The 288,358-nt window shown below is 35.2% G+C and overlaps 7 protein-coding genes and 2 long non-coding RNA genes across 12 annotated transcripts in view; 6 read left to right on the top strand and 3 right to left on the bottom strand.

The window, feature by feature from the left end:
* The window catches only part of LOC136027382 (ecdysone receptor-like), a 113,528-nt gene extending 7,509 nt beyond the window's left edge, over positions 1-106,019 (top strand). The window contains exons 2-11 of one of the 2 annotated variants that reach the window (XM_065704569.1): positions 19,304-19,630; positions 31,151-31,304; positions 34,803-35,110; positions 70,296-70,466; positions 77,389-77,529; positions 84,742-84,863; positions 87,455-87,586; positions 95,347-95,496; positions 97,197-97,419; positions 102,038-106,019. In XM_065704569.1, the coding sequence (XP_065560641.1) occupies positions 19,498-19,630; positions 31,151-31,304; positions 34,803-35,110; positions 70,296-70,466; positions 77,389-77,529; positions 84,742-84,863; positions 87,455-87,586; positions 95,347-95,496; positions 97,197-97,419; positions 102,038-102,273 (1,770 nt within the window). In that variant the 5' untranslated portion in view covers positions 19,304-19,497 and the 3' untranslated portion in view covers positions 102,274-106,019. Of the gene's footprint in view, positions 1-19,303; positions 19,631-31,150; positions 31,305-34,802; positions 35,111-64,389; positions 64,783-70,295; positions 70,467-77,388; positions 77,530-84,741; positions 84,864-87,454; positions 87,587-95,346; positions 95,497-97,196; positions 97,420-102,037 lie in introns of those variants that run through there. The other variant, XM_065704570.1, reaches the window with a different exon arrangement.
* LOC136027383 (uncharacterized) lies at positions 70,475-75,516 on the top strand. The gene is made up of 2 exons (XR_010617589.1): positions 70,475-72,580; positions 72,705-75,516. It is a non-coding gene; the product is annotated as an uncharacterized LOC136027383 (long non-coding RNA).
* A 6,512-nt stretch (positions 106,020-112,531) lies between the features above and the next one.
* LOC136027381 (uncharacterized) lies at positions 112,532-134,740 on the bottom strand. The gene is made up of 7 exons (XM_065704567.1): positions 134,683-134,740; positions 132,200-132,344; positions 127,077-128,017; positions 123,668-123,931; positions 120,226-120,372; positions 117,033-117,141; positions 112,532-112,848 (listed from the first exon to the last, which is right to left on the bottom strand). Exons 2-7 carry the CDS (start codon positions 132,333-132,335, stop codon positions 112,601-112,603), a joined length of 1,845 nt encoding a protein of 614 aa, XP_065560639.1. The 5' UTR covers positions 132,336-132,344; positions 134,683-134,740; the 3' UTR covers positions 112,532-112,600.
* A 19,505-nt stretch (positions 134,741-154,245) lies between these two features.
* On the top strand, positions 154,246-164,726 carry LOC136026778 (adhesive plaque matrix protein-like). The gene is made up of 2 exons (XM_065703478.1): positions 154,246-154,310; positions 163,815-164,726. The coding sequence occupies exons 1-2, from the start codon at positions 154,294-154,296 to the stop codon at positions 164,689-164,691; spliced, it is 894 nt and encodes a 297-aa protein (XP_065559550.1). The 5' UTR covers positions 154,246-154,293; the 3' UTR covers positions 164,692-164,726.
* Positions 164,727-166,655: 1,929 nt separating this feature from the next.
* On the bottom strand, positions 166,656-197,653 carry LOC136027380 (tetratricopeptide repeat protein 36 homolog). Its single transcript, XM_065704566.1, has 4 exons — positions 197,521-197,653; positions 184,679-184,867; positions 181,302-181,474; positions 166,656-171,456 (listed from the first exon to the last, which is right to left on the bottom strand). The coding sequence occupies exons 1-4, from the start codon at positions 197,612-197,614 to the stop codon at positions 171,355-171,357; spliced, it is 558 nt and encodes a 185-aa protein (XP_065560638.1). The 5' UTR covers positions 197,615-197,653; the 3' UTR covers positions 166,656-171,354.
* Positions 185,504-191,827, top strand: LOC136027379 (polyglutamylase complex subunit TTLL1-like). Its single transcript, XM_065704565.1, has 2 exons — positions 185,504-185,936; positions 189,244-191,827. The coding sequence occupies exons 1-2, from the start codon at positions 185,510-185,512 to the stop codon at positions 190,056-190,058; spliced, it is 1,242 nt and encodes a 413-aa protein (XP_065560637.1). The 5' UTR covers positions 185,504-185,509; the 3' UTR covers positions 190,059-191,827.
* Positions 197,654-207,006: 9,353 nt separating the features above from the next.
* Positions 207,007-227,223, bottom strand: LOC136027378 (uncharacterized). Its single transcript, XR_010617588.1, has 3 exons — positions 227,120-227,223; positions 222,183-222,206; positions 207,007-207,254 (listed from the first exon to the last, which is right to left on the bottom strand). It is a non-coding gene; the product is annotated as an uncharacterized LOC136027378 (long non-coding RNA).
* On the top strand, positions 227,221-261,797 carry LOC136027377 (methylglutaconyl-CoA hydratase, mitochondrial-like). 3 transcript variants are annotated; one of them, XM_065704564.1, is made up of 5 exons: positions 227,221-227,376; positions 253,196-253,360; positions 254,575-254,664; positions 257,520-257,651; positions 260,692-261,797. In XM_065704564.1, exons 1-5 carry the CDS (start codon positions 227,298-227,300, stop codon positions 260,874-260,876), a joined length of 651 nt encoding a protein of 216 aa, XP_065560636.1. In that variant the 5' UTR covers positions 227,221-227,297; the 3' UTR covers positions 260,877-261,797. The 3 variants fall into 3 exon arrangements, with proteins under 3 accessions (XP_065560636.1, XP_065560635.1, XP_065560634.1); XM_065704563.1 differs by lacking the exons at positions 253,196-253,360; positions 254,575-254,664; positions 257,520-257,651; positions 260,692-261,797 and adding an exon at positions 236,721-237,754 and having other exon boundaries at positions 227,233-227,376; XM_065704562.1 differs by lacking the exons at positions 227,221-227,376; positions 253,196-253,360; positions 254,575-254,664; positions 257,520-257,651; positions 260,692-261,797 and adding exons at positions 231,414-231,588; positions 236,721-237,754.
* A 5,644-nt stretch (positions 261,798-267,441) lies between these two features.
* Positions 267,442-277,444, top strand: LOC136027376 (uncharacterized). The gene is made up of 3 exons (XM_065704561.1): positions 267,442-272,505; positions 275,705-275,874; positions 277,342-277,444. The coding sequence occupies exons 1-3, from the start codon at positions 272,328-272,330 to the stop codon at positions 277,441-277,443; spliced, it is 450 nt and encodes a 149-aa protein (XP_065560633.1). The 5' UTR covers positions 267,442-272,327; the 3' UTR covers position 277,444.
* The last annotated feature ends 10,914 nt before the right edge of the window (positions 277,445-288,358 follow it).

The raw sequence follows: 288,358 nt of genomic DNA, 5'->3' as shown, positions 1-288,358 counted from the left end.
TGTTCTGAATAATACACAAGTACCGTTTTTTCAACAACAAAACAATTTTTGAGCTCATCAGAGCTAAGATTTCAGAGGCGTGTTTAGCTATAATTAGGCACTTATCTCCCCGGGTCAAAGGAATAGGGGATTTGATAAAAATATTTTTATGATGACCATTTGTCTCGTTCACAGTATAAGTATATACGAACAGTGGTGGAAAGTCCTATGCTCTCCATTGAAGGTTTGTGAAACACATCTAAAACCACACAAGCTAAACCACTCTTCATGACCCCGCCTTCGTCCGCGCGCAATGACATATGTTTTGTGCGTCACGATGATTGAATTCACACTATGAATGTTTGTAGAAACTTTTAGTTACTGTTCGTATATATATTTATACTGTGGTCTCGTTCGCTCAACATTGAAACAAATCAGACGGTTGGACTCGTGATGACACAAGACATAAAACCTTTAATGTGCATTTGTCGGTCTGGTGGGAACTTGGCTGAGGGTTCGACAGTGCAACCGTGCGTCGGTTGTCTTGCTAAGAATATGGGGGAAAAGCTGGAGAAATAGCAATACAGGACTGGGTTGTGATTTACGGTGACAATCCTTATATACAAAACGTAGGGCTGCCTAACTTTCATCCTCACTTTGCCTCGTATTCCCGAGTGCTCTTTGTCCGAAATTTTGTCCCTCAAGGCGAAAGGTTATTTTTCAATTATTTTTTTAGGACATCCATAACTTCCCTCCTTGAAAGAAATGCCTAGATATTGTTCTATGCCCATTACTGTATAAACAGTAATTGTTGGCATACTGTCAAGGTTACTAGATTTTTTTTTTCTTTTGGACTATATGTATTCAATTTATCTCCATTTTGTATGCTTTATATTTTGATAGGCTAGCTGTCAGGGTGTGGCTTAATCTAAGGATCAGGTTTTGCTGCCCAAACAATGAATGATATTATTTCTTACGGAAGTAACTTTTCCAGGTTTAGTTGTTTTTTTTTTATTTTATATGGTCAGTCGCTTCTATTTAAGTCACAATCACGATCAGTCATATAATTTTCCAGATATTGTAGAGATATCTTGGTTCGCCCAAATGACATGCCGGTATATCTTTGCGTTCATTGTTTTATGTTCCTCGCATAAAAGGAATAATTTTGCGAACTAGAAAAAATAGAAAAAAATAATGAGAAAGTAAATACAATTTTAGCCAACCTGGTGAAATTATTGTTCGTTTTTTTTCCTATAGGTGTTTTTCTTGTTTTTTTTTCTATAGTCGTTTTTTCAAATTGTTGTTTTGCTTCTCCATTTTCATTCTCCTTTCCCATTCCAAAGAGAAATTACAAGCTCATGCAATTTAAACTGGTTCTTTTATAAGGTCTCAAAGAATTGGCGAAACGAAAATATGTTCAAATAGGCTTGGCAAATGACTCATTACTGGAATTTCATTTTTATCTTCCGAGCTTAGACAAGATGATGACATACTTTGTTTGTACGAGCATTTGTCAAGTAGGCAGCATATCCCCAGAATCTAGAAGGTGTCGAACTGAGCTTTCTAGAACTTTGAGACATATTGGTTGTCTCAGAATTCTTGCTCGACAGCGTTTTGCCATATTCCTATTTGCATTACCGAAATCATAATTAGGGTGCTTTCACATTGTTTTTATTCAACGTGACAAGTGTCCGTGTAATATTTTTACCAATGAGTATTATTTGTGACGTTCCTAGTGATGGTAAAAAGGTAAAGTTTACCATTAGGCTCTATTTACGATACCATAATTATCATCTGGACAATTTACATTTTAACTAGGTAAATTAAAAATTCTTTTAAACCCAATGATTTCCTTGGTAAGTTTCAATCGCGCCTTCGGGACCAGAAGATTCAGGTTTGGCTTATTGGTGTAGAGAAGTCTAGTGCCCTGTGTTTTTACAATCAGACTAAAGTAATATGGTAAGGAGTTTTATTTGAGAATGAACTTACCGCGGAGGGCTCTTAAGTGCTGATTCCAGGTGCGAGAAAATTGTGTGCCACTTCGTAGGGGAAACTAGGAGTCATGTGGCGAATATGCCTTGGGAGGTAGTTGTGCTTGGGCCCCTCTTAGGGAGTATGGGGGAAGGTCTAGAACATTTTATAAGTAATTGCAAAATTTTGAAGAATTTAAGGAATAGTGTTTTTCAAAGGTGACGTAACGTCGCTCCCATGTATTTTGGAGACTTCGTTTAGGGACCTAGTTATTTCGGTAGAAAGTTTAATAGAGAAAGATGTGGAGGTATGGAAGACAATCATTTCAGTTGCTTGTTCTGTTCATTTTTTTGTTTTATGTATGGCCAGAGCTTTTATATATATATATATATATATATATATATATATATATATATATATATATTATGTGTGTATAATATCTTAGTCGCTTGATCCTCTAATAAGACATTAGCGAGATCATATTTTTACAGGGCAAATTTATAACAAACTCCTTTTTAAAGATATATATCTGGCTTTCATTTAGTTTTGTGTTTCATGAGTATTATAAGTTTCTGCAGAAGGGAAGGAGGGCCAATACTTCTCAATGCTGTAATACTTATCGTTAAACCTGCTTTATAAATGGATATGTCCGTAACTTAAGCTAATGCAATAATGCTCGAAATCATCTAAACTCTTAAAGGAAAGAATCTAATCATTAGAAAGAAAAGTTTATTGCGCCGTTGAGTATACCGCCTTGACGTTTTGTTCAAAATCAAATAAAAAATGCAATTTTTTTTAACTGAAAATAAGAAGCGACATTAAAACCTAAAACGAACAGAAACTATTCTCTATGAAAGGGGCTGTCCCCTCCTCAATGTCTTGCTCCTTACGCTAAAGTGTTTTATTGTTTTAAAAAGTAGAGTTGTGAGAAAGAGTCAAACTTTAGCGTAAAGAGCGGGGCATTGTATACGGAATAATTTCTGTTCGTTTTAAGTTTTAATGTTGCTTCTTACTTTCAGTTGAATTTTCAGTTCAATTTAATTTCTGAATGTTTTTAATTTAATGCAAACTACTTTAAAGTAATTTGTACTTTAAAGTACTTTTTTAAGTTACTGAAAGTTAAGGCAGGTTTTGATTTTGGCTCACCGTACATAAATAATTAAAACGGAATTTGCGTATTAATGTTACATTTTCTGGCTAAATGGCTATTTCAAAGTTTTGATCACGATTATGAGAAAAATGGGTGGGGAGGGGGCCTAATTGCCCTCCATTTTTTGGATACTTAAAAAAGTCCATCAGAACTTTTGATTTTATTTTAAGAACGTTTTTTTAGCAGGGTTCTCTGACACGCTGAATCTGATGGTAGGATTTTCATTAAGATTCTATGACTTTTGGGGGTGTTTCTCCCTTTTTTCGAAATAAGGCAACTTATCTCCGGTTCCTTGCTACAGTTTGTTACCACGAACTGTTTGATATGTTCTGAAAATAACTCATTGGAATCAATTCATTTTTCGTGAACTAAAGCGACTTAGATACTGATCTGTACCTGTACTTTTGTTAAACTTGGCCTCATTCCTGTCTCATTTTCTAGATGTGTTTTTGTTTGCCAAGGAGCTAATGAGTAAAGTAAACTCCTGCCAAAATAGCCTGCTGTTTGTTGATTAATAGGAAAACTATTCTAGCGTTACTAGTTCTAGGTCTGTTTCATTTAAGTGGCCCATGATTGGCTTAGTCCACAATCTTGTTCATAGGTGGTTGGTCCGCTATTTGTGTGATTGAAGGGAACCCCTTTCTATTTGCAGCAAAAATGGGACTTTTATTTATTGATAATCATGCATTATTACATTAGAAATCTTCGTACTTCTTCATTCAGTTGTGGACTTGTCTTTGGCATTATGGTATGCATTTGTTTAAAATATTTGTTATTGTGAAGGGTAATTTGTTGGACCTCACTTATAATGAATCGCCTGGGTGGTGTTCTTTTTTTTTTTATTTCCTTACCTTTATGAAAAGGGGTAGCCTATATTCGCCCCTTTATCCAACAACATAAGCAGGGTGGTTTTTAGGTTCGTCCCATGAAGTCTCAATAGTTATCCACGGTCCCAAGAATTTCAATGGTTTTCAAATATGTGGTTAGTTTTTCTGCTTTTCATATGGCCCCGTCCGTCAGTACATTTTTATGACCCCTCGAGCTCAGTAAAACTACTATACCACTAAGACAAGTTAAGTGTAAAAATTAAATGAGGGGCTGACACAACCTCCTGGCTATATAGTGGCCCATCCTACCTTTTTTTTTAAAACAATTATATACATTGATAATTTTTCAAATTTGTCGAATGCGTTGTGCATATCTGAGCTGGTGGGCTAAATACTAAGCCACCCATTTTCAGTTCTTTTAAGGGATTACTTAATTGTGATTATCAGATTTCAGTCTTAGAAAGAGTTCGTTTGATGCAGAAAATCATGATCCATTCGCAAAACAGTGCTCCCACCTTAAGTCACATTTTTTTTTCAATTATCTTATTGGTTGAAATTCGAAATTATTCGACGAAAAAAAACATTATACATTATTATGCATAACATTAAAAATATTATTGTACATTAGTAGCAATAGAAACATGAAGGTTTTGCAGATTTCGGAATAGAATTTTATTAGTAAATTAACCTATTAAACAAAACCCTTTACCGAAAAATTCGGTTCAGTCGTAGCTAGCATCTATAACAATTATTTATTTTGTTTATTCATCTTTTATTTATTTCATCGTGGGGGAGTGGGGGGGACTATATGCTGATTCAGTCTCGTGGAATTCCAAAGAAGATGGTTTTCATTGTTCCCTACCGACTCCATTTGCCCAATGTAATTCACTGTATTGTAAGCCAGTTTTATTTCATGAACATTTATAAGGAAATATATAAATGTATTCTAATGGTAGTTGCACCCAAGTAGACAGGATTACTAGAATTACTAGAATAGATAAACAAGTTCTATCTCTCCGGAGTGGAGAGAAGGACCCCATATAAACTCTCGCTAGAATGGAGAGTAACTTTCAGGGACTGGGAATTCTGACCCTAATGTATGAAAAGAAACTAAGGAGAGCAAATAATTTGAGAGAGAGCAGGATTGAGAAAGAAAGAAGAGGAGGAAGAGAAGGATGAGAGAGAGAAGGACCTATTGAGGAAAAAGCTATTTTATTGGACTTTTTTTATAATGAGGTTTATGTCTTTAATTGGCAAAGCTGTTTTATGAGACTCTATTTCTGCGTCCAGAGACTGCATGTTGTCCCTACTGACTTATTCGGAGCCTGTGTATATTCGTGAGAGTAAAAACGGGGCTCTAAAGATTACTGTACTGACAAATTCGTTAGTATTTTGTACCATTGGCAAACATTAAGGCACGAAAATCAAATAGATTCTGACAAAGTAAAACTACTTCCATCTAGTATCTTTTTGGAAAATGAGATGGTATGGCGGGGTCTGATATTACCTAGCTGCTGTAAAGTTCAGAAAACCAGGTTGATGCAGAACAGCAAGTGCCTTTCATGCGTAATAAGTTCCAGAATAGGGCCCGAGACTCTATCTAATAAAATAGGAAGTTTCCAATGCTTGGAGGATTAATTTGAGATCCTTTCATTTGTAGCTTAAAAACCTTGACGTATTCTGCTAGCCAAATAATTTCTAGGTCTGTCATATGTTTTGAGTCATGTCCGTCTAAAGTCAATATTTTTAGACACTTGTATATTGGAGTGAAGATGCCTATCTTATTGTAACCTTTGCCAAAGTTCAGTTGAATTAATGTTATGTTTTGTTTTATCCGTACTTCCATGGCTGTTCTTGGCTGTTTTCCATATGTTTTTGTTTTGTTTTATCCGTACTTCCATGGCTGCACGGAAGACAAGAATTAATCAATTCCCTTAAAAAAAAGAATCTAATTTAAAAACACTCTCTATTAATCCGCGGCTTATAGTGTGGCCGATAATTTAACGGTTGCTTCATTTCTTATTTGTTTCCTTTCCTTTTCTCGTCTTTTCAATATTGACGGTCTCTTTTCATGATTTCGAAAGCGGGTGTAATTACCTCCAACGGCCATGGATGTGTGTTTTTCTAAATTATGCTCCCCGCTTTTTGACAAATAAAGTAGGGTGAAAATTAAATTGACAGGTTATTGGGATATTAATGGTTATTGGGATCTCATCAAGAATCAAAATGGTGAGTTCTAGCACCTGGCACTGCCTAAGCTGCACCACTGAAAGCTGCTTGTTCATTTACCTTGCCGAAAACTGTACTCGACTTTTTCTTAGGGGCCTGTTTAGAAAACAAAACTTGGTACTTATTGGTTATATAACAGACACTACAAAACTTCGACACAAGAAACTGGTCAAATAATTTCTTTTTTGACTTCTACAAATCAAAATACTGTCGATCATTTGGATGGCAAAGATCAGATGGGATAATAACCAGTTATCATCATATTTTGTTTTGTTTCATTAGCTTTATCAAAAGTTTATTTGCACATTAGGGGATGGGGGTAAAGCACCACATATATTAAACACAGCAATGGTTAGTTTACACATTTGTTTCATTTCGTTAGCATTAATCGAACTTCACTTCCCGAGTGTCTGTTGTATAACCGATAAGTACCCAAAACTTTTTCTATTAAAACAATCACTGCTCATTTAATTAAAAGTGATATGAGAAAAGGACTGTACCTAAAATATTGGGAATAATCAGTCTGAATATCATTTTGTTCACACAAATGATGGTACTTATGGATTGTAGAGATCCCATTCAAGGAGAGAAGTTAGGTTAACCCTAATGGAATATACCTAAATATGATGAAAATATGATACTTTAGTAACAAAATTATGGAAACTACAACAAAGAATCATGGAAAGGAGGCTGCCCAGAACGCGTTATATTAGATACCTAACCTAACCAAAATACTAACTCTGTATATTAAATATTTAATTAAAATATACCTATATGGTAGTTTATCTCGCTGTGTCTAAGCTAGTTGTCTCCGAATGGAGATAGACAAATCGGTTTTACCCAGACCTATCAGATCAAACCGCTTGAGTGGGGTCGCTATAATGCATAACTGCCCAAATTATGACTTGATAGTACCTTATAGCTTGATATTGGGGTTGGTTGGCCACTATTTTATAGCGGCGCCTATTTTAAAAAATGTAGGGAGGATCGGCAAATGTACATTTCAAATTTAAGTATTTTGGTGTTTTTTCGCTTTTTACTGAAAGACCAAAAGAAATGTTTTTTAATGATAGTTCTAAAATATCCAAAATCTAGGGGGGCAATTAAATGAGGGCAGGGGTTCTTCCTTTTGGTCTCTCGCCCCAGCGAAGTCCATGTAACTTCTTTTTGGCTATCTGATTTTGGCTATCTGAGCAATAGGTCACTTCCTATTACCAAAAGTAGACAATCTTACCCAAATTAGAATGTTTGCTTTTGCGGAATGATTATGTTTAGCAATGCAGTCATGCAGGATTCGGTTACTGACCTAAATTTTGAACGTGTTGTGATTTTTTCAGCTTCGGATGAATGTAGAATAAATGCCAACTCCTTTTGAAGAAAATCATTCTAACTTCAAAACGATTACATTTTTGGATGTTTTTACGTTATTAGTCTTTTTTTTTTTTCAACTAATGTCATTTTTTAAAACGACAAATATATTTAGTAAAAAAAAATATATATATTTATATACCTCCTAAGATCTATCTATAAAAATTCTTGAGAACGGGTTTTAATACCTTTGGATGCATAAGATTTTCCCCCCTCCCCCTAAAAAGAATTCTTGAGGTCCCCTTAAGGGTTGGACCTGTGTTTACAAATGTAAAAATTTCATTTACAAACGAACAGACCATTGCCGTCAAAATTTCTGTTTGTTAAAACTTAAACGAACAGAAATTACTCCGTATATGAAAGGGGCTTTTCCTCCTCGACGCCCCGCTCTTTACGCTAAAGTCTCTCTTAACTCTACATTTTAAAACAGTAAAAAACTTTAGCGTAAAGAGCGGGGCGTTGAGGAGGAAAAGCCCCTTTCGTATAAGGGGTAATTTCTGTTCGTTTTAAGTGTTTATCTCGCTCCTTACTTTCATTTAAAAAAAACTTGTTTTTTTTTTGTTTAATTTCTAGACGTTTTTGAATTAATGCATGTTTTGATCTTGGCTCTCCGCACATAAATAATTAAAAAGAAATTTGCACATTATTTTTTTTTGGCTAAATGACTTTCTCATTGTTTTAATCGGAAGATTTTAAGAAAAAAGGAGCGAGGGAGGAGGCCTAGTTGCCCTCCAATTTTTTGATTACTTAAAAAGGCAACTATAAATTAATTTTTTACGGACGTTTTCATAGGTAAAAAATATACGTAACTTACGTAGCGAACTTCTATATTCGTATGTTTTTATTGCGTATATGAGGGGGCTCACCCCTCGTCGATACCTCGCTCTTTACACTAAAGCTTAAATTTTGTCCCAATTCCTTAAGAATGACCCCTGAATCACAAAGGCCGTAGAATAAATAGTTGAAATTACTAAAAAATACTTTAGCGTAAAGAGCGAGGTATTACGAGGAGGTAAACCCCTCATATTAAGTTTTAATGCTGCTCCTCACTTTCAGTAGAAAAAAACTTTTCATATTTATTTTTCATTGTTTTTTTAAATAATGCTAGAAAATCCTTCGCCCCCTCCATTGAAAGTCTCTTCCCCCATGAGAAGTTCCTCCATGGAAAGATCCTCCCACGTAACCCCCCCCCCCCCCTTCATCTCTCCCCCCAAACTAAAAAAAATCCCCCCTGAAAACGCCTGTACACTTCCCAGTAACCATTACTATGTGTAAAAACAGGTCAAAGTTTGTAACTTGTAGCCCCTCCCACGGGGACTGTAGAGGAGTAAGTCGTTTCCAAAGACATAGTTATAAGGTTTTTCGACTATGGTGAATAAAACGGCTATCTCAGAATTTTGATCCGGTGACTTTGGGGAAAAATGATCGTGGGAGGGGGCCTAGGTGCCCTCCAATTTTTTGGTCACTTAAAAAGGGCACTGGGACTTTTAATTACCGTTAAAATGAGCCTTTTCGCGACATTCTAGGACCACTGAGTCGATACGATCACCCCTGGGGAAAAAAACTGACAAAAAAACAAATAAACACGCATCCGTGATTTGTCTTCTGGCAAAAAATGCGATTTTTTTTTTTTCAGTAGTCCGAGTGGGCTACCAGAACATCATAGAGAGATTCTTAATGGCTCACTCAAAACCTATTTCGTATATATACGTGTCTTTTATAATGGCACTAAAATGGCACTTTTTGTGCTATTTCTCAAGGGATGGCACTAGCAGGCTACTAGAACATCGTAGACAGATTTTTTATAACTCATATAAAATATATTGCTCATATCTACGTTCTTCCTATAAATTCCACCATCTGCAAGTTCCAAATGGCACTAAAAATTGCACTTTTGGTGCCATCTCTCAGGCGGAAAAGCTGGGGCTATTGGGCTAACAGAACTTATAAAAGTGGTGTTTGATGACTCATTTGAAAGTTATTGCTCATATCTACGTGCTTTTTTTCAATTCTATCATTCGTAAGTACGGTATAGCACTGAAAGCAACACTTTTGGTGCCACTTCTTAAGTGGGAAAGCTCTTAAGTACAAAACAGGCACAATTGTAATATATATGTTCTATAACGCTCAATTAAAGATTTACAACAACCCCTCCCGTACAATCCCCCTCCCAGCACCCTTAGTAAGTTTCATAATTCTTCTGCTCACGAGTAAGCTACTGCAACATTAGCAGGCAACCACACCATTGTAGATAGATATTTAATTTCTCAATTAAAATCTATTGCTAATATTTTTAGGTTTTTATAAATTCTACTCTCTATTAGATTTCGGAGATTTCAATGTTATCTAGTTTCTTGGGAGAATTTCCAATGAACTCTTTGTCATGGCTAAAGCATTAGCTGCAACCTAGGAAAGAGTGAACTACAGCCCATAGTAACTAAAAGTAAAAAAAAAAACGTTACAACGGTCTTTTTTTTTTCTTTTTCCAGGCCTGGCGGGTTACAAGAACATCATAGAGAGATACTTAAGAATTCATTCAAAATCTATTTCTCATATGTACGTGCTTTACATAAATTCCACCATCTGCAAGTGTCAGATGGCAAGACAAAAGGCAATTTTTATGCCGTTTCTCTTGGGGTGGGGCTAGCAGGCTACCAGAACATCTTAGACAGATTTTTGATCGCTAATATAAAAAATATTGCTCATATCTACGTTCTTCCTATAAATTCCACCCTCTGCAAGTTTCAAATGTCACTAAAAATGGCACTTCAGGTTCCATTTCTCAAGTGGAAAAGCTGGGGCTAGTGGGCAACCAGAACTTTTTAGAGTGATATTTAATGGCTCGTTTGAAAACTTTTGCCCATATCTACGTGCTTTTTATCAGTTCTACCATTCGTAATTGAGATATAGCACTGAAAACAACACTTTTGGTGCCACTTCTTCAGTGGAAAATCTTGGAAGCATAAAACGGTATTATTATAATAATTATGATCCAAAACCTTTAACTGGAGGTTTGCAAGAACACCTCCCGCATTTTCCTCCTCCATGTCTGCTTAATAAGCTACGCAATTAAAGTCCTACGAACACCAATATATATAGATTACATTATTAGAGGCGTGGTTCTGTTTGTACAGTGGTGGACTTAAAATTAGATTATCACGCCTTCGATTCCAACTTGTATTTTTTTTTTTTTTTCAATCATTGTTTGTCCCTTCTTATCATTACTTTTCAGATAATCCACTTTTTTTTGCAAACGTGATGCACTCACTTTTCAAAGCATATCCCGAGAAAGCTCACTTTAAACCTATGGCTCATACCTATGTGCTTCTTATCAATTTTACCATCCATAAGTATATAACACTAAAAACGGCACTATTGGTGCCACTTCTTAAGTGGAAGAATTTGGAAGCATAAAACGATATCATGGCAATAATTATTGTCCAAAGCGCTTAACTTGGGGTTTATAAGAACCCCTCACATATACTCCCTCTCCAGACTCCTTAGTAAGCTTCATAAATTTCCTACTCATCTCAAAAGTAAAAGATTATTGCGAAAACAAATTAGCTAAAACTAAAAACTTTTGAACTAAAAATCTACAAAAAATTAAGGTTGAATAATGAACTGTTTTGAAAATGAACCGAGAAAATGAGTGCAAGTGGTGAAGCGCTGTTCTTTCTTTCTATGTGGAAGGGTCCTCAAATAGCAATCAGAACATTTTCATACTTTGGGATAAGATCTGCACCTCGAAACTGATAAGAGTTGAAAGTTAACTTAATGTCTGAGGAAACAACAATGTCATCTAATGTTACCTAACAAAATCCTTAATCTATCCATACTTTTTAGTTTACTTTACACAGGTGGAAAGGCTGCCTGCCGTAAGGATTTTGTTATAGGCGTTTTTGTTCTTTAAATTCTCCATCGAGGACTGGAGTTCTTAGCGAAGCTATTACGTGTATTGTTGTTTTTTTCTTTATTATTATTATATATTTTTTATTCTGGCAGGCAACGCTACACTGTCTCTAAAATTAGTTTTTAATTGATATTCCACCCATGGTAAAGCCTCAGATTTGCTTCATCAGTTTCCTATTGTTTTTAACTATACTCTTGTTTGCATTATAGTACTAGGAGAGATGGTAGATGTATTGAGTGTGTCAAAAAGTAGAATATCCATGGCGCAGGGTGTTTTTCTGACGTTAAAAAGGCTGGAAAAAACAGGAAGATAAGTCTATGAGCTAAGATTCGAATGCTGGAACACACGGTAAAAACCGTTTTAAAGCATGGTTCAGAATGTGTAACATATTGTGCTCCACGGCTGGAGGATCGAGTTGAAATTTCGACAGATATTTTTTTTTCTTCTAAAGGGGGGGGGGGCAAGATAAGTGTTGAGTTTTGTGTTGGGAAATGGGGGGGGGGGTACCATAACTCTTCTCTGACCCTGTGTATACGCCAGGTTTTTTTCTCTTTTACGTCTGTCATCCGAAAGGCTTTGTCCGAATCCATTTTGAAGCAGCAAATATTGTATAAGTGTCAGCTAGAAGTGTAATATTGTATAAGTGTCATCAAATATTGTATAAGTGTCAGCATTGGATATATTCAGTTCATGCTATTTTATGTCAATAAATTCTGGAAGTTTTTGGTCCTTCAATCAAAATCATTTCAACATATTTTCAAAGAATCGTGTTGTAATTTTGAAACTCAAGATTCACCAGTAGGCGAATTTTGCTTGACAGAAATCTGAGCTGATGCAGGAAAACTTTGCAAGATGACATTTTATATAATCTATCGCTGCAATTAGACGATTTCACGGCACAAGAGCTGGAAAATATTTTAAGATGGCGTGAAAAAAAAACATGAAATGTTGGTCAGTAATCGACATTCACCATTCGACTTCTTTGGCGAGGAATCGAATTTAATTGGCTACAATATATGCAGTGGATTGTTGATGTTATACTCTTGTTTTACTTTGAGGAAATTGCGAATGCATGGCTCCACACAGACTAGCAGAAAGAATATCACCATTGTTTTACAATTTTGGTAAAAAGCAAACATCATTTCTATTTAATTTACTCCTTATTCACCTGATACGGGGGTTGCATCTACGAATTGTTTACTTGAGACCATAAGAGGATTGGATGTTGAGTGTGTATAGATCATCCAGGGTAATATGACATTGCATAAACCGGGAATTCCCATAGTGAAATGCTGTAAGATTTTCAAAATTCTGGGCGACAACTCGAAATTACCTGTAGCTAGGGCAGATGATGCTAAAGAATATGAAAGTAAATGCACTTTCTAGAGTTGTGTTACACTACTCAATAATTAAGGGAACTTGTTTATCATCAGGCTTATTCTAGAAGCGGAATTGACTGATTGACTGATGGCTGATATAAAGTGACGGGATTGATGATTAACAGGGGTGATATGGGCACTTTTAGGAATGATATAAGTATTTTAGAATGTTTAAAGCATTTTCAGGATTTTATAGTGTTTCCTTTTAAAGGGGCCATCCATTAAAATAGTTCTAAATTGTGTACCCTATGTGATGGTCATGGGAGTAATAGCCGCCCTGTTCAATGGACATATATCACTCAAAGATTAGCGAGACCATATTTAGGGTATTGACCAAAATAGGTTTCTTTTATAGGTCTATCAAACAGTTCGTGGTAACGAACTGTAGTAAGGAGCGACCCGGCTCAATAGTAACCAAAACTCTAAAAAATGGAATTTTGATACCAATAGCTACATCAAAAGAATCGCATTTTAATGCTGGTTTTAAATATATAAGTTTCATCAAGTTTAGTCTTATCTTACCCATCAAAAGTTACGAGCCTGAGAAAATTTGCGTTATTTTAGAAAATAGGGGGAAACGCCCCCTAAAAGTCATAGAATCTTAACGAAAATCACACCATCAGATTCAGCGTATCAGAGAACCCTACTGTAGAAGTTTCAAGCTCCTATCTACAAAAATGTGGAATTTTGCATTTTTTGCCAGAAGGCAGATCACGGATGCGTGTTTATTTGTTTTTTTTTTTGTTTTTTTTTTCCAGGGGTGATCGTATCGACCCAGTTGTCCTAGAATGTTGCAAGAGGGCTCATTCTAACGGAAATGAAAAGTTCTAGTGCCCTTTTTAAGTGACCAAAAAAATTGGAGGGCACCTAGGCCCCCTCCCACGCCAATTATTTTCCCAAAGTCAACGGATCAAAATTCTGAGATAGCCATTTTATTCAGCGTAGTCGAAAAACCTTATAACTATGTCTTTGGGGACGACTTACTCCCCCACAGTCCCCGTGGGAGGGGCAACAAGTTACAAACTTTGACCTGTGCTTACATATAGTAATGGTTATTGGGAAGTATACAGGCGTTTTCAGGAGGATTTTTTTGGTTTTTGGGAGGGGTTGAGAAGAGGGGGATATGCTGGGGGAACTTTCCTTCGAGAATTTGTAATGGGAGAAGAAAATTTCCATGAAGGGAGAGCAGGATTTACTAGCATTATTTTAAAAAAAAACAATTAAAAAATAAAAGTGAAAAAGCTTTTTCAGCTGGAAGTAAGGAACAGCAATAAAACTTAAAACAAACAGAAATTATTACCCATATGAGGGGCTCACCTCCTTCTAATACCTCGCTCTTTACGCTAAAGTATTTTCGGTAATTTCAACTACTTATTCTACGGCTTTTGTGATTCAGGGGGTCATTCTTAATGAATTGGGATAAAATTTAAGCTTTAGTGTAAAGAGCGAGGTACTGACGATGGGGCGAATCCCCTCATATATGTAATAAAAACATGAGAATACAAAAGTTCTTTACGTAAGCTAATTTATAAGTTACGTAAATCTTTTACCAATAAAAAGATTCGTAAAAAATTAAAAGTTCTTGTTGCCTTTTTAATTAACCAAAAAATCGGGGGGCAACTAGGCTTCGTCTCCCGCTCTTTTTTCTCAAAATGATTCGATCAAAATTATGAGAAAGCCATTGAGCCAAAAAAAAAAAAAAAAAAAAATGCAAATTTCGTTTTGATTATTCCTCTGCGGAGAGCCAAAATCAAAACATTCATTGATTAAAAAACGTTCAGAAATTAAATAAAAAAAAACAAGTTTTTTCAACTGAAAATAAGGAGTGACATCAAAACTTAAAACGCACAGAAATTACTTCGTATATGAAAGAGGCTGCTTCCTCATCAACGCCCCGCTCTTTACGCTAAAGTTTTTTACTGTTTTAGAAAGAAGAATTGAGAGAAAGAGTCAAACTTTAGCGTAAAGAGCGGGGCGTATATGAGGAAGCAGCCTCTTTCATATACGAAGTAATTTCTGTGCGTTTTAAGTTTTGATGTCACTCCTTATTTTCAGTTGAAAAAACTTGTTTTTTTTTTATTTAATATGTTTCATAAACGCCATGTAGGTCTACGTCAATTTCAAGGGTTTTATCATTTAGTAAATTTAGTTATTTAGCTCCTAAAAGCTAACTTCGGTTAGTGACCCAAATAATGTGAATTTCGTTGCATAGTGAAAGAACAACTTTCGCTATATTGCCAGTGGCTTAGTGAAAAAAAAGTGGTTAAGTCAAGGTTTATGAACTATGCGGTTTGGGACCGGCTTTTCTCTGTTTATAAAGGCATAAAAACGTAGAAAAAAGAGAAGAAAAACAAAGCAAGACCAGGGTCAAGAAACGGTATTTCTGTTGTGAATAGTCATGGTTCACTTTTGAATCACTTGCACAAAAATGGGAATAGAATTGGGGATAGGGCTGCAACACAAAATCAAAACCCAGCAATGGGTCGAATCACACATTCTTTTCGAGCTACAAAATTAGTCTTAAAAGGAAGATGATGAAATGTTGAGTTGTTGCTGCCGGATGGAAAAATTCCGATGTGAAAATAAAAAAAAAAAATCCGGTACTTATCGGTTGTATAATAAACATTAATACAATTTCGATCGTGAATGATGCGAGCATGACACAAGAAACTGGTCAAGCAACTTCTTTTTACCACACAATTAGCTTTGGTTTGGTTTCAAAATAAATTGCTGCTATATTTTATATAAATATTTAGTTTGTATTTCGGTTTGGTTTAGTTCATGCAAACAAATTTGGGCTATATATTTGCACATTAGGGGGTGGGTGGGGTAAAGCATAGGATATATCAAATACAGCAATGGTTAGTTTACGTATTTAATATATGCTATTCTTTACCCCCCCCCCTAATCTGCAAATATGTAGCCCAAATTTGTTCCTAAACTATTATATATTCATCATATTTTGTTTCATTTCATTAGCATTAATCGAACTTCACTTCCCGAGTGTCTATTATATAACCGATAAGTACAAAAATTTATTTTCGAAAGATGAATTTTGATCTCGGAATTTCACCATTTGGCTTAGACTTTAAAGCTCCTCAGACTTTTTGACAAATATCTTTCAGTTTTCAATTTACTATCTAGTGGAAGAAAGAAATCATGTAAAAATCTGGAATGAAAAATATTTCAAGTACAAACTAAAAAAAGGAATCCAATATAATTTCCAGATGAAAAAAAAAAATTGTAGATTGTCTCTTCTAGATCTGGACCCTAGAGAATCCTCCCAGATCGCCCACACTTCCCTTATCTATGGCCCTTCTTATTGCAGTAGATTTATTATTCGAAAAAAAAACAAGAGTCAAAGGGAAAAATGTATGCTCATGCTCTTTTGCTAAATAAATCCGAGAATGAATCTGCTTTCTCTTCTATTATTTCTTCCTAAGCAAAAAATCTAAACTTTAGACCTTTCATATTTTAGAATAAGCTCATAAAGAAAAGTTTCTGCGTAGGTCTCTGAAATAAATAAGACCTGCATTAAGGGAATTTTGACGAAAAAAGGAAACAAGGGTTGGGAGAAGTACAAATAAACACTTTACATTGTCAACCTTCTTCTGAGCTAGCGAGAGCTAGGGATTATTGACAGGGATATATTCAAGGACGATATTTCCCACATCTCTCTTAAATTAATACATAGAACTAAGAATTCTTTTGGTACTAATAGAACCTTGTCATATGTAGTAGATACAGTGGTTGTGGGGCACCTTCCAGGTTGGTTTGGAAAACCAATTGAAAAAGCTTGATGGTTAAAGCGCACCTTATGGCTCCAAGTAAGATTATATAGTTTTTCCGGTGCTTGCGTGTTATCCCGACCACACTCAAGAAGTGAAGTTAGGTTAACTATAATGAGATAGACCTAAATATGATGAAAATATAATACATTAGGAACAAAGTTATGGAAAGTACAACAGAGAATTATGGAAAGCATTATCCAGAATACATTATATTAAGTATCTCACCTAACCAACTCTATACATTAAATATTTAATTAGAATATACCTGCATAGTAGTTTATCTCACTCTGGCTAAGCTGATTTTCTGAGAGTTCATAAAGAAAAAACGGTTTTAAATAGATCAAATTTCTTGAGTGTGGCAGGGATATCACGTAAGTATCGTTCCTTAAAATCGACCTGTGTGCATATATGATCTTCAATAGACCCCATGATTAAAAACGACAAATCTGGAGCCTAAATTTAGTTTTTGAATTATCTGATCTCTCCCCTTCCCATGGAAATATGTTCTGATCCCCTCCACCTGGGTGTTGAACCTCTGTGAATCTATGTTTACTCTTTCTTATTTTCATACAATCGTCGCCTTGAAATTCGTTTTCTATTGTTGACATTGAAAATGTTGGTATTGCTAAGGAATAAAATGAAAACAAACGCTAATAAAGTTTCAATGGTGTTTCTGAAACTAATAAAAATTAATGTCCCTTATGTTGCTTTGAACCAATAGAAATAATCAAGACAAAAGTATTTGGCAACGATTATTGCTGTCCTGTTTTTGTATCGGAGCTTACAAAAGCAAGGGGCTACGCACTTTTCACTTTACGTTTAACGGAAGTAGGGCTGGGGGGGGGGGGGGGTGCAACCCTTTATAGAATTTTCATTCATCGTCTTATAGTTGCGATAGGTTTTTTTTTCTACATTGTATCAGTGACGTTTCTTTCATGTCCTTCAATGAAGTTCTTGCGTTAAATAATTTCCAGTGATTTTATTCAGTTTCCCAATTCGGACCTGATTGTTTTTCTTTTTCTCTATTTTTCTAGGTTTCTGTTTTTCCTTTTTTAAACGCAAATAGGTAAAAGTAGAACAATGTTTGTTCTTCTTCCACGGTATCTTTGAGGGGTTAATAGATTTTGACTAGCAAAAAAAGAGAGACTCGTACAACGGACGTTCGATTTCAGACGAACGATGGAAGTTTCTTGTAGGGTTTTGGGAGTCATTTTGAAGAAATTTGAATGTTTTGCTGGTACTTGTCGATTAATGGAAACACACCCAAGATGATAAAATAATGCTTTAGAAACAAAATTATGGAAACCTAATCTAACCAAACCCTCCCACCCCTCTTTAATGTACAAATATATAGCCTAAATTATACAAGTCCAATGTAATCTAACTCCAATGGATTGTATTATCCGTCACTTGTTTTCGCAGCTATGAAACCAGTTTTCTTAGATGCAACCTAAGCGTAATTCTTGAATGTGTTTCTTATAAGCGACAAGTACCATTTTTCCTTTTTACTATTTCATGAAGAGCCAAAGGGATTTATTTTGTGAAATCGATTTTGACGAATATTAAAAAGAGAGACTCGAACGACAGATGTTCGAGTTCGGACATTAAGATGAAGAACATAAGTTTTGTGAAAAGTGCTGAGTATTGTTCTCGAAGAATTTTATTATTTCGCCTTTTTACTATCTCATGAAGAATCAAAGAATTTATCTTGCGATATTATCAGTCTAATTATAAGTACAAACGTTTTATGTTTTTATTACCTCGAATAAGCTGCAAGTTTATTCTATAACTGGATTGCTGCATCCAAAAAGCAGAGTTAAATGGCATCCAAGAAGCAGTTAAATGTTTGAATGTTTTTAATTTTCGGATAAGATAATCCAGAATTGTTGACAGATTGTTTTTAGATTTGTAATATTTTAGAATCAGGAAACTAGGGAGCGTATAACATACGTAAAATGATATAATTTTCAGACCATGGGTACCGTCAGAGAGGGGCCAGTAGTGACAGTGCCTCCCCTTTGAAAAAATAAAGATAATCAAAATTTAACTGGCATGCTTAGGCATCGGTGTGTCACCCCCTTCTCTCTGTCCTTTGGTGCATTTAAAACAAAATCGTTTTCATTGTAATGAAAACATTGCTACCTATTCACACAGCAAAAGTGCTTTAATTTATTTCTATCACACCTATTCGTTAGAAAATTTACCCTTCCTCCTCGCCTAGAAAAATTTCCAAGTAGTGTCCTTGATTCCGGTCCCTACCGACTATATGCACAAAGTGTTAGACTAGAAAATACATAGAGCGCCATCTATCAGAAGTCTAGGCAACACAATGCATTAACAGGCTTCGATCTAACAACCTTTGTTTCAAGATGTTGAGTGAAAAAAACATTTTCTTGTCAAAATGTCAATACAACTACAAAAATAACGGTCAGTTTGGCTCATAACAAAAAGAAAAATTACAATTTCAGGCCTGTCAGGAATGAGTTTAGAGCAGAATTACTCTGAATAAATGCATCCCTAGATGTGGTATTTTATGTGGCAACAATTCGTCAGGGGTACTGAGTTTTTTGTCGGGATTGCCAGAACAAGGGATCCAAAGCCTACTTTCAAAGAGCTTCATTGCAGCAATTTTTATCTTTCACTTGTGTGTATATTTTTTACGTGAACGCCTGAATTTATTTATGCTTTTTATTTTACAGGAATAAATAATTATTGAATAGCATTTTACACTGCTGCAATACTTCATTGAAAAGGATATTTCTCCTATCTTTGTCGTGAGATGCAGTGCAACAGAGTGCGATTAAAATAAGAAAGTTGAAATTAGAGTGAAATTTAGTGCCAGTTACGTACCGAACGTATAAGTGCTTTTTTAGTGCCTTTTTACAACATTTTTATGACTATGGATTTAAAGCAACCGGCAACGCTGCATCCGCAAAGTCATTTTTTTACTGAACGCGTAGAAAGAGGTCCTGTTATAACAGTGCACAAAACAGATGACGGAAGAAACATGGATACATCTTTGTCTGGTAACGTGCTGCAACCTAGCTATTTAATCAATTATTTATCAACGCCTTTTTTTACTGCTATAATTCTATTTTACTCCAATTGATTATTTTACTTTACTTGTCATTTACCTAATTTACTACTTATGCAATATTTATTTACCTAATTCGCTTATTTACTTAGTTAATTCTTTAATTATTTTTTAATTGACTACTTATTAATTATTTATTTTACTTTAATTGATTATATTGGCTCAGTTATATATGGCTCTATGACAAGGCTATATCTAGAGGATCAGAGCATGCGCATGTACGCTAGTTTTTTTTTATAAGTGTACACCAACATCTATCCCAACCATACCTCCGACCTCGCCTTTAAACCTATATTCATTTTGACGCGGTGTTTCCAGTTGCTGGGTTGCAAGTTTCGCCACCTAAAAGTGAAAATGCGCCAAAAACTCCATTTTTCGAGGGAAAATGTGCCAGATGAACGATTTCCCCCCTCAAAAATGCGTTGATTCGAAACGTTTAGTGTGCAACCGCCTGAAAAGTGCCAAAATGGGCCCCATATGGTCACTCTGGCTCTACGTCCATGATGTTGACCCTTTCCCCCGATGTGTATGGAGCTGTCTTTATTGCCATGACTCTATGGGATAAAAAAAAATCCTACTTTCGATTTAAATTTCAGTTGTTGTGAGAAAAACAAAGAAAACTGCATTTTGTATTTACTGCAATGATAGTTAAACTTTTATAAGATCAAACGGTTCCTGGTAACGAACTGTAAGGAAGGAACGGTTCGGCCCAATAGTGACTGAAACTCTAAAAAAAAAAGAATTTTTGAAAAATTAGTACAGCAATTAATTACATTCTTATACCGATTCCAAACATGTAAAATTCATTAAGTCTAATGCTACCCATTAAAAGCTGCATGTCTGAGAAAAACTGCCAATTTTTTAAAAAAAGGGAAGGATGAACACCCCCAAAAAGTCAAGTGATCTCAATTAAAATTACACTATCAGATTCAACATATCAGATGAGCCTATTGTAGATGCTTCAAGCCCCATCTACCAAAATGGGGGATTTTGTCCTTTTACCAGAAGAAAGATCACAGATACGTTTTTTTAAGGGCTGATCGTATTGAACTACTGGTCCTAGAAGATCAGAAGACGCCTCATTCAAACGAAAATTAAAAGCTACTTTGTTCCTGTGCCTCTTTTTAATTTACCAGAAAGACTGGAGGGCAACTAGCTCCCCTCCCACGCTCCAATCACATTTTCCCCAATCACATTCAATTAAAATTTTGAAATAGTTGTTTGGTTCAATGCGGAAATTTTTGGGATGTTTTTTCTGAGGAGGAAGATTTCCCGCGAGGAAATTTTTTCGTCAGAAGAAAAGTTTCCGGTGGAATTTCCCTAGTGAAATTTTACATGGGGGGAGGCTGTAAGTTGTACAATTTGCCCATTGTTATATAGTATTTGTTATAGGGAAATATACTGAATATTTTTGGGGGTACTTCCATTGGGAGGGGTTTTTGTAGGAAATTTTTTTGTTCAAGTGGGAGGAACTTCCAGCATGATTTGGAAGTGATCGTTTATTTAATGATGAAAAATACGTGCAAGTGAATGTAAGAAGAATTTTTCAGGGATATTGTCCGTGGTGAATTTTCAGCGGGGAGAGAAATTATCTGGGGACAATTTTCAATGGGATAATGCGGGAGGAATTTTTCCTGCGAGGGGGGATGGATTTTTCGGAGGAAATTTTCCTTGGAGGGGCGTGTCTAAAATTTAAATTTAAAAAAGAAGTATTTTCATTTGAAATTAAGGAGCAAAATTAAAACTTGAAACGAATGGAAATTATTTTCTACATAAGGGAGGCTTCCCCTGCCTCAACCCTCTCTCGTTACGTTAAGGTTTTTTAGTGTTTCAAAAAAGCTTTGTATTCCAATTAATCGGCCCTTGTGGTCCAGCAATCATTCTTAAGTAATAGGGAGAAAAAGTCAAACCTTAGCGTAACAAGCGATGGTTAAAGAAGAGGTAGCCTTCCTCATGCAAAAATGGTTTGTGTTCGTTTTAAGTAGGGCCAACCATATGCTTTATGGGCCAAGTCATTAATGGTCATTTTTCATAATGTTCAAGCAAAAAAAAAAAAAAAAAAATAAAATCAGGTTGCAATCTATTGATCATACAAAATTCACGTGATTTATTGGTGCATTGACAATTGGTAGTTGTCAATTATTGATAATTGTCAATTGGTAATTACCAATTATCGGTAATTGTCAATTGTTATTGGTAGTTGGTCTGACAATGAAGGGGAGGAGAGCTGAGAAGTTTTTGAAATAGAAATACGTAAATTTTCAGTCAAAATTTCTTCTTAGAGGAGGGGGAGGGTATCGCCCACATCCTCCCTCCTTGTGCAAAAAATCAATAATGGTACCTTTAACATATACAGACGAAAAAGAAGCTTATTTATACTAATAAATACTAAAACAAGAAGCCTACAATACGGATTGGTAGAAAGAGATGAGTCTATAATTTGTTCTATTATATTACTATTTTTTCACTGGAAGTTTATTTTCCATTTTTAACTCTATTGTTGAATACAGAGCTGCTTTTCACTTTTTTAATTTGTTCTGCTTAAAAAAAAGGAATTTATGTTCTTTTTAGAGGCTATTTATGTACTTCTAAGCGAGTTTTGGAAAAATATTTTTCTAGTTTAGGAAATTAACTTGATTGAAAGCCATGTTCTTTTCTGCTCCAGGGACTGTTGTTGATGATTAGAAGCAACAAACAATAATAGCCTACCTTGGAATTCAAGGAAATTCAACTGCTCAGGTAGACGAAAGTAGCTAAATACACCATTATATCTTAAAAAAGCGTCGTGGAATAAAGGACCTGGTGCGGGCATGTACGCAAGAATTAATTCTTAGTGGTGCTAACGGAAAGGGTTGGATTGAAAAAAAATACGAAAAACAGATGGATTCCTTTAAAAAAAAATGCAGGAAAATATGGTGTAAATGGTGGGGCGTTGATGAAGTGCAGATTTCAGGACGAATCCCCTCTTGTCGTTTTTCTATAGATCTTTTCGTATTCGGCTGAAAATATCCAACACATAACTATTTGAAAGTAATGGGAACAAGTAATCGCAACAAATGGGAATTTAATTTTTAATGAAGAACATCTTCAAATGCAGTTTTGGTAATAGCGGTTGCTAAATAAAAAAAAGGAAAGAAACTTTGGGAAAAAATCCGCAAAAATCGCTAAAAACATATGCAGCAGTTTTTGGAAATCAACACAATGTTAATGTTTAATTCCTATAGAAATAAAACATTGCGAAGTTATAATTATTATTTTTCCCTATTGGTTTCCATGGTTCGTCGTGGCAACACCGACGGAATAGGGTTCTACCCTAAAAACTATGTATTTCGGAACAAAAACAAAAAGCAAAAAAAAAATCTTAAAAAGCCGTGGTTCTCATGTATGAATAGACCTCAGATGGTTCCAGGTTTTGGGGGGAGGGGCATTTTGATATTCTTGTTTCTGTAAGTTTTATAGATCTGTATCAAGGATTTTATTTTTAGAAGGGTTGAGGTTGTTGTGGAGGGTGAAAGTCCACCTATAGTTAAGCTAGATTACCCTAGATTACCTTGGATTAGCTCCTGCTGGATCCCCTCATCCTTAATTAGTCAGAAGATTCCCTCTCTCGGAATGTCGAAAATACCTAAAAAAAAATTTCGTGTTTGGAAACTCCCTCTCCACAAGGGGAAAGATAATCTAATCCCCCCTCGAGGGGTTTGACATAAGTGCATCTATGGTTATATTGGCTTCAGTGTGGGTATATATCATCTAAAATTTAGGGGGATCGGATTACATTCCCCCCCCCCCTCCGCTGTCCCTGAAAAAAACATAATTTTTGGCTCAAGTGCACCTCGCCGGTGTATTACTTGATGTTACGGTACATATGCAGTAGACTGTATGGGAATACAAGAATGCATATTCCGCTGATACTAATGTTTTGTTCTCTGACCTATTTTGCTTCCGGCTATATTTTGCTTACGAGTGCTAATGTTTTGCAATTTGTAGATTTGACATATTGGCAATTGTTATGCTTTTTTCATCCCAAAGGTCAAGTGAAAGCTATAAAACTTGCCAGATAAGGTTCATCAAAATAAATAAAATCTGCAAAATTATTTATTCTGAACAGTCAATACACTTATCACATATTGCAAAGCTTATGATTAGCTAAGTACCAGTTCATTCTTGACCCGGGCCTGATGGGTAAATTTTGTGCTGAAAATACCACATTTTTTAAATTTTAATTTGATTTGAGTGAGATCATCTTGTTTTAGACGCTGGTGCTATTATTCCTTGCCCTGATATTCTTCCAGGTCGCTTGATTTTGCTACCACTGTATTAAGCACATGATTGAGTGTCTTTATCTTCTTTTTGCTGTGGCATTAAAGCTGAAATAGTTCCTTTTGAGCCTTTAAAAAAATCGGCCCCTTTTTTTGCTTCAGAAATTTTCGACTCAGCTAATGATCCCTGGTATGACTAAAGCGGTAACAAAAAATCGTCACTACCTCCTCCGCTCTCTTTGTATCAGGAATATATACGAAAAAGCTACAACGAAGATACGCTTGCCCGAGGGGTCTATCTCTCTCAGAAATTATGTACACCAAGTGGCCCGTGTCAAGCGTGACGGAACTATGCCAGGCGTTTTGGGAACCGTGCCAAGCATGGCGGAACTGTGCCAAGCGTGGCAGAACTGTGCTGCACATATGGCGTCCTGATATGTGTATGAGATTACCGGATGTCAGTACCCCTGGTATTTGTCACGTATAACAGCGAATACATTGAAGACTAGCGTCACTTTATCGTTATTTTGAAATCTTTAAACTTGTCCTATTTGATTTTTTCCAAATCCTTGAGTAACTCAAGTAGCAATTAAGGTCACTACTATGTTTTATCTTCTCCTACTCTTACCTAGTCAACACAATGGTGCTGACTGAAAATTTAATCAGATTGATTTACTATATTGAACTATGAAAATAATTCAAAAATTCTTTGTGAATTTCAGTCCGAACCAGGCCGGTACCAACATAGAATTTGAATTAGTCTAAAGCTTTAAGTTTTAAGTTTCAAACGTTTGTTTACCAATTTCTATTCCAAGTGATATCCTTTGTTTGGAGATATTTGTTTTGATGTTTCCGTTACACAATGTATCTGTTGAGTTTGTAATCTGAGGTATTTTCAGTCCTCGAATTTCAGTGGATTATGTTATAATGAGTATTCATATTATACTAATTTAGTTCTTAAACTAAAACAATTACATTAAGAGTGAAAATAAAGATTAGGAATATAAAATTTTTAGTGCCTGAAACTCTGTGTGCTGAGAATTTATAACCTTGGAAAGACTACAAGGGAAAGGGTACGCATTAAACACTTGTTATTTTAATGAAATGCTCCGTTTTCCTTTATTTTTCATAAAATTTGCGTGTTTCTGCTGTTTTTACGGAATTAACTTTCGTATGGTTTTCGACTATACGAATGAGGCTCTTCTTTTTTCACAACCAGCAAGGATAAAGTGTTTTTGTTGTTTGGCATCCCTCTGAACATTTCCTTTAAGTTTCACCGTAATACTCTTAAGTTTTTTTAAGATCCAGGATCAAGTGTCCCCTCTTATCTTAATAAAAAAAAACCTTATATTAACAACCGTCAACCCTGGAGTCAACACTGGAGGCATAGTTATTTGACCTATGGACTATATTGAAGAAAATGACCATCAACATTTTGATCGGATGCATTTGAGAAAAAAGGGCGCGGGGGTGACTGCCCTCCGATGACTTTTGACTCTTAGAAACGACACAGGATCTTTTCATTTCCAATCAATGAGCCCCTTTCCAAAATCTATACGGCCACTCTTTTCATAAAGACCTTATATGTTAACAATGGGCAACTTGCATAACTTACAGTCCTTGCCCTGGGGATCAGGGGATCGGTAAGCCAGGAATCATGTTTATTGGACCTTTGGACTATTCTGAACCAAATGCATGTCTCAAAATTTGAATCAGATGGGTTTGGGGAAAAAAGGGTAGTATACCTTCGATTTCCAATTGAATGAACCCCCTCCGAAATTTATATGACCACCCCTTTCATATATACTGCCTCTGGGAAACTAAATAAATAAAATAAATAATAATATATTGAAACCTTATCGCTCTTTACTATAGGCAACACTATAGCGCTGCCTCTGATTTCCAAACTTATTTTTGCACCTTCCCTATTTTGCACTCTCAAAACCTTTAAAATTTCATTCAGTTTATAAATATTTTTATCTAGGGCCCTCAAATCATCTGCATAATCTAAATCTAGGAGAGTTTTACCTTCCCACTTGATTTCTTCCTCTCCCATAGACTTTGTGGTGTTCGTTAGGACAAAGTACATTAAAATAATCTTATTAATGGGATAGAACACAACCCTGCTTTGCTCCTCATTCAACATCAAACCAGCTACTATCCTCATTTCCTACTTTCACCGTTGCAAAATTGTACATAGATCTGTATATTGTTCTCGTACATAGGACTAATCACCTAATGCATTTATCTGGTATACTATGCAAAGATAGGGCCTTCAATAAAGCTCTTTTATCGGCTTAATCAAACGCTTGTTCGTAATATATAAAACTGAAAGAGTTTGATGATTCAGGCACTTTTCAATTTACAATCTATATAATCTTATAATCTAATCTATGTTTTATCTTAAGTATAATCTTATAATTACAATCTTAATTTTATTATCTATGAGCGAAATTTGGTCGACGCGTCCTCTTTAATTCATTAAACCACGCTGTTCTTCTCTCAAAACTTTATCTGAAGCATATTTAGGTGCTGCATCCATACTAAGTATTTTGCTTCCTTCAGAAATAAAGCTAATGCCTGTATAGTTACCACACTAACTCTATCACCATCCTTATAAAGCGGTTTCACTAAAGTTTTTCATAAAATCGCTAGGTACATCCTTTTTTCAAAAATCATATTCATAATCTTCAGTAATTTACCTCTAACTTCCCAGCCACTTCGAAAACTCGTTTACCACACTATCAGTACTTGAGACCTTATCATTTTTTAATCCATTCTCTAACACTTCTTTGTAAATGAACCTTCCTTACCTTCCAAATTGTCACAAACTTTTTCATTCTTTTCTTCGTGAGTCTTGAAACTGCTCCTGAGATTTTGCAGATTATTTGTCCACTTGTTACCCACTTCCAATTTAAGTTCCATCTGATCCTTTATCCCTCCGTGAAAGATTCAGCTTGCTTTCCCAAGCCGTTCCCACAATATTACAAATATGCTATTTGAATAATATGGTAAAACATTGCGTCTTATCATTTACCTTGAAATTTAACACTGAACAGGTTCAAGTCCCATAGCGCTTTTAGTGCAAGAATTTAGTTAAATTCTTGCACTCCCTTCCCTCAGCACAAAATTGAAAGTACCCTCCCCTCCCATCCTTCACCACTACCTCAAAGTTTCAACTCCATCCCTGGAGCCATTCGTGGAAGATTGCAGATTTGCTATTTAGAAAACGGAACACATATAGTGTCTTTTCATTCAGCTCTGCAACCTTCTCCAATCAATTCTCATTCCCTCCCCTCCCTCCTCTCTTCAGGATTCTCTGAAAGTTTCAACTTGATACTGAAAGCTGTTCCCAAATTTGACAGATACACTCTATCAATACAACGACAGCACATAGCGTCTTGCGGTTTTCTTCGCCACTATACTGTTCATAGATTCTCAGTCCCGTAGGAGCTCATCTTAGTACAATAAACTCTTGACGAATCGGAGAATAATATTTTTAATCCTTCCCGCTTTCCAAAAAACCCAATTTCTAAGATGTTGCAGGCGTGCTTTATGAAAACTTGGGCGCAGATAGTATGTTTTGATTTACTAACGAACTTTGTTAATCCGGAGTATGTTGTTCAGAAATTCTGAAAATCTCGGGCAATCTCCTAGCTGATTGGACAACCAAGACAAACATAGCCCTTTCTGCTAAAATATATCTACAAACAATGGATGATTTACATAAGTCAGGCCATTGCCCCTTTGCCTTTGGGAGTGACGTTGATCCCAAAAGCATAGTAATTTTACCTTTGGGCTATTTTGAATAAAATGCATATCTCAAAATTTTAATCCGACATTATGGGGCGTTAAGGGAGCCGAGTAGCAGAAAAGAGCACGGGAGGGGGACTAGTTTCCTTCAGTAACTTTCAATCATTAATTTGAGAACTACAAATTTCTATTTTCTATTATATGAGCCCCCTTCTAATTTTGTGCGACCATCCCATTCATATGAAATGGCTGGAAATAAAGTAAAAAATAAAAAAAAATAATACGCTGATAGCATATCGCTCTTTATTATAGACAGTGCTATACTGATCCCGTTGGTACGTTTTTTAATGATTATTGTTCAAAAGCAATCATTTTATCCAGCACATGTGTATTAAGATGTGGGGGGGGGGTCAATTCTTCCATACTGTGCCCTTGAATACTGTGCTCTCTCTCTGTGTTTTTCTGTATGTCTTAGCTGGTGGTTGCTTGTTTTTCTGTCTTTGTGTGTTATTTGTCTGACTGTGTGTTTGTATGAGTTTTTTGTCCCTCTCTCTCTGTGCCTATGTGTCGAAGTGACTGATTGCTTGTATCCGTGTCTGTCTGTGTGATTTTGTGTTGATTTTGATAATATCACGTAAGGTTTCGATAATGTTACCGAAGATTCTGCTTAATTCAGGCGAGAGTCTGATATCGTAATGCAAGATGTTTAATTTACGGATACTTGGCTAAATTTTTTATCAGTATCACAACCTATTATCATATGGCACCCTTCCAAAAAAATCCCTTGACTGAACCAGCTGCTAATAGCATAAAAATTCTGAGTCCAGAAGATTCGAAGTCCAAAAAAATTTTGTCAGAGGAAGAAAACAAATTCATTATAAATAATATTTTTCTAATAGGAAAAATCACGACTAACATATCTATATTATCTTCATTTCGTGTTTCGAAAATATCACAAGTGGTTTTTTTTTAAAATATATTTTACGTCATTTTAAGATATTAAAAAAAGTCTGAAAGATATAAAAAATTAAAGTTAAAAAAATAAGGACAAGACAGGGGGTCAAAAAGCTGGGGAGGGGCATTGGGGCCCTCGGAGACCGGGCCATAGATTACCATAAGTTCCCTCTAAAAGAAGGGTTATTGTAAGCACTCATTCCCATGAATATCATACAAACGGTTACACTATGTCTATGTTATATAGATGCAATCGAGTAAAGTTCAATACTATATCATAAATTCAATCAGTCTAATTTAAAATCAAATAAAATGGTTTACTTTAATCATTTCCAGACATGCATGACTAAACAGGTTTTTTCAACTTTCATAAGGCTGGTTTTTCACGTGTTACGCAAATTATTTAAGCGTTGGATACCTGTCTGTAAGTTGGTCAATGGCCCAAATCGAAGTGTCCAATCTTTAGAGCCCAAATAAGAGTGTATAGTCCGGAGTATAGGCAAGCTTTAGTGCCCAAATAAGGGTGTAAGTTCAGTACCCATCTTTAGCATACTACCTACTTCCGAGTCAAAAACAACTGCAACGTGGTCTGTAGAAAATTATCAGACTAAGCAAACATCAATCACGAGAAGCTCATATCATTTCCATTGAGTAACTAGGGCGTTCAGAAGACTTGCTGATATTGCCCTCATCTCTTTCTCCTGTATCCAACAATAGAAATATGAAATAATTCCTATTATTCCGGTCCTCCTTTGCTTTAAGGAATTAGTTTATACCATGTTTTCCATCCTGACATTGCTATCTTCTCTATTTACTCCGCCTTCATTTTCTTTATTTTTGCTGCACTGTTGATTTACCCAGAATTTAAAGGGTTTTCTAATTTTGAAGCAAAATCTACATATTTAGTCCGAATTGATAGGAGAAATAAATGAAAAAAATGGTGTCTAAGTTACTTAGATCCAAAACTTCCCTATAATGATGGTTTAATTTGTTTTGCTTATTGTCGGTTTAAGATTGATGGGATTTTGTTTGAACAACTTGCTATTTCTAAAGAAAGTACGGTTTTCGGAATGGTTTTTATAAAAGTACAAGTTTTTCCTCGAAAACATTAATTTTATAAAAGGACATAGTAATTACATGACGCTGGCCTAGTAGATTCATATTTAGTTTTTAATACATACCAACTATTAACTTCATGAGCAGTCCAACAAATTGCTTAAGAATTTTATGACTTCAAAGCCACAGAATATATTTACAAGAAGATGAATCAGTATATTCACTATCCATATTTTACAGAAATTTACAAGTTAACGATCTTTAAGACACATAGAATCCTCCCCAGCCCTACGTGTTGCGTATTTTTATAACATAAAACTACATATTATATTGCTGACTAAGCGCTCGCTGCTGCACTACAATATGCATAAATGTACATGCGTAAATATGTATGTGCATACGTAAATGTGCATAAATTTGTTAATATATAAATGTGTATACTTTGGTATAAGAAAATGCCATAATTTTGATAAGTTTGGGGCCCATTGGTAGGATTGGGCATTTGACCCAGAAGCAGAATGGTTTGGCCGTATCCTCACCCATGTCCACAAAAAAAAACCCAAAAAGTCTGTCTTTTTTTACAGAGACCTTCATTGCATCAGTTTAATGAATAGCCTCACATAACACGATTTTTCACACGCCTTTGAGAAGGATAACAACTGTGGACTGGCTGATTTGGCCAAAATTGGCGTCAAAAATAGATGGTACTATTTTAGCTGTGACTATCTTTAAAGCTTGCACAATATTGTGAACTGCCTTTGAGCTAAACTAAAGCTATTTTAAGATTTAGGCTATCATACCAAGAAGGAATTTTATTTATAGGAGAAACTTGTTGAAATTTGTGAAAGAAAACCTAAAACTCATTTGGTGGAAATTTTGCACAAAGGAAGAAAATGAAGGATTTTTATTTCCGCCTCCACTTGAGGAGGGTCTAATAGTTTAGAATATTTCTATTCTCACATCACGGCTTTGAATTATACATCCAGAAATCAAGTCTTTCATGTTGTTAAAGCTTAAACAGTAACCACCTACCTTTTTTTTATAATATGAGCTGGGGTATTACCCAGCAGTACTTATAATCACCAAATTCATTTGTTGTTTTAAATGTTATGAATCTTTAATGTAGCAACTCTGGTGATCTTAGTAGCTTTTAAAGCGATCCTAACAGTTGGCATCATGACAACCTATAAAATTGTTTCAGGCTCATATGGTTTAAACTTTAAACAACTATTTTTTTAACTCTGCCGGCGGTTTATCCGCAGTAACACTCATCTTCGCCAACTTCAGCAGTTGTTTTAACTGTTATATGATCTTAAACTTTGTAACTGTTGTTATCGTAGCAACTTGTTAAGCAACTATAATAGCTCAGATCAAGGTATAATGCTTGAGTTTCACATAGTTCAAAATTTAATCCGCTGTCTTTTTTTTAGCTCTGACGAGGGTTCTACCCCAACAACACTCATCCTCGCCAACCTCAGTAGTTGTTTCAACTGTTATAAAATCTGAACGAAGAAATGATCTGAGTCCCCTTTCCTCACAGATGAATACCCACAGTAATCTTCAATACCTTACTCCTGTTGACAAGTAAGCTCGCTTTTTCGTAAGATTCATCACTTTCATTAAAAAAATAAATAAAAAAGAAAAAAATAGCATCTCAGACTTAAGAAATCACAGTTTTAAATTTTTTCAGAAGAGGCTTACCTATTTATACAAGTAGTAGCGCTGTGGGAATTTCTATTTGAAACACATAAAAATTAATTTTAAACTGGGGCTTTGCACCTTTAATAAATATTATAATAGCCCCCTCCCCGATAGCGGTACCTTGGAATTAACTAAAAGCACAGACGAATTATATAAAAAATAAATTTTGGGCTGAATGCGAGTCTCAAGACTCCGACTGTGTTTTAGCTGTTATTGCTAATTAACGAGAAATCAAGGAAATTTAGTTTAAACGAATTGACTCTGGGCTTAAAAAAACGAAGAAGGATAAGGATATGATTTTTTTTTTTTACGCCATTTTTTATATTTTGATTAATTATCTGCATCACTGAAAGTATTCTAAACTAGAAAATCTTGAAAAACTTGTTCCGCAAAAAACCCAATGAAAAAAAAATAATGGAAACTAGTTGATGAAAAACAGAAAACATATCCAGTCATCTGGTCTTGAAATCAATAGTAACTGAGTGTACGTTTTATGTTTGGTAATTAAATTGATATTTGATCGACTTACGTTGGTTGTCAGCTTTCTCCTTCGTCCCGTCGTCATTTTTATTAGTCTTTCTTTTGCTAAAAAAAACGGGAAAAAAACAAAAAGAACGAAAAAACAAAAATTGTTTAAAAAAAATAACACGCACGTAACAAACACCACTACTAAACACACGAAGAAAAAAAAGAAGAAGAACTCACATTATAAATAAACTTTATATTACGTTATAAATTAACATTACATATTACATTATGGAACTTTATTACATTACATATTACATTATATAACGTTATAAAAAAAAGTTTGTTTATAATGTGAGTTGTTCTTATTTATTTATCTATTTTTTTCCTTCTTCGTGTGTTTAGTTGTCGTTTTTTGTGTGTTTTATTTTTTAAAACAGTTTTTTTGTTTTTTCGTTCTTTTCTTTTTTTCGTTGAGAAAGGCTCCCGGACGTGGGGCCAAAATATTCGGAATATTTTTTAATTAAAGTGTTATTTTGTTTTAATTTTTTGTTCACTGCTTTGTTGAAATTAAAACCCTTTTTTTCTTGCTTAATTTTTGTATGTCTTCCAACAATAGAGTTTTGTGGGGGGAGGAGGATGCTTTTTGTTGGATTAATAAATCTTGTCTCATCATCAAATAATGTATATAATTTGAAAGCTAACTAAGCAAGTTTATTTGCGTGTTCTAGCGAAATTTCATGCGTTTTGATGGCTATTATAATCAAGGCTGTATTCAGGGGGGGGGGGGTTAGGGGGTTTGAACTCCCTCCCCCGAAATATTTGTCTGACTCGTAAAAATGTAAAAAAATGGATACAAGCAAATTTGTATTCTTTTTTTGAGTGTTTCTGTGTAACTCCCCCACGAAAAACATATTGTTTAAAACACTCCCCTTCCCTACAGAAAAGTCCTGAATGGCTTTATTTCCTTTATTTATGAATATATTTGCTATGGCTGATCTATAAGGGCAGGTAATCTTGTATCGTGTTGTAACGAAATCCATAAAGCCACTAAAATCTTGCCACCTAAAACTATCCTTGCCTATAATATTAATGAATTTAACATTGCGAATCAACTTTTTGGTATTTCGAAAACATTAGGTTATCAAGTTAGTACTTTTACGTCCTAATATTTGAGTACTCTACTTTCCTCTTTTTTCAAATTTGTTTTTCTTCATTGGTAGTGATCTTAACAGTCATGAACCATCAAGAGCCTCAAGTCTGGTACACTCATTCAGAAATAAGCTAGTGCTTTGGTTGGGCTTGTAAATTTTCCTCCCTCTGACGGAATATAAAACTCCAGTTCAAACTAGAAATTTAACTAATTTGGTATTGGAAATTTCCACTTTTAAACACAAATGTTGGGCAACATTATTTGTTATAAATAAATAATAAAAAAATGGCTAGTGTACGGACTATTTATGAACTCTGCTCTTGTGTACAGTTCATTTTCTGGGTGAAGGAGAAGGGGCATTAGAGTATCTTTTTCTTCGTTACTGACCTCCAAGAGATGATCTTTGGTGGGGGGGGTATGTTTTTGACATAAAGGTACACTGGTAATAGTTATAATTAAAGAGCCCTATTAAAGGCTAATGTTCACATTCCATTTCGAGTCCATTACCCTTCTGTTTCTTGCAATTGTCTGTCTTTTCTTTTGCGTCTTGTCTGCGAGCATAGAAGTTTTTCTTTTCTGATTTTTTTGCTAGGATTAAATTAGAAATTTCCAAAAATGGCTATCAGACCTAAGGTTTAACTGGGGTCTCCATCAATCTTTTCTAAAAGAAAAAACTTTTCGTCGAAATATTTATGACCGTGAGGTTTTATTGTATAGCCCTTTTTCTTAGTAAACAGCTAGCGACTGATATTTGCTCGTTGGATAGACTCCATTTCATGAAACTTGATGAAATCACGTTATAATGTGGCAATGATTTTGAAATTTTTGCTAAAAATGTACATTTGGAGATTTTGTCATCATTAGAAAAATTCCTCTGAATTTCCAGTTTGATGGTTCAAGTCCACTGTTTAATTCTATAATAAAATAAGATAATTACGTTAGGTCTTTTCTGATGAAAGGTAATAGGCTGCTAAAAATGGGCTTTTGGCAATTTCGTAAGGGCCAAACGAAAGCCAAAACGTCTTCGAGTGGGATGGGAAGTGGTGACGGGAAATAGATTTTAAGGATGTAAGAACTTCGTGGGATGGGTCTAAGAGTGAAGCTCTGAAAAGGAGGAGACGAAGGAGGATATTGCGCAGTTGTATTAGCCTCAAACCCCTTGGTGTTATGATGCTGTTAGTTTAAGTAGGATTTTTCACCTGTTTAGTTGGATCCAGCTAATTAGTAATCGTCTATTTTTGAAAAATTTTGCTTGCTGAAAAGCATTTCTAATTGGCTTTTTCTCTGCTAAAATTAATGTTTAAATGGTTTTTAATCTTATTTTACAGGACTGTTTTTTTATAATTACTGTTATTATTATTTTTCTGTTATTTTACAGATTTGTCGTTTGTATCTGTCATGTTAGCCTTCTGTTGTAGAAATCCATAGTTTGGTGTAACCTCCCACCAACACAATAAGCCTCAACATAATTGTTAAAAAGAGATAATACCAAGCGATTAATCAACCAAGATTTTTGGGAACTAAATTCACCTTCAAAATTTCATTTTGTTGTGACGTTTTCTTGGCTTTACATTCTGAAGTAACGTTTCCGATCCTGTCCTCATCTTAAGCAAATTTTGGAATAATATTATCTTTCTCCTTCTAAGTTCAGTTTTCTCTCTTTCCCTCCCTATTTTTTACCCATACCTTACGATTTCCTGTTCTCTCTTTTTGGCGTTCTAACCATTCAATTCCATGGTTTATCCCTTTTCTTTGCTTTTTAGCTCTGGTTACTCTTACGGTATGACACAGACAATATCTGGATCTCAGCTTTCTTCACTAGGTCTCAACCAAAATATTGCTTCACCAGTGTTTACAGGCACTGCTGGTAGAGGTTCTGTCCTAAGTAGTTCTACTCCTTCACCGCTGAAACCTAAATCTCTGGACGATTGGCTCCCCTCTCCCGCTCCCATTTCTATGGACTCACCGCCGCCAAGTAATTACCCACCTAGTACAACAAATTTATCATCGTCGAATGGGGCATGCAGTCCGGCTGGGAGCTACGAGCCATACAGTCCTGGAAACCAAAATGGTAAGTCCCACTCCTATTCTTTTTGAATTCAGTGGGTCTCACAGTCTTCATAGATGACTTTATAGTACGGGGGATAACAGACTTGATTATGAAATTGCCACTGAGAAAAGAGACTTTTCTTTGGAGAGAGTTATGACTTCTCGTATATCCCTTTTTGAAGAAGTATTTTGGTACTTGTATGAAATACCCCTACCGCTCAAGTTGTTCATTAATTTACGCATTGCGTGTTAGTTTCTTCACCGGTTTTATGTTAGCTTCTTTCATCTTAGCGCGAGACAAGGCAAAGAGATGTGACAGAGTAAATGGAAAATATATAATTTGGGCTATATATTTGCAGATTAGTGGTGGAGTGGGGGTAAAATATTTGACAGTTTGAAGTTAGAAAACAATTCTTACTACATAATATGCAGAATAATTGTACCTAACACATCAGGTATATAGACCCGCTATAATTTACCCCCCCCCCCCATCCGTAATGTGCACATTTATAGCCCAAGCTTGTTTCTAAAGTATTATATTTTTATCATATTTAGGTATATTTCATTAGGATCGAGCGTCAGAAAAACATATTAGAAGAATATTATGTAGAGGGTATTTCATACCAGTGCCAGTTTTTTTTTTTTTTTTTTTTAATGTAATTTGAGCTGGGAGAGGGGAGGACTTGGCTTCGTATACAATAATTTCGTGGCTACAGATGACTACATGGCTACATTGATCGCAAATCATGTGCGTCCTTCATTGTTATAATTAAATTGCCCAAAAGACGCTCATTCATTTATTCACTATATATTTAGTACTATCGAATATATCAGGATATGTATCAATATATCCCAGTTTATTGGTCGAATATCAATATTGAAAGCTCTTTACAAAGTGTTTACGATCATGACCACTATGATACTCCACCATTATTCTAAATAAAGAGATTCCTTTAAGCTCTAATTATTGTTATATATTAGTCGGGGATGTGGATACAGTAAATTTATAAAAAGTAGAGTAGCCACAGCGTAGGGTATTGAAAGGAGTTTGCGATATTTGGATGATAAGTACCAAGATTTGGATGCTAGTAACCAAGCTAAATATGACTCTATAGCGTGGGGGCTTCAAATTCTGACGAGAACATCAAAAATTCAAAAAAATGAATGTGGCACTAGACTCCATAGTCCAACCGGGGGTTCTGATCTCTGTTTCATGGCCCCTCAGCCAGGATGTCCAATGGAGGATTGGGGGCTAGCCGTCCTGTGCTTTCGCGCACCCTTCCTGTTTATCTTCCCCTGGTTTCTCTTGGTACTCATTTAGATCTGATCTGTCTGTAGCTGGTTCGCTGGGTCGAATCTAGTTGGAGGAAATACTAGATAATGTTCAGAGAATTGTCTGACTTTAATTTTTGGTACTCGTCTGAACGGTTGAATATCAAATAAAAGCTGGGCAAATAAATTACTTCTTACTGATTAGGGCTAAAATGAAAGACAGTTTCAGATGGTTAGGTCAAGTTTTTAGATTAAGGATAAAAAGGTACCAAATTTTGGTTAATGCAAGGTTAAAAATGGTTAATTTTGTCAATGCAGCTGGGACATGACAAAAAATATAACGTCGTCGAAAGGGATACCAATGTCATAAAAAAAGATTGAAAGGAAATGCTAACTATGGGAGGGTGTCAAAGTAAAGCTGTGAATAAATTAGGGTTGGGGAAAAGGCATTCACTGCTCTGTTGGCCTTAGGTGCCTCAGTCCCGCGATTTATTTTTAGTACTTTTATAGTAAAAGGTTGAAGAACATATGGCTCTTCTTGCTTGATAGAAAAGCCATAATAAAATACAAAAAAAGACATATCTTCCCTAGGTGTTTTTTTTAGATGTTTTGATTTTTGATATTGCCTTCGTCTTTAAATTGCCATTTAAATATCTTGTTTTTAATTGAAATTTACATTTATAAACTATAACCCAACATACCCTCGACTAATCTATATCCGCTGTGTGTTGGTTTTTTATTTATTTTTTTTTTTTTTTTTTTTTAATGACGGGCAATTCTGCAAGGGTAACACCCTTATTGTGTTTGCTGAGGCATCAGTAAGGAAATAGTTCTTTCCTTTTTCAAATTTTCCCAGTATCTTATTTTCTATTTTTATTTTCTACTTTGTTTTGGATCACGAAAATCATCTTTGAAAAAATTATTTACATCAATAAGTGTTTCTTTTAAAGTAAAGGGGGGGGGGTTAAATTCTTTCGGGTTTTATTATTCCTAGTCCTAAATAGAAGTTTCAGCCGAAGCTAATTCGATTTTACAATTTTCAGTATTTCAAGGGTTTTCAAACGTTAATTTTAAGTTATTTTTGGGCTTCTGGAGCAGTTGAGAGCTACCTAAACAAAGTAGCTCACTCTAAAATATGAAACACAACTTTAATTTGTACGCAAGTACGTTCGGAGAGGGATGGGGGCACCATTCTGCTGCCCTAAAATTTAAAGATCCTGACTATGTTTCCTGTAATGTGGCATACTTTTCATACAGTTCAATTGTTTTGCAGGTTTTATTTTTACTGGTTTTGTTTTTAAGCGGAGTTTAAATTTAAGGTTCTATTTTAGATCAACTAAACTATAAATGCTCTTTAGAAACGAATCATGTTGTTTATTGCCAATTCCCCTGAGAATATTCATAGAATTTCTCTACTGCCAAGTTTGCAATACGAGGATCATTATAAAAGATGTAGAATCTGTCAGTGCTCTGAACAGTCTCTGTTTAATATGTTAATTACACAGAGATTTAATATTGGTCATCAGACACGTCTTAATTACATTAAGGAAACTGGGATCAAGTGCTTTTTTTTCGCCTGAAAAAAAAAATGTTTATGAATGAAACGTAGTATTTGTTCATTTCAAACTACGACGAAAACTTAGTATTCTGTGTATCATCCAGATGCAACACTTAATGGGGAAGGGGAATGATGTGCTTTTTCTGAGGGGAGAAAACACAAAAAGTGCATTTTTAGGACACTATTTTTCAATTTCTCCTGGAAGGGGATCCTCCAGATGAACTTTTGGGTGGGAGGATGTACTTTAAATCCACCCTCATATATGCAAATACACTGTATGTTTATGCAGTAGTTTTCAAAGATAAGAGAGCCCCATGCAACTCGAGTAGTTAGGCCCCTTGGTAAATTGATAACACGCCAGGTCCTAAAGAAGACCACTGTGAGTGTGCCTGACCGGCCGAAACTCCTCTCTATTTCTCTGTTGGAGCTTGGTAACAACCCTATGTATGTACATATGCATGAAAATCAATAACTATAGTTGTCATTCATTTAATTGCAAATATTATTAGAGAAAGTAGCAAAAGCTTGTTGCTCAAAAAGCAGGCCAGAAAAGGCATGTGCCAGATGATTTCTGCCGTAGCTCAAGCTAAGTGAGTCTTGACCTATCCTTGCAGTTTGCCTTGATAAAGAGCCATTAAAGTAGAACTTTTCCTTGTCATTGCCAACGTTAATATTTTTCTATGTTTTGCACATAGCCGTGATTTTCCATTTAAAAAACGGAAAAAGATGTTTAAATTCTCCCCGGGCCAGTATCGGTTTTAGGTCTCGTTATCTGGGGGGGGAGGGGCGAGGTATACCACAGGAATGTAAAAATATAAAATAAAAAGACTTTAATGATTGTCAGAAATTCATATGTCAGAAGAACTGGGGGGGGGGGCAGCTGCATCCCGTACTGAGGCCTAGAATCGTCGCTATACCGGGCCATTATTCAGTATTTTTATAGGTTCAAGTAGCATTTATTTTGTTTTTATTTCGATGTTTTTTTTTTACCTGTTTGTCAAAGAAAAAAAAATGAAACTGAATTTCATATCTCTAAGGCTTATCTATGCCAAGATAATCTAGCTATCTTGTGCAAGTAATACACAAATGCAGCATTTTAAGGAGGGGGAGTCAAAATATTTTCTCGGAGCGACCGGAGACTTTAAAAAGGGTATCTTGTCTCCAAATGCCCAGACTCTTGCATATTCTACTGTTTTCTCGAAATCCTTTTCTGTTTTATCCGTACATGACTTCTCAGTAAGATGGCTGGTGTAGTGATGAGTTATTTAAGTAATGAGTGATGAGTTTGGTAGTATAAGCTACCAAAAAAGGAAAACAAGTATGGGGAAAGGATTATTCCTGTTATTTTGGAAATATATTATTGTGCAATTTAATTGGAGTTCTAAGTTATAAATGAAAGATCCAGTCATAACCAGAATTTTATTTTTTATTTAACTGTTTAATTTTCAAATTCGATACTTCCAATTAAAGGAAATCTATGCTTAATTTTTGGTACCAAGGATTTTAGAGCATGAATCCGTTTTCTCCGTCACATCTCCTTTTTATACAAATTAAATAAAAAAAACAAGTTTTTTTTTAGCTGAAAGTAAGTAGCAACATTAAAAATTAAACGAACAGAAATTACTTCGTATATGAAAGGGGTTGCTTCCTCATCAACGCCTGCTCTTTACGCTAAAGTTTGACTCTTTCTCTCAACTCTGCTTTTTTAAAACAGTAAAAAACTGTGGGGGAGTAAGTCGTCCCCAAAGACATAGTTATAACGTTATTCGACTACGCTGAACAAAATGGCTATTTCAGAATTTTGATCCGTTGACTTTGGGAAAATAATTAGCGTGGGAGGGGGCCTAGGTGCCCTCCAATTTTTTTGGTCACTTAAAAAGGGCACTAGAACTTTTCAATTTCCGTTAGAATGAGCCCTCTCACAAGATTCTAGGACGACTGGGTCGATACGATCACCCCTGGGAAAAAAAAACTAACAAAAAAACAAACAAACAAATAAACACGCATCCGTGATCTGCCTTCGGGCCAAAAAATAAAATTCCACATTTTTGTAGATAGGATCTTGAAACTTGCACAATAAGGTTCTCTGATACGCTGAATCTGATGGTGTGATTTTCCTTAGATTCTATGACTTTTAGGGGTATTTCCCCCTATTTTCTAATATAAGGCAAATTTTCTCAGGCTCGTAACTTTTGATGGGTAAGACTAAACTTGATGAAACTTATATATTTAAAATCAGCATTAAAATGCGATTCTTTTGATACAGCTATTGGTATCAAAATTCCATTTTTTAGAGTTTTGGTTACTATTGAGCTGGGTCGCTCCTTACTACAGTTCGTTACCACGAACTGTTTGATTAACTTCCATCTGGTTAAAGACAAAGTCTATCCAATGTTTTTTTTTCATGAAACAAGCTAATTGATCTTTTATTATAATGAGAAGGAACGTGTATTGTATTGTTCGTATTAGGTATTATAAATGAGGATTATAAGAATGTATCTATTGCAAAAATATATGTTTTATTTTGCATTTCTGTTTATCCTTGTTGTTTTTTTGTCATATTGTCTCTTCATTTTTGATGGTCTCCTTTTTCGTAGTTGATACACAATAATATGGTCTTAGACCTACTTGCGTGGATCAAGCTACATGTTGGATTTGGTGTTATTCACTAGAAATAAAGTGAGTCTAAACAGAAGAATCATCCTGATATTTTGCTACACGTGCCGAGAATACACAATAACGGTAAACAGAAAAACTGTTAGTGACTCATTAAAGAGGGCTTATCTTGGATGTTTTGGTGTTAGGCTTGGTGATCAGGATACAACCTAGGCATAGTATATTGTCTGTAAAACTTGCACATGGCATTTACGATATATACTACTGGGAAAAAGGAGCAGTGTGAAAATTTTGACACCACTGGTTTAGAGATAACCCCAAAATCGGCTTAATAACTTTTATTTCTGCCTGTTAAATATTATTGCAATCATTCAGGGGAACCATGACAAGTGAATTTATCCTCATTTAGTCTAATTCTTTATCCCTCCCTCGGAAGAAGGGCCGGTTCTGATGTCTCACTGGCTAGTGCAACTACGTAAGGACAAGTGTTGTCCTCTGATCAGCCTTATGATACTACTGTAGGTGACAGTGATAGCATCCAATTCTCTACGATTTAATCAAGATGGTGCAAATGACCTCACCAGAGATCTCAACCTATCGAAAGTAGCTACTGAATCCTTGAATTCCAGGTTGGAGGATAAATATTTACTCGCACCAGTAACAAAATTACATTTCCTAGTGCAAGAGAGAAAGACATGCTCCCCTTTTCTCTGAAGAAGAAAATTTTATGTTGTGTTTTGGATTAGTGCGCTGGATTTAGGATCCTTTGTCCGAGAGGGTGAGGGTTCGAATTCCAGTGTACCCAACTATTTGGTTTGATGACAGTGGTCAAATATGGCTCTGAAGCATGGGCGCTCCGAAAAGCAGATGAAAATTTACTAGATGTTTTCCACAGAAATTGTCTACGGATTGTTCTGGGTACCCGGCTGACTGACCGTATTTCAAACAGTAGGTTATACGAAAAATGTGGTTCAATTCCGCTTTCTAGGGCTATAATGAAAGAAAGGTTGAGATGGCTAGGCCACGTTCGGCGGATGAAGGATGACAGATTGCCGAAGATTGTCCTTTTTGGCCAACCGTCTGGGGCTACACGGAAAGCAGGTCGTCCTTGTCTGGGTTGGGAGGATGTCATAAATAAAGATTTAAAGGAAATGGGAACTTCCTGGGAGGTTGTAAAGAGGGAGGCCTTGAATAGATTAGGTTGGAGGAGGAGCGTGCGTAGCTGTGTTGGTCTCAGGTGGCTTGGTGCTTCAGTGAGTTATTAGTAGTAATAGTAGTAGTGTATATTTCTATGGGGCGAGGGAAGCCTGTGAGTAATTTTGGAGGTGGATTTGGATAAGGTTTAATGATGCAGTTTTTTGCCATATTTACTTCGTGAAAAACATGTGTCCCCCTTCTAATCTGATTTTTGGCTGTCTATGTCATCTTTAGTTTAAGCCATATAATAATCATACAACTTTTCAGTTACTCTAGACATGAAACTTGAACAATGTTCTTTGTGAACTACTCTAGCGCTACCTACGAAATAAGAAAATTCACCAGCTTAAGATATAAAGTAGATGCTATCAGTTCAGTCGTCCAAAATCAAAGCAACTTTTATAGCTTTTTCATGGTTAGGAGGGTAAAATAATACTAAAGAAGAAGAAATTCTTAATTTGGGGTGGGGGGAGGGGGAGGTGAGAGTGCTATCTAATGATTCTACTTATTAATGAAAAATTAATTTCTGTAAAAACCCTTTTTTTCCTTTTTTCATATTTTTTTTTCTATTATTAAACGTCTGACTCTTTTCATACCATTTCCTTTTTGTATACAATTTTGTTTGTCAGATCTTAATATTTATCATTTATGTCCCTTTTACTATTATTTGAATTGTCTGACTTTTTTCTTTTTATTTTCTGGTGGAAATAAGCTTTTTTCGATGGGGTTCGACAGGCATCTTTAATGTCAACTTAATGTTAATATTAACAGCATAAATCACTGGTAAAAAATTATCGAAGTTATTTTCATTGCAATCTCTTTTTATCCTGTTGAATTAATCGTAATTAGCATATAGGCTATTGAAAAAATGGCAAATGATCATTCATTCAAAAAATTACAACCAGTCTTCTCTGCAGTTCCTACTGAAATAAAAGCATTCACTGGCAATGAATGATTTATTCGAAAAACTGACAATCTCAAGCATCAACCTTACATTGAGTGGGATGGTTACATTTGCTTTGCCAGAACCCGTTCTTCTAGGTTTGGCTGTTTTTTGGCTAGTGCAATTCTCGCTTCCTTCTAAATTGTCTCGAGATTTTGCCAATAATGAACACGTCGTCTCACGCCCTTACGTGACTGCAAATGGAATCATCACCTTTAGAGCCATCGCTGCGACCTTGAGATAGGACACGTTTTCTATTTCTGTCCAAAAGCTGCTGCACCCCATTTCAGTGAACATGTATTTCGCGCTCCTATTATTTATCCTATTAATAAACTGTTTTTTAGTCGAATTTTCCCCCTTCGTGTCAAGGCTCTGACGAAACGAAGGCTGATGGAAAGTATAAATGGGTTGCTGATAATTGAACAATTTTTGTGAATTCTTTTATGTCAAGAAAATAATAAAAAATTTCATCACACAGATTTAAAACATAGCGTTTCTTTTACCTCAAGGACATTTGTCATCGAGCTTAAGCCCATTGTCGATCAATATTCGTGTTCAGCTCCAGAAAGTTCTTCCTTTGTAACCTGGAATGACACGGTTTGAGCTTCAGTTCGAAGACTGCCATTTTTTCATGAAATGAGTGACATAACCTCTTTTCCTTGCAGTGTTAAACTGATTGAACTCTTGAATCCAGATTGGGATAAAGTAGATCATCAGTAAATTTGGATGCATGTCTGTTTACCCGTTTGTAAAATATTGCTCCATTTATGCGTGCACTATGAAAATCCTCTTGAGAACTTTCACAAACACGAAAACCAAGAAGAACAATAGGGAATTTCTCAAGACATTGGGAAACAGATTAGAATGAATATTTCGGCCCTATGTCCAAGGGCCGTCCTCAGCAATACAAATAAGAAAAAACAACTTACAAGAGGATAAAATCAATAAAACTAAAATGAACAGTTTTTCAAAACAGTCCCAGCATCCTTACCTCAGCGAAGTTCCTCTTCGCTGATTACATCAGTGAAGAAGTAGAGTCCTGGTTGAACTTCGCTGAGGTATGGATGCTGGGACTGTTTTGAAAAACTTTTCATTTTAATTTTATTGATTTTATCCTCTTGTAAGTTGTTTTTTCTTATTTGTATTGCTGAGGACGGCTATGTTGTTTGGGGTTTCGAGGTTTTTTGGGCAACAGATATTTTTCTTGAAACCTCAGACAAGCCTTAATGGTTTTGACAGCCAACTGTGTCGACAAGCTAAATTTCTGCAGTTGGTCGGCCTTGCTTTTGAAGAAGTCGCCTCTTTTTTTTGCTAAAAATCCCAAGCAAACTTGATATGATAGACTTGTTGGTCTTTAAAGAAATATTTTCTAAAGAACCTTGTATGAGGATTGTAGACCTGCCTAGATAGGTTTCACAGTTATTCCTGTATCCAAGCCGGAATTTGTGCAATTTTTTGCCTTTGCTTTTAAAGAAGTTTACGCCTGTGCTTACACAACTTTGCAGATACGTTTGATATGATCTACTTATGTGATTTTGGATTTCTGCAAAAAAATCATATGTCATCGATGTGATTTTGAGCAATTGTTCGGCTTTGCTTTTGAAGAATCCAATACGTTCGTTTACAGAAACTTTCAGTCACATCTGATACGATCTAGTTTCTGGGTTTTAGAGAAGTGGAGGCCAATACCCCACAACACAGAACACTAGGGGGTTTTGCTTCACTGGTGGGATTTTCGCTCAAATGTTAAAGTTTTGTAGCAAGATTGCAAACTGTTTGTAACTGCTCTCCACTGTTTTGAGTTTTTCTGGCAACAACTGTTTTACTTGAAATATCTTATGAAGCTTTCCAACTTGCCTTCATAGTTTCAACAAGTATTCCTGTGTCCAAGCCTCTATTTATGCAATTGCTCGGCTTTTGCTTTTAAAGAAGTCGACAACTGTGCCTATGGAAACTTTCTGGTACCTTTGATTTTTTATAATTTTAAGTACGACTAATATTTCAAGTACATTTGATATAACTACCTTACAGGTCTTTAAAGAAATGCAGGCTAATACCCACAACGCAAAACACTAAGCGGTTTTGATTCACAAATGTGGTTTCTTTTTCAATTATGATGTCTTTCCAACAAGACTACAACCTGTTTGTAACTTTTCTTTTATGTTTTGAGGTTGTTTAGAAAGAGCTCTGATGCCTTTTATTTATCCTCACTATTTGAGGCATAAACTAATAGAAGGACAGAAATTCTGAAAGAACAGAAGAATAAAACTTATGTTGTGGTATTTTACTTTCGTTACAATCACGCCATCTATACTTCGTTTTTAAAATTTATCATGAAAACAAAAACCAATTGGTTTGGCAACTAGAAATGTCCCTAGGGTTTGTGGTACCCGAGAAACAACGAATTACAGCGCCTCCTCCTGACTCAAACACAAGCAAAAAAGTATAACATCAGTGAAAAATCTAATGAAAGAGGGTAATACCCCAGCCCCCCCGCTGTGTTGCCAAAAATAAAAACTTCCAACGCAAGGACCTTTGAAGTCGAGGAGTGTCGTTAATCAGATAATTAACTAAACATATTTATTAAGTATAGCAAATAAGAGCTAAGATTTTAATAGTGGATATATTTCTGATTTTAATTAAATAAAAAAACGAGTTTTTTGAAATGAAAGTAAGGAGCAACATTAAAACTTAAAACGAACAGAAATTACTCCGTATATGAAATGGGCTTTTCCTCCTCGACACCCCGCTCTTTACGCTAAAGTTTTTATTGTTTTAAAAAGTAGAGTTGCGAGAAAGAATCAAACTTTAGCGCAAGGAGCGGGGTATCGAGGAGGAAAAGCCCCTTTCATATACGGAGTAATTTCTGTTCGTTTTAAGTTTTAATGTCGCTCCTTACTTTCATTTCAAAAAACTTGTTTTTTTTATTTAATTTCTGAAAGTTCTTGAATTAATGCATGTCTGATTTTGGCTAAATGGCTTTCTCTTAGTTTTGATCAGACGATTTTGAGAAATAAGAGGTGGGGAAGGAGGCCTAGTTGCCCTCCAATTTTTCGGTTACTTAAAAAGGCAACTAGAACTTTTAATTTTTAACGAACGTTTTTATTAGTAAAAAATATACGTAACTTAAGAATTAACTTACGTAACAAACTTTTATATTCTTATATTTTTGATTACATATATGAGGGGGTTTGTCCCCTCGTTAATACCTCGCTCTTCACACTAAATCTTAAGTTTTGTCCCAATTCTTTAAGAATGAACCCCGAATCCGAAAGGCCGCGGAATAAATAGTTGAAATTACTAAAAATAAGTTAGCATAAAGAGCGAAGTATTTATCTCCTCCTAAATACCTGGCTCTTTATGCTAAAGTATTTTTAGAACCCCTCATATGCGTAATAATCTCTGTTCGTTTTAAGTTTTAATGCTTCTCCTTATTTTCTATTGAAAAAACTTTTTCATGTTTATATTTCCATTGTTTTTTTAATAGTAATGCTAGAAAATCCTGCGCCCTTTTCATTGAATTTCTCTTCCCCCATGAAATATTCCTCCAAGGAAAGATCCTCCCATATAGCCCCCTCCTCTGAACCCCACAGCCAAACCAAAAAAAAATCCCCCTGAAAACGTCTGTACACTTCCTAATAACCATTACTGTTTGTAAACATTGGTCAAAGTTTGTAACTTGCAGCCCCTCCCCCAGGGACTGTGGGGGGGGGGGGGTAAGTCATCCCCAAAGACATAGTTATTATGGTTTTCGACTATGCGGAACAAAATGGCTATATCAAAATTTTGATCCGTTGACTTTGGGAAAACGTGAGCGTGGGAGGGGGCCTAGGTGCCCTCCAATTTTTTTGGTCACTTAAAAAGGGCACTAGAACGTTTCATTTCCGTTAGAATGAGCCCTCTTGCAACACTCTAGGACCACTTGGTCGATACAATGACCCCTGGAAAAAAAAAACAACAAACAAATAAATAAACACGCTCCCGTGATTTGTCTTCTGGCAAAAAAATACGAAATCCCACATCTAAATTTGATGAAACTTATATATTTGAAATCAGCATAAAAATCTGATTCATTTAGTATATCTTTTAGCATCGAAATTCCGTTTTTTAGAGTTTCGTTTACTATTGAGCCGGGTCGCTCCTTACTACAGTTCGTTACCACGAACTGTTTGATATGCTATAGTTAATATTGATATATTAACCAAGTGGTAGAAGCACTCATTCCTTTGGTGCGTGAGTACAGAGAATGAATCCGTTTAAAGTATATTTTAGTATGAACTTAGTCATTCAGCACACATTCATAAAGACCAATATAATTATTTTACCACTGAAAATTTCTTATCCCAAAAGTAAGTAAAGGAGTAGAGGATGTCTAGAAAAACCACAGCTATGTGTAAATAGTCCCATCACATTTTCCTTGAGATGATAAGATTTTTTGGTTGAATTTCGAATGTTGTGTGCATTGTCTCATAATGTCGTTAAGACAACTTCTAGTGCTTCCTGTATTTGCTGTAACATGTAAAATTTTATTCTGAACACTAACTTGTAATATGACTAGTCCCTTCGTAGAGAGAATTTCGTCTAGTTCAGTTAAAATTCTGGCCATTTTTAGCTTCTATTTTTGATGAAGTTTCGGCTAATCTGAAAAATATGTCCCTGCTTATCATGAAACGATTTCTTTTGCCTTTTGTGGCATATTGGGAAAAAGTAGTATTTTTGTTTAATTGCTCAACTTGCTAATACGTTAGCGCTACCTAAGCTTTTGAAAATAAAAATAAAGATGCTGCTGTTGTATCATTTTGTTACCGCCAAATAAAAGAACAAGAAACTACAATGGAGTGAAAAAAAAAACAACCACAAAAACGTTAGGATGGAAATTGATATTTTTGGATCTTCCTTTTCTAAATTTTTTGATGGGATATTTTCGTGTTTTTTTGTTTTTTTTGTTTATTGTGGGCAAACCATCACGTTCATGCAGGTTTTCACTGAAAATTCTTGTGAAAAATTAAGAAGTCAAATCAGTTAATTCCATGTCGCTCATTCTATTTTATATTTAAATTTTAGGGTCGGAATATTGGATGCTTTAGATTCGAATGTTTTTATAATATTCCCAAACATACGACTCAATGCAAAAAAAAACAAGAAAATTCGGAAATCATTTTGGTCATTGAATATTAAATAATTTTTTTTAAAAGGTAATTTGATTGAGTCCATGTTTAAATGCATGAGAATTTTATATTGTTCGAGCTCCAAAACGCCTGCAATTTTTTAAAGTTTTTTTTTTTTTCCGAATGAACAGTGCGTCAACACCAGATATCTATGTTTTGTTTCTTGACTTTTTGTTCCACTTAATTAGTTTGGCTTCTATAACGGTTGTGTTCAACCTATTGCCTTGATATTCACACACCAACAATTTTTTTTTCTTAATAGGGCTGGAAAATTTAATTTCTTAAAACTTGTCGTTTAAGTTTTTGTTCCAATAGACTGCCTTTTTCTGTGTTAAATAACGCTGACTCAGAATAATCAAACCTTTTCAATGCCCTCTTAGAAAGCAAGCTGCCCTCCCCCACAAGAAGGATTCTCGAAAGTCTTCGAAAAACTAATTTTTACAGAGGCAGGTATCACCTCCCCTCTCCCCCCCCCCCTATATGCTCCTTAGCCCTTTCAATGCCCTCTTATAAAACTAATTACCCTCCTCCATAATAAGAATTCTCGAAAGTCTTTGAAAAGGCAAGTTTTTACAGGGGCAGGTAACCCCTCCCCAATCCTTAGCTGGGCTCCCCCTGAAAAATAATTAGCTATGTCATTGTTCTTTTGGGGTTGGGCGGATAATTTTTCTGTAAATGGGGTTTTAGGCTTCAACAGTTGTATTTTTGGGTCAAAATTTTCTTGGGAGGTCTTTAGGATTTATCTTGTAAGCGATTTTCCACCAACCACGTTATCTCATCTATATAAAACAAATTATAGAGATATGAATTGTGACCAATGAGCGAAGATTTCTTTGAGTCACTTTCGTCTTTTCTAACTTCAAATGCTTTTGATTACTGGCAAATACGACGAAGTTTATATCCAAAGGGCATTCGTTAAGAGGAAAAAAGTCTATTTGACTAAGTTGCCCTTGGCTAGTTGAAACGCAAGTATTGTCTGAAGTATACTACTATAGTAACTCTGAAGAGATTAAAGTCTCTTGGAGAGGGGGAGGGGCTGGTATGGGGCCTATTATTATCAACAAAATAAAATAATTTCAAATAAGTGCGAAAATATTAGACAAAAAAAGTTCATTGGCCCAAGCTAATTGTCCTTGCTTAGTTAAAGCTATTGTTTAGTGGTAGACCAAGCATATCATACCATCTGACGCCTCATTGCTTCGCCACTCTTTTGTGTATACTTGGATTTTTCTCGTGTAATTTGCTTGTTGCTTGTTTATGTTTGATATAATTCCCTGTAATTGAAGGGCTGAACTAGCTATTACTGCGGCAATGGGCTATGTATTTGTTTGCTTCCTTTACAACAAATGTACAGAGGCCGAACAGGAGACAAGGAGATTGAAGCAGATACAGGCTTAAAGCCACACGAAGTAGGATCTAAGGTGCAACGATGCGCACATCGATCACCTATAGTGCGCACCCCCCCTCGACTCAACTACTAGAAGAATTTATAGTTGAAATCTAAATATTTAAATAGTTCGATAATATATTGAGGAATGCAAATAGAACCTTGGGGAACAGACGCAGATATTTTGTTCGAATGCTAGATGCTAAGAAACCACTGTTTATGTCCAGATGTGTTGATTTTACAAGTTTAAAGCCTTAAAAAAATTGAGGGAGGGTATAGACACCATCTTAGATTTTCTCTAAATAGGGCTGAAAGCCATGTGGTTTTGCAGGAGGGGGCGCAAGAAGGCAAAATAATAACGTTTTATTCCAGTCTCAGAAACAGTTCTCGGTTTAACACGTGTTGGGACCCTGTGTAGAGTATGGCCAGACCTTTCTCGACGTTCAATAGAGAACTGTGGACAGGGAAGCGTCCCTAAACGATTGTACGGATGTTTGGACACCCTCTATCCCTCTATCCATACGCAGTTTCCATTGCTTGAGTGGTGATAGAGACTTTGCAACGCTATTAATTCTGGTTCAGATTTTATTCTCCCCTCCTCCAGAAAATATTTGATTAAGAACTCCGCGTTAATAATCACTTTTTACAGTTACAAAAAAATGATAATAAGAACAGGAGAAAAAAGAAAAAAGAGCAACATTAAAGAAAAAGAAAAAACTGTAAAAAATTATTACAAATTGAACAAAAGAGAACGGCAAAACGGAGACTTTTTTGTGTATCCGTTTTTGTTTATCGTGTATTGCCGTTTGGGTATTTACGCTCTTAAGAGACCTAGAATGTATGGAACATAGATTTTCTAACCGTCAATTTCAAATTGGTGTAAACTTGGTCTTGTTAGAAAACATTGTGTCTGGTTCCTTCAATATCTCTTAGGGCTAAGGATTTCTTGAGCTTCTTTACCATTCTGAGTAATAGGTGGATTTAATCAAATTGACATTTTCCTGAATGGAACTGTATTCTATGTTCTACTGTCTTGGTCTTATCTGTGGATTATCGTATTTAAATAAATCGTGGATTTTCACAATAAAACAAGCTATTTTGTTAAAAGTACTGTTATCTTTAATAAATATTATTCTTTCGTAGATTAGTCTTAAGTAGGTTATCTTTATAAGTACTATCTTTTTTTCTTTTTTTTTTTTTTTTCTTTTTTTTTTACCGTTTCAGGAGCTTTACTTGAAATCATGGATGTCTTTCTCATAAATTTAAGGAAATGATCGAGGTGTCTGCCTTGGCGTGAAATTGTGCCTTTTTCGTTGAAATTTCCGAGGGATTTGCCCATTTTCCACCTCCCTCCCTATGTCCATCTCTGAGCACCATGTGTGCCGTACGGCTCCACTACGTACGGTATGGTCCCTACAACACGTGGCAGTCGTGGCACACTTTCACCATGCTTGGCATTTGCCACCTGATGTACGTTGTTCCTTCGGAAATTTAACTAATAGCACCTGGAGATAGGGTGGGTATAAGAGCAATCTCCCTTCCTTGAGATTATCCCGAAGGATCCCACAAAATAATTGTTTTTCCCTTGTCCTTAGGAGAGTTTGCCATTAAGAGTAATCCATATAATACATTTTTCAAGCTTCTTTAATCATTTTTTTTTATTAATAGAAGTATTGCATTTTAAGAGTTATTGTTGAATCACTCAGTAACCTACGAAGGAACTCATTTTAGGGAGATAGGCTCTCATTTCTGGGGATGACAAGCTCTAGCCCCCTTCCTCCAAGGGAAACTATACACAGGGTTAAGCATGGGGAATCGTAACAAACTAAAAAAGTTTTGATTGGCGGAGCCAGAAAAACCATCTCCCTTGTGTACCTTTTTGCAATCGGCTGATTATTGCAATTTTTGCAATCAAATGTTTTTTATTCTGTTATACGAATGATGTGTCAGCTTTGAGTGATGTAACACGAGATATGTTTCTATCGAACATTCTTACGGCCTATTTTGACAATTTCAGTACATTGATGTAATCTGTTTTGTTCCCTGTATGTTCGACTCGACAAATCGCTGGACAACTTAGTGACGGATCGCGGGTTCGACTCTCGTTCGAGACAATTTTTGTTAGGAAATGTTTTCTCTTGCATTATTAACATTGATAGCCCGTTATAAAAGAAATATGTATGCAAGTCGACAAGCTTCGCGCTTAGGCATTGCAGAATTTGGGTGACATTGGAATTGCCATTCGTGGTAAGAATTCCTAAATGAAAAGTTTTCGGTTTGAATTGTATTTATTTTGAATTTATTTATAGAAAAAAAACAATTCAAACCAAAAAAGAAGAAAAGAACGTTAAAACGTGTAAAAAAAATGGAGAGTTGAGAGTAACAATACAGCAAATAAAAAGCCTATATCGCTGAAGGAATCGGAAACAAATTCACTGAAACAATTTAAATAAGATGTATCTTCCCTGTGAAAAATACTGTTTTACAATAAACTTACAGCTGTAGCTTGCATCAACAGGAAGATACTTATATTCAGGGAGATACTTATATTTCTGGGTTTACTAGTTTCAAGTCTGTCATATTCATCAAGCCCGGGATAATGATTTCACTTACACTTTTTTTTTTAGAATGACATGAACTTGCTTAAAAAATGGGAACAATTTCCTACTTACTTAAAAAAGGAATCCTTCCCATCAAGTCCGTATCCAGGATTTTTGCTCGGGGGGGGAGGGGGTAGTTCAACAAATCCTAGAAAATGTTTCAAAATTTATTTACGTATATTTTCATTACTTTTTTACGAGTCGCAGAAAAATTTTAGGGGGTGAGTTCAAACCTTCCTCTCTTTCCTGGACAATTATATATTGCATGTTCAAGAGTCGATAAACCTGACAATATATTTATATGCACAGACAATGGGACAGCGAAGAATGTTGTATATTCTGGAATAAATTATTATTATTATAAATTATTATTATTATTATTATTCGCAAGTTTTACGTAGTTTAAAACATATATTTATCTATCTATATTCACAGGTGGGACACAGGGACACAACAGGAATGGCGCGTAACGACTTACGCGCGCGGGGGTGCTTGGGGGGTTGGGTGCGAAGCGCCCCCACAAACTAGGTGTTGGGGTGGCGCTAATGTTCGATTAGCAATCACCATCAACAAAGCTCAAGGGCAATCATTAGTATAATGAGGTATAGATCTGAATACGGATTGTTTTTCCCATGGACAATTATATGTTGCATGTTAAGTCGGTAAACCTGACAATCTATTTATATGCACAGACAATGGGACAGCGAAGAATGTTGTATATTCGCAAGTTTTACGTAGTTAAAAACATATATATATATATATATATATATATATATATATATATATATATATATATATATATATATATATATATATATATATATATATATATATATATATATATATATATATATATATATATATATATATATATATATATATATCTATCTATATTCACAGGTAAATTTCTATCTATATCTATATTCACAGGGACACATGGACACAACTAGAATGGCGCGTAACTAATATGGCGCGTAACGACTTACGTGCGCAGGGGGGATTGGGGGAGGGGGCGCGAAGCGCCCCCACCAACTAGGTGTTGGGGTGGTGCGAAGCGCCAACAGCTAGTAACATATGAACAATATCAAAGAACACGAAAATAGACATCTCCCCAATGCGCCCCATGGTTGAAAACAGGGAGAAAAAAAGATTAAGAAAAAGAAATAGTAAATTTAGGTCTACAAATGGCCGAAAGCCAAAATCATCTCTGCACCGAATATCGTATGTGAAGACTCGTACAAAAAAAATTGAGAAAGTGGAGAGAAACCACCCAGGAATAAAACGCGTAAAGAATGACGTAACCGTTTTACACGCTTTTATGTTATTAACGTTAGTTTGAGTTTTAAAAACGTAAGTTCAACGTGAATTTTTAAAAGTGTACGTCCCCTCAAGATTTAAATAAAACTAATAATGGAAGAGTTAGAGTATATTGTCAAATTATTTGCATTTTTAGAAATCAGGAGACTGAGCGACAATTACCCGTGCCAAATTAACCAAACACTTGGAAAACTATTGGTTCTATCACTATGTTAGCTCCATGACTATCTACCATGGATTCTACTGCACTATGAATGACGCATGGACGGATAATAGATAGACATACCTATTAATAAATGAACTACCATCATTTTTATACAATTCTAATAAGGGGGGGGGAATTAATCCCAGGTTTGCTTCTCACTCAATTGGAGGCCTCGACCTCGACCGTGGCTTAGGTATTTGAACCAACAATTGTACTTAAAAATGATCTGAAATACTCCTGGTGTTCTAAACGGTTTGTATAATATAGCTCTGGCTTTCTGGGATTTCTTTGACTACAGAGCCCTTTGATTTTTAATTCATCTCGTAGCCGTGCAACTATTGACCGAACGGTCCAGCATTATGTAGTTTGGTTAGCATTCGACTTCGCCCTATGCTCTCCCGGACCCCTAAAATTGCAAGAACGTCAAAATAATTCCCCCCCCCCCTTAGGTCCATGTTTGGTCTGTTCATATCTGAGAATGTAATTTTTTAAGGTTTCTTTTGTTTGTTGAAAAATTATGAAGCTTTTAGGCCAGTATGAGATTCCGACCAATATACAGTTATGAAAACTCCTATCTTGCCCGTGAAAAGCTTTTGATACAGAGCTCTGACCTTGGCGCCTCCTCCAAGCCCGCGCTCCGACGCATAGATCGTACTACAACACAATAGGCGGGAACGCAATTTTGTTTTGTTGCATATACAGCTTAGATACCAATATTGTCATCTAAACTATGCTGCCAGTTTCCTGTTTCCAGCCGCTAGCATCGCTACCGCGCACTGTGTCCCAAAAATAAACCAAGTTTTCATAACTGTATTGGTATCTAAGCTGTTGTTCAAAGAGTTGTTCTTTCAGTATAAACACAAGTACAGAGAGCCTGGCGGCTTCGCCGCTGGGCCTCGGCACGCGACAGGCTTCTGTATATGGATTCTCATTGTAGCTTGTCTTCTAACCGCAGACAATTTGAGCCTTTTCTTGATGACATGACGTCACCACAGGTTCGATACAGCTACGCTGTGAAAAATACGAATTCTTTCTTAAAGTCCTCACCTATTTAAATCGTTTTTGTGGGCAGTCATCGCTGTTCCTTGTTTTCCAACCGTAGATTTCACTGTCAATTTTTGTTCATCTTTACCTTAGAAATTTTTTTACACGCCTTTTGCTCTAGCAGTTTAGATCTATACATCATCTCATATAGTTTCTTACTGTGTTACAGATAATAAATACGTCTTTTCCAGTTTCCAACCACAGATCACTGTTCAAAATTTCGTCTACAATTTAATTTGATTCTCGCTGTCGTTTGTTCTATGCCCTTTTCTTTCGCTGTTGTGATTCTCACTTTCACTAGTTTTCTAATTACATTTATCACTGCTTCATTTTCATCAATTCAAATCACCTTAAATTAGAATTAGCGCCGTTGTAAAATTCCGTTTTTTTTTTTTGTTACTGGACTTTTAATTTTTGCCTTGGCTTTTGCGATTACACAAAAATTTCATTAGGAAAAACATTCTTCTGTCATAATGAAAAACATCACGCCGAACCTTGGTTTTTTTTAACAGAGACTGATGCAGTATCAGGTTCTTAGCTAACGTCGTAATAAACTCTAATGTCGTTATTTATAACTATTTCATTGCTTGGAGCTTTTATAAAATGTTGAATGTTGACATTTGTCCCAGGTTGTCTTTTGTCATTATGAAATACATATTGCCAAAACTTTTTTTTTAAACTAAGGCATAGTAAGGATTAATGACCTTATCCATGTCAAAATCCCAAACCTAATTATCATAACTATCATTTTCAGTTTTGGCACATTTTGACTCCGCTGTCGCTTATCTTCTAACCCCATTTTTCTTTCTTCTTCATTTTGGATTTTCGTTACTTCAGACAATTTGCTAATGTCCATTACTTTACCTGCCATTATTGGTCTAATTTTTCATGACGGTCCAGGTTGTAGATTTGTTAAATGTTCAGGCGGTGTGACAAAAACTTTTTGTCCAACAAATTATCATTTATAACGCTTGTAAATTTTGTTTCTTAGGTCTTGTTTCATTTGATAGTCCAGATTGCTGATTTTCACCCGTCGTGAGTTTAATATGTTCGGGGTGTTCTCTTGGTCTCATCACTTTTGATATTTAAGATGGTTCCAAAGAATCATCATTTAAGTTCTCATCTCTATAGATTCAATTTAGATACGCTTTGATTCTCGCTGTCGCTTATCTTCTAAAATTATTTTCTTTCTACTTTATTTTGGATATTTATTACTCCAGACAATTTGCTAACACTCTTTTCTTTAGCTACCCTTATTGGTCTAGTCTAATGTGATGCTCCAGGCTGTATATTTGATAATTGTTCAGGTGGTGGGACAAAACTTTTTTTCTTCCAACAAATTGTCAATTATATCACTTGTAAATTTTTCTTTTTTGGGTTTACTCCTAGATAAGTTTTTCATATTGATATGTCTTTTCAAAGATATTTAATAATAATAATAATAATAATAATAATAATAATAATGATAATAATAATAATAATAATAATAATTAATTTATAACCCACATCATAACAAGTTATGGCACTTGTGGAGTAACAAAAAGAAAAAAAAATGAAATACACTGCAAGTAAAATACACTACAAATAGAAAAAACACTACGCTACAATGAGATTAACCGAACAGACGGACCAAAGGATGATGAGGCGATAAACGATAAAAAGCTGATTCCGACAACCTTCCATGCAGGAGGGCCAACTTTGCACTTATATCAGGGACATCAAACTTACGAATTATCTTCCCATTGCTATACCGAGGGGGGAGATAAAGTAAAAATTTACAATATCTGAAATAAAAAGTCCGAATCTGATTAACATCTTTTTTCTTTAGAAGGGGATAAAGACCAGAAAGATCAAGGACAGAATGATCACAGAATGTAGCATATAGTCTACCGAGTGCACGTCTATTATACTTCTCTCGATTAGCAACTATCTTAGAAAAGCCCATTTGAATTTTGTTTTGAACATCACGAACAGTGCACTGCCGAAGGCAAGAAATTGAATTCGTAACAGTAATGCCCAACCACCGAAAGGCGGAAACAAAGGGTATAGAAAAACCGCGACAAGCTAAGGGAGCATTAGAGGAAGTCGGATCATTAAAAACTAGAAATTCACATTTCTCAACATTAAGAAAAGGACCAATATTAGAAAATAGACGTGAAACTTTTGAGACCATAAACGAGAGACCTTGCTTATTTTTAAACAAAAGTAAAAGGTCATCTGCATAAGCAAGATAAGAAACATCTGAAAGTCCAATAAAATAATTTGATCTAATTTCTTCCAAAATACCAGAAATGCACATTTTGAATATACTAGGTGATAAAACCCCTCCATGCTTGACACCTCGACATAAACGGACAAACGGAGATCCAGATTTATTGATTCGGAGGAAAGAATTCTCATACCAAAAACGAAGAAGAAAAATTACTGAAAGAATTACACCATTTTTAAAAAGGAAAAAAAAGCTTGACTGTGAACTACATTGTCAAAAGATTTAGAAAGGTCCAAAGTACACATATTAAGTGGCGATCCCTCAGCCATGCTATTCTTAAGGGCGGAAGAAAGAACACGGTGTGCATGTTGACAACCAATACCAGATTAAAACCCGAATTGATTCGATCCGAAATTTATATTTTCATTTAAATGAGGAATTAAAATATATTCAAGGATTTTACTCAAGTTACACGTAGTGGTTATAGGGCAATAAGATGAACATTGAGAAGGGAGTTTCCCCGCTTTAGAATTGAGGTGACATTTCCACAAAGAAAGCTATCCGGAACCAGGGAAGATGTTAAACACATTTGGAACAACAACTGCAAATGAAATATAAGAACAACACACTTTGGATTTATATTATTTACACTAATACCGTCAATATCAATGGATGAAGATTTCAGTTGCTTAATTGCATTTTCAACTGCAGTTATTGATACTGGAATAATATGGCCTTGATGAAGCGAAGGCGGAAGAATTTTAGAAAGTAACCGAGAATAATGTGACTGCACGAAAAAATTAATTTTGGAAAAAATTCCCGAATAGTAAACATACCAAGTTGAACTAGAAATCGAATCACTATTATAAAGATCACTTTTATCAGCTTCTCAGAATTGATCAATTTAGACCAATCCTTTTAGAGTACTTTTAAATAGATTTAAGGTACTTAATAAAATCATTCTTTGTTTTCTGCTTTATATCCGCAACAGACCCCGATGTAGAAAGGCACAAGCCAGGATTTGGATGATAAATTTCTTTGATTCATTGGTTTAGGAGCATTATTGCCTACGTCGTGACTCGGCGAAATTTGATTATTGGAAGTCCGATTTCTAACACCAATGGTCTACTAAGCTTCAAACTTTTTGTTTTCTTTGTTAAAATTTTTGAATTGCTCTAATTTCTTGCTAAAATATACGCAATTATTTTTGCAATTACAAGTTTTTTGCTCTTTAAGCAATTTAATGTCTTTTCATACTGAACTTGCGATTTCTAACAATGATTTCTACTAAACTTCAAACTTTTGGTTTTCTTTTTTAAGGTTTTTGAATTGTTGTAATTCCCTGTAAAAAGAAATACAAATATTTTTTTTAATTACCAGTTTCTTTTTTATTGGGGGGGGGGGTAGAATGAAAAACTTGTTTATGTGCATTTTCTTACGTTTTACGAATCGGAGAAAAATAATTCCGTTGGGGGATTGAAATCTTGTTTCCCCCCCCCCCCAAATACGGTTTTGTCTGTACGGATTAAATATTTTTGGTTTGGGAAAATTTTGGCTCTTTCTTTTACTTTGGTACCACTATATGAAAATTCTTCATTCTCCTTCAGTGATATTTTTTCGTAGTTTTGCATAATATTTTGCTGAATTTTTCAGTAATCTCTTTGTTTTTTTGTACACCGCTGTTATACCTTTTCTGTATACGGTGCAATAAATGCATCATATAGAGATATTTTACTCCTGTATTGCTGGATACACAACTGAATATATGAGTAAAAAAGATTTGACTGCCTAAAGTGATGAGTCCAGGCCTGGATTTACCAATAGGCCCACTAGGCCTGAGCGTAGGGGTGCATAACGCCAAGAGGTGCAATAATTTATCATTGAGTGATTTTTTCTTAACAAAAACTGGACTGACGTGATTTATCATCAAATGCCAGGTTCACTCCGCCGCCATGCTGCCTATTCACAAAAAAAAGTTATTAAAAAAAAACAACAACACAGGAATTCCGTGGTCGCTTATAAACTGTCAGATGTCTCCCAAGGATGGCTGCTGGGAGTTTGGTGTCACTTCTCTCTTTCCTTACTATTGGCTCATCACTTGCGACCTGTTCAGTACTTCCGCTATTCCCGAATTTTCAAGGATTTTCCCGAAAATCTCGCAAAAATGGAGTGCCAAAAACGCTTGGGCCTAGGAGCGTCAAAGGTTTAAATCTAGCCCTGAGTGAGTCAATTATCAATCAAGTACTTTGAAGATAAAATCAAAGAGCATAGGAAACTATAAGAGCGGAAACTTCGGCTTTTTTACATGGAACGATAGGAGTTGGAAACTACTTGCGCCAGACGCAGCGTAGTGGCTGGCGAAATCATTAAAATGTCTTTAAATAAGTAGAAAACATTCAAGTCGAAATGGATAATTGGTAAAGGCCTAACCAAATTGTATTGAAAACTCATAGTTTCCTACGCTCTTTGGGCCTGATCTGTATACTTATATCGCTTAAAGATGAAGTCTCTGTGTAAGTCTTAAAAATCAAGTATTTGGCTGTTTAGGGTAGGCTAACCTACTGTTTAAAAGACATATTATAAGACCTAGCCTATTTGTCTATGATGGCGAAGGGTTATGCCTAATTGCCTTGTTAACATAATTAGGCGTTTTACATTAATTAGGCACGCATTAATGATGCCTGTGTTTGATGAGGACAAATCATGGCTGATTAATTGGGCCTAAAAATGCCAAATTTCGCCAGGCGCTAGATGGCGTTTGTGTTTTTTTTTATACTAGCGTCGTTTCCACTTATGAATTATCAATACTCTTTGGTTAAAACCTTGACAACAATGTTAAAAGAGAATGCAACTGGAGATTACGCAATGGTCGTTTGTGTGTGTTTTTTGGGGGTAGGGGGATGCTGAGGGTAAGAATATTATGTATGACGTTAATGTGGAAGAATGTTTAGAGCCACAACTATGTGTACACCATTGGTTGGCTGTCTGAAACCCTTTAATCTCAACCAAGAGTTAAAATATATTTACGAAATTTTATTTTGGAATTTGAGCTGTAATTCAAGGGTTTTGAATTCAATTAGCTTGGCTTTTGCGCAAATATAAACTGGTTTATAATCCCATCTGCACTGTTTATTTGTCAACAAGAAGACTTTCTTCTAAATCTCTGTTTTCAATAACAATTCTTGTCGGTCACTGGTACCACCTGCAATGACTCGATTTACTAGTATTTCTTGTTTCATCTGGTAAGTCCGCTTTTAGGTTTTTTCCCTAAAAGGGAAAGGAGCGCTGTGTATTTATCGATACAAGAATGAAGTATATTACCAATAGGTTAGACTGGCCCAAGATGTTTTCCGAATGAAGTGGCGGGGGGATTAATGGGGGAATTCTCAACTATCACTAGTAGTTTTTTAGATTTTTTTTTTCAATGAAATGCCAAGTGTTGAATAGTATCACCCGTGGCTCAGGTAACATAATTATTCTACCATTAAGAAAACAAATCCAAAACCTTTATGAAGCTGTCTATACTCGCGCTACAAAATCTATTTGTGTTGATCAAAATGCCCATTTGATCCAGGAAATCTCATAAAACGAAGAAAAAACAAAGAACAAACAAGGAAACAAAGAAAAGAGCCCTGGCATAATCCACTTATCAACGGATAAATTCTTTATTGAAAGATTCTCGATTGGTAGCATATTGAATTATAGCATTTTGAATCTCACGACTTTGAGTCTGTATCATGAACGGAGAAGGGAATCTGACCTCATGGGAGGGGCTGCTTTAAAGCAGTAGGGAGATTCCTGAAATAACGGTAGACCTTCTTGTTCTAGAGTCTTTTTAATTAGCCTTAAATAATAGCCTAGTTCTGATTATTGTTAAATCCATCGATTGACTTTTTAGACATCAATTATTTTTAAAAATTATGACGGTAATGCGTATAGAAATATTGTCCGCTCTGCGATGCGGAGGAGAACAGCTTGGGCCATTTTCTCCTGAGGTGCCGTGAGCTATCTCAAATTAGAATTAATTGGCTGGAGGAAAATTTTAGAGAGGCTACTTCTTGGCATCTTTACATCAGCGACTCCACAAACGATGGCTATGTTGGGAAATCTTGTGTTGAAGGTGACGGAGGTGAAGCGCAAACATTGTAATTAGAAGTACATAGGGTCGGGTTTCAAGTTTGATGCTTTTGTTGATAGTTAGATGTAATCATCACTTTTCATCACCAACCAGCAATGGATTAGTTTGGGAGTCCCTCAGTTTTTTTTTTTTTTTTTTTTTTTTTTTTTTTTTTTTTTTTTTTTTTTTTTTTTTTTTTTTTTTTTTTTTTTACTGCAATCAGCAGTTGTAAAGCATTTATAGCAAAATCGTTCTTATTATGACAAAAAATAAGAAAGAAAACTCATTTTTCCTGAGGAAAAATGAGTTTTTTATGTTTTGGTTGTCAATTTTTGTTTTTGGTCACTTGAGTTAATTCTTAAAATTGTCTAACCACTGCTGAGGACATTCAATTGTGCAGGAACTGTTTTCTAGGGGGAGGGGGCTAATGATAATAAAAAAGCAAATTTTGTTTGATAATTCAATTTAGAAGTGCCGATAATTTATTATTTTTTATTGCGATTTCGGGGGTGAGCCCAAATGTCCTCCGCCTGTATTCGTCCTTGATTGAAGTTGAGAAAAATGAGGATTAGTAAGAATTAATCCACATGGAGATATTGGATTGAGATAAGATCAATGTAGGAACATCTTCAGTAGCTACTCGATAATGACAATTGACACTTTCTTCTCAAGGTCTCAGTGCTAGAAAGTTTTTTCCATCTTAATGGCTCTCCACCGTTTTGACCGGACACCTGTTGAGAAATTTGTACGCCCTGGGAGGGGGGGGGTAAATTATTTGGAAACTGTATTTTTGTAAGGGAGGGTGGGGGTGTGTACGTGCAACGTTTCCTGATATGAACTTGCGGGCATCAAACGAACATATTATGATATGCAGCCATTTTATGGTTAATCGGCAACATTATGCCTATTTGTTATCATTGGGGACACTGACTCTTTCTTGAAATTCTCTTATTGCCTAATATGTTACATCATAGATTTATCCATATATCTCAAATGAGTACTTATTACTAGAAGAACTTCCCTTATTTAAATTTAATGAAAGCGAAGTAGTAGGCTAAAAATTTTTATAAGGATATTGCCCTACTCTTTGGGTTAACGAATGAAATTTGACCAATTCAGGTTTGTTTATTTCATGTTCCTTTTGTAGGTTTTTTTTTCTTTAATTTGCTATGCTTAAAAATGTTTTGGGCTCAAATCCAAACCAATTTTTCGCTTAATCATGAGTCCAAGCTCAGCGATGGCTATTTAATGTCAGTGCCAAAGTTTTTCAAGGCTAAGAAAGCCCTTCAGCTTATTTCTTGTATTTCTGAATGCCAAAATCCTTCCGCGTTTAGAACTTGGATTTATCTAGAATACATTAATAATCATGCATTAATATTATAATTATTTAATATAAATTATTCAAATAGTTAAAATTATTTCTAATGCGTGATGAATCTTGAATTACTTATGCTAATACTTCAAAAGCTGTAACTATCTCATAAAAGCACTTAAGTAGGGAGATCCTCCAATTTTGCTCCCTCGAAGTGTGAAGTTTCTTGCAATTTTTTCCGACATTTTCATAACCCCCCTCTGTCTTTGGAATAAATGCCTTTGTACGTGTCTACTTTCAAAGTGGTATTTCTAATAGAGTTGAAAATGGTAGTTTCGGAACTAGGCAAGTAGCTGAGTAGCTAGTCGTTTATTTCTGAGGGAGAGGTGGGAAATGTGTCAAAAAAGTAAAACCAAATGATTTACGTGGTTTTGGATCCCCGCCCCCAAATTTTGTCCATGTCGAGGCGTGCAAATTGCATATAGTTGGGAATCCCACACGAGATTCTAATCTCTTTGGAAAAGGGCTAATAATGTACTTCTTGGATGTATGGAAACATAATCTTGCTGATGATTTTTTTTTTTATAAGAATCAACAGCAAATAACAACAACGAAGACGATTCTTATCCAACTATAAAATCAATCACAACTTTTGGGGAGGATCGTTTGGGCCCAAGATCTACACCATGAGTGCATGCCTTTGAACGGTTTTCATTTCCTGTTTCACCTCCCGAAAAAAAAATTGACTTTATGTTCCAAACCTCTGAATCTTTGTACTTATTGAAAGGGAAAGCAATGGTTAATATGCAAATGTGCCTAAAGTAGAGAATTGGTAAGTTTTTGCCCCTTCCCTCCCTGTATTGCTGAATATCAAATTTAAAGTGGTACTTATGTATCGTACCACCAACACTCAAGTGCTTCCTTTAAGTAGCTATTTATGTGACGCTCAATCCTAACGAAATTTTACTGTTTTAAAAAGTAGAGTTGAGAGAAAGAGTCAAACTTAAGCGTAAAGAGCGAGGCGCTGAGGAGGGAACAGCCCCTTTTATATACGGAGTAATTTCTGTTCGTTTTAAGTTTTAATGTCGCTCCTTACTTTCATTTTAAAAAAAACATGTTTTTTATATTTAATTATAATATGTATTGATCCCTGTACACATGGAAACGAGGCAATAAAGAATTCAAATGAAAATTTTTAAAGTTGGACAGGAGTACGGGCCTATCCACCGTTCGTCATTGCTGTTGTATTCAACTTTGAGCCCGTAACGGTACATGAGGTCCTGCCTTCTAAACCTCTGATTCTACGTTTTACCCTCCTGATGCTACCTCATGTGCATACAAATGGCTCATTCCCATCCTTCTTGCACGTGGGGAGGTCATAACCAAACAATAGCAGCGGAAATAATCAATTACAACAACTCATTTGGAATAATTCTCAATTACCAACAAATCTAGAAATTTGCTTCTTTTGAAACGATACAATTACAGTTACCACTGAAAAATTCTCTCTTTTTTCTATCTAGGCTAATCCTAAAAATTGAAGAAATTAATAAGTGAGAAAATTTCACAAGTTTCCCTACATTAGAAAAGTTTCGAAAATAACTGTTCGTAAACCATTATTCCAAAATAAATTAGCGCTCATATCAGGGCTGCATCCTAGGAGGGCTACCAAGTTTGAATTCCCCCTTCAAAAAAATTTCTCAGAACCGTAAATTGATCGTAAAACGTGGGTAAAATAAAATCTTTAACCCCTCTCCATGAGAAAATATCTTTTGGTAGTCTCTTAACCAAAAATTCTTTTAGTACCTTCCTCCTACTGAACAATTAAGTCGGACACAGTTTCGGTTTAGATATGGACTCTTAACTTTACCTTAAAGATAAGTTGAAAGAATGATGTCGTCTAAAAGAACATAAACTTAATGGATTTTTGGTACTCCGCAAATCTTGCGGAGTATATATAGTATATATATATATATATATATATATATAAAAAACGTTATTTAGGAAACCCCTCTGTTGTCCAAAATACGAGTCTGTTTACCCAAATGGGAACCTGTACATCCAAAGAAATTTAAATCTTATTTTAGTTCGTTGTCCATAGTTCCTCGTCCGGTTTATGTTCATGACCCACTTTTTGAACTTCAATAAAGATAACAATGAACTGAATTTTTTTTTTTTTATACAGTCAACGACTTATGATCTATTTATTATTAAAAAAAAAATGTTACATATTTTCATCTAAAAAATATCAGCATGCAAATATGACATTGAAAGTTTTATTTTTATTGGTTCGTTAAATACTAAGCCGCACCCATTACCCGCTCCTGAACTGGCGCCACCCTACTCGAGACAGGAGTTAGTTTGATGTGAACTTTTGGTAAACAAAGTGAAATTCGGATGAAGTTAGAAATTTACGAGCCCAACCCTTCAGCGGGGGATGCTTTCAGTGTTTCTATGGGGGATGGAAGTTATAGCGACCCCTATTATATGAGTCAAGACTATAAGCCATTCAGTACTTGTGAAAATAATAACATGATTGGACCCAACCTGAGTGTTACAATCGCTTATGATGCATCGGCATATAATACTGGTCATAGTGAACCGATACAGGCGACGGCAGAAATTTCCACTATGGATTTAGACTTTTGGGATTTCGGAATGGGAGGAACAGTTCAAACCAGTCCACCTCAATCCGCTAGTCCGGGAGTGTCACATACCGGAAGACGGTCTTCAGCTTGTTCTAGCTCAGGTAATCTTAGCTCAGACCATCAGTAGGGCTATAGTCAGCATTCCCATTCGAAAGAGGTTTGAGCAGAGGTTCGAATTCTTGAAACTACATGCTTTCTAAAAAAACACTAATTTTGATGGCTGCAGACGCAAAACCAAGCTCAAAAGCAATCGATACAGAGGCCTAGCTAGAATTTTCAGCGGTAAAATTCTAGTTAATTGACTTCTTGCTATCTCGGAAAGGGTTTAGGTTAGGAAAATGAAACTTTCAGGGATGGGTCTACAGGCTAAAGTATGTCCCGGGAAGGTATTTTAAAGTACCCATCTCCACTCCTTCTCCCTCTAGAGGGCCCTGAAATTTGCCTACATGACAGGTCTATACCAATAGAAATTTTGACAAAACAACATTTACTTTCTACTTTGTGTCAATCTAAAAGCACAGATATACCCCCTCCCCCCAAGAGTCAGGCTAAGCTTACTTGGAATTCTAAGTCTAGGGACCAAGGGCCAAGTGGCTAATAACATTTTGGGAATTGTAGACTTAGCCGGTCCATCTTCAGATAGTATTATTAGGGCTGTCATCTGAAGAAAGTCTGACGGGGGGGGCAGTAGGTGAGAGTAAACAGTTGCTTTCCGGATAAATTTTCTTTGAAATGTTAAAGTAAACTATAGACCTGTGTGAATGAAACTCGTTAATCAACTCCTGAAAAATCTCTGGAAGTTTCATTCTCAAATCTCATACTCTCTTTAGAATACAGAGGGTCAGAAATCGTGTAGACCATGTTTCGCGTGCCAAGCATTGCGGGGACTGCGCCACGCTTGGCAGAACTGCGGCACATGGCGCTCCGAGGTGTACGCCAGGTGGTGGAAAAAGGGCGGCCCCTCGTTTAAAATGTTAAAAGAGCTGATCTGGATCCAATTATTTTAAGCTATTATTTTTGCATGTTAAAGCTATAGTTTTCCAAGACTTTCCAGTCATCTACGTCTCTGTCATGGTCCAATATCAATTTGATTTTTGAATTGTTTTCCCAAATTATGCCATCTTCTATTTGGAGTTGCTTTGAGAACCATTTTGAGAAATGACAAGTACTACTTGAAAGATACTTTAGTTGAGAAACGTATTTCTTTTCTGAGATCTTTTGTCAATGTTGTTTTTGGACCAGGTACTTATGCAGCTTTTTCCGGGAGGAGGGTACAACTTTAGAAAAAAAAACGTAAAGGAAGAATGTTTGGAATTAAGAAGAAAATATATAAGAATTTGAGGAGAAGAGTCCTGAGACAACCCCTTCGTCATCTGCGTACGTAACTGATTGGGGTATAATGCACCAGTGTTCATAGCTTAGACAGAAAGGATTATGATTTGTTTTGTTGTTTTTTTTTTTCTCATAAGAACTCCAAAAGTACCTACTACTTGAGAACAAGTATTTTCGCTCGCTCTTTGTACAGTCTTTTATATAATATATAAGCTTATTTCTTAAGATGTTTTTTTTTTATTCTGGCCTCAGGCGGCTTGGTGCTGCGGTGAGTTGCTAGTAGTAGTAGTAGTAATATTTTTCCTTCATTTGTACGCTGTACTCGCACTTAGGTCTATTTGAACATTTCTCGGAGGAAATATGAAAGTGAAATTTATCTAAGTAAGCTATATTTTCATTTCACAGTGGTATATGTATCAGAAATGAAACAGCCACGAAGTGTACTTTCCTTTGTATGCATATGTGTATTGGACAAGCATAATTTAAAATTCCTGTTTTCTTAAAAGGAAACCGCATTAGAGAATAAGGGTAGAATGTACCGTTATTCTTGTACTGTTTTTTCGCTAACATGTTTTGTCTGATATACACTTTATAATGGAGACGTGCTATATCAAATACACCTTAGGCGGGATGCGGAAGCATCTTTGGTAACAGGTGGTAATTCGTATGTGATAATCTTTCAAGTGTAAATTTAGCAAATTATGTGAACAAAGCTGATGTCCAAAACCAAATCCTAGGATCTACACAAAATTTAGTTTTTAGTTATGGAACTCCTTGTCTCCACTTCTACTAAAGCTTCTGAAATACAAGTTAATATCTGCTGAGGTAAAGACAGATTTTGTCGCTTTTCTGCAGCCAAAATCTAAAACGCACATACTAGAATATGTAACGTAGTATCTGCGCACAGCGGAAAACTGATTTTTAGAACACAAAAAGAAAACTGACTTCAGAAATCTAATTCTGTATCTATTTCTTCAGTTCCAAATATATATATATATTTTGCAATTTCATCAAGAGCTTGAAAGATACAGATGTTAAGTTTTTGGCAGTGGAAAGTCGAAAATAATTCCGCCTTCCATTTATGTGTGTCTAGATCCGTGATTCCCAACGTGGGGTGCAGACACAGCCGATGGGGCTTGGTAATATTTTGGTGGGTCATGGGTAGTGTGTGCATCCTTCTACTGACTGTTCTTTAGAGCATTAATTTCGAAAAGGAAAAAAATTGCGAATGACATCACATTCAAATGTATTAAAGAGAAAAAAAGATGCATTATAGTATCGCAAAGCCGCTAACATTGTATAAAAGGTGTATTTAGACAATATTCTTCACTAGTATAGAATATGCCTTGAGGAGGAAAAAAAGATCAAGTTAATGGCTTTTTAAGCTTCCTTCAGGTGAATTCACGCAAATTTTCGAATAACAAAATTTATTGTGAGAGGACATCATGATTATGATGTGTCTGGGCCATATATGGCCCACAATTGGTTGAGAACATATGGTCTAGATATTACGGTCCTTTACTCTGATGCTGAGTTTAGTTGGTCCAAATGTAGCTCAAATTTCTCAAGTAAATCCTTGAAATATAATAAAATAGTTTCAGACAAAACAAGATAATCAGAATATGACGCTTTCCAATTGAGAGGAATGTTTTCTTGAGGTCGCTTTGGAATGCCGCTTCCCAGAATATAGGCTTAAGATTTTACTTCTTCATATCTTTGTCCCCTCCCCCTGAAGCTCACTTCCAAACCATGGTTTCCTTTTACTATATTTATTGCATATTTTGTATCATATTCGATGAGAAATTACTTACCTGGACGCTTATAAGCTACTGTAGAGGTTAGGCATCTAGGTACTTAGGTACGAATTTATTTCATGGGTGGCGGAAAGGTAAAAAAAGCCGCCGAAAACGTAATTTTTAGGATGAATCCAATTAAACTCAGTACTTGCATATCATAGTGACCACACTCGAGAAGTGAAGTTGGGTTGTTCTTAATAAATATTTCAAAGTATGATAACAATATAGTACTTTAGTAACAAAATTATGGAAACTACTACTGAGAACTACGAAAAGTAGGCCGCTCAAAACGTATTATATTAAATGCCTAAACTAACCAACTTTATGTATATATACAGTGTGGTCGGTAGAGTACGTAAGTACCTTAAACTCTCTATTTTCGCCTCTGATACGACCCTATTTTCAACTACATGAACCAGGCACCTATGGGGATCGTCTTTGGACCAGAGTTCTCCGAAAAAAAATTCCGAGATTTTTTCCTACAACTTCAGTATAATTCACGTATGCTGACTTGTCTTAACTATGCTCCCTTTCCTTGAAACAAGCTTCTATGGACGTCTCTGATGAAACTCTTATTTATGTCATTTTTCCATGAGGAGACTCGTTTTGTAGGTTAGTGGTAAACTTGGGAAATCCACTACGCAATTACTGAACAAAGGAACCCTTCGCTGATTCATGTCATTTGTACGAGGTTATTTCGCAATGCACCGGATGGGATCTTTGCTTGATCTCCATGCTCAGCGTTGCCAACGCGGTACAGTTGTGCTCTTTTCGGTACAATTTAGAGGTCTTGCTGCAATGCGACACATTTGTAAATTTTTTTGGTACAATATATATTTTGGTTTACTTTCTCCATTCTTACTCAAATGTCTGTTCAAATTTTTCGAAAATTTTCTTCTTGTTATGGCAAGTTTTTAACCCACTCTTCAGGTGGTATACATTATCCTTTTACGGTACAATCTTTCTCGGAAAACTGTTACAGTTTATTTCAGATTTTTGACAACGCTGCTGCTGCTACAAACTTTAGATTTGAGAAGGATTTAGAAACATATTGAAGAAATGGTTATAGGCCTATTAAACAAAACCCGCTCTTTTTGGCCCAAAATTCGCCTTGTTAACAGTTTGATTCTTTTATGAAATATTTCCGCTGGGGATAGGCCTACTCTTGTGACATTTACTTGGGGGCTTCTGCGCCCCCCTACTTTACAGATATGGGAGTTGGGATTTGTATTTGTTTGGGCCGTGTTCTACCAACTATTGTGATTTTTATGTCCAATATATCTTATGACATGTCATTTTGTTTACTACCGATAAAGCGTGGTAAACAGAAGTTCTCCTGGGTGCTTTCCATAGAAAATCCGTTTGTTGAACGTCCTTGCCTTGTCTTTCAGTATTGCAATTGTCTTTGGAAGACAATGCATTTTCTATTTTTCCATGTCCCTTTTGGATAGAAATACTGATAAATTTAACTGTTCAGAAACATGTTCCTCTGAGCACTTCTTTCTAAGTCAACCCCAACCCCCTTTTATTTTCCACATATTATGTTGAAATATGCTGCAATTTCGTGCATTTTTCATACTACACTTTGGGAGCTGAATCCTTTTTGTATCTTATGGATCTATCCTTGCATCCTACTAACATTAACGTTCTGTAATCAATGAAAACGTCCAAAAATAAGAGAGTTGTAGGCCTACCCCTCCCGCCTTTGAGGGAAACTATTTAATTTCTAAACAAAATTCCTGTAATATGTAGAAAAACATCCACATTTTTTTTTCTTTTTTACATCACAACCACGCGCTCTGAAACATGTTAGCTGAAAGGGCAATTGGGTCGTAATGTTATAATGCAGACTATGGAAGTTAAAAAATAAAATTAAAAAAATATGGCTTCCAAAGGAGGACATCAGGTTCGTAATCCTTTCTGAGCACCTATTTCTCCGCTTATAGTTAGTTCTTTCGTTGAATCCGATTTGATAAAATAAATGTGATGAATATGAAATTCTTTGTCAAAGAAATTGTTTTTTCACTAATTTAGAACAACAAAATTCCTAAAAAAAAGTTAATTAAATTCGACTTGCCCTTTCCAATGGAGGGGTATGTGTGCATAATCGTGTTATAGGACCCAACGGCATGTAAACACGAAATAAGAGTCAAAGACCTCTGCTTAAATGTTCTTAATGGGATATTAGTTTTCTGGGAATTCAATCTGTGTTGTTTTCAGTTTCCTATGTGGTTCATGTTTACACAGGTACACATAGGCCTTTTGAGCCTGCATTTTGTGAAATCTTTAGGTGTTTACAGTTATCTCATTCCTCAGTTACCATATTTTTAAGCTTTTTTACTCTTATACTCCCCCCCCCCAAAAAAAAAATCGGCGGTTCATTCTTGTTTATTGCTTTGAAATTCCCGTGCTTGATTAGGGTTTCTATGCATAGCCTAATCAGCATGTTTCCTTAGTTTTATAAGATTCTTTTACTGTTTTTGCAGGACGGGAGGATTTGTCACCAGGCAGCGTAAATGGATATTCGACTCAACTAGACAACTTCGACAAGAAGAAGAAAGGCCCGCAAGCAAGGCAGCAAGATGAACTCTGCTTGGTGTGTGGTGATAGAGCTTCGGGATACCACTATAACGCCCTAACGTGTGAAGGCTGTAAAGGTCAGTATAATCTTCCTTGTGCATCTTCTACAGACGATGGCGATTTGCCCGTGGCGTAAATGTCCATATTCTGATCGTAGTACTGTTCAGAAAAAATTGGCTTTATAATAGGGGATTTGAGTCAGGGTTTTGTGGAACTACAGAATAATTTCTTGATATCAAAATATGTGACAAAAGGAAACACATTTTTTTTTGTAAAAAATTTGGTACATTAAGAGATAAACTTGTGCCGTATAGCTTATAAAATTTTCTGTCCACAAGAACAGAAACTTCACTTTATGCCTCGGTGGCAGGGGGGCTCAGTCCATCTGTTGGCGTGCCAAAAAAAAAATCGAGCTAAGAAAGAAAACGTATATGTTTTATTGACCCCATAAAAAAAGAAAAATCATCACATTTTGTTTAGTTCCTCAAATTTCTTATGAAATACCAACCTATTTTCTAAAAGGACATGAACTTAAGTTTATGCAACGTAAATTGAAATTCTATCTTGAAATTATTCTGATTGCTGGTTTTTGTCCTTCTACAAGATAAGGTTTCTCAATTGAAAGCGCAGATCCTGGTAACCGAAATTCCATCGAATCTGGTTAAAACATACTTAAATATGGGGGATTTCTAAGATAAACTCTCTTAAAAAAAAGTTTAAAATCCTCTGCATGCCTTCAGATCCGGGCTCCATGAAGATATAGTTTCATATAGGCTAATTCATGTTTTGGCTCTTTTTTGTAGCCCCCCCCTCCATCCTAGAGAAAATCCTGCAGATTTACCAGCTCTAATGGTTGTATGCTTTTCATGCAGGAGGGTGTCAGGCCCATAAACACAGACATATTGATATTTTTACGATTTCCAATATCTTTCTATATAATTTGGCATTTTTTCATAATTAATGACCTCTCCTCCAGCCATGGTCCTATTTAGGGGGTTACCTGGTTGCCCCTCCTCCAATTTTTGTCCGGGTCAAAAAATAATAAAATTACATATAAACAAATCTTTGTTGTGTTTATATTTTTAACCCCTCCCCCCAAATAAAAAAGAGAAAAAAACAAATACGGCCTTGCCCCCAGCCCGCTTATCTGAATTGTTGGCTGCCATTAGACCAATTCTTTTGTTCATAAATCCCTTATAATATTTTCCTCTTTTTTTTTCTTTAGTGGATTTATTATAGCTTTAGCTCGGCTCTATTGTGCCGTGGCACATCTGCGGTTTCCTTTTTAGTTAATTGATGTGGTTTAACACAAATATTGCTGATGTCAAATGCCTTAAGCCAGAAATAAATGCAGTAATTCTTTATTAGGAATGCAAGAAGAGATAATATATTTTCAAGCTTATGGAGCTTACTTTACAATTCATAAAAAATCTCCAGGGAATTAAGAAAAAATGACCTAGTTACTGGCCATTGTCTTTTACTTATACTCCCACTGGGATTATTATATTTCGTTTTTTTTTTCTTATCTAAGGTTTGTGACTATCTAATTGCAAGGTTGTTTTCGTAAGACGTTCATGACAGATTATAAGTAACACGTTCAAAACAGATTATATGTAGTTGTTACCAAAACTAACCTTTAGTCCATATATGCTCAATGGACCAAGTCTGGAGATAGCTCTAGCCTCCCTAGAGGGATAGATTTTGGATATTTGGCAATTTATCATGAGCTTAAACTTCCACAGGGGATGCTGAATTTATCTCAAAAGGGGTAGGGTGTAACTTCTTTAGATGGCTTAATTTGAGGGTTCCCCAACTCTTGTACATTTGGTGGCGCGCGTCGAGCATGGCGACATTGTCCCAAGCGTGACGGAACAGTGTCAAGCCTAGTGGAATTGTTCACAGTGTGGTAGAACTGTGCCACGTGCAGTGGAACTATGTGGCACGGGTGGCGTACCAAGATGTACCCGGTGGCGGCAAGTAGGCAGCCTCTCGGACCAGTGTGATTTTCTGCCTTATCATGGGTCCTGGCTCCTTCAGAAAAATAACCGAAAAAGAAGCCAATGTTAATCATTCTAGAATGATTTAATAGGATGCATCAATCTGTTAAAAAACGAATTCTTTGATTGTGCAATTGCCCTTTAATATCCGTATACATAGGTTCTTACATATATTACTTATATATTACATATAGGTGTAATATAGGTGTTGCATATATATATATATATATATATATATATATATATATATATATATATATATATATATATATATATATATATATATATATGTTTTATATATACCTATATTACATATAGGTTCGTACAGATATTAATCTTTACTGGAGGTTAACCAAGTGATTCTCACTGAGGAGAAGGGAAAACTTAAAAATCAAATTAAAAAAAAACATTTCAGTATTTTTTTGGGGGGGACTCTACCAGCCACTACCCCCTCCCTCTTGTATGGAGGTGTGCCTGTATGCAGTCTCGATGACGTTACCCAAATCTGTAACAAGAAAGGAAGTAAGATTAATATCTGTACATAGTTTCGTTAATAGTTATTAACGATAAGTACAGATATTACAGAATAGTAAAATTAATATCTGTACATAGTTTCGTACAGGTATTAATTTTGACTGGAGGCCAAGTGGTTCTCATTGGGGAGAAGGAAAAACTTAAAAATCAAACTTTATAAAAATACTTCACTATTTTTTTGGGGGGAGGGGTCTACCAGCCACTTCCCTCTTGCATGGAGGTGTGCCTGTATGCAGTCTTGAGGACGTTACCCAAATCTAAAACAAGAAAGGAAGTCACTCATAAAAACACTAATTTGTTTAATTTTCTAGGGATGCTTTGATTCTTAATTGTAAACTATTTTTTTTGCAAAGTTACCAACAATTAATTAAATCAGAGTAACTTTGAAGAGCTATGACACTCCGCATTTACTTAAGCTGACATAGGGGGCAGCATAGCTCCTCCTTTTGAAATCTTATGATATTTGCTGGTTTTCTGTAAATTGCCTATTTTGTGCTGCATTGACAAATTTTTCCCCGGAAACAAATTTATTCGTATTGGTCAAACAAAAATAGTAAAAAGGCGGGTTTTCGTCAGGATTAATAATAAAAGACTTACTTCTGGAAGTAAAGAGCGAAGTAGAAACTTAAAACGAACAAAAATTATTGCATCACAGAATGCGCAAAATGTATCTACAAAACTGGCCCTTTGCTGAAAACTGAGCTTGCTTGAGTTTTTTAGAGAATTATAATTGTATGCTAAAAGTTATCGATATTATTGTCCGTAAAAAAAATTAAAATACTCGTAAATTAGTCTCTTATTTTCTACAAGCTACTCACCAATTTTTCTGACCCTAAGATCATCCTGGTTTTAAGTTCGGTTTTGTGTTTTCAGTAAAGCACTAGTTTTTGAAGTTCTATAGATGTTTAAAAATATCACGAATCAGTTTATTTAAGGTATTTTTGTATATATATCTTCCGTAATCTGTGAAATAGTCATTTTTGTTTGCTTTGTTTTAACTTCGCTGTTTATTTCCGCAAGTAATTTTTTTCCTTTTTTGTAAATTTTTTGCTCGTTTTGTTGTTTAAACGTACACAATCAGTTTTTACAAGGAGATTTTCGTTTAATTTGGGTGATGAACTTTAAAAATTCAATATAATTTTTTTGTTATAATAAGGCTTTAAATACAGCATTTATTTCCTACCTTTCTTAAACTTTTCCACAAAATATGTGCATCTGTCCCATAATATAATAGAGTCAGAGGGTTATTTTGTCGCTGGTATCTTTTGAAAATTTATACATAAAAGGCCAATTATTTTCGCAAAAACGGAAATAAATAAATGACATTTTGTCCGCTAGGTATTTTTTTTCCAAAGCGTGTTTTTGTTGCTTCACCTACTAAGAGGGTTGGGAGAGGGAGTATACAATAGGGAGATTGTACTGCTCGGATCAAGGATTTTTAGTCATGAAGATTAGAATAGTACCCTAGTTAGGCTTTCAAGCCTTTCCACTGCTGAAACGGAACCAAAAGTCTCATGTCACTTTACAGTACACGCTTTATGAAGGACTTGTGAAGACGAAATTGTAGAGGCGGTAGCTTTTATTTAAGTCACCAAATATCGCCGTGTGATGTTTTTGTAGCCAGCTAGAACCATTAGAAAAAAATTTACCTAACTAATTATATATTCTAATGCGAGCAGTTATTCAGAAATATTGCTTTTACTTACGGTTAATTACCACGATCCGTTTGTCAGTTTCTATGATAGTTTAACTCATTTAAATCTAGCAAAAACAACCATAGTCAGGCGTTTTTAAACTCTGCCCAACCATGATCAAGGCTTTCAACCTTCACTGAGTCTCCAATTTCAAATTTAAGGTAACAGTAAAAAAAAACTATTTTCTCGTCTTTCAAGATGGGGGGGGGGGCAAGACCATGAGAAATTGATAGGCCGTTTCAGGATTTGTATTCCCTGGTATTTTATTCTGCTGAGCAAAAATGAATTGTTTGGTGGCATAAAATGACAGAAAAACGTCACTATGGTGTGGCAAGATCTCTTTTGTTGCTTAAAAAAGGTAACAAGATATACCATTACTACTACTACTACTAACAACTCACCGCAGCACCAAGCCGCCTGAGGCCAACACAGCTACGCACGCTTCTCCTCCATCCCAATTTATTCAAAGCCTCCCTCTTTACACTCCCAGGAAGTTCCCATTTCCTTTAAATCTTTCTTTATGACATCCTCCCACCGCAGACGAGGACAACGTGCTTTCCGTTTAGCCCTGGACGGTTGACCGAAAAAGACAATCTTCGGCAATCTGTCATCCTTCATCTGCAGAACGTGCCCTAACCATCTCAACCTTTCTTTCATTATAGCCCTGGAAAGCGGGATTGAACCACATTTTTCATACAGCCAACTGTTTGAAATACAATTAGTCAGTCGGGTACACAGAACAAGCCGTAGGCAATATCTCTGGAAAATATCTAGTGAACCTCCATCCGCTTTTTGGAGCGCCCCGGCTTCAGAGCCATATTTGACTACTTTCATCACTGAACCTTCCAATATTTTAATCTTGGTTTCTTGACTTACCTTTCCTATTCTTCCAAACTTTTTCTAACTGTGAAAAAAAACAGAACACCCGGAGTCTTGGCTATTCTACTTTTAACATCTTCACTGTTCCCATCGCCGTTACTAGTAATACTACCAAGATAAGTGAAACTGTCCATCTGATCAATCTTTTCGTTACCCGATGTCACCTTTTCGTCTTCACTTATTCTTAACCTTAGTGATTTAGTCTCCTCATCATTAATTTTCGAACCTCTTCTAGCACCCTGAAGTCGCAACACCTCTAAAAGTTCATTCATTTTGATCAAACTTTCATCTAGGATGCTTAAATCATCAGTATAATCTAAGTCCAGGAGAGTTTTTCCTCCGCATTTTATTCCGTGGTCTCTCATTGCCTTTTCTGTGCTCCTTAAGACAAAGTCAATCAAAATAATCCATATAATTGAGGATAGAAAACAGCCCTGCTTAAGCCCTGATTTAATACAAAACCATTTGCTAACCTCATTTCCTACCTTAACCGCAGCAGTTATTCTCGTACATAGCAATAATTACTTTAATGTATTGATTATTGAAAATTTTGTCAGCACATCTTCTACATTTTCTAAAACCACACTCTTCTTCTCTTTAAACTTAGTCTATAGCATCTCTCAGTCTAAAAAGTATCATATTACTAAGTAATTTGCTACCTACAGAGACCAGACTACTGCCTCGATAATTAGGCTATGCCACTCATTCTCGTCACCTTTCTTATACAGTGGTTTAATTAAGTTTTTCCTAAAACTGTTAGGTACTTCCCCTTTTCCAAAAATCATTCACAATCTTCAGTAATCCTAACCTCAGGGTCACCATATTTAAGAAACTCGTTTACCACACTATCAGGACCTGGAGCCTTATTATTTTTTTAAATCCTTTTAGTACTGTCGCCGATTCATCCTCACAAAATAAGTCTTCCTTCACACCTAAGGTATCACAAAATTTTTCATTTCCCTGTATATCTTTTCCTACAACTGTATCTCGACTTAGTCCTTCTCAAAACCTTCCGCCCATCTCTCTCTCTTAACTCTTTCGTTATCCCTAATTGCTGCCCCGCTCCTATCTACAACTGGGAAAAGTCCGGATTGATTGCTCCCTCTCAATTTATTAACATCCCAGTACAATATTTTACTATTACACGTCTAGCTACATCTTTAAGATCATCGGCAATTTTATCCCTGGCCTCCACTTCACACCTCCTTAGTTCATATTTTAATGATTTCTTCCTTTCTTTACATTCCTCTTGTTTTCATTTGATCTATCACTCAGATAAGTCTTGTGTAAACCCCTTCTCCTTTCTATTAAACATATAGCTGTTTCTCTAATATTCCTAGCTGCAGTCTTAATTTTCTTCCCCAAGACACCATCAGCAACTTCACAAATTATTTTTCTAAAATTATTCCAACCATCTTCCTCATTGTCAAATTTTAAACTTCTAAGTTTAGTATTCAACTGTTTACACATTATTCAACTGTGTGTAACTCACAAGTTTAGTATTTACAAGATATAGCGGTTTCTTTTCAAATGAACCCCCCTCCCGGGAAAAAAGGAGACATCGATACTTTCCGTGTAAAATTGATTTTCCTTGTTCGAGGTTGGGGGCTTTAAGTCCTCCGTACTTGCGTTTTCAACCATGCTGATTCCAATGGTGATTTTTCCATTTCGATACAATGCCGTTTTCGGAGGTTTCTAGCTTTTTTTGGAATTGCTATAATTTTGTTTTCGCAATAAACTTTTGCTATAAAGAATAACCGAAATAGTAGTCACTATTTATGGATCAGTGTTAGAATCCTTTTACAACTTTTAAGGTTGTAGCTACTGCTGCAACAATGATTGGTGTCAAATGCGAAACTACATCAAGGCGATTGTTGATTGCTATTCAATTGTAGGGTTTTTTCGACGGAGTATAACAAAGAATGCTGTTTATCAATGTAAATATGGCGCATCTTGTGAAATAGATATGTATATGAGAAGAAAATGCCAAGAATGCCGATTAAAAAAATGCCTTTCAGTTGGAATGCGACCCGAATGTAAGTTATTCCTTTTTCTCGTTTTTTCTTCAGTATTTTAATCTTCTTTCTTTATTTCTCTTTCATTCTGCCTTTCTTTTTATAATATTTTAGATCATTAAATAAAATATGTGTTATCATGTACCTTTTTTACTGTATTTTAATTTGCTTGGCTCGCATATATTTGTGGGTATATTTGGGACAAGTGCTGAAAAATTTTTTCCGGAGACGTATCATAATTTTCTGAATAAAATTTAATTTTTTGCTTGCAAAATTTGATTGTGCATTGGGGCATTGTCAAACTGAAAGGAAGCCTTTTTTTAATAATTGACCGTCTCTATTGACCTATTTATAAATTGGAATTTTCCTCTTTTTTCTGTTCTTTTTTTTTTTTTGCTTTCCCCAACATTTTTTTTTTTTTGTATTACACTTAATTGTGGCGACTCTTTCTTTTTCCTTTGTATGAGTAATATCCGGTTTCTTAGACTTTTTGTAGGTCACATAGAATTATTTATGAAATTCTAGAGATTTAATATCAAATTACAGTTTCCTTGTTGTTAATATAACACGTTTTTCTAAGTCTTATTTGACTCTGTAGTTACTATCTAATCCTAGTTCTAATGTAGGCCATCAAATCAGTTATATTGCTGCTTCTTTTTCGTAGGAAATATTCTCTTCTGCAGGTGATTTCTTTCTAGTTTTGGGCTTATTCCAACGCTACCGTCATTTTTTTCTTTTCTCTATAATATGGTGGACCTTCATGTAATTTTTAGTTTATATTAGCGCGGAAGTTACATTCCTTATCGATTATATGCTGGTATTTATTTTTTTCTTAATAGCAAATGATTTTAGTCCCTGCATAAAAATGAAAGTTTAAATTATACCCTTTGAAATTGCTGAATGAAACCACAGAGAAATAGAGCTTACTTTTACAAAAGACTGATTTAAAAACCCATTCGTTCTTTTTAGTGGCCGAAAATTTCATATAGGCGAACCAATAAGGTTGAATTTAACATTATAGAGGTAGAGGATACGGCATTAGACTTTACAGTCCGTACCGGCGGTGCTGATCTCCGTTTCATGGCTCCGTTTCAGCCAGGAAGTGCAATGGAGGGGTTGGGGGCCAGCCATCCTGTGCTTTCGCACACCCTTCCTGTTTACCTTCCCCAGATTTCTCCAGGTACCCATTTGGAGCTGGGTCGACTCTGGCTAAGCTTACAGAGTCACGCCACTGACCCCCGTCCCAAACTAAAGAATTGGGTACACTGGGATTCGAACCCGCGTCCTCTCAGACCAGGGATCCCGAATCCGGCGCACCAACCCACTCGGCCAGCCTTAAAAGGCTGTCTGCTGCCTTAAAATTTACCATAGCAGATTTCGAAACCAGTGGGGTTTTGAAAAGGCAAAGGAAATTAGTTTATGAAAACGCATCACATATGCAAACCACTTAAATTAAAGCGCACTTTTTGCTAAAACAATAAGAAAGTAATCTCTTTTTATTTAAATCCTTTTTTTAGCTCGTTTTCTTCTCATCGAATTTATTGTATCGTTTTTAATTTTTTTTGTTAAATATAAATTTGTTAAACTTGTGAGCCATTTTTCAACCATTTCCTAATGTTCAATTACTTCCAAATTTTATCACTATCTGCACTTCCAATAGAAATGCAATAATATAATATATACATTCCTCTCCTTTGTATGCTCTCCCTTGTATAAATAAAAGATCTTGGACAGGTGATCGGGCACAAATCCAACTTGACCCTAAAATAATGTAAAAACTTCATCGGAGCATCAAAGAGAATGTTGACAAAACCCATTTCAACCCCCTTCATGTTAAACCAGAGAAGTTTAACTCCGTTTAACTTTGTTCTGATAACGGTTAGCTTGCCCTGTTTACGGCATTTAATGCTTGTCTTCGTCCAATTTCAGTGCTTTGTTGCTTTTTGTTTGCTCTCATAAAAGCACTTACTTTTTTTCCTCTACTAAATTATAAAATATAAAACGTTTTGTGAGATGTGTCCATTTGAAATTTTGAAGTCAGACACCATTTGTCACCAGCATCGGGATGCAGGTTTTTAAGTCTTGCTATTTATTTCTCCCTTTTTTAAGTAATTTTGCATAGTGCATGGATCTTAGAAGGTCCTAATCCAAACATTAACGGAAATGTTGTAGGGTTAAATTCAAAAATCTGCCCAATGGCAGAATCGTAGAAAAATAAAATGCTGTCTTTGATTACACAAAATGTTGAAAAGTGTATATCGTGAGTATCTCACGTATACTTTTTTTGGCAAAAGTTTGTAAAGGGGTCTTCATGTCACGTTTTTTAAGGTGGTTCGAATCCTGCAAAAAAATCAAAAAATTTTGCATTACGTTGTTGAAACTGATCATCATAAGACATATCTCATGTTTTTAAAATTTGGAATCGTAGACATGCTTGTACATTACGAGGTATGTGTGCATTTTTTTGTGTGTGGGGGGAGGGGTAATAATGAGTGCTCCACTTGAAAACGATACATTTTCAGCTCTCAGGCAGGAACCAAAGCAAGGGTCGCACTGTATGTTGTCAAATTAATGTATGAATTGTCCATTCTTGTATGCTAACATACAAAAGATACAGTATGTAAAATGCTATTTTCTAAATTTTTTGGGTTAATATACGTTATCATGATTAGTAAGAAAGGTTTTTAATCGATTTTGTCTGTTGTTCTGAAATTTTTAAATTCTTCAACATGAGAGTTGCATAGGCTTACGTGACGATGGCAATATAAATACTTTCATCCTTGGACTTCTATAGAATAATAATTGTATTTAACAGCTAGTAAACCAAATACAAGAATTTAACGAAAGCTTTGTAATGTAAAGAAAATATTGCGACGAAATAGCAATTGTAATGGGTTGTATTCAACGAAATTAAAAAATTAAAAGGGATAGATAATAAAATAAAGAACTGAAAATAGGCCTAATGAGTTATTGTTTAAATCAGTGAAGTATTAAAGAACTTTATAAAAGGATCGCTCCAATATGGCAACATGTAATGCATTCTATCTTTGCATGAAAAGGGTTTCAAAAATAGCATTGTTCACAAACCATCCACCCTCAAGTAGTAAATCCGCATCGCTCAAGCATTTACTTTCACTAAAGCCTGTTTACCAGAATAGTGACGTCACTTAACGGTATCTGAAGTTTGCGAAAACAAATCCTGCTATCTTCTGGAAGAGAGAATCAACCCTCTTTGGAGTTGTATATTTCTAGGCTAGTTCACGGGAAATATTGAGATTGTAATTGACTGGTTCTCAGCGGGGATGTTGTTTACTGGTGTGGTTACATCGATAGTTTTAAAGAAACGATAGGAAAATTTAGAAAAGAGCTATTTAAAATCATGGCCATGAAATGAGGTCGGGCGATATTTAAATGCCTTATTCGGTCTCAAAAACTGCTGAAATGTTCAGAACTCATATATAGGAAAAAAACAGCTATGTTAAAGCTTACAGTGTCATATTTAAAAGTGTTCGGCTGCTACTGCACCGGCGAGCAGCAGTAGTTTTAGGGCTTATAATCTTGGGGGAGGACGGCAATATATATCATAGGAGTGTAAAATATAAAATAAAAGAAATTTAATGTTAGATGTCAGAAAAACGGGGATGGGGTCAACTGCCCCCTACCTAGGTCTAGAACCGCCACTGCCGGCGAATGGGAGCCCAATTTCCTTGACCCTAGTGCACATCTCAAAGCGCCATGTGCCTCTCACTGTTCAGTCGTACATGGCACAGTTCCACATCGTGCGGCACTGTCCTGGCAACGCTTGGGACAGTTTGGTCACATTTTTGCCACGCTTGGCACTTCTGACAGTCGGTGACCCTCGTGCAACGGTATTCAATTCTGTTTATGGGGGTACCTGTGGAGAGTATGATATTTATTTAACTACGTCGAAGATTTTCTCAGGAATTTCAAAATTATTTCAATTGAAGAACTATATTTATTTATTTTTCCAAATTCAAGTATTTTTGTGTACTTTTCCTAAGAGTTATTTTTATTTTAAATTATCTTTTATTTTTATTTTATTTGTATTGTCAATTGTTGTTTTCTTAATCTTTTACTTCGTGTTACTGTGTGTCTAACTACTAATAACGAAACTACTGTTGAAACAATAACTACCTGCTAGCAACAGAAAGACACATGGATTTGATAGTTTTGAATCTTTAACAATTAAATTGTTTTTTGGGGGGAAATGACTTTCGAAAACCTTTTATAAAATCTGAGTTTAGTGGAGCTGGAGTTGGGATGGGAGATTGCCTACAGAATTCTATCAGGTTCAGTTTTTTTTTTAGGTGCTTGGAACAGGTTTTTAGTTTGATGATCAATTTGCAAGTTTTTGTAGTTTTTTTTTAACTGGGAAGTTGTTCCTGGTCCTTTTATTGATTATGTTTCTAAGTAAAAGTTTGACAGAATTTGTGTTTTTGTTTTACCGCCTTTTGAAATTGACGCCCACTTGAAAAGAGTAGTGGGGTAGGTGATTCTTCAACGAGCATTTAAAACCAGTATTTACTGAATGCCAAAATGTGTCCCAGGTTTCAATGCCGAATTTATTGTGAGTTTATGGGAATAATGATGAGTTTTATCATATATGCTTTTTAGATGCTATTTTAACAAAATACACCTCCCCCAACATATGACCGAAAAAGTTGCATATGCCATAACATTAATAATTTTTGTTGGATGTATTGGCGATAAATTCTTATTTGATATTTAGTTTTTTTTTTTTTGCTAAGAAAGAAGTTGAATAGCTTTAAGAGTAGAGGAAGGACAACTAAACAAGTTTCGCCAGCGCCATCCCTCCGGTATTTCCCCTTAATCTTTTATTTCAACGTTGGAAGCTTTGAAGTCAATTGTCGTCATTGCATAGGCCTAGTAGGAAATCTTAACTTGCTTAAAGTATACGTTTCAGAGGCCAGTCTGACCAAGTCCATTTAAAGTAAAAAATTAAAGAAATTGAAAAGTAATATTTGTTACTGCTATTGCTTTTAACGCGCCAGTCAATAATCTGGTGGGGAAAATAACCAGAGCTTTCTGGTGTTGTCCTATGTGCTTGAACGCGGAGGATGTTTTGATGACATTGTAGAATGAAAACACACTAGAATTTATTCGTTTAAAAGCGAAATTCTTTGTGTGTCAATTTCGGATGTGAGCTTTTTTTTTCTGTCAAATATACAAAGTCGCAGAGCCAATCCAGAGTTTTGGTCCTAAAACAAAACAAAAAATTAAGTGGATTTATTCCAGTTTTTCTGAAAGGAATAATCATAGAAAAAAGTTAGAATGCCTATTCTTTCCTGGAAATACCATTTAGAATATTGATTACATTAAAAATGCTTTTTAATTGTATACATGTTATATGATCATCGAGGGGGGGGGAGTCGAAGATTCGATTCAGTACAATTTATTTTCCCCATTTTGTGGGAGAGGGGCTTATCACACCGATCTTAGGCAGAATTTCAGTATTCACCATTATCCCCTCCCCCTTCAGTTTACAGGTCTGGTGGTCAACATACATGATTTTGAAACAAAAGCCCGTATCTGATCAATGGGGAGGGGTTGAGGAGTTCCATATCTAAGACTTTTCAATTATTCCCTGGAAAGTGCTTAAAAACAATTAAAATGTGTAAATCAAAGTCTCCATCTCCTCCTAAGGTTTGGCTATGTACCAAGGCTGAATTCAGGGGAAGAGTTAGGAGGTTTGGAACCCCCTTCCCCGAAATGTTTTTCCAACTCGTAGAAACGTAATAAAAATTTATAACAATGCGTATTTGATGCGTCTTTAACTTATATTTGTACCTCCCCCTCCCGAACATAAATCCTAGGTACGGCCATGCCATGTACTGTACACTTATTAAAATTTTATTTTCAGTTTGTAGTTGTTGACCCGAATTTGTTGTCGTTTATAATCGGGTGACATATCCTTTACAGTTAGGAAACATACTAAATTCATTGCATAATAATAGGCTTTTCTGAGGTGGCAAAATTTTATAGGACCCCACCTTAAAATCCAAAGTCAAGGTTGATTCACAGGTAGAGACACGTGACGTTTAAGACATTAAATTAATTTCTTGGCACAGATACGTTAAAAGGAAAAGGTTTATTTCATGACTTTGTTGCTATTGTTATAAAGTTTTCAATCGGTGCCTGAATTAACTTGCTCATATCATGCCATTAAGAAATGCAGCATGAACGCCAGTAAAAAAAATATGATAGCGAGGAAGAGGTCACTGTCGGCAATATTTCCAAAAGAAATTTAAAGGACTCTAACGAGAAAGCACAAGTGCCATAAGTCGACCTTCTCAAAGCTGAATAGGGGAATTCAATGAAAAAAGGTTAATTCTGGGCGAAATTGAAAATTATTCTTCCTAGAAAAGAAGGAAGGATCGAATGGTGGTGAGTGGAATACCACAAAATACATCGTTTCCAGTTTTTCTTATTATTGTTACTATTATTGGAAATATAATATTGTATATTCTGCAAAAGTAAAAGTATCTGTGCACTCGGGGTAGGGAGATCTCCGCGAGAAATATTGGGAAAATACTTAAAATGCATATAAATTGATTGGTTGTGCTAAAAACAAGCATGTAATCCCTAAGACCCGAGAACATCCTCCAACTATTCCTAAATATTCGATTATGTACTCATTTCTATGAGCAGTTTTATTCTAAGAAATTTCGATCTCGAGTATCCAATAGCTGCTGCCTTGTATGTTTTATTTGGAAAGTCAAACTAGTTTACAGGCTGAAAATATGAACTTGGGATTTAAGGAAGCTCATCAATACCGAAAACTTCATTACGGAATATGATTTTAGCTATTAAGTAATGTTTAATGCGTTATATGTTGACTTATTTCTACCGGGTCCACAAGTCCCGCGACCAGGCCCAAGCGAAGTATTTTTGTTCTCTCAGTTTTGTCGTGCTGCAATACAAGCACAGTTACTTACTGAACCCTCCTCCTCCGTCCCATCGCTAATATTCTACGTAATTGAGTTAGATAATTTACCACGTTACAAATTGTGAAGAACTGCAATTTACCTTTGGGATTCTACCCTTCATCTCTTAGCCGTCATTTTGAGTATAGGTTTCTGGGAATTAATTTTGCGCAAAAAAAAAACAACTATTTATATGTATCATTTCTTATTTAGCAGTTTCGTGATTTTATCTTAAAAATTTCTGATAGGTGATTTGGTATTATTTTAGGCGTTGTGCCGGAGCAGCAGTGTGCCGTCAAACGCGAAGCAAAAAAGCAGCTGAAAGAGAAAGACAAGCCAAATTCAACGACATCTGCCGCTATTGATATTAGAGATGCTGATTCTATCAAGGTTGGAAAAAAACACTTTTTTCTATAAGATTTTTTTTACCAAAAGCTTGGAAAGCAAAATGTTGAGTTTTCTATAAGCTAGATAGTTACAAATTTTTAAATTTTCTTGCAGAATGATGATTGTGAACGATAGCACAAGTGATTTTTTGCTTTTACCTGAATATCAGTATTTGTCTCAGTGATTTAGTATTTTAGAGTTTGGCTTTTACAATTTCCCTATATTGTGGATATGAAATTACAACCTTGAAAAAATATGGACATATATCTAGTCATATATTGGAGAGGGGCTCAGTATAAGATTTCAGAGGTGACCAATAGGATATTTTTTAAGGGTTTTGTATTTGAATAATTTATTGATTCTTACTTAATACTCTCAAAATATCATAAAAAAAATCATTAACAAAAATAAACAAAAAAGTACTTTTTGCCATCAGATAAGGATATTGAAAAAGCGAATTGTAAGTCCATTCTTGGAAAATTTAAGAACATTCTCTAAATTCAATTACGCGTGCGAACAAACCTTTCCTACCGTTCCTCGCCTCTCACCAGTTTACCTCTATACAGTAAATAGCCCGCTTTCCAGCTGAAATAAGGAAAGAAAGAATAAAATGAATCTATATTTGACTTGTTGTTCTGCGTAATTTTTACCACAAGACACTTATGTGCACTCAGTTAAGATACTTAGGAAGTCAGTTTGACTAAGTCCATTCTTGAAGAGACTTAAGAATATTCTTCGTATTCAGGCATATATGCAAATACTAAGAAATTCTGAATAGTTTTTTTTTCATTAGCTCGGTATACTTAATTTAAACCAGTAATGTAACTTTTACTTTTCTTTACCAGTAATTTTTTTTTTAATATGGTTTGTTTTCTTGAATTGTCCAATTAATCTCCGCTGTATTCAGTTTTTCTTAATTCTTTTGGGCAGTTATGCTCAACCCATAATAGGAATAAGGGATAAGTTTTATTTAATATTACGGTCGAGGGGGTTGCAAAAAATGAAAAATAATTAATTGGAGGTTTGTGTCTTTGGTTGAATTTTGGCTTCTTAGATCTTAAATATTAAGTACCTAACAGGCAAGGTCCTAATTTAGGATAGTCTTATAGTTTCGTTTTCAACGTTTATTCAATCTTTTTACTACGTAACGTAATTTCTGTAATGTATATCAAACTGTGCCCATACTATTTACCGAGGCACTGCAATTTTAAATTGAACTAAAACCCGTTCAATTTCCTTAAGAACCGTAAACCCTATTTTTGATCTCTCGTAAAGACATGAAAACTATAGATCTGCCCTTTTGTTCTAGGCAAATTGATATATATAATGGACGCATATCTATTGTAGAGGCGGACCTCGCAGTGTTTGGGTTCACCTTGCATGGTCCCTTACCCCTAACCCTTCCCTAATTCTGACAAACTACTTGTTCTCTGTGTAATTTTTTTAACCCCTATGGCCTTATTAAGGCCTTCTTCATAGAAGCTGCCCCTTGAAATTTTGAAATAGTTTTGAGCAAGATTTTTTAGAACGTTTTCATCTATATTTTTTTCGTGGGAACCCAATTTACGAGACTATTGGTCAAATAGTTTGTGCTTAGACGATCTTTTTCACTTATTATGAAATGAAGCGGAGGGGCTCCTTCTTGAACTTTATCCCTACTTTGTCCATGCTATACCAGCCTTGGACATGTAGCTACTTTTTTTCAAGTTTTAGGAATTTTTGAAGACCATACTGCGGTTCCATGAGGTTAAATAAGAGTTCAAATATGGATACATCCTTTTATTAGACAGTAAAAAAAAAAAAAAAAAAAAAAAATACTGGATATTTCTATTACATATACAGTTACTATCATCAGCTCTACACTAGGGGTTCTTGATATGCTAACTCCGATAGTATTGTTTTCATTAAGATCACCTAATGTATTTGACACATGAATTAGATATGGCTTATAATATTGGTGCAGCAATAGGCCTTTCTTTTTCCCTTTGCTTTCATTTTAATACTAATTCCAGAAAAATGGTGATAAGATCTTTCAGCTGGTAACGTGCTACCACCAACAGTAGCAAGAAGCTGGCCTTCGTCATCAACTAATAGTTTTATTTTGCTGTGCCATAGTTTTATTTTATATTAATAGTTCTATTTTATTTATACTGTGGATGAGTATATCTGGTGATGACGGTCATCTGCATATGAAATCGAAAAATCCAGTATTTTTTTATTGTTTTTTTTTTACTGTCTGATAAAAGGGTTTACCCCGTTTTAGCTGTTATTTATTTATCAACTCTACTTTCTTTGAAGCTCAAAATGTTACTAATTTCAACTTTATAGCACATAATCAACTGATTTTCATCCTGAACAGTCATTTTAATATGAAAAGAGATAATAATATGCTATTATAAAATTAAATTATGGACCAAGAGTGTATCAAAAAATATTACCGTCATAGCGATTATTTGCTTATATTCAATTCCTATCTAAGAAATGAAGAGAATGGTAGTGCATTATGTGTGGTCCACAGGGCTCACCTTGAAATAACTAATCTTGTAGGAGTGGGTTGAAATGTATTTTGTTTTAGACTTGTATCTTTCCCTTAGGAAGAAATTTCTTACACGTTGGCCGCCCTACGGAAACGTTTAACGGCAGAGCAAGAAGAGCTTATCCATCGGCTAGTTTTTTTTCAGGATGAATTTGAAAACCCCAGTGAGGAAGATGTCAGGAGAGTCACAGTAAGTTGGAATCTTCTCTTTTTCATTATTGGCATCTTGACTTTTAACTTGACTGCCCTAGGAAGAATATGAAATATCGTTGCTTTCCTACCTCTATCTGCAGAGGTTCTCCCTTTCCATCATTTTTTTTTTTTAGTATATCATAAGCTTTCAAACTATGTCTCCTGTTTGCTATAGATGTACCTCATTTCCTCTTCCGTAAGTCCTCTCTCCTTCGGCTCTATGCCCATGCCATAGTTGCGTGCAGGAGGGAGGGAGGTCTTCGGGCATAGGCTTGTCTTTGAAATCTAAATGTTTGCACGACTTTTCTTAAAATTCTGCTTTTTGTCTGTTTATTCTATTCGTTTCTCTCTTCCTGAATCTATTCCTCCCTCCCATCCTGAAATAACTTCCTATGTTCATATCTAGTCCTTGCGCTCCAGTCTTGTCTCCGTATTCTTGTGCTTATTGTAATTGAGTCGACTTATTTCATACCTATTGCAAAATACTTTGTCTTTTTTCGTTTATTAAATGTTATGTCAAATTATTAATAATTTATAAATTCAATATATAATAATAAAATTAAATTAAAAAATATCCTTTTTTAGCCGGCAGAATTGCTGCGTAATTTAAAAGTCGATGACTTCTCAAGACCTTGACAAAACAGCTTGTAATTTTTTGGATATGAAACCAAGTGAAACAGATTGCTGTGTTTTGTGATTAATGGTATTAGGACAGGTGGTTATGGTCGTGGTCTTATAGCTATGTGATCCTATTTTGCTGACACGTTCACCTTAAGGCCAATCAAGACAGAAAATAGATGGGAGGACTGTCACGTCATTTTGTCGTTAAGGTATCAGTCAGTGGGACGTAGACATTCCCTATTTCAGCCTTTTGGAACCAAAAATAATTTTGATTCTTGCACGAAAAAAGCTTTAATAGGGAAGTCTTTTTCTCTTTTTTTTGCTTAAAAGCAATGAATTTTTTCATATATTAATGATGCACTTCTAAGGGATCGATTCCCGCTGAGGCAAGATTGGGCAACAGACTTGCCACTTGTCCATGTAAAAAAAAAAAAAAAAAAAAAAAAAAAAAACACACACACCCGGCTATCGAGACGTTGATTTGACCTTTATTGCACCAGAAATGGTTCTGGAGGATCTTTGGTGATCTACAAAAGTCAGGTCCGCAGCATGCATACATGAGATTCAGTCTATAAAGTAGGATTTGACAGCCAGAATTAGAGAAACGCTTTTTCTTGAAGATCAAAAAGTGTATTTTTTAGTTGATTTAACTCTGCTGTCGGTGACAACATTGTCTCTAGGTCAGCCAATTGCTAACCTTGAAGGGCGTCTAAAATTGAAGTTTTTGCGTCAAAATTGAATTCATTCATTAGTTCTGATTGTTAAACATTTAAAACGCATAATAATACATAAGCATTCGACCCTATGAGCCAAGTTTATGCAGCACAAGTAACAAGTTTGTGCTATACCGGTTCGAAGTAATTTGTGAAATTAGTGGAAGGAACGGTCAGTAATGCCATCTAATAATACGGTAATATCTATAATATAATAATATGGTAATAATAAATATTGATAATCCTTAGTTCGCTTTATTAGAAGAACTGGGCTTCGTTCAAATTTAAGGGCGAAAATTATTCCTTAATGTGTGTGTTTCTATGATTGCTTGTACGAACTAGTAATGAAAATTCAGTGTGATTCAAAATGCATTAATGAAAATTATGGTGTATCTGGCTCAGTTTTATAATATGGTATGATATCAGTTATACCCATTGGGATGGTACCAGAAGGCTGTGGCACCACCTAAGCTATAAAATTCTCAAAACGGTCATGCACATCAGAAAACAAAAATGTCTAAAATGGCGAAGAGACTTGATTTTGTTGGGAATCTCACTAGAAAATTTTACTCTTCTCCCTCCCCTAGACAAACTGTAGTGGCCTCTGTAATTCCTATTTGATTAAAACCAGACAAAATAACCTGAGAAATGTCTGACGAAGGAGGAAAAAAAGGATACATCAGTGCTACCCATGCAAAAAAGTAATTTTCCTCGTTTATCAAGACAGTGGACTACAAATTTCCTGAATAGGGTTTTCAGTAATGGGGATTCCCATGGTGTACTTTTGTTCCAATCTCAAACCATTTATTAGGGGATTAAGGCTCCATAAACTTGCTTGTGTAGCATTTTATAATTTAGACTAATCGTGATGATGCAATTTCTCACCAGCCATTTTTTTAGATATATGTTTTTATATTACTATTTTTCTTAATGGGCCGTGGTTCGTTCTTTACTAGCTACTGCTGTAACAATGCTAAACCAAAAACAACCATCATCATCTAGTGGTCCATAGCAAAATAGTTTCTTCTCACTTCATTTTCATTGAACTCACGATGTAAATAAAACACCATTCCCGAAAGGGAACCATTGTGTTTTTTAACTAGCCTTGGCTCTGATTAGTAACCCACCCCTAACAATTGCAGAATCAGCAAAGAAAAAAAGAAGAATGCCTACTTTCACAAAATTTCAGCTTGAATTTTAAACAAACTTACTTTAAATCTGAAATCTAAATTGCGATTCATATTTTGATGAAATTAATGTCAAGTTTGTTTTGAATGTTTCCATTAGTTATGCTATATAACGTTGCACTGCCTATAGCGTTCGTAGTTCTTAAATGCTATTAAATTAGTGTTAAAGCGCCAGCATTTTTCTCTTTCATCAGTTTTGTTTATTCTTTAAACGAGACCTTTGGCGCCTTTAAAAAATGGTAATATAAGTTTGTTGACTTCAGTTTGACAAGGTCAGTGCTATTCTAGAGATCATTGGACGACTCCACCCATGATCAACCTGACGTAAGGTTAGATCATACCGTATTGCTAATTAAATTAAATAAAATCTGAAAATTCTATGTTTTTATTGTTTGTGCATTGGACGTCATTTGTTAGAGGGCGAGGGAACCCCTCCCCCTCCTTTCGCACTTTCAGAGACTCATAAGGTGTAAGCAAACAGGGTGGGTGTTTTCTAAATATGGAGGAAATATGCAATTTTCTTTGTATTATGCTTCCCGGAATATTTTTCGGCCCTGACTCAAAGAAAAATTTATGAAACGCTCCCTTGTGCTAGGAATTTACTAATCTGACTTCTTTTTTCAAAACCATGTTCTCAAATTTTCTACTACTATGGACTAGTTTTTGTTCTTTGCTAGGTTGCGTCTGACGTTGTAACCATGATATGGAATTTAAGGTTAAGTTTATATCCATGAAGCTTGGTTTTTCTTTAGAAGAGATAGGAACATTGTTTTTTTTTTTTTTTTTTTTTTTTTTTTTTTTTTTTTTTTTAGATTTCCTCTTTTCAATCTGAAATATTGACTTTACGTTCTTTTTCCTTTCTCCCAAGAAAATCCGAGTCCACAATTTGACCTATTAATGTGAAAAAATAAGGACTCAAGTCTCAACAAGCTTATAAGTTTTACCTGTTGTTTTTTTTTTTTTAGTTTTCACACTCTTCAAAATTGGAGGGAGGAATCGAATCTGCTCTAGCCTCGGTTCTGGTAGGAGTAGAATTTCTAGGAGATAAACAGTTGTACAAATTAATAATAAATAGTAATGATATTTATTCCGTGCGTACTGGTTGTATTTCAAGAATGTATCTACGTAGGGGGAATGTCTTCGGACACCTACCCTCCTCTAAAATCGGGATTTCCCAAACAATGCTCAAATTTTTCATATAATTCGCTTATTTTTTGGTCTTTTCCAAATTTATGCACCCCTCCCCATCTGAAACATTTGTCCCCTGAAACTGATTCGTACGTTTCTGGTATGTTTCACGAGTGACATTTAGTTTTTCCATCATAAAATGTATTTCTTTCAACTACCACATTTGATATGGCGACGGTTTGCTGCGTAGATTGGAGGCGCTCTCAATTCCCCAAATTTTCGGGAAAATCCTTGCTTGGACCAAAAGTAATTCCTATTCGGCGACAAAATCTTAAGATAGACTTTTTACCCAAAATAGGTTTTTGGATGTGAACGGTGTTCTGGATGCCAAGTAGTGACTGCCTCGTGCATAGCACTTAAAACTAAAACAAAAGAATTATAATCTTAGTTTGAAATTTGTATTGTGTTTGATCCTTGGGGCAAGATAATTTGTTTTACTGTGAGAACTTGGCTTTTTAATCAGGTTTTCGTATGGCTAAGATTGAGATTGAACTCGTTTTTAATGAATGCTTAAAGCGTTCCCATTTTTACACTTACTAATGAGGGAAGGGGGAAGAGGCTTGCAGTAACAGTGTCCAAAACCATTCTCAATATGTTAGTAAAGAGGATATATAAATAAACCGATAGAGTGACAACAGTATGCCCTGTAGAAATGTAGTGGTGCAGTAGTTTTCATTTCTACCTGGTAATATGGGACCCAGAGTTTGAACCAGTTGCAGGAAAACCCGCTGCAATGCCCAGAATTTAATTCTGGTGAAGAGACTATGCGGAAGCGTTTTCATGCTCACCCAATCAAGAGGAAGAAGAAGACAGCAGTTAATTTAAGCATTAAGACAAATATGTTATTACATTCCTCCCCGCAAGGCTCTACAATCGGGAAGGCATGGATAAAAAAAAAACACTTAAGAAAGAATAGTGACGAACTACAGCCTGACACCCTCACTATCTCTCGATAATCGATTCAGAGCGAAGTGGCATGCGCAAACAACGCCAATAGGAAATTCAAACTTAACTGAGAGATATACACCAAATGGAGACATTAAACTTTACTCAGAACTCAGAGAAAAAAAAGATCAATTTTCCTGAAGGTACCAAAAGAGGTAACCATGAAGGTAACCATGGCACGCAGTCAGAGGATTGAAGTCCGATCTAGCTGATGGAGTGGCTTGAAATCAAATGTTTCAGAAATAGAAAGATGACAGGGTTGAATAATCAGAGGCAAGAATTAGAATAGTTCTAAGGGCCACAGAAACATTACCATGTTGTTGAAAAAAGCGAAAGACACACAAAAAAATAATATAGAGAGATTACAAACCAAGACATGGCATATTAATAACACTATTTGTTATTGAAGAGTAGATGCCTTGCTTTGTCATACCATAGAGAGTGGCATCAGAAAGAGGGAAATGGTTGATGTCCAGAAAGGAAGTAAACAAAGAGACATAATTTTTAGAATCGACCCAGGAAAAAAGTGTCTGACCTTCTTGAGGAATTAAGGAATGTTTGATTCTGAACTTTTCCAGGATATCCAGGAAGGTGGGGGGAGGAGATGGCTCTGCTTCCATACTTATCCCAAAATATTGAAATTTCATTTATTTCTTAGATTTTGATGCTACTACTAGTATTAACAATTTATTGAAGCTATAAGTCGTAAGTGGATGACATCTACGCATGCCTCTCAGAGCTCCCATCCCCTTAATATTTTTTATAACCTCCTCTTATCCCATTCTAGGATGCTCCTGCTGGGTTCGTGAAATTAGTATTTTTGGCAGCATATCGTCGCTCATTCACAAAACATGGCCTTACCACTCAACCATTATTTTTAATATAGACTGGAATACAGTAAAATATTTTTTATATCCCTAGGATATAATATGATATTTTATAGTGTCATATAACTATTAGATAAGTCATTTTATAAATATTACATGATATAATATAAATTTATAGTATATCATATATGATTATGCTATATTATGTCCTATAAATATTTTATTATATAAATATTTTATTATACAGGATATTCTATAATTGGGATATAATAAATATATCATATAATTGGAATATAATAAAATGTCATATGACAATGTTTTGGTATAGGTAATGGAATCAAAACAGTCGCTCAATTGAGTATCTAATACACCTTGAACGATTTTTTCTGGAACACACTCTTCCCAACTTTTCCAAGCGTTCAAATGTTTTAGATTCAAATTTAGCGATTGTCATTACCGTGCGCTTCTAATTTTCTAATGTTATTTCTAAAACTTGTCATCCCATTCTATCAAAATTCTCAACTGCTGAAAATAATCCCTGCGCCTTGGCCATTCTACTTTTTACACCTATTTTCTTTCTACCCACCTTACTAGTAATGCGTCAAGGGTAAGTTCAGTTGTTATATTCCCATTTGTTGGTAATTAAAGCAACATCCGCCTCGGTAAATCTGGCTATTTACCGTCAAGGGTAAGTTCAGTTGTTATATTCCCATGTGTTGGTAATTAAAGCAACATCCGCCTCGGTAAATCTGGCTATTTACCGTCAAGGGTAAGTTCAGTTGTCATATTCCCATGTGTTGGTAATTAAAGCAACATCTGCCTCGGTAAATCTGGCTGTTTACTGTCAAGGGTAAGTTCAGTTGTTATATTCCCATGTGTTGGTAATTAAAGCAGCATCCGCCTCGGTAAATCTGGCTATTTACCGTCAAGGGTAAGTTCAGTTGTTATATTCCCATGTGTTGGTAATTAAAGCAACATCCGCCTCGGTAAATCTGGCTATTTACCGTCAAGGGTAAGTTCAGTTGTTATATTCCCATGTGTTGGTAATTAAAGCAACATCCGCCTCGGTAAATCTGGCTATTGGATGAAGATCCACTTAAATAACCGTTCTAAGTTGATTTTCTCCAGAATGCGGAGTGGCCACCTTCCAGAAGTACGACACCGAGCTGGAAATCTTCTTTTAAAGAAAATCTTTAAAATATGAATCATTTTCTGTATAATAATAGAATAAAATATGATTTCATTTTATCTTGACATACAAGTATCTATTTTTACATTGATTAGAGTAGTTTTTTGTCAAATTTTGCAGTTTTTATTCGCATTTTTGAGGAAACAATTTTTTGGTTAAGCTTCAGGACATATTTCCTGAGGGGAATTTGATATCTTTTATAAAAGGAAATGAGCAATTTCAGAACTGAAGGACGCGGTTTTACTCTTGAATTGTTTTGGTTATTGAGCCATGCAATTTCTCAGAAATTCATTAGCATATGATTTTGTATTGGTTTTATAACTTGAAATCTTGTTCTTATTTTATTTGAAAATAAAAATCTTTTATTGACGTCCCGAGTTTAAATGTCAACCTGATGTTTCTAAATCGTTCATTTTATATTCAACGTGCCCATTTCTTCAATATTGTCCAGCCAGACTTACAAAAATATATATATATATTATATATCATGAAAAGAGAAATCACCAATACATATTTTTTGTATATATATATATATATATATATTATATATATATATATATATATATATATATATATATATATATATATATATATATATATATATATATATATATATATATATATATATATATAAATTTATATTATATTTTTTTCCGTATGAAATTAGATTCAAAGAGATTCATAAAATAGCGTTATATGCTGAATCCAAATTTTAATCAAAGTATGTCTAAAAAGCATATGGAAATTACAAGGGAAATTAAACAAAAATCAGTTTTACCTGTTGTAATTATGACAAACATGATTAGACTTTCGCCGGAGGAGAGGGGCAAAAATATTGACTGCTTAGGGATCCAGTTAGCTCTTTATGCAAGTAGCAGTAAAAAGTAATTTAAATGCTCAGTTGATAATAAAATGTACTCATCCAATTTATATTTGTGTGGGGTAGTATACCTCAGTCACTGATGTAAAAGAAATGACACGAATTCCATTCTCCTGATTAGAATTTTGCTCATACATTTTCTTGTCTGTTTAACATCTTCTCGGATGATTTAGGACGGACTCGGATACTTCTTTTCTTCATTTTCTAGCAACTGTCTTTGGAAGCAGATGATAGCGAACGAGGCTTTAGGACGATAACAGAGATGACCATATTAACTGTACAGTTAACCGTAGAGTTTTCAAAGCGACTGCCAGGATTTGATACCCTTCTTCGTGAGGATCAAATCACCCTACTCAAAGTAAGTACTGACCCAAGTTTAACTAATTGTTTTGATTCAGGTTTTAATTATATTTTAGGTTTGAAGCCTCCTATCACACCTCTAAACAGGTAAAACTTATCCCCTTCTCTATTATTTGTTAAAAAGACCCCCTTCTAAAAAAACTGAAGAAATGGAAATAAAGTCGACTCTTGTGCTCATTAATCCCTCTCCCCAGGAAACGTATTCCTTTGATATGACCCTGTCATATATATTATATATTAATGACTGTGCTCTTACCGTGATTTCCGCCTAAAATTTTGCTGTTTATCCGCCTAAAATTTCGCAACAATGTCGGCAAACCAAGCTGAACTTAATGGAAGTTTGAATGTGAATTTGGCTAGAACAAAGTGGGAAGTTCATAATAAAATTTGCTTAGGCCATGTTTCATGGTTAATTGACTTTACATTGTCATTACTTCAATATCTACCTTCAATTGAAACTGTTCAGTAAATTTTTGTGGTTGCAAGGAAGTGTATAATTATGACGCACAAAATTATATACAAAACCTGTTCTTTATTTTTATTGGAAAAATTGTTATAAATTACCCATTATTTATAACCAAATTTGTTTTGGGCTGAAGTATCCAGCTTTTTATTTTAGTTTTTGGAATGCAATTCCGTAGAGTTTCTCGCATTCAACCAATTCATTTCCTTGCGTGTGTCATATCACTTAGGAACTTGTTTCTGTTCATGACGTAATTCTGCATTAATCTTATGAAAAATCAAGCTTAAACTTTAAGCTAAAGACGAGATGACGATGCTTCTTTTTTTATTTTTTGCTTAAATTTTGATCGAAACATCAGATGCTGATAGTTGCGACTAAGTAACTTTAAAACTGCTATTGCTCAAAGTTGTTTTTGATATTGAATTTGTTAGGATTTTGTGACCTAAAACCAAAAAACTTGCGTGATACAAAGAAACAAATAAAAAGGAAAAAAAAATGGTTTTGTTTTCCCAATGTACATTGGTTCCTTTTGATATTTTCTTTTGCTGTCTTACTAAATGAACAAAAGTTGTATATATTGTATATTTATTTATTTGTCTGTAAATATTTTCTCGAAGACGGTACTGATTTTCTTCTGAAAATTGTCATTACCATTTCCCGTGTGAAAAAATGATTTAGGTAGGTTCCAACTTTGGGTAAATTAGTTGAGGGCCTTAATTTTGCGAAAAGACTTTTCATATGCCATGAATACTTGGAATAGTTGTAATAAGTTTCGCTGAAGATCTGTAACTTCATTATTACTTTAATTAACATAAAATTAAATTTTACATAAAATTAAACTTTAATTAAAATAAAATTAATCTAAATATTTTAAAATGCACATTACAATTTGATTTGATTGTCTACAGTAAAGTAAAGTAAGTAAGACGGCATTAGACCCTTAAGGTCCAAACCGGCGGTGCTGATCTCCGTTTCATGGCCCTTCAGCCAGGAAGTGCTGGGGGCCAACCATCCTATGCTTTCACACACCCTTCCTGCTTACCTTCCCCAGCCATTGACCCCCGTCCCAAACTAAATAACTAGTCACAACTGGGATTGAACCCGTACCCGTTGGACAAAGAATTCCCACACCAGCGTGTCAAAGCACACCGCACACCGGTGCTTAGTGATCCTTGTTTTATTTCTATCAACTGCAACAATTGTTGGTACACTTGTAACTTTGTGCGAAATTACAGGCATGCTCAAGCGAAGTGATGATGTTGCGAGGTGCTCGGAAGTATGACGCCGAAACGGATTCAATTGTTTTTGCCAATAACCTGCCCTATACCAAGGATCGCTACGCCATGACTGGCGTTGAATACACAGCTGACGAATTGTACGGCTTTGCCAGAAAAATGTACTGCCTTAAAACTGACAATGCTGAATACGCGTTGATTACTGCTATTGTGATATTCTCAGGTAAGAATTAAATTATTCTTTAAATCTACTAGTGAATATTCTTATGTTTAAGGTTCATGATGTTTAAATCATTTTTTTCTTCTAATTGTTTATCGGCTGTATTTTAGTCACTACACCATAGTTTAGGTAGTACTGTCATCATTATCTATATTTTATGAACAATTAGTCATCACAAGACCAATACAGGATTATTTGGGGAGGGGGGGTACTATACAAACTTTAAAAGTGCATCAAAATTTGTTTATATGAATCTTTGTTACTTTTTTTGCGAGTCAAACAATTCAGGGGTGGGGGCTCAAACCCTCTACCCCCCCCCCTCTGGATACGGCCTTAGAGTCGGCTAAGGAATAAAAAAAAAAAAAAACTGTGGCAGATATTTCTCTTCCCATCTGACCTTTTCCTTCCCATCTCTTCTCCTTTTTATAGGATACTTATGGAAAGCTGTCAAAAAATACTGCGCTACTGTGAAGACAACAGACCTATTAAATACGAAATAGCTTTAAAAAGACATCCAGTAGAAAAATTTAAGTCGGTATGTCCTGTGGTGGCGCAGTGGATTTGAACTTAGCTTGGTAATACGGGACCCAGAGATCGAATCACGCTGCAGGAATATACTGCAGGGCCGACGCAGGGACCTTAGTAGTCAAGAAGCGTCGTTAATTCTTAAATGATAATAATAATTTGAGTCGGTATTCCTAGATCTGAACGAAAGGTAGTATCAAAAACTTTTTACGAAATCAAGCTTGTGCGACAGATTCCTTGGTCTTTATCATTTAATCGTATAAATTAGTTTACAACTCAAAACATTTTGAAGACTTTTGTTAAGTTCGGCGGAAAAATCTCTCCTCAATGATATTAAAATTCTATAAAAATAAAGGATCAAAACATTTTATAAAAGTCATAGTTAACGAATAATTGCTTATTTTAAAATGACAAAGTTACTTTTCAAAGATATATTGATTGTTCCCTTGAAACAGATTTTTCCCGTCTTTCTGGGATTTCCTATCCAGTGGTTCAGTTGCAAAACCGATTAACTCCATAAAATAAATAGCTGCCAAAGTTGGCAAAGAACACTTATGGTAAAGAAGATAATTGAATTTGATCCCTGATATTAAAATCGTTTTATGTTTCTGTCATTTCAGCTGAGTGGTTAAGTTGCCAAACCGGTTGTGGCGCTTTTTTGCGATCGATTAAATTTTCTTGTTGTAATAGTCAATTTAGCGTCCATTCACGGGGGATGTCTTGGGGTCACTCTTTTTGATATGACATAAACCAGGGCTCAATATGAAGATCTTTTTTGTGCTGTTCTGGAGAGCTGTACGATGTGGTTGCGGTCGCTAGCCTCAATCGTTCTTTCGAGTGCGATTTTCGGTAGACGGTTTGGTGCCATTCTTCTGACATGACAAAACCACTGCAGTTGTTGCCGTTAGATTTTATCTGGGATTAGGTCAAGGGAATTTCAGCCACCTTCACACCTCTTCGTTGGCCACGTGGTTGATGTAGTTCATCTTTGTGTTGTGGCGTAAGCACCGCATCTTGAATGCAAGGAGGTTGTACTGGTTTTCTGTCTTCAGGGTCTAGGTTTCACACCCATATAGATCGATCAGCACAATCAGGCTGTTGAAGACAAGGATTTTCTGCTGATTGGAGAGTTAACTGCATTTCCAGATATTCGAGAGTATCTTGAAGTTTTTAGTTTTCAATTGCCTATTTTGCCGCATGTGGGTATTTTCATATGAGCAGTCAAGGTCAAAAACCAATCTCATTATTTTGTCAGCAAATGCCAAAAAAATAAAATAAAAAAAGTTAACCAATTTGGCTTTGAAACAACTAGTAAATTGTTAACTATTCTTTTAGCACATACCGCCTTTCAACTTACTCTTCATTTGTATATGCCAATGAAATCTTTGTTTCACTAGTTGACAATATTTGGTATAAAAAAGATAAGCAAAAGGGATGTGTTTTCCTTAGTACAAGGGCTTGCTAGAAATCCTTGGATCAAAGAATTTAAATTAAAATGAGTTGACCAAAAAGTCTGGGGAACTGATAAACGAGGAAACTAGCTCGTCTCTGAGAAACAGCAATTAACGCCATTTAACGTTACCCAGTAAGATCAATAATAATTATGATGCCTTACTTAATGTTAATTGCACTCTTTATTATTTTTGTTTTTATTTTGGCTTTAAATAAAAATAAAATAAACACTTTTGACGCAATAATAACTTTTTCTCAAAGGCCAATGTTTATTTTAGCCGATTTCTTGCTTACTTTCCCATTCTTAACTATTTTATAATGCCAAAACAGTTTAAACCAAACAATCCACTTGCTTTCAGAGAATCTCAGGTTGAAATGGATCCTCAAAAAACTTAGATCTTTAATTAAACAAGTTTTAATAAAAGAAACTGAGTTGGTTTTTTTTTCTGGTTCTTCTAGGTAAGACTATACTTTGGCGCTAAATGTCTTTTTTTAATGACGTTTTTGGTTTAGTCAAATGGTCAAAAAGTTCGTCAAAGTAATTAAATTTTTTAATTTTATCGGTATGAAAATGCGTCAACAGTTTATTGTTTTGACGACCTAAGCGAATTTGAAAATATGGCTATGTTTCAAGTCATGTATTTAGCAATAAATCTTATATTACTTTCATTGGCGATCTGTACCTACTTCCGCCTGAGACTTCAAACGTCATAATGACGTATGTTTTTCTTCATAGAATCGCAAAGTATTTGAACCAATGGATAGGGTCCTTTTTATTATTTATATTTTATATATATTTAAGAATTAACGACGCTTCTTGACTACTATGGTCCCTGCGTCTGCCGTGCAGTGCATTCCTGCAGCGTGATTCGATCTCTGGGTCCCGTATTACCAAGCTAAGGTCAAATCCACTGCGCCACCACAGGACGGTCCTTTTTATTGTTTGATGACCTAAGCCAGTTTGAAAATATGGCAGTGTTTTGGATCATGTATTTGACGTCAGATCTTTTATATTTTTGTCATCATGTGATTCCGCTTTAGACTTTAAATGCCATAGTGACATATCTTCTTCTTCAAAAATTCTCAGAGTATTTGAACCAATTGATACTGTCCTTTCACGCCTTATGTGAAATGTCCACCGGTGTACTAATATTACTTCATATCGTCGGAGCTATAGTTTAAATCGTGGTAAAACACGCTAGTAAAAGTGATTTCTCTTTATTTTCTTTAATGATTAATTCATATACGAACTTCATAAGTCTAGGGGTAAATGTTTCTGGGGTTTTTGATGTATAAAAAATATGTTCATGTCCTTTGTTTGTGTTAGGTCAAGATCTATCTCAAATGCCATCTTCTATTCAAAATTTTATCGCTTTTCCCGTTTTCTTTCGTTTTTCTTGCTATTAGCTTTTATAAAGAGCTGTCTAAGCAGAAAAGCAAAAGAAAAAGAGACTGTTATATATCTTAAGTTCACAATTTAAAAAAAAAATCAACTGCGAGTTCATCTGAGAAGAGACTATAAATTTGAGGTGAAGGTGACTATAAAAAAAGACATAAAAAAGGTGATAAAATTAATAAATTTTGTTCCTGAAAAATGTGATAATATGCTTTGATTCGATTTAACCCCTTTTTTTTGGGGGGGGGGGGGGTTGATTCTTTTCCTCTCCAAAGAAATTGAAGCGGTGCATTAACACTGGGTTTTTCTAGTTAGGTATACTTAATTGTATGTAATTTTTTCCTGCTTTTTTTAGTCTTTATGTGTCACTAGTTTTTAATTGTTTGACATATTGTAGATGGGTGTTTTTTTCTTAAATATTTGAGTGTTCATTATAATATATATTTCAATCTTTTTCAGCTCCTTTTTTAAAAACCAATGGTTTGCATTTTATATATATATATATATATATATATATATATATATATATATATATATATATATATATATATATATATATATATATATATATATATATATATATATATATATATATATATATATATATATATATAGTGAGCAAAGAAAGTAAAAAAAAATAATATATTTTTCAGCAGATGTTTCTATTACTGACATTGTACGTTTTATATTATATATATATATATGTATATGTATATATATATATATATATATATATATATATATATATATATATATATATATATATATATATATATATATATATATATATATATATATATATATATATATATATATATATATATATATATATATATATATATATATATATATATATATATATATATATATATATATATATATATATATATATATATCCGCTCGTAATTCAGAGCGGACTGTTTCACTTGAACCAAAGAAAGAAGAAAAAAAACACATGTTTCTGTTACTTACGTTGTATGTTTTATATTATATATTACATACGTATGTTGTGCTCTGTTTTATTATCTTTAAACTTACTTGAACCAAAAAGAGTAGAAAAAATCTCATATATATGGTGTGCTATATTTTATTATCTTTAAACTTACTTGAACCAAAAAAAAAAGTAGAAAAAATATACTCTACAAAATATGCTTCTATTACATGCGGCACAGGTTTTGCATATTAAATACATATGGTGTGTTATATGTTTTATTATATTATGTACAAAAATATGTTCCTATTTTTCAGAGCGGACTGGTTTACTTGAGCCCAAAAAAGTAGAAAAAATTCAAGAAATTTATATGGATACATTGTATGCCTACGTGTTTACGCATCGCTCTAATCCAACAGTGGACTTTGCCAAATTGATAAGCATTCCAACTACACTAAGAACACTGGGTACTATGAACGCTGACTTGTGTATGGCACTTAAACTAAAGAATAAACGCCTTCCACAGTTTCTGCGTGAGATATGGGATATATAATAAACTGTATATGGGAAATATGCTACAAATGGTGCTTGCTATTGGTTGCCTTAATGTGATCTGGAATTACTTGGAGCTAAAGTGTCTTCTATATTTTGTTTACAGCCGTACCTAAATTTATTCAGAGATAAGTAGAAAATACTTATTAAAGGCCTATCTACGCTTGCCTAAAGAGTGACCGTATTTTGCGGTTAGGGTTGCCCCAGAAGAATAACTAAACACTATCAACACTTCCAGTTGTATCTTAAATTTTGCAAAATGTTTTAAAACAAGTGGTGACTCAAATCTTCAAAAAAAAATCAAGGAGTTTTTTAATAATAGTAATCCCTGCCATCTATCCAGTCTTTTCCGAAAAGTTTGAACCAGACAAATTTTTGGAAAAATGAATTCTATTTTTTATTTTTATGGGCATTTTTGATAATTTTTTCTTCCCAAAAGACTTCCAAATTTTCTGAGAATTATTCTAATAAAATCGCATAGAGAAAGGGTTGAAAAAAATATATTATTTATACAGAACTAATGGGAAGTTATGTTGTTCTCTTGCCTTATGCTTTCTTTCTTTCTTTAATTTGGGGAAAGAAGGGATTAGATGTTGTGCTTTTTAGAAAGGGGTTGTGCTTTTAAGAGGCTGCAAGAAATTCCTATAAAAGGGAATTTCTTTTTTCCTTTTTTTTTCGAAAAATTAAAAATTTATTTAACGCGAAAGTTAGTCGTTGAAGTTATTTGTAGATAGCATCATTATCCAGTTAATAGATGGCCTCGTATTTGTTATTTTTGTTTTTCTTTCGCATTTCTCTTGTAAATCGTCTATATTTTAAACTAGTAATCAATTTTAATTTATCTGGAGTCTATTGCATTCTACACGAAAAAAAAAAAAAAAAATCAGTGTGCATTTTCTTAGACATATATTTTGCTTTCTTTGAAGTCGATAAAGTTATTGAGGTAATACGTGAGCCTATTTTTTGAATGCCCCAACTATGTTTGACCAAGATAGAGAAACGAATTTTCGATTGCAAATATTTTTATAGGGTTATATTTTGTAATTGAATTTGCGTATAGCTCCTGTTGTTGATGAAAGTTTTTAATGGAAGTTTTATCGGGGACCATAGTTAGTAGCTCTTTGCATTCGGAGTGATTTTTATGTATGCAACAATATGTTTTTCTTCCGCGAAAGTGTTGTAAGATCTCGTTATGACCCACGCATAAATAATAGTTTATTTTTTCATAAGAGGTTTATATTAGGTAAATGTACCTGACTTATAATATTGCACACGATTTGTTTCATCTGAATTTTGTTTATCCAAAAGAAATATAGTTATTTTTGTTACTATTTTTTGTGCTTATTTGAGAGTTGTGAAAGTTGTTATGTTTGTTGATGGTTGCAGTGAGCTAACTTACGAATTTCAGTGTCATGACTCAAATTTTCAATCAAAAGTATTAAGGTGTTCTTTTTTTCTTCAGAACTTACGGAGTAGAGTAAATATAACTCAGTATTCTCATTGCAAATACCACGTGCATCTTGTATATAGAAAATGCCAACTTAGTAGAACAAGAAGAATAGCCCAATTCCAGGCCTATTCAATGGGTTATGTCTAATACATAGTAGGATTTGCAAAGTCTTTCCAAGTATACGTTGATTTAAAGGATAATAGGCTAAAGTAGACCACTAATAAGGAATTCTAATGGTCATGATTCTCCAAAGGTATAAACTGGATCAATCAAGTTGGGATATGGTCAAACATAGTAGATTTTTGAAAGAAATTTTTAGGAGCTCCACCCTCCCAGCAGACATTAGATACATTAGATTGTATATGGCCGCGAATAAGGTACAACGAGGATGCCAAATTTTTCCATCAGAGGTGGCTTAGATCTGACACCGCTTTATGGTAGATGTACTCCTTCTTTAAATTCACAAATGAAATTAAATTTGTGAGGAATTTTGTGCAACATGTACAATTATTTCTTAGTATAATAAAATAAAATTACGAGATAAAATATTGTTTTGGGGATATCTTTTTATTAAATCACGTTTTGTTTATACCATTCGACTAACCTGAAAACTGTTTGAAGAGCACGCTAATGGAGTTTCAGCAATATTTTCCCATACAAGGTGTACTTCCAACACTTACAGCGCAACGAGTTTAACCAAAGATCTTCAATATTTGAGGCACTTGAATAGTTGCTTCGCTTCCAGCAGTGACTAACCCCACGTTCACCATAGTTTATTGCAATTCGTTTCAATAAGTTATTGAATGCATGTGATTATTCTGCTCTATCGAAGGCATATTGAGCATCTAAATGATTTTCTTGCATAAAAAAGTAATCTTGCAATCCCATAGAATCTTTGAAACTAGCCACAAATTTTGTATGCTTATATTAATGTATGAATATACAAACAAATGAGGTTCGATGCACAAAGAATATATAATATTCAAAAAATGTGGTTCAGTATTTGCAATTGGCTATTGAACGCCGAAAACTATACAAATAAATTGCAATAAACTTTTTGAATGCGGGGTAAGTAGTATAAATTTTATAGGCTAGTGGGGTAATGTAAAAGTGTGTTTCAGGTTGTTCGACTGTTAGTAAGGACTATTTGAAAGAACAATGTAAGCTAACCAGTTAGGGTCTAGGTAAATTTTCCCAGGTAAAACGGCCGTATTTGTTCAACAAAGGTGTTTTTATGCCAACTTTCAAACTAGGATTTCTTTATAGATTAAGGTTAATTTTGATCCTTAGATTTATTTTTAATTTGAGGGATTTCTTACTATGTTGGGCCATTTAAGATTTGTAGTCACCCACTATTCTATCTATGGTAGTTGATGGCTAAGCAAATTGCCTCGTTGAGTGTCCTTATTTAGAATTTTAAAATAATTTGCCAAGAATACCTCACTCTTTTCTATCAGAAAAGAAGATTATGATTGGCACGTGTATGCTTTTCAAAACGCTGGAAGAATACTGTCTTTCCTGCTTCACGTGTTAACTTCCATGCCTTGATGTGGATTTAATTGAATTCAACACTTCTTGCGTCTCTGAGCGTGGCGTTACCCAACAGATCTGAAAAATTACGTATAATTTAATTTTCGTTCTTATTAAACGTACAAGTTGATTTGAATTCAACGTAATATAACTTGAAAGCAGGCACACTTCCGTTTGAAATTATTTTTTATATTGATTATAAAAATTGTTTAATTGGTATAAAAAAAAACCCATTAGTTTAGACAAATGTGCACAAGTATAGCTATTGTGCTCTTTTGGCAAACTTGGTTCTTTTCAGCCCAATACGAAGCACAGTAAAACGAAAAATACAAATGATATAATTGCAGCTATTTTATTTCGGTTTTTAGAATTGATAGGCTAACGCCAGATGACAATTGTTATTTTTTCTAAAAGGCAAGAGTTTCCTCTTTGATCTAATACCATTTCCCCATAAAACCTGTTTCGTCTTTTGAATGATTATAAGCGGAGCCAAATCCTCAGCGATTGAGTTTTTAAGCTTGAGAGGCAGCATAAAACAGAAATGAAGAAGAAACGAGTTCCTTCAATTTTGTTAAAGTTTATAAAAATGAGTGTGACTGGTTGAAATTGTTATCTCCGTCCTTTCGGAATGAGAAAATGTGGTTGTGTTATGCATCGTGCTTGTAAATAGGGAGGATTATGTGCAATATTATATTGTCATAAGCGTAACGTGTGCTAAGATTTTATATGAATAAAACCTATATTTATTAAATATTTCTTTAAGAATACTTTCTCTATTTGATTTTGCTTTGGCAAAAGTAGTTATATATAAGTGAATTTGGGTTTAGCTAAATTATAGGGCAACTTCCTAATAATATTTATGATCATTTCTGTTCATTTAAGATGAATCCCTCATTTTGGTCGCGTACAATTTTTAATGATGCTCTAACGAATGTCAGTGAAGGCGACTGTGGAAACTCGCGGCGATAGTAAAACCCTGTCTGTCAGGGAGAGTTCGCAATGATTACTTGCTCCCTATTTGCAAATGAAGTAACGCTACCAAGCAGGAAGCAGTAGAAAATAAAGTGAAAACTAAAGGAGTTTCTGAGTTGTTTTTTTACAGTGATGTTTCTTTTTTAATTTTAATCAGTTTGTGCTGGGGCTGTGAGACTTACTCTAATAGTTAACCCTCTCACGGGCGAATTTCGAAATCTTTCTGAATCAAATTTTTAAGACACTGCTTCCTAGCAAAAGATAGGGAAGATTTCAGATATTTATTCAGAAAAGACTTAAAAAATTAAAAACAGTCAATTCAGTGGACGTTGTCCATTACGGACGCGTCTGAAAACATTCAGGGCAAACAGGAGTTTGACCCTTTTTTACACTCGAGACACGTTATACGGTTATAGATCTGTCCGCGGCACCTTGATGCATTTTTCTTTTCAAATTTCGACGCCCAATGCCCTGACATTCCATCCAACCTGACTTCTTTTGAGACTGACTGGATCATAATCCGCTTTGGAAGGGACAGACGACCTAGACACTCAGGACTTGTGCGCATCCTAACCATGCCCTTGTTCAGAAGTGACGCTGCGACAGACGCTTTGAATTCCAGAAGGTCAGATTTGGTTCCAGGTACAATTTTGCGATTATTTTTCTGCGAGCTACTCCATCTCTCTATAATATCAACTGGATGGTACCCAGCGTACAAGGAGCATAGGGCAACAAGGTTGTTGTCTTTCCACCGCAACGCAGTGGTGCCTTTCTCTGATGTTGCATATGAGTCGGATCCTCGGTCTTTCTTTTTCGTTTCTTTCTCTCCGACCAGTTTGTCCGCAAAGTCTCCAAGACTGTTTGCACGCAGTGTACCAACACTGTTAATAGTTTCTTTTGCTAACGTTTCTAAAAGAGGGATTAAAGTGAAGAAGCTGTCAAAATACACCTTCGCATTTTTCCGAAGAAAGTGTCTACAACCTCAGATGAGACCCAGGTTGGGTCTCATCACTTGCAAGATCTATATCTGACTTCGTATTTGATGTTACTTTCCTCGTCAAATATAACTTTGATGGCTTCTTTGTTAGTCAGCTTACTTCGCATCTGGAAAAGAAAACTTACTTTATCATTACCATTTTTTAAGGTAGATATCAAACGAGCACAATACCCAAACGTGATGAACACGATCATCATCTACCTAAATCGGAGTGATGATGTCAACTATCATGGTTAGGTACCTCTCCAGATGTATTGCTATTAGTAGGGCAATTACCTCAGACGTAGACAGTGGGGATTCTGTACCAGGAACGAATTCGGGCAGTGTCCTCATGAGTGGACCGAAAGAAGATGGCCACAAATTCTCACTGAAATGCTTGTAAAACATAAAAGAGTAGCCAGGGTTTAGGTAACAGGGTAGTTATTTCTGGAAAAAAATCCACGCAACTCAAAAACTTCTTGGTTAAATACAAAAAGATTCAGAATTTGAACCCACCTTTTGTGTGTAAGTACAATAAATATTCTTGATCTTGACCGCCATCTTTCGTAGGTTTTGAAATTCTTCGTTAGATGCCTAGCACGGTACAATAGAAACGCCTGTTGAGAAGAGATAGCACTGAAGTTCTGGTAAAAAAAAAGTGAGTTTTAAGCTGGAGGTGTGTTAAGGGGAAGTGTCCTCAAAAAGCACCAGCACCCGCGAGAGGGTTAAAGATCAACAATGACGAGACTTGAAAATATTTTATTTATTTCTTAAAAACAAACAAATTCCCTAACCTACAATTTTCCAAATACACTGGTTAATTCGAAAACAAACCTGTGCTTTCATCTCCCTTGCATTACGCTTATTATTCAATGAACGCAGCATTTTAATTTTTTTTATTCAGAAATTATCAGAAAAATGCCAACTCAAAATAGCTAAAATTATGGCTGTTATTCACAATTTGTTGGCATAGGAAGAATAGCATTGGATAAAATTTACTATGATCAGGCTTAAAGATATTTAACGAAATTCAATTTTAGGGAAACCATCGCAGAATGCAAGCACTAGTCAGCAAGAACCGGTTTTGTAGTATCAAAATACGATTGTGAAATTTTCTTATTTTAACATGCATGGCCTTTTTTTTTTCTTTTAGTTCAAGTCAAAATTGTTATTAAATTAAATCTAACACTGTTTAGTTTAAATCTTTTTTATCAATGTACTTTTTTATCTACACTTAAATTATATACCTAAAAACCTAAGCGAAAATATTCGCTTTGGTTTTAATTTAATCATTTTCTTCGGAAAAAGTTCTCAATTCACATGACTTTGCTTTTCATGCAAACTATAGCAAAATTAAGACCAAAGTCTTATTTTTTATTTAAGAATTAACGACGCTTCTTGACTACTATGGTCCCTGCGTCGGCCCTGCAGTGCATTCCTGCAGCGTGATTCGATCTCTGGGTCCCGTATTACCAAGCTAAGGTCAAATCCACTGCGCCACCATAGGACGACCAAAGTCTTATTATTATTAAAAATAAATATCTGAAATTTATGCCAAGTTCAGATAGACTGGTCAAACTGCCCCTCAATCTGAAAAAAAAAAATACTTCAGGAGAATCGGTGTAGTGTTTACATGACACCACAGAGACATCGATTATACAGTTACTGTAGAATTTCATGATAAGTCATAAGGAATCTTTTAGATAAATGCAAAACAGCGAGAAATGACGACCAACCAGGGTCTTTTGTTTACTAGAAAGTCGAACAGTAATATTTTTAAAATGAATTTAGTTTTTTTTTTCACGCTGGGGAGCCTTTTTCTAATTGTAACCGAACAGACCATTAAGCCCTGTTAACACATATGCTTAACTCGATGCCATTTTTTGACTATCATCACTTTGGACTATTCAGGCTTGCCTCTAAAAGAGAAAGCAAGTTAGGATTATTAGAAGGGGACAATACATAAACATTAATGTCTAACTACGCGCGCATGTGAATTGGACTTAAAGGTCCTTTTTCTTCCTTTCTCTAAAATTACTTACACTGATTGTTTGGTGTCCCAAATTTTCACGCTCTTATGTTCACAAAGCTGATTTCACACTGCAATTTGTTTGTTCTTTTCAGAAGAACAGATAGCTTTTGAGAACTCAGGGTGCAAGAAAACACCTTCAAATTTATTTAGGAATACTGAGTCGATTTAATTAGGAATAAATTGGATGAGAGGTGATGAGGTCAAATGAACTGATCAGGTAGCTTCTCTTACCTAGGTAATAATATTAGTAAATATGGTGGATGTAGTGAAGATGTTACCGTGAATGTCCGATATTGGTAAATGTCGACATTCACCAGTAAATATCCGAAATATTTTTTTTTCTCTTTGTGTTTAGTCTGTGTTGCCAGTCATCTTTTTCAATTTAATGCAAGGTTTGATGATGACAGGTTAGGCTAGATTAGGCTTGGTTGGGTTAGCTTAGGTTTTTAACCCGTTTGTGGTATTTATCGCCAAATTTTACCTAATCTAAACTAACATCCTAAAATTTAATTTTACCATCATAGCTTTGCATAAGACTGAAAAAGCTGACTCGCAAAGCTAATTGAATCCAAGCAGAGATCAAGAGCTCAAATGGCACTTGTGACGAGGTCGGAAGAGCCAAGAGCTCATATGGTATGAGCTCTTGCGAAATTCTAAGAATCAATAGATTGCTTGAAAAGGAAAATCAGAGGCTTAATGCCCAGTCGGGTCCCCGGATCCGATTCGAATTGAAAATTGAGCATCTTATACATAAGATTCTTCTATATATTAAGTTTCATTAAGATCAGATCACCCATTCGTAAGATACCTCGATTTTTACGTTTTCCAAGAATTCCGGCTTCCCCCTCCAACTCCCTTCAATGTCACCGGATCTGGTCGGGATTTAAAATGAGAGTTCTAAAGCACACGATCTTTCTAGATATCAAATTTTATTAAGATCTGATCACCCGTTCGTAAGTTACAATACCCCATTATTCCTAATTTTTCCGAATTACTCCCCCCCTCAACCCCATCAAAGAAAACGGATCCGGTCCGGTTATGTTAGTCACCTATCTTGGACTAGTGCTTATTCTTTTCACAAGTTTCATCCTGATCTCTCTGCTTTAAGCGTTTTCCAAGATTTCCGGTCCCCCCGCCCCTAATGACACTGGATCCGGTCGGGATTTAAAATAAGAGATCTGATTTTCGAGGTTCTTCTAAATATGAAATTTCATTAAGATACGATCACTCTTTCGTAAGTTAAAAATACCTCATTTTTTAGAATTACCCCCTCCCCCCAACTCCCTCAAATAGAGCAGGTCCGTTCTGGTTATGTCAATCACGCATCTAGGACTTGTGCTTATTTTTCCCACCAAGTTTCATCCCGTTCCCTCCACTCTAAGCGTTTTCCAAGATTTTAGGTCCCCTCCCTCAATTCCCGCCAATGTCACCGGATCCAGTCGGGATTTAAAATAAGAGCTCTGAGACACGATATCCTTCTAAATATTAAATTTCATTAAGATCTGATCACCCATTTGTAAGTTAAAAATACCTCATTTCTCCAGATTTTTCAGAATTAACCCTCCCCACCCAACAGAGCAGATCCGTTCCGGTTACGTCAATAACGGATCTAGGTCTTCTGCTTATTTTCCCACCAAGCTTCATCCCGATCCCTCCACTCCAAGCGTTTTCCAAGATTTTAGGTCCCCCCCCAACACCCCCCAATGTCACCAGATCTGGTCGGGATTTAAAATAAGAGCTCTGAGACACGATATCCTTCCAAACATCAAATTTCATTAAGATCCCATCACCCGTTCGTAAATTAAAAATACTTCATTTTTTCCGAATTAACCGGCCCCCACTCCCTCCCAGATGGTCAAATCGGGAAAACGACTATTTCTAATTTAATATGGTCCGGTCCCTGATACGCCTGCCAAATTTCATCGTCCTAGCTTACCTAGAAGTGCCTAAAGTAGCAAAACTGGAACAGACCAACAGAATTTGCGATCGCTATGTCACTTGGTTAATACCAAGTGCCATAAAAAAGAATTTCGGACATTCACCGGTGAGCGTCGACACTAACCAGATTTCCGGTATTCACGGTAACAAAGATATAAGATAAAAATTAGAATAGCCAAGAGATAGATTGTTTTGTAGAGGTTGAGACAAAGTTTCTGCAGAAAAGAAAAATATGTTTCGGAACAAAATTAGGATCCTCGAAGCCAGGGTAATAACAGTAATGAGGCATAGCTCTGAAACACGGTAGCTTCGAAAGGCTGAAGCATACCGGCTGGATCTTTTGCACAGGTGTTATCTAAGAATAAATTTAGGTACTTGTTTAATTGACCGTATCAAACAATGATCTGTAAAAACAAGAATGGGGTTCGATCCTACTTTCTAGGACCATTGGTGAAAGAAAGTGAAGAAAGTTAAATCACGTTTTATAGTTACTGAAAACCGTGATTTTTAGCAGCCCATCGGGGTCCAAATGAATCCAGGATGTCATCAAATGGGGTAGGAAGACATAATGAGAAACGATTCAAAAGAAATAGGAAATTTTATGGGAGGGAACAATAGGTGAAGCTTTGAACATTTTGGAAAGGAGTAGGAGCGTGCTTAAATTGGTTGGCACTGCTACGTGTTGTTTAGCAGTTAAAACAGATTCGGTGGAGATCTTCAAACTGTAGCATATTCCAGATTTACAAACTGTTTGTAATTACGAAACAAAATGAAGATTTGAAAATCGACAGGCCAGGCAGGTCTGATATTCCCAATTGATATTGGGAACATAAATTTTTGGGCTAATGAAAAAAGGGCACTGAAAAAGAAACAAGGACCCTGTGTTCGGTTTATATTTTCCCTTTTTATATGAAAACCAAGTACATAAGGCTTCAGTAATCCAAAACATACGCATACATACTTTTTTCTATAGTTAATATTTACCACCCATTTCCTTGCACTCATAGCCATAGATCAACTGGTACCTTAAGCTTTTCCATTTCTTATCTGGTTTTTTGAAATGCTTAGAAGTTTCTAACCTCTAACACGTTATTTTATTTTTTTACTTGCAGAAACATTTACAATGTTTATTTGAGTTTCTTATCTTTGTCTGCCTTATAATGAAGGTCTTAAAACTGTTTTGTTTCTTTACTATTTCTATACATACGACTGCAGTAACATCTGTCTTGTAACGTAAACATTTTGATTAACCATAGTCGCGTTATCTAAAAAGTTAAATTCAAATGGGGATTGACTAACTTTCTCCAGTTACAAAAATACTGGTCGAATTTAAACACTCAAGGCTCTGGAAGAATATATGGTAGAATAAAAAAATACACTTTATTACGTCCCATTCCGCTAAGACAAAAAACAAAACTGTGAAAATATAGCTATATAAGTGATTGATCTGAATTAAAAGTCTCATTCGACGTTGGAAAACACAACTGACTAGATGTCATATAGGACAAATTGGGTATTAAGTAGACAATTCGCTTGGATTCTTCGCTTAACATCTTAGCGCGGTTCGACTTTTGCACTGCTTGTGGTAACATGCTGGAGATAGTAGGCAAACTTAGGAAATCCTCAATATCCACTGACTTATCCAGCTTATAAGTGCTTCCTCTTGTCTTCTCAGCGTCTACAAGTTAAGAATGAAAATGAAAATTCTGATAGGAGATAAATCACAGATAATTATCACAGTAAGAAAGTAATACCGTTCTTAGCGTAAAAGATGCTTTTTTTGTATTTACAATTCAAATTAGGTGAATAAAACAAGGGAGGGCTGGTAATTTTAGGTCTAATTCTCTTCTTAAAAGATGGCCATTTGCAAAGGAGAGCCAAAAATTTTTTTGAAGTCTTATAAATTTTTGACTGCAAATGGATCTTTTTTAATATCTCATGACCAATCGAGTCCACCATCGGTCAATGTTGCCACATGTCACCGTTAATCAAGGACGTACAAACGTGCCTTCTTGATTGAATTGTCAGATCCGATCCGATAATGTACAAGTTCACACTTCCTGGGAAAGAAAGAATAAAAAGTCAAAAAAATTAAATACAATTCCGACAATTAGAGTTTTAAATTAGCAATTTCATGGATTAGTTAAGTAAAAAACTATTTATGTAAAAAATGACTAAATTACAAAATCTCTTTTTGATTTGAAACAAAGAAGTTAAAAACCTCGATTACAACAGCTATATTGATTGCTTGATTCAATGAGAATTCTACTGCACAAATTCAAATCTGACACAAATTGTCAAGTAGAAAATCTGATTGTTTCGGAATAATAATTTGATGCCACGTTGCCACTACGGTCAGTTCTTAAAGTGCTACAATTGCCCAAATTTGTATGCTACAGGGCGATTTTTGGTGCTAAAGTTAAAAATTGACTGTAATTGTGCTAAATAGCACTATCGTGCTACAAGTAGCAACCCTAAGCACAAGCTACACTTAATACAATAGTGCACAGGTGGTCAACCCTGTCTGATGCAGATAGGTTGGGTGCAAAAGGTCTAGGCTGTTCTGATGTTTGTTGGGGTTCACCACCTTAGTCCCCGTTCTTCGTTTCTCTCCCCAGAAAAGAAGTCTTTCTTGAGTGGCATCATAGTGACGGCACGGTAAACCTTGACACAAGTATTTCTATTAAGAACCTTGACTGCAAACAGCTTTGCAGAATGACCTCAGGAAGCAGCACCTTTCGAGGGAAATATAGCCTAGTTAACGAGACCGTCACATTGAGTCTTCAAAATCCAGATTGTATATTGAAGTAGCCTTCAGATACAAGCAAAATTTTTATTCAATAAAAGCAAAAGGGTTGACCCGGTTCGTACATTTCAAGGAAATAAAATAAAATAAACAAAATTAGACAAAAAAAGAAGAAAAAACCTTTTAAATACAACAAAAATAAAGCAAATACAAACCACCGAAAGGAAAAATAGAACACTGCTCCGTGCCCAAAACTGAAATTTTCATAATTTTACACTTGAATGAAATTCACGTTCTTAAACTTTTTGCATGAAAAGCTTTTTCTTCAAGAATCTAAATGAGCAAAAATGTGTAAAAAGGTGACTGGCTGAATAGTGCAGCTTTATTATCATACTCAATGCACAGAGATTGCGACATTTTCTGTCCGACCCCTGTCAACTCTTCTCTACCTCTTTTGGAGAAAAATTGGCCTCTGGAAAAAGCGACCAAAAGAAAATGTTTTTAAAAGAATTTGATGACTAAGAATCTGTACAAATCCAAGAATAGCTGAATAGAATGGATTCATTTTGCATCTAGATCTAGAGGTGCGTTTCTGATCTAGAGGTGCTGCTTTTACTAGTCTCCTCTGCAACTACCTCCTACGAAGTAAAACAGCCTCTGAAAATTTAACCTTTAGAAATGAATTTTCATCGATAGAGGAATCTTCTTTCTTTATAGCTCATTTGAAAAACAATTCTAAGCATACCCTTTCGCTTGGGGGATGACAAAGTGATATTCATACTTTTCAATTAGAAACGAGAAATAAATACAAGTTTGTGACTTTTGGCGCATGCATTTCCTGTAATTACTGTAATTAATCAAAGCTTTTGGTGATCAACATTTTAATAAAATCGCCTATTTAAGCCACATGAGAATACGGGTTATTTGATAAGTAATTTTAGGTCACCAATAAGCGAGGCATAGCTGTTCTACTGAGGAAGGGTTGATCGACTCCTCGACATTTGCAACATCCAAGAACCTACTTCAACACCCACTGCATACACCAAATGTCATCGTTCTTTTCTGCTAACCATGAAAATATGCAGTATTGTTTATGACAAAAAATAAATAAAGAGCCCAAAAGAAAACAACAACAAAAAGTACTTATTATCAAACATATAGGAAAAAGATCCAATCAAGTTCTGGATCATCTCTTTCTTCAAAAAAAAAAGATCCAATCGAAATCCAATAGAACGAAAAAAGATCCATTAGAACTTGAACTTGATCCTCTCTTTCCTCGAAAAAAAGATCCAATAGAACTTGAACTTGATCCTCTCTTTCCTCGAAAAAAAAGATCCAATCAAGTTCTGGATCATCTCTTTCTTCGAAAAAAAGATCCAATCGAAAACCAATAGAACGAAAAAAGATCCAATAGAACTTGAACTTGAACTCGATCCTCTCTTTCCTCGAAAAAAAGATCCAATCAAGTTCTGGATCATCTCTTTCTTCGAAAAAAGATCCAATCGAAATCCAATAGAACGAAAAAAGATCAAATAGAACTTGAACTTGATCCTCTCTTTCCTCGAAAAAAAGATCCAATCAAGTTCTGGATCATCTCTTTCTTCGAAAAAAGATCCAATCAAGTTCTGGATCATCTCTTTCTTCGAAAAAAGATCCAATCGAAATCCAATAGAACGAAAAAAGATCCAATAGAACTTGAACTTGATCCTCTCTTTCCTCGAAAAAAAGATCCAATCAAGTTCTGGATCATCTCTTTCTTCGAAAAGAGATCCAATCGAAATCCAATAGAACGAAAAAACATCCAATAGAACTTGAACTTGAACTCGATCCTCTCTTTCCTCGAAAAAAAAAGATCCAATCAAGCTCTGGATCATCTCTTTCTTCGAAAAAAGATCCAATCGAAATCCAATAGAACGAAAAAAGATCCAATAGAACTTGAACTTGATCCTCTCTTTCCTCGAAAAAAAGATCCAATCAAGTTCTGGATCATCTCTTTCTTCGAAAAAAGATCCAATCGAAATTCAATAGAACGAAAAAAGATCCAATAGAACTTGAACTTGATCCTCTCTTTCCTCGAAAAAAAGATCCAATCAAGTTCTGGATCATCTCTTTCTTCGAAAAAAGATCCAATCGAAATCCAATAGAACGAAAAAAGATCCAATAGAACTTGAACTTGATCCTCTCTTTCCTCGAAAAAAAGATCCAATCAAGTTCTGGATCATCTCTTTCTTCGAAGAAAGGTCCAATCGAAATCCAATAGAACGAAAAAAGATCCAATAGAACTTGAACTTGAACTCGATCCTCCCTTTCCTCGAAAAAAAGATCCAACCAAGCTCTGGATCTTCTCTACCCTCAAAAATTGATCTAAATTGGCGGATTAATAGGCATACTGCATAAGGTTGTCCTTGTCCGGCAACCGTCTAATGCCAAACGAAAAGCACATCGTCCCCGAATGAGGCGAGAGGAGGTCAGATTTAAGCGAAGTGGGAACTTCCTGGGAAGGTATAAAGAAGGGGGCTTAAACAGATTGGGAAAGAGGATCGTGTGTACTTGTTTTGGCCTCAGGTGGCTTGGTGCTGCGGTGAGTTGTCAGTAGTAGTAGTATTGATGATGGAGGTTTCTGTAGCGGTTGCGTTACCTCATATTTTGTACATTTCGCCGTTATGGAAAAATATTAGCTAGGAAAAATTAAGTTGCTAATGAGAGTATTCTCCAGGCATCTGAACTTTTGAATACACATTCCAGTATGTGCAATTAATCCATATTTAATGAAGAAATGTTCAATGCCTGGTCCTTTTTTTTTTGCTGTAGAAGAATTGCTACCAAAGAGTCTTTTCCTTTACTGAAAATATGTTTCTGAAATAAATTTGAAATCAGTTTAATAATAAAAGGGAAAAGATATTTCTAAAAACAAAACAGGAAGAGAGAGGGTGGGAGAGATAATTGCGCTATCAAAAGAAATATTAGATGTTTTTTTTCAAACAATTGATACTGTCCAAAATCTTTGTTTTATCACTAGTTAAATTTCAAGAAAAGAAAGAAAAAAACTTTTTAAAAAGACTTCAAGGTTTTGAGTTGACTAGTCGGAAGAGTCAAATTTCAGAGAAATTGCTTACCATCACGATTCGGTTCTTTTGGTAATTTTCCAGGATTGAGATTCAAAGGAAGTGACCTATGTGGCTGACTTTGTATGAACGCAGAAAGTTTACATGATTCATCTGACATCTGAAAGGGAAATAAACCATCAATAAATAAATTTTGAAGTATAGATAGCAAGCATTATTAAGAAATTAGGAAAATTAGAAAGAAAAACTCAAGTTAAAAAAATAAATGCATAAGCCAAATATAATTGATGTCACATCTGACTATGTTCAGAGTCATTAAGATCGCAGGGCTAACACAGTTCCAAGGAGTCAAAACTAGGGACTTTTTTAGCAGAAAAAGGGACCTTCCTGACGCAAAAAAGGGACCAACAGGGGACCTAGTCCAGCTGCTGCTTACTGTATAAATAACACAATACAACATCATGCTCAATATTCACACTGATCACTCCAAAATCTGAAACCAAGACGGTCAGCAATAATCGCCTGCAGTGTCATCATTTTCTGGAAGGACAGGGGTAATACCAAGATAGTCTGAACGCTTGGCTTTCCACATGGATTTTCTCAACTCAGTTTTCGAACGGCTCCAGGTTTTAAAATTTGCCGAGTAGATGTCAAACAAGATCTTGTAACTGCGTATACACTTCATCGATCAGTGGTTCTTCACGCTGGAATTTCCGAGGGAAATGTATAAAAAATTCAGAGCTGTCTTTCAGGAAATGACATTCTCCTTTCAAAGTCGACTCTTTCAACACTTTTACAATATCTTTCTTAGCACATGATTTCTTCTGACCTTCGTTGTTCTTAGTAAAAAAGTCGTTAAAATACTCGACTAAGGCTGGTCATAGCTCTATCATTCTATTGGCAGCAAGAGCAATCGACAGCCAACGGTTTGGCAGGCCAGGTGTTTGATAAAATTCCACTTGGGAACGCCAGTTTTATCTTGGATTTTTCTATAGTACTTAAATCCGGGAAGACCAGCCATGGAAAAAGTAGTAAACTTTAATTCTGAGCAGGTTTCGCCAAATCCAGCAAGACCCTTTCTAAAAGCCTTGTGCACAAGGTGAATTCTATACGTTCAAACGTCAAGTAGTCCTGCACTGCCAGTTAACATCCGTGTTTCAGGATCAAGCAGCCTAAACAACTTTTTGTTGACGTTCGGTCCATTACACTCTGAGCAGTTTTGAAAGGGACAAGTTCCATTTAAGACAAGCCCCATGGACAATTTTAGGCCCATAGCAATATGCCATGAGGCATCACACAGCTATAACAACCTAATATCAAAAGTTAATAGACTGCATTCACAATACTTCCACAGAATCCCCTTAAAAAGACAAAACGGAACTACCTAACCTTGTAGCTTCACCCACTCTGGAGATGGCACTCTTCTGCCATATGATATTTTGATCTGGCGCATCGCGACAATCCCAATGATACGGCTTGTGTAGCACAGTGGATAGTGCGTTGGAATTCTAACCAATCCCAATAATCCGATATGATCATTAAGAAAAAAAAGGGAGACACAACGATGCACCTGGTTTTTGGATTTGGTAGGGGGAGGGGGCTATAAACCTTTAGTGGAGAGTTCAGATATGGCGATTCCGATGGTATCCTTTTTTTTCTGACATCATTTCTGAGGGATTTCAAGTGTTTTTTTTTCTCAAAATTCTGAAAGAAACATTTCGAGATTACAAATTACTGTTGAGTTAAAAGTGAATAAATGCTATCGCTCTTAGGTTTCTTTTAGTTCAGTTTTTTTTTTTTAGCATTTTTCTTTTCTCTACAAGGTTGCAGCTGCCGCTACAATAATGATATAAAAATTAGGTAGTTATGGGTATATATCAATGGTTACTTCGGTAAATTTATTAGTCCATTAAGAGCAAGCTGAGAAAATATGACGAGCATCCGGTAATACACATCAAAAACAACAAAAAGGAAAAAGCCTTTAAAAGTTTAGGTGACTCGAGAGCTAAAGGGCGTCAAACCTTTTCATACATCATTCTAAAAAAAAAAAAAAAAAAAAAAAAAAAAAACAACTTGGATGCTGTCACCTAAAATTGTTCTGCAGTCATCAGGACACTAAAGGTCACTAACACACTAAAATGACTTCTTGGATGAAGTACTCACATGACTCTTTCAAAAAGAGACTTTTAGGACATGATAGCTGTTTTAGAAACCTTATGGCAGTCCTGACATAGTTATCAACGGCAAAAGATACAGGATCATGTTTGAAAAAACTGATTTATTTATTTCTTCTTCAGGGTAAGTGGAACATACTCGAAAGAGAAAAGGGTTTTCTCGGTTTAAAAACCTCTAAAAACGGCTGTTTGGCCTAGAAAAATAGTGATGTTAACCATGTTTTATTCAAATAAAAACAGTCCAGCTGACACAAAACGAAAGAAAAAAAAAAAACAAGATAAAAGGTGGGACCCTCCAATCACGTCTCCAGTTGAAAATTTACATTTCTCTGTGAAATATCCCGTTCTTAGGCCAAATATTCTATCATTATAGCGTAATTCTAGTGTGATATCAGCAACTAGTATGCCTTCGTTTTTGTACGTGGAGCTCAGTTGTTTTTTTTAGTGCATTAACGATTCCCCTTCAACCCGAACTACAAATTTACGAATGAACATCACTTATTTTTTTATACGCTTATGTTCTTCGTTCTATTTGCGATAATTTTTCCTCCTTGGCACCTTCTTTATAACTGCATTTCCGCTCATCCAGGAGGTCAAAACTATAAACATCTTGGGTTTAGTTTGTTGAAAGTTAGATGACACTGTGATGCATTTGTAAATTTGCAGTTTTGGTTGAACCCAAATGCTTTCACAGTGTCACATAACTCTTAAACATAAAACAAAAGTCAAGCTATGCACAGTTTTGGACTTCCAGTTGAGCCGTAATGCAGTTACAAAGGAAGTACTTGGAAAAATTATCGCAAATCGAGAGATTTAGGGATGATGATTGAGGTACATTCGTAATTTTGCAGTTTCGATTGAGCGGAAATGCAGTTACGAAGGAAGAGCTCGAAAAAATTATCGCAAATAGAACATGAAATATAATCCAACTAAAACAAAATTGACGTAATATTGCAGCATGCAACACACATTGGCTTATGACCACATCTGTTCTTGAGTGACATTCATATTGAAAGAACATGGAATTTAAAGCAATAGATCAAGTTCAAAACAAAGGTACCACTACTAACCATAACTGTTTCCTTAGACTCAATTGATGTTTGACTCTTCTTAGCTCCTTGATCAACGGGGAAGGCCATCCGCTCTGGCTTAAGTGGTGAAAAAGAAAGGTCACTTGCAAAGTCGGGCACATAGATAAAACCCTTGTCGGATTTAATCTGAAAAAAGAACATAACTTTTTTAAGACGAAATCTTTTTCTTCCGCCACTTGGGACAGTTAACACATGCAGTCAATAATTATATCACGTAAATCAAATTAAAACAGTTTTTGCCTCTTAGTGCCATCCTAGGTCCAAATGAAAGGCCTGATAATTTTACGATTTTCCTTAAGCTGTTTGAAATTTATGAAGTTTTTCTTGGCGACAGCACATTTTTGTCAGTGTTGCCACATTAAACCGAGGAAGTAAATAAAACAAAATAATTAGTAAATTTTTACAATGCTTTTCGACCGAAAAACTAAAACATTAACAGTCTTTTGATTCTCAAAGACAACTTCACTTTCAAAGAAAAGCTACAATTTTTGAGCTTTCCGGTATCATATATTAAGCCCCTTTTTGCTGATTTTTTGCCCATGTTTCTTTTTTCATACTTGGAGCACGCCACTACCACAAAATGAATAACTGGGAATGGAAGTCTTTTTCATCAAGGATTACACCCCCGGTTTTCCCTAATCATTACGACAAACATGTGTAAGTTTCCACTTCATCCATTCAAACAGTCAGATTTCATTTCCACTGTCCTTAGTCCTTTAATTCTAAAATAAAAAGATAAAGTACTATTCATAACATTATTAAGAGAATGTGGCAGTCTAGTGAAAAATTATTGACGATCATTATCCGATACTTGGCAATAAACATTTATTGTATTTTCTTTTATATTTTACAGGGATAGACTCGCTAAATACCAACAATGGGAATGTGTGTTTATTCTTTGTCAGGATGTGGGCACTTATGAGCAATAGATTAGGTTTACATCGCACAAGGGTGTCCTGCTCTTGGATGTACACAGAGGTAGGAGGGGAGGTGGGGCTAAAGAACCATTTCCTCCCAAAAAAAATACTTGACTGACCTTTTTTTTTTTACTATGAACACTTCGGTCTTAACTGACGTTGATTTCTTTTTATTTCTGTGTTACGCGAACACACACGTCTTTACTCTGCATTGGCTACGGTTGTAATCTTGTTTTAATTATGTTTTATGAACATAAAACAATTATGATCCATGTCTCTCCTACTTTTTTAAATTTTACCGGGGTTAAAACTCGATTCCATTTGACGAAAATCCATTTTTCCTCTGGGTTCGACACGGACCAATCAAAAGGCGATATTAAAATCTAGTTTGAAAGGAAAGCGAAAAAAAACATATCAGTTTGAGCTTTCACTACGAGTAGAACCGTTCAAAGAGTAAAATTACAATCATCATCTGGTCTTAAAACCTAAAAAAAAAGGCTAGTTGCCCTCCAATCTTTGTGTCACTTAAAAAGGGCACTACAACTTCAATTTCCATTTGAATGAGCCCTCTCCTGATCTTCTAGGACTACTGGTTAAACACAGTCAGCCCTATGAAGAAAATTCTTTTTCTAGAGTTTCGGTTACTATTGGACCGAGCCACTCCTTACGAACTGCTTGATACACTTAATAGTTCGCTACCACTAAGAGTTTGACACATTTAGATAGATTTTTCCTATAGGATGACTGAATGATTTTATTTCGGTGACTAAACCCGTACCAAACATTCTACTATTTAATCTAAAAAACCAAGCCCGAAAATATCTATAATCTCCTGGAAAAAAAACGAATAAAACAAAAAAAAATGTAAAAACAAAAAACTGAGAAAATTCATTAAACGGACGTAGATAAAGAAGAAAAGAAAAAGAAAACTGAAAGAGAACGAAAAAAGAGAGAATTTTTTCTTTAAACAACATCCAGTCTTTTTGGCATTTTAGATCCTACATATACTGCAAAAATAGCTGTATTGCACCTCAATTATTTGAGATGCAATTATTATCTAAGTTTTATTTTATAATAGTTTTCTTTATTAACCTATATTTTATTATTATTTAAGTTAAGAATTATCAGGTTTTTTGACAGAGTTTAGTTTTTTGACAGCATCGGTCGATCCAGCATAGCGAGTGAAACTTACAATATCGTTGCTGTTGCACATAGCCTAAATATTGTCTCACATTTTCAAACTTTTGAAATAATTGCCAAACAACTTCTGTTGAGCTCTTTTTTAAAGGAGGATCATCCCAACAATATGTTTTAAATCACTTCCATCCTCCTGATGTGCATTACCTTGCTAATTCATGGTTTTAGAGCAGTTTAGAAAAAGGTTTTTAGCAATTAACTCAGGGGCGTGAAAATATCAGATATGACCTTTAGACGTAACAGCACTGATACGTGAAAATCGCAATTTTAACAAAATGGTCAGATACCATATATTAGTTTGGATCAGCTAACCTGTAATGCAAAATGAGCAACTTTTGTCAATTTACCTTAGATAAAACGCAAAATGTTTCCTATCCCCATTACCCTCCCTTTACACCCTCCTATGATTGTTATCGTCGGTTCCGAGTCTAATGGCAGTTCAAACATACAAGGAAAATGAGTCTTTAGCTCGCAAAAACAGTTGCTTAGACTTGAGAAACACAACTGTGTTCCCTTTAAGATACAACAAAACATCTCTGTGACCGATTTCTCATCCTATTTTACCTCAACGTAAATCGCTTTTCTTTTCAAAGAAAACATAAAATTAACAAACAAAAAATATAAATAGGGTGAGCGCTATTGTACACCATCCATGGACACTAGAACGTATTATCACAATGACAAACATAGATGCTTCTATAACACATCTATTTTGGTTTCAAATATCCAATTATTGTAGCATGAACATTAATCAGTTTTCTTATGACCAGTTTTATTAACTAAGAGACCCGTTTAGCACGGTGTCTAGACTTGCCATGATCGGATTTCTGACACAGTAAAACAAAACAAAAAGAAATATATTTCTGAAAAGCCATAACATGCTCCAACACTCTTAACAAGAGAAACTACCCCCCCCCCCCAGGAAGAGATCTGTATGAATACAGCACTTTGTATGTAACAATTAATGATGTAATATGTACTTGCTTGTCTTTTCCATTGTCATGATGTAAAGGAAAACTTTATCAGTCGGGTTAAAGCTTTGAAGATATTAGAGGTCAAATAATGTAAAAAAAGGGATTATCCTTGAGCACTTCTTAGACCGAGCCTTGGTGCACGAATTTCTCAATAGTTTTGCCAGATTTGTACTCCTTAAACCTGAGGATAAACAAGTTTGATGAAAGCAAAAGAAGTCAAAAAGTGCTAAAAATCGTGTGTTTGGTGACCTAAATGAGGGTTAATAACTTTCTTAAAAGAGAAATCATGGTAAATACGCGAAAAACTATACAAGTCATTAATTATATACATACCACATTTTTTGGATCAATTCCGACAAACTCAAGAATACTCCTTCCAAATTGCGTGTCATTCCACGACCATTTCACCGTCAGCCCGGACCCATGATCAAAATCTGTGACTTTATCAAAAAAATTAACTTGATCACTGTCTGAAAAAAGATCAATATTTTCGCTATCATCTGTGTTTATGGTGCTGCCATCTTCAGGAAACACGCTTTCTAACAATTGAACGCAAGCTGAAGAAACTAAAGGAATTGGAGATAATCTACCATGAGGCTAAAAAAGAAGTTCCAAGATAAGCTAACAGGACACTTAACAGACAATAGCATGGAAAAACAATCTTTATTTTCCCGAATTATTACTGTCACTTGCTTGCAAATAACAGTTCAGAAAAATAATAATTTAGGCCTCGCATAGTAAACATCATCAAACAGTTCATGGTAACGAACTGTAGTAAGGAGCGACCCAGCTCAATAGTAACCAAAACTCTAAAAAATGGAATGTTGATACCAATACCTACATCAAAAGAATCGCATTTTAATGCTGATTTTAAATATATAAGTTTCATCAAGTTTAGTCTTACCCATCAAAAGTTACGAGCCTGAGAAAATTTGCGTTATTTTAGAAAATAGGGGGAAACGCCCCCTAGAAGTCATAGAATCTTAACAAAAATCACACCATCAGATTCAGCGTATCAGAGAACCCTACTGTAGAAGTTTCAAGCTCCTATCTACAAAAATGTGGAATTTTGTATTTTTTGCCAGAAGGCAGATCACGGATGCGTGTTTATTTGGTTTTTTTTTTTTTCCAGGGGTGATCGTATCGACCCAGTTGTCCTAGAATGTTGCAAGAGGGCTCATTCTAATGGAAATGAAGAGTTCTAGTGCCCTTTTTAAGTGACCAAAAAAATGGAGGGCACCAAGGCCCCCTCCCACGCTAATTATTTTACCAAAGTTAACGGATCAAAATTCTGAGATAGCCATTTTATTCAGCATAGTCGAAAAACCTTATAACTATGTCTTTGGGGACGACTTACTCCCCAACAGTCCCCATGGGAGGGGCAACAAGTTACAAAATTTGACCAATGCTTACATATAGTAATGGTTATTGCGAAGTGTACAGGCGTTTTCAGGAGGATTTTTTTGGTTGGGGGAGGGGTTGAGAAGAGGGGGATATGATGGGGGAACTTTCCATCGATAGTTTGTCATGGAGGAAGGAAATCTCCATGAAGGGAGCGCAGGATTTACTAGCATTATTTAAAAACACAATGAAAAAATTAATACGAAAAAGTTCTTTCAGCTGGAAGTAAGGAACAGCATTAAAACTTAAAACAAACAGAAATTATTACCCCATTTGAGGGGCTCACCTCCTCCTAATACCTCGCTCTTTACGTTAAAGTATTTTTAGTAATTTCAACTATTTATTCTACGGCTTTTGTGATTCTGGGGTCATTCTTAATGAATTGGGACAAAATTTAAGCTTTACTGTAAAGAGCAAGGATCTGACAAGGGGGCGAACCCCCTCATATATGTAATAAAAATATGAGAGTACAAAAGTTCTTTACGTAAGCTAATTTATAAGTTACGTAAATCTTTTACTAATAAAAATATTCGTAAAAAATTAAAAGTTCTAGTTGCCTTTTTAATTGACCAAAAAATCGGAGGGCAACTAGGCTTCCTCCCCCGCTCTTTTTTTCTCAAAATCATTCGATCAAAATTATGAGAAAGCCATTTAGCCAAAAAAAAATGCAAATTTCGTTTTAATTATTCCTCTGCGGAGAGCCAAAATCAAAACATGCATTGATTCAAAAACGTTCAGAAATTAAGATAGACTCATTGGTTTTTGAATAAGATTAAATAAAAAAAAAACAAGTTTTTTTAACTGAAAGTAAGGAGCGACATTAAAACTTAAAACGAACAGAAATTACTTCGTATATGAAAGAGGCTGCTTCCTCATCAACGCCCCGCTCTTTACGCTAAAGTTTTTTACTGTTTTAAAAAGAAGAATTGAGAGACAGAGTCAAACTTTAGCGTAAAGAGTGGGGCGTTGATGAGGAAGCAGCCTCTTTCATATACGAAGTAATTTCTGTTCGTTTTAAGTTTTAATGTCGCTCCTTACTTTCAGTTAAAAAAACTTGTTTTTTTTTTATTTAATCTTATTCAAAAACCAATGAGTCTATCTTACATTTTTCGCAATTTTATAATTTTACAGAAGAATGAAATTAGCGTGTTTTTTTGTAACAATTTTCTTCAAGTATTCAAGTAAGCAAAACACTCGTAAAAATTTACGCGTAGCTGAATAGTAAGTTTTAATTTCTTATATTATAGTATATAAAATTATGTGTGTTTCACGATTCAATCATCATTAGTTATAACTATTTGTTATTATTTTCAGTCAGAGACACGAGAAAATGCAAAATTACAATTAATTTGTTTTCCTATAAGCGTGAATAGATCATAATTTCAGTCCCGTTCATAGTTCATAAAAAGTTTAGAGGCTAAATTTGATGTTATCTGTCATTTTAGGTGGAAGGCAAAAACAAATAAATAGTGATCATTAACACTAATTCAGTATTGGAACGCACCCTGTGTCAAGTAGTCTTAGAGGTAGATGCACCCTGAGATTTCATACTGATTAGGGACTGGTTTTAGGGCCCCAATAAGGAAACAACTAATCATCCGAATTAGGGACCTTTTTATAAATAAGGGACCTCTTCTTCCTTTTTATAAATTAAATACACCTGTGTGGGTGTGACATGAAGGCCCGCTAAAAGAACGTTAGGAGCACAATAGTTTTTTTTTTCACAAAGTCTGACATACCCTTTGGCTCTGGGCATGACGACACTTAATAAAAATGTTTCTTATATCACCTAGGCGATGGATGTTTAGACAATTAGGTGAATAAGAAGGGCAATTTAAGGATTTAAACAAGCTTAAATCACCACCCCCACTCCTCTTGCATAATAAATAAACCTTTACTGTCTTGAACTAAGTCAAATTTAACCGTAGAAAAATCCAAACACTATTAAGTTTTAAATTTTGAAAGATCCAAATATTTGATAAGAAGTAAAAAAAATAATAATAATAAAAAATAAGAAGAGATAAAATAAGAGTCTCTGTAAAACTTGAAGTTAGAAATGGTATTGCATGTTTCTTTGTTGATATCATTTTGTTGAGCCTGGTTTACCAATCCCAAGTTAGCACAGTACCCACTCTACCTAACTATTTTTTTCAAAATATTTTTTTAATTTATTTCCAATAAATGGTGACTATTTAGAGAGAATTTGCGATGTACAGATAAAAAAAAACTCTGTTAAATACGCCATAATTAATATTTTACAATAATCTTCGGATATGTAGGGAAACTTACTGATTAAGGTACAATAATTGATAGGGCATTATAGGAAGTACTAAAATCTAACCTTTGGTTCAACTTTCTCAGCAGTTACTTCTGAAACTTCAACAAAATCTCCAAAATCATCAAAATCTTCATCACTAAAATTCGAGACAGTTTTTGGCTGACTAAAAACATCAAAAGTGGCGAAATTCCCAAAATCTTCTATATGATCAGAGGTATGCAATTTTTTGGTTGAATCCTCATGTTTAGCAACTTGTGGCCTGGTATCAAAGAATTCCTCAAAATCAGCAGAGTGGTCCTGTTCTTTTTGAGCAATTTGTTCATCTTGAGCTACTGATATTTCAATTTTTGGGCTGTCATTAGCAGGTAAATTAGTCAAAGTCAGTAAGGCTGGTCTGGTAGTTTCGTCTGTCATTGGTTTTATCTTTTGATCAGGTTCAATGGAAATTTCTTTTTCTTCTTCCAAAAGCACTTCAGTAGATGTCACAATCTGATCATGTATGACTTCATTTATTCCTAAATCACTATTTTCAAATTGATCAGAGAAGCAATCACTTAAAATATTACTATTCTTATCTTTAACTAATGCACTACTGAGAGGGGGTTGAGCTTCAATCATATTGATATTAGCTTCTGCATCCAAGGGTTGAATGACAATCACGTTAGCAGTCTCCACTTCACCAATACTTAAAACACTATTGTCAGGTAATTCTACTTTAGGGTCGGAATTTTCGTGTCTCTCAGAATTGCTTTCAGAAGAGGTAGAATCATTTATTGGAATCTCACTACTGCAATCGATTGACCTTGGATCTTCAGGAATACCATAATTAGAATTCAATGAAAGTTGCTCATTATCAGTTGATTTTGTTGAAAATTTTCGGGTAATATGGTCTGATGTGTCACTGTGATTGTTTAAGTCAATATATAATTGTGGTTTAATTTCATGGTTTAACGTGGGGTGGAGAGGCAGGTTGATATTTGACTTTGGAATGTCTTCAGGAAAATCTGAAACCATAAAGAAATTGAATGGCTTTTCATTCTTCGTTATGGTACATCCATAGCGTGCGACAATACATCCATGGCGATAAATTATGATCAGTATCATATTAAAAACATTTATTAGTCATAAAATCTAAAATTGTAATGATCGGAAGATAAGTTTTCAGACTACTCAAAAATTATTGTTTTTACTGCCATCTATTTAATACCCTCATAAAAACCTCATCTTTCTTTAATACAGTCAAAAAATTATACAGTGACAATATATGTTATTTTTAATCCATGATTTATAAATTTATCAAGTGGTGCTATGTTGCAAGTATGAAAAAATTGCGAAATAGAATTCCTTTAAACCAAAGATTCATTTTCTTCACAGATAAAGGCTGGGTTATACGCAACGCTGGAAGAGTTTTTTTCACGGCCAACTATCGAAACATGGGTAGCATATTTCGAACTTGGTCGTAAAGAAAGCCCACGACACTGATGTTTTTAGAAGACCAAAATCATCGACAACCAGACAAACGGTCCGGAAAAACCACAACCCCATAGCCTATGACTTACTACCAATAATATTGGCGAAATAAGAAAATATGACACAGACGATTCAACGATCTTAAACGCAAGATTATTGGTAAGGTCGATCCCGCGTTTACTGACTTCTAGTCCAACTATGCACGTTATGAGGAAAATGGTTTGTTTTCTGAGTCTTACACAACTGAATTTTTGCTAGAATTTTTATTTATTGACACCTCCCCCCTCCCTCAATGTACACAGCCACAGCAGAGACATTGCAGAGGCAGAAACAAGCAAGTGGTAATATTGGATCAACAGCAAAACCATAAGAAAATTGAGCACCTGAGTACCAAGAACATAAGTAAATGGATTTCTGACGATATTCTGTTGTGATGTATAACGAACTGTTCTTACAACTTTGTTTCTCTGTTATTAGGGTTGAAATATATAATCCCACCCCTGCTTTTTAGTGTTAAGTTTAGCACGGTTAACAGCAGAATACAACTGTCTGCCCCGCCACACATACACAGGGAAAAAATATCGTTATGTATATAGAATTTATTCTCCTCTTATACTACAAGTTATATCTGTTTTACTTTAAAAAAAAAACTTTGGATTATACTGTGTCTTGGGAAAGCAGTTCCCAGGAATTAATAGCTGTGTTTGTTACCAAATTAATACCTATTTTCATATATTCTATGCAGTCTTACAAGTACAAAAGGAGTGGAATCAGGAGCTTGAAAAAACTCTATTAGCTCTTAATTTAGGCAGTACATCCATTTTAAAAGAAACTCTCATATTTAGTCTGTAAAGCAATTTGCAACAGTTTCACTCACCAAGAACGACAGCTTTCTGAGCTAGCAAAAAACTCTCAATATGCCACTCCGTTGTAACTTTCTTTTCTAAAGACCCTTTGGTTTTGCATTCAAATTAAATCTTCAGTTTTAACGCAACTGTAAGAGCTGAAGAAGTGGACGATTTAAATGGGTCACAGTCAGTCTCATCGGCGCAAGAGTGACGGTAAATTCAAGTGAAAACGAGATTGTTCATAATTATTACGGTTTTTTTTTTTAAGTGAAGCTTAAGTGCGACCTGGGCATTGTGTAACCAGGGTTTCGGTAGTTTTGGTACGATTGCGTCACCAATGGGTTAGATTTGTTATTTCTGGATAAAAATCATCTGAGAAACTTCTTCTTATAACGATTCTTCAAGAAATCTTCTTGACCACATGCAGCCCCTAAGGCATTTACCAAATAAAAGATATAGACTCAGGCTAGAAAAGAGAAGGAAGGAAGGAAGAATGGGAAAAAACTTAAACGTCCTTCCTTGGAAAATGAAGCTGCATATGAGAAATGAACCGATTTTCTAAATTTCACTTTAATACAACTTCGAGTTTAAACTATATCAACGTATTTCTTAATTATCAAATCCATAATCCGTCACTTGGCAAAGAGTTCTTTTTACCAATATGTTAGTATGAACCAGTATTTCTTGTTCGCGTGTCTCTAAAGTCCAGTTCCAATGCATGCGTAGTCCAATTCACACTTACACCTAGACGTTTTTGTCTAGTCTTAATCATAACCAAACATTATGTGTTTTTTCTTTTACACTGTGTCCTAGTTGGTCCGAAATGATGATGCCTAGCTAGGAAAACATGTAAACAGGGTTTAACTAAAGATAATTTACAAATGATTGCAAAATTTTCAAATAGAATAAAATTTCAGCATTGTATTTGTAAAGGCACTTTCTCAGACAGAGGAATCCTCTGCTCTGATTGGTAATTCCAACACTGGGCAATTCTATATCCGAGGAAACTGAATTTAGTCTTTTTCCGTGTTTTGTAATTAACAAAAAAAAGAATAAAGAGTAGACCTTTTTTTAGCGGCAAATATGTAATAGCTATGTCACCTTTCCTCTTATAATTGCAATTTTAACTAATGGTACAGTGAAACATTTCATCTAATCTTATTTAAAAGGACACTTGGACTTCTTTAAGTGTCTACCTTTATAAGTTGAAGAGGATTACTTTTCATGTCTGAAACAAGACAGTTATGCTTTCTGTTGTCAGGTAACAATGAAAAATGATATTTTCAAGAATTAAATTTCAAACTCATAGTACTTGGCCTGCCCAAAAATGTGATCAGATCACTTTGAAAGCTGGCAGAAGCATGTTCCTGCTAGTTCGGTGATATCCCATCATAAAGCATACACAATGATTATAAAGTAATTGCGTTTTTTTTTAATTTTTATAAAGACTTTTGATGTGGTTAACCCTTACCTTTTATTTAAATTTTACTGTATATAAATCCATTGAAATACTTTTTAGTCACTTTGAAAGCTGGCAGAAGCATGTTCCTGCTAGTTCGGTGTTATTCCGTCATAAAGCATACATAATGATTATAAAGTAAGTGCATTTTTTTTTATAAAGACTTTTGATGTGGTTAACCCTTACCTTTTATTTAAATTTTACTGTATATAAATCCATTGAAATACTTTTTAGTCTTTCAAGAGTTTTTTCTATCTGATAGGAGGCAACATGTGACTGACTAATATTACATACTGGTAATACATTATTTAGAGTTCCATGGAGGTCAGTTCTGATTTTTTTTTTCTTTTTTTTGTCATTTGTAAATGAGCTACACTAACCAACTTCAGTTAATGGTTTCTGTGTTACTGACCTGGTAAAAAAAAAAAAAAAAAAAACTTGTCAGTATATTTACACCCTTATATAATAATGATACTCAAATTTTGCAAATAGCAAATTTATTAACAACAACATTGGTTAGGTCCCTAAAGCTTAGAAGCTTAGTTAAGGGTTAGCGAGCTATATTTCTGTATTTGTAAATTGAAACTTATAGTTTCCATTAGATCTATGAATTATTGCCCTTGGATTACAGGAATACAAAAGGAAAATGGTAAGATATCAAAACTTGCATGCTACTCAGGGACTTTAAGAATGTATAGAGTATGATGTTTAAAGATGCATGCATTTCCAATTCTTTCTTGAAAGTTGCAGCAGATATTTGTTATTCTAAATGGCTGGTAGTTCTCTGCCTATACTACCCTTTTTGATGATAGATTCACATGGGCAATCAGCCAAACCTAGGGTCAGACAAATATTTATTAAAATCAGAAGCAACTCAATTTCACAACAAAATAAATGCTAATATATTATTGTATAAACTGTGTTTAATGGGAAAATACTGTGTTTAATGTATATTTACACCCTATGTAAACAGTTACACTAGATGACAAATAAAAACTTTTTTGAACCAAAAACTTCAATTATTGCTCTTATATAACTCACATCAAACCAAATTGAGTTGGTGGTAGAATTTATTAGCTAACAAATTGCCAAAAGTTCAGCACATTGAAAACCTTCAAAATTCACAGGACATGTGCCCAATTGAAGTTCTGTAAAATCCCCTTTTAAGAGAACTCTAGAAAAAACCCTAAAAGAGGTGTAAATACAAGATACAATCAATTTTGACACCCCATTTCCCTAACTGGCTGCTCTACCACCATTGGAAGGAATTCTTAGCTGTTTCTAGGACAATGATTAACCTCTATTGATATCAAAATCTATTTAATTTTTACTATATTCTCCATACTATTGCTGTGAAATGGAAGTAAAATTTGCAAGAAAGAGATATATGTTTTTTTTTTAAGCCTTACCTGGATCAAACTTCTCATCCAGAACAGAAAATTTGCCAAAATCACTAAATTGATCATCCTCATCATCATCTTCATGTAAGTTTTCCTCAAATGGTGGAGGGGAAGATGAGAACATTGGAGGAATGCTGCTATCCATTTCCTAACTCTGGAAGAGGAACTGATTAAAAAATTGCCTAAAGACAACAAAGAAAGCATAAATGAATATATAGCATTGTAATCAGTTTTTTGCATAAAGTTTGTTCTCCTTCTTGTTGTTTAATTTTTTTATTATTTTTTTTGCAGTAATATATCTTTAGATGATGGAGGAATCCAAAATATTGGCCATACAGATTGATTTATTGATTTTAAAAAAATGTCATTAATGGCAGACACTGACACTGGCAAGACAGATTGATTTAATAGGAACTTATTGATTTTCTCACCTAGCTATCAAGAGCTTGTTATGCATTTTTTTCACAAAGTCTGTTTCTTGTCCTTCTCTATATTGCCTGTTTTCTTGTTTTTGTCCTGGTGAAAGAAACCCAGGATTTTACAAGGAGGATAATTTTTTTTTTTTTTTTTTTAAGCACAAATAGGATGACTACTATGCAAAGAAAAAGATATAACTAGAATATCTAGATATTTGCTTTTTATGTGTTTTTCTTGAGTGCTTTTTAGAGGAGAAAATTCTTTATGGGGAGGGGGTCCCTTGTCTATCAGTTGTGTGGTATTTTTTTAAAGAATGGGCTATGAATCCTGTTCAAACATCTTTGTCTGACTAGTATTAACAATTCCAAGTGGATATTCACACTTTAAACCAATTAGTCTCCTCATAGGGCCAAATTTGTTTATCAACTGAAAGATTAAACTGTCAGTGCTTCCTCCACCCAGTGATTCAAAAAACCAACTTGACAAAGAGTGGGGGAAGAAGCAGTGGAGGTTTGACTGGCAGTCATCAACTCAAGAGCACTACAGATCTGGAAGACCTTAAAGCTTTCAGATGGATTAAGGTGATTAAGTAAGGTAAGGTGATAGGCTATAAGCCTAAGCAAGTAGTCTAGGGTAGGACTATTTTAGGATTTTTCAAAGTGGTTTTCAGAATGTTAGTGTTTCCTTTGGTGAATGTTTAGTTTCATCATAAGCTGTCTAAAATGTGTATTACTGCATATAGCAAGATTCTGATGATTGTATATTGTTTCTTTGTCATTATTAGAGAAGTGCATCCATTTTTTGGCTTTCTAAGATCCCTCTCTAATGAGACTAAAAATGCATAAAGTGGGCTTGCTTACAGGTAACAAAACCTATAAAGCAAAGTGTATTAGTCCACGGGCCCTGTTGGCTGCAGAACAAGGTGTGCATTCTATATTTATTCCACAAAGAGTGATAAAACTAAAAAAAAACTCAAAGTTTATTAAATAAATATAGAATACAAACCTTACCCTGCTGCCCATAGGGCTAGGTAATGTTATAGTAAAATTATAGTTGATTGACTTTTGTCTATCTCAGAAAGAGGTTAGGTTAGGAAAATGAAGGAGCCCCATCCCCTCTTTTCCCGACTGTTTCCCCATCTGAGATTGAAAGAAGAATTAATAAACTAAGAAAGACAAGTGTTTGTCCTTTGGATATCCCATTTCAAAAAGGGGTAACATTGATATGGCTTAGAATTCTACTCAAATGATAGAGCAGAGAAAAAGCAACTGGTAACAGAAAATTAAGGTAAAATGTTGTTTATTCAAATTTCAATAGGTATAGACATGTCATGTAGGCAAATTTCAGAGCCCTCTAGAGGGAGGAGTGAAGGTGGGTACTTCAAAATACCTTCCCAGGACATACTTTAGCCTTTAGATCCACCCCTGAAAGTTTCATTTTCCTAACCTAACCCCTTTCCAAGATAGCCAAAAGTAAAAAAACTGGAATTTTACCAATATTACCTCTAAGCAAGCCCACTTTATGCATTTTTAGTTTGCCCAATGGAGGAGGAGGGCCAACCAGAAATGGATGTGCTCTTAGAATTAGTATTTCAAAGTAGCCTATTATAATATGGAAACTATGCTGCTTTGCAGTATAGTTTCCATTTTAGACAGCTTGCAATGAAACTAAACATTTACCTTTCCTTCTCAATAGCTGCACTTGCACGCTGATAACAATCAAGCAAAGAATTCATAGGCTATTCTAGCCTATCAAGGACAGAAGGCTAACAGAAAAACTCTAAATTTACCAGAAACACTCAGTGGCAGTTCTAAGTTGGGGAGGGAGTAGTACCCCCAGTTTTTCTGTCATGAAACTCCTTTTATTTCATATTCATGAGGTATACCTTCCCTCCAGACCATGAAGCCCAAAACCACTGCTACAAACAACTTCCCAGATACATAGGCTATTTGAGGTGCAGCCTGAATTCATTTTTTAAATAACTACTTATCAGGAAAGTTCATGAAAGGTAACCTGAATGGATAGTAAAGGTGAAACTGAATACTCTTAATAAATGTTTAAGTAGTCCTAACTACCTCGAAAGAGAAAAGTTGAATGAATTTTCTGCTATTTGTTCTTTAATTGAACTTTTCCAAGATTGCCAACGCCTATTAAAAACTGAGTTGCCGAAAAAAGTGAAAAAGGAACATTTTCTGCATCTGTATTACTACTGTTGTATTACTTATATTTTGTCTGTGAGTTTTGGTGATCCCCAGGAATCTTGCGGGTCTAAAAAACTTGCTGGTCTAGGATGCTTACCTCATCATCCATGAAAGCAAGAGATTCAGTTGGGTTTGTCTCTTTGGTATAGCTATTTATTAAAAGAGAACCTTTAATCTTTGGTGCAAAGTAATCTTCCTTTTAATATGGGAGACCAATTTGCAAAATCACCGAATTCTACTGTCAAGCGTTTCAAAGGAGACAGGTGCATCGTTGTAAAACTTTGAATTAAAATGGAATAGTTGTGTTGAGGTTCTTTTTGAGGATGCACTGTTCATCACGCTGGGTTTAGCATTTATATTTGGAAATTAGTAAATACATTTGAATTAAAATGGAGTAGTTGTGTTGAGGTTCTTTCGGATTCAGTACGCTCGGTTCTTCCATTATAATAGAAAATTTTCTGTTATACTGGTAAAGCTTAGTAACACTTGGAAATCTCCCAAGTCCTGCTTTCATGCACCAGGTTTAAAAAGTGTCTCAAGTAAGTTCAAGTTGCATTGTACTCAGGCTCTCCGTGTTCAACCCAGTGGAACTTTAAAACCCTTTTATCTTACACATTCAAAGTATGTTGGACCTCAAACCTGCAAGATTAAAATACCTGAACACTATGACTATGAATACATCCTTTTTTCTAATTTTTATATTTCGATGCAATACAAATCGCCAATAATAGAACTTTGACTAATAAATTTGACTAGATTTAATCTTCATTAGATATATCTCACTTCAGGCTGTTTTATCCAAGATGGTTATGACCCTCCATGATTTTTTTTGAATTTACACTAACATTTGCTAATTCGTCCCATCCAAATATCTTGTTACCCTCCCCAAGAAGTTTCCTCGGGTTTCTTCTTGATTTAAAACTGAGTTGGAAGGCGCACAATGACCCAGTTCCTGCAAAGTGTCAAGAGGAGTGGGAATGTTGCGGTGTCTAAAAAGTGTGCTTCCTTTTAAAGTTTTAGTGTCACTGTACCTTAATTCGATTGCGGCGGGGAGAATTTATGTCGTCGGCGGCGCGGCGAAAAAATTTTTGGCGACGCGCCACCGAAAAACTATCGGTGGCGCGCCACGTATTTTTTGGCGTTTTCACAATTTTTAAGGCACTTTTCAGTAACTTTTTTAATTTTCTTTGGAATTTTTAATACTGTCTTATAGAAATTCTTAGCGTTTTTCACAGTATTTATAAGCCCTGAATTCTCTTTCTTTCATCGTTACCTAGTTATATAATATCTTGTCCGAGTGTTTAGGCAGTGTTTATACATAGGCTACTTAGATCTACAATATTCGCCTTACGACATGACTTTGCAAAAACTAGTGGAGGTTTCTAGATCGTGAGATTTACGCTTAACTCAGCAAGCGGTAGACTAGAAGATAAGAGTGTAGGACTATTCATAAGATTGAGAGTTTGAAATCTGTGTTCAAATACCAAATACCCTTTAATACTGAATGTATATAATAATAACAAAGAAAAGAAAAAAAGATCCATTGTAGCTGAGTGCAAAAGCTTAAATTATTCCTTTGAAAGCTTTGACTACCTTGTAATTATCACGTATAAAAATGAGCTTGTTCACGCGATGTGGAGCTAACATCGAACGTTTGGCAGTGACTAATCGCTAAATTCAGCGTAAAATCGCTGAAAATCGCCCACAGATGGCAAAGACAATAAAACGTCCGTAGTTCCAGGTGTACTCACTTGGATAAGCTATATAGGACTAAATAAAAATCGGCGACACTTGTTCATCGGCGGACCGCCGCCACCGAACCTCACGGCGGCGCGCCGACATATTTTCGGCACGGCTTCGGGGACTACATCAGACACATGGGACTGATCGTCTGGAATCCATTTCCACAACAAGTAGAGGAATCAGAAGGCCTGCCTCAGCTGAAACGTCACCTCAAGGCCCATCTTCCGAACAATTAGCACCCCTCCCCCATTTTATTAAAATGACCATCAGTTTTTGTTTTTTCTCTTTTTTATGTATTTAATTTATCTCATTTAAATATTTTTTGATGATATAAGTGAAATGTTTTAAAGAGATGGACTGTGTTAGATGTCTCACAGGCCATTGTGGCCTTCTTTTTAGCTGATGAATGAAGTTTGACAGTTTTGTTTGTGAATAAAGTTACCTGCCTACCTACTTACCTCCCACCCCAACCTTGGACGGTCTGCTTTCCGTTTTGCCCCAGATGTTTTTCAAATAAGGTAGTGATGAATCACCCTATAATCCTCAGTTATCACAAGAATCATTTTGGGAGGGCAAACGCAAATCTGAGGAAAAATTAGGTCTGAATGGGAAATATTTCTGTTTAAAAAATTACGCGTAGTAATAAGCTCCTTCATTCATGAGGCATTGTAAGAAAAAAAACAACAACTCAATATCCCATTTCAATCTCTTTCGTTTGAGTAGTCATATTCTTAAATTATTGGGAGTAACAATTCAAAGTTCTGTATAAAGAGTGGAGGCTTAAGGGGAATGAGACAGTACCCCTTCTGCAACAATTTACTTTCAGTTGATCACTAGTTCAAGCTTCCTGGAAAGTGTCATGCATGAAAGTGGTGGCAGAAGACCACCCCCCCCCAACATATGCAGAATAATTTCTTTGGTTACTCGTATGGTAAACCCACTACCGTTCAAGATATTCATGCATTGAAGCCCTGTAAACTGATTCCTTTCGCTAGTTTCTTTCACCTTAGCGTAAAAAAAGACAAAGAGAAGTGACAGAATAAATGGGAAATATACAGTTTGGGCTATATTTTTGCACATTAGGGGTTTGAGGGTAAAGTATTTGAACAGTTTGAAATCAGAAAACAATTCTTACTTCATAATATGCATAAATTGTAGCTAACACATTTTGCATGCAGACCTGCTTTACATTACCCCCCCCCCCCCATCAGTATATACTCAGGGCAGAAACGAAAAACATCACAGTTGCCACAGAGAAAGAAACAGCTACAAACGAAACGACAAAGAAAGGAAATTGTTAGATAGAAAAGGGATTTCTTCTCCTATATACTTGTGAGAAAAATTGAAATGGAATATCTACCGCACAAAGAATCCCACCGGTCAATCAGGTCAATCACCTAATGTATGAAACTATACGAGCTCAATACAGTTCATGTTGATGACTCAGCAGTCTTATAAGAAATTGAGATGTTCAACCACGGAATATGAATACGCAGCAGGTACAGAGACTGTGAGTGCACTTAGAGATGCAACAGCTAGTCAACTGCAATTAGTCACAGATTCACGCACCCAAACTGATTCTTTATTTATTCAACGGCAAATTTTCTTCAGAGTTCCTTCCCCACAAATTTGGTATGTTTGGACTTCCGAATTTTGTGTGTAAAGTGAATTGAATCACATTGTACAATTTGTCCTATTAAAAATCCTACATAACCCTGTACTAGTTGACAATGCAGTCTTTAGATCGAGATCCACAACATTTAAAAAATGCAATAACCGATTTAATGTGTTCAAAACTCATGGCATCATTGTATTGGAATTATCGGGCACTCAAGATTTGAGTATTACACGAATTAATAGTTTTGCTCAGCCATTGACAGAGAGCACTGCGCTATTCTCACTAAATCAGTTTAAAACCTGATGGAAAAGCACACCCAATAACAGTGTTCTAGAAGGTTTGATGCCATGAATATAAATCAAATAATCAATTTATTTAACTTGGATCCGTACATATTCAAATGCAAATCCTATTGCATACCTTCGCATTTCCTTGAATAATTTCGAAGCATTAACAGTTCTATTATTATTGTCACTAGTAGTCCGTCGAATTTAAACACTAGTTTCTGGCTATGTTTCTTTCAAGCAGTGTTCAATTTTTTCATCCTCTCAGCCTACCATACTGAATCAACACTACCCAAATCAAGACCTTTATTGAGAGCAAGGGAAAATCTATTGTTCAAATCCAGAAGAGAGTGCAAGATTTGTCGACGAAAAGCTACGGGTTTCATGCACTTTTGTATTTTGTTTTCCCAAGTCATGGCTATACCTACAAAGAATTTCTCAAGATTTACGTAGGCAAACCTACGACTGATCTGTTTCATGATGGAAAAGTCACTTCTCTACCTATATAATATTAGTTTCAGTGCCCTAACAATAAAGTGCACTATCTCCAGCAAATCCCCAATTGAACAATGGCCCTCCATAGCTGCCAAATAAAAATCTGAAAGCTCATAGCCATATTGACAAACACCAAAAACAAGAAGAACAATAGGGAATTTTTTAAGACAGTGGGAAACAAATTAGAATAAATATTTCGGCCCTATGTCCAAGGGCCGTCCTCAGCAGTACAAATAAGAAAAAACAACTTACGAGAGGATAAAATCAATAAAACTAAAATGAACAATTTTTTAAAACAGTCCCAGCATCCTTACCTCATCGAAGTTCAACCAGGACCGAAAAATAAATTGTTATGAAACGAGGCAATTCAATGAAATGAAAGAAAATGATTTAAAAACAGGTTTTTAATGCCAGGCTAGCTTTTTTCGCTGCTGATCTTATAGGTCTATTTGTGACAGGTTCTGTGTTAATGTGGTTTTTTGAAATATCTTGTAAGGTCATTTTTAATTAAATTTGTGCATAAAGCATTCAGTGAATATTCTCCTAAACCCCTATTTAAGGGAATATTATTATTAATCTTAAGTCTGATTTCAATTGCTTCTCGAACTACTTGCTTTATGCCTCGATCATTGCTAATAATGGCGGATTCTTCAAGAAGTATTTTGTGGCTAGAATTTTCGAAAACATGGCTACTTAAAGCAGAATCAAAAGAAAAAGAAGTAATGTTATTAGAATAATAATTAAAAATAAATAATAAAATAATAAATAATTCTGCTTTAAGTAGCTATGTTTTCGAAAATCCTAGCCACAAAATACTAGCCACAAATTTAATTAAAAATGGTATTAAAAACCTGTTTTTAAATCATTTTCTTTCATTTCATTGACTTGCCTCGTTTCATAACAATTTATTTTTCAGTCCTGGTTGAACTTCGCTGAGGTAAGGATGCTGGGACTGTTTTGAAAAATTGTTAATTTTAGTTTTATTGATTTTATCCTCTCGTAAGTTGTTTTTTTTTTTATTTGTATTGCTGAGACGACATAGGGCCGAAATATTCATTCTAATTTGTTTCCCACTGTCTTAAAAAAATTCCCTATTGTTCTTCTTGTTTTTGGTGTTTGTGATGGAAAGGCAGTGTGGTCTTCGTCGTTATTTAAGCCATATTGAACATTGTCTTCACAATGTTTAAAAACCATGCTCTCCTTTTGTTCCAACCGTTGAAGCGTACACCAGGCTCTCCCTCCCAAAATAACTTTAAAGCACGACGATACCAGTCTCTTAGATATGAGCTAAAATTCCGTGTAGGGTTTTTTGAAATCGTACCTGGATAGGTATTTTCGTACTGATCACACTTATCATAGTAATAATTTGACAATAAAAATTCTCTGGTAATAGGATTACAAACTTCTTCAATGCAGTAATTAGAATCCTGTTTTTGAATTAAACAAAAAAAACAAAAAAAACAGGTTTTTTTAACTGAAAGGAAGGAGCGACATTAAAACTTAAGATGAACAGAAGTAATTATTTGTATGAGGGGGTGCACCTCTTCGTCAATACCTTGCTCTTTGGAATTCTGTCCACCTCAAAGGCCTTATTATATGATCTTTGGAGTATTTTTGAAGAAAATGGTAATCTCAATTTTTATCGGATGCATTTGTGGAAAATAAGACCTATAGGGGGAGGGGGAGTGGGTACCCCCGATCACTTTGACTCTTAAAAAGGGAACTAGAACATCTGATTTTCAATCCAATGAGCCCCCTCGGGAGCTTATATAATCACCCTTTCCATAACTCTTATATGCCCTCGGAGCATAACTGATAACCCTCGCGGTGAGGACTGTGAGAGGGGGGTTGCCATCCTCAAAGACATAATTTTCAGGCCTTTCAACTACACTGAACAAAATGGCTATCTCAAAATTTTGATTAGGTGTTTTTTTTTTAATTGATGGGCGTGGGGGAGAGGGCTTGTTACCCTCCAGTCACTGTTGACTATTAAAAAAGGCCCTTTCAATTTTCAATCGAATGAACCTTATTTGAAGTTTATGTGACAACAAAAGGCCAGATGCATCTCTGGATTCAAATCAGATACATGTGTGGAAAATATTACATATAAGGCAGGGGGGTGCTCCCGATTATTTTGACTCTTAAAAAGGGAACTAGAACATCTGATTTTCAATCCGATGAGCCTCCTTCGTAGCTTATACGACCACCCTTTCTGTAAAAACTTTATATGCCCAGTGAATAACTTACAACCCTTGCCCAGAGGACTTTCGATACGAAGTGCCATGGTAAGGCCCCCCCCCCAAAAAAAAACAACAAAAAAACAAGACATTGTGCCCACATTTCTCTTTAATTAGGCAGCGCTTTTGCGCTGTCTATGTCAACCATATATTATTTGAGTAATTTAAGTAAGCATTAAATTTAACCTTTAAGTATTAAGTAAGTAGTATTATAAATAAGTATTTAAGTAATTTAAGAGGCGAGTACCACTAGCAATAAATGTATAATGTTATTTCTTAGCCCAAGAAGAATGTGTTTGAACGTAAGGATATCACTGATAAGAAAAATAAATCCACTAATTTCGATTCACGCACACAACCCCTCCCCCCACCCCACCGTAGTGGCTCGTCTGAGTATATGTTAGTAAGGCTCAGTGTTTCAGCCAGATATGGGAGGATAGAATATTGACCCCTTCGATTTACAATTTTTTGTGTGATAAGGGGGGGGAGGGTCAGCTAACCATGTATTTGATATTATGAAATACCAAAATTGGAGAAAGTCGACATTCACCGATGAATATCCGAAATACCTTTTTTTCTCCTCGAATTTAGTTAGCTTTGCCAGTCAGGTTTTTCTGCTTTATGCGAGGTTTGATGATGACAGGTGAAGTTGAGGTTGGGTAAGGTTCTTGATACATCTCTGAGAATTATATCCTAATTTAACGTATCCTTAACTTTTACCATCAAACCTTGCGTGAAATTGACAAAGCTAATTAAATCCAAGCAGAGAAAAAGGAATTTCGCTCATTCACCTGTAATATATATATATATATATATATATATATATATATATATATATATATATATATATATATATATATATATATATATATATATATATATATATATATACCTTGGATAAAACTAATAAACCACTGATAAATCTACGGACTGGAAAATTTCTTACTGACGTAAAGAGGACTAAATGAAGTTAAAATTAAAGTTAATTATATTATACTTATTAGAGAGCTAGTGCAAGTCGGACATCGACCGTTAAAGTCAAAACTGGCAAGGCTGACCAGGCCCTAAGCTGTATGGCTAAAACTGGAAATTTTGATTAATAAACCAGATTTTTATACGCTGAATCAAGGCTCAAAAATACTTTCAAGCGTGAATCCCCATTGACAAACTTAGTCTTTACCCCCTAGACATGGTTTTTGCTAGATAAGACAGCCATACTAAGCTAACTTAGATTTTTCTTCATCTTTGACAATTTGGTTTCTTTTCGCAGGAGGATAGAAACTCAGTCAAATGCGCTTCCTTATTTCTGTTGTATTTGCTTTTGTATCTGTTGTATTTGTATTTGGTATTTGTTCTGTTGTATTTGGGCCTACTGACAACACCTCTGATTGTTTATATCAGGCAAGATGTTACAATACTGCACTGAAAGTATTTTATCAGTGCAACAAATTTGCTAATATTCTACTTTTCATTTGAAAAGGTCTGTTTTTATGGCACTGGTATCTACCAAGTGACATATAGCGATCGCAAATTATGTCGGTCTGTCGGTCTGTCTGTCCCGGTTTTGCTACTTTAGGCATTTCCAGGTTAGCTAAGACGATGAAATTTGTCAGACATATCAGAAACCAGACTAGATTAAATTAGAAATTGTCATTTCCCCGATTCAACTATCTGAGGGGGGGGAGGAGTGGGGGACGGTTAAATCAGAAAAAAATAGAAAAAATGAGGTATTTTTAACTTACGATCGGGTGATCGGATCTTGATGAAATTCGATGTCTGGAAGGATATTGGATCTCAGAGCTCTTATTTGAAATCCCGACCGGATCCGGTGACATTGCGGGGAGTTAGGGGTGGGGACCTAAAATCTTGGAAAATGCTTAGAGTGGAGGGATCGGGATGAAAATTGGCGAGAAAACCCATCACAAGTCCTAGATACGTGATTCACATAACCGTAACGGATCCACTCTCTCTAGAGGAGTTGGGGGGGGGGAGGATTAGTTCTGAAAAGTTAAAAAAAGAGGTAGTTTTAACTTACGAAGGAGTGATCGGATCTTAATGAAATTTGATGTTTGGAAGGATATCATGTTTCAAAGCTCTCATTTTAAATCCCGACTGGATCTGGTGATATTGCGGGGAGTTCGGGGGGGGGGGGCTAAAATCTTGGAAAACGCTTAGAGTGGAGGAATCGGGATGAGACTTGGTGGGAAAAATAATCATAAGTCCTATATACGTGATTGACATAACTGGAATGGATCCACCCTCTTTGGGGGAGCTGGGGAGGGGGAGGGTTAACTCTGAAAAATAAAAAAAAAATGAGTTATTTTTAACTTACGAAGGTTTAATCGGATCTTAATGAAACTGAATATTTGGAAGGATATCGTGTCTCACAGCTCTTTTTTAAATCCCAACCGGATCCGGTGACATTGGGGGGGGACCTAGAATCATAGAAAACGCTTAGAGTGGAGAGATCGGGATAAAACTTGGTTGGAAAAATAAGCACAAGTCCTAAATACGTGATTGACATAACCAGAACGGGTCCACTCTATTTGGGGGAGTTGGGGGGAAGTCAATTCAAAAAATTAGAAAAAATGAAGTATTTTCGACTTAAGAAGGGGTGATCGGATCTTATTGAAATTTCATATTTAGAAGGACCTCCAACTCAGATCTCTTATTTTAAATCCCGACCGGATCCAGGGTCATGGGGGGGACTGAAAATCTTGGAAAACGCTGAAAGCGGAGAGATCAAGATGAAAATTGATGGGAAGAATAAGCATAAGTCCAAAGTATATGACGGAAATAGCCGGACCGGATCCGCTCTCTTTGGTGGAGCTGGGGGGGGGGAGAGTGATTCGGAAAAATTAGAAAAAAAGGAGGTATTTGTAACTTACGAACGGGTGATCAGATCTTAATGAAATTTGACCTTTAGAAGAACTTGTGCTTTAGAACTCTCATTTTAAATCCTGACCAGATCTGGTAACATTGGGGGCTGGAGGGGGAAACCAGAAATCTTGGAAACCGGGAGCCCTGGAAAACACTTAGAGTGGAGAGATCGGGATTAAACTTGATGGGAAGAATAAGCACACGCTATAGATATGTGATTGACATAATTGGAACGGATACGTTCTCTTTAGGGGAGCTGGGGGTTGTTAATCTGGAAAAATTAGAAAAATTGAGGTATTTTAACTTTAGAACGGGCGACCGGATCTTAATTAAATTTGATATTTAGAAGGAACTCATATCTCAGAGCTCTTATTTCAAATCCTGACCAGTTCTGTTGACATTGGAGGGAGTTGGAGAGGGAAACCGGAAATCTTGGAAAACGCTTATAAATGTCGTAGATACGTGATTGACGTAACCGGACTGGATCCGCTCTCTTTGTGTGATTTAGGGGGTGGGTTCAGTGCTTTGGCGAGTTTAGTGCTTCTGGACGTGATAGGACGATGAAAATTGGTAGTCGTGTCAGGGAGCTACAAAAATTGACTTGGTAAAGCCGTTTTCCCCAATTCGACCATCTTGGGGGCTGAAAGGAGAGGAAAAAATAGAAAAATTGAGGTATTTTTAACTTACGAGTGGGTGATCGGATCTTAATGAATTTCGATATTTAAAAGGACCTCATGACTCAGAGCACTTATTTTAAATCCCGACGGCATTAAGCTTCTGATTTTCCTTTTAAAGCAATCTATTGATTCTTAGATTTTTGCTGGAGTTCATACTATATGAGCTCTTAGCTCTTGTTTTAATGCAATTTCACTTCGTTTACCTGTGACGTAGACCTGTTGTATTTTAGGGTTCATTCTCAACATCAAGGACTTATGTTTATTCAGGTTAATCTTTAGCTGCCCACCTGATATACAAGGATAATTAATTTTTCTGTGTTTAGAAGTCGATTATTTTCCTTAACATGCATAAGGAAACACGCTGGCCATGGCGTATGTGCGAAAATTAAATAAAAAAGCAAGTTTTTCAACTGAAATTAAGGAGCAACATTAAAACGAACAGAAATTACTTCACTCTGTGTGGTAAAGTTCAAATTTTATACCAATTCTTTAAGAATGATTCCAGAATCGCAAAAGTCGTTTAATTAGAATAAATAGTTCTTTTTAAAAGTTCTAAAAATATGTTTAGCGCCAAGAGCGAGGTCTTGACGAGGGAACGACCCCCCTCATATACGTAATAATTTCTGTTCGTTTACTGTTGCTCCTTCATTTCATTTCAAAAAAAAAAAAATAATTTCTGATCGTTTTTTAAATAATGCAAGGATATCCGATATTTCCCAGGGGGGAGGGGTGTATTTTCTGCAGCAGCGTTTTCAGAGGGTTTTTTTCCTGGGGGGTAAGCGTCCAGAACCAGTAGTATTATCTTTTTAGGCATAATTAAACAGTTCGTAGTAACGAACTGTAATAAGGAGTGACCCGGCTCAATAGTAACCGTAACTCTAAAAACAGAATTTTGATATCAATAGTTACATCAAAAGAGTCGAATTTTAATGCTGATTTCAAATATATAAATTTCATCAAGTTAGTAATACCCATTAAAAGTTACGAGCCTAAAAAAATTTGCCTTATTTTAGAAAATGGAGGAAACACCCCATATTGTTTTGTATTTTTGGAATTTTGTATTTTTTACCAGAAGGCAGATCACTGATGCGTGTTTGAATGTTAGTTTTTTTTCAGGGGTGATCGTCTTGATCCAGTAGTTCTAGAATGTCGCGAGAGGACTCGTCCTAACGGAAACTTAAAAGTTCTAGTGCCCTTTTTAAGTGACCTAAAAATTTGGAGGGCAGCTAGGTCCCCTCCCACGCTCATTTTTCCCCAAAGTCCCCAAGTCAAAATTTTTAGATAGCCATTCTGTTCAGCTTAGTCGAAAACCTAACAACTATGTCTTTGAGGACGACTTCATCCCCCACAGTCCCCGAGGCAGGAGCTGCAAGGTACAAACTTTGACCATTGTTTACATACAGTAATAGTTATTGTGAAGTGTACAGACGTTTTCAGGGGTACTTGTGGTGTTGGGTCTAGGTTTATCGGTTGGGGGGGGGGGGTACGTGGGAGGATATTTTCACGGGGGAAATTATCATGAGGGAAGATAATTTCCATGAAGGGGGGCAGGATTTTATAGCAATTATTTAAAAAAGAGACAATAAATATTTTCTTCCAACTGGAAGTAATGAACAGCATTAAAACATAAAACGAACAGAAAATATTACGTATATAAGGGAGCCCGTCTCCTCCACAATCCCTTGCTCTTTACGCTAAAGTATTTTTAGTAATTTCAAATATTTATTCTACGGCCTTTGTGATTCAGGGGCCATTCTTAAAGAATTGGGACAAAATTCAAGCTCTAGTATAAAGAGCAAGGTATTGACGACGGGGTGAACTCCTTCATATACGTAATAAAAATACACAAATATAGACGTTCAATGCGTAAGTTAATTCGTAAGTTACGTATATTTATTACTAGTGAAAACGTTTGTAAGAAATAAAAATTCTTGTTGCATTTTTAAGTAACCAGAAATTGGAAGGTAACTAGGACTCCTCTCCCGCCCCTTTGTTTTATCAACATCGTCCGATCAAAACTATAAAAAAGCTATTTAGCAAAAAAAAAAACTAATGTGCGAATTTCGTTTTAATTATTCCTGTTTGGTGAGCCAAAATCAAAACATGCATTAATTCAAAAACGTTCAGGAATTAAATTAAAAAAAAGTTTTTTTAACTGCAAGTAAGGAGCAATATTAAAACTTAAAACGAACAGAAATTGTTCCGTATATAAAAGAGGTTGTCCCCTCCTCAACGCCTCGTTCTTTACGCTGAAGTTTTTTTTTATTGTTTTAAAAAGTAGAGCTGTGACAAAGACTCAAACTTTAGCGTAAAGAGCGAGGCGTTGAAGGGGAGACAACCTCTTTCATATAGGGAACAATTTCTGTTCGTTTGAAGTTTTAACGTCGCTCCTAACTTGCAGTAAGGAGCTATTTAATATATATAATGAGTCGGATGCAATAGGCTTGAGATTGTCTGCGCATGATTTCCATTCTTGTTGATAGAAGAGACTCGCGAAACATAAGGAACTATTTTGTGACTAAGATGCGCTCAGGAATGCACAAAGCCTCCATTCAACAGGAAGTCCCAGTGACTTCACGCAGTCAGGCTCTAAGCTGGCGTAAGCGCTTCGTGTAAACTCGAGAAGATTTGTTTTCTTCGACCTGTACTAATTATGGGCCTCTTGCTTCCCTCGAGGTCATAGCATTTCTAATGATTTGAAAAATAATAATTGATACTTAAAAATGTAATAGAGCGTTAAAAAATTACCCTATCGACATTTTGACTGATGAATTGATACGTTTTGCATTGATCTTATTAGAAGTTTCAGTATCTCAAATCCCGGGTGTAGGAAACGTAAAATTAGGCAATAGAGAATTTATTTAATCAGGCAGGAAAGACAGAGTGCAGAGGCAGGAAATAGAGCTCATGATGAATAAGGAAGCCGCCAAGTCTTGATTAGGTTTGGAAGATATTAATAGTAGAATGTTAGTCACTCATTTTAAGTGCAAGGTATCAGTCATAGTAGTATATCCCCCCGTAGAACCGATTAATGAGAATAGTAGTGACTCAGATAAATTTTACTTAAGCAACAGGAGCAAATAGATAGGGTCCTAGGTAGAAACATGGTATTTCTATTAGAGCATTTCAATGCCCAGACAGGTAGAAATAAGTATAGGTATATAGGTAGACGGTATCCTAGCCCAGATACTCTGCAATCTAGTAAAAGACCAACATGGCCCGTAGTAACCCACAAAATAGCGTGAAACCCCCTGAAAATGGTCTCTGCTCGAAACTCGAAGCACACCAATAAAATCGCCTTAACCTAAAACTCTATTATGGAAACTGGTAAACTTCTAGTTTAGTGACTTCTTGCTATCTCGGAAAGGGGTTAGGATAGGTTAGGATAGGAAATAGAAACTTTTGGCTAAAGTACATCCCGGGAAGGTATTTAAAAGTACTCACCTCTACTCCTTCTCCACCTAGAGGGCCCTGAAATTCGCCTACATGACAGGTCAATTGAAAAACCCATTGAAATTTTGACAAAACAACACTTTACCTTAGTTTTCAGTTCAGTTCAGTTACCACTTGCTTTCTCTCTACTTTTAGTTCTGAAAATGCAATTCTTGTTATTAGAGTAAAATTCTGAGCCATATCAATGTTTTTTTTCAAAACTTAGGAAATGTATTTGCATAAATTTAAAACCTTATAACTTGGGATTGAGCAAAGTTGTAAAGCTGAAAATAATTTTGTTGTACTTCATTCAAGCAGAAGATCTATTTTGCAAGGTTTCACTTTTATAACACACATATTTTTAAAGGTCAGGACCCTTTAGAGGGAGAGGGAGTGGAGATAGGTACTTAAAAATACCTTCCCGGGACATACTTTAGCCTGTGGACCCATTCCCGAAAGTTTCATTTTCCTAACCTAACCTAACTCTCGATAGTAAGAAGCCACTAAACTATAATTTTACATGGAAACTTATAGTCCCTTGGCTGTACAAGAAGGAAAATCTATTGGCTTGAAGAACATGAATCGTGGTTGCAAGCTATGAATTGATTGGTTCTTGATTGGTTCCCAATCTTTTGCGTTTCTTTTCCAGATTTGCTCAAACTTTTCACAATTGAAAGAGTATTTTACTCTTTAGATACACATTTTTTGAAAGAGATATTCTCTTTGTGTTACGCTTACAGCCAAAACCTTAAATTCACAGGTTCGATCGACTAGTCCGGTTCTCATATATCTTTCCATAGTCAACAAACCAAAGAAGAAGGAAAAATCAATATATCGTCTCAAAAGTGCAGCTTAAGCTTCCTTACACTTCGTTTATCAAAGCTTCTCCTGAAAAAAAAGATCGTTAGAATCGCTTTAACCTAAGACCCTATCATAGAAACTTATAGTCTCTTGGCTTGAACAAGAAGGAAAATCTATTGGCTTTAAGAACAAGGGTCGTGGTTGCAAGCTACAAATTTTTTGCATCGGAAGCATCTTTTTTTTCGTTTTTCTTCTCCGCGGCTAGTTGAGCACTGGGAAATCATAGAGAGTTGTTTAATGGCTCATTTTAAAGGAAATTACTACATATAGTGCCTTTTGCAATTAAAAAAATATTTAAAATAAAATGTTTTTAACGAAAAACTGCATTTTGATATGCAAGATGATAGCATATTTAAAAGGGTGTGATTAACAGTGGTGACAGCGTAGTTGGCTCTAGTAGTTTCTGCTAAGAAAAGCTGAAGGTTTTTTTCCTGTGTGTAATGATCGATCTTAACTAAACACATACTTTTTATAGTAAAGAACGAACTCTTGCCTATAGTAGCTGATATAATATTAAGATAAATCCTCATATCCATGGTGATGCAACATACTTATCTTTTGACAAGAAATTATATAACACAAGCATCTTTTGTTTAAAGATAACAATATAATTATGCTATTGTGTAATTTGGATATTTCAGAATTACAAAGGAATAAGGAAGGTGTTATTTTAACCTCTGTAAAGAAACCCACCAAAGAACCCATAGAGATTAAGTTACATAGTACATCCAAAAGTCCAAAAAGATGGCAAAAATGCAAGCTGATCTTGATAAACTGAAGAATATTTTATGAACGTATGAGAGCATAGACAATATTCGAAGCTACACACTAAATTTCTCTTCGATAGACTGTGTGATAGATTTGTGTGTGTGGGGGGGGGGATAAGTAGGAAAAATCTAAAAAGACTGCTTCTTTATGTCTATGTTTCTTTACTTCCCAGTAGAGTTCCTTCAGATTAATTTAGAGCGTGGATAACTTCTGATCTTCCCTTTATTTGGATAAATAAATTTGGAGTAGGCATAAAATACGTCAACAGTATTTTAACGCCACCGCGGTTTTTCACTACCATATGTTTTTCGCCACCTTTTAATTCAGGTAGGTCAGAATAGACATAGACATAAGAACAGACATAGACACAGATATAGACAAAAACATAGACATAGACAAACCTAGCCTGTCTGTTCTGACCCAACTAATCCTCTTGATGATGCAAGATTTCCTGGGTGACGAAAACCGCGGTTGCGTTAAAACACACAATTCTGAAATATGGACACAGAAAGCTGAAAGCGTCCTCTTATTGAAGAAATCTTTTGATTTAATAACAGATTGCATTCAAATGCTTACCTGCACAAAGATGACAGGGTGGTAATACTCTCCAGGAGCCAGTTCTGTCTAAAGAAGCTTCCCTTCTAGAAGAAACTGAGAGCTCTCAGTTGAAAATTCTCTTTTTTTCAAACCCCTTTAACCTGATAACGTTGTTAATAAATGTACCTTTTTCAGTCTAAATAATCATATGGATCCGGGGCCCAAGCCCCCTCTCAAACTTTATGGATATAGATACCTTTATACCTCTTTGATTTGTGATTGTTAATTAAATAAAAAAAAACTAATTTTTTTTAACTGAAAGTAAGGAGCGACATTAAAACTTAAAACGAACAGAAATTACTCCGTATATGAAATGGGTTGTCCCCTCCGCGTCCCACGCTCTTTACGCTAAAGTTTGACTCTTTGCAACAATTCTACTTTTTAAAACAATTAAAAACTTTAGCGTAAAGAGCGTGGGACCCGGAGGGGACAACCCATTTCATATACGGAGTAATTTCTGTTCGTTTTAAGTTTTAATGTCGCTCCTTACTTTCAGTTAAAAAAAAATAGTTTTTTTTTATTTAATTTCTGAACGTTTTTGAATTAATGCATGTTTGATTTTGGCTCTCCGCACATAAATTATTGAAATGAAATTAGTATATTAATTTTTTTTTTTTTGGCTAAATGGCTTTCTCTTATTTTTGATCAGACGATTTTGAGAAATAAGGGGTGGGGAAGGAGGCCTAGCTGCCCTCCAATTTTTTGGTTACTTAAAAAGGCTACTAGAACTTTTAATATTCAACGAACGTTTTTATTAGTAAAAAATATACGTAACTTAAGAATTAACTTACGTAACCAACTTTTATATTCTTATATTTTTATTATGTGTACGAGGGGGTTTGTACCCTCGTTAATACCTCGCTCTTTACACTAAATCGTAAGTTTTGTCCCAACTCTTTAAGAATGACCCCTGAATCAAAAAGGCCGTAGAATAAATAGTTGAAATCACTAAAAATATTTTAGCATAAAGAGCAAGGTATTTATCTCCTCCTAAATACCTCGCTCTTTATGCTAAAGTATTTTTAGAACCCCTCATATGCGTAATAATCTCTGTTCGTTTTAAATTTCAATGCTATTCCTTACTTTCATTTGAAAAAACGTTTTCATGTTTATTTTTTCATTGTTTTTTTATAGTAATGCTAGAAAATCCTGCGCCCTTTTCATTGAATTTTTCTTCCCCCATGACATATTCCTCAAAGGAAAGATCCTCCCACAAAGCCCTCTCCCATCAACCCCACCCCCCAAACCAAAAAATCCCCATGAAAACGTCTGTACACTTCCCGATAACCATTACTATATGTAAACATTGGTCAAAGTTTGTAACTTACAGCCCCTCCCTCAGGGATTGTGGGGGAGTAAGTCATTCCCAAAGACATAGTTATTATGGTTTTCGACGATGTGGAACAAAATGGCTATATCAAAATTTTAATCTGTTGACTTTTGGAAAAAAATGAGCATGGGAGGGGGCCTATTTGCCCTCCAAGTTTTTTGGTCACTTAAAAAGGACACTAGAACTTTTCATTTCCGTTAGAATGAGCCCTCTCGCGACATTCTAGGACCACTTGGTCGATAAGATGACCCCTGGGAAAAAACACAAAAAAAAAAACAAATAAACACGCACCCGTGATTTGTCTTCTGGCAAGAAATACAAAATTCCACATTTTTTAGATAAGAGCTTGAAATTTTTGCAATAGAGTTCTCTGATATACCGAATGCGATAGTGTGATTTTCGTTAAGATTCTATGACTTTTAGGGGATGTTTCCCCCTTTTTTCCAAAATAGGACAAATTTTCTCAGGCTCGTAACTTTTGATGACAAAGACTAAATTAATTGAAACTTATATATTTAGAATCAGCGTAAAAATTCGATTCTTTTGATGTATCTTTTAGCATCAAAATTCCGTTTTTTAGAATTTCGTTTACTATTGAGCCGGGTCGCCCCTTACTACAGTTCCTTACCACGAACTGTTTGAAAAGAAAATAATTCGGTATTTCGGGGCTTCTGACATTATTACTCCTTTGCGGAAGTTAGGCTCAAAATTGAAAAAGGATTATATTTTTTCTCTGGGCCCCTTCCACCTCTTAGTTCGTTTATTTTCCCGTTAGTTTTCACCTGTTTTCGCTTGATAGTTGTGTTATCTCTTAGCAGTTCTTTCGTTAGTTGAGTTATGGTTGTGGTATATATGTTTTATCGCTCGTATAGTTGTGTTATTTTCAAATTATACTCCATAATAGAGAGGCTCCGAACACCCAGCATTGTATGTTAAGCTCTTAATTTGACGTTTTTTTCTAACGTGACCACATTCGTCCTGCGCCTTTTTCATTGAATTTTTTCCCCCATGGCATATTTCTCCAAGGAAAGATCCTCCCATATAGCCCCCTCCCTCAACCCTACCCACAAAACCAAAAAAAATCCCCCTGAAAACGTCTGTACACTTCCCAATAACCATTATTATATGTAAACACTGGTTGAAGTTTGTAACTTGCAACCCCTCCCCCAGGGACTGTGGGGGAGTAAGTCATCCCCAAAAACATAGTTATTATGATTTTCGACTATGCTAAACAAAATGGCTATCTCAAAATTTTGATCCGTTGACTTTGGGAAAAAAATGAGCGTGGGAGGGGGCCTAGATGCCCTCCATTTTTTTTGTCACTTAAAAAGGGCACTAGAACTTTTCATTTCCGTTAGAATGAGCCCTCTTGCGACATTCTAGGACCACTTGGTCGATACGATGACCCCTGGGGAAAAAAAAAACAAAAAAAAACAAAAAAAAACAAACAAATAAACACGCACCCGTGATTTGTCTTCTGGCAAAAAATGCAAAATTCCACATTTTTGTAGATAGGAGCTTGAAACTTCTACAGTAGGGTTCTCTGATACGCTGAATCTGATGGTGTCATTTTCGTTAAGATCCTACGACGTTTAGGGGGTGTTTTCCCCTATTTTCCTAAATAATGCAAATTTTCTCAGGCTCGTAACTTTTGATGGCTAAGACTAAACTTGATGAAACTTATATATTTAAAATCAGCATTAAAATGCGATTCTTTTGATGTAGCTATTGATATCAAAATTCAATTTTTTAGAGTTTTGGTTCCTATTGAGCTGGATCGCTCCTTACTACAGTTCGTTACCACGAACTGTTTGATAAATATGTCAGAGAATGGTCACAAATAATCAATTTGACTGTCTCAAACTAAAGTAGACCAAATAAATACACCCGTGATTGCTCAAGGATCATTTTGAAAAAAAATCTTAAATGACCAGATGACTTTCGTAAACCCATCCAAGGTAAGTACACTTTCTATATGGTGTTTGATAGTGTGTCTGGATTCGAAGAATCAATGGAAATCATAACACAGTATGCTACGCAAACGGGGTTTTATTGCGTCGAGGCAGTGACGTCAATTCACAAAAATGTATTTTTCCGAATCTAAGGGAGAAGGTTAATTTCGTCCAATAAAAACACAAAAAAAATTCAATGAAAATACAAAAAAAACATTTTCCAAAATCTGGAGGGAAAATCTTGGAAAAAATGCCCCCCCCCCTTCAGTCAACGCTACTACGCATCTATATGGCCTGCATTGTTTTTTTTAGTTATCATCTCCCGTCAATAGGATGGATAAGTGGGAATCCTTAACAGATGAAGAATTACCACGAAAAATTTTGTTTATTTAAATGTACCAGGAACAAGTTGCAAATATCTCTTTTATAATCTGGCTGCTGCTGTCAGATATCTAATCAGCTGTCAAAGAATTAGGGCACAAAAAATAAAACCACAGTTCAGGAAGCTGCAACACACTTCAACATGACTTTTATTCATGATGTCAATCAGAGAAGCAACTCCGAGAAAATTGAAAGTCAGTTTCTTTATAGAGGGGATTGGATAGAGTAATATGAAAGTATCTATAAGGTAACAAATGTTTCCAGCATTATTAGAGGCCTTTTTAGTGACCTGGAAAACGAAGCTGCTTGGTTTTCCATAGTCCATTTCCATTATTCGTGAATCAGGGTTGCCACCCCTAGTAATTTATCACTGTTTCTAGTTATTTTTTACGTTGTCAAGTGATTTTCGGTACTTGTATATTATTCAGAACACACTCAATAAGTGAAGTTAGGTTCTTTCGTGAAACAAACTACGATGCAGGTACATTTTAACCAAATACTTGGTACTTGTTCATTATTCAATTGATTCAGTTCAATTCAGAACACACACAAGAATTTTCCTGAGAAAATCCGGTTTCATAGCTACGCTCAATTTAGTTTGCTATGCATAGTGATAAGAGATAGTGTCTGAACATGGATTTTGAAATGAAGATTAGGGGGTTGCCAAAGACTGCCAGAGTACATGTGGCGGGCGGCATTAAAAGCAGAAGGAACACCCCCATTTAACACGATTCTGAACGACATTTCTGTGTTCTGGGTACATCATTCTAAGTCGTAATTTTACAATTTTCCTTATAAAGTATTATATTTTCATCATATTTTGTTTTATTTCATTAGCTTTATCAAAAGTTCGGGCTGAGTATTTGCAGTGCATTACATCATATACCTGACTTAACCTAACCTAATCACCTCTGTACATAAAATATTTCATTAAAATGTACCTGCATCGTAGTTTGTTTTACGAAAGAACCTAACCTCACTTATTGAGTGTCTTCTGAATAATACACGAGCACCTGATATTCTTCTAGCTAGTTATTTTTGTTCTATTATATTATATTATTAAGTATAAACTTAAATATTATATTTTCATCATGTTTTGGCATTAATTATTAGGATTAACATAACTTTACTTCCTGGGTGTGTTCCGTATAACTAACAAGCACTTTTTTTTTTTTATTAAAGAATCAATAAGACCGATGCTCATCGAAATCTGTGAAGGGTGAGACAATTTTTTTCCATTAAAATACAAAAAGGTCATTTTCAAAATTGTGGCTGGTGTCCCAGCAATTTTACCAGCTTAAATAGAGTAAAACGAAAATAGTTTCTATATTTTCTGGGGGAAAAACTGAGGTTTTGAATCGACAAAGAAAAAAATAAATACAAAGCAAATATTTTGATTAGATCACAGATAAACAATTTTCAGTGATCGGGGTATAAGCCAATGGTACCAATTCCTGAAAATACAGGGAGGAAGCAAATATTTTGTTATATTCTCTGCATAAAGATACAAATGGTATTTTCAAATTTCAAGGGTTTCGCTTGAGAAAAAACAAAACGTCAATCTAATTTTCCACATTTAGGGGAGTAGTTTTACCCTCTTTCTGTAGGTGCGTCTGTATAGAACTTGGTAAAGAAACAAAATCTATTAATGACAATGATAAAGAGTATTATAATTCTAGTGATTTTCCCCCCAAGAATCTAGTGTTTTTGTTTTACCGGGTGGGAACCCTGTTCGTGATTAGTGGATAAATTGCTAGACCATTATTTGCGAGAAGAAAAGAATTGACCAGACTTGGAAAGCGACTCCAGAACACTAGAAGAAAGTGATCTTGCCTAGCGAGATTTGGAACTAATTTCATATCATTGCGTTCATGAAACCTCCTGTTTTGTCTTTTCTTCTTCATGTTACTTGCTCTTTTTGGCCAATGTCTAGGGCTAAACGGAAAGCAGGTCGTCTGAGGTTGGGGTGGGAGGATGTCATAAAGAACGATTTAAGGGAAATAGGAACTTCCAGGGAGGGTATAAAGAGGGAGGCTTTGAATAGATTGGAATGGAGGAGAAGCATGCGTAGCTGTGTTGGCCTCAGGCGGCTTGGTACTGCAGTGAGTTGTTAGTAGTAATTGTAGTTTTTCATATTATTATTGATTTTTCCATAAAATTAATAATATTTTTCAAAACATTATAAGAGAATGCCTGAAACCAATTATTTAACGCTAGTTTATACATAAAAAATGATTATAACGATGGAATCATGACCAGTATTTTAATAACTTGCTTTTCTCTCATTATTGACGACTAGTTGGTATAATTTTCGATGCCCTGACTCATTCGCGACTGGTACTTTTTGCCACCAAGTCTCGTCACGGAAACCCCTTTATATTTGTTAGTAAATACAATTGTAACTTGGTTGTTGTGAATGGCTAACACATTTTTAAGCGAAATTTTGTCACTTCAATTTAATGAAATATAAAAAAAATATATGGGCAAGTATCAATTTCCTAGAGTATGCACACCTTAGAGGAGCAAAGTACTAAATGCGATTTGGATCGACCACAATTCAAGCAGTGGTATAATTTCGCCAAAATCCTGGGTGTGTGTGTGTAAAGTTGGAGCTGATTTTCCCAAATCAAGTGAAAATGACAATGAAAAATAACCTGTTTATAAATTTAAAGGAAAATTTCACAGTTTCTCTGGATGCTTGAAATATGCAGGCTTATCCTATAAGAAATTTTGAAGAAACTAAATTTCATCAAGAGGGAGAGACAAACTGGGGTTGCGGGGGGCAGTTGCTCCCCTGCCCCATATCAAATTACACCCCTGAACAATTGCTAGGGAAAGGGCTTAAAACTCATTAGCAACCATATAATAATGCAGATAATTTTTCATAAGATTTTTCTGTTTTTTCGCTTTTTTGTGCCCTCATCGATGGATATTAATTCGTCCTCTGAAATAAATTCCCGAAAAAGTCCCATAACTCACTTTTTAGAAAATAGCCACTGAAGAAGAATCAATGTCCTCCTAGAGTTATTAAGCCTGGCATCTAGATCTCGATTTTTTTTTTGTACTTCCATTGAAACATGTCGTTTTTTCGTATTTCTAATGAAAAAATTGGGAAAACGACGAAATAACTCCCTCCCTAGATTCTGAAAAATAAATCCACCCCTACATTTTCGTCAATTGACTTCACTGGGCACGTATATAGAACGGAAGAGGGGCAGTCAAAAGTTGTAAGGCCTTGAAAGTAATTTTTAAGGGTGCTTGATATGAACTATCAAACCCACTTGTGAATTTCAAATAGATTTTTTTCTTTGATTTGAGCATTTTTTGAAAACATTTATAGTAGGATTTTTTTTCTAATTTCTCATGCAAAATATAAATATGCATTGTGTTTTAGGGACTAGGATTCGAAATTTTAACCCCCTCTTTAGGGGGGTCATGGCTTTTTTCAAACCTTCTGATCTTCATCAGCATTTTCTAAAATTAAGATCTTCTGTTAAATCCATATATTATTTTTCATAAGGGTACGTAAGCGAAATTTCATTTAATATACTCTTTATTTTTACTGTATTGCAATTGCTTTTCATTTTGTCTTGGGCAGCCAAATCTTCGGAGAAAATTAGCTTTTATTCTTCATCTAAATTTAAATATAAAGATTTTCAATGGTTTCCGTTGTAAATTTTGAGCTTAGCACCGTACCTTCACGAGGGGATGCCTCCCAAAGTTTACGTCATTGAAATTTTCCCGAGATATTTACCCATATCACGGTTTTCTAAACATTTAAAGTTATCAAGAGAACGCTGAATTACTGCTACCTGTGATACAACAAAAACTAGCTGTGGCAGTTCTACAAGAATAAATCAAAAACAAACTAAAAGATGCAGTAGTTGCTCAGACTCCTCGTTGGGATCGTACTTTTCTTAATAGTTTATTTGAAATAATTTTTCATTTAAGCTATTTTACCTTAGAAAACATATGTGCCATGTGGCACATTTGCACGAACGATGGTAGGAGAAGTGGTTCGTATAATTTACCACTTCGTGTTTCAAAGAGCTCCTATCCCATGTGTCCCCCAAGGATCCTACATATGAGCCCTACTTTCCTCTTTAACCTTGATAAATAATTTTTAAATCTCTAATGTCGCAAAAAGTGACATTGAAACTTTAAACGTACAGAGCTTATTCTGTATATGCGCGCACTCCCCCCTCTTTAAGCTAAAGTTTTACATGTGCTTTACTGAAAAATTACTTAGAGCTAAAAATATAGCTAGTAGCAAGTTGCAAGTGTATTATTTACCGATCACCTTTCAAAACATTAAAACTGAAGATGTTATTGTTCATAGCAATTCACATCAAAAGGCATTTTTATTCCTGATATTGTGTAAAATGTTTTTTATCCCATTCCAAGCACCCTTCTGTTAGAATAGTGGTCAACAACCTTTTAGCCTAAGAGTCAAATATAGCCATAGTGTCGACTAAAAAAAAAAAAAAAAAAAAAAAAAAAAAAAAAAAAAAAAAAAAAAAAAAAAAAAAAAAAAATTATTGTTTTTGCGATGAAATTTCGCCCATTAAAAGTAAAAATTGCAAAAAAAGCCTCTGTAACTAAGGGCTTTGTGATAGTCTGGAAGGCATGACATAATATATGATATGGTATACATTTATTAAAAAAGAAAACAAACACTGTTCACCATTCGTCTGCCAAGAAAGGCAATAAGCTTGGAAGGGCAAGCGAGGTTATCACCCTCAGCTAAATAAAACCACATTCATATCACGCTACTCAACACAAAAGAAACTCAACTGATGAAGAAAGAAAGGAAAAAAAAGAAAGAGGAAAAGACAAGAAGAAGACAGAAAACCAAAAATTAACAGCCAAAAAAAATCAGGGAAATGCCTTAAACAGAATAGCAGCATGGAGCGGGCTTCATATCAAAATCACTCACGAAATAAAAGAAACTTCTTTGCCCGTGACTTGAAGGCCGGAAGACTAGGCGTATTTTTCACACACTCGGGCAATATATTACAGACATGGAGACCATAATGCCGAATCACAAAAGACGCCCGAGTGATACTCTTAAAATAAAGGTTTAAGTTATCAACTTTTCTTGTATTATGATCATGATGGTCTCTAATAAAAGTAAAAAGATTTTCAAAAGCAGAGGTGAGAAGGCGATTCAAATATTTATACGAGGAAATTGTGAATTGGTAATCTCGAGTTTAGGATACATCCATTTAACTTATTCTTTTTAAAATCCTCATGACCGGGAACCTCACCAGAATCATAAAATTCCAATATTAGTTTTACAGCGCTTTTCTGAAGTTTTTGTACTCTTTTGAAACATGTTACAAAATTGTTCGCCCATACAGAGCATCCGTAGCTAATATATATACAAAATATAGAAAAATAAATCATTTTTAGAATCTTTTTTGGGACTAGATTTTTAATTCTTTGCATCACCCCATGACTTCTGCTTAATTTTTCAGCTATCGTACTTGAGCGGTTTTTCTACGACAGGTTTTCATCAATTAAAAACCCCAAATACTTCACTGTTGCTACTCTTTTTATTACATTTCCTCGAACCGTGATTTGATCATTTCCAACGCTTAAAGAAAGTCTCAAAAATAACATGAAAAAAGTTTCAGAAAAGTTTAGGGTTAAAAAATTTTGTTGAGAAAAAGTTAGAAATTCAGATACTGCATTATGAATTTTATTATACAAAACATCAAGCGAAGGCGCAGCCAGAAAGAGCAAAATGTCAACTGCAAACAGGATAACACCAGTCTCCAACAGGTAATGCTTCACTTGATCAATAAAAATGGTGAAAATGAGGGGTCCCAGGATTGACCCTTGTGTGGCCCCACACTTTATTTTCTTTTTTGAATATAAAAATTATCCATTCTGTACTATCTGATACCGATTGTGTAGATATGATGAAAACCACTCAAGACTTGAACTCTTCACCCCAATCGGGTCAAGAGTTTGAAAAAGCTCTGAATGGTCGACCGTATTGAACGCTTTTCTCATATCCAAAAACACAGCTGCCGGTATGAGACGAGCTTCAAATGCATGATTAATCCAATTTACCAATTTCAGAGCTGTCATATCCGTAGGTAGCCCTTTTCTGAACCCAGATTGGTTTTCCAATAGAATTCTATTCTTTTCAATATAATAGCTTAACTGGGCATGTACCACTTTCTCATATAACTAAGAGAAATATGAGAGAATAAAGATAGATCTTTATTCCCTCCTTTATGAAGAGAAACCACTCTTTGCAATCTCTAGTGCCATTGGGAAGACTCCAAGATCCAGAGAAAGGTTGATGAGGTGCGTCAAGACAGGTAAGACACTCGATTTTGCAGCTTTTATGAGTTTCAGCAAAAACTCATCCATCCCGCTAGAAATTGACTTTATCGTAGCCAGAAATTGTGCCGCTTCCCGTTCCGAATTTCTAGCAAATTTAACGGAATTCTCACTTGTAGACTGCCTTTCAAAAACAGATCCAAAACTCACAGATGTGCATAGGTTAGCCCACACTTGATCGCAAAGTCTTTTCTCTTCATTACCAAAATAACCAAATAGAAATTCAGCAATATGTTGAAAATCAGTAAGACGACCTTCTGTCGTCTCCATGGCTCTCAACTTGTCCTTACCATGAAAATTACCCAAAAGTTTATTTATTATTTTCCATGTGTTTTTCATATTCCCTTGATTCTCATGAAGTTCGTTTTGGAAATGAAGTTTCTGGGCTTTCCGGTTTACTGAATTTAAAATATTTCAAATTTTTTGAATTTTATAAAACTATCATCTGAATGATCCTGTAAATAATTCACATAAAGTTGGTTTTTCTCCTTCATTGAAACTAGAATATCTTTTGCTATCCATGGTTTCTTCGAAAAATTTCTATTAGGGTTTATTCTTCGCAAGGGACATGTTTCATTCATTACATTTGTCACTATCTCACTGAAGAGGTCATATGCTATATTTGGACACTTTTCATCTATTATACGCTAAAAATTTGTTTCATCCATCATATTTGCAAAACTCTTTAGGTTTTTATTTTTCGTTTCAGGGTAAAACAAAGCCCTTTCATTTCGTTTATTTTCCTTCGACTGATTCAGCTTTATTTTACTTATTAAAAGGAGGTGATCCAACCCGTCGGACACAATCACATCGGCTTGGAATCTTTCAAGTTATCCACTATTAACGAAAAAATTATCAATTAAGGTCGCCGCAAGATGCGAAACCCGAGTAGGACTAGTTACAAGAGGAAAACTATCATGCGACACCATCATAGCAACAAAATCTGAGCTATTCGCTCTTTTTAGTAAATAAATATTAAAATCTCCCATCATAAATTTATTTTTATTTTCATTGTTAATTTTATCTAATAAAAATTCAAATTCATCCATAAAAAAACTATTATGACAAGACAGATTTTTGTAAATCAATCCTAAAGTCAAATTTTCCCCCTTACTTTTTTTATTTCGATGAAAAGGGTTTCGATCCTACCTTCGAGCCATAGGGAAAGGCCATCCCTGACCCAATATTGGGTACCTTAATTAATCAAAAGGCATAGACCGGGCTCCATGGTTGTCCGTTCTCTTCGCTCGCAAACATATCCCGGAAAAGAAAAATCCCAGGGTAGCGACTTGCTAGAAACAAATGTATCACATAGGCCTACAATGCACGGCTTCTTATCTAAAAAACTTAAAATTTGACATAAAGAAGAATATGCCGTTCTAAGACCTTGACAATTCCAGGAAACGATCCCTCTTTCTGCACTCACAGGTTTTGAATATTCATAAAGATTATTCGAATTCACATATTTGCTTGGGCGATAATTCAACGAAAAATTATCGATGCATTCATCATCCCCCGCAAGTGTGTCACGAGCTTGGTTTCCAAGAATAAACCGGTTTTGTTCAAATTCATTTATGCGTCATCATATTTATTCACGCTCATTGAAGAAGGTGACTACGAAAAAAAAAGTCTGATAGGTAGAAAGAAGAAGGGAAAAGAAATAAGCTTGTTTTTCAGCCTTAATTTTCAGGAAAAATCATCGACTGCCTGCTCCCCTTGGAGGGTGCCCTTTATCTGCGAAGCAGTCAATGTATATATTCGAGCAATATTTCGTATTGTATAATCCTAATAAATGAAAACAAAACGATAGAAGAATTCCAGATATTCTTTGTTATATTAAAAAATAATTTTACGTGACTTTAAGATATCCATCAATAAATAATGATAAGACGCATCTGAGATCAAGAAACATGAAAACTCTTCGGTAAAATTTGATAAAAACAAAGCAAAACGGTTAAGTCAAACAATTCGCTGTCATCATGAAGGGAAATATGATATTGTTATAACACTTCAGCTACTGCTGTAATACTTCAGTCGATGCAGAAATTAAAACCCTTAAAGGTACTGAAAATCAATGGCGTCATTTGAGGGGAACAGGGGGACACAAGTCCAAGACCAAGGTGTTGTCCCCACCGCCTAGATTCTAGAAAATACCGTATTTTTGGGACTTTCATTGAAATTTTTTTTTGTATTTTCATTAATAAAATTTAAGAAAAAACAAAACAAATTGCATCCCCAAATCGAAAAAAACGTTTTTAACCCCTCTAGATTTTTGTGAGTTGATGCTACAACTGAAAAGATAGAGTATTAGCTATATTAGGGTATTGGTTTAATAATGATAAATATATGTACAGGTCCATTGTAATAGACCTGTATTTCGAATATATTAGGGTATGAAGCCTCCAAAATCGAAGTAAAAAAGAATAGATTCTTTCCTCTTCTCAGCTAATCTGTACTCAATTTGTTCTGAATTGGATTTCTTTTTTCGTTTTAGCTTGTATCAAAGAACCATTTGATGCTGAAGCTTAGTGCCCATTTATAACTTTAGAGAAAAACGGTACAGAGTATATCTTTTATGAATAACAAAAATCTTAGAAATTTGTAGATGATAAGTTTTATTGTTTCGCACAACATGATAGAATACAAGAAAAAACTTAATATTCGAGAAACTATTCACACAAGAGTCTGTGAAGTTTATGTGGAATGACGAAAACACATGTTACTTTTCCGCTCTGAGATATAATTCACAATCATTCATTCTAAGTAACTTCATTCATTCACAAACGTCACACCAAAAATTGAGGAGGACAAGATGACTCTCTCGAGATCCGTCAGGAATGTATTAAAATCGCCTCTCGAGAGCTCTTCAAAAATGCATTAAAAAGATTATTACAATACACCGAACCTGAATATTTGGGCACGAAACGAACATCTTATCACCAGAATCAGACCTGTACTCCCCGGAAATTTAACCAGATATTTCCAAAGTATGACTGCGTATATCAATTGGCAATAGCTAATATTATCCTGCCTCCGTTTACTTTAGGGACCCACGCACACAAAAAAAGGTCGGCAACTCTGAAAGAGGAAACAAAATTATTAGAGTACCCGCCTACATACTCGAGTACAACTATTAGGGTACAACCAAATTTTTATACTCCTTCGTGCCATACTATGTCAGGCGTTACAAAACAGTGTCCTGAAGTCGAGGTGATGGCTCACCATCTGTTTTTTTTAGTATATTTTTTTTGGCGATACCCATATTATTGCAATGTGATAAAGAGAACGAAAAAAGATTTTTTTTATTATTATAGCTATGAGCATTACCCTTGGCCATTTATGGCATTATATTATTCCTTTCCGCTTTAATTATAATAATTTTTGTATTTTTTTTTAGGACACAAATAGCAATTACGCTTTTCCTGGCACTATGCCAAATTATACCAGCAACAGGCGAAGAAGACGATGAAGTATGTCCATGTCTTGAAGAATGTGATGAGAAGGATCATGAATTTGGATCAATTGATACAGATATTAGAGATTTCGGAATTCAGCCTGTTTGTAGTGATGATAACTTTGTAAGATGTTGTCCAGAAGAGCCACCGCCGACTAAAAATCTAACAGTTGACCTTACATTGGAGGAAATTTGCTTCTTAAAGCCAGAAGAGTTGAAGAGTGTTGGTGTTGATCCAAAAGAAAAAGAAAAATGTAAAACTCTTGTTCCAGCGAATAAAATAAAAAATAAAAGTAAATACCCGAGGATAAAAGCTGGATCAACCTTCCATCCTCCAGACGAATCTTTATTTAAAACAAACTTACAAAACTCCAGGAAGTCTAACAAGAGAATTAAAAGTAAATCGAAGAAACCTGGATCGAGTCGCCGGAAACAATTCCAACGGCAACAACGGCCAAAAACTCTGTCTACATCACCGAACACTGGTCAGCATCAACAACCTTCATATCCTCCACCGATACATCCTCAGCAGCAATCTCGTCCACCTCCAAATCCCTATCAACCACAACTATCCTATATGCCACCACCAACATATCAGCCACAACCTCCTCCTTATCAGTCATATCTTTCACCTTATCAGCCACCACCCAGTTATTCTCCTCCAGTGCAGTCTTATCCTCAACAGATGACATACCAGCCAACATACATAGAAATGAGGCCATATTCACCGAGGTATCAACGCTCCTATCACGCTGATATGCCCCATTACCCAGCATATAGTGAAGCAAGACCTGTTCAAGTTTATAGCTATAATAACTGAATCTGTATGTCTAATTAAATTATTAATAAATTAATTTTTAGAAATAAGACTTCTTCCTAAAATGTGTCCATTTTCTCCATGCACTTCAAAGTGCTTAGCGTACTAGCCGTAATGAAGAAGGTAATGAAAATGAGATCTAAAATCTGAAAACAATCCATTTATACAGAGGCAGTAATTTTCGAGTAAGCGAAATCAAAGTCTGTTACTGACTATTACAAAGGGTTTTCACCTTTTGAAGCACCATCTTATTTCTTATAATATATAATTATATATATATATATATATATATATATCTTACATAAGAAGTCATGTTAAAACATATTTATAATTTTATAAGAAATGGAAATATGTTTTGATACCTATAAAACACAACGGAAGTATTACAAAAGCATTAAAACAGTGTGAAAATAGGTTTCATTATTTTGGGCACATTGAAATATGTTAACTTTTATAGAAAACCGATTTACAACCTTACCTTAGACATTGGTTCCACCTGTTCCGCCATGGCATAGAGGAAGAGCCTCCAATCATCCTGTTGGTTTGCTGCAGCTACGTGTCTTCCCACTCGGGTTGGAAAAAAGAGCTAAAGCTGCGCAGGTCAGTCCGTTAATTGTGTCGTAGTGTGTTCCTGGGCCTTCCTCAATGGGGAGTGCCTGTTAGTTACTAGTGAAGGACAGCATCCGTAGGTCATTGGTAATCTATTCGTAGGGCATGTCCTAAGTATCTTCATCTATGCACTCTTATGACATCGATTACAAGTGGTTTGTCTAGGGGCATCTCCTATTGACTGATTTGTGACTTTCTGGATCCAATAGCCTTTAGAGGCATGTATTTTCGAAAGCGGAGTTCGTTTTTCTTGCTGTTTGCTTAGGTGAGACGTCTCCAAAGCATAAATGAGTACAGGCAGCGCGTTGCTGTTAAAAAGCCGAAGTTTCAAGTGGAGGGACAGATTTCGGCATCGTCATATTTTTCGAAATGTTAAAGGTGCCATTTCTCAATTCGATTCTCACTGAAACTTATTGTGCCGTTGAGCCAGTATTTTCGATTATACTCCCTAAGTATTTAAACTAGACTACCTGTTCTACATCCTGGTCTCCAAATTTGATATTTAAGGAGGGGTGGAAGGCTGCCATGCATTTGACCTTTTTGGCGTTTATTTTCAAACCGACATTTCAGCTCTTTGTCTCAGCCCATCCAGTAGTTCTTAGAGCCTTTTTTTGTAGGAATCAAGCATTGCAATATCATCCATTGACGGAAAAATCGCTTTGCTGGTTTACAGAGTCAAAGACCTTCTTGAAATCGACAAAGATTATGTAAATCTTTGACCAACATTCACGACTTTCTTCTGTTAAGATGCACAGATTAAAATGTTGTTCATCCCAGATATACTTGTCTAACTGAGATGTGACCCTCAAAATTATGATGCGTCAATTTTGCTTCTCAGAAAAACAATTTACAAAATGTTATTTTTTTAAACATATTTCTTAATTTTAAGATAAATATTCTACCTACAACTTTTCTCTCTGCTGGATCAACGTATCTTCGTATATTCCAAACACATACCCATTAACAGGTAATATTCCCTCTAACCTAGTGACATTGGCATTAAGACGCATTCATGAAACGTTCAAAAAATGCTCCTTGATTTAGATGATAAATTCTGAGCTACCCTAGTCGAGTAGGCGGAATGCTGAGCAAGTGACGACACAAGTCCCGGTGTCGCCAATCCTTGGTTTTTGGGCGGGATCAGTGGTGTGACTGCAAACTCAACGGCCGTAAGTCTGGTGAGCTCCCGGTTAAACAAATTCTCACTTGACATTTGAATATCTGGTTCCAGGTGAGACAGAAAACGCCTGGTCCGGCTGCAAGTACAATCATAATCATTTTTAGGATTGCACTACAGCTAACAATAAAAAAAAAAAACCCGGTACTAACTAAGAACGTTCTAGAAGAAAGAATAACCATTAAGGAAGAATCTGTATTAGTAAAAAGATATAAAAATGATTCCCTTAAACCTTTGCATAATTTGTGTAAAAAAATATTAACGCTCCAGAGATTCAAAAAACAAAATTGGTTTTCAAAATGGAAATTAAATGGCACACTCAAAGGAGATGAAAATCTTTCTTAAAACGAAAAACAGACAAACCCGAAAATAAAAGCAAGCAACTCAACGAATTTTACGAACTTTTCGGAAAAAGGATTTACTTTCAAGCGAACTTTATCCTGTCCCTTTTTTTGTTCGGGGAGGGGGGGGGGGTTGTATGCCAAAACAGATGAAAATATTTCTGAATAACGTATGTTACAAATAACGGTTTTAAAGTCCACTTTAAGAATAACGGTTTCTTGAGAATGAAAGGAAACGCATACGTCTACACTTATTATATTGGGACGTTTAACATTTAAATGTACAGGCACGTGTTAAATGTACGCTGTTACATTTAAAGATCGTATCTAACATTTTCACACGTCTAAAGTACCCTACCAAGCAAGTTTTTTCCTTAGGAGGGGGGGATATCTGGCATGCAGCTATGCTTAGGATAACGTTTTGTGTGCATACTGTCGCTGTTACGCCTAAAGGTCCCAACAGCATATATATAGTCAATTAAAGATCAAATTGACTATAAAGAAGCAAGTGACGTAGCTAATTTTAGATTAGTCTTAACATTTTTATTCAATTTAATCCTTGAACTAGAGACAAAAGATAAACTGAATTTAAGAGCCATTCAACTGGAGGATTCAATGCAAACGTTTGGGCACGAAGAAAAATTCTATTAAATAAGCAAATACGAGGTAAGCCAATATTTTTTTCTACAGCTTGACTGCATTTTGTAGAATCGAAAGACAGAATTTTTAAAAACATTTTCTCTGCAATTTAGATATTTAACTGAATAAAAAAAATACAAGAACAGCCCTGAAGTCTACCGGATACAGTCATTAATAATAAAAACACAGACCTGGTTGGTAGCAGGTCCCAAGCCTTCTAACCTACCCGGGAAAAAGTAGGTAACAATGAACTAGTCAAAATAGTATTAATATTAAGTATTGCTTATGAATAATGAATGAAGCGAAGAAATGACCAAGAGAAGTATGAATGCTTTACTATTTCTTGCTTCTATGCAATCAACACTAAATTGGTTGTTACGAAAAGAAAACACTATACATAGGACTGGGCAAATTTTCTAAGTATTTAAAACAATCAATCTAAACAAGGCTGCAAAGCAATGTCTGGACGGAAATATTTTAATAAAACACTAAAACATCAAACTAAAATGGAACAATAGTTACAGGGCCAAAATATGAGCAACTGGCAAGAAAGGAAACTTAAATTGTCTTTTTGAGCTAAAACATCTAACACCATCTAGCAAATTGATAATACAAATTATGAAAAAAAAACACTGGTCGTATTTAACCTTTTTATTGTACTGTTGTTTTAAACTGGGCCCAAGATAAGAGAACTCTTTTTACCAAAAAGTTAAGGAAGACAATAATCAACATTGGTAACAAATGCAATGAACAAATAATGCTTTGATAGTCTGCGTATGCCTTCTTCAAAAAAAAAGAAAAAAAAATATTGTTATTAGAAAAACTAATGTTTATTGTTATGAAACATTTTTGAAAATATACATACATCCTCCCCAATAGATTCTGAAAAATACATTATGCCATCCTCCCTATATTTATGTAAATTGACTCCACACCAGAAAATAATAATCTCACTGGCATCCTATGTGAAAGGAGGTCGTATCATTCATTCTAGATAAAATTACTAAAATTAGAAAACTAACTCATTCTTTAAATGTCTTTCAGCTATAAGTTCTGATTCTACCAATAAATAATGACAAACACATTAAATTATTAATAATTATTTCTAATTTTGCTGTGTAGCACTGTAATGACAGCGGTACTTGTAATTTTTTTCCTGTTAGTCCCGTGTCAAAAGCAAACATATCAGTGTGCTTTTATATCAGTAGACTATAGTCTTTGAACTAGGCTACATGACCCATTTAATTCCAAGAAAAACGGAAGATTTTATCGATTGTCCTTTACTGGCCTATGAAATGAGTACTACAGTAAACAAAAGACTTCATTGAAAGTACATGTAGCTTGTTTAAGCTGCACTGAAACCATATAAACATAGAGACAATAGATTCTGCTTCTGATCAATAAATGAATCATAAAACGATTCATCAACGTAAACTGAAGTAGGGCTACAACCTTCTAGAAGCCAGAGCATCATTTGCACTTTACTGAAAACGATTTCTAATTCGAGCAATATATTTTTTTATTTCACATTGCAACAACGACAACAACACAGAAAAAATATAAGATGTCAAATTAAGAGTTTAAAAAAAGAGTTGTGTAAGAGAAAATAACTTTTAGCTCATTAGCTTGAAATCCGTCGGCATAGCTTGGGGGAGGTAGCCACTCCGTATGAGCAAGAGAATCAGTAGAATAATAAGATATATTAGAAGCCTGTCAAATTGGGATCCCTCTCATCAGTGCATCAAAATGGCAAACATCATCCAATACATGAAAACAGGAGAGTAGCCAGGTTCAGTCGAAATTCAAGCTCCATAATTATGGAGAGAAACCTACAATAGTAATAATACGATCTAAAATTAAACACAGTTGAGCGTAAGTGAATCATGGTGGCGGCTAGAGGTCCAACGTAGTAATGAGCGATCAATCCCTTATAGAAACTGAATTTAAAACCAATTGTCTAATGAAACAGAAATACCAATTGAAGCTGATTCGCGAATGATACTATTTCTCAGGTTACATGAGAGTAAAAAATGATTACGAAAGCAAAATGTCGGAAATTTTAAAAAGAGGTAAAAACTCTCGTTAACGGCAGCAAAAATAAATAAAAAACATACAATTAAAATTGTCATAGTTGTAAACCCTTGACCAGAGGTTTTCTAAGAAACCGTATTTTAGCTTAGGTAGAACTGATGTCTCTCTCGTGTTTGATCTGATGCTAGCAGTCCATTGAAGAATTGTAGTGATGACGAAGGGCTTATTTGGCAGCTAATGTTTACATCTAGTTATTTTTTATAAATTTGCTTTAATAGCACAACAGTAAATGCACAAAGAAATTTTTCACATTGAATGGCACAAATGCACAAAGAAATTTTTCACATTGAATGGCACAAAGTGCCATTCAATGTGAAAAAATGTATTCTTTGGAGCACTATACACGAAACACGTCATGTCATATATAACATGTTCAATTCGTCCCGTTTCCTTGTAGTCTTTGTCCCAGAGGACTCATTCGAAACTTAATGTTTATTTATAATTTTGAGATAAACACTATCCCAAAATCGTTTAGAGAAACCATAGAAACTTGATAGTTTATTGACGATAACAAAACTGTGTTTATAGACCTACTAATGCTGGCAAATATTATATGTACTTGTGACAATTTCGCAGCATGAAGTAGCGACAAAAAAAGTGGAAATAATCTCGACAGTAGCAATGGGAACATTTCGATAGTAGAAAGGGAAATTATTCAAAAACGTCAAGAATTATTCTGTACGAATACCAGGAAAAGCGGTCTTTATCCAGCAAGTATACATGCTTCAATGGCTTTTATGGTTTTATCCCACTTGCTTTGGTCGGCAACTCTGTCTGTCAAGAATTTAAGAACAGTTCGCTTGCTATCTCCTTTCTTCGTTTGGTTTTCTCAGGACTTGGGTCATTACATTCTCACTATAAAAATCATGATCCTTTCTAGATTCTTAATTCATTGAATTTCCTTTGGAACAAATGTCGATTACTGCCACTCTTATGTTTCAAGACTATTTTGTGAAAAAAATTCATTTTTCTAACTTGAATAGTTTAGCTTTCAAAGTGCAAGGAAACTCGTAAACACACGATTGAATCCATATATACGAGATTTTGATCATATTTCCAGATTTTGGCCATATCCCCAATATATCCAGTAGCCTTTTTTCTTTCTCGCTGAAGACGTCTATTGGTCATATGGAAATATTCGTATATACAGTCTGTCACAGGCTTGGTAAGGGAAAAAATTTTCTTTTCTGAATTTGTTTTGTTAGTGTATGATTGAAAGTCAGCATAATCTTAACAAGTAACTTATCTGAAAATTCCAAGAACAAATTGTGGCATAAAGGTTTCCCGTGGTATTTTGTCCAAGTCAGTTAATTCTCTTGTCCATGAAGCTCCGATCAGAATCCCAGCTATGTCGGTTTGCTAATCTCAATGTAAAGGCACTCTATATTTATCAGACTCCTAACCGTAAAGTTACACTAAGAAACCTGAGATCACAAGGGTTTCTCAGGGGCAGAAAAGACATGATAGACTAAAGTACTCTTCTTGCGACCAATTCTTCCCAAAGCAATTAAAGCCTTATTTGATTATTTCTCTTGTTTGTACATTATATAACTATACTAAATCAGCTCTGGAATTCTACCCGAAAAAGAAAAGACAAAAGCAGATCCCACCAATAGGTAAAAGGATAAAGATTTGTTATTATTTGGCGTTTTGCGGCGAAAACAGTAACAAGAAATATACACAAATAAACAACGATATATAATTTTAACTTCACTTTTGGAGTCGGCTACACTCCTTTTAACAAGCCTTTCAACCCAAAGTTATGTGTACCCACAGCCCGTTAGTAGAAAACAAAAGTTTACAACATAATTATTGATTTACTGCGTCATCAGTTTCTCCATTTTTCAGTTTGGTAAACATGTCGTGAAGCATTTTATTGCACATGGCTGCATATGGGTTCATTTGGGCAACCTAGAGAAAAAAAAGAAAGGTAAAAAAGAAGCAATACAGATTATTCGTACAGATGAAAATAAAAAAATTAATATTAATAAATATAGGTACAGACAAGCTCGTTAGTAGTTCCGGGCCTATGACAGATGCCACTACATGAATTTATCTTGGTGGAGAGGCAATTTAAAAAGATGACCTTTCTCTAACTTAGGTGAAGAAATTAAAAAGTCAACAAGAGATTTGTTAAAATGGGGAATTAAGTATAAGCTTTCTTTTTGCACTCCCTGTGAATTAGCTTTCTCTCCTCAATAACATTCTTTGTTCTCAGGTTAAGATAACCCAAACACCAAGTCATCTAAGACGTTTTGTCAGATAAGCCTTTGACTGTCAATTACTCAACAAAATTGTAGTATCGAACCCTAGTCAGAACTCCATAGCACTAATAGATATTAAATGTTATTATTGTTGAATTTAAGCGAAGACCAAATTTTATTTTGTTCATTCCCGTAGGAGGTTTCTTTCCTTTTTAATTTCGGATAGAGTTTATTTGGTTACTTACTATTTGACCTTCTGGTCAACAATCCTGCAATTTAATAGCTTCTTCACTATAACATTAAATAAAGCTGAAACGATTATTAATGTCTATTAACTTTGAGCTTCGTCTTCGGAAATATTAAATAAAAACTGAAAATTATTATTGGTACTCTTTCCAATTGGTTGTTTTAGTAGTATTAGCTTTGACTGTCTGGGTTAATCAAGGAGAAAAATGTTGTGTTTGGGGAAGAGTGCAATTTTACTTCAGTCCTCACAGTTTACCTTACAGTTTATTTTGATTTTCAATGTCTGTTGACATTGAAGCACCGGGGAGCACTGGCATTTCACTCATAAAATACTGAAAACAATATTGGAATGACCACAGCTAGTTCTTCAGAATTCAAACAGTCTAATGTTTCCACATTTCTGCTAAAAAAAAAAAGGTATCTATGACTACTGTGTCATATGAGACATTAAAAAGATTCGATGCCCTTGCTTCTAGGACTACATGCAACCTTTCGGCCCCAGAGACATGTTATGATGTTTCTCAGTAATTCTGACTAATGGGTTTATCTTGAAATTTTAGTCCGATGTTTTGTGGGGCTTAAGGGGCTCCTGGGGGTTGACTGCCCTCTATCCATTTTTGTCATATAGAAAAAGGCACTTCAGTATTTGCAATTGAAGGAGGAATTTACGATTTTTTAACAGTAATTTGTTCAATATACTGAGGCCGAAAATAAAAAACATAAAATGGAGACATATAACTCTTTACTTTGTCAATGCTAATGTGTGAACTATGGCTGAAAAAAAAAAGATCCTTCACTTTTTGAAAAGAAAATACATATGCAAACAACACAGGCATTATCAATGAATAAAAGACCGTCCTTTTTATTCGTTGTAACAAATCACATTCGTTAGATAGGAGGTAAAGATAAAGGATACGGCACTAGACCCTTAAAGTCCAAACCGGCGGTGCTGATCTCCGTTTCAGGGCCCTTCAGGCAAAAACTGCAATAGGAGGGGGGCAAACCATCCTGTGCTGTCGCACACCCTTCCTGCTTATCTTTCCCAGATTTCTCCAGGTACCCATTAGAGCTGGGTCGACTCTGACTGATATTACAGAGTCACGCCACTGACCCCCGTCCCAAACCAAATAACCGGCCACGCCAAAAATCGAACTCCCGCCTTCGGACAAAGGATTTCAAATCCAGCGCCTCAACCACTCGACTAGGACGATACAACCGTTTGAATTAAAAGGACGACCGATTGATTTTTGAAATCAATTTGGTGGACTGTGATGAAAAACTTGAGAGCCATGGCTAATTGGAAAAAAAAAGCAAAGACAGATAGCCTGAGTGAGAGGCAAAGCTGACATAAGTTTTTTTCAGAATTGTATAAAAATGAAGTAATTTGACTTGTTGATGGATAGTCTATCATCTATCCATCCTAGGGCAGAATTGAGGTTGGTAGGCATGGAGTAGGGGTAATTCAAGTAGTCTATCGGTTCTATTCGCTACATGTATAATCACATTCGTTAAGTAAATCTTAAACAATAAGGCAAAGATAAAGAAGATCCATTATTATTTCATTGCACGAAAGTTTTTCAAACAGAACTAGCACTTCTGTTACAAACACCTTAATTTTCAATAGAGGCCGATCAGATTAAAACGTTGGAACTAACGAGAGCCTATTTCACATTCATTATCGACTCAGATGGTACTGATATAGCAGATGCTAAATTACAAAGAAAATGAATTAAAATTTATGATTACCGCATTCCCGAAGTGGTGGTAAATAAATATCCTTGAATAAAAGAGCACCAGAATATAGATGAGCAAAATATAAGTTACTAATAACACCGAAAAAAAGAAAACAGTTCGTAAGTCAGTATTCACAAGAAAAAAGCGAATAATGCGCAACTAAGCAGGTACACTTGTGTCAAAGCCACTTTCAGTAAGGGTGATCATAAGTCTGCAAACATATACAATATAAAATGATTTTATTTTTCAACACCTTTCACGGCCATGCCGATCAGCGGCAGTTCTTGTCATAAGGCACTACACATATAAAACACATGAAAACTAAAGCCATAGCCATAGTCATACAAAATTAAACATTGATTCGAAATATCACAGATTCAAACTAAACAAGAGTCAAACGAATATAAAGAATAAAAGAATAATGAACTAAAGCAAATAAATATATAAAATTATTGACGAGTGGGTGCAGAATTGAAAATCTTGACGGAGGGAACAAAACTAGTTGCGTACCGCGTATGCCGTGCTGGTGCCGGCTGAATTTTTAGTACCGGTTGAGCTACATGTCACGGGAGCCTTTGGCACGAAGGGAGGTACTCAGGGGGGAGGATTTCACGCGGATTTTTCAAAAAACAGACACCAAATTTAAAACAAAATTCATCACGGCGTGTCGAAAGAGTTGTAAGTGAAAATTGTCTTAAAAGGGGGCAATAAGGGACTTTGGGAGATTTAGACACAACCAGAAGAGCTCGGTAATGGGTCCTTTCTAGGCGGTCCTTCTGGGCCGAAGTCAGGCCGTAATGCCAAACGGGACAAGCACATTCTACCAGCGGTCTGACAAATTCAAGAAAAATACGCAATAGGTGGGGGGTTGGGACACCATGACGAGCAAGAAGTTTTAAGGAAAGGATACCCAGGTTTGCCCTTTTGATCATCTCCTGTGTCTATTTTTACCACTTCAGGTCATGTGTGAGATATATTTCCAAGAGTTTGACACCTAAGACACCTGATAAATTCGGTAAAAAGGGATGAACTGTCCCTCAGAAAAAAAAAATTTAATGTGAGCGACTTTTCGTGACGGAAGATCATTTTGCCCTCCTCAGCTTGGCGTGACTAACTCACCATTATTCTCTCTGCCTCACTTGAAACACTTATTTTTTTTACCTAGCTCCAGTACGGATAGATCATCAACGAACATAAAGCAATCCGACTCATCATTTGCCAACTCATTTACCATAACCAAAAGAAGTAGAGGGCCTAACATTGTTCCCTGGGGAACTCCACAATATATTGGCTGGGGATCAGAATAGGTTGATTTATACTATTACTTAGTTTTATTACTTTTACCTAAAAGAAAATTCGCAACTATTCTTACTAAATATGAACAACATTAAAATTTGTCAATAGCTCGCGGATAAGGGTTCTAAGGCAGATCAAATCAAATACTTTCTTTTGGTAAATCGCGATGAGCGTTCATCTATGACCCAGCGTTCATCTATGTGCGTTAAAATCTTATCAAGCAAACTAACTAAGTAATGGCTTGTCGAACTCTTGGGAATATTACCGAATTGTTGAGGGTCAATTTTATGCAGAATAAAGGGGAATGACATAAATATAACACAAAGGGGATATCAAGGTGTGAATAATCCTTCCAAATATTTTTTTAAAGACTCCAACCACGTAATTATTGCAAAAAATACAACAAGACGTACCAAATCCAAGTAGTTGGAATAATCATCACTCCCCTGAAAAATGATGCCGCCCCTGGGCAACTGGAGAAAGGTGAGATTTACAACGTGTGCCCTTATGTTCATAAGTATAATTATACTAAACAATTTATTCGTTTATTCTCATTTTTTCTAAACGTTGTACACGGCGAAATGACTGGAAACTGGGGTAATTTTAGCTTAAATATTACAGTAAACATATTCAAATTTCCATAAAGTTTAATGATGACAAGATTTTCAACTAAAGATTTCCATATTGATGTCATTAGAAATACCTTTAATGTCCTTATATGAAATAAAGAAGGAAACTTGGATGACTGAGAATGAAACTACCTGTTCACAGCCCTGAAGGAAAATTTTAGCCTCAAGAAAATACGGAAGTCAGTTTTCGAGGGTTTAGTGCCCCGAAAAGCTAATCTAGTATGGTCATACCAATGCATACTTAGGAAGGACACAGATTTAAAGAGATAAACATCTATAAGAGCATAAAGTGAGCACAAAAGCGGAAGAGGCATTTTTAAAGCATTAGACCCTCCAAGCTCGGGGAAACATTTTGAAAGTTCGAACAAAAGTTCAGAGAAAAACACAGTTTTATCATACCGGCTAAATAAATCACAGGCAGCGCAATAGCACAGCCTAAGTAAAGAGCGATGGAGGCACAATGTATCATTTATTTATTTTGTTGTTGTTTTTTTCTTTTTTTTTGGTTTTAGACTAGGGCACTTCGTATCGAAGGAGTTGTCGTAGAAACTTCAAAATGACTCAATCGGCTGGAAATTGAAAGAGCTAGTGCCCTTTTTAATAGTCGAAAGTGATTGGAGGACAACTAACACCCCTCCCACGCCCACCCTTTCCATAAATAATATTTAATCAAAATTTTGAGATAGCCATTTTGTTCAACGTAGTTGAAAGGCCCGGAAATCATGTCTTTAAGGATGACAACCCCACAGCCCAGAGGGCAAGGGTTGTAAGTTATGCCCTGGGGTATATAAGGTTTATATAGAAAGGGTGATCGTATAAACTTCGGAGGGGCTCATTGGATTGGTAATCAGAAGTTCTAGTGCCCTTTTTAAGATTCAGAGTGATCGGAGGGTAGATACCCCCCCCCAGACTTCGTATTTTCCAGAAATGAAACTTAAAGAAATTTTGAGATGGCCGTTTGTTGTCTTAGAGACTACGAAAAAGGCTCGTTTGATTGGGAATTGGAGGGGAGCTAAACCCCTAACGCACTCACCAGTTCTCCAAACACATCCAATCAAAATTTTGAGAAAGCCATTTTGTTCAGTGTAGTCAAAAGGTCTGGAAACCGTGTCTTTGAGGATGACAACACCTCCGCCACCATCGGGGCAAGGGTTGTAAGTTATGCCCTGGGGATATAAGATTTTTACAGAAGAGGTGGTTGCATAAACTTCGGTGGAGCTCAGTGGAATGGTAATCAGAAGTTCTAGTACCAAGCGATTGGAGGGCGGATCCCTCCTCCCACATACTTCGTATTTTACCAAAATGCATCTGCTCGACATTTTGAGATGGCCATTTGTAGTCGTAGGAACTTCATAAAAGACTCATTCGATTGGAAATTGAAAGGGCCCTTTTTAATAGTCATAAGTGTTTAGAAGGCAACAAGGCCCCTCCCCAAGCCAATCAATTCCCAAAACAAATCTAATCAACATTTTGAGATAGCCATTTTGTTCAGCGTAGTTGAAAAGTCTGGAAATTATATCTTAAAGGATGACATCCCCCCAGAGCCCTCAGCTAAAGGGCTATAGGTTATGCCCGAGGGCATATAAGGTTTTTATGGAAAGCGTGGTCGTACAAACTCCGGAGGGGGCTCATTTGATTGGAAATAAAATGTTCTAGTTCCCTTTATAAGAGTCAAAGTGATTTTAGGCACCCCCACGTTTTAATTTCCACAAATGCATCCGATTAAATTTTGAGAAAGCCATTTGTTCAAAACAGTCCAAAGATCATGTAAGACAGAAAATCACAGAGTCTGGGGTGTAAGGATTGTAAGTTATGACCCAGGGATATATAAGGTTTTTATGGAAGCGGGGGGGGGGGAGTCGTATGAACTTTACAAGAGGCTCATTTGATTTAAATGTATAGTTCTAGTTCTCTTTTAAAAGTCAAACATGATGGAGAGCAACTAGCCCCCCTCCTCCCTGACATCCTCTTTTCTCAAAACACATTCAACTGAAATGGTGAGATAGTCATTTTGTTACCAAAAGTCCAAAAATCATAAAAAAATTTTTTAGGGCGGACATAATCCCCCAGAGCTCATGGGCAAGGGTTTTAAGTTATGCCCAGGGCATATAAGGCTTTTATGGAACTGGTAGTTGCTTAAACTTTGGAGCTCATTTGATTGGAATTCGGAACTTTTATTGCCCTTTTTAAGAGTCAAAAATGAATTGAGGGACGTCAGCCCTCCCCCCAAGCCTATCATTCCCCAAAAGATATCCAATCAAAATTTTAAGAGGGTTATTCTGTTCAGCATTGCTGAAAGGTACAGTATTGGAGATTTCAAACTCCACATAGTCCTCAGGACAAGGGCTGTAAGTTAGGCAATTCGTTCATTGTTTACACATAGCACATGTTATTGAGAAAGGTATACATGTTTGAACTTTACTTTCCAAGAAGACGAAGGGTATTCAGGTGAGTCTTTCAGAGAATGTTGAGGGGAGTGTTGAACTAAATTAAAACACTTTATGTGTATACAAATTATCAAAAAGGTGCAACTACTATCACTACAACCACACTACTCCATTTACAGCATTAAGGGGGAATTTGAACTAAATCGAAATGTGCTATGTGCATGCACATTGTCAAAATAGCATATCTCAAGAATTGATTTGGGTATTAAGTTAAAACTTTCAGAGAATACTTAAAGGGGAAGATCATGTCACCAAAAGGCAATATATGCACACTACTGTTATTGCTACATTTACTACTACTACTACTATTTCTATTGCAACTACTTATAGGGCTAAAAGCATTGAGAAGAAAATTTCAAGAGATTACCAAAAGACATCAGCAATGTCATAGCAATGGCTAATTGTATTAAGTTGAAAATTCCAGGACTTGATAAGAGGTACAATACGTCTGATGACAAAATACGTTTGAAATGTTTTCACTTTTTTACTTTCATACATAAAAAATTATCAAAACTTTAAGGATAAATATCAGTGTATGGCAGGGCTTCTTAAACTTTTGTAATTCCCGACCCCATTAATGATTACGAGTTTCTTAACGACCCCAACAAATATAAAAGAAAAATAAATTAATATTTTTTGATTATATATTTATTAGGTAACAATATACATATGCATATGAAAATATATACATTTAGAATTCGTTTTGAAACATACCCCGCCGCAGCAAGGTTGGGCGACAAGCTTGCTACTTGTCCCTGTAAAAAACACCCAGCAACTGAAATGTCGATTCGACGCCTTATGCGCCAGCAATGGCTCGGGAGGATCTTTATCCTTTATCCTTTGAAACATATAAAAATCTAAAATTGAAATTTGCACAAAATGTTATAGAAATGTTTTTATTATAGTTTCAAAAACAAAAGTCGATTCTGACCGTCTTAATTCTCTCGAATATATCCAAGTAGTTGCGTGGTAAATATTAAATTAAAGTTTACGTTAAAAATTTAATGAGATGGATGTGCCTGTTTTTATTGCATAACAAATGAAATCTTGGCGTAATGTTTGAAACTGCTGGATGTAAGACCTCTTCAACATTTTTATCGCTGAACGATATTGAGATTTAATGTGTGTTAAAGCTGAGAAAGTAACTTCACATAAATAGGTGGTGTTGAATGGCAGAAGTACATTTAACGCCATATCGGCGATTGTGGGAAATTCAGTTCTAGTTCCGATCCAGAATTCAGTCAAGGGCTTTTTTTGTATTTGTAGTTTTAAGTTTTAGTCACACGAATGCTTAGCAAATTCCTCTTGAGCTTTAAGTGGCAGATGATCAATCTCACTTAAGCAAATCCAAAACGGCTTTTGAATCCAAACTATTTTTTGTAAATCAATATTTAATATAAAATATATCCGGAACTGTATTTCTAGCGCTTTTAAGTGATCTACAATAGTTTTTGCAATAAAAGTTTTACAATGAATTTTCTCAATTACAAAGTTGTCGACACTGGAAAATATTTCGAACGAATTTCTTTCGACCCTACTTTTCCAAATGCTGATCTTTTTAATACAACTTTCAATTTTATCGTTTGAAGTAAATATATCGAAATTTTTACCTTAAAGAGACAAATTAAGAACGTTTAACTTCGCAAAAATATCTGACAAATAACACAGCTTGGATAGCCACAAGTCATTTTGAAAAAAAGCAGCAAATTCATATTTTCGTTCAGTTAAAAATATTTTGATCTCGACCTTTAATAACAATAATCTTTTTAAACTTTGACCTCTTGACAACCATCTTACTTCTGCATGTAATAACAAAGTTCTATAGTTGGAATCTGTATCCTTACAGATATTTGAAAATAAGCGACTGTTAAGGGCATGGCTCTTAATAAAATGTATGACCTTAATAGCATCCTGAAGCATATCGTTCAATTCTGGTGCTAATTTTTTTGCTGCAAGAGCCTGTCCTGTGGTGGCGCAGTGGGTTTGACCTTAGCTTGGTAATACGGGACCCAGAGATCGAAACATGCTGCAGCAATGCACTGCAGGGCCGAAGCAGGGACCTTAGAAGTCAAGAAGCGTCGTTAATCTGATACAAATACAAATACTGCAAGAGCCTCTCGGTGAATAAGGCAATGAGTAAAAGTTATATGATCATAATGAACAGCTTGAAAAAATGATTTAAAACCAATATTTTTGCCCGTCATCGCTCTTGCACCATCGGTTTTCGGTTTCTGATTATTTCGGTTTTAACAGATTGATAAAAATAAATCTACATTTTTTATAAATTTCTATAACATCTTCTGTTTTGTAGTAAATTTATACAAGATATTATAATGATCAGAATAGAAATGCCGGTATAAACAGTCTTTCCGAACCAGAAGATTTTATGGTATATTTATCTACGATGATTGTTATTTTTCTTTATAACAAGAATTTTACAAGTTAAAAAACATTTTTTGTTAAACTGTATTTTTACCACCCGCGACTCCATAATTTTGCTACGCGACCCCAAATGGGATCGCGACCCATAGTTTAAGAAGCCCTGGTGTATGGCAATTAGACTGACAATCCACGACCTTTTTTTCCCCCAGTGAAGCGCAAATTGTGTTCCGGTCTTGAGAAGGCATGGGGGTTATCAGCCTTACTCATGTTAATTTTTGCTCGTTTCGATTTTGAGTCGGCTATTTACTGTAATTTCTCTTCGTTTTGAAATTCATTTATTTATTGATAGTTATTTGTGATAGTTTTACGCTTGGAAGATTATTTGACTTTATTTTTGCTCATTCTTGGCTTAATGGACCTCTCTACATTTCTTTGAAAAACTTGTTTTATGGAAATTTTTTTAAAATAATCATGAAGAAAGGTCAAGTGGTTAATGTCAAGCTTGACGGATCCAAATAGTACACTTTTTGCCTTCACTTCAGCTCGGGATCAACACACAGAAAAAAAGCAGATCTTTGAATGGAGTGAGAATAGCCCAAGGGAAAAATAAATAAAGGAAGGACAACTTTATGAGAGGGAACAAAAACTGAAGCTCTGGTATGTAAGAGGAGCGAGCAAGAATTGGTCGGTCTTAGACGGCTTGGTGCTGTGGTGAATCTTTTTAACAGTATTCTTCAAATATCTACAGTCCGCAACAAGGTATTAAAGAAAAAAAGGAAAGAGATGCCAGAGGGAGATGAATATTGAACGAAGTTCACCATTGTTTTAGCAAAGGAATTTCCAAGTTGTGCTGCTTCCTTAAAGTCTTCCAAAGCATCATCCTTTTTCCCTTCAAAGCGGTATATCATTCCTCGCTGACATAGCGCACGTTCATAAACATTTCCATGCTTGCCGGACAATTCTATAGCGATATTCAAATCCTCAAGAGCTCCTGAAAAACAGAAAACATATTATACCACGAGTGCATAGTGGTCTACATTGCCAGCTCATACTTAACAAATAACACAATTCAACCATCAAAAATTGAACCATAGTACATTATGCATGATTTTTTGCGGCTATAAATGTCTGTAATAATCCTGGTTTTATAGTGATAATAGGGTATTTACGGAAGGCGTCACAAATGGAGGAAAGGGTTGGATTTGGAAGATACCCCCCCGTCACATTCTCAGTCAGTTAATAAAATGTGTGCCAAGACTGAGACAAGCTGTCCCATAATTTTGCCAAAGTTTTACAGATTACACTAAATTTTTGCCAGAATCAGTCGGTAAAATCAAATGACTCCCCTTCCTTAAAAACTGGCTACTGATACTTGAGGTAACAATGGATTTAAAATAATTGTGGTTAGGTCTGGGTTATTTACTGCAAAATTACACCTGCTGTCTGGTCACTTTGCAGGCGTGGCAGTCTCAGCCAACCTAGAACAGAACAGAATTAAAATAATTGTAGGTATGTCTTGGTCATTTAATGTAATACTTTTTCAGGAAAACTAGTCATTAATTCTATTGTTATCTATTTATTTTTTATTTTTGACTTTTTAACTAAGTGTTGACTCTTTTTTTTATATACTTTGTATAATGAATTATGTCTGACACGAAGGTCAAGTTCTTTCAATATGATATATATATATATATATATATATATATATATATATATATATATATATATATATATATATATATATATATATACATTAGTGCTTTTTTAACGTAAAATACGAATTGGGCAACCATGCTGTGATAGAAATTTTAAAAATAGAATTATATTCTTTTCTTCTAATATTAAACTTGCTGTCTGATAATTTTATCATTATGCAGGTGTGGCAGTCTATGCCAACCTAGAGTATTATCAGCACATTTTTAACCTACCATCAGTGAGAAAAAAATAATTTCGTATAATTTCTGCTCGTTTTTCTTTGTCTTATTATAAATATTTAGCTGCATCTAGATCAAGCAGTAAAATACTGAGCAAAATACCAAGTTCAAAAATAACAACCTATCCTTTCTCTAGTAAAGTAGGAGATTGTCCTGTAATCGTGGAGAAACTACAGAGGCAAAAATCGCCAAGATTTAGATAATCCAGATAATTTGAGTGTCCAGACAAAACTGCTAGTGAGATGAATGAGTTTCTAAAGGGTTACGAGGGTTCAGGGTAGAAGAATAGGTAGGAATACTTAGACTAAGAATAATGAATGTTAAGAGGGGATGTAAGGCAACTGTGATGAAGTAAAAATCAGAATAGAAGCTCCAAAGAGGAGGAGCTTTTTTTTCGGAATCGAAATTTTTTTTTGAAGAATAGGAAAGAGCAGCAAGGACAATGATCAACCACAGTTCCTAAATGTGTGCGCTATAAAAGGTTGATATGTTGAATAATTTCCAGAGTTGTAGATTTTTTTAATTTTCAAAATCTATCAATCTCAGAATCTGTCAAACTCAAATTTTCTTTAAATCCTTTCTTATGACCTCGTTCCACCCCTTTCAGAGAAGATCTGCTTTCAGTTTTGCCCCAGATGGATATCCAGAGACCATAATTTTTGGCAATACACTATCCTCAATCCGTAGAACGTAGCCTCAAACTAAAAATTAGGCTTTGATACGTAGGCACTCTGAAAGCTTGAAAGATGTGTTAAGTGGTTTGCGGAAGAATTATCTAAGAATAGGACAGTTTTAGGAACTAATTTTGATTTTCCCCATGAAGAGCTCCTTACATATTGGACACGTTACGAGAGTAATTACTGGTTCGCATGCATCATAAGAAGGAGGAGAAACAGTAAAATCTTTTCCTTTCTGCAGAATCTCTCGTGATTCCTCATTGAAAATGATAGCGTAAAGATAGTCTTAGGTACTATCTTAAAGAAGCCAGTCGTTTGACTGACTGTATTTCAGACAATAAGCCGCAGGAAATATCTGGTTCGATCCCACTTTCTAAGGCTAAAATGAAAAATAAAAAGGTTAAGATGGCTAGGTTACGTTTTGCGGATGGAAGATAATATATTACTAAAAATTGTCATCTCTGAATATCCATCTGTGGCAAAACTAAAAGCAGATCGTCCCTGAATGGGATGGGACGAGGTCATAAGAAAGGATTTAAAGAAAATTCAAATATGACAATAGTGGGTAACGAGTGAAGGTTTTAAAGCACCAATTACATCAAAATGAAATCATTTTTTAACTCCTGGCTCCATCTTATGGAGCCTATTATTGAAAACTGAGATTGTCTACGATTTTCCTTTTGGGTGTTGAACAATTATTAAGATCTTTTTGCAGCGTAAATTCTCTTCTTTGTCATTACAGTGAATCGTGAAAAGAAAACTCGGAAACTTTTCTTGTTTGCAAACAAGCAAAATAAAACGGTTGCAACACCAATTTATGTGTATCTGATCGTTAAGCAATACAAAAATCAATAGAATGGTACAAACGTTATGTTCAATAGGACTATTGAACAAATATAGACTAGAAGGAATCAATGAAAATTAAGTAATAAAAAAAATACTGTCGGAATCACTAACAGGGACACCGATAGAGAATAGTCATTTAAAAGGATAAAAATAACAGAATAGAATAGCAATAACTGCATTGCAGTATTTGTCTTTTGCTACAGTAAACAGAAAAAATACAAGTTCTAAAGCTAAATGATGATATATTGAAATATCGCCATTTTTTTTATTCTAGTTCCTTACTTTCAAAACATGTCGCGCGCTAAGCATACAATTACAAGACTGCATATAGAGGTCTTTTTCATTAAAAATTGAGTTCCCGGGTTTTCCTGTTTTTTTTTTGAAATATTTTCTTGAAATATTGCCATTTTTTTTATTCTAGTTCCTTACTTTCAAAACATGTCGCGCGCTAAGCATATAATTACAAAACTGCATATAGAGGTCTTTTTCATTAAAAATTGAGTTCCCGGGTTTTCCTTTTTTTTTTTTTTCCGGCGTATCCGTATTGGCGCGTGCTCGAATGAATTGTTGTTAGTAGTAGCAATAGTTAATTCATTGCTCAAAACTTGTATTTGTGATAGTGCGAGCAGATTTAGATTAAAGCCCTATATTGTGATTCATCATTCACAAGTACTATAACCCAAAAAAGACACAAGAGGTTAGAATTATTATCAAAAAATAAAATAATAGAAACGTTACCCTTAGTATCATTAAGAAGACGTTTAACTTGAGCTCTGTTATTGTAGATGGAAGCCCGATTGGGAGATACTTTTGCTGCTCGATCAAACAAGTTCAGAGCTTCTTCTAAATTGCCCACTTCCGCTGAATTAACCCCTTCTACTTCTATAGCTGCGGCCTCTTTTTCTTCATCTGTAATTGGTAGCTCAACTGAAAAATAAAGAAAGATCTCGCTATTTCTCAAAAATGGATTTCTTTTTATTAGTAGTACGCTGAGAATCCACGGAAAGCTTCACTATCCAATGAAGCAAAGTACCTCTAGTTATTCCATTAATGAGGAATAATGACCCTTTAGTTGGCATTCATTAGCCATTTTGATGGCTAATATATATACAAGGAAATATATACAAATGTAAGAAAACAAAAATAGTCGGCTTTATTCATGCATCCACTTTAAGCTTTAAAACCCTGGAAAATCGCTCTTGAGAGCCATTTATATATATTAGAACTGAGCTAGTAAAAGCGTAATTAATGATGAACTAGAAAAGAAAGAGAATATAAAGAAATATTTCATCCTATATGGACAAAGATCAAACTTTAAGGGAAAGAATCCGAATAATTTGCTAACTCCTACCTTACAATGTACAGTTTTGCGGCCAAATCTTTTTTAGGGGGGGGGGGAGGGAATAGCTGGACTCCTTACCTTGACAAATCTAAAGGGAGAATTGTTTCCTGTCTCGCTGTTATGTATAGGAATGCGCGTTACGATTTTTGTGTTAGAAGAATAATTACAAATACCTAGATGGCATTGAAAACATTTTCTGTTGCCACGGCTACAACGAACAAAACAAGATGTCTAAACAAGTAACTTTTACGACAGACTTTGACAAGTCTGTCGTTACAGTAAACTTTGCAAAGCGTGGATGGCTGCAAGCGACGGAAGGAGACAGCTGGAACTTTTACTGGGCAAGCACTCACACTTCAAGGAATTTTTTCAACTCAGATTCTCCACATAGGTTTCATGACTATCAAATAATAAACCATTTCCCAAATCATTATGAATTGACAAGGAAGGACCTAATGGTAAAGAATATGAAGAGGTATAAAAGAGAAATGGAGAGAGATAAAGACAAGACCGAAAAAACTGAGGAGGAAGAGTATTCACTCCATTTCCTTCCAACAACATTTGTAGTTCCTGCTGATTACAATTTATTTGTTGAGGAATACAGAAGAAACCCACTTAGCACCTGGATCATGAAGCCTTGTGGCGGGTCACAAGGTAAGTTGCCTTTTTAAACGAGCCTTTTTTGCTTATTATTTTCTTCAGTTTTTGTTGTTTTCTGTTTACTTTCCTTTGCATTTTTTTAGTATCCACAGGTTGTTTAATTCTTTTGTTTTTTCTTTACATTTTTAGATTTCTGCCTTTCCTATGCTCTTTTTATTTGATGTTTTAGGCCTTCCTCTGTTATCAATATATTTTCTAGTATTTTTGTTTTGTTTGTTGTGGCTGTTTTTACTACGTACTGTAATTGGTTTCTTCTTCATTCTTTTTCACTATAGTTCACTCAACGCTGTAAAAAAAAAAAAAAAAAAAAAAAAAATATATATAAAAAATACTTAAAAGTATCGGGAATTCAACAAGTCAAAAAAATAAATTTAGATTCCCCAAAATGAAAACCAATTAAAACTTATTTTCCCCCTAAAACATACAATTTCGCAAAAAGCCTACAGCTGTGACCTACACTTAAAGGGCAGGATACTTACGTCTTTGGATTCATTAGTTTCGGAAATATCCCTTCAGCACGTCATTATTGTAATATTATTTAGACTTTTGATAGAGAATGATTTAACTAGCTTTATTATTGAAAAAAATTAACCAATTTTGAAATGTTTCTAACATATTTTCGAAGTATTTTTTCATATCTAAAAAAAATACAAATTGAACTTAAGAAATATAATTTTATATATGGATAAAGCTGAATCTTGGGTAACAAATGATGACAAACTTAACATATAAAAACTTGGAAAGGGAACATAAACCTTAACTATTAATTAAACAATTTATTTATGAGGAATAAGCGATAAACTCTACAAGTTTCAACTAATGACCAAACTTTTAACACAGGCAGTTTTTACTAATCCGGATCTAATATTAGTGACTGTACTTCAGCATAGAAAATTTCAAAACGGCCGTAAGAGATTCCAAGACACACCACACATTAAGCAATAGTGCCCACTTGGAATGCCAAAAAACGGATTCAGTTTTATCCTTTTCACGAAAAAAAAAATGTCATCAGGACCCATCTTAAGCAGAAGGGGCGGGGGGTGCATCAACTGAGATCTGTCCCCTATTTTTTCTATATAAAGATATTAACTTTTGCTTTCTGATCGTAAGGGTTTCAACAAGCGACGGTGGTCCCATTGGCGCCGTGTGAAAGTGCTGTGCACCATGCTGCAGGCACCGTGGAAGTGCACCATATACATGTGGAAGTGCTATCCTCTCATCTATACTGCTTTATTGATTCTACTGAGCACTAGAACTACCAGGACTGTCACTAACAATCTATTGTTGTTTTTTTTGAATGATCTGATTAAAACATTTCCCTTTGAAAATCTCAACTCCCAACAACCTGTTTATCAAGTACAATTGTACTCCGACCATGACATCAAAGTACAACGATATTTTTCTCGAGTCGCTTGCTCCAAATTCCCTTTAGTGCCTACGAAGCCGATAAAGATGTATATATGTAGTACACCGTAAAGTTTATATAATGCTCATATTCTTTCTTTGACTTTTACTTACTATGGTTTACCCAAAACAATAGTAACGATTATATGTAAACACGAGCCACAACTAGGAAGAGATCTAAAATACGAGAAACTACATTTATAAACCAAAAATTTCCAAAGTGAAAGTTTTCCTATAATAAAGCCTTGAACCCCCCCCCCCCTATGTGTCAAAGTATGTCGTTATGAAGACCCCACTCCGTTTCCATCACAGTGAATAAACAAATCAAATAAGTGAGTACTTCTTCTTCTACCAAAGCAGTTACAAAACAACCAAATGTGAAAATTAAGGGTCTTGGCTGAACTTCGTTGGGGTAATGATGTTAAGGCTATTCGGTGTCATTTTTTACAGCGTATATTTTGATCGTTTAATTTTTATTTTTTTTAATTTTTTGATCGGATTTTAATTATTTATATTTTTGATGGGGACTGCCATCGATTACAACGCCAAAAAATTTGTATATATAATAATTTGTCTGTCACTGTCTTAGCCGAAAAAAAAGTCCTCGGTTCTTGAAATAATTATGTCCACGTGTGCAAGTAATAGTGTCGACCATTGTTAGTAATGCGAATTTTCCATTAACAGCGTTTAAGATGGCAGCCCTAGTCAAAACTGGAAAAGATATTTGTTGAAACTGTGCCCTAAAATCCCAGCATCAAACATTGGTTTGGGTTGGTTTTTCGAAGCAAGAAAGAGAAAGTGGCACTCAATAGGCATGTATAGGAAATTAGCAGATCCTTTTATCAACATTTACCACAAATAAGTTTGAGGGTACAATATTGGAAAAATCCGCGATATCAAAAATTTCTACTTGGAGTAAGTCAACTTCAACTTTGATTCCATGGTACAAGAAACAGAAACGGTCTACAAAGGACTTGTCCATTTGTAACGACAAGCAGAATAGCTCAAAAAAGAGACTTCAGAAATTAATCCAAAACAATAAAAAATTTTAAACTCAAGACCAAAACCAACTAAAATTAGAAAATTAGAAGCATATGGAAAAAAAGTGATTTTGGTATTTTCAGGGAAAAAAACAAACAATTTCGTTCTCAAACATTCTTGAAAAAAGTCATCACCTATGGGCAGGCTAAGTGTCAAGAGAAACACAGAAACACTAATTGGGCGAGAAACTGTGCAGCACTATGCCTTGAGTCAGCGATTTTGTCCTTTAATCTAGCATCAAAACAAGACTTTTAAGGCTACAGCCAAAATGCCAATTAATTCATACGCCTCGGAAGAAAGAAAGTTTTTATTGTTGGTATTATTATCAAACCAAAAGGTATCTTACAATAATTCTCGCCTACTTCTGCAAGAAAGCATTTTTAAGCTTATAAACTATGAAGGGTTAGTTACCAAAAGGTATCTTAAAATAATTCTCGCCTGCTTATGCAAAAAAGCATTATTAAGTTTATGAACTATGGCGCTCTGTAATATACATGCTGTACAAAACACAACAAGTGTACAGATCATGCACTTGTAGGGTGGTCTTTTTCCTAAATCCATGTACTTTTTGCTGATCAAATTGCAAATTTTATTCTAGTAGAGGGTCAGCCTTAGCATTAACCCCAATGCAAAAGTTGAAACCTGACACCAATGAACTCTGACTTTAATAGGTCCAATCCAAGGGCAGAGACACAATTCTATTTCATAGGTACTCCAACTTAAGAAGAATTATTTGCATTACCAATAGATATACAACAATCGTACGGATAAATTAGCTATGTTAGTTTCTAAAATGTTTAGAGAGGTTCTACCACCAGTTTCCCCCTCATGTCTAAATGTGGTGATATTTTTACAGGCACTGGAATTTTCCTTGTGAATAAGCTTTCAAAAATGAAGAAATGGTCAAATGACAACAGGTCAGGACATACATCCTATACTGGAAGTTCTTCTTACAACCATACCCCTCGCGAATCATACGTCATATCCAAGTATATTGACAGACCACTGCTCATTGGTGGCAAAAAGTTTGATCTTCGACTCTATATCCTAGTAACATCATTTAAGCCACTGAAGGCTTACATGTTTAAAAAGGGTTTCTGTCGATTTTGCACCGTCAAATATGACAAAAGTGTTCAAGAACTTGACAACATGTATGTTCATCTAACAAATGTGTCTGTCCAAAAGCAAGGGGAGGATTATAATAGACACCATGGAGGAAAGTGGAGCATCGATGGTTTGCTTCTTTATTTAAGAAGTACCAGAGGTGCAGAATGTGTTCAAAAGCTATGGAAGGAAATAGCTTGGCTCACAGTAAGTTCCTTACGTGCAGTTGCACCCCTGATAGTGAGTGATCCTCATTGCTTTGAGTGCTATGGTTATGATATTATCATTGATGAGGATCTTAAGCCTTGGCTTATTGAAGTGAATGCGTCTCCATCACTGAGCACAACAACAAGTAGTGATTACATACTGAAGCAGTCGCTTATTGATTCTATACTTGATATTGTCCTTCCTCCTGATGGTGTGCCAAGTGCTAAATGGTCAAAAAAGCCTTCCCATGAAGCATTAAGGAACTGGGATATACTGGTTGATGAAGAACAAGCACAAAATTCAAGCATATTAGAAAAAAAGAACAGGTGCAAGTCCAATAAGAAAACCATAAGAAAATAAAATAATTACAAAAGCAAGTGAAAAATAAAACTAGTAAAAAAGATATTTAGAAAACTTCTCACAATTTTGCGGTTTTTGTCCAGCATATCAGAGCTGCCTTGAAGAAGAAATACTTTGTGCGTCTATGCTCAATAAGGATAACAGAAGATAACATACACAAAGAAGCATCACTAAGCATAATGTTTGGAAGGTGGAGAGGGGGTGGTGGTGTATAGATCTCACTTACTGGCTAGTTATTTTACAGGCTGAGAATGGCAATGCAGTTACATTACATTAAATATTTTATGAAATTTTTTCCCATCTTCACATGAAATATGCTGTAATATATCGTATTCAGTATTATTTATTTACAACTTTGTTATATAGTGCAAAATTATTATAATGCTAACACCATCTACTTTAATATTACTGGTATTCATACATTTACCATTGCAGTTAACAACTATCCAAGGTCCTTGCACTGCATTTTTGGCTTCACAAATCTATGCATTTAAAGGTGTGCATGCTAAGGTTAATTTGCATAACTAAGGGCAAGGGAGGAAAGAGGATTATTTACTCCTTGTCCTAGAGTCATAAATTCCTATCAAGGGAAGGCCTAGCTCTAAGAGGAAAATATAAAAGTAGGCCTACTAAAATTTTGCTATCTGGATGGACTACAGCAGTTTTTCTAAGTCAAGTAGGAGAATAGAACCCCTTGGATGGATTGAATTTTTTCCTGAAGTATAATTAATTAGATTCCTAAAGCACATCAGTTTATCCTGAGGATGGAACTTTTAAACAGTTTCCGGGAACTTCATGCAATTAAATAAAAAAAAGTTTTTTTTTAACTGCAAGTAAGGAGCGACATTAAAACTTAAAACAAACAGAAATTATTCCGTATATAAAAGGTTGTCCCCTCCGCAACGCCCCGCTCTTTATGATAAAGTCTGATTCTTTGTTACAACTATATTTTTTAAAACAATAAAAAAGCTTTAGATTTTGGCTCACTGCAGATGAATGATTAAAATGAAATTTGCATATTCATTCTCTTTCTAAATGGCTTTCTCATAGATTTGATCGGACGATTTTGATCAAAAAAGGGGTGGGGGAGGATTTTTTTAATTTTTTGTATGAACGTTTTTTTGTTAGCAATAAATATATGTATCTTACGAATTAACTTACATAGCGAACTTCTATATTTGTGTGTTTTTATTATGTATATGAGGGGGTTTGCCCCCTCGTCAATACCTCGCTCTTTACAATAAAGCTTGAATTTTATCCCAAATCTTTAAAAATGACCCCTGAATCACAAAGGCCGTGGAACAAAAAGTTGAAATTACTAAAAATACTTTAGCGTAAAGAGCACGGTATTGTGGAGGAGACGAACCCCCTTACATACGTAATATTTTATGTTTGCTTCAAGTTTTAATGCTACTCATTACTTCCAAGTGAAATTGATTCCTTTATATAGTTGGGCAACATATTCCAGACATCTACACCAATATGTTGTAATGACAGTGCACCTCTAAGGCTGTGGCACCTTTCTGATATGAGTAAAATATTTTCAGATGATGTTGATGGGTGTGAATGATGTTCTGAGGCCTAGTGGTGCTAAAGAATTAATACACAAGTAAACTAAACGAGCAAATTGGAGCATATATATTTTAGAAACATTAAGAGTTTTTGCCAGGCCAAATGAATCACCTGTAGAGTATTGATATGAAAATTAAGTTTTTACTGCTCAATTTTGTATTACATGGATTTTACAGGTATAATAATTAAACAAATTCGACCAAAGAGCACATCCATACTCTAAATATGAAGAAACAAGGGTATAATATAAAGCGTTAAGTGCTTCATGAGAAATAAAATGCTTTACTCTATTTAGAATACCTGTCCCTCAGGAAATTTTAATGGAAAGTGCCCTCATATGATCTTTCCATGTAATCATTTGTTCAATAATCATTCCCAAATAACTGAAATTGGTTGTCCTTTCAATCACTACATTTCCAAATGAAAGTATCTTATTAGTTTCAAAATGTTGGATATTTGAAAAAATCATATATTTTCTTTTCAAAATATTTAATGATAGATGATTCATTCACAAATAACAAAACAATTGAGCTAAAGTGCATATGTTATTAGTTTAAAATTATTTTATTTCCAAAACATATATCAAGAAAAGTAGTGGCACTAAGATCAAACCTTGGAGAACCCTGCATTCTATTTTTCTTTCTAATGATGTTGATGATCTGACAACTAGAACCTGCATTCTATCTTCTAAATAGGATTTTATCCCTTTTACCATCCAAACCAGAAAATGCGTTTTATTCATTTTTGATGTTAATACCTTGTGATAACAGCATCAAAAGCTTCCAAAAGGTCCACAAAAATTATCAACGTCATGAATCCAAAAATTTGTCAATCTTTATAATAAATGACAGCATGTGTAGTGGAATTATTAGCATTGTACTTAGACTGTCTATAGCTGTTTCTACCCCCTGAACATTGTACTAGGCAATTGTTAGCATATTTGGCAATTTTGCAATGCAGATGTCATTGGCTTTCATGTACTTTGTTTCTTGGGATTTAAAACTCAAGTATAAATGTCTATTTTCATCATAAACCTCATTGCACAGACTGGGAAAGTTCAAACTCAATAAGTCAAGAAGCTCTAGATGCCTGACTCTAGTTGTTTAAGTCTATCTATTTTTAATTTTAAGGCAGCAATATGATCAGCACCTTTATCCTATCATGTTGCCATAAGGAACCACAAAAGATAAGAATAGCAATAGTACTTATACCAAATTTTGAACTGACATTACATTTTCACCTATCTTCACAAAACACAGCTTTGGCTAAAGTGAGCATTTCTGATTCAAACAACATCTTTTGATGCCTGTAGAATTGCATGACATCACTTTGTTAAACTTTCTGTCATGAAAGTATGTATGCTGCATAGTTTTGACTGATTTTTTATCATTACCCTGGCAAGTAAGGGGATTTTGAAGATTACTTTGACTGGAGGAATATGATCACCTTTTGGCTTATCAAGCATTTTAACATCAGTGACATCAGATTTTCCTATTTGAACCCCAAGCTGCCTCATAGCAAGATTTAAAATAGATTCAGTTTGAGTTTGCTTTGAGGTCAGGTAAGCTATAGATGATGGCATACAAAGCTCTATTATTTTGATTGATAAGATGTATTTCCTCCTGTACTTTTTGCAATTCCTCTTTGTGGGAGTCCATTTTTTTCTTAAGAGCACCAAGATGACAAATTACTCTATCCAGAACTTCCTTAACTTCTTACACAACCAATGAGTAAACAGTCTGAGCAATATAATCAAGTTCAGTCTGAGTCAGCTTTACTTTCACAAGTTTTTGATGATGTTAGTTTTAACTAAAGCACTAATTGAGTTGCTTATAGATTGTATCTTGCTTCTAAGTTTCCATTTCAACCATTATATCAGGTTGTAACTCAAGAATTACTGCAGTCTGTTTGTAGCAATCTGGGTTGTTAGCAAGACGTTCTATAGCATGTTTTATAGACTGATGTTTGTTTGCAGCACAAACTGTTTCATTTGTTTTGAAATCCATCAGGTTCTCTGTCAAAACACTAGGAGTTTTTCTATAACCATAAGCAAATACCAAATATTTCTTACCAGGCATCAATTCACTTAATATTTGAAGTGGCCACCAGGGAAATCCATGGATTATCTCCTTTCATTTTCCAACTTGCCTTGACCTTTTGATTTTGATTTTTTTTTAACTGATTTTTTAATTTTTTTTTGAACTCTCATTGAGAAACAGAAGAAAAACAGAATTACCCCCTCCCCCTCAAATTTTTGTGAATTGAGACCATTGGCATAGAGGTATCTTTTGTCTAAGGACTTATGCATATAAGCTTCAAGTGAAGCATCCAAAACATATTTTAGGGGCCAGTGTGCTCAACCTAACCTTTATTTGTGCATTAGGGTCCTCTGCAGTGCTTTTATTCTGAATTTTTTTAAAGATTAGTGGGAAAATGTCCAAAATATAGAGAAATTTATGTGATATCAGATGGAACTTTTGGGATGGATAATACAGCTGTCCGAAATACAGCTTTCAAATATCAAAGTTTGCAGCTCAAGGATTAAAATATGCAGCCTCAATTGTTAAAACTTGAAGTTAAAAACCTAACAATTGTAGCTTTGAAATAAGAAGCACCCTTTACATGCAGTAGCACAGGCTTTAATTGTAGCTAGCTTGAATCAAGGTACTTCAAGAAAATGTTTCATTTGAGCAGTTTGCAATGTAGATAAAATGTGATTACACTTACATAGCTGCTCCTGGAGTAAATGAAAAATATTTTTACATGGAGAAGTCAAAGCATTTTCCCTTGTGAAACTCCAAAGTTGATGTTTGAAGGTGTTCTCATTGTTTTTTAGTGACCAGATGCAGTTGAATGGTTGGTAGGTTCCCAGTCACACTCCCTCTAGTACCACTCACTATCCAGTATTTGCTTGAAAATGTCAACAGATGCAGCAGTAACTGTGTCTTCAGAGAGCTGATTGCAACCATTGATGATTCTTGAGGAAGAGAATTGAGTGTAGACTCTGGATAGGGAAGAATGCATAAAAAGTTTCAGCTGATTACCTCTGGTTCTTGAATTAGGAACAACAATGGGAAATAATGCTGGAGGAGTGTTAGCTTTTATTAACTTATAGGTTAATAATAGGATCACCTCTATTTCTCCTGTATATAAGCATTGGGAGTTTCAGCTTAGCTAGTCTTGCAGGGTAAGAAAGCTCTCATACATCCAATATCACTTTGATAGCGCATTTTCTGAAACTTTCATGTCTTCTTTAAAATGCAACAAGACTAGCAATATTCCAATTTTGAGCTTGGGACAAACAAGTCCCTTATACATGAAGCTAATGTTATGCATGCACCTAATATATCAGGAAGCTAATGTCTTTGGAGGAACAAGTGCAAAGAGTACACAAAATCAGCCCCAGAGTTGAACTAGCACCAGCAGTAGACTTTTTAGCATGGGTATTGAGTTTTAGCGTGTGGCCAATGGTTACTTCAAGATATTACCACACATTTACAGTGGAGATTGGGAGCCTGAGTGAAAAAAAGAGCACCAAGGATTTATTTTGCCAAATTGAATGTCATGAAACTTGACAATATTGAATTCAAGAAGCCAAGCCTCAGCCCATTGACCAAACAGTCCAAGATTATTTTGTAACATGACCAGATTGGTCCAAGAAGCTTCACATCACCAGCAAGGAGAGTTAATTTACTGCTTATAGTAGAAGGAGCATCATTGATAACAATATTTAACATTATAGGACCTAAAACAATTTACTGAGAAACTCCCCTCAAAACTTGCATAGACTAAGAAAGAATACAGTTATCAGAGCCATCAAATAGCTGAACACATCGAGATTGTATGTAAAGAAAATCAAGGATCCAGAGCAAGAGTTTATCTTTGAGCTTGATGACACATTGATTGACTGCAAGTTGCTTGTGACAAATGCTGTTTAAAGCTTTAGAAAAGTCAAGCAAAATCATGGCTGCAGGCACCCTAGTATCAAGTAACTTAACAAAGGGGTTACATGATTCAAGAAGATTAGTAACAACATAACTTCTAGAGCAAAAATGATGCTGTGAGCCATAGAAGAGATTATTTGCTTCCAGATGTCTAATAACTAATGATATCATACTAATAGATCAATAATTTTCAGCAAAATTTTTTCTACTTTTCTTAAATATTAGAATGATACAAGTAGTTTCCAAATCCAGAGGTAGTCTGGAAAGATTCAATGATAAGTTGAATGGCAAGAAAAGTGATTGACAAAAGCTGAAAACAGTAGGGTAATAAATATTTTATATATACTGATATTCAAGAGTAGACCCTAATCTTTTAGAAAATGCTATCCAAACCTAGACATAGGATCTTAAAGTGACAAAGGCCAATAGACATAGAAGGCCATCAAAATCCTATTGGAATTTTGGCAAACAACATTGTACCTTAATTTTCAGTTTATATTTATCTGGTTTTAGTGTTGTAAATATAATTCCTGTGATTTGAGAAGAATATTAAGCCATATCAATAGTTTGTTTCTAAATCTAGGAAATGTATTTGCAGACCTTTGAAATCTAATAGCCTAAATAGGGGTTTAAGTAAAGTTGTTAAGCTGAAAAGATCTTTTTTGTACTTTATTTAAGCAGAAGATCTATTTAGTAAGGATTCACTTTTATACACAAAGTTTTATGACACAAAGAGTATTAAAGGTCAGCCCTTTCTAAAGAGAGAAGAAGTGGAGATAGGTACTTCAAAATACCTTCTCTGGATATAGCCTACTTTACTTTGTGGATTCATCCTTAAAAGTTTTATTTTACTGGCCTAACCCTTTTCAAAGATACAAAAATGGGTAATTGTTTAGTTTCATCAAAAGCTGTCTAAAGTGAAAACTATGCTGCAAAGGAGCATAGTTTCTATACTTTAGCACTTAGAAATGCTAATTTTAGAGGCATATCCATTTCTGGCTGACCCTTCTCCTCCATGAGTCAAACTAAAAATGTGTAAAGTAGGCTTTTACACCAGAGGGAAAAGTTGGGGTTGTACAATATGAACGAAATTATATTTTAGATAGGCCTACTAGTTCCAGTTATCCCTGGTAATTTCTGTATAGTAGGAAGTTGAAAAATAATTAAAAAACTCATGTATCCATTAATGTTCATATCCAAGATGGTTCACTTTCACTTTCAAGTTTAAACTACCCAGCTGCTTGTGAACAAAACAAATGTCTGATTTTGCTTACAGGTAACATTAAAGTGTATTAGTGCATGAGCTCTGCAGGCAGCAGGGCTCATGGACTAACATGCTCTGCTCTCTAGGTAATGTTACTTATAAGCAAGCCCACTTGAGGCATATTTAGTTTGCCCCATGGAGGAGGAGGGTCAACCAGAAATGGATGCACTTCAAGAATTAGCATTTCTAAGTGCTATAGTATGGAAATTACTCTGCTTTGTGGCTTGTGATGAAACTAAACAATTACCCAAAAATGTCACTCATCAAAAAGTTTACTGGGCTAACTCTTGTCTAAATTAGGCTAAATATTGAAAAACAATATTTTCCAAGATTGCAGCCTAGTCAGGGGAGATCCCAAATAGGCTAGCATAGTCCTACCTAGCCCAATCTGTCTAAATCTATATATATATATATATATATATATATATATATATATATATATATATATATATATATATAGGCCTATATATATATATATATATATATATATATATATATATATATATATATATATGTATTTATATTATTTCCAAGACTAGGAGCCTGTTATCCATACTTAGGAATGAAATATTTTAATCGAATTTTTTGCCTATGATGAGGCCCTGAGTACTGTGGGTCTCACCCTACTTTGCAAGATAGTCACTCAACTAGAACTCTATCATTCGTTTAAAAAAGCACTTACTTTTATTTATGGTACCACCGGAAATGTCTTCCCCGATTGGGAGTAAAGGATTGAAAATTGCGTTTAATATCTTTTTGTCATGTTCTGAGGCCATGTTAATTTATTAGTCAAAATGTTTGCGAAATTTGACAAGAAGTTTTGAATATTAGCGAAACCGTCGTTGAAAAACTGTGAAAAATCGTTTTTAGCTTTTTTTCGCTTAATTAAAGACAACCTCCGCAGACAGCAAGGTGAACTCAAAAATTTTAGGAGGAGTGGGGTTGGAGGAAAATGTATTTTTTAAGAAATAGAAGATCGAATTTGTATTTTTTTTCAATCTCTTTAATGGAAATGTCAAAAACGACAATTTTCATTGAAAATACCAAGAAAAACGTATTTTCACAACAAACAGAAGAAGGACATAAAAGACCCATGAGCAACTCCATTTATTTCCACTACTGAAAATGCTATTCAGAGAAAAAAAATTATTTGCTTCAAGATTTTATAGTCGGATTTTGCTGTTGCAATCAGTGAACAGTCCCGCCAAATTTTTATTATGTGATGAAATTTCTTTCCTTCTTTCTGTTCTAAAATATTTGTGCTCAGACCAGCGTGAAACCAGTTTAAACCAGGTAAAACCTGGCCACACGGGCTTTTTAAATCTGGCCTTTAGTCTTTTTTCTGTTTTTATGGAGAACTACAAAGTAGATCGCTTAATACGCAGCACTATTCAATAAAACTAGAAAATACAAAATGAGCTGAATTTGAATTTATAAGTTTTGATATTAAATAGAAGGTCCAGCATTTCGTTTTCTTAAAGCAGGTGGAATCTTATGTTTTAAAAAAAATATTTCTTTCCGATTTTTAAAAGAATCTGCAATGAACACTATTCATTCAAAAATAACGAAAAACTCAAAAAGAAGCAGCAAGTTCTGACAAAAGCACACTCAAAGTCGTTCATATGGGGATGGGCACCCAAAGCATTGGCTCAAAAGCCATGCCTTTAGGAGGAGAGGGGCCATGGTGAAGAATTGCTCACTTTGGTACGATTTTTCACTTTGATTTGGCTTTTTTTCTTAAATCTCAATCAGAAGGGGGCAGTGGCGGATCCAAGGGGCGCGGGGGGGACGCCCTACTCTCTGACGTAGTGGCGGATTTGTGGTTAGCACTGCTTGCTCTGGTTTGGGGCGAAAGTCTTTTTTCTTGTAATTGGTTTTTAATAGTTAAGTTTTTAATTATTAAGACTTTTTCTTTTTACAAACAAGTTTGAAACAAAGTTTCAGAGTTTAAATGACATTTTAAGGATTGTGCTGTCACAACGGGGCTGAAAAGCAAAATATTTACATCTTTTTTACAGTCATAATTTTTTTTTCGAGTCCCTGCTATGGCACTGTGGCGAATAAATTTTTATTAATACTTTTTTTGGCTGTTTATTTTGTTTTTTTGGGATTGCTTTTTTTGCGAAGCTTGGTGGTTTTTACAACATTGTTGACTTTTTAGGGATTTATATAATAGAAAGTAAATGTATGAGAAGTGATAAAATCATAAATTTAAGTTTTAGATTTTGGTGAGCAAATGGTGGCCACTTTACCGCCTATTTTCATCTAATTAAAGCTCTGCATTATATGACATATCACATCCTCTGTTCATCCTAAAACATTAAAGTAAAGGCCAAACTCTTTAGAACTTTAATAGAGGTTTGTATAAGTATATACTCAAAACTAAGCATATGAGTCGAAATATTCTTTCAAAGGTCGTAGTAATCCTTTAAGAAGAAAAGATTTTAGAAATTTTTTTTTTAAAGACGGCTAATAATTATGTCTGTATTTTTTTTTTATCTAGCTGATATAAAAAGACCTCTGAATTCTCAGTTTGAATCAGTGAAATGGTATCGATTTTTTTTAAACATTTACTAATAAAATGTGTTAAGCACAGAAACGGAATGCAACTACAATATTATTTCAGAATTTTCAACCTTCTCAATACCAACCAGTCACAAAATATAGTTATGTTTTTGTATACAGGTCGCATATATTTGTCCATAAAATGGTTTAAACTGCTATATATACCGCTGAGGATTTTTATACTTGTTTTGATATATGCTATCCAATCATATTTCCATGATTAGTTGTTTCTAAATCAAATTTTTATAGGACAATTCTCTTACTTAATACTAAATTCGAATTTATATTTTTATGCTCAACAGAAATACCGAAATTTAAACCTAAAATTGAATATATGATGTCTCAAGATTAAAAAAAAAAAAAAAAAAAAAAAAAAAAAAAAAAAAAAAAAAAAAAAAAAAAAAAAAAAAAATAGAAATCTACCGTAGCTTGTAACCCCGATATTTTGAATCACCAGGCTTGAAAATTAATGTGAAGAAGACTAAGTCACTAAGGCTAGGAATAAGTGAAGATGAAAAGGTGACGTTGGGTAAAGAAAAGATTGATCAGGCTGGCAGCTTCATTTACCTTGGTAGCATTATGAGTAAAGACAGTGGGAGCAGTGAAGATGTTAAAAGTAGAATAGCTGGGGCTCAGGGTGTTTTTTCATGGTTAAAAAAAAGTTTGGAAAAATAAAAAGATAAATCTGCAAACCAAGATTAGAGTATGGCTTTGAAGCATGGGCGCTCCGAAAAGCAGATGAAAATTTACTAGATGTTTTCCAGAGAAATCGCCTACGGATTGTTCTGGGTACCCGGCTGACTGAACGTATTTCAAACAGTAGATTGTACGAAAAATGTGGTTCAATCCCGCTTTCTAGGGCTATAATGAAAGAAAGGTTAAGATGGCTAGGCCATGTTCTGCGGATGACAGATTGCCAAAGATTGTCCTTTTTGGCCAACCGTCTAGGGCTACACAGAAAGCACGTCGTTCTTGTCTGGGTTGGGAGGATGTCGTAAATAAAGATTTAAAGGAAATAGGAACTTCCTGGAAGGGTGTAAAGAGGGGAGGCCTTGAATAGATTTGGTTGGAGGAGGAGCGTGCGTAGCTGTGTTGGCCTCGGGCGGATTGGTGCTGCAGTGAGTCATTAGTAGTAGTAGTAATCTGTACATATCAAATACAAAAATAATAAAAATATAATTATTTGTTTTTTTAAGAAGTATTTCGACTCATCTACTTAGTTTGAAACAGATACCTACATGCATCTTTATTAGAGTTAGTGTTTTTCTGACGATTTTGGTCTTTATTCGAATATTTTAGGATGAATACAAGAAGAAATACTAACGAAGAGTTATAAACTGACAGGACTAGCCATCATAAACGTTCACAGAAACATTATGGTAGACATCGACCGTGTAGTAAATAGACGTGGAGGGAATGGAAATACAGAAATAGACTTTTTCTTATAAAAATGTGAATTCTGTAGTTTAGGCCAAATATATCGAACTTAATATCGAATATATCGACTAATATATCGAAAAGTGGAAAATACGCTACGTTGTTATGAAAAGCAAAATTTTGATTAGTAAATTTTTGAGATTTCGTCAAAGTTGACCCTGTTTATTGAAACGCTATTTTTAAAAAAGAACCAGATATTAGCTAATGATTTATTGCCTATACTTAAAACCCTCGTTTCAAATGTCTTCTGTGAATTTCTATCTCTCCGTTCTATTTTTCTTGTGACACCCCTAAAAGAACTAGTAATTAATGTTTAATAAATCTTTTACGAATATACAAGTTGTATCTTTATCCTCGCTTCCTACTTTTCATTACTATCATAGTTTCTAAGCGATACCACAAAGTTAAATTTAAATGTTACCACAATGATAAATGGTTTGACTTATACAAATTGTCACAAGGTGGTTCAAGACCATTTTTTTTTCTGACAGTAAAAAGCTTAGCTCATTCGTATGCAGGAAATATTGAATATAATATTTTTTTACAGATGGTGAACAGCTTTTTATTTTTTTTTTTTTTATTGCGGGATAATTTTTCTAACTTACTATTTTTTGTATCAATATTTTTATACCATTTTAGTTTCAACATATTTATTAGAACTTTAACCCTCACCAGATTTTAGATTAAATTTACAACCATTTCTGCTACCTACCTACGAAAAATAATTGTCGGGGTTCCCTTTAAATTGCGGGTATTTCTTGGTTCGCAAGTTTATCAAAGCAATCTATTATGCGTCCCCCTCTGAAGGAATCTTGGATCCGCCCCCCCGGAAGGGGGGAGGCTGCAATTAACTTTGCCCCGGGTACCACTAACCCTAGGAACGGCTCTGAGCGCACCAAAGGAGATATATGGTTTCTTGGTTGAAATTTGACTGGGACTAAAGTAAGTTAAAGTCGAAAACTCTCAAGTCTGTTTTATTTTTGTGACAGTCTTACAAACTATTAATTTTTTTATTAATTAATTACAAACTATTCTAATCTTACAGTGTTAGGTTTGACAAAAGGAATGAGCAACATTTATTGCTGTTTTGAATTTAAAAAACAAGGTGTCAGAATACTTTAGTCGTATTAAACTCCAATACCATTTGCCTTTCTACTGTAGGTGTAATTGTATGATTTTAGGAGCGCCATTGATTTACGGGAGCCATTCTTTGTTTGCTTTTTTCGTCACCCTTTCCAGATTAGTCAGATAAAAGTATAGCTTCTGTAGTTTTATAAAGTGTCAATCTGAGCTGAAACGAAGAATTTGAAATTCACTTAAAAGTAAACGAGCATAATTCTTGCCTGAAGCAATACAAGAATGGCTTTCAATTGTCTTTAAGCCAGAGCCTATATTTTGTGAGCTGGAATGGATATTTACATATTTTTTCTTTGTAGAGGATTACCTGAAATTGTTCCAGCAAGCTTTTGCTTCGTCGAGCCATGATTCTACTTCCGAGCAAAAAACTGCGTTCAACCATTCAAATAAGTAGGAATCAATTTTTCAATTAAAGTTAAGCTGGAGATCTAGAATTAAAGCAAAGTAGAACGGTTCTCTGACCCAATCAACCTAAAATTATTATGTATTGTCTTAAAATTAAAAGAACTCGGAAATAAAAAAGAAGCACTTTCCCATGCGTCCGAAAGTTCTAATCTCTGCTTTTACAAGCCATCTCTGTTTGTGATTTTGATCAAGTTTGTTAGTACGTTTCCTGCTATTGAGACTGAGGTGGAGAAATATTACCACAGAGATTTAGCCTTTTACTCCATTTTGGTTGTGAAATTCGACAGTTTGCCCTCGAAAAGAAACTTAACCTTTGAAGTAAGATAGATACAATCCTTTTTTTGCTTACCAATAATCCTTGAAGAGCTGAGGAAAGTATATGACTTCAGATTTGCTTTGCAAAATGAATTCATAAGAGGTACAGTTTAAAAATTTTCAAGGAGCCGACAACTTAATTATAATGGTTCATATAAGAAAAAAAAAATCGAAGTGTGACTTTTTACAAAAATGACCTCAGTCCTGAATGCATTTAAACAAGAACTAAGTCTTGATTTTCTACTAAAAAACTGGAAGCACTAATTGGGCTCGTGGCCCCTCCCTAATGTTCTCGCTGCCCCTATCAACTTTTTAGCAGAAACGTAGGCATGTTGAAATTTGTTGGAAAACGAATGGCACAAACATTTTTAACCTCTATTATTAAAGGTACATATATGGCTTGAGATCCCTCCCCCTTGGCGTGCTGTGGTGACACCCCTACCAAGACCTTGCACCTTATAACATCAAGTATTCTAAGTCTTCCTATCTCTCTGATATTTTCAATTCAAAATAACACCTTGCCTTTGCTATTATACTTTTTACATCTTCTCCGTACCCACCATCTTTACTACTGGGGCTACTCAAGTAAGTGAACCTATTCACTTTATCAATTTACTTGTCATGAAATGTCACCTCTTCATCCTCATTTATTCTTGGTCTAAACAATTTAGTCAGTAAGGAAATCGGTAAAATATTTCAAGAGCTACAAAACATCAAGAGAAGATGGACTACCATCACAGCTTTGTAAAGGAAGCCTATCCTTGGCCAGCACACTGTTGTCCTTCCTCAAAAGACCTGAACGATCGAGTACGTCCCCCAGGATTGGAGGAATGTAACAATCATTTCAGTGTTTAAGAAAGGCAATAGGAACGATTGCAAAAATTATTAAATCATCTCGTTCATGGACATCCCTGGAAGGACTGCAACGATCATTGTCATAAACAGACGTAGAACCGAAAGAAATTGCAGAACTTGAGAAAATCAAGATGACTCCCAAGAATGGGTTGCATAGATTACATTCTCTCTTTTCGGATCTATCTATACCAGCGCTCTATCCATAACAGAGTAAAACACTACTATCATTTAGAACTTTATAGAAACATTTGATTCAGAACTTAACCCGCTACTATTAGGAATCATGCTAGAAGATGAAAGTTGCAACAAAGCTGATGAATATTATGAAAGCCTACCATTAGAACAAACATCTGGGATGTCTGCAAAGCACTTCAAAATATCTTAATAAGTGCGGCAAGGATGCCCAGCTTTCCCGACCACTTTTATCTATATGATCAATTAGGATTCAAGAAGTTCGTAAGATCAGAAGAAAAAATCAATCAAACCAACAGTGAAAAAATAGGATGTATTGAGTATGCAACCGTTGGCACACTCCTCACTGAATCAACCGTCCGAGGCATGAACGCGTTGCAAAGTGATAAACAGCGCTATTTACATAAAAAAAATGAGTGATGTATATTCTGCCTCAAGGTACTCGAATCTTTGACCGGAAGTGCTAAGGAACCATTGACCACCTCGAATTTTAACTTAGCTAAAGAATAAGCAACGAACAATTAATGCTAATGTTCAATTAGAAGCATTCAGTATCCGTTGTTGCCAAGAGCAGAAGGCTCAGATTGTCTGGGAATGTTATGCAGCGCCTAAGGAAGTATCTGACTTACTAGTCCGTTGAATCTAAGCCCCCTACCCAGCAGAATAAATAGTAAGGTGAAACTAAATCTTTTTGCATTAAACAATAGAGAAAGACCTTGAGCCTTTGAGTGGGTTCCAAAAGCTCGACCGTGGTTAAAATAATGGCTGGAAATCACCCGCCCTCCAAGCAAAAGACCGAAGACAGTAGCAGTATTTGATTCAGCGTTTTGTTGGCGGTAAGTTTAGCTAAACAGACTGTGCCTCGTGTCAAGTGCAAGCAGGACTTAGTCTTCCTAACATAAATTTCAAAACCTATTCGCTCACCATGAAATCTCCAGACCTCCAAAAATTTGTTCAAAATTTTTTATCTATGCACATAAATCATCTACATAATCTAATTGTGGAAACCTTTATCTTTCCGTTTGATATTACATTTTCTGCAGAAATTAAAATTCCTCTCAGATTCAGTAGAAACTCGGCACTCGAGTTATTAAGAACAGGAGCCAAAGTTTTGTTAAAAATGCCTGAGATGTATTACTTAAAACGTGTGCATACACTTTCTTCAACAAGTTGACTTTGTACATGGCTTAGGGTGTGTTTTCTAATACAAGCATAATTGGTAATAAGTAATTATATTCGTTAAAAATCCAGGAAATAACACAATAAAATGAGCGGTTTATATTACTACAAGTGCAGAACAGGCAAAATATTAGCCCCTTTTCTTAGCATTTTAGGGGGTATATTTGTTGCTTTCTACTATTTTAGGTAAAAGGTAACAACAAATAGTTAATGAGCATTAAAAACACCTTCCGCTACAATAATTACTGGACATTTTGAAACAAAGAACAATCTTGAAGGGTGCCCCCATTTTTATATATGAAGCCCTTACCAAACAGAGAATAAATGTGCTTGTAGTTGTCTTGTGTATGAGTGTCTACGCGAATGGGAATTGGTGACGATAGTTATTAGTGCCAATGTATTCTAGATTATAGGAAATTACCTCATCCAAGGATCTATTGGACAGTATAACCCTAACCCATACCAGTTTCCTTTGTATAAGTCGGTTTTCCTCTCTTTTTATGGGTTACATAATATAATATCAGTTTTTCCAAGGCAAATTTGCTGTGTTTTAATAGTAAACGAAAGAACTTTTGGCTGTAGATCAATGGTCCAGGTAGCCTAGATTATTAGTACAATTTTCTGTCAGTCTGTGAGGGGTATGCGTTGCTTGGGGCAAATTATGCGATGCTTCCCGTGTTTTTTCCAGATACACATTTGGAACTGAATCGACTCTGTCTGAGCTTACAGAGTCACACCACTGACCTTTGTCCTAAACCAAATAATAGGCAACACCGCGAATCGAATACTTACCAGGCATTCTATATTCAACTCAAAAATACGCACCTTATAGGATTTTCAGACTGATAGGAGTACATTATAGCCTTGGAATGATTCTAGTATTTCTTTTCTGCATGACAGTTTAGACCTTCTTTCCAGTCCTTCCCTTGTAATGCATACCAAATCCAAGAGAATACTTCTTCAAGACACGCACTGAATATTTTGACACCAAATTGTAACCTTGATTCTTCGGCCTTTATGAAGCATTTCTTATTGATGGTTCATATTGTAATTTATTATGTGATAAAATTTTGTATTGCAACGAGTGTCTTCAGTTAATTCGTCCTGCTTCAACTTCGGATGGTTCATACTACTTTATATAGAACGTTTATTTATTTTTGGATAAAAGGAGACATTAGATGTCTCGCAGTCTCACGAAGTATTAGTCAGGCCAAAATTTTCTTTTTATGAAAAATCATTAGATTAATTTTATAATTTGTGTAATTACTATTTTTCTTTAACCTTGACTATCCTAGCTTTTTTTTATTTGTGCACATTCCATGGTTGGGGTCTGTCCAACTGTTAGAACAGATTTATCAATTTGACACATTGGTCCTGATGTCTGAAACTTGGATGAGCTATATCTCAATTTTAAAGCAAAAATCTGAAGAATTGTTAAAGTTTTTTTTCGCGAGTGCTGTCATTTGCTTGTTTTAGCGTTAGTTGGTTTTGCTTTATATAAGCATTTAGAGGAACACATTTCTCCCTTCTCCCCTGTCTACGTGCTAGTAAAATATACATCTTAATTCTGTATATATTCAAGTGTTTTCCATCTTAAATGTGCTAAACAGCTAACAATGCTTAACTTTTAAACATATGTATCCTTCATAGGAACAATAGATGGCTGATACCTTGAATATGATCAATGTTTGGCATCACAAAAACACTCAGTAAAACGACCATTTTTTTACAGCTAACACATCAGGATCGTATGTACCATGCACCACAAAATTATGTTATTGAAGTAACTCCTATGCTAAGAGAAAACTCTGAACTGTTTCCCATGCTATTCCAGAACTCAACCCTTGCAAGCAGTAAATAAAATAGTCCTGATTTTAGTTCGGCAATACAGCTGATTTCGGAGGGGGGAAGGGGTAAATAAGGAAAAATTATTTTAATAGTCAATATGGCATGAGTTTCAAATTATATATTCTGATTAATCAAGTCTCAGCCCTTTCCATGATATTAGTAACTTTGTTCATAATACCAGTTTTGTTGAATAAAAACAAATTAACCTAACTGCATTAAAGAACAAATACACAAGCGGATTTTTTTCTTTAATGTACCTCAAGTACAAAAAGTTCACTTGAGTTCTTTTACTTGTAAGCCAGGTGGCAAAGATTTCTTCAGCTTTTCGGCCTTTTCACTGTCTGTGATAACAAGGGTGTAAAGGAACCGACTACAACGAAGCTTAAATTTGGTGTTGTCTGGATTCTTCTTAATCTTACAAGATTTTGCATCCTTCCTCCTTGCTTTGATCAAGAAGTCTTTGATTTCCATTAACTGCTTCGGCTGTAAATAAATAAACTGAATAAGAATGGAGCATATTATGAGAAAGAAAATAGTATTTGCACACAAAAAGGAAAAAACAAACAAAAAAAAACTCAAGTCTTTTTTGTCTCAAATGTTCTTGTCCCCAAAAAAGGATATAATAGACAGAGTAATCACTAAAGACAACAAAAAAGGACACAAACGCACATTGAACATTCAGATACTTAGCAAAAACCCTTCATTACATGCATACAATAATACAAACAAACTATTGTGAACAAACTGACGACCATGGGTGATGAAATTTTCTTTGGAAACGGGATTAAGATTTATTAATGCTAAATTTTGGTCTGCAAAGTTATGCATATGGATAATATTACGGTTTCCTGTCCACGGAGGCTAATATAAAAGACACTTGGTAAATCTGAAGAGCATTGATTGTAGGTGTTTTTTTTTTATCTGTAATTATGAAAAAAATTTCCAGAATGGAACAATATAAAGCCGACACGAAAGGGCTAGAAAGATGGATGGATGGATGCTAGAAAGTGTTGATTGAAGTGCAGTCCGTTTTTAGGATTCCGGCGCAAGAAATACTAATTGTACACTCAACGTGGGATATCAGCAAACGGCCAATGTGGCAAATAGATGAGTCAAACAGAAGGCCCAAGTATGTAATTTCATCTGCGGGGTTAGTAAGAAAGCCATCCAGATTTAGGAGAGAAGGAGAAGGGAATTCACCAATTGAAAACAACAACTATCGTTTTCTCATAACTGAAAAGCCTTCCGATTTTTGCATATTCGACTGAGAATTCAAAATTTCAAGACTCTCTGAAATTTTGCTCAATGCACTAGATTGTACAGCAAGATTCAAGATGGCATCAGCTTAGTAAATTAGAGACACATTGATTCCCCCTAGAATATTCCTTCTAGTCCTGGACGCCTGAGCGTCCAGGACCCTTATTGAACAGGGTTGGGGAGGTGACAGCTCTGTCTAGTCCTTTTTTAACAAGGATGGGGTACTGGGGAATCAAAGGCATATTCGAGGGATTTGAAGAGTTTTGCCTCACACAAGAATCAATGCAATTGGAATTGATGAAGAGCAGATTGCAGAGGTAAACGGGATGGGACCTTAAAATGTATTCTGAGACTGCTATATAGATCCCTGAGAGAACTAACGACTGACAGGTTAATGCCTCAGTTTGAATTTTTTTTTCTTTTTAAGTGAAAAGTAGAAAAAGGAGGGCCTATTTGATCTTGGGTGTTCAACTGACTTAAAACCTTCAGGAATCGTCCTCTGGTCTAGGAGGATGACATGCTACTAGGAACAGGTGTTAGGGGTCTTAGATATGGGCCAGCAGTTTTTGTCCCAGATCAATCCCAAAATTACTGCTGTATATCCTTGGGCCAAGATGATCCCAACATTGCCTTAGACCTTAGTTTCTCCAGAGGCACACAGGGAGTCAGTGAGTAGCATCTAATCTTCCCTCAAGTGGGCTGCTGTGTAGATGTCCTTTCATTCTGGGATGAGACTCGTCTTGAGGGCTCTTCTGTCATGTTTGAACGTTCTATGGAGCCTGTTCTTCTATCCTCATTGGCTACATACACCTTTAGGTTGCCATTGGAGGAACATTTTTGGAGGTCTATGACCTGACATACAGGGGATATGCCCAAGGCATCGCTATCTTTGTTGCCTCACAATGGAGGCAAAGTCTGGTTGGCAAGTGCACCACGGATTTCCGCATTACTGACATGACCTCTCCAACTGATCCTTAGGATCTAGCAAAGACAGTTATTTTTAAAAGACGGTAAGACCTTTCTCCTGTTCCACAGTTAGCTTTAGGTATTCCATAGAGTAGCTCAGAACAGATATATTGCTCTGGAACAGTCAGAGTTTCAGCTTCTGTGAGAATACTATGGATTTCAAGACTGGTGGAAGTCTCTGAAATGCTGTATTGGCTAGGGCTATTCTGGTGCGAAATTCTTATTTCAGAGTCACCACTAACAGACTTTAAGTCTATCACCTGATCGATGTTTTTATTTCCTAGTTGGATTCCAGTGGGTTATTTGCTAATTGACATAGGTTTAGTCTTTAGACCATTGATATGTAATCCAAACTGTTCAGACTTCTTCGCGAGTTGTCCAGGAATCCCTAAAGATCAGGGATGAGCCTAATGTATGTAAAAATACTTTGAGGCACACACCCCTAAAAAAGGGCCATACATCATATTAAACCACTGAATGTAGCATGGATAAATCAGTTCAGACAGACACCATCGCTGCAGAAAATACTTTTCTTTTTAAAAAAATTGTTACTTATACCCTAAAGTTCTCAGACTAAGAAGAACCCAACACAGAAAAAAAAGAAGAAAAAGTCTCCTAAAAATGGCCCCCAACTAGGGAACAATGTTTTATCAATAGCTCGAGACTTAAAAGTACAAGTCTCTAGGATAAGAGGATCTCAACATACAAACAACTTTAGTTTGGGGGCATTGGATACCCCAAGAAGGTCAAGCGTTTTCCGACTGGGTTGAAAATTTCAATAACGGCTTCATGGGCTCAAGGACAAGTGGTTTTGGCCCGGTTTTGGGTTTCATGAATTGATGCAACCAAACTTCTTTAAATCGTTTTCTTGTCCTAAGTTCCTTTAACCCAGTGTACATGGCAAACAGGTTGCCAACCAACTGACAATAGAACGAATTTGGCCATATTTTGGGCGTCATGAATAATAATAGATTTAAAAACTTTGTCTTCGTTGTCCCTGCCTATATACCCTCTAAGTTAAAGCCAACTAAAGAAAACAAAATTTGTTTGCCCAGTTTCCAAGTTGGTTAAGTAAAAATCATCCTCGGGCCTTCTATAAGGTTTTACAGGAGGCTTATACTCTTATTTGTAGTAATTTATGTCTTAAAATCGACTTAATTATCCATTTTCATTTCTGTTAGTTTTGGGTCCCAACTATTCATTCATTACAATTTCTGTTTGTTTCAAACTTGAATTTTTTCATGACTTCGTTTTTGATCATTTTAGGTTTAATATGATCCTTTACTCTTTTTTTGAAAATTTCTTTTTTGGAAGACGTTTGGTTTTAATTAATCAAGTAAAAATAGAAATTCTATATGCTTTTAATGTCAAATAGTCTTTTGTGACAACCCTAGAGCATCATCATTCTTAAAATATATTTCACAGGTAAATCGTTTGAGTTTCTTTCTTTTAGGGTGTTTGAGTTAGCATATCATCTGTTCCTCTTTACTTGAACCCTAGGAATAAATTTAATCCAAAGCTATATAAATTCACTATACAAAACAAACAAAAACAAAATGATACATTTGAAGTGAAAGTCCTATCTACAGACCTCAAAACAATCCGAGACCAAATTGACTATTATCAATGTACACAGAAACTACTTCAGTAGTATCTAAGAACTTTCAGTTAATCCTTACCATAAGTACATGAATTTCTGCCTTGATTAAAAAAAGAACTAAATCAGTCTCAATGAGTATTAATCTTTATGATTAAGACCCAAAATGATGGTCATTGCCCTTTCTAAAGCCCCAGCCCAAATCTTATTTTCATAAAAAGAGAATAAGAGGATTATTAATATAGCCGATTACGAATCTCGTGTCCCAAAACGCTAATCAAGATACAGGAGTACAAATATGACCAACCTTCATGAATGAAGAACCCTATTAAGGGTCCTTGAGGATATGAAAGGGGTTGCCACCCAGTGCCAAGAATCACTAAATTCTCGCAAAACAAATCACTAAATCAGAACATAAATCACTAGATTATTGACTAAAAATCGCTAGAATTAAAATACTCTTTATGATTTTAATTAATAGTTTTTTTTTGTTTCTTTACCATGTTCGATACAGGCAAATACCTAGATGACAAACACCATGTTCTATAGGAAGGAAAATACCTAGATGTTGAAGAATATTTTTAGATTGATCTTTTTTCTCAAGCAAAACTTACCCTTAAAATTTTGAAAAATGTCCTTTTGTATTTTTATGCAGAGAATAGAACAAAATCCTTGCTTCATCCTTGTATTTTCCCAAATTGGTACCATCGGCTTATACCCTGATCACTGAAAATTGGTTATCAGTGATCTAATCGAAATATTTGCTTTTTCTTTTTTTCCTTGTCAATTCAAAATGCCAGTTTCCCCCCCAAAAGATATAAAAACTTTTCTTTTTACTTTAGCTGAGCTAGTATAATTGCTGGAACACTAGTGACAATTTTGAAAATGGCCTTTTTATATTTTCATGGAAAAAAATTGTCCCACCCTTCACAAATTTTGATGAGCATCGATCTTCTATCTTCTTAAAAAAAGAGGTACTTGTATATTTTTGCATAGTAGAGGGAAGTTGGAGTAAAGTAACTTAACCTTACTCCCACCCCCTAATGTGCAAATATATAGCCCAAATTATACAAGTTCAATGCATTCTGTCACCCATTATTTGTCTTTGTGGCTATGAAACCGGTTTTCAAAGATTGCGCATTATCCTTAGCAAATTAGCCTTCGCATACTTTCATCTCCAGACCTATCCTCAGGGGCTGCGCGAGTCTTGTTCAATCTAAAGGTATAGTTTTATGAGCCTTTCAACTATGCTAAACAAAATGGCTATCTCAAACTTTTGATCAAATAATTTTTGGGAAAAAAGGACGTGGGAGGGGGGCTAGTAGCAGTCCAATCTTTATGGTCAAATAAAAGGGACACAAGAGATTTTAATTTCAGTTCAAATTAGCCCTCTCCCAATATACTAGAACTGTTGGTTTGTTACAATCACCCATGAAAAAAAAAAAAAAAAAAAAAAAAAAAAAAAAAAAAAAAAACACATCTGTGATTTTTCTTCTGGCAAAAAATACAAAATTCAACACTTCTGCAGATAGGGGCTTGAAACCTCTACAGTTGAGTTCTCTGATACGCTGAATCTAATGGTTAAGTTTTAATGAAAATTCTTTGATTCTCTGAGGGTATTTCCACCCTCTTCTGAAAATCTGGCAAATATTTACAGTTTTGTAGCCTTTATGGGCAAAACTAAGCCTTATGGATCTTATATATTTGGAATCAACATAATAAGATGATATATTGATATCAAAATTCAGTTTCTTAAAATTTTGGTTACTATTGAGCTGTGTTGCTCCATTCTTAAAGTTTGTTACAACAAACTGTTTAATATGTTAGCACATAAATTCAAAAACTTAAAGAATATGATGTTATCTGCACTTATTAGGTGTTTTAATTACAATATGAGAACTTGGAGGATTCTAAACAGGAGGAAATGGTGTCTTTGCACACGGTGGACCAATCAAACACCAGAGATGAGGTCTTAACCACACTAAACCAAACAGTCAAACTCTAGTTCAATTCACTGTACTCAATTCTACAAATTCTAGTTCAATTCAATGCAATTGTACACTGGGGTTCAGGGAAATATACTTCTGGCCAAGTACTTTAATATCATTAAACCACCCTCAGATGTCAGACCAACTTCACAGTAGCTAATGAGCTACTATGGACCTAAAATCCCAGTCAGTGGAGCATGTCACAACCAAATAACAATCTAAACCGCATCAATGTCAAATCCCCATCCTAGGGTTCAAATGAAGCACTGATATAAATTTAGTAAAACTAGTTATGAATGTGAACTTATGAACTGGGAAGCTGGAAGGGGATTGTCATTTTCCTTTTAAGGAAGGCATCATACAGAAGCTTATCCTGCCAGAGGTTCCAGTATCTCTTATGCATAAGCTAAAATAAGAGCACAGGCAAATCAAACAAGACGGAATCATTAAAAAAAAAAGAAAAAAAAATCAAACATAAACAAGGGTAAATTCAGTAGTTGCTATTGAAGAGAAGGACAATGGTATTATAGTCTGTATACAGCCCATTGACCTAGACAAGGAAATCATGCACCCACCAAAGTTGCTAACATTTAGAGACAATTTATTCCAGCTTACAACCAAAATTGTACCAGAAGAGATTAAATTGTACCGTCTCTGACACTTGCTTAAAAATTTGTTACTTGCATTACTTTGTAATATTTGCTGGCAGTTGTGTTTAACTGATTTTTCTGACAACTGAGACAATATATTTATAACACTGATTGGAAAAATAAACCCTAGGAAATAGCAATCCCATTGCTTGAAATATAAAGAATGCTTGTATAGACCTTCTAAGCTTAACACAATATCAGCCCTAAGTTGCTTAAAGCTCTTTAGACAAAAGCTTCAGCAAAATTAACACCTTAGGTTTCCATGGACTAGTCTACCTACCAGCACACCCTTGGTGAGTCATATGTTGACCACATTCATTGATCATCCTACCTAAGTTCTTGGTCATGCAAAGTTAATTTAATTTAACAGAAGTATTTTGAATATTTTTCACAAGAAATCCAATTTTACACACACAGAAGTAATAAAATATAAAAAATGAATTTTTGTGCTAGTTCGTTATTATTTCTCCTTTTTTTGTAGTCCAGCTTTTTGATACATGCTTCCACAGTTTTTCGACTTCAAATGCAAAACCATTTTCAAGGAAAATCAATTCTTTTGGATGATCTGCTTGGGACTGAGAAGACCATTCAAGGTGGTGAAACTAGAACAATTTCTAACACAAGTTTTGTTCAGATTTTCCTCAGCAGCTGTGGAAGCACAGGGGGAGAACAAGAAGGCTTGGAGTTCAAGACCCAAGCAAAATGAAAGTCTTTTTTACCCATGAACATCTTTTGCCTATAAACCCAAGTCAGATACATGGCTAAATCTGAGTCAATCTAAACATCAGGTTTAGGGTAAAAGAGGAGTTTCTTTGAGTCTTACAGGATACCTTCTAGACCACTACTACTTAGTATATTTAGAAAATGACCCAGCAGTGGTGCCAATTTTGGCTTACCATACTCTAAGCCTCATACCAAAAAGTTTCTAATATACCACATTGTACCAGGACCCCTAAATTGTGCCAAGAATGGCAAAATTGTACTGCGTTGGCAACTCTAGCACCCACCATACACCATACCTAAACTGGAAGACATAACAACAAAACTACATTGAGCCAAACACTTTAGTCAGACAGGCACCAAGTCACTCATGAGTGACCAGGCTACTAGTCACTCATTTTGGACAAAGAAGCATCCAACAACAACTGAAGAGCAAAAGCATTTACTAGCTATCCTAAAAAGAGACAGCTGGCATTAGGCTAGGTTCTCGCTTTATTTTCATGCTGACCAATGATCTGCATATTGTCCAAGTGTAGCAAGTCTAGCCTTCATGCACAATTAAAACAAAGTGCAGATACACTGTTTTCATATTACACAGTCAACTTGGTTTCTCTTCTTTTTATGGCACTTGGTATTAACCAAGTGACATATAGCAATCACAAATTCTGTCAGTCTGTCAGTCCTGGTTTTGCTACGTTAGGCACTTCCAGGTAAGCTAGGACGATGAAATTTGGCAGGCGTATCAGGGACCAGACCAGATTAAATTAGAAATCGTCGTTTTCCCGATTTGACCATTTGGGGGAGAGGAGTGGGGGGGCCGTAAATTTGGAAAAAATAGAAAAATAGAAGCATTTTTAACTTACGAACCGTTGATCAGATCTTAATGAAATTTGATGTTCGGAAGGATATCGTGTCTCAGAGCTGTTATTTTAAATCCTTACCGGATCTGGTGACATTGGAGGGAGTTAGGAGGGGGAAACCTAAAATCTTGGAAAAAACTTAAGAGTGGAGGGATCGGGATGAAACTTGGTGGGAAAAATAAGCACAAGTCCTAGATACATGATTGACACAACCGGAACGGATCCGATCTCTTTGGGGTAGTTGGGAGGGGGGTCAATTCTAAAAAATAAAAAATGAGGTATTTTTAACTTACGAGCGGGTGATCGGATCTCAATGAAATTTGATATTTAGAAGGATATCGTGTCTCAGAGCTCTTATTTTAAATCCCGACCAGATCTGGTGACACTGGGGGGGGGAGAGTTGGGAGAGGGAAACCTAAAACTTGGAAAACACTTAGAGTGGAGGGATGGAGATGAAACTTGGTAGGAAAAATAAGCACAAGTCCTAGATACATGATTGACATAACCGGAACGGATCTAATCTCTTTGGGGCAGTTGGGGGGGGGGAGGTAATTCTGAAAAATTAGAAAAATAGGTATTTTTAACTTACGAACGGGTGATCGGATCTCAATGAAATTTGATATTTAGAAGGATATTGTGTCTCAAAAATCTTATTTTAAATTCCAACCGGATTTGGTGACATTGGGGAGGGGGGAGTTGGGAGGGATCGGGATGAAACTTGGTGAAAAATATAAGCACAAGTCCTAGATACATGATTGACATAACCGAAACGGATCAGCTCTCTTTGGGGTAGTTGGGGGGGGGGGGGGTTAATTCTGAAAAATTAGAAAAAATGAGGCATTCTTAACTTACGAAGAGGTGGTCGGATCTCAATGAAATTTGATATTTAGAAGGATATCGTGTCTCAAAGGTCTTATTTTAAATCCCGACTGGATCTGATGACATTGGGGGAAGTTTGGGGTGGGGGAACCTAAAATGATGGAAAACGCTTAGATTGGAGGGATCGGGAGGAAACTTGGTGGGAAAAATAAGCAGAAGCCTTAGATACGTGATTGACATAACCGAAACGGATCCGCTCTCTTTGGGCTAGTTGGGAGAGGAGGGGGTTAATTCTGAAAAATTACAAAAAATGAGGTATTATTAACTTACAAACGGGTGATCGGATCTCAATGAAATTTGATATATAGAAGGATATCGTGTCTCAGAGCTCTTACTTTAAATCCCGACCGGATCTGGTGACGTTGGGGGGGGGGGTTGGGAGGGGGAAACCTAAAACTTGGAAAACACTTAAGAGTGGAGGGATCAGGATAAAACCTGGTGGGAAAATAAGCACAAGTCCTAGATACATGATTGACATAACCGGAACGGATCCGCTCTCTTTGGGGCAGTTGGGGGGGGGGGTTAATTCTGAAAAATTAGAAAAAATGAGGTATTTTTAACTTACGAACGAGTGATCGGATCTCAATAAAATTTGATATTCAGAAGGATATCGTGTCTCAAAGCTCTTATTTTAAGTCCCGACTGGATCTGGTGACATTGGGGGGAGTTTAGGGTGGGGGTACCTAAAATGATGGAAAACGCTTAGATTGGAGGGATCGGGATGAAACTTTGTGGGAAAAATAAGCTGAAGTCTTAGAGACGTGATTTACATAATTGGAACGGATCCACTCTATTGAGGGGGGGGGGATTAATTCTGAAAAATTAGAAAAAATTACATAATGAAATGAAATATCAAATGAAACTTCATATTTAGAAGGACCTCGTAACTCAGATCTCTTATTTTAAATCTCAATCAGATCCAGCATAATTGGGGGGGGGGGCAGTTGGGGGGAACCGGAAATCTTAGAAAATACTTAAAGCGGTGAGATCAGGATGAAACTGGATGGGAAGAATAAAAATCTGTCTAAGATACGCGACTGACATAACCGGATCAGATCTGTTCTCTTTGGTGGATTTGCGGGGGGGGGGGGGGGGTAATTTTGAAAATTGAGGTATTTGCAACTTACGAAAGGGTGACCAGATCCTAATGAAATTTGATATTTATTAGGAGCTTGTGCTTTAAAGTTCTAATTTTAAATTCTGACCAGATCCTGTGACATTAGGGGGAGTTGGAGGAGGAAACCGGAATTCTTGGAAAACGTGAAAATTGGGGTATTTTTATCTTACGAATAGGTGATCAGATCTTAATGAAATTTGATATTTAGAAGGAATTCATGTCTCAGAGCTCTTATTTCAAGTCCCGACCAGATCTTTTGACATTGGGGGGAGTTGGAAGGGGGAATCTTGGAAAACACTTGGAGTGGAGGAATTGGGATGAAGCTTGGTGGATAGAATAAGCAAATGTCGTGATTGACGGAACCGTACTCGATTCGCTCTCTTTAGGGGAGTTGGGGGGAGGGGTTCAGTGATTTGGCGAGTTTGGTGCTTCTGGACGTGCTAGGACGATGAAAATTGGTAGGCGTGTCAGGGAGCTGCACAAATCTGTGCTTCTTCCCAAATACGACCATCTGGGGGGCTAAAGGGAGAGGAAAAATTAGAAAAAATTAGGTATTTATAACATACAAGTGGGTGATCGTATCTTAATACATTTGATATTTAGAAGGACATCATGACTCAGAGCTCTTATTTTAAATCCTGACCAGCATTAAGCCTCTTATTTTCCTTTTAAATCAATCTATTGATTCATAGAATCTTGTTAGAGCTCATACCATATGATCTCTTGGCTCTTAGCCCTTCTTGGCTCGTCACAAGTGCCATATGAGCTCTTAGCTCTTGTTTCTTTAGTTTCAGTTCTTTATCCATAGTAATGTCTGCTACTTTTAGGTTGACAGCATACATAGGTTAATTTTTGATTATTTTAAGTTTACTTCCTCCTTCTTTTTGGTGAGATATAACACACATACAAACGCACACAGACACACACACAAAAGAAAAAAAAAAAAACCTGTAGAATCTATATATATAAAAATAAGTTGTCTGTGTGTGGATCTGTGGGTGGATCAGGTGACGTCATGTTTGTTCGCATATGACGTCTGAATTATTTCACACTAATACAAAAGAAGAAAAAAAACTAAAAAAGGTAAAAACTACAAAAAAAAACTAAAAAGAAAAAAAAACTAAAAAAGCTAAAAAACTAAAAAAAACTAAAAAAAGGTAAAAATCTAATAACTAAAAAAAAACTGAAAAAAATAAAAAAAGGCAAAAACTACAAAAAAAAATAAAAACTAATAAAAAAACTAAAAAAGCTAAAAAACTAAAAAAAACTAAAAACTAAAAAAGAAAAAAACTAAAAAAAAGGAAAAAACTGAAAAATAAAAGAGAAAAAGAAAACTAAAAAAATATGAATAAATATATATAAAAATAAGTTGTTTGTGGGTTATGTCTGTCTGTCTGTCGAGTGACGTCGTGTTTGTCTGCATATGACGTCTGAATTATTTCACACTAATACAAAAGAAGAAAAAAAACTAAAAAAGGTAAAAACTACAAAAAAAACTAAAAAGAAAAAAAAAACTAAAAAAGCTAAAAAACTAAAAAAAAACTAAAAAAAGGTAAAAACTAAAAACTAAAAAAAACTGAAAAAACTAAAAAAAGGCAAAAACTAAAAAAAAAAATATAAATTAGCAATCAACAAAGCACCGAGACACAAATGACGACCGGGACACAGGGAGTATAAATGACGACCAGGACATAAGTAAAAAAAAAAAAACTAAAAAATCTAAAAAAATGGTAAAAACTACAAAAAAACTAAAAACTAATAAAAAAACTAAAAAATCTAAAAATCTAAATAAACTAAAAAAGAAAAAAAAGAAAAAAGGAAAAAAATAAAGGAGAAAAACAAAACTAAAAAACGAATGTATATACAGACCGGGACACCGGGATACAAATGACGACCGGGACACAGGGAATATAAATGACGACCGGGACACAGGGACACAACTACAATGGGGACGCCGGGGGGCACAGGGGGATATAAATGACGACCGGGACACCGGGACACAAGGAATATAAATGACGCCCGGGACACTCAAAGAGAAATCACAGACTGGAACACCGGGACACAAATGACGACCGGGACACAGGGAATATAAATGACGACCGGGACACAGGGACATAACTACAAAGGGGACGCCGGGGTGCACAGGGGGATATATAAATGACGATGGCGACTCAGGGAATGGTCGATTAGCAATCACCATCAACAAAGCTCAAGGGCAATCATTAGAATCATGAGGTATAGATCTGAATACGGATTGTTTTCCCATGGACCATTATATGTTGCATGTTCAAGAGTCGGTAAACCTGACAATCTATTTATATGCACAGACAATGGGACAGCAAAGAATGTTGTATATTCGCAATCATTAGAATCATGAGGTATAGATCTGAATACGGATTGTTTTCCCATGGACCATTATATGTTGCATGTTCAAGAGTCAGTAAACCTGACAATCTATTTATATGCACAGACAATGGGACAGCAAAGAATGTTGTATATTCGCAAGTTTTACGTAGTTAAAAACATCTAGGGGGCTCCCATCTAGCCGGTGTTCCCTGTATAGCAGTTGAGCTTCTCTCTCGCTCTCTCTTTCGCTAATAAATACCAGACAGTGAGACAGTCATCCCATCTAGCTTATGCTAGCCGCTTAAAGTACGAATGCTTAAAGCCGTTGAATGGTTAGACTGTTTCTTTAGCGGCAATCAATGGCTAAACAGTAGACCAACAATATAGAGCCTTTCTTATGCCCATGTTTTACCGCTTAAAGAAAGGATGCCTTCAAGCCGAGGCTAGTTAGACCCGTTGCTATAGTGGTAGTCCATTGCTCTAAGCCCATACCAACACTATATTCCTCTTTCATCTGGTATTTCATTGAGCCTACGTTTGCCGCTTAAAGCACGAATCCTTAAAGCCATCAATGGTTAGACCATTGCTCAAGTGGTAGTAACCATCCGCTTCACACATACCAACAATATACTCATTCTCATATGGGCTTCCCATCTAGCCCATGTTCACTGCACTTTTTGTAGTCAATTACAGACAGTTGAATTTTTTGTTTCTGGCCCAAATCTCTTGGTGTATAAATGCAAGTTCACTTGTATAAGAGTCGAGGCAAATTGTAGGAGGCCCTTGTAGGCTTTGAATTGGACTCTTATTTCCATTTATATTCATTGTCAAATTTTACAATATATTGTCTCACTCGCCGTGAATTAACACGTTAGACCCTCCAACAGGTTGACTCTAGTTCAGCATTGTGGAGTGATATGCATGAGAGGAAAATTTTCATCCAAGTCAACTTGTAGTCAACCTGCGATTGTTCCCCAGCGAGAACCTCCAACCGGTACGACTCTAGTTCGTCATTGTAAAAAGACAGGTTTGCATGGAGCATAAATGGGAGACAGTAACAACGGCCCTCCAAGGGGTAAAATTAACCTGGACAATTTGTCTTGGCTTTTTTCGTCAATTGGCCATGACTTCCGTTCAAAAATCTGACTTCCGGCCATGACTTCCGTTCAATATATATATATATATATATATATATATATATCTATCTATATTCACAGGTGGGACATAGGGACACAACTACAATGGCGCGTAACGACTTACGCGCGCGGGGGGGCTTGGGGGGGGGGCGCGAAGCGCCCCCACCAACTAGGTGTTGGGGGTCGCGCCACCCCAACAGCTAGTATGATATAATAGTCAGCAATTTTAACATAGGAAAATTTAGACAAAAAAGCTGCACAATTGTCAGATGTCCTAGACAGATTCATTCAGACCTCTTCTAGCCTTGGTTATTAATCAATTCATTGATTTATTGCATTTGTTAAATAACATTTATTTATTAATACCAAATACAGTAAGCTTACAAGCTTGTTGTACTAAAGATAATAAAAGAAGAAGCTATGACAATGCTGACAACATAATGCACACATACAAAACTCCAATCCCTTCAGAATTGAAGAATTGGCAAATGTTTCAAACAAGGTACAAGCTTAGTTGCTCTTTGCTGTGATTTTTCAACCCTTGCTCTATCTTCTTTATTCAATGGATACCATACCGACAAATTGTATTTGAGTATAGGCTGAACTGTTGATTTAATTTATAAATGGCAATGAATGAACAGAGATTAAACTTATGGAAATTGCATATGAGACATAATAGCTGATAGTTTGCCTTAGGAGTTACTTCAGAGACATATCTGTCAAACCAAAGACTAGAGTCAAAATGAACACAAAGGTCACAGACATTTTAACAGGTAGAATTGAATGTCCAGCAAGATGGTACTGGTAACTTTGTTCTACTTTGTGAAAGTAATGGACAACCCTACACTTATTTTCGCTGACAAACATGGAGTTGACAGCACACTAATTGTGCACTACATCCAAGTCTTTGAAGCAATGAACCTTCATCTGAATTTGTCAAGGAGTAGCAAAGCTTTACATCATCTGCAAACATTTTAACTGTGGAATGGTGGACAACAAGAGGCAAGTCATTGATGAAAAGGTAGAAAAGTACCAGACCAAGGCAACTACCTTGTGGAACACCACTTAAAACCATCTCAGAAGAGAACAAAGCATCACCTACAATCACTAGCTGCATCTAATTTCTATTAGGCGTTCATAACAGAGGAAAAGTCATTTGTGTCATACTTGACACAATATATAGTAACCTTGTTTGACATTGCTACATACTTGAACATTTTGTCCACTTCTCAGCACTTCTAGCAATAAAATTATGCTTCTTGAAATGCAAGTGCATATTTTTTATTGTTTTATTGTTGCATTAACCTTTTTTCTTTTTTGTTTTTCTGTTAAAAAATTGTATCTAGGATGCATATACAAATTGCTTTGAATATATTCTTATTTTAGTTCCAATATACTTAAAGCTATTGACCTGTTATTTGTTCTTAAACACAAAGAGAATGTCATGCACAGAAATTCCTTGAATATTCTGTCCTCTGAAATATTATAGCATTTTTAAAAATTTATTCCCAAACCAATGTCTTATGTCAACTTTTAGAACTTACAAAAATCATTTAAGTGCAGGCTATCATTCACTCAAATTTTCAGGAATTCACTTTACTGAGATAATGAGAAAGGGGAAAAAAGTGATAAATCTGTATTACAACTGAACATCACAAAGGTCTTTTCAAGAAAGCCAGACAGAAAAAAAACAGCATTAGTCATGTTATGACATTCTACAAAAAGAAATATATATATATATATATATATATATATATATATATATATATATATATATATATATATATATATATATATATATATATATATAATGGTTTTACTATTGTTGCTTTTCACTTGGTTAAAACAATGGGAATTTCGTTCACAATAAGATGCAATTCAAGAGCAAAACTTACCATTTTGAATTTGGAGACAGATACCTGAAATGAAAGAACTAACCGTTAGGACAAAACAAAGTTAAACTGTCTTTGACATCCATTTATAAAGGCTAACACTGGAATATTACCTCAAACATTCTATTTCATTTGTTTATTCACTTTTTTTTGTCTAGGAGAGCACAACAAATGGTAAATGGTTAAATTGCCCTCTTTAGTCAGTGTTTTAAATGGGATACCCTAAGAGAGCAGTTTGAAATATTACTCTACATTTTTGTCAATGATTTACCAACATTACATTCATCATGAAATTATTTGGAGGTTTGTAATTAATATGGACCTTAACTTAAAAATAGCAAGTTTTTGGTTTCAACATCTTCTTCCAAGTGACCTTGAATCCCTGTTTTATTGGTGTGATTGAAATTTCATGGTTATTAGCTTATTTCCCCTTTCCCTCTATTATGGTAAAGATGCAAGCCTAAATTTTCTTATCTTATTTTGATGTGGTGCTCCTATAGAATCAGTCTGTGCATGAACTTCACATTTGCTTTGATTAATATTCAATATTTGACAGACATGAGTCACAACATGCAAAAATTGCTCATTATCTATTCTTTAACTCAAAAAAGAGTGCCTTAAGAATTTTCAGACTTATTACAAAATTTTGTCCATTTTCACCTGAAATATTACCCCTTAATTTGGTTTCTAACTGATTTGACCAACAGCAATGAAATGATTTAGATTACGACTACAAAGATGATTAATTAAAGGACCCTTCATACTCTCTGAAAATTATCTGCCTCTGAATTCATCCACAAGGATCATATTGTCAGCCCCCCCCAAGACATGGAAACATTATAAAAAACAACATTATCTTTTGCAATGCAAAGAGGAAGATTTTGACACCTCCGATAAAATTCAATTACGTTTAGGCACTATGAAAGCAAAAAAGTTTGAACAAAGTTTAAAATTTAATACTTGGAATTACATTTTTAAGGATATAAGTACAAATAAAGTTTTGATAGTGATGAGTAAACATTCCCTGTAAACTATTATCAAAAACTGTTAGTGCAAGTGATTTTCATTTTATTCAACAAACAGCAAAAATCCTTTCAATCATTACTTGCCTCTCCAGAGAAATATCTCTTAGAACAAGAAAATTTTGCTGGGAAAGGTCTCTATCTTTGTTTTAAATATAATAAGGTTCAAGAGAAACATCTTTACACAGAAACATGAGACAAATAAAAAATGTTAGTTAAGGATTCTAAACAACTTGAACAAAGATAAATCAAAAACCATTACAAAACTAAATAAGGGGAGCCCCTTAGTATTAATGGATAGTAGGGACTACAAAACAAAACTAAGCACTCTATAATATAATACATTGTATTATATATTATAATATATTATTATATTATATATATCATATATAATAATATAATATTCCAAGATAGACAAAAACCCTTCATCTAGAGTTTTACCTTTTTAAAAACAAGAGCCAACAACAGAGACTGAAGACCAGAATTATGGTAAAACTTTCAATTAGCTCATGAACAAGTTAGCTAGGATAAAAGTGGATACATTACTTGATACTTTTTCTAATGCTTTTTCATAATTTAATATTTGTTTCTGGGGAAATTCCATTTTGAGCCCTTAATAAGGCCCCAAGAGGAAACAGTGCATAGTAGCATAACCATAAGTTTAAAAACACAGTTTCTAAAAAACAGTCTAGTGAAAAAAATCACCATTTACAGCTCATTTAGGGATGGAAATGATTATTCTGCTTTGTCTTAATACTAAAATTTTATTTTGAAAACAAATTTGCAGGAATGTTCAAAAAGAGGATAAAATTCTAGATGAGCTACTTTTCCCTTTCACTATCTTGGAAAGTAGTTAGGTTAGGAATGAGACTTTCAGAGATGGATCTTCAGACTAAAGCATGTCATGGAAAGACATCTTTAAGTACCTTGTTCTATTCCTTTTTCCTCTAGAGGGCACTAGCCTTTATGACCTTTAAAAATCACTGTTTTATAAAATTGAAACCTTGCAAAATAGATCTTCTGCTTATATGAAGTACAAGAAAAGTATTTTCAGCTTCATAACTTTTCTTAATCTTAATTTTTGAGGTTTTAAAAATCTACAAATATATTTCCTAATATAGGAAAAAGCCCATTGATATGGCTTAAAATTTTACTCAAATAAATGGAATTGCATTATCAGTGGGACACCACACCCCATCACACCTACTAGTTGTGTCACCTCATAAATTAACAGCAAGATGTTCTACAGGAGGATGCAGTCCGCCTTATCTTGCTGTAAATGTGATTTAAGGTAATTTAAGAACTATAACCAGAGAGAGAGAGAGAGAGAGAGAGAGAGAGAGAGAGAGAGAGAGAGAGAGAGAGAGAGAGAGAGAGAGAGAGAGAGAGAGAGAGAGAGAGAGAGAGAGAGAGAGAGAGAGAGAGAAAGAGAGAAAGAGAGAGAAAGAAACTGAGCATTAAGGTATAATGCTATTTTGTTCAGATCCCAATAAGTAGGCAAATTTCTAAGACATAGAAATCAGAAGAAGGTTAATATAGTAGCTTGGCAATACCTTTCTAGAGAGGGTTTCTGGCCCTGGATTCATTACTGAAAGTTTTATTTTCATAACATAACCACTTTCCAAGATAGCAAAAAGTAGCTTGTTTATATTTTTACCAAAAAGAACTTGAAATTTATCACAATATCACAGCAAAACTGAAATTAATTCTGAGAGGTTCCTTGCTCCTTTTCAAAATTTCAGCAAATTTGCAAAAAGCAAGGAAAATAATAATTACCATTCCTGAATCAGCTACAAATGGAAATTTTTTCTCACATGTTTTTTTCTAACATGTCTTAAAACTTTTGGTGGTAAAGCTTTACTTTCATCACAAGCAGCCGAAAATACATAATACTGTATATAGGATTACTGTATAAGATTCTTATTGTTAGAGAAGCACATCCATTTTTATTTTAGCTTTCTAAAATCCCCTTCAACAAACTAAAAATGCATAAAGTGAGCAGGGTTTTGAAGCCAAGAGAAAAATGTTGGGGTTGGGCAATATAAATGAAAAATGACACAAAAAGAACATGCAATAATCAAAATCTAGCTATATGCAGTAATTCAAAAAAAAAAAATCCTCTCTTTAAAACTTAACACCATAGAAGCTTGCCCTTGTCTAACTGCAATTTCTAGGAAAATTAGGGCTGCAATGATGAAAGATCATGACCATAACAAACAAGGCTTAATCAATCAAACCTTGCCCCACTGCCCACAGGGCTCATGGACTAATATGCTTCACTCTATAGGCAATGATACCTGTAAGCAAAATTGGATTTTGTACTGCATACCTTTTGAAATATTTAACTAATTGCTCTGATTCACCAGTTCAAATTTCACCACAGGCTAATGTCACAACAGCTATTATTGCAATTGTTTGGACACATGGGTTTTTACATGGGTTTTTACATGGGTAAAGCATAGCATATATTAAATATGTAAACTAACCATTGCTGTATTTAATATAGTTAAATTTATAGCAAATAGTATAACTGGCATTCATAATAGCCAGATTTTATATTTTCAATCAAATGCATGCTTTTATTTAAAATTTGATGTGAAGGAAGAAGAAAACATCATAACATTGGAAAAATTAATTTGCCTAAATTAATATTGGAAAATCAGTGCTTGTGGATTATATAACTTTAAAAAATGGATTTATAATGAAACAGTAAGAATGAGATCAATGTTATAAAGTATTTAAGGTTTGAGACCAATTTTCTTAGCCATTTTGTCAAAATTTCAATAGGTATAGACCTGTCATGTAGGCAAATTTCAGGGCCCTCTAGAGGGAGAAGGAGCAGAGGTGGGTACTTTAAAATATCTTCCCAGGACATACTTTAGCCTGTATACCCATCCCTGAAAGTTTCATTTTCCTAACATAAACCCTTTCTGAGATAGCAAGAAGTCAATTAACTAGAATTTTACCCAAAATTGTTTTCATCTTCATAACTGTGCTCAATTCCATTTTATAAGGTTTTGAAGATATGAAAATACATTTTTTAAATTTTGAAAAAATACATTGATATGGCTCAAAATTCTACTCAAATAATAGGAATTGCATTTAATAAGGTAAAATGTTGTTTTGTCAAAATTTCAATAGGTATAGACCCATCATGTAGGCAAATATTAGGGCCCTCTAGAGGGAGAAGGAGTAGAGGTGGGTACTTTAAAATACCTTCCTGGAACATATTTTAGCCTGTAGACCCATCCCTGAAAGTCTCATTTTCCTCACCTAAACCCTTTCTGATATAACAAGAAGTCAATTAACTAGAATTATTTTGCAAGGTTTCACTTTTATAGTACATATTTTTTATGGTCATCAAAGGTCAGGGCCCTCTAGAGGGAGAAAGAGTGGAGGTAATTGCTTCAAAATACCTTCCTGGGACATACTTTAGTCTTTAGATTCATCCCTGAAAGTTTCATTTTCCTAACCTAAACCCTTTCTGAGATAGCAAGAAGTCAATAAACTAGAATTTTCCCAACAATAGTTTCTTAAATCCAAACAAATACCAGTTAGCTAACAGTTGGACAGTAGAAAAACCCCTAAAGCAGAAGGCAGCAGCCTGAATTTTACAGAAAGGGTCAACAAGAACATAAATTTTGTGTACTATTGACCTATGAGCAAAGCAACTTCTTGACATTTAAAAACCTCAGAAAAATCAATGAGCACAAAAAAGCGGATATCTTCAATATATGATTATGGCCTGTTTTATTGAACTTTAAAGAAATTACCTAGACTACAGACCAATCGAAAACGATAAACGAATGATATTGTACTTATGTAAAAGCAAGTTGGGAATGCAAAGAAACCGATTACAAACCCAACAGCAGGTCAGGTAATAACGATATAAACGATGGATCAAGATAATTCCCAGACCTTTTGCTGGTATAAATTTGAACAAAATCCTAATTTGTTGGTAATGAAAACGGCTTCAAAGAAAGTGAAATCCCTACCATTGAAGGATTACATTTTGTCGTTTTTTGCCATTATTTAGGGATTGTCTTTTAGTTTAATGGCTGAAAATTTCTACGTGTGAAAATTAAACTCTGAAGAAATGGCCATGAACAAAGTAGCAATTTTTGGTTCAACAGGTGTTACTGGAGAATGTTCCCTCCGAAGTGCTTTAATGGCAGGTAATAATACTAATCTTTTTACTGTATTCATGAATTAGAGACCATGAGCAACAGTTCCTAGCCTATGCTTTGGAAAACTCAGGTAGGCTAAGGGCTCAATGTTCCTATTACCTGAACAATTGTTTAGGGCCATGAAACTAATTTTAATAGATGCATTTTGACTTTTTAACATCTTTTCTCTCTTGCAGAACTACTGCAAACTCACCAACATGGAGTATTATATATTTGCACATTAAGGGGGGGGGGGTTTGTGGTTGGGTAAAGCATGGCATATATTAAATACAGCAATGGTTAGTTACGTATTTAATATATGCTATGCTTTACCCCCACCCCCTAATGTACAAATATATAGCCCAAATTTGTCTCTAAACTATTACAGATTCACAATTTCAAATAGCCTATCCAATCAATGAAAAAAGAAATGATTGCAATGAAAATGAATTGGAAATGATTGCAATTCTATATGTGTAAATAAAGAATATTTGGGCCAGAATAACTCCATAATGGTGAGTTTGTGGTAGTTTTGTGAGAGAGAAAGGATGTTCCAAAAGTCAAAATGCATCTATTAAAAATAGTTTCATGACCCTAAACATTTGTTCAGGTAATATGAACATTGACTGGCTAAGGTTTATATTAAAAAACTATTCAGGCATCCAAGAAATAAATTTACCTCTATAGATAGAATTTTTAAGGTTTATATTAATAGCCTAGACTATTCAGATATCTAAGAAATAAGCTTATATCTATAGTCATAATTGCAACCTGAATCCAAATTTAACATTCATTTGCATCAGAAATGAACTTTACCCCCACCCCTATATATATATATATATATATATATATATATATATATATATATATATATATATATATATATATATATATATATATATATATATATATATATATATATATATATTCCAATTTGGGTTATACATTTGGGTATACCTATATTTGCAGATTAGGAAGGTGGGGGTAAAGTTCATTTGGTAAATTTATAGCAAACAGTATAACTGGCTTTTGTATAAAGTGAATACACCACTTGATGCCTTTTTTATGCTCTTTACAAATATAATAATCAAGTGGTATATTCACTTTATACTAAAGCCAGTTATACTGTTTGCTATAAATTTACCATTCATTTCTGATGGAAATGAATATTAAGTTTTGATTAAGAATGTAATTCTGACTATAGAGGTAAGTTTGAACTTTACCCCTCCTAATGTGCAAATATAGAACCTAAGTTGGTATTTGTAGGGTTGGGTTAAACTTCATTTCAGTAAAATTCAAGTTAATCTACTTATTGCTATCTCAGAAAGGGTTTAGGTTATGAAAATTAAACTTTCAGGGATAAATCTACAGACTAAAGTATGTCCTGGGTAGGTATTTTGAAGCAACTACCTCTACTCCTTCTCCCTGTAGAGGGCCTTGACCTTTGATGACCTTTAAAAATATGTGTATTATAAAAGCAAAACCTTGCAAAATAGATCTTCTGCTTAATTGAAGTATAAAAAAATTGTTTTCAGCTTCATAACCATGCTCAATTAAATTTTATAAGGTTTTGGAGATATGAAATTACATTTCCTAAATTCTGAAAAAAAAACATTGATATTGCTCAAAATTCTACTCAAATAACAGGAATTGCATTTTCAGAACTAAAGGCAGAGAAAAAGCAACTGGTAACTGAAAGTTAAGATAAAATGTTGTTTAGTCAAAATTTCAATAGGTATAGACCTGTCATTTAGGCAAATTTCAGGGCCCTCTAGAGGAAGAAGGAGTGGAGTTGGGTACTTTAAAATACCTTCCCAGGACATACTTTAGCCTGTAGACCCATCCCTGAAAGTTTCATATTCCTAATCTAAACCCTTTCCAAGATAGCAAGAAGTCAATTAACTAGAATTTTACTGTTCATTTCTGATGCTAGTGCATGTTAAATGTGGATTCAGGATGCAATTCTGACTACAGATGTAAGTTTATTTCTTAGCTACTTGAATAGTCTGTTAATATAAACCTTACCCAGTTCAGGTGAGTGCAAATACATAAACTGAATTGGTATAAATAAGGGTAGGGGTAAAATTCATTTCTGATGCTAATGCATGTTAAATTTGGATTCAGGATGAAATTCTGGCTACAGAGGTAACTCATTTCTTAGTTACTGCAATAGTCTGTTAATATCAACCTTATCCAATTTAGGTAAGTGTAGATACATACCATGAATTGGTATATTTAGGGGTGGGAATAAAGTTTATTTCTGATGCAAATGCATGTTAAATTTTGATTCAGGATTTAATTCTGACTATAGAGGCAAGTTTATTTCTTAGCTACCTGAATAGTCTGTTAATATAAACCTTACCCAAAAACTCTAAGATTAAATAAAGGCTTGGATAGCTACATTAACAAAAGTAGCAATGCCATTCATTTTGCCATCAAGCATTCTTTTAAAACATAATAATTTGCTTTTGAAATTACACTCCTTCACCCTACCATCTAGATATAGCCTAGGTAAACTTATTTACAAGAGTTTCTGTACATGACCAAGGAAAATTTAAAAGTAGCTTAATAAAATAAAAACATATATTGGAAAAAATATAAAACAACTGAGAGTTCAGACTGGTACAATAATTCCAAAAAAGCAACAGATAAACTAGGAAAACTAACCTGAAAACTCTACTAGATTCATGGAACCACAATAGCTGAAGAATGCAAGCATAACTCAAAGCGATTTTGGCAATATGTTTCCCATGGACAGCCCAGTCAGCAATCAATGTCTAAACTAACTACTGCTTTAGAAGCTGAGCTAACCATTGTCAAAAGAAATTGCAGATGAACTGAGCTGCCAGTTTTAGTATGTTTTAGTAAACCATCAGATGCAGACATACCCACACTAATCAACCATCCAATACACCCTATTGAGATTTATAGTCTAAACATCCTTAAACAACTCAAATTGTTAGATGCCAACAAGCCAGATAAGTTACATCAAAGTCTTCCAAAAAAAGTTACTGAAATAATTGCTGACCCACTCACTCAATTATTAAAAGTTTCCCTCTGTACCAAGGAAGTGTCATCATACTGGAACCAACATTTGTCACCCCTTTGTCCAAAAAGGGAAATAAAGACAGATTAGAAAATTGCCATCCCATAAGTATTACTTCTTTTGTGTGGCTAAAATCATGCAGTGGTAAGTAACTCTGTCGTGAAGCATCTCATATTTAATAGACTTGTCAAAATAATTAGACTATAGCCTATTTAGAAAATGTATTGATAATGCATATGAGATTCCACTGCCAAAACAGGGATAAGGTCAACACACTAGCCTACTCGACAGGTTTTTTTTATGCTCTTTTCAGATGTAATAGTCCTATTGCTTAGAAATGTACCCTGCCGCATTCCCCTGATGGTCCCACATATAGTCCTAGGATATTGGTTTGTACAAAAAAGCAAGCTTTAACAGCAAGATTCTTACTTTATAATCTGTAGTATGTTTAGACTTGCAATGCTTTGAGGACAGAGGCTTAAGCCCTGGGTTGTTGGTTATTTGGATTGGAATAGGGGGCTCTGTAAGCTCAGCCGGAGTTGACCCAGCTCTAAATAGGTACCTGGAGAAATTAGAGATGGTAAACAGGAAGAGTGTACAAAAGCACACATTTTTATTTATTAAAAGAATTTAAGATGTATATGGTAGTTAATATTATTAATAAAAAAATTATTTTCATTATTTTTGTTTCTTTGTCTTTAACATTCTAGGAGAACTTATCATTGGAAATGAATTGGGGCTTGAAAAAGAATGTGTACTTAAAAAATAGTTCTGTCCAAGATTTAAACCTATGTTACCATGGCCAAGAGGCAGAGCTATTATCACTAGATTGAAGTGTCTTTCCCATAAGAGTTTTGTTATGCGATTTGCTTTTGTAGGTAATGCATTTGTTACATGCTAAAAAGTCAAAACAATAAGGTAATCTAGACCTCAAGATTTTATTACCACTCAATGAATTTTTTTAATGCTCTTTTCAGGTATAAATCTGGTATAAAAGCATGCTGAAAGAATCTATAGCTTTATACTGAGCCTTTAATATCTCCATACAATGTTGCCTGCATGCTGGTTCTATTGTTGGAAATTGAGGGGACAGCTCACTATTCTAATTTTTGCCCCAGCCAAGATTTTGAAAGATTCGTTTTTTGGAGTCTTTCATTGGAGAAAGACCTTGTTTGGTATAATATGAAAAAAACTTCGTTTTCTTAAAGAGTTAAAGAGGCTGCATCCCAAAGTCGAACCTTAAAACGTACAGGAATTAGGAGAGGCAGTTGGGGGGCTGCCGCCCCCCAAACCCCCCGATTTTAAAGACTCTTTTATTGAAGGGGGCGTCCACCCCCCTAACCCCCCGCTCTTGGCTCTGGAAAGGCCCTCTTTTAATTAACAAAAATTGAAATGAATGAATAATGGAATAACTTCGAAAAATGTTAAACACAAAAGGACAGGAGAACCATTGCGCCGAAACTAGTAATTAGTAACAATGAAGTCCCCCCACAACAAAAAACCTGTACAAAAGAGTCTTTAAAAGCAGGGGGTTTGGGGGGCGGCAGCCCCCCAACTGCCTCTCCTAATTCCTGTACGTTTTAAGGTTTGACTTTGGGACGCAGCCTCTTTAACTCTTTAAGAAAACGAAGTTTTTTTCATATTATTTCTGTACGTTTTTCTACATTTCAAGGATAAGGATTTTAAGAATTTCAAAAATTCGACGCGGAATTCTCCGAGTAATTTTCCTGGAAAGTTTCTTTGGGAAATCTTAACCCCCCGATTTTCTAGCTTAGATTCCTGTACGTTTTAAGGTTCGACTTTGGGACGCAGCCTCTTTAACTCTTTAAGAAAACGAAGTTTTTTTCATATTTTGTGAAAAAAAAACCGCCCGATAAGGGACTTGAACCCTTGACCCGAGGATTAAAAGTCCCACGCTCTACCGACTGAGCTAACCACCTGCATGTGTGTGAATATAACTTTTAAAAATTTCAAACTAACATGGGCTCTTATGGAGAAATGGGTTAATTAAGTGGCTAATGCGTGGTTTCTGGAAAACAGGGAAGGAGTTATCGGATCGAGCTGAAATTTCGCAGATAAGCTCCTGGGCCGTAGGGAACCTTAACTTGTGAATTTCAGCCCGATCGGACAACGTCAAAGGGGGGTGGGGTTGGAGGGTCGACACTTTCGGGGGGTTAAGATTTTCCTACGAAACTTTCAAGGACACTTACTCGGAGAATTTCGCATCGAATGAGTCTTCGTACACCCAGATCCGATGTCGGCTGTGACCTTTAGGCGTCGAGAAAAAAAAGAATATGAAAATTAAGTGTCTATGCGTGGTTTCTGGAAAACAGGGAAGGAGTTATCGGATCGAGCTGAAATTTCGCGGATAAGCTCCTGGGCCATAGGGGATTTTAACTTGTGAATTTCAGCCCGATCGGACAACGTTAAAGGGGGGCTGGGGTTGGTGGGTCGAAACTTTCGGCCAGATTTTCCCCATGAAGGAAAAGTCGGAGGGGGATGAAATTTGGCAGGTTTCTTAGTTGGAGCTCGGGCTACGAAATGCATCCCTCCCCATCCCTCTGCGCTTAACATTGTCGTGGTTCACCTCTTTATAGAGGCACGAGTGTGCCTCCTTGATTATCATATAGTGACATACATCATTTTATCATGACATTATCAAATTGACTTTATAAGTAGCAATTACATATAAAAATTACGCTTTTAAATGAGCCCTTAGACAGCTCTTAACCATGCTACTGTAGCCTGTCCAGCCTTTCCATTCTGGAAATGGCATCCAAAGGGCAATTTTTGGATGTCATATGCCACTTGGGATAACATTATCAAGTAAAGTTTATAAAAAGTGATTAAATATTAAAACTAACTTTCAAATGAGCCCTTAAACAGCTCTCTGTTCTGTTCCAGTGCTAAATTTCCTCTGAAAATTATGGCCTAGACATATATGTCCTTTTTTAAATTGTCATCAGCCAGCATAGCAGGGTCCTTTTCAGCTGCTATAAATTTGCTGTTGAAGCCCACACTTTTTGAAATCAAAGCTTTTGTACTTAGTGTTTTGAGGACTAAAGTGATTTTTTCATACTTTGTATTTAAGCTTGTCTTTAATTTCTAGTTCCCATGTTGCAATTCTCCTGTTGCATCCCCATCCTCTTTGGTGTATACCAAGTCAACAGCTTGCTTTTGGACTGATAATTTTTTTTTATTTGTAATACTATAACTTATCTGAAAATTAAATAGAAAAAAAGATTCCCATGAAAACGAAAGATTACATTTAAATTTTAAATTGAGCAAAAATCAGCTTTGATCAGATATCAAAGCTAAAACAAGCAACAGTAACTATTTAGGAAGAAATGAAAACTATGACAAGCAGAAATTATAATCGACTGTGAAACAAACTTGACACAAACATGATCTCTGGTCTCCCCCCCCCTCGTATGGGAACTTGACAACTTAAAATAACATAAAAGAACTTACCAGACTATAGATAGCCACCAGGGGCATAGCTCCATCATTTGTATTGGAGGCAAGAGGGGTCCATATCCATATAGTCAGGGGGCATGGACTATATAATAATTTGTTTCCTAAATTATTGGGGGGGGGGCAACTGCCCTCCCTCAATACCTATAAATACCAATATTTTTAAATACCAGAGATGGTGAGGCAACTCCCCTCTGAAAGGCTTATGCGGTGGTTCATACAATAGTGTTTTCTGGAATTAGAGCTAGATAATTTCTGAGACCACACTGGCTAATCATGATAAAACAGAAAATCGCGAAGAAAGGAAGAAAATAAAGACAATAAACAGCCAGTGAAAAAGATGAAAAATTGTGCAAATATTTTGGTCAAGACCTCTACTTGACCATCCTCAGTGCAAAATAAAACTGATAAAAATATAAAAAACCAAACCTTAAAACAAAACACAAAACTAAAATAGGATGACCCTTTTATAGTAATGGAACCCTTTCCTTTAGTAAGTTACCCTTTCACCGTTACTAAGAAGGGATCATCCTATTTTAGTTTTGTGTTTTGTTTTAAGGTTTTTTTATATATTTTTATCAGTTTTATTTGTACTGAGTACGCATGACTGTTCCCCAATACCTCTCATCAGGTAGATATATAGATAAAACTATGTGTATGTGACCAAATTGCATTTGTGAGCCTGAATTCCTGACAATTCCGTTGAATTTATACTAATCAGTTTCGGAGAGATTTCTCCACCCCTCTGATATATCTTTATAGCATAAGTTTGGTCCTTGGGGTCCAGAATAAATCCTTAATGGCATTTCTTATGTGTTAATATTCTATAAGGCCGGTATTTTTGAAGACCACACCGCCTTTCCATGGTGTACAAATAACTGTTCAATAGGGACAAATCCTTTTATTTGACAGTGAAACAACACCAAAAATATCTGTATACTTTGGTCACATATACAGTGGTATCTTCAGCAGATAAACTAAAATAATACAAATAAAGCATCAACATTTATCCAAAACAACAAAATCAGCTACATATTGTTTAATGCTCTTATTTTCTTCAAAGCAGTTATGTATGTAAATCTCTCTGATTTTCCAGTTTCATGGCCATTGACTTGATTTAATGGGAAGGCTCAATAACAGGTAAATAAAGGCCAATGGTATTGAGGGAAATAAAATTCACTTTCTTCAATTGTAGTAAATTATCAAAAATTGAATTTAAGCTGAATTCACATGCATCTCTGTTCAAAGCCGTGTTTTTGAATAAGATTTTTATTTTAATTTCAGGGGATCCCTAAAAACTGATTATAAACCCAGGTTCCTTGAAATTAGAGAGACATTTGCAAACATCTTAAAATGGTCTGAGAAATTAAAAATGTGTTCAAATAGAGCTGACGCGAAATTTTCAGGTTTGGAATTTTGCTTTGAGGCTGACTAAATAGATTCTTGATGTTTTAGTAGTCTATTTTTTTAAATTCTGGTTAGTATGTCCTACATAGGAGCTTCCAAAAGTACATGGGATCTTATAGACTCCACTTTGATGCTCAAGTGAACTTCAATCCTTTCCGTAATTCAGAAAACTACTTAAAATATTACTGCTTTTTAAATAAACCATTACTTTTTAAAATTCTTTTTAGTTTTTCATTTAGCCTTGGAATATATGGTAAAGTACAAGAAACCTCCTTCTCCCCAATTGTCTGTAAGACTTCCTTAGGAATATCCAGAAACGTTTTTATTCTTCTTGAAAGTCTGGTCAATCAATCAACTTGAATAATTGTTACTGATTAGCAAGCCCTACACCTCTCATAAAAGACAACTCCTCTTCAATAAATTTCAGAGAGCAGATATTAAAAACATCGTCTGTTAAAGAAATTATTAACCCAACTTCTATTTGGCGTTTATGATTTGAGAAAAAAGACAAATATCTATTGTTTTTAGCTGGGTTTTTATAGATTTAAAGTCTAGACCAAACTATTTTCATTCTTCAAAAGAAGAATACCAAGAAAAGGAAGTTTACCATTTTCTTTTAATTCAACTGTAGATTTTAGGTCCCCCCCACCAAAAAGAGATATTCAAAAAAAATCTTTTAGTTCTGCCTCCCCATATTTTCACACTCAAATTACATTGTCCTTATAACGTCCCCAGAATTTATGTTTAAAAAAATATGAGCCTAACGCTACTGATTCTCTATTTTAAACAAAAGATTTGTTAATAATGGATTTATCCAGATATGTTATACCACTAATTAAGTCCAAATTTCTTAATAACTTTCTTTATGAACTGGAAAATCAGAGGTATTTGCATCTGTAACTTTTTTGAAGAAAATAAGAGCATTATACAATATGTAATTTATTTGCATTATTTCAGTTTATCTGCTGAAGACGGTCACTGTGTATGTGACCGAAATATTCAGTGATTTTGTTGCTGTTGTTTCACTGTCAAATACAAAATTGTCCCTAATGAATATGTTATTCTATAAATGCTCTCATGGGCACCATAAAAACAATCGTTATATGGTAAATAATTGCAAAGACCCCGTTGTCTTTTTATTATAAAAAAATGCAAGAAAAGAGTTAATTTATTCAAAACAGTTGAATAGACTCACCAAACAAGAAACTCTTTAATAATTACAATGTGACAGGTAATCACTTTTTGCTTTTGTAATCAAAATATTTAGAGGTGCTTCTGTCCCACATTCTTGAAAAAATGGCCTCAATTCTTAGAAAAAAGATTACTTCGTTTATAGTTTGTACAATTATCTTTATTTTAGTGGTATCTAATTGATGCTTACATTTATTTGCATTAAACTTAGGCTTGATCAGAATCGGTTTTGCAGGGAAAAAACCTCTCCCCTTCTTCATGTTGACGAAAATGTTGAGCTGGTCACCTGTCTTGTATAGTTTTCCTCTAAAAGAAGAAGAAAATAAAGATCTTGAAGTAAAACTTTTGAAAGACAAGTACGAAGGAACTGTTGTTCTTGGCATGAATCGACCCAAAGCCAAGAATTCCTTCAGTAAAAATCTCGTTAAAGAATTTTACAAAGCTCTTGATGAAATAGAAAACAACAATCGAGTTCGTTGTGTAATTATTAGAAGCTTAGTACCGGGAATTTTTTGTGCTGGTGCAGATCTCAAAGAAAGAGCAACTATGCCTATAAATGAAGTTGGCCCTTTTGTTACAAGATTGCGTGGAATGATGGCGAAAATTCATCATCTTTCTGTGCCTGTTATTGCAGCTTTGGATGGCGCTGCCCTTGGCGGTGGCTTGGAAATGGCTTTAGCTTGTGATTTGAGAACTGCTTCTCATAATGCCAAATTAGGCCTTGTTGAGACTAAGTTAGCCATAATTCCTGGCGCAGGTGGAACTCAAAGATTAACTCGACTTGTAGGTACTGCAAAGGCTAAAGAGCTGATATTTACTGGACGTGTCCTTGATGGAAAACAAAGTGAAATTATTGGGCTTGTGAATAAATCAGTTCAACAAAATGATGAAAATGACGCTGCCTTTAATGCAGCTCTTGATCTTGCGGAAGAAATATCAGTGAATGGTCCAATTGCAGTATCCTTGGCTAAAAAAGCAATAAATAATGGCAGTGAAGTGGACATCAATTCTGGCTTTGCTTATGAAGAAGCATATTATGCTCAAATCATACCCACTAAAGACCGAGTGGAAGGTCTCCTTGCCTTCAAAGAAAAAAGGCCACCTAAATACAGGGGTGAATAGTTAATGATAATTGGAGATATATTACTGAGTGGATGCTTTTTCAAGCCAGAACTTTTTACTTGTTTACTATATTAACCGTTGTAGTTGTTGTTTGTCTTGTTTCTGTGTAATAAATTCTAACCCATAATAAAGTGAATTTATGGTCTATTCTCAGTTCTATTTGTTACATAACAGCAAAATATAAACGAAAACAAATAGGATGACATGAATTGTAGATAAGTATTAAACTTTAATTAATTAAAAAAAAATTCCAAGGGATGTTATGAGCGAAGCTGAAACTTAAAACGGACTAAAATTATTACTTCACAGCCTATCTAATAAATATCAATGAAGTTAGTACAAATTAACCAACTAAATATGTTCCATATGTTTCTAGGATTATAGAAAACTAGCGCTTTACTGAAAACACAAAAGTATAGTATAAAAAACAGGAATATTGATTTGGGAGTCAAAAGTGAGTATGTAGCCTAACATCAATAAACTAATCCATAAGGCTTTTCATAGTCTTACACCAGTTGTGGCACCAGTAACTTTCAGTATACAATTAAAATTATTTGAAAAACATAAGGGTAAAATTAAATATATATTTTTTTAATAGCCGCAAAGTAATTGAATAGCATACAGAAATATCGGATTTATTTATCAGGTAGCAATTTGGTCTCGCCAGCTATAATACCAATAGTGAGTAATATACAATCATAAATTGTAAGAAATATGCTTTAGTATTACTTGAAATGAAGATCAAATAAGACATAATATGAACTCTGGAAATCTGGTTATAACTATCTATACAACAGTGAATTTCAAGCTATGATACGAATTCTAAAGCTAGTCTATAGTCCTAATACTATCAAGATGGCTTTACTTCGGGCTATGACATATCCTTGAACCAAAACATATCTTTAAAAAAAATTATCCTTGAACTATGACATATCCAGAACCAAAACGAGTGCCAGTCATTGAACTGAGCCATTGTGCAAAAGTGATACCAAATTAGACGAAAAAAGTAACAATCCGAAAATAGATTGTTGCTTTACCTTAAAAGGGATTGATCCTAAAAAGGATTGATAATATTTGTGTTCTGTATAAAGTGTCCTTAATTGGTTTGCTTTTACTGTACCAAAACTCCTATATTATTTTGTGTTTTCAGTAAAGCGCTAGTTTTCTATAATCTTAGAAATATGGGGAAACATAATTAGTTGGTTAGTTTACACTCGTTTCATTGATATATATATATATATTAGATAGGCTGTGAAGTAATGCTTTTTGTCCCTTTTAAGTTTCAACTTCGCTCTTTACTTCCCTTGGAAAAACTGTTTTCTAAAACTAATCTTTGTTCGTTTTTTTTTATTAAGATTTAATGTAGAAACAGCGCTCCCTTGGTCTTTTTTATTTATACGGGATAATATATTTTCGTTTTAAGTTTTATTGTCGCTCCTTAGTTTCAGTTGAAAACTTATTTTTAATATAATTTCTAATTATCACCGATCTAGGGGAGATAAGACACCTATGGAAAATACTGCAGCCAACCTTGACAGCTACGAAAAACTTTCAGTCTATAACATAAAGTTCATTATCCATACTTTACAAAACAATACACGTTTTTTAGGTAACGTTTGTTTTTCGGTGAACAAAAAGCTGTTATAACTCGGCCGACTTCGCCTGAAAAAGCCATAATAAAGACAAGGCTTTATAAATCGCCTACTGACTAACAAAAACTAGAAGGCTACTGTAACAAAAGAGAGCTGTTTAAGGGCTCATTTAAAAGCTTATATTTATACCTACTTACTTTTTATGAATTTGACTTGATAGCACATTCCCACAAAGTGCACTTTCGGTTGTTTCCCTCATTTTTTTTTCAAATGAAAAAAGTGCCCTTTTCCAGTGAAATGACCAAAAAAGGTGTTTTTCAAAACCTAGGCAGGAGCAAAAAAAAGGGACAAGGAAATCCTTTCCCCTCAATTACCGCAGTTAGAACTAACACACAGGCATCATTGCAGAGTAAAGTTTGAATGTTCAGTTCAAAACTGTTGATCATTCAAGCTTAATTCCTCGTAGAATTTTAGTTGAAAAGTTTTGATGGCACTTATATTTACCAAGCGACATATAGCGATCGCAATTTGTGTTTGTCGGTCTGTCTCTCTGTCGGTCCCGGTTTTGCTAGTTTGGGCTCTTCCAGATAAGCTAGGCCGATGTTGACAGTTGGCAGGCGTATCAGGGACCAGACCAGATTAAATTAGAAATAGTCGCTTCCTCGATTCAACCATCTGGGGGGGGGGAGTGAGCGAACGAAGATAGTTGAGAAGAATTTTATTTGCCGATAAAACAAATGATTGATGTTCTTAAGTGTGGCTTGCTGGTCTAGTGGTATGATTCTCGCTTAGGGTGCGAGAGGTCTCAGATTCGAATCCCGGACCATCCCAATTTTTACATGAAGAAGATCCGAAACTAGATACGTGATCAATATAGCGAACGCTGAAAGTTGGCAGGCGTATCAGGGACCGGACCGGATTAAATTAGAAATAGTTGCTTCCCCGATTCGACTATCTGGTGGGGGTGGGGGGGGGGGTGGAAGGACGGTTAATTCGGAAAAATTAGAAAAAAATGAGGTATTTTTAACCAAAGAACTGGTGATCGAATCTTAATGAAATTTGATATTTAGAAGCACCTCGTGTCTCAGAGCTCTTTTTTGAATCCCGACCAGATCCGATGACATTGGGGGGAGCTGGAGGGAGAAACCGGAAATATCGGAAAACGCTTAGAGTGGAGAGATCCGGATGAAACTTGGTGGGAAGAATAAGCACAAGTCCTAGATTTTCGTGATTGACATAACCAGACCGGATCGGTAAAGAGAACTATTGAGACTGTGTACCTTTATACTGAGACTAATGAACATGCGTGAAACGGTTCATTGCTTAAACTTTTATTTCTTAGTGCTTAAGGTTCATTTTTGAATGCAGAAGAGTCCATGACTTCTTCGCTACTTAACAGAAAAAAGGATAGGATTACGTAATTCCTCCCTCGATCCATGAGACCAGTTCAGAGGGCATCAACGGGAAGTTTTTGGTCTACTCAGAGCAGTTTTTCGAATCTGCACCCCTAGAAAAATTATTCCCAGAGGAGGTACATTGTAGAAAACGGTTCATTGTTTAAACTTTTATTTCTTAATGCACGATTCATTTTTATATATAGAAGAGTCCATGACTTCTTCGCTACTTTTCGTGATTGTTTTACATTTTAAAATTTTTGAAAAATTTCGGACTTTTTGTGTACTTGGGAAGTGAAATTCGATTAATGCTAATGAAATGAAACACAATATTTCGAGTTTATTTCGAGACACATACTGATACTTTTGGATGTAGAAGAGTCCATGACTTCTTCGCTACTTTTCGTGATGTTTTACATTTTTAAAATTTCTGAAAAATTTCGGAGTTTTTCTGTTTCGAAATCGGGATTTACGGTATTATTGGTGCTTATCGGTTATATAATAGACACTCAGAAGTGAAGTTCGATCAATGGTAATCATATGAAACTAAATATTATGAATATATAATAGTTTAGAAACAAATTTGGGCTATATTTTTGCACATTAGGGGGGTAGGGGTAAAGCATAGCATATATTAAATACGTAAACTAACCATTGATGTATTTAACATATGCAATGCTTCGCCCCCGCACCCTTCCTCCCCTAATGTTAAAATATATAGCCCAAATTTGTTTGCATAAACCAAACCAAAATACAAACTAAATACTTAAATAAAATATAGCTACAATTTAATTTGCAACCGAACCAAAGCTAATTGTGTGCTATAAAGAAGTTGCTTGACCAGTTTCTTGTGTTATGCTCGCATCATTTGCAATCGAAATTGTATTGTGTCTATTATATAACCGATAAGTACCGTATTATTCCCCAGAATTTATGAGAGATACATATATTTTGCTTATGTTTTCGAAAAGATAATACGCAGTTCTATCAGTGTTCAGAGTTATTTGATTTTGAAAAGTTTAGATTCAAAACTAGGGCATTTTACTTACAAAAAAGGTAGGAAATTTGCAGAATCGAGACTTCGAAATAAAAACAGGTCACAGAAGGAATTTTAGTTCGAGAGAAACCAATCCGAGCTTCAGTTCTTGTAAGATTAAGATCTGTGTATCCGATTTGGAAAGCAAAATTATTAGTTACCTCTATGAATAAAAAAAAAATTGATGCCCCATGATAGCATTGAAAATTACTATCTATGCGAATGAAACAATTTTGTATCTATATCTAAGAATGTTCATGTCATCTTGCTTTCTTTCCATAGTAGTACTCGATTAAAATACAAGAGATATCAAATCATAAGTTTCAGAAAATAACACGAAAGAATCGGAATTTGGCATTCAAGGTCGATTTTTCCAGAATTATTTTTGAGAAATCTAAAAGAGATACAGAAATTTGTTCATCGGTTCTCAAACAAATACTTTAATGTTATGCGGGAGTACGGTATAAGGTGATTCTGAAAAAGTTTGATTTCCGGCTAAGATAGTTCTGTTTTGGCACCATGGACAACATTAGGGAAAACATGTTTTTTTTTCTGGAAAACTGCTGATCTTCCAAACTTCACTGGGACTTTCCTGTCCAAGTTCACATAAAAACAGCTACGAAAGCTGTAGTGTTCCTTTGCAACGCAGCTAGACACCTAGTGCCAAGGCCCGTGGAGTGTTGCGGCGACTCTGACCCATGAACTACAGTTGCACAGCAACATATACAACTATTTTTCACGGGTAATAACGTCTATGCTCCCCTGTCACGTTTGCAGATCCGTTATGATTACTATACGTTATTATCTGTAAGATCCAGGTGTAGTAAGAAAACTTCTGAAATAAGTTATGTGTGTAGGAAATAATCGTCAAGTCTTTACCTGCTGTGATTTTTCTTTTTAATTTTGCTAAGACTGTGTAATACGTACTGCGGTTAATGAAAGTCTGGGAAAACGGTATTGCGTAAACTTTTATTTCTTATTGTATGGTATATTTTCGAATATAGAAGAGTGCATATGTTCTTGCTTGCTTTTCCTGGCGCGTCTAAAATATAAAAACATAAAATCGAAATTTCTCTTTTCAGTTTAAAGAGAAATTTAATTTCATTTAATTTAAAGAGAAATACCTCATTTCAGTATCTCCGCTGGAAATTACTTTTGGCATTTTATTGAAAAAGAAGAAAAAAATAAAAAATTTACACTCCATTTGGAAAAAATACAATTGCCCCCTCCTGTTTTTTGGGAATTGATGCCACTGGGGGAGAATGCATTTTAGCTACAATTAAATAAGAGAGAGGACCAAGAAAGACTTAGTATGCATGTTTTTCCTATATTACAATTTTTTGTAATACATTTTTTAAGACGATACTTTCATATTCAGCCACAGTGACATTTTAATTGAAATCAACCCATATTCTGCCCTTTCATGTCAGTTGAATTTGTTTTTCTTGAGACTACCACAGGCACATACCTCGGGGAAGGACTTTGGTCCTCTGGGAATCCTAAATTTTTCCAAATTTTTGGGCCCTTCTTATTAAAGTGATCCAATGAAAGTGCAATGGAGCTTGATCTCTATTAAATAAAAAAAACAAGTTTTTTTTAAGTGAAAGTAAGGAACGGCATTAAAACTTAAAACGAACAGAAATTACTCCGTATATGAAAGGGGCTTTTTCTCCTCAACGCCCTGCTCTTTACTCTAAAGTTTGACTCTTTCTCTTAACTCTACTTTTTAAAACAGTAAAAAACTTTAGCGTAAAGAGCGGGGCGTTGAGGAGGAAAAGCCCCTTTCATATATGGAGTAATTTCTGTTCGTTTTAAGTTCTAATGTCGCTCCTTACTTTCAGTTAAAAACACTTGTTTTTTTGTTTAATTTCTGAACGTTTTTGAATTAATGCATGTTTTGATTTTGGCTCTTTACACTAGGGAGAGGAGGCCTAGTTGCCCTCCAATTTTTTATTACTTAAAAAGGCAACTAGAACTTTTAATTTTTTACGAACGTTTTCATTAGTAAAAATATACTTAGCTTACGAATTAACCTACGTAACGAACTTCTATATTCGTATGTTTTTATTACGTATATGAGTGGGTTCACCCCCTCGTCAACACCTCGCTCTTTACACTAAAGCTTAAATTTTCTCCCAATTTCTTAAGAATGACCCCTGAATCACAAAGGCCGTAGAACAAACAGTTGAAGTTATTTAAAATACCTTAGCGTAAAGAGCTGGTTATACGAGGAGGGGAACCCCTCATATGCGTAATAATTTCTGCTCGTTTCAAGTTTTAACGCTGCTCCTTATTTTCAGTTGAAAAACTTTTCATATTTATTTTTTCATTGTTTTTTTAAATAAAGCTAGAAAATGCTGTGCCCCCTTCATTGAAATTCTCTTCCCTCATGACAAATTCCTCCATGGAAAGATCATCCCACGTAACCCCCTTCAACTTCTTATCCCTCCCAACCAATAATATCCCCCTGAAAACGTCTGTACACTTCCCAATAACTATTACTATATGTAAAAACTGGTCAAAGTTTGTAACTTGCTGCCCCTCCCACGGGGACTGTGGGGGAGTAAGTCGTCCCCAAAGACATAGCTATTAGGTTTTTCGACTATGGTGAATAAAATGGCTATCTCCGAATTTTGATCCGGTGACTTTGGGAAAAAATGAGCGTGGGAGGGGGCCTAGGTGTCCTCCAATTTTTTTGGTCACTTAAAAAGGGCACTAGAACTCTTAATTTCCGCTAGAATGAGCCCTCTTGCGACATTCTAGGACCACTGAGTCGATACGATCACCCCTTGAAAAAAATAAAACAAAACAAATAAACACATATCCGTGATTGCAGAAAATGAGAAATTCCACATTCTTATAGATAGGAGCTTGAAACTTCTATATTCGGGTTCTCTGATATGCTGAATCTGATGGTGTGATTTTCGTTAAGATTATATAACTTTTAGTGGGTGTTTCCCCCTATTTTCTGAAATTAGACAAATTTTCTCAGGCTCGTAACTTTTGATGGGTAAGACTAAACTTAATGAACTTATATATTCAAAATCAGCATTAAAATACGTTTCTTTTGATGTAACTATTGGTATCAAAATTCCATTTTTAGAGTTTCGGTTACTATTGAGCCGGATCGCTCCTTACTACAGTTCGTTACGACGAACTGTTTGATCATCAATGAGTCGAGTTCTTACAATCTTCGCTAAATTAAACAAGTTACTAGTTCAGAACCATCTAGGTTTTGGCCCTCTTCATTCTATCAATGTTTGGTTCATATTAACCTCTCCTCCCACTGCTGGCAGATAGAATGTTTTAACACTGGTCCAATAACAAAATTTTCATGACTAAGTCCTTCAAACCTACAAAGATCTCTTATTCTTAATATAAGTTCTGACAGTCGTTATATGAGAAGAAGCGCCGTTTTTGACACTGGATCAGCTTTTCAGTCTTAAATTCCCACAGCTTACCGGATAAATACTCAAATATAAGTAAATTTACATTGAAATGCAAGGCATTCTCTTCTACTTCAAGTGGGCAACTTTCCCAAAGTTTTCCTGCCTTACGTATGGATTGACATAAAAGTTTCCTTCTATTTTGGTAAGATTATATCATATGTGACAATTCAAAGGTAATATGGGACATTTTTAATAAAATCAGCATCCTCTCCCAAACTATAGCTTGGGAATTCGCTGACCGGTGGAATTTATATGTTTTGTTTTCTATTAAAAAAAGGTAGTACCATCTGTTTTCATTCAATCACCTAGCTAAGTAATGAAACTTTTTAATCTCTTTATCATTTCTTAACGCCTAATATAATGTTCCCTGTACAAGTAAAAAACGAAAACCAACTAAAACACACATCTCTCAGTTTTTCTGCTCTTCTGTAAAATTAAAGTTTTAATTTTACATTATTATCATGTATTGGTATTTTTCATTCAGACTAACTTAACTTCACTTCTTGAGTGTTGGCGATGTAATACATAAGTACCTCTAAACAACAAAGAGAGATAAAACTGAAAAAAAAAACCTCAAACGAGACTGCGGCCAGTAGAGAGAAAAGAGGTTTTTCTCAGCGGGCGAGGGAGGCTATAGAAATTGAAAAAAAAACATACGTTTGCTAATATGTCAGTAAATAGAGACACAGGGAATTTAGATATTGATGCAATTTATGATTGTCTTTTGAAAAATGAACCAATATTTAATAAAGTAATTAAAATTTTAAATAGTCACCAGGGGACAAGATTACCTACTGGACCAAAAAGACTTGCTTCAATATTAGCTAACAAGAGGATTATTTCGCAGCAGAATAGTTAACTTAGTTTCAATTTTCATAATTTTTTCTCAGTTGCGTTTTTATTCTCATTAAACTAACTAGAATAGCTTCTTTTCCCTACATCGATCACTAGCGACAATTGTATTTATTTTTATTGGTGGTGGTTTTATTTATTTTTAGTTTAGTGTTTTTTTCTTTTTATCTTGTGCTGAGGACGCCTAGTTTAGATACAGGCGTAACATCCGTCTTATTTTAGACTTTCATCTCTTTTCTCTCTACTGGCCGCAGTCTCGTGTGGGTTTTTTGTTGTTGAGTTTTATCTCTCTTTGTTGTTTGTTGTAATGTTTGGCCAGTTCGGCTTAAGAACTTTCATAAGTACCTCTGTAACACTGGTTTTGAACTCCTGTTATGCAAAGCTGTATTTTCAATGTATATTCGAAGAATGATTCTCAAGTAACGTAAAAATGAGTGATCAGGGAATCAGAGACTTCTTGCCTGGATGTGGCTCGACCAACTCCATCATGTTCACTTGGCTGTCGCTTAACTCGAGATTCATGGGGCCATGATTTTTCTTCGAGTCATGTATGGTTCGATTTATGCATAGTTCATTCATTCTATATAAAATTCGAATTATAAAGGTAACGAGTTATAGAGGTAACCCAAATGAAAATTCGAGTTATAGAGGTACAAAATGGCTAAATTTACTCCCTTCAGCCACTGCAAAGTTAACTTTGTTAGTGTATTATAGGCTTGACTTATCAAGACTTGACTTTTGAATGTTAACATTAAATTTAGTTTTTTACAAAGTAGACACCAAACATTGAGAGAATGTGATAAAAAATAATAATAAAATTAAAAGATATCGAAGTAACCTTGTTGCAACCTGTATACCGGAGTTTTGACTAACAGTGGTCCGTTAAAAAAAAGAACAACTTCGAGATACAGAGGTAAACTTTGACTTGTAGGGGTAAAGTGAAAACTAAATGGCGACTTATCTACTGAATTTTAGAAGTAATTTTCGAGTCACTTCGACTTACAGAGGTAAAATATAACCGAAACATTATTTCGAGTTATGCAGGGTTTTTTCTTCTACTTAGACCAGTTTTTCCAAGGGGATTGAAAATAAATCCAGATATCGAGGATTTGAGTTATCGAGTTTCAAGCTGCCGAGAGTCGACTGTATATGTGCCGGATGCTTGGGTACCCATTATGATACCTCTTGGCCACAGTTTCATGACAACCGACGGTGTGGCCATCGCGTTTCCTTAAACATATTAAGAAAATGAGTGTTATTTCACATTACCGTGAACTTATCCTCGACGATGCCAAGAGTAAAATAACTGACCTCTGCGTACACGACAATCAATTATCCTTGGATTGACGGTGTGGCCACCGTGTTTCCTTATGCATGTTAAGAAAATGGGCATTATTCCACATTACCGTGAACTTAGTCTTCGACGAAGCCAAGATAAAATAATTGACCTCTCCATACACAACAACCAATTAATACTTGGATTGACGGCGTGGCCAGCGTGTTTCCTTACACACGTTAAGAAAATGGGTGTTATTTCCCATTCCCATTAACTTTTTCTCGACGATACCAAGAGTAAAATAATCGATATCTACGGACAGAAAAATTAATTAAAAAAAAATTCGTGTGAACTATATGTAAGGAGCGATGCGGCTCAATAGTAACCGAAACTGTAAGTATCAAAGTCTCGATAACAATCGATACATCATAAGAATCAAATTTTGATGCTTATTCGAAATATTTAAAATTCATAAAATTTAATGGTACCCATTAACAGAGCCTGAGCAAATTTGTCCAACTTTTGAAAAAGGGGGAAACACACCCAAAATATCAAGTGATCGTAATGAAAATCACTCAATCAGATTCAGCATACATGAGAACCCCACTGTAGAGGTTTCAAGCTCCTATGTACAAAAAAGTGGAATTTTGCATTCTTCGCCTGAAGAAAGATGATGGATGTGTGTTAATTTGTTTGTTTTTCTTTTCCAGGGGTAATCATTTCGAACCAGTAACCGTAGAAGATCGGGAGAGGGCTCATTTGATCAGAAATCAAACATTCTAGTGCCTCTTTTAAGTGACCAAAAATATTAGATGGTAGCAAACCCCCTCCCATGCTCATTTTTCCTGAAAGTCACCCGTCAACATTTTGAGATATCTATTTTGTTCAGCATAGTGGAAAAATCCAATAACTATGTCTTTGAGGATGACTTAACCCCCCACAGTTCCTAGGGGATGGGCTGCAAGTCATGAACTTTGCCCATTCTTTATGTATAGTATTAATTATTGGGAAGTATATACAAGTTTTCAGTAGGGATTTTCTGGTGGTGGGGGGAGGTAGGTTACCGTGGAGAATCTTTTCAATGATAAATTTTTCATGGGGGAAGGGAATTGTTCAGGGAAGGGAAGGGAGCCGGATATCCTTGCATTATTTAAAAGCGATCAGAAAATAAATAAAAGAAAACGTTCAACTGAAATTAAGGAGGAACATAAAAGCTTAAAGCGAACAAAAATTATTACGTATATGGGGGGTTGTCCCCTCGTTAAGACCTCGCTCTTTACGCTAAAGTTTTTCTTACCACTTTTAAAAGAGCTATTTATTCTAATTAAACGGCGTTTGTGATTCAGGAGTCCTTCTTAAAGAATTGGGACAAAATTCGAACTTTACCATACAGAGTGAAGCATTGACAAGGGTGTAACCCCCCTCATTTACGTAATAATTTCTCTTCGTTTTAATGTTGTTCCTTAATTTCTGTTCAACAAATTTGCTTTTTTTATTTAATTTTTGTACATACACCGTGGCCAGCGTGTTTCCTTGTACATGTTAAGGTAAAATAATCGACCTTTGCAAACAGAAAAATCAATTATCCTCGTACAACAGGTGGGCAGCTAAAGATTAACCAGGATAAATATTAATTCTTGACGTTGAGAATGAACCCTAAAATACAGCAGGTCTACATTGCAGGTTACATTGGGTATGATAAAAACGAAATGAAATTGTATTAAAAAACAGACCTTTTCAAGTGAAAAGTCGAACATCAGCACATTTGTTGCACTGATAAATACTTTCAGTGCAGTATTGTAACATTTTGCCTGATATAAACAATCAGCAGTGTTGCCAGCGGGCCCAAGATCGAAGAGCCTTAAAATACCTCATTTTTCTATTTTTTTCCGATTTAACAGTCCCCCCACTCCCCCCCTCAGATAGTTGAATCGGGGAAATGACAATTTCTAATTTAATCTAGTCTGGTTTCTGATATGTCTGACAAATTTCATCGTCTTAGCTAACCTGGAAATGCCTAAAGTAGCAAAACCGGGACAGACAGACCGACAGAATTTGCGATCGCTATATGTCACTTGGTAGATACCAGTGCCATAAAAACAGACCTTTTCAAATGAAAAGTAGAATATTCGCAAATTTGTTGCACTGATAAATACTTTCAGTGCAATATTGTAACATCTTGCCTTATATAAACAATCAGAGGTGTTGTCAGTAGGCCCAAGATCGAGGAGCCTTTCTGAGACCTACCAGGCATTTGACCGAGTTTCTATCCTCCTGTGAAAAGAAACCAAATTGTCAAAGATAAAAAAAAATCTAAGTTAGCTTAGTATGGCTGTCTTATCTAGCAAAAACCATGTCTAGGGGGTAAAGACTAGGTTCGCCAACGGGGATTTACGCTTGAAAGTATTTTTGAGCCTTGATTCACCGTATAAAAATCTGGTTTATTAATCAAAGTTTCCAGTTTTAGCCAGACAGCTCAAGGCCAGATCAGCCTTGCCAGTTTTGACTATAATAGTCGATGTCCGACGTGGACTGGCTCTAAGATAAGTATAATGTAATTAACTTTAATTTTAACTTAATTTACTCCTCTTTACGTCAGCAAAAAATTCCCCAGTCCACAGGTCTATCAGTGGTTTATTAGTATTATCCAAGGTGAAAAGAAAACTCATAATATATATATATATATATATATATATATCTATATATATAAAAATAAGTTGTCTGTCTGTGTGTCTGTCTGTGGATCAGGTGACGTCATGTTTCTGTGTTGACTGACGTCATGAAATTAGTTGTCGTCATTTTTGCTTTGACGGTGACGTCATTCAAGATATTTAAGACATATGTTCACGTAGAAATCTATTAATGTTTAAGTTTACAATGACTGATGAACTTACCATGGCAAAAGCCGATGAAGATGCTCAAAGAGTCTATGCCAAAAAACTTGCTGCTGATAGAGAAAGTCAGAAAAGAAAGCGTGCCGAGGAACTACCAGAGCAACGCGAAAGCAGACTTGCTGCTAAAAGAGAAAGTGAAAAAAGAAGGCGTGCCGAGGAATCAAAAGAACAGCAAGGAAACAGGCTTGAGGCTGATAGAGAAAGAAAGAACAGAAAGCGTGCCGAGGAATCAAAAGAACAGCAAGGAAACAGGCTTGAGGCTGATAGAGAAAGAAAGAACAGAAAGCGTGCCGAGGAACTACCAGAGCAACGCGGAAGCAGACTTGCTGCTAAAAGAGAAAGTGAAAAAAGAAGGCGTGCCGAGGAATTACAAGAACAGCAAGAAATCAGGCTTGCTGCTGATAGAGAAAGTAAGAAAAGAAAGCGTGCCGAGGAATCACAAGAACAGCAAGAAATCAGGCTTGCTGCTGATAGAGAAAGTAAGAAAAGAAAGCGTGCCGAGGAATCAGAGCAACCTGAAAGTTATCGCCTGGCATTCAGGTACAGCCCAGTCGATGATTGTAGCTTGAGTAGATGTGTTCAAATCGGGACTATGTCGAAAATTTGTCCCTATTGCATGGCCTTGAAATTCAATGGTGAAACAATGGGAATGTGTTGCGCCTCAGGAAAAGTTAAACTTCCTCTATTGGCTGCACCACCAGAGCCATTGAAGACTTTCTTTACTGGAACTACGTCAGAATCTAAGCGTTTTTTGTCACAAATCAGAAAATATAACTCATGTTTCCAAATGACGTCGTTTGGAGCACAAATCGAAAATCCAGATTAATTTATGTCTACTTTCAAAGTAAAAGGGCAAATTTATCATAGAGCAGGGTTCCTTCTACCATTCTCAGGCGAGAATCATAAATTTTTACAATTGTACTTCATCAGTGATAGAAATTCTGAATTGAATGCACGTTGCGAAATTTCTCCCAATGTTGAAAGGACAATCGTTTCCCAATTGCAACATCTTTTCCACGAAAATAATAATTTAGTGCGTCTGTTCAAAACAGCCATCGATTTGATGCCTACTGATACGCATAAAATTGTTATTTCCGCTGACAAAACGCCTCCTGGCCAACATGTGCGTAGATACAATGCTCCAACAATCGACGAAGTGGCTATCGTTATGGTCGGTTATCAGTTTTTACCTCGAGATATTATTCTTCATAAGCGAAACGCTCAGTTGTTAAGAATTGCTGAAACTCATCGATGCTACGATGCCCTACAATATCCTATCATTTCTTTGGGATGGAGCCGACGGCTATCACTTTAATATTAAATTGATGAATCCAGCCACTAACAAAGAAATGAATAAGAAATGCAGTGCAATGCATTATTATTCCTATAGACTAATGATTCGGCAGGATGAAGAAAATTATATTTTAAAATGCATATATATATATATATATATATATATATATATATATATATATATATATATATATATATATATATATATATATATATATATATATATATATATATATATATATATATAAAAATAAGTTGTCTGTGTGTGGATCTGTGGATCTGTGGATCAGGTGACGTCACACTAAATTATTTCACACTAATACAAAAGAAGAAAGAAACTAAAAAAGGTAAAAACTACAAAAAAAAACTAAAAAGAAAAAAAACTAAAAAAGCTAAAAAACTAAAAAAAACTAAAAAAAGGTAAAAATCTAATAACTAAAAAAAAACTGAAAAAAATAAAAAAAGGCAAAAACTACAAAAAAAATAAAACCTAATAAAAAAACGAAAAAAGCTAAAAAACTAAAAAAACTAAAAAAAACTAAAAAAGGTAAAAAACTAAAAAAAACTAAAAACTAAAAAAGAAAAAAACTAAAAAAAAAGGAAAAAACTGAAAAATAAAAGAGAAAAAGAAAACTAAAAAAATATGAATAAATATATATAAAAATAAGTTGTTTGTGGGTTATGTCTGTCTGTCTGTCTGTCGAGTGACGTCGTGTTTGTCCGCATATGACGTCTGAATTATTTCACACTAATACAAAAGAAGAAAAAAAACTAAAAAAGGTAAAAACTACAAAAAAAACTAAAAAGAAAAAAACTAAAAAAGCTAAAAAACTAAAAAAAGGTAAAAAACTAAAAACTAAAAAAAAACTGAAAAAACTAAAAAAAGGCAAAAACTAAAAAAAAAACTAAAAACTAATAAAAAAACTAAAAAAGCTAAAAAACTAAAAAAACTAAAAAAACTAAAAAAAGGTAAAAAACAAGATATATGTTGCATGTTCAAGAGTCGGTAAACCTGAAAATCTATTTATATGCACAGACAATGGGACAGCAAAGAATGTTGTATATTCGCAAGTTTTACGTAGTTAAAAACATATATATATATATATATATAGGGACACAACTACAATGGCGCGTAACTAATATGGCGCGTAACGACTTACGCGCGCGGGGGGGCTTGGGGGGGGGGGCGCGAAGCGCCCCCACCAACTAGGTGTTGGGGTGGCGCGAAGCGCCACCCCAACAGCTAGTATATATATATATATATATATATATATATATATATATATATATATATATATTATATATATATATATATATATATATATATATATATATATATATATATATATATATAGTTGGTTAGCTGCCACACTAGAGTTCGCTTTAGTTTTAAATTTTTGATCTTATCTGACTGAAACTTGATTTCTTGTAAATAGGTATAAGAGAACCTATAATAGCAGAGTGCTCAAATTCTGTTTCTCTTATTTAATCAAGTAACTAAAGCTTCTCTTTCTTGTCTTTTTTCTTCATTGAAAACGTAGAGTATACGCTACGTCTTTCAAAATGGGATTGTACCAAATTAAAGGGTTAATTGTCAGTCAAACCTGGAATAGTGTAGCATGTTTTATTTTCACTATAGTTTGGAATTTTGTAATATTTGGAATTGGAAGGAAGTTAAACTTCAGTCATTGTTATCATAAACACTCACAAAAACAATAAAACGCTGCTAAAAACAAGAAAATAAAACTGGGACTAATTTAGGTCCTGTATTACACCAAATTTTTATACCGTATCCATTTTAGGACTTAAAGCGACTGTCTTAGTGAGAGACCCATCTAGGCTTAATGGAGAACTTGCAAAGGATACAACCGTCATTCAGGGTGACGTTACAAATCTTGAAGATGTCAGAAAAGTTATGAATGGACAGGATGGGGTCGTTGTTGCTCTTGGAACTAGAAACCAGCTTGGTAAGGAAGAAGCAATTCTCATATTTTTAGGTTGATTATTAAATGCTTCACTATGGACGGTTTAAGGAGAGGTTGGAAACTCATTATTACTACTCTAGTTAAGTAGTTAGAACAACTCTAATTAAGCATGTCTTCTGAAAGAGAAGGTCATTTATGTCCCATGTTTTTATTTGGACTTACTTTTCAATATTCTTTCTAGTCTTTTCCGTTATTAATATAAGAAATCTTAATCCATGACGGCTTTGAATATTTTCAATGAGCCAGTGTAAGATCACTGGCTTTACTTCTGTTTCTGCAGTAGGTAGGCTCATAGCCGAGTTTTAGTGAGGAGGGCAGCAGAGGATGTTATTTGAGGGGAGTGAGGGGTCTAAAACGTGCATTTGTATGCCTAAATGTCCAAAGATTTTCATGGCATCTCAAATCCAAGTAGAAATTCCCCCCTATGTGCAGTTATACACCATGTCCCTTACGTTTTGGGCAAAGTAGCTAGATCTGACATGCAGTATTATAACCTGGCCTAATTTGAGGAGTAACCGTTGTAAAGCTGTGGGGAAAGGGCCAGAGGTAGATTGCAAACATAAAGTCATGTAACAGTAACATACAGTATACATTTTCCCGGCCCTGTTTCTCTTGACAATTTTGGCTTTTGTTTATTTATTTAGTTGTTTTTACGTTTTGAGGAGGCCTAATTTGAGGAGTACCTGTTGTAAAGCTGTGGGGAAAGGGCCAGAGGAGATTGCAAACATAAAGTCATGTAACAGTAACATACAGTATACATTTTCCCGGCCCTGTTTCTCTTGACAATTTTGGCTTTTGTTTATTTATTTAGTTGTTTTTACGTTTTGAGGAGGCCTAATTTGAGGAGTACCTGTTGTAAAGCTGTGGGGAAAGGGCCAGAGGTAGATTGCAAACATAAAGTCATGTAACAGTAACATACAGTATACATTTTCCCGGCCCTGTTTCTCTTGACAATTTTGGCTTTTGTTTATTTATTTAGTTGTTTTTACGTTTTGAGGAGGCCTAATTTGAGGAGTACCTGTTGTAAAGCTGTGGGGAAGGGCCAGAGGTAGATTGGAAACATAAAGTCATGTAACAGTAACATACAGTATACATTTTCCCGGCCCTGTTTGTCTTGACAATTTTGGCTTTTATTTATTTATTTAGTTGTTTTTAATTTGCCTAGTAATTTCAATATGTTTTTATTGATTTTCCAGATGCTACAACTGTGATGTCACATGGCTTACGGAATATTTTATTGGCAATGAAAGAGTTTGGTGTTCCGAGAATTTCGGTCTGCTTGTCATGTAGGTACCTTTTTCTGCATGGAAAGGAAATAAAATACAGAATATCAAGTTTTACATTTCTCTTAAAGAACAAAAATCTGTAATGATAAATGGTTCATTGAAGCGTATATGCCTTGGAATTAGGATCTCCTCTCTAAAACAAGTTGACAATATCGTATGTGCTCAAGGTTGTACTCAGAGTGGGGGGAGAGAGTTGGTTTGAACCCATTCCCAAAAATGAAAAGAAAATATGAAACCATTTATTTTTATAGTTAAGAATACCTTTCGTTTTTATTTTCCATAAAAATTTCCTTCTCTAATAAATGGATTTATCCCCCATCCCTCCCTTTCAATTTCCTTTAACAAGAACCATAAAACAGCTCTATATGACACGCTTAAATTTTTCATTCGCTTCATTTTAAGACTAAATAAAAAAAATAAGTTTTTTTTTTAAATGCAAGGAAGGAGTGAAATTAAAACTTAAAACTAACAGGAATTATTCCGTATATGAAAGGGGTTGTCCCCTCCTCAACGTCCCGCTCTTTACACTAAAGTTTTTTATTGTTTTAAAAAGTAGAACTGTGACAGAGTCAGACTTTAGCGTAAAGAGCGGGACGTTGAGGAGGGGACAACCCTTTTCATAAACGAAATAATTTCTGTTCGTTTTAAGTTTTAATGTCGCTCCTTATTTGCAGTTAAAAAGCTTGTTTTTTTTTATTTAACTTCTGGACGTTTTTAAGTTAATGTATGTTTTGATTTTGGCTCACCTCACATGAATAATTTAAACAAAATTAGAACTAGAACTTAGAGCATTGGAACTTTTAATTTCTGTTAGAATGAGGACTCTCGTGACATTCTAGGACCACTGAATCCAAAAAACAAATAAACACACATCCGTGATCTGTCTTCTGGCAAAAAATTCAAAATTCTATATTTTTGTAGATAAGAGCTTGAAACTTCTACTATAGGGTTCTCTGATACACTGAATCTGATGGTGTGATTTTCGTTAAGATTCTATGAATTTTAGGGGATCTTTCTCCCTATTTTCTAAAATAAGGCAAATTTTCTCAGGCTTGAAACTTTTGATGTGTAAAACTTAAGCTTGATGGATTTAAAATCAGCATAAAAATACGATTTTTTTGATACAACTATTGGTACCAAAACTCTGTTTTTTAGAGTTTCGATTACTATTGAGCCGGGTTACTCCTTACCACAGTTCATTACCATAAACTGTTTGAAAACTAAATTTGCATATCAATTTTGGCTAAATGGCTTTCTCTTTGTTTTGATCGGACGATTTTGAGAAAAAAGGGGTGGGGGAGGAGGCCTAGTTGCCCTCTAATTCTTTGGTTACTTAAAAAGGCAACTAGAACTTTTAATTTTTTACAAACGTTTTTATTAATAAAAAATATACGTACCTTATGAATTAACTAGGTAGCGAATTTGTATCATCTTATATTTTTATTACGTATATGAGGGGGTTTGCCCCATTGTTAATACCTCGCTCTTTACAATAAAGCTAACAATTTTGTCCCAATTCTTTAAGAATGACCCCAGAATCACAAAGGCCGTAGAATAGATAATTAAAATTACTAAAGTACTGTAGTGTAAAGAACGAGGTATTTATCAGATGAACCCCTCATATGCGTAATAATTTTTGTTTGTTTTAAGTTTTAATGCTGCTCCTTACTTTCAGTTGAAAAAACTTTTTCATATTTATTTTTTCATTGTTTTTTATATAATGCTAGAAAATCTTGCGCCCCCTTCATGGAATTTCTTTTCCCCCATGACAAAGTCCTCCAAGGAAATATCCTTCCACGTAGCTCCCTCCCCTCAACCCTCCTCCTCCAAACCAACCCAAAACGTCTGTACACTTCCCAATAACCATTACTATGTTAACACTGGTCAAAGTTGTAACTTGCAGCCCCTCCTCTGGGGACTGTGAGGGAGTAAGTCGTCCCCAAATACGTAGTTATTATATTTTTCGACTATGCTGAACAAAATAGCTATCTCAAAACTGACTTTGACTTTTGGAACAAATGAGCATGGGAGGGGGCCTAGGCGCCCTCCAATTTTTCGTCATTTAAAAAGGGCACTAGAACTTTTAATTTCGTTAGAATGAGCATTCTCGCGAGATTCTAGGACCACTGGGTCGATACGATCACCCTTGGAAAAAAACAACAGAAAAACAAACAAATAAACACGCACCCATGATCGGTCTCCTGGCAAAAAATACGAAGTTTCACATTTTTGTAAATAGGAGCCTGAAACATCTCCAGTGGGGTTTGCTGATTTGCTGAATGCGATGGTGTGATTTTTGTTAAGATTCTCTGACTTAGGGGGTATTTCCCCCTATTTTCCAAAATAAGGCAAATTTTCTCGTGCTCGGATCTTTTGATGGTAAGACTAAATTTGATGAAACTTATATGTTTAAAATCAGAATCAAAATCCGATTCTTTTGATGTATATGTTAGTATCAAATTTCCGTTTTTTAGACTTTTGTTTACTATTGAGCCGGGTCGCTCCTTACTACAGTCCGTTACAAAGAACTGTTGGATTAAAATATCCTCATCAAATTTGACCAAGCCGTTAACTGCTTTTCGCGTTTCGTCGCAAATCAACTCTCAAATTATTTTCAATGAAATTTTCAAGTTAATTTTGATGTTATTCTAAATGTTTGTTCGAAAAAAAAGAAGTAAATGAACCTCTAGGTCTCAGATATGCTATAATGTATACAAGTGTAAATAGATATTGGTAATGACAGTGCTATCCTCTAATATATATTAGATATATTAATATATTATTAGGCTAAGTTAATAATTTCTATAGGCCTTCTTGGCGTATTTTCTTCACATCACGTGTAATTTATTTTTCAGCCTTTTTATTCTGGGATCCTGCCAAGCTACCAGCTCAATTCTCGCATATACACTCTGAGCATGTCAATATGATACAGCAACTGGAGGCTTCCGATCGAGAATGGGTTGCTTGTCTTCCACCTCATATTGCAGGTAATTAAGAACATGCCTTTAAGGTTTTAAAATTTTGCTAAGTGATCTACCTGTATTACTTTTCAAATGATAGGAAATTTACCATTTCTGTTTTTAAAATGAGAAACCATTAAAAAAAAAACATTTCAAAAATGTTGTGGGGAGTTTTCTATTCATTGCCTATTTGAACAAGCTTTAATGGCTAAGAAAAGGAAATTACAATACCAGACTGTCTGCACTCTTGTGAAGGGAGGTCTTCACCATCCACGAAAAACTACCACAGCGTGATCCAGAGAATGGTATTTGTCACGATTGGTTGGTTTTCCTTCTGATAACTCGAGATAAATATTTCTGAAGTCCTTTTTTCTTCCATTCCTTTCTGCTGGAGATATGTGTTTGGTTTAGTAATTCGAGAATGTCCGTACTAGGTTTTGATTGTAGAAAACCGGCGAGACCTGGATGACAGAAACCGTCGACCATGTTGATACTAAATTGTATCTCAGAAAGTATAGCAGACAGAAATATTGGACTCACCATGTTATGATAAGGAGAGTTCATCCTTAATTCAAAATCAAATTTTTGTGTAGATACTAGTTTTTGGCAGAGGACAGCCGAGTTACTTCTGCTCACCCTCAATTTCGTACGGCTATTGAGGGCAAGCATTCCTTGTACGAATTTTGTGCGGCATTTCATAATACGAGTCTTGTAATGTTGTGTCGAAGATGCCGAGAACAAGCATTATTGTTTAGCACATAAGAAAACCCAGGACGTTGAAACTTAGCACATAATTTAATTATGTTTAGCACATAGTTAAATTTTTTATGTTATTAATATTATGTTATTTTTGTTATTTTTTATGTTTACATAATTTTTTATGTTATATAAATATAAATTTTTAAATTAATTAAATTATTGTTTAGAACATAATTAGCACTCTTTAAAGGGACATCGCATTTAGACCAATCGGTAAAAGAATAAATAAATAGCTGACAATACAGATCAATTTTGTTATATACTCAAGATGTCTAAGTCTAAACGTATTGGTGGATGTAGGATACCTGATTGTTTTTCAGGCGAATGTCCTCTCCTCTTTTTGTAAATTCCATTTTTCCTTTTCGCAAATACATTCTTCGCTCTTCATGAGCCGGTAATAATTCTCTTTTCGTATTTTTTTTTCGTTAAATAATGTGACAGGTAAATTGGATGGAAGAGTCAGTTCTAGCTAAATTCATCAAAATGTGGTAAAGGCCCATTCACAATGAAATTTTGCTAATACCGAGATTTAGCTAACACTAATTTCTGGAATCAGTTGAAATCAAACCCATTAACAATAGAGATTTCGCTAGCGTCCTGAACTGAATCAAACCAAAACTGAAATTCGATCGATTTGAACTTAGTTACGGCAGAGCCGTGAGAATTCTTCATAACATTTTCTGATTGACTAATACCCAAACCTTATCCAGATAGAGAAAAAACTGCGAAAAAAGAAAAGAAAACGAAAAAGAAAATAATTATTGGGAGGGTCTACGGGAGTTCGTCAAAGCACAAGAATATCTATACGACAAGAGAAACAAGGACTAAATGAAATTAAAGGGATAGCTACGGTATTAGATGATTCCAGCCTTTGAATTATTCTTTGCGAATCGTAAAATATAAACGCTAGTATCAGCTAATACCGGGTTTGGGAACAAGCTGAATTTCGATGTTCGTAAAATCTCATTGTGAACAGGTCTTAGCCTCAAGTTTTTGTAAGGGTGAGCTATACTTTTCATTGTATTTAGGCTGAATTGGGAAACCAGTTAAGGGTTTTATTTCAAGGATCCTCCTATCATTTTTTTTTAAATTGTGTTATTTCATTTGATTATTGACGCCTCTCACTCTAAAAAAGTCGTCTCTTTTCACCGGTTTCGCTTTCAGTTTATTTTTACTTGTCGTTCAAACAATACTATCATTTTGTTTGTACATTGCGAGAGTTTAATTCTGCCCCAATCTCTTTCCAGGATAGTAAGTGAGCTAGATTTCATTTGTGTGTTTAGGAAGTTGGATTCGCAGATTTTGGTAGTGGTATTTTCTCAGTAGAGGAGACATATAGGAACTACCATGTTAACTACCCCGTTACGTACACCATACTCCAACTCAATATCCGGTCGTGGTAGTTGAGAGTGGTATTGAATTCTACCGAACAGTGGTGATAGCTGATTCTATCACCACTATTCAGGGTTGTACCCTGATTCTGAGATCTTCCACTCGGTTTTAGGCTAAAGGCGCTTGCCTATAACTGTAGCCTATAACTATTCTAGCTTGATAGTAGTGTGAGCTACCCAATCATCGGTCTGTTACACTATTTATTCAAGAAAAATATGTAAATTTTGGAATGGTTTCGATTTAAATAAATTATGTGTTATTTTATACCTTGCTGCATTGATTGAGTAAGCAAGAAAAACCACCAAGACGTCTCCTTTTCGATTTGTTTCGATTGTTAACCCACATTCATCATATGATTCTGCATAATGTAGGGAATTTTGTTCTCAGGAAATAGTTTTGACTTTGGAATGCTTTTTTTTTATATTGAAAAAAGTCAAATTTATTAAGACAAATAAAAATGGTAATGAAATCGTTTATTTGGGGTATACTCAATTTTGATTTCAATAAAGTTTGTTTTTCAATAAAGTTTTTCAATTGTGTTTCAATAAAGTTTGTGTTTTCAATAAAGTTTCGTTACATTGTCAGTTGAACGTAGATAAGAATGATCAAAGGCATATTTTAAAGACTTCCAATTTTAGTTTTAGAGACTTAGACGTGTAGACTTTGGAAGAATGTCAATGCAATCTATACACAAGGGAAATTTGATCTATAAACTAGATAAATAAATGCATATATTAAGCTTTGATTCCTGCAAAATAGTATTTTGCTTTTTTAAGCCTAGAAATTAAATGAATATTTTGTCATTTTCTTTTGAAACTTGTTTTAGAAAGACAAAATTGGTGGCAATCCTGATGGTGGATTGACAAAAGACTGCAATCATTATTAGAAAAGTTTAAATCTTTTTTTTTTATTTTAGCAAATGAACCAGACAATAAGGGTAATTACAAAGTAATTCACAATGAAAATGCACCACGGCGAATTGTTTCCAAGCACGATCTGGGCCACTTCCTAGTTCACTGTCTGATGACCGATGAACACCTCTCCAAAAGATGTGGCATTTGCAGTCCTGAACCACCAAAAGAGGAAGAACAGAAAGCATAATCTTTCTTTAACCATTAAATGTTTTGAAAGTTGACAAGTCCAATGATTGCTGGAAATGTTTGAAAGAAAAAGAAGAAACGGCGGCCAAAGAACAGATACGGACACATGATCTTGTTCTGGATTTAGAAAAAAAGAAAATAAGGATTTTAAAAATTTTGAAAAAGCCTTCGGATTTTGAATGGGGGAAGGCAAGCTCGAGGATCCTCCTGATACTGTGCCTGCGAAAAAAAGGAAATAAGGATTTAAAAAATTTTGAAAAAGCTTTCGGATTTTGAATGGGGGAAGGCAAGCTCGAGGATCCTCCTGATACTGTGCCTGCGAACAAAGATATTATGAAATTGGCAAAAAGCTTGCAAATTCATAATATAAAAATTCACGGCAATATTTTGAGCTATGAAAACAAGTGTCTCAATTACAATCCTGATTAACGAAATATTATTTCAGGGTATATTCAGACTGACTTAGATATCTCAACTGTACTTGCAACACTTTTTTCCCCAAACTAAAAGCACAGATTGATGATTTACGATCTTTCTATCCCAGTGGTTATTTTCAAATGTAATAGTGTTCCGGATTGCTACTGAAATACGCCTTAGGTATTTCAGTTCGGCTGCTATCGGCCAAACTACCAAACCAAATTTTCACACGAGTTCAACATTTCTACCCTTTAGTAAAGGTTAATTTTTTCATCCGTTATACTGCACGCATAAATTCTGAATGTGGTGTCGTTTCTTTTTTTTCATATTTAATATTAATGTCAAACTCCGTAATAAATTGCATTTATTAAACTAGTCTGCTACTAGTCTTCGGGTCAATATGGTAAAGGAATTGATTGATGCTTATTTTGCTAAATTATTATTTCGCTTTTTTATTTTGTCACGTGTGCTATGGTTTCTATTAAATTATATTTGGTTGTTTAAATTCTTTTTTTTAAGTTTTCTTCAATTATTTTTGTTTTATTACCAAAAAGCTCTTTTACCTTTCTGCTTCATGCTTGTTTATCTTGAAAAGAAGCGTTAGGTGTCTAGCTTGTTGCTACGGTAACAAGCTGTCTCTACTGTTCCTAATCGTAATTTCTAGTAAAATTACAGTAGCTATCCTTACCGTCCCTGAAACATCACCGTTTGCAATGAAAGGGCATGATATCGAAAATGTTTTGGTACACTGATTTTACCTTCAAAACTGCAGTTGTAAGACATTGCTGACATAATCAAGTGGAGTATCTGAGGGATAACTTCAGTTCTAATGGGACTTTTACTGTGTACGATACGAAACTTTCGTACATATAACGACTGCTGAAGCATTGTATGTCATACAGTTGATTTATAACTTCGTCTAATGAATCACGAAAATGCTAAATAAAAATGGCCCAAGGAAATATATTCGGAGTAGGCTGAATCGCTAAGGGTTGTCGGTTCGCTGATAAAAGACGCGAGCCATCTATAATAAAACAAGAAAAAGGGAAGTTGCCCAGATTATATCTCCAATGGGTAATTTATTCTCGTAGTTAGACTTGTTTGTCCTCTAAGATTCAACTAAGATTCGCTAGTCTTCAACTAGCTTTCATTCAGTGCGGACGAACAAAAAATAACATTTTTCTGGATATTACCTTGCTTTTGAAGTGTGAACATAAGCTAAATTAGACGGATTATTTTTTCAAGTTACAAGGATAAACTATTATGAAAGTGTAAAGATTGAATCTCATTATCTACGTCACTCATACAAATACCGATCTACCTGTGTTTGCTGAGAAATTGTGCAAAAAAGATTGGATTTGTTTGTTTTGCTAATTAATGAATTATCTGACGTTGAGTCTGGGACTGTGTGTGAACTGGATTCATTTCATGGGATGCAGCCTAATAGACTAGTACATAACGCTATATTAAATTTTGCCGTGCGGGCGAAATCAAAAGGTAATGCAAATGCCGATATTATCAAAACTGGTTGCGATTTTTTCGCCGACGATTTGGTGAGGGAAACGAAGAAAACAATTTGGTCTGTGGCGAATTATGCTACTCGACCAAGTGAAAGGCTGAAAGTTGCTGACACATTTGCAGACATTTTGAAAGTTTTAGACTACTGTGATAAGAATTCAGTGGAACTGCCGAAGTTTGTTATATACGAACCGGACGAAGTCCCCAAAATTCCCGGCGAGGCAAGCGCTACGTTAACCCGCAAGGTAAATGATTTATGTCTAGAATTTAAGAATTTTGTGTCTATAGCTAAAGTACAGAGCCTATGCTGCCCTTCAGCGAGTAGTGTCCCAGGCCCCGCCAATCCTGTAACAGTCAATCCCCAGACATCCTATGCCGTTGTTCTTAAAATGCCAAAGTCTCTTGATAATCCCATTGCTCGCAAGCAGTTTTTGGATACCATCTGCCCCAACTCAGCCGAAATAAGTGAGCTAAAAAAGGTGAGACAGGACTGGAAATTATTCGTCAAGTCCAAATCTTCTGCTGAAAAGATCGTTGAGAAAATGAAAGTTAGTAAGCCTGAGGTCTCTGCCATGCTCAAAGAGAAAATGTTTATTGCTGTTTTGAAAAAAGTTCCACCTAGTATGACCCAGACTGATATAGAATCCCTTGTTCCATGTGCATTAAAAGCAATAGAAATCGGTAGCTTTGAGCGCTCCAAAGTGTTCAAGCTGTATTTCGGGACCAGTAAGGATCTCGAAGACTTTCTTGCAGTCTCAGTCCGAATCGGTTATGAGAAGCTGCCTGCTGAAGAATTCAAATTTCTCCCAAAAAGATGTTATTCGTGCCATAGAGTTGGTCACTTAGCGACTAATTGTGTATTGAAGCCTATATGTGGTCGTTGTGGTGCTTCTGATCACACATCCACGAAGGATAATTTGTGCACTAAAGATATGTACTGCATTATATGCAAAAAGAAAGGCCATACATGCTATAACATAAGATGTCCGGCTAATAAAGCGATAATCAATATGAATTCCCTACCAAAATGAATCTAGAACCCGCTTGTGCTAAGCATGCAGTTGCAACGTGGAATTTAAATGGAAATATCCTTAACCGGTCTATTTTTATCGAGGACCTTCTTTCAAGATATGATATTGTGTATTTGCAGGAACATTTTGCAACCTCTCTCAGCCTTCCGTTATTGAACCTGTCACCAAACCATCAAGTTTTTACAGTTGCAGCCAAACGCTCTCGCACTCATGGCCGGCCATCTGGTGGCCTTGCGATCCTCTCTATCAACTTCTATGTTTGACTCGGCATTAGACTTTCTCGCTATCAAAATGCATGATATTGTTATAGTGAATGTTTACCTCCCTACGGACTATCGTGATGATCGATCAGATAGACAGTTTGCCATAAGTATTGCAAGGCTATCCAAATGTATTGATAAAATAAAAAAGCATGGACTTTCGTGTCTGATAACAGGTGACTTTAACTGTGATCTTGAAAACCCGAGCGGCAACAACAGTTCAAGTTCTAATCGTCCTAATATGTTACTCGGTATGTTAGGTGATGAATTTATACTCGCGTCTAAGAATAAGAATTTTTCATATATTCATAATTCGGGAAGTATGTCAAACCTAGATCATGTTATGCACACTCAATCACTTACACCAAGTGAGGTTCTTGTTTCTGATTCAAATTTTACATCTGACCATTTTCCATTGTTTTTCAATATTGATTTAAATAGTAATGTTCCGCCTCCTCCTGGAAGGCTCCAGAAGCGTCCTTATTTTGTTTGTGATTGGAAACGTGCGTCTATGAGTTCATTTCAGTCGACTTGTGATGAACTTGTTTCAAAAATCCGCGTTCCTTTTGATCTGCTGATGGTTAGTTCTAAGAACCATCCGGCGGAATCACGAATTCGGTTGAATATTTATTGTGGTGAGCTTGTGCACGCATTACGTCTCGCTGAACAGTCAGCTGTACCATTTAGACGGGTGTGGCCTGGTACCGAAGTACCAGGCTGGTCTGCAAATGTTAATCTTCAAAACGCGTGTAGTTCGGCAAAATTCTGGCTTTCGGTTTGGCGTGAGGCTGGATGTCCTCGAGACGGGTGGGTGAATAAGCTTCGAATTCATAGTAAACGTAAATTCGCGAAAGAACTTTCACTACACCGTAGTGCAATTATTCGTTCTTCATCTCAGGCTATCCTTACCCACCCAAATAAACTTTGGTCTTCATTGTTTAAAGAAAGATCTCATGTAACAATGACCTCAATATCTCGAGATAATTGGGTTCAGCATTATAGAAATGAATTTTCGGCTCCTGATATCAAGCTACAAAAAAAGCTTCGGTGTGAAACTGGATGATTTCTTCTCACGTAAGCGAGAAGAAAACAGTCCAGGTGTTATAATTACGAGGTGTTCTATCCGTTCTGCTATTAGAAAACTAAAAAAAAAAAGAAATCGCGCGGTTGTGATGGTATATCAATTCAGCACCTGCTGTTTTGCAGCGAGCTGTTCCTTGAGCACCTTGCCCTGCTTTTTCAAATAATTTTTAACCTGGGTATAGTGCCTGATTCTTTTTCAATAGGAATATTAACACCTGTGGCTAAAAAGGGAAAGCCACTTAGCCAGTGCTCGTCTTTCCGACCTATAACTGTGGCTACAGTTTTTTGTAAGTTATTTGAGGCACTTATTGTCGATGAACTGCGGTCGAAATGCACAGTCCCAGACCATTAATTCGGTTTTCAGCCTGGTCTTGGTAGTGGTCACGCTCTTTCTGCTCTTGTTTCGGCTTTGATAGATGCTGAGAAAAGCGGTGAGAGCATAGCTCTCGCTGCACATGATGTCAGAAGGGCCTTTGATTCACTAATTCATGAACAGATTATTTTAGATATGGGCCTAGTAGGTGTTGATCCAATTATGTTAAACCCTTTATATGATATGTATAAAAATTTAAAAGCTAGGCTTAAGCTACCAATAACACCAAACCTGACAAATAACCCGGTACTCCCCGTTGAAAAAGGTGTAAGGCAGGGTGCATTGACATCACCTACCGCATTTAATAACAGTATCGTTAAACCACAATCTAAGTCAAATCTGACATACATTCTGAGAGGAATTGATCTATCGTTAATAAGTTATGCAGACGATGTACTTAATTTGAGCCGCCTCCTTCACGGTTTAGAGGAGAATTTTATCCAGCTTCAAGTAGAGTATGGAAAAATAGGCCTTTAGTTTAACGAAAAGAAATCTGATGTGTTGTTATTTAATGCTAAGCAAGGGTCTGTTGTTGATGTTAGGCTGGGTGGTGCTACTGTTCGGCTTGCCGAACACATAGTTTATTTGGGGATCCCTATTGGTCGGTCTATGCTTGAAACACGTCATCTTTTGCAGAGTCATCTGCAGAAGCGGATCTCTTTAGCGTATAGCCGTGTTGTAGTTTATAAGCGTCAGCTTGATCGGCGGATTTTGGCCCATCTATATAATGCAATGGCACTACCTCATTATCTGTATCTAAGTCCCTTTTGGAGGATTTTCCAAAAGGAAGATAAGAAAAAATTGCGGTCTACATATTATAAATATGCAAAGTACCTCTTACGGCTTCCACCATGGACAAGTAACCGTATTGTGACAAGTCGGTATGGGATCATCAACCCTAATGAAGCAATATTAGCCCAGATCGCCAGATATAACTCTAATATTGTTACTCATCCTTGGGCAATTATTTTGAGGCAATAGGTTTTTTTGTTTTTTGTAGTTAGATACTCATGTGTTCTTTATTTTTCTTGATTGTTGTGTATTCTTTTGTAGTGAGTTTTTTTTTTTTTTTTTTTTTTTTTTTTTTTTTTTTTTTTTTATGGGAAATAAATGTGCATGTATGTATGTATGTATTCCTGTACAGTGATATTTAAAGTTGTATATATGCAAAAGTGGTTCAGTACTTCATCGAATGTTCTTTATAAATTATTCCATTGTTGTGATGTTTTTTTTTTTTTTTTTTTTTCTCATATTCCTTTTTTTTTTGTCGTTTTGTCTGTATACTCCGTCTCTGTTTACTTTGTATTTTATGACGGGTTAGAAATAAAATAAATAAATAAATAAATATCATCTAGGTCTGGCCGATGGGAGAAATGGTAAGTCAAAGAGAATATTCCCCTGAAAAATTGATTTATCAAAATACTTCATATAATATCTCGAGTAACTATAACAAGAGTTGCTCGAATAATCGTACTCAAACAAAGCGCTGGGCGTTTTCAGCCTACATCGTTTGGAAAGTGTCTGTAAATCTAGGGAAAATATGCTTACAAGAAACCCGTTCATCTGTACGGGTACATATGCAAACGGATGAATAATTCAAATAAAGGATAGAGGTACGGGGGGGGGGTCTATTCTCTTAGTAAATGATAATTCCTTGGGAACATAAGAGCTAGTCTCCGGGGGGGGGGACTTTAGCTCTGTTTGTTTTTTATCTTCTGCAGAAATCGAGAAATGTGAGTAAAAGTTGTATTACTAGGGCTATACATCGATATTAAACTATCTTATATATGCAAACGGATGAATAATTCAAATAAAGGGTAGAGGTAGGGGGAGGGGGGGTCTATTCTCTTAGTAAATGAGTAACTCGAAAGAAATACTTCTGGTAATTCTTGCTTGTTATGCCTCATGGTTGGGGGATTGAGTTGAAATTCTAGACATTTTTTTGGAAGGGGGGGGGGGATAAAGTTTCTTTGAATTTTACGTTTGAGTTCGGGCTAATTTTTTGCTGACCCCCACAAAAAGGGAACGCTAAGTGTCCTTCTTCTTTTTATGCCTGTTGTCTGGCAGGGATCTCTGCCACTTATTAGGTATTTATATATTTCTGAAACAGAAATATCCCACAACTTATTTTGTGTCTCAACCACACAAATTTTCTTGCGGTCTCTTGTACAGTTTTGAAGGTTTTTGGGTGCTTTAATCTTGAAGAATAGAAACATGTATTTATGTAGACATTACATTAATACAAAAACGAAGATTTATTTAAGCGAGTCTGCTAGAAAAGTTTAGTCCGGGGTTTGATTTTTTTTTACCGAATGAATCCCATTCCCCTCTCACCCCTTAGGTTTTAACCATCAATGAGCATACATAACTTAATTAAATATCTTGCACTTAAAATATCGAATACTTTAGTTAATAACCCAATCCATTTGGCCAAAACACTTGAGTAGTTGCCAAAAAATCAAGATTTGTCTGTGGTGTGTTTCAGCCCCTCTCCATCGTTGTATCATGACTTTCTACAAAACAAACTCTATTAAAAAGTGCATTTGGCAATTACACTTTCATATGTCATATGATCACTCTCATATGATCTCTAATATGTATCCCGTTGTGTTTTGGCTTATGTATTTCCTCTTGCGCTGCTCAAGGATATCTTCTTTGATCGTAATTAAATAATAAAAAACTATTTTTTTTTTAACTGGAAGTAAGGAGCGACATTAAAACTTAAAACGAACAGAAATTACTCCGTATATGAAATGGGTTGTCCCCACCGCAATCCCTCGCTCTTTACGCTAAAGCTTTTAATTGTTTTAAAAAATAGAATTGTGGGAAAGAGTCAATCTTTAGTGTAAAGAGCGAGATATTGCGGAGGGGACAACCCACTTACTTTTACCCACTACTTTTCCAGAGAATTTCGTAAACAAAATATGTTGTTTTGAAATCAAAATATATGCCCAGGTCTATTTTCTATAATTAAACTTTTTTAATACTAAGCTAGATTAGAGTGATTTTTTGACAGTGCTAATATCAAATGCCTCAAGTACGAGGAAACCTCGACGAAGATTGATAAGTCGTAATGTTTATAGCCAAATATCAGCAAAATTAGTACTTGCATGCATATGGTCTGAAAAAGACTGGAAATTATAGGAGCAAATATAATAATTTTGAGATCGTTTCAGTATATACTATTCCAAAGTAAATAACTTGTTTCGTTATTTAAAAATAATTTCATTATTTGAAATTTTTATCAAAAATTTCTCCCCATGAATATTTAAAGATTACATGCTGCAATAAACATTCCCTGTTGTTCTTGTTGTTTTTGGTGTTTGCCAATCTTCATAGCTTGCCCCCTCCCCCAAAGGAAAATATAAGTAGCTTAATTCCATTAAAACACAGCGGAAATACTTTAGATTTACTGAGGCTTTCTTTTATTTTTTTGCGTTTTCGTAAATATGTTAAGTCAAGCTAGTGGTAGATTCTCTAAATAAGGTGGTATAGCTGTTTATCTGCAGGCTCATGCGTGTCTTTGTGCTTGAATATTCCTTAAAAAGAGGCAGAAGAGGTCATCCTCTTGGTTAAAGTTAGTCTTCCCAATGAATCTGCAATGTATGGGACTATATATAGATTTTATCATCCAATTTATCCGAAGAAAATAACTAAAGTCTGCCACTAATATAGTGCCCATTATTACGTCTGATTTTACACGGAGATCACAGATGAAGAAAGATTGGATTTAGAGGTCAGTCTTACTCTGTCCTATATATTCGAATAGTTTGTCAATCTAGGCACTTCAATAGGCCCTAGTAGATCAACTTCTCTTGTCTGGCAGTAATTATTGCTGTAGTACTTATTTGTATTTCTTTTAATTTTGTTTTGTGTTTTTTGAGGGGTTTAGTTATCATTGCAAGGTTTGGAAACATGAAATTAGTGGCAGCTGTGGAAGGACTGCCCTATGATGGTGCATAGAAATACAGGCTCTTACTAAGAATAACGAGTAATTACTTCTCGTGGACTTTCTCTGGCACCGATATCAACAGTACTTGATATAAGTCTATCCTTCAGACCGAAAAAGCGTCCACTAGGCGTAAATCAGGAGGATTTCCCGTCTAAAGGGCCTTTAATACGGCCTTTTCTTGTTTTCAATAACATAGTCAAGCTCTTAGCTAAAAACCAAGAAGATTAAGATAGACAGAATTCACTGTTTCTAATAAGCAAGAAATTATTTTCTTTAACCTTTATGCTATGATAACTTTTATGCTATTTAACCTTTATGCTATGATAACTCAACCTGAACCCCCCCCCCCCCCTATACAAAAAATACGAACAAATTGAAATAATTCAAAATATGAAAATAAATCACATAAGATATTCCACACCGTATAATCTACCTGTATTTTAGAATGTAGATAGATATTGCACAATTCAATTCCAAAACTCTGCTATAGTTTCCATCATTCTTTTTATTTCTTTTACTTTCCCTATGGCTGCTCCATTTTATATGCGGGGAAATTTTTTCATGGGTAATTGTCTGCGGGGATGGAAAGGGGTTAATTAACCAGAAACCTTCTTTTTGAGGTAAGTGTTATATATCCACCATTGGACAGAGAAGTATTTTAGCTCGTGACAACTTCTGAACTTTACCTATAATAATCAAGCCTGACAGGAGAATTAAGGCGGGGTCTGGGATTGCATTCAAACTACCTTTGCTGCCCTTGCTTGTATTGGGTTGATTTTCTCCTGGAAGGCTATTACAATATTGTGCAAAATAGGCAGTAGTTCATAGTTGACTACCAGAATTTGCATTCCATCGAAGCAAATTCTTATATCTAAGAGAGACAATTCCTGCTTAGTATTATTATTATAAAAATGATAAATCCAAACCGAAAGGCTCATAAAGTGTGGGTTTTATTTAGGAGCGAGGAAGGCTAGAAATTTGTCCACCTACACTAGGTTTTACTTTTCCATTCTTGTCTGTTTTCAGTCGTTATCCAATCTACTGTATTATTTATTACTGCCACTTTGTAGGTTTTTGGAAGTTTATTTAATCTATGCTGTACTTATGTGTTTGAATTTAAAGTGGGTATTAAACATGTTATTATTGTTATTATTAGTAACAAAAATTTAATTAAACCTTCGTCAGAATAAGAAGCTCTTGACTTCTTTTTTCCGATATATAATCCTCTGTAACTGATGAAATTTCCTTCCCCTAATTTCTATTTTTAATGAAATCTTGGTATAACTGAATCCACTCGTCCCGACATGGATATACGAAGAGGATAGAGGCTAGATTAAGCAACATTTATCTATTAACTCGGAGTCTTCCTAAATTTTGAATTCTTGATCGTAATTTCAAGAGTTCAAAAAAATAACGATAAAATTGAATTCATCATTCTTTCCCGGAGAATATAAACCGGAGCTAGCAGTAAGCTAATCTCTTGAAGTTATGACCATGGCTTCAAAATTTAGTGGGCCGGGTTGAGGGCGAAACTTTTGTTGCGTCTGGTCTATATTATTTATTTTATTTCTGTCTGGAAATTGTCAATTTTAATACAGCAAAATTAAAGGTTTGCTTTTCTATATGTACATCCTCTCATCTCCTTCTGTGAAGCTTTCTCTTTTTGTACAAGTGCGTGTCAAAGCGACAAGACAAACACATTGCCACACAACTTGACCCGCCCCCCAAAAAAAAGAGGTCTAAGAAAAAGTACTTGAAACCCAGCTTTGTTTGCCAGTTTACCCCCATCTGGAATCTTGTTTTTGTGGGGATTGTTGTATACGTGTTCAATATATAAACCCGTATGTGTTCAATATAAAAACGTCGAATTTTTATCTTGATGTTTATATTCAAGTAGCCTGTACTATTTTCAGTTGCATATTTTTACAGCATATGAAAAATCGTCACTGAGATAATTGAAAAAAAAAAAACGCCTGCTAAGCTGCTCTACAGGGAGGATCAGGAATGCAATTTGTGTTCAATCACACTTTAAGTCTTCTGCTCTACATTGTCTTGCTGATTGTTCTTTTTAGAAACACTTGGCAATTGCCCCACCAGCGTCAAAATATCAGTTACGGCTTTTAGATGAGAAAGCAGCGATAACACTTTTAGCCATGGTTTTGGGCCAACCCAAGACTTGAGCCTGCTATGACACTCAAAACTATAGACAATCATAACAATATAGATAATAGTCACGGCCCTGTCTTGCATTTTTCCCCTTTTGGCCAGGACAAAGCTCAACACAACCCGCTATTAAAAATTTACTCATTCAATATATGCTCAAAATTAGATACAAAACGTAAAAAAAAAAACAAATTTGTCACTCTTAGGTAACTTGCGAAATAGTAGCTTATTATATACAGGTAATTTATGCCAAATCTAAGCATGAGAGCTTAGAATCTTTAAATATTTTTTTTTTAGTTAGCCACTGAACTAATTTTTTAAATCGAGATCTTATTTATAATTTTGTAATATTTCTGAGTTAGAATCTTCTTCTTTTTGTTCTGGATTCCTCGGAAATTGTGACTTAATGAATATTCACCTTACGGATGGGTCAAAAGAGGGTCAACGAAATCATACGTTGCTTTTACGTTTAACCGGCTGGTCATCAGGGTAAGCGAAGTACAGCATATGAATATGAATTTGCACGAATCTCCTGCATTTTTATTTCTAGGTCAGGTAATATGCTCATTATTAATTCTGGAAGAGTAGATTTCAAAATGAGAAGATGGTATGATCCATTGTAGTTCAGTAGTAAAGTGTAAAGTTTTTGGTAAAAATGAATTTCAGCTCTGTTTTTTTAATGCTATTGGTGACAAATGGTGTTTGGCTATTGACACAAGCTGTTGCTTGGGAAAAGTTTGAAGATGAAATAATGGATGAACTAAAAAATCGAGATGAGAAATCGAGAGAAAAAAGAGCCATATACGTCAATAATAAGTTACCCATTGATATGTGTAAGTGTTTCATTTCTTTTATTTACTTGCTTGAATTTCTCAATTCGCCAATCAAACGAATCCATTTTCCTGCAATTAAAATTTCATTCATTTCAATTTTTTAGGAAATTGCAACGTAATTGTTTTTATTTTCAATTAAATACAAACCATATTTCAATTAATATAGCTCAAAATAATGAGAAAAAAGGAACCGATGTTTTAATTAGCACGTTTTCAAACTAAATGGAGCATGCTCGCCTAGGTTCTTGAATGGCTCTTTCTTTCTTTTCTTCTCTTATCATCTTCCTTCTCTCAGGAGCCAATTGATGGTGTTCTATTCTTTATTTGTGCTAAAGCATTTCCGAATTACCAGTTTATTGAATTCCCCGTGTCAAAGAATCATTAGCTCCCATTTGTTTTGCTAAATGATGAGAGATGTTTAGACTATAAAAAAATTGTTTATAAGACAACTTGAAATAATATTGATGCTCCGAGAAGCTCAGCTGCTCTAAGTCACCTTCATCGCCCAAAATATTTCAGTTTTACATACCAAATTCTCCTAGAAGGAAAACGCGTGTCTTTTTGCATGTTTCCACTATTTTGAGTCATTTGCTCAGATGCTTAAAGCGTCGTTATATGTCTTGATGATGCCTAGTTTCTTATGAGCTAGATATCAGTGTATATTCCGCACCATTTTTCACCAATCAGAACTGCTTTTTGAGACAGTGGGCCCTTGCAGCCAGAGCTTCGGCTCAGTTTTGTAAAGCCACTCAAGGTAATCAGAAAGCCTCATTAAAAAGAAAACAAATTAAGATAATTTGGAAACAATCGTGCATGAGCATAAAATTAACATATTTCTCTTGATGAGACTTACCTCAGGCATGTGGCTTCTAATATTTTCTCTAATACTCGGATGACTTGTTCAGAATACCCCATCTTTTAACTATTACGAACTTGAGGTCTATTTCACTAAGAAAGCCTCACTCCAGTTCATTTCCCACTTTTTATATTTCATTAAGAGATGACGTCAATGTTAGTTACCTAAAGACTTTAAGTTACCTAAACTTTTCTCATTTTATTCAGGAATGAAAAGAACTACAGTAGGAAGTTCTTATTATTACTAACCTGGGTTTGACAAAGAAGGAACTTTTTCCTAATAAAACAAGACACATTTTCTAGTTTCTTTTTCTTAACATCATTCAAAAATAAAATGTTGAAAGTGAGAAATGAATTAGTGGAATGAGGCTTTTTTTTATTAATATAGGCCTTTAAGGGTTGACAGGCAGAGGCTGTTCTTTCAAAAGAGTTCACACAAGTGTAAAACACTTTCTCAAATCACCAAGCTACCGTTTAAATGAGATTTTCATAAACGTGGTACTTAAACTATTTAGTTCTGTGAGTAATTTTCAAATTTAAATAAGTCACTGTAAAAAAGAGTTTAAAATGAGTGTCAATTTTGAAAGAAACAACTTGTACTAATTGAAGCGAAGTCTTTTGAAATTACCGAAGTGTTGCAAAGACAATAAAGAAATCTCACACTTGAAACCAGTTTAGAACAATTTTCTATACTGGTTGATATTATTTACGATTTATTCATCAATATTGTTTTTAAGAAGTCATCTGTGAATGGATGAAGAAGAATGTCTAGAAATTTTCCTGCTGAATAAAAATTAAATTTGCTCTTCTTACTCTCTATTGCGTTATTTTCGCAATTTGCTTTAATAATTAAAAAGCCTATTCTTTGTTTCAAAAGCTGTTGTTAAAATGTCTGTGTTGAATAAATATAGCTTACAAAAACTACGTCTGGCCATCTCCTTTGACCCAAATATTGACGGAAAAATATCCGCTTTTGTTCTTTTTTTCGCTTAAATCGAAAAGGGTTGGAGAATTTTTACCATTCTCGTTTAAGTGGAATTGACTGTCAGTAATAAATTCGAAGGAAATGAACGCAAAAATGGATTTAAAATTTTAACTTTTCCGAGAAATTACTTACCTTATTACCTAAATACTTCCTGAGTGAATCCGAAAGTCAAAATAATTAGCCTTTAATGCACCCATATGTTGACAAAGCCAGATTTAGAAAATGCAAATTTCGAAAGGCTTTAGGGTGTTATCCGCTAGCTAGAAAGCAAACAAGCTTAGTTTTCCATTGCTATTTTCATTATTCGAAACTAATAGAAGGCTGCCAGGTTTTCTGCGAGAAGACCATTATTGGCTAGACTTTGAAGGCAAATCCGGCCCATCAGTGTAGAGTGTTTCTGGCCAATGGCTTTTGGTGGTATTTCAAAATTATTGTGCTCATGATATTGATAAAACTTCCCATTTCGGTTAAAAAAAAAAAAAAATCGACACATAAAAAGTTAAGTTTCTTTGAATCAACGTTTATCATTGATGAATAACATACCAACTTAAAGAAGTCTCGCCTTCCCCTTTACCTTAACCTTCAATTGCTTGTACGTATTAAAAAGTTGTGGTTGTGTGAGGCGGATAGATTTAGGTCAATTAGGTTTTTCCCAAACCTAGCTTCTAAGGCCGTCCCTGTTCTCGTTTAGAAGCAATTTTTTAAATAGTCTCGGAAATACAAGAATGTATTTTTTTTAAGTTGGTATTGTTCACTTGGTACTTGGCACGTCTGTTAAAGATAACTAAATGTGTCACTTTCATGACGGGCATCGTACGGCTGAACTTGTAGAAGAGAAAAATATTGAAAAAAGCTTAGAATATTACTTTGTCATTGCTTCTCACAATGTGCTAGACATTATTGACAGAGAGAAGTTTATATACATAGTTTCTATCAGATTGTGTTTTTAAGATAGATGATCATAAGACAAAGTTAAATTGAGAACATCCATTGTGCAAATTTATTTTACACGATGAATTCACCGATGCCCTGCTCGGATAGTTTTATTTGCTTCTTCTGACTTTATAACGTATACGATAACATAAATTTTACCTAAAGAACAAGATTTAAACCAAAAAAACGATGAAAAAATTGCTTGCCATTCAATAACATATATTTATATTACTCAATTTTGATGGAATCCTTGTTTAGTTGCACTTTAGATGCTGAAACACATATCAAATACCACAAATTTCTGCCTATTTTTACTTCTAGCGATGGTTGTTTTAAAATCAGATTGAGTATTGAATTTTTTTTTATTTTCTTTACTAACATTTGGTTGGACTTACATTGTTGTATGAATATGCTTTTATTTTTCAGCCCTATTCGTCAATTTACCAATATCAGTCGCCTTTCGTAGTGTTCTTGAAGGAAGGAGCGCGCGAGCAGCCGCATCACCAACAGAGGATTCAAAAATGGAACATACTTATGATCCCGTAATATATAGACCGAACCTAAAAAAATTAGACGCGTATTTTACTTACCTTGAGGTAAGTCAGTACAGTCATTAAAGTTTTCACCTTTTCGTAACTGCCAAGCGTGTAAACCATAGTGTTACGAGAAAAGATCAATATACTATAAAAAGAGCAGGCTTTGCCACCTTGTTTCCTTGCCAAATTGTTTTATCGAAGTGACCTTTTGGCCTAGTTTTTGTTTTCCCCTACTCAGTTTTTCGTTCTCCCCTGTTGGCAGCTTGGGCATTTGATCCTTGCAGAAGTGCCTTTTTTCTATGCCTAGACGAAAATACGGCTCTTTGGATATTCAATGTATAGATATAATATTGTAGATAGGAAACTGTAGATAGGAAAGCTGTGTGAACAGGCTACCTAGTCTATTTATATCAACCCAAATTTCGTATTTGGTGGGTCTATATATTTAATATATAAGACTATATAAGATCTATTGTAGGTGCACACAGAAAAATAAGCTAAGCTTCCTTCCCTTTTTTTTATCAGCTGTCCTGATTAGAATATGTGTAGTTTTTCCTATGCAAACTAATTGATGTTTGTTTGGTGATGTGCTATGTGGAAGAAGAGCAGGGAGAGGGCAGAAAATGTTCCCCATGTCCTGAAAGAACTTGACCTTAAAGGAGTCTGCATAGGAACGACAACGTTTAATAGAAAAGACTTGGATCATAACAAAAATTATTTTGAATTAGTATGTTAATTTTTTATTGGATTTTCCATTCTTTTAATATATCACCTGACACCAGAACGTTGTGAGTGCCCAAATTGTTCTTGCTCATTACCCAGTGTTGTCTCTAGGTTTAATAAATGTACCGAACCTTCACTTGACAGATAAATAGATGGTTTTGCTGAGATGGCCGTCTTAGGGAGACAATTTCAGGTCGATATGGAACGCTGAACAAAGTTGTTTTCAAGTAATAATTCCCGGGCATTTCCAACTATTCAATCAGACTGAGTCTTGTCTGAGAATGTCTCAGTGTTTCCTGAAAATCAGAGTTCCATCCGCTGGTTAGATGTCATGCAAAATAAACTCTCAGCACTGTCAAACTCTTCTAAATAATTTTGATTTGATCTATTTCTTAAGAGTAAAATAAAGGAACGTTTTCCCTTCTTTGAGGAGGAGCCTTTAAACGGATTTCTATTAAAAATGATATTTTTAACATTATTGTTGAATAATCAAGCAAACAAGGATGCCATAAATCTTATTTTCAAAAAATAGAGAAAAGTTACCGGATCTGCCTACTCAGCTTCTGTGGTTTTACTATGTCACATTTCTTTTCGTTCCAAACCTCCTTGCAAGTAAGGCTTAACTGTTTTTCTGGAAAAGGGAAAAATGGGAAACAAGAAATAAGATAGGTCTACAAATATATAGTTAAGGCGTTAACACTTACAAATAATAATATTCAATATGAACAGGTATAATCTGTGCATTCTATTTTACTGTATCCGATTTCCTTAGTTATTTGCACTTTATATTTTATCTTTTTTCAGATAAAAGAAGAGGTCTGTCGACAGAGATTCTTATGTGAAATGGGACTCGACACTGAGCGATTCGGTCCAATCTATAATCTATTTAAAAACCAGCTAAGGTAAATTGTGTTTTTTTTTATCTGGCTCCTTTATCTTCTGGCAAACTATGACTAATATGGAGTTAAAAAAATTTTCTCCCAGTTCAACTTGGAATTAGTTATACAGCAGAAGGTGGGGGTGTGGTACCCAGTTCTCTCTTAAGTTAGTTCTGAGAATTGTATTCATATGAAGAACATACTTAAGATTTTAGTAAGGGGTGTGTATTTTTGGACACGGGGAGAGAATTTGCCTAAACAGTGAGAATAGGCAAATTATACAGGATGTCTGAAAAGTCTTGCTGATTACAAAAACCCTTTTGATGTTTGTATTTGAGATAATGTGGCTAAAGTTGGTGCCAAAATTTTATAAAACAAGTTCTCACTGGAAACTTAGCAATGTGGATTGTGATGAACCAACCGTAGTTTTCAGAATACCGAACATGTTCCCAAATCAGGAAACACTCAGACTGTCCTATGGAATCTAATATCTCTTAGTAATGGCAGTGCTAAGCAGCTTAACGAACATACACGACAGTTAAAGGGTGTAAACATTTACTTTCAACATCCGAAAATTTATCTTAAACGTCACTTACATTGTTACTGGTGACTCTATCTCGATTATCTTGGTACTAGAGAATAGGCTTGGTATTTCTCTGATTTCTGATCTTGACGTAGGGTATGCAGATGTTTTGTGTCCTAGATAGATGTTTTGAGTGTCCTATATAAAAATGTAAACAAAATATATGAATTTTAGATGGCTTGGACGTGTTTTGAGGATGAAGGATTACCAAATTTCGTTCATTTTGCCCTTGTATCTAGACCCAAACAAAAAGCAGTTCGTTCCCAAATGGGGAAGTGGTCGTAAGGCAGTATTTAAAGAAAATCCGAGGTTTTTTTTAGAGAAGTTGAGGAATGAAACTTTGAATAGATTATAGTGGAAAAGGAGGATGCTTAGCTATGTCGGGCTCACGTGCTTTCTGCTGCAGTGAGATGTTAGTAATAGTAGTATTAGCTGTATTATGAGCTTTGCCAGGTTTTTACAATATTCGAATGCTCGACTTCAGTATAATTACTGAAGTCTGCATTAAAGAGACTGGATTTTTTTCTGGAAATTTTGCTTCTAGCTTCAAACATCCATCATTCACATAAGAAATAGTACATTTCACAAACGATAGACTTTTCAACTCATAATCATTGGATAAGATAATAAAAGTATAGATTTTGGAGCAAGTCTGGGACTGAATGCTCTCCAGTCCAAATGCTTCATTCAAATATCAACTTTCTAAACCTATTTTGTCCAAGATAAAAAGTTACCAACTTCGAAAAGATTTGGTCTTGCTGAAACAGCTAAATTGAACTGTGATTACAACCGTGGACATAATGAATCTATGACTTCAAATCATTGAATCCCGCGCTTTTGTGTTTGTATGAGTATCTAGCCTATATTTTTTCAACTCAGAATCTAAGGTTCCTTAAATCCTAGATGAAAGTCTGAGCAACATGAATGAACTTTTAAGAGGTTTTGCGAGTTCAGGGTGCTAGAATAGGCTTGGAAATTAATGTCAAAAAGACTAAGTCGCTAATGCTAGGAATAAGTGAAGATGAAAAGACGACATTGGGTAACAAAAAGTATTATTAGTAAAGACGGTGTGAGCTGTCAAGATGTTTAAAGTAGAATAGCTATGGCTCAGGGTGTTTTTTCACAGTTAAGAAAAGTTTGGAAGAATAGGAAGATAATTCCGCAAACCAAGATTAGAATATTGGAAGGTACAGTAATGAAAGCGTTCAAATATGGCTCTGAAGCATGGGTGCTCCGAAAAGCGGATGAAGATTTACTAGATATTTTCCAGAGAAATTACCTACGGATTATTCTGGGTACCCGGGTGACTGACCGTATTTCAAACAGTAGGCTCTACAAAAAAGCTTCAATCCCGTTTATCAAGGCTATAGTGAAAGAAAGGTTGACATGGCTAACGCACGCTTTGCGGATGAAGGATGACAGATTGCCGAAGATTTTTCTTTTTGGCCAACCGTCTAGGGCTAAACGGAAAGTAAGTCGTCCTCTTCTGGGGTGGGAAGATGTCATAAAGAAAAATTTAAAGGAAATGAGAACTTCCTGGGAGGGTGTAAAGAGGAAGGCTTTGAATAGACTGGGATGGAGGAGGAGCGTGCGTAGCTGTGTTGCCCTCAGGCAGCTTCATGCTGGGGTGAGTTGTTAGTGGTAGAAGTAGTAGTATATGTTTTGATACGTTGCTCCCCTCTTTATGTTAAAATATTTAACTAGAGCCTTGTTTTCTTTTAAGACATATCTCAGTAGTGGGATGTTTATGAAAAAAAATGTATGATGATGTCAAAGACAAGAGTTTGGAATACAAAAAATCACATTTTATTTTTCCCAGAATATATATTAACAAATTTTTATCCAATGCTCTGGCAAAATAAAGTTTTGTTTAAACTCAGAAGAATAGTAAAATTTACATTCATTCACTCGCACGGATACCTAATAAGACATTTTAGTTTGTAACAGTGTTTTAATTGTCATTGTATATTTCAGGTCCATTTCTTGAAAAATTATTTTCAATTCAGCATTTTTTATTATTGAGCTCAGAATCGTGACTATATTTACAATTGTTTGCCAATCTCTATTCATTTTATTGTTCACATTATGTTAACTATTGATATATTAAAAAATATTATGAAACTTAACACTATAATGTTAGGTTAATAAAATTAACTTTATAGATGGTAATTTCACTGGAAAACTCAACTAGTGATTGTCGTTTGATCTAATTTTTTATGGCATTTGGTATTTACCAAGTGAGCTATAGCGATCTTAAATTCAGTCGGTCTGTCTGTCTGTCCCGGTTTTACTAGTTTAGGCACTTCCAGATAAGCTAGGACGATGAAATTTGGCATGCGTATCAGGGACCAGACAAGATTAAATTAGAAATAGTCGTTTCCCTGACTGGACAGTCTGGGGGGAGTGGGGGACGGTTAATTCAGAAAATTAGAAAAAATGAAGCGTTTTTAACTTACGAACGGGTGATCAGATCTTAATGAAATTTTATATTTAGTATCATGTCGTGTCTCAAAGCTTTTATTTTAAATTCTGACCGGATCAGGTGACGTTGGGGGAGTTGGAGGAAGAAACCTAAAATCTTGGAAAACACTTAGAGTGTTTAAAATAACCACAAGTCTTAGATACGTGATTGACATAACCAGAACGGATCCACTCTCTTTGGGTGAGTTGGGGGGGGGGGAGGTTTAATTCTGAAAAATAAGAAAAAATGAGGTATTTGTAACTTACGAACGAGTGATTAGATCTTAATAAAATTTTATATTTAGAAGGACATCGTGTCTCAGAGCTCTTATTTGGAATCACGACCATTCCGGTGATATTGGGGGAGTTGGAAAGGGAAACGGGAAATCTTGGAGAACGCTTAGAGTGGAGACATCAGGATGAAACTTGGTGGGGAGAATAAGCACAAGTCCTAGATACGTGATTGACATAACCAGACTGAATCAGCTCTCTTTGGTGGAGTTGGGGGGGATGTTGATTTTGAAAAATTGAGGTATTTTTAACTTAAGAACGGGTGACCGAATCTTAATGAAATTTAATATTTAGAAGGAACTAATTTCTCAGAGATCTTTTTTTAAATCCCGACCGGAGCTGGTGACATTGGGGGGAGTAGGAGGGGAAAACTGGATATCTTGGAAAACGCTTAGAGTGGTGAGATTGGGATGAAACTTGGTGGGTAGAATAAGCAAATATCTTAGATACGTGATCGATGTAACTGGACTGGATCTGCAATCTTTTGGGGAGTTAGGGGGAATCCAGTGCTTTGGCGAGCTCGGTGCTTCTGGACGTTCTAGTACGATAAAAATTGGTAGGCGTGTCAGGAACCTGCTCAAATTGACTTGATTAAATTGTATTCCCCGACTCGACCATATGGGGGGGGCTGAAGGGAGAGGAAAAATTAGAAAAAATCTGGTATTTTTAACTGACGAGTGGATGATCGGATCTTAATGAATTTTGATATTTATAAGGACCTCGTGTCTCAGAGCTCTTATTTTAAATCCCGACCGGCATTAAGCCTCTGATTTTTCTTTTAAATCGATCTATTGATTCTTAGAATTTTGCTAGAGCTCATGCCATATGAGCTCTTAGCTCTTGTTTAGAATTGAAGTCTCATTTTGAAGTCAGATATAAACGTAAAGAGTGTGGCGTTGAGGATGGGACAACCTCTTTCATATTGGGAGTAATTTCTATTCGTCATAAGTTTTAATTTCGCTCCTTAATTGCAGTAAAAAAAACTTGTTTTTTAAAATTTAATTTCTGAACATTTTTGAATTAATGCATGTTTTTACTGTATTGACCGCACATGAATAATTAAAACGAAATTTGCATATTAATTTTTTTTCGGCCAAATGGCTTTCTCATAGTTTTGATCAGACGATTTTGATAAATAAAGGGGTGGGGGAGGAGACCTTGTCGCCCTCCATTCTTTTTTTTTATTTTTTTAGCTCTTAGTTTTTTTTTAGATTTTTTTCTTTTTACCTTTTTTAATTTTTTTATTTTTTTAGGTTTTTTCTTTTTTGGTTTTTTCCTTTTTTTAATTTTTTTTCTTTTTTTCTTTTTTTTAGTTTTTTTACTTCTTAGTTTTTTTTTTAGTTTTTTACCTTTTTTCCTTTTTCAGTTTTCTTTTTCTACTTTATTTTTCAGACGTCATCTGCAAACCTCAACACAAAAACACATACAACTTATCTATATATATAAAAATAAGTTGTGTGTGTGTGTGTGTCGAGTGACGTCATGTTTGTGTGTCGACTGACGTCATGAAGTTAGTTGTCGTCATGTTTGTTAATGACAGTGACGTCATTAAAGGTATTTAAGACATTCGTTCACGGAGAAATCTATTAATGTTTAACTGTAAAATGACTGATGAACCTACAATGGCAACAGCCGAGGAAGATGCTCAAAGAGTCTATGCCAAAAAACTTGCTGCTGCTAGAGAAAGTAAGAAAAGAAAGCGTGCCGAGGAAGAGGAACTACCAGAGCAACGCGAAATCAGACTTGCTGCTAAAAGAGAAAGTAAAAAAAGAAGGCGTGCCGAGGAACTACCAGAGCAACGCGAAACCAGACTTGCTGCTAAAAGAGAAAGTGAAAAAAGAAGGCGTGCCGAGGAACTACCGGAGCAACATGAAACCAGACTTGCTGCTAAAAGCGAAAGTGAAAAAAGAAGGCGTGCTGAGGAACTACCAGAGCAACGCGAAACCAGACTTGCTGCTAAAAGAGAAAGTGAAAAAAGAAGGCGTGCCGAGGAACTACCAGAGCAACATGAAACCAGACTTGCTGCTAAAAGCGACAGTGAAAAAAGAAGGCGTGCCGAGGAACTACCAGAGCAACGCGAAACCAGACTTGCTGCTAAAAGAGAAAGTGAAAAAAGAAGGCGTGCCGAAGAACTACCAGAACATCATGAAACCAGACTTGCTGCTAAAAGCGAAAGTGAAAAAAGAAGGCATACCGAGGAACTACTAGAGCAACGCAAAACCAGACTTGCTGCTAAAAGAGAAAGTGAAAAAAGAAGGCATGCCGAGGAACTACCAGAGCAACATGAAACCAGACTTGCTGCTAAAAGAGAAAGTGAAAAAAGAAGGCGTGCCGAGGAATCACAAGAACAGCAAGAAAACAGGCTTGGGGCTGATAGAGAAAGTAAGAAAAGAAAGCGTGCCGAGGAATCAGAACAACCTGAAAATTATCGCCTGGCATTCAGGTACAGCCCAGTTGATGATTTAAGCTTGAGTAGATGTGTTCAAATTGGGACTATGTCTAAAATTTGTTCCTATTGCAAGGCCTTGAAATTCAATGGTGAAACAATGGGAATGTGTTGCGCCTCAGGAAAAGTTAAACTTCCTCTATTGGCTGCACCACCAGAGCCATTGAAGACTTTGCTTAATGAAACTACGTCAAAATCTAAGCGTTTGTTTATCACAGATCAGAAAATGTAACTCATGTTTCCAAATGACGTCGTTTGGTGCCCAAATCGAAAATCCAGATCAGTTTATGCCTACTTTCAAAGTAAAAGGGCAAATTTATCATAGAGCAGGGTCCTTTCTACCATTCTCAGGCGAGAATCATAAATTTTTACAATTGTACTTCATCAGTGATAGAAATTCTGAATTGAATGCACGTTGTGAAATGTCTCTCAACGTTGAAAGGACAATCGTTTCCCAATTGCAACATCTTTTCCACGAAAATAATAATTTATTGCGTCTGTTCAAAACATCCATCGATTTGATGCCTACTGATACGAATAAAATTGTTATTTCCGCTGACAAAACGCCTCCTGGCCAACATGTGCGTAGATACAATGCTCCAACTATCGACGAAGTGACAATCGTTATGGTCGGTGATCAGATTTTACCTCGAGATATTATTCTTCATAAGCGAAACGCTCAGTTGGTAAGAATTGCTGAAACTCATCGATGCTACGATGCCCTACAATATCCTATCATTTTTTGGGATGGAGCCGACGGCTATCACTTTAATGTTAAATTGATGAATCCAGCCACTAACAAAGAAATTACTAAGAAATGCAGTGCAATACATTATTATTCCTATAGACTAATGATTCGGCAGGATGAAGTCAATTATATTTTAAAATGCCGTCAATTGTTTCACCAATACGTTGTTGATATGTATGCAAAAATTTAATCAGAATGTTTGCTATATATCCGTCTGAACCAGACCAAGCTCCGCTCTGAACAATACATTCATTTGCGAGATGCAGTTGTAAATGACGGTAATACCACAAACGTTGGAAGATTAACGATTTTACCTTCGTCATATGCTGGCGGTCCCCGTCATATGCATGAATATGCTCAAGATGCTATTGCGTATTTTCGTCTCTATGGTCGTCCATTTTTATTTATTACATTTACATGTAATCCAATCTTGGGACGAGATACAGCAGCTTTTAGTTCAAGGACAATCGCTGGTTCATAGACATGACATTACGGCCCGTGTCTTCCGGCAAAAGTTGAAATCACTGATAAACTACATAGTAAAACTTGAAGTGTTTGGGTCAGTGCGATGCTGGATGTATTCAGTGGAATGGCAAAAACGAGGTTTGCAACACGCACATATACTAATCTGGCTACATTATAAAATTACTTCTAACAAAATTGATGATGTGATTTCCGCTGAAATACCTGATGAAAATGTCGATAAGGGGTTATATGATATTGTTGTAAAAAATATGATACATGGACCTTGCGGTGCACTGAATGAAAATTCACCATGCATGGCCAAAGGAAGGTGCACAAAGCAATATCCTCGACTTTTAGTATCCAACACAATTACTGGCAATGATGGTTACCCACAGTATAGAAGAAGATCTACTGAAGATGGCGGTAAAACAGCAATAATAAAGAAGCGTAACGGTACCACCGTCGAAGTAGATAACCAATGGGTTGTTCCATATTCCCCATTATTATCAAAAACATTTAATGCACACATAAACTTGGAATACTGTAACTCCGTTAAGGCAATCAAATACATATGTAAATACGTCAACAAAGGCAGTGACATGGCAGTTTTTAGCTTGCAGTCCGAAATCAAAGATATCGACGAAATCGTACAATATCAGGCTGGAAGATACATAAACAGTAATGAAGCTGTTTGGCGAATTCTTTCATTTCCGATACATGAACGTAGTCCAGCTGTTGTTCACTTAGCGGTACATTTACAGAATGGTCAAAGCGTTTATTTTTCGGAATCCAACATGTAACAAAGAGCCCTGAATCCACCGGATACAAAGTTAACTGCTTTCTTTTCGTTATACCAAAATGATTCTTTTGAAAAAAAAACTGCTGAATACTGAGGTGCCTTCGTATTAAACGTGGAATGCTAAAAATAAATCATTTGAACGTCGAAAACAGGGTAAGTCTGTCGAAGGCCAACCTACCATGTTCAAAGATACCACGATAGGAAGACTACACCATTCACCCCAATGAACATAAATGCTTCTTTCTACGCCTGCTTTTGATGAATGTACCCGGTCCGACGTCCTTTGAGTATTTGAGAACTGTAAACGGTACTATACATGACACTTACCGTAGTGCATGCCAAGCTCTGAATTTATTGGAGAATGACCAACACTGGGATAACTGCATCAATGACGAGTGCGAAACGTCAACTCTAAGTCAAAGTCGTGCATTGTTTGGAATCATACTAACAACTTGCTCTCCTTCAGCTCCTACAGAGTTATGGGAGAAATTTAAATCGAAAATGTCCGAAGATATACTCCATCGAAAATGGTTAGTGACGTCAGATATGACTTTTGATTTTACATCAGAAATTTATATCTACACTTTAGTTATTATAGAAGATTTGTGCGTATGTATGGAAAACAAACCTCTTCAGTATATGGGAACGCCTTCACCTAATCGTACCGCTGCCGTTTCGAAATGTGTAGAATTGGATCGTGAACAAAGTTACAACACGAGTGATCTGTTGTCGTATTTACAAAATAATATTTCTAAGTTAACGTCTGAGCAAAAAGACATTTATGATGCGATAATGCATTGTGTCGATAACAACGTTACAGAAATCTTATTTTTGGATGCACCAGGTGGTACTGGTAAAACGTTTGTGATAAAACTGATTCTGGCATCAATTCGATCAAAAGACGATATAGCGTTGGCGATTGCGTCGTCAGGAATAGCCGGAACGTTGCTGCATGGTGGAAGAACTGCTCATTCCGCTTTGAAATTGCCTCTGAATTCGCATTCTACAGAAACTCCCTCGTGCAATATTTACAAATCATCTGGGATGGGTAAAGTATTGCAGCAATGCAAACTTATTATTTGGGACGAGTGTACAATGGCACACAAAAAATCGCTCGAGGCTCTGGAGCAATAATTGCGAGATTTGAGAGGAAATTCGAAACCGAGAGGAAATTAATATTGCTTGCTGGAGATTTCAGGCAAACATTACCTATAATACCTAGATCAACCCCTGCAGACGAAATGAATGCTTGCCTGAAAAATTCTAATTTATGGGCACACGTAAAGACATTAAAATTAACTACAAATATGCGTGTCCGATTTCAAAACGATGACTCTGGTCAAACATTTTCAGATCAATTGCTGGCAATTGGAAACGGAAAGCTCCCAGTAGACTCAATTTCAGGACGTATTCAACTACCTGCTGAATTTTGTAATTTAGTGACGTCCAAAAATGAATTGGTTGAAAAAGTATTTCCGAATATTCTAACCAATTATAAAAATCATAAATGGCTAAGCGAACGAGCGATTCTGGCAGCCAAGAATATAGAAGTCCACGAAATCAACAATATTGTTTTGACCAAGATTCGAGACCAGACAGTCCTTTACAAGTCAGTCGACACAGTTCTGGAGCCAAATGAAGCGGCTAATTATCCATCTGAATTTTTAAATTCCCTGGATCTCCCAGGGTTTCCACCACACTTGCTAGAACTAAAAATAGACGTACCAATAATATTGTTACGAAATATCAACCTACCAAAGCTTTGCAATGGCACGCGACTTGCCGTAAAAAAAAACAATGGAAAACGTAATAGAGGCAACAATCTTGACAGTGCCTTTTTAGGGTGAGACTGTTCTTATTCCTCGCATTCCTATGATTCCAACGGATCTGCCTTTTCAATTTAAAAGATTGCAATTCCCAATTCGATTAGCATTTGCAATCACCATCAACAAAGCTCAAGTTCAATCATTAGAAAAATGCGGCATAGATCTTAATCCAGATTGTTTTTCCCATGGACAATTGTACGTTGCATGTTCGAGGGTCGGTAAACCTGACAATCTATTTATATGCACCGACAATGGGACAGCGAAGAATGTTGTATATTCGCAAGTTTTACGTAGTTAATTTGTATTGTATATGTATATCTATCTATCTATATATATATATATATATATATATATATATATATATATATATATATATATATATATATATATATATATATATATATATATATATCTATATATCTATATATCTATATTCTTAGGTGGGACACAGGGACGATTTGGATGTTGGTTTGTTTTGGATTTATTTTCAATAACTTTTCATGCAACAAAACACAAATATTAGCCTCGGAACTCGGAACGATTTTTTGAAAGTGAGTTAGTGTAAGAGTCGTTGTTTTCTTTGCCAAGATCATTTTATCCCACGGACTTCTGTTAAGAGTACATTGTATAATAAAAATTTTGCATGCAAGTTACGTGGTAATGTTAATTGTAAAACAACCAATGTAATTTACCTATTAGAATGTAATAAATGCTGCCTACAATATTTGGGGGAAACAACTAATAATATATATATAAGATTTTCTGGACACAAGACAACAGTTAATAATGAAAAAACTAATAACTATCTAGTTCAACATTGTAATAATGGTAAATGTTCCATATCAGATATAACTGTCACAATTTTAGAAAATTTAGAGTTAGAAAATTTAAATGAAGAAGAGAAGAATAATAGGCTACTTAAACAGGAGGATTTCTGGATCCATACTCTTGGTACAGCTTATCCTTTTGGGCTAAATGATCGTGTAGCAAAATATGGTGACTTGTCTCAGGTTGTTGTTAAATGTATTGATGGTTGTATGGACCATCCTTCTTTTACTTGTCCTACTAAACGTAAGAAACGATCGAGAGGACATAGGAAAAATAATAGAAAAAATGAATTAGATTTACATATGCTTTCTATAGATCTATGCCAGCTACTTGAATCTAGGGGTATGATTTCTGTAATAAAATGTCTAAATAATTTATCCAAGAGGAATTTAATCAAACTTTTCTGGATTGTTAAGAATAATACAGCTCTTGAATATAATTTTAAAGTAATATGTGATACAATTTGCATTCTAACTAAAACGAAATTTATTTCAAAA

This window comes from Artemia franciscana, chromosome 5, assembly GCF_032884065.1.
Source record: "Artemia franciscana chromosome 5, ASM3288406v1, whole genome shotgun sequence".
In the NCBI taxonomy this organism is placed as follows: Eukaryota; Metazoa; Arthropoda; class Branchiopoda; order Anostraca; family Artemiidae; genus Artemia; species Artemia franciscana.
This window is presented reverse-complemented; position numbering and strand designations above follow the sequence as displayed.

What these genes read in the sequence shown, in the direction of transcription:
- LOC136027381 (XM_065704567.1), bottom strand. Translation starts at nt 132,335, where the DNA reads ATGGATAGCAGCATTCCTCCAATGTTCTCATCTTCCCCTCCACCATTT. An exon ending in GAATTGATCCAAAAAATGTG is followed by an intron (nt 120,373 to 123,667) that starts GTATGTATATAA and finishes TTCTTTTTTCAG; the next exon opens with ATTAAATCCGACAAGGGTTT. An exon ending in AAAAGAACCGAATCGTGATG is followed by an intron (nt 112,849 to 117,032) that starts GTAAGCAATTTC and finishes CTTAACTTGTAG; the next exon opens with ACGCTGAGAAGACAAGAGGA.
- LOC136027379 (XM_065704565.1), top strand. Translation starts at nt 185,510, where the DNA reads ATGTCTAAACAAGTAACTTTTACGACAGACTTTGACAAGTCTGTCGTT. An exon ending in GCCTTGTGGCGGGTCACAAG is followed by an intron (nt 185,937 to 189,243) that starts GTAAGTTGCCTT and finishes ATATTTTTACAG; the next exon opens with GCACTGGAATTTTCCTTGTG.
- LOC136027380 (XM_065704566.1), bottom strand. Translation starts at nt 197,614, where the DNA reads ATGGCCTCAGAACATGACAAAAAGATATTAAACGCAATTTTCAATCCT. An exon ending in CGGTGGTACCATAAATAAAA is followed by an intron (nt 184,868 to 197,520) that starts GTAAGTGCTTTT and finishes TTTATTTTTCAG; the next exon opens with TTGAGCTACCAATTACAGAT. An exon ending in TCTTCTTAATGATACTAAGG is followed by an intron (nt 181,475 to 184,678) that starts GTAACGTTTCTA and finishes TCTGTTTTTCAG; the next exon opens with GAGCTCTTGAGGATTTGAAT.
- LOC136027377 (XM_065704562.1), top strand. Translation starts at nt 231,462, where the DNA reads ATGTTGCCTGCATGCTGGTTCTATTGTTGGAAATTGAGGGGACAGCTC. An exon ending in TTGGAGAAAGACCTTGTTTG is followed by an intron (nt 231,589 to 236,720) that starts GTATAATATGAA and finishes TCGGTTTTGCAG; the next exon opens with GGAAAAAACCTCTCCCCTTC.
- LOC136027376 (XM_065704561.1), top strand. Translation starts at nt 272,328, where the DNA reads ATGAATTTCAGCTCTGTTTTTTTAATGCTATTGGTGACAAATGGTGTT. An exon ending in TAAGTTACCCATTGATATGT is followed by an intron (nt 272,506 to 275,704) that starts GTAAGTGTTTCA and finishes TTTATTTTTCAG; the next exon opens with CCCTATTCGTCAATTTACCA. An exon ending in CGTATTTTACTTACCTTGAG is followed by an intron (nt 275,875 to 277,341) that starts GTAAGTCAGTAC and finishes ATCTTTTTTCAG; the next exon opens with ATAAAAGAAGAGGTCTGTCG.